Below are 288358 nucleotides of genomic sequence, written 5' to 3'. Positions count from 1 at the left end.
ATCCAGGGCAAATTTAAATGGATATCAGTTTAAAATAGTTCTGGCTGCAGTTAGCAAATGAAACCAGACTAATTGTGGCTTTTACTGTTTACTAAAAAAGAATTCTGGAAACACGCAGTCTCACAGTTGGTTCAGCCACTCAGCCAATGTCACCAAAGACCCAGGCTTTTTTTTGTCTTTTCTGGAATTGGCTTGCCATCCCCATGCTTTTCTCTTCTGCTACAATGTGGATGCCTTAGCTCTAAATATCTTACTGGTGTCCCAGGCAACAATGGTGTAAGGGAAGGTTTCCTCCATACAATTTGGGAAGGAAACCCCTCAACAGAGTTTCTTTTGTCTCATTGGTCAGAATGAGGTCATATGCCCACCTGCTGCAGACCAATTACTGGAAAAGAGAAATGAAATTACCGTAAATGATTTAAACCAATCACTATTCATCTCTTGGAGAAGGAGCATCAGGAGGAGTTGAGATGGGGATTGACAAGGGAGAGGATGTAAAGAAAATTCCTCCACCATGTCTTAGGACTGAAATTTTGAAATAGACTTTCGCATCTTCACCCCTCTTCCAACCTCCCTTCCCTCACCCCACGCTCATTCCCCGATGGTGGCCTTCACGCTGCTCTCTGAGACTATCCAACAGAGGCCTGCCTTGGACCTTAGGGAAATCCATCACATTGTGGTGAAAGCAGGATATTTCTTGTAGGATTAGATACAGCTTGTGAATGAAAGACGAGTTAAGAATGAACCCAAATTCGGGCCTGAATGACAAGAAGAAAGCCATCAACCTAGATGGAAAAAACAAAAGGAGTAGAAATCCATCTCTGTTCAACATTTAGGCCCATAGAGACCCAAAGCTCTCTGCATATTTGTTTGATTTTTGTTTTTCTTTATAGAAGTTCACAAGGCTCTGGCATTTGGGGGCAGAACTCTGATCAAGAAAAGTGATGATCATCTGTAAGGACTTCTGAGTGTTTATAAACCAAGAACTAGAAGAAAAAAAAATCCAGTATTTCAGCAAGGTCTAGAGGTTGAGAAATAATTTTTTAAAGGGATTGAAAATAATAAAACATCTGGCAATTAGTAGTCAAAAATGGAAATACAAAACAATACATACCTTTTGAGATTTTCATAGTCTCCAGTACTGTGCCATAACATTCAGCCCCCATTATTGTACTCTAAAAGGAGCCCCTTATCAGATATTTCTTCAAATCAAATCTAAAAACAGGCAAAATGACACTTTTTTACCTTCTAAACTAATCCTGAATAATTGAGACTTTTTTCCCCACTGTTGTTCTTTTGAAATATTCTAATTTAATAAAATCTAGGGAAGTCAGATTGTGAAGTCCATAGGGGAATATAAAGGAAATAATATCCATTTATTCTTGTGCTACCTTCCAGAAATCATGCTGTTCCTTTTAATTAAGATTCTCTGAATAAAAAGCACCAAAAAGTGACTCCATAAAATCAGTAAAACATACAATGCTCTATGCCTGTCACAGACACCATCAATATATGAATATATTACCATTCAATGAAGTTTCAACTGCCAGCTACTGAGATGACCAAGATAAATAGCCAGCCTCATCTTAATCTTCAAAAGGTACTTGTTCCTACTGTCACGAAAAATTCCTTCACTCATGTGATGGAGTTTACCCTGTAAATTAAATCTCTCAAGTAATGGAAGATATAACCCATAACACCGGTGAGGGAAATTAAATTAGAGTCACTAATAGCAGGTCAGCACCATCTGAACAGAGGTAATGGAAGTGACCACATGAATGATAAGCAGGTCTTCGCGAGCCTCTGACAAGTGTGTCCGGGAAACAGTGAGAAGCATTCATCTAGACAGCAAGCAATTCACAGTCGAGACACTAAAATGTTTATAGCACAGCCCGACCCCCATCTATGCCAAAGCGTGTCAACCTTTCTGAGGAGAAGCTTCAAATTCCCTCATGAAGGCCATTAGGAAAAGTTAAAATGAGGCTCCCTGTTTTCTGGGTAAATCAATTTCTCATCACCTAGAAAGCATTAGAGTAGATGACCTTTAGAGACATTAAGAATCCAAGAACTATACTTAAATAACTTTATTTTCTAAAGCCTTAGAGGGAAACAAAAGCAAAATTGTTCTACAGTTCAAAAATCAGAGGGTGGCTAAAACAAACGGAATTATTTTAGTGAGTTGTTGGGGCTTGAGGAGCGCTGTGCTATCAATGACAAAATAACCTATTCCATGGTAAAGTTAAAATGGTACCTTGCATTTTATAAGGAGCCCTCCTAGACCTCAGCTGTGATTTACTTTCTAATGTCCAATTGAGATCACTGAACTTTTGATATAAACATAATAACCAAGTAAATAGTGCTGCTGCTGAAAATGGGAAAAGAGGGTGGGAGGGAGAAAGAGAAGTGAAGAGTAGATTCTTGAAGAACTCTGGGAGTCTGATGGTCTCAATTTAATCTATTCTATTTGTGGGAAACTGAGTTTTCCATGTTGCCTGAGGTATATCTAGGGTGGTGGCTTAAAACGCTGAGCCGCAGGCCTGCATGGAATACCATGCAGGCCCGCCCTGTAAAGATGTGTAACTTGTAACTAACTTGTAACTATGATGATGAATGTAAACGCCTGATGTACGTCTTGTGACTATGATGTCGATATACACCTGATGTAAGTCTTGTGACTACAACGTTCCTGATGTAAACAAGATGTATACACCTGATGTAACTACACCTGATGTACCTCGAGCATATGCACGTGATCTGCTCTAATAAATAGCTGGAGCAAAGATGCATTGGCGTCCACTCGCCCTGGAGGCAGCGGGCCCCCTGCTCCCTTAACTCTTAGCTTTGTGTCCATGTCTCATTCCTGCGTCGCCCTGTCAGCAATATCTATTAAAATGTTTTATTAAGTTCTCAGATTATTAACAATAAGATCATTATTATTAATGACAATTTTTAAATAGGGGTGAGCTGGTTTGAATGTATTATGTCCCCCAAAACGGCATTATCTTTGATGTAATCTTGTGTGGGCAGACATATCAGTGTTGATTAGATTGTAATTCTTTGAGTGTTTCCGTGGAGATGCGCCCCACCCAACTGTGGGTTATGAGTCTGATTGGATAATTTTCATGGAGGTATTACCCCACCCATTCAGGGTAGGTCTAAATTAAATCACTGGAGCCATATAAATGAGCTGACAAACAGAAGGAACTCAGTGCAGCTGACAGTGACATTTTGAAGAGGCGCTACAGCCAAAAGGGGTACTTTGAAGAATGCACTGTAACTGAGAGAGGAGCTTCAGCTTACAGAGACATTTTGGAGATGGCCTTTGAAAGCAGACTTTTGCTCTGGAGAAGCTAGCAGAGGACAAATGCCCCAAGAGCAACTAAGAGTGACACTTTTGAGGAGCTGAAGCCTAGAGAGGAACATCCTGGGAGAAAGCCATTTTGAAACCAGAACTTGGAGCAGACGCCGGCCATGTGCCTTCCAAGCTAACAGAGGTTTTCCAAACACCATTGGCCATCTTCCGGTAAAGGTACCTGATTGTTGATACATTACCTTGGACACTCTATGGCCTTAAGACTGTCACTGTTTAACCAAATAAACTCCCTTTTATAGAAGCCAATCCATTCCTGGTGTTTTGCATACTGGCAGCATTAGCCAGAACAAGGGACTATCTGGATTGCCTGAAATACTATTTGGGGGATTAACAGAGTGATACACACTTAAATTATTATATATCTGAAGTTGCCATGCTATATTTGTTGTATTAGCATTCTTTGCCTAAATGTAATGTTCCTAGGAACACTGATTTACTAAGGAAAGGGTGATCTTCACATGATCTTCATTCCATTTGCTTTAGTTAAATAGTAATTACACATAGTTGCTGGTAATACTCAATATATTTTATTATTTGCCTTAGAAACAGAAAATTTTAAAAATTAGAATAAAAAAGTTATTCATCAGGAATCAATTTTCTACTTTTAACATACAAATTTGCTTTTGATATATAAAGAAATACAAAAATTATCTTTGTTTTTAATTTTAATAGTTCAATCTTTGCACATTTAACAAAGAAAGGCACAAACTTTGGATTTTGATATCATTATGTTTCACAGGTTCAAGCATAAATCATAGCACTTGAGTCAGGAGAAAGAAAAACTATTTAATAGAATAGAAACTTTAATAGGTACCATTTTTGACAATACATGGCCTACACATTCTGTGAATTTAGTGAAGCAGGCAACACAAGCTTCAGGGAACGTGGTGAATCAACGGCCAAGCAACATATCAGTCAATGAGTTCTGTGCCTCATCCAATTGCTAATTTGCCATATGACTAGATCAAGTTATCTGCTTCTCTGGGTCTGTTTTATCACCTATAAAGTGAAATTATAAAAGTAAAAAGCTTATCAAATCTATTTAGAAATGGAATTTCACATGGATTTTATTTGGGGTACTGAAGAAAACTCTTTAATTTCATAGCTGATACCATTATTAATCATAAACAAAGTGGAGCTGTGAATTTAAGTGCTATGAAATATAAATGGACCCATATTTAGTTCCAAACATGCACAAAATAATAAAAATTTCTCCAAAATCCAACTGACTGATTTTTCTGCTTAATCGAATGAAGAAAGAATTACCCATTTAGCAAAGCATAATATTATCTCTTTGAATTATTCATTTTCAATTACTGTTTTATTTTATCAAAATAGAATTCTGAAAAACTGGGTTTTCACATCTCAGTAGCAATTTTCTTAAAATAGCATGTCTTCCCTTTCATATGGTAAAAATATCTGTGAGTCTTAATTATGAGGCCAATTCAAATCAGAAACTTAGTAAAGAATATAAAATTAGAGAAAATCTTTTCTTTCTTTCTTTCTTTCTTTTTTCTCTCCCTCCTTCCTTCCTTCTTTTCATTTTTTGCTTTGTTTATAATTTATTCCCCTTTTCATACTAACTGAGAAAGACTGGCCCTAACCAGATTAATTTTTAAATTAAATGAAAAATTCTTATGTTATCTGTTATAAAGTAAAAAGAAGACCCTATTTCCTCTCTCAGAAATGACTACTCAATTTAGTGACATAGGAAATTAGTGACAAAATGTTAGAAAGTAAAAAACTGCTATTCAAAATATTTTTTTTATTTTGCTTTAACTTAACTTTTCATCTTAATCTGAACTTTTAATTTCATTTTTTAAAAGCCATGTAATATAAATATAAATTTTTATACTTACATGGAAATATATATACATACACATATACATACACACTGATATACAGACATAAATATACATCTCAAAATAGATACACCTCCTCATTGATTATCATAATATATTTGGGTTATGGATAATTTTACCTTTCTTCTCTGATTTTTTTTTTGGTATACAAAATTTTTTCTGCTGTAAATGTGTATATTTGTATCCAGAAAATGTTACAAAATAAATGTAAATTTTCATTCGCCAATATGGAAAAATGTGTGCTAATATATTCTGGTATTGCTCTCACTGACAATTTTTACTAGACAAACTCAGCTAAAATAATTTGTCACGTTAAGGCCATTCAACTTAAACATAGGCCAGTTCTGGAAAAAATACAAAATTAATATTTTTCATATTATTTGATACTTAAGCACCTCAAATTTTTCAATAGATCTTTGACTTAGTCTGCCAACAATGCAACATTATATACAAAAAAAAAAATATGTTAATAAGACAAGTAAAACAATTTGACATTGCTCCACAGGAATTAGATATTGCTTGGCTGGTTATCAGCTAGAGCAAATTAAAAAGTTTGGCAATACAATGTGTACAGGGCCCAGATAGGAAATATAAATGAGTGAAGTGAAAGAAGCTGGGCAAGTATTGAACATTAGGGAGTGGTAGAGAGCTGGTCAAAAACTACTCTGCTCAACTAAAAGATGTCATGTGTCAGTGAGGCTCATTAAAGGCCAGAAATCCAAATTTTCCAAGAGAAGACAAAAATCTGGAAGATGGGATCTACAGATCTTTAAAACATTATATAAGCCAAGTAAAACATCTGTGCTGAATCAATGTAATTTATGGGGTCCTGGTTTGCAATCTCTGTTGCTTTCAAGTATTTTATACATACTTCATTCCTGAACCCTACGTTCATTGCCGTATAAATCAGTAAATGGTTATAACCCACAATGGTTTTAAACTCAGATTTTCACAAATCCAATCTTCTACTCAGTAAAGACTGAATTTTCATATGCCAATTTTTATTTATAAAATACTTTGATTCTTGCAAGAATGCGAATTATTGTTATTTATTGAGAACCAAGATTAACTGCATAAATCAGAAAAGACAAATCTCTAGGAGAATCCTCCTTAACAATCCCTACTGAGGTAACACAGGTACTTGATTTTTAGGAAGTTTTAAAAGATTCTATTAAACCTAATTAACTTTTACCAGTGTTATCCCCTTTTATCCTAATCATTTAAAATCCATGCTTACCTACAAGGAAATATTGAGCTACTGTGAGGAATGAAGCTGTGAGACATGCAACAAGGTGAATGGGAGCTGTGGACAGTATTTTGAGTGAACTACACCAGAAACAAAGGCAAGCAGTATAATGTCTCACCAATAAGGACTAACTACAGTGTGTAAACTCAGAATTGAACCTTAGAGCACAGCTTATCAGGGGAACACTTATTGTAACAGTCCCTCGATTGTAAGCTCTTATAGCAGTCACATCTATTCTTGAATTGTAATGGCTATCTCCAGATTCCAAGATGCAGATCCCTTTGTGTATAATCTGATCAATCCCTGGAACTTTGGGTATCTGTGTGACACCTGAAACTCAGAGCTAGAACTCGGCAGATATGAATGTCAAGTATTAGTGCATACAGCTAACTGTTAAAAAAGCTGAAAGAGTCCAGACTTCAACTAGAGATATGAATGAACCAGATGTGGTTAGGACTAGGGCAAATTGGGCCAAAGAGTAAAGGACAATACTGACTGCATTTTAAAACTTCAAATTCCATGTGAAACCAAGGGAAGAGATGTTTAGTTGGTGCAAGATCTATATTTCCTAAACAATTTAACTCATACAGTTTATTCAAATACCATAATTACATGAAACTTTTAATAGGAAGTAAAACCCGGTAGGTTTGCCTACATTACTGTGAAATAGTAACACATCCCAAAGTAATTTCAACAGAAAATTAAAATATATATGCAGGGCCTCCCTGGGGAGCTGGGGGAAAATGCAGAGGTGTCGGGCTTCCTCACCTGGATTTGTTGCTGATGTTCTCACAAACATTGAGGACTGATGTGCCAAGTCCTCTGTCATGGGACTTGCCTTTATGAAGCTTGTCACTGCAGAGGAGAGGCTAAACCTGCTTATAATTGCGCCTAAGAGTCGCCCCCTGAGTGCCTCTTGGTTGTTCATATGTGGCCCTCTCTCTCTAGCTAAGCCAACTTGGTAGGTGAACTCACTGCCCTTCCACCTATGTGGTATCTGACTCCCAAGGGTATAAATCCCCCTGACAACACAGGATATCACTCCCGGGGATGAAGCTGGACCCCACATCGTGGGATTGAGAACATCTTCTTGATCAAATGGGGGATGCAAAGTGAAACGAAATAAAGTTTCAGTGGCTGAGAGATTCCAAACAGAGTTGAGAGGTCACTCTGGTAGGCATTCTTATGCACTGTATAGCTAATCTTTTTAGGTTTTAATGTATTGGAATAGCTAGAAGTAAATACTTGAAACTATCAAACTGCAATCCAGTAGCCTTGACTCTTGAAGATGACTATATAGCAATGTAGCTTAGAAGAGATGACAGTGTGATTGTGAAAGCCTATGGATCACACTCCCTTTATCCAGTGTATGGATGGATGAGTAGAAAAATGGGGACAAAAAACTAAATGAAAAATAGGGTGGGAGGGGGGTGTTTTGGGTGTTCTTTACTTTTATTTTTTATTCTTATTTTCACTTTTTCTGGTACAAGAAAAATGTTCAAAAAATAGATTGGGGTGATGAATGCACAACTATATGATGGTACTGTAAACAACTGATTGTACACTTTGGATGACTGTATGGTATGTGAATATATCTCAATAAAATTAAATTTTAAAAAGATCCATGCTTACCGTTAAGTAGTTTCAGTTTATTTACTTCTATGTTTGAATTGTTACAGACAATAAATTAACATGATATTAAGTCCCATTGCCTACCCTAATACATATACACATCTATGTCATGCACCATTAAGGAAAGCACCATCACCATGAAACCTTACAAATAGGAACCTCTATGTCACATGAAATGGTCATTCCATAAGTCTGGAAAATCCTTTTGTTGGTTAATGATTTAATCTTAGTCTTTTTCTCCAATTTAATTGAAGCATACTGAGTTACTGCCAATCCAAAAAAAAATCATGATGCTATTTTTAGATATTATAGAGACTTAGCTTCAAAGTCGAGACACAGTGAGAAAATTGAATCTGCCTGAATATGTAAACATCATTTCTCTGTAAACATTAATTCAACAAATTTTTATAGAGTAACTATATCAAGCTAGCCTATATTCTAGGTGTGGGGAAAAAGTGAAGGCTCTAATCTTGTGATTCTAGAAGAAATAAATAAGAATAAGTCAGAGAATAATAAATGTTCTATAAAAAAAATTAGAACAAAGTGATAGTGATGGGATGGGGAAGGGAGAAGCTTACATTTGAGAGCTCATGGAAGTCCTCTCTGAGGACATTTAAGCTGAGACCTGAATGACCAAAAAAATTCTAAAAAGTTAGTTATGAAAAGATCCTGAGAAACAGAATTCCAGGAACAGAGAGGCGGCCAAGGGCAATGGGCAAGTGGGAGGGTGTGGAGGCAGGAGATCGAGGACAGGGGCAGAGGTCAGATCCTCTGGGCTTCCTAGGTGATGGAAGTGTTTGGATTTTCCTCTAAACAGCGAGTGGAGCAGGTTACACTCTCTGATGTCTGTTTTTTAAGGGGATCCCTCTGCTGACTCTGTGGAGAATGAATTGTGTGGGGTGGAAGTGCAAACAGAGATAATTATTGTAGCGAGGGGTAATGATGGTTGGTCAAGGTAGTGGTGGAAGTAGAAGGGACATGTTTTTTCAGGTCCATTGACTTGCTGATCATTTGGGCATTGGAACTGAGGGAAAAAGAGGAAGTGCTGACTCCTCCCAGATTTTTGACTTGCACAGTTAGGTGGGCAGTAATCCTATTTACCGAGACAGAAACAATGAGGCGGAAATAAGTTCGGATTAAGGGAAGTGAAATTAAGAGTTCTGTTTTAGAACAGGCTAGGCTTGCCGTGCCTGTTAAACATCCAGTGAGAAGCAGGGCGTTGAATATATAATCTGGAGTTGTACAAAAATGTCAAAGCCAGGTATGGCTAAAGAGTCATCAGCATAAAGATGCTATTTAAAGTAATGGGTCATTAGAGAGAATGTGTAGCCAAAATGCAAAAGAAAAGAAGAGAAAAAGAAGACCCACCTCTACCTTACACTTCAGGAAGGAGGAGCCTGCAAAGGCTTCTAAGAAGGAGCACCCAGAGAAGTGGACCAAAAAATAGAAGCCAATGCAAGAAAGTTCAAGAAGGAAGTAGATGACTCTGTTGAATACTAAGGTCAAGTAAGATAAGGACCAAAAACCTGACCACCAAATTTGGCAACATGGTGATCACTCACAGGAGAGTATCAGAGGCAGAGTAACAGAATGGATTGAAGAAAGAACCAGAGGCAATTTATCAGAAACAATGGCTATAAATAACTCTTTCAAGAAGTTGTGTTCTGAAAACAAGCAAAGAAATGGGGCAATAGCTACAAAGAAAAAAAAAGGTTTTTACTTTGTTTTGTTTTGTTTATTATAAGACACAGCAGTGTTGTCTGGGTGGCCTAACACTCCCTCCACCTGCTCTCACCATGTTCTCTTGCCCTCTGCCTTCCTTTGCGTTCTGCCAATGGGAAACATGAACAGGAGATCCCAAAATGAGGAAGGAGAAAGAGGGAGGAGATTTTATTTCCCCAGGTCCCTCCAAATGAGATTAGAGGTCAGAGGCCAGAGGACTCCTTCAGGCAGTTTTCTCCACCCAGCTCTCTTAACTCCAGCTAGTACTTCACTCAGTCCTTTCACTCCCTTAGGCCTAGGGGCTAAAACTAGTGAGTGTGGGGAGGTGCAGGGTCCTGCACTTCCTCTTCCAGTTTCCCTACCAGACCTTATCCATCCTTTGTAAATAGTCCCTTTTTAAACTTTTCTGAAATTATCGAATTCAAATGTGTCATCTGTTTCCTGCAGAGATGCTAACTAATACATAACCTGATGGCAATGATACAGCAATTGATGATGCTGAAGAATTAGAGGCTAATTATAGGGGCAAAATCCTTGAGAAGATGACGTACAATGAGATACAGAACACAAATGGATATTCTTCTTTCATTTCTTAAAACCCACAGCACCAAGAAGATATCAAAAACATGATTCTCTCTCTAAGATCCTTTAAATCCTTGCTGGATATAAAAGATATTTACTGATCTTCTACCACTGTACCAAAACTATCCTATAAGATGAACATGAATAGAGAACCACTATAAAAAATGAATAAAACTAGTAAGGGAGGTTCAACTAGAATCCAGAATCAACGATCTCTAACATCACTTCTCTATATCCTAATAGGTATCCTCAGATACCTTCACAACTCATAAATTATATTTATGCACGTTTGAACTATACACAGTTTAGAGCAAAGAGATTCTTCTTTGTTCATAAACAAGTGAACAAAGATTATGCTTTTAACAGAAAATTCCATTTTACCCTTAAGCAGTGGCACTTAAGTCTTCAAGCATTAGGCTGAGGCCATTTATCCATTTGTAACGGAAAGTTATCAGCATTGGTTGAAAAGATAAACAGAGAAGGAAATAGAACTGGATGATGGCCAAAGCCTTGGGGAAAGAATATTCTCAATGACTATATGGGAAGAAGAAAAGGAGACATTCAGAGGTATGAGAAGGATAACTTTTTAACAATCTTAACAAACCTAAGAATAAAAGGATGTAACATATACAATGATTTTGCCTATTGTTTGCTTTCTTTAGGGGCTGATTTTGATTTCATATTTTTAACAGAATATATTTGTAATGATTTCACCCAACCATCAATTGCTATCCCACAAGTTAATATGCAGTACATGATACAAAATGCTTAAAAAAAAAAAAAAATCTTTTTTACATAATGGTACAACAGTCCTCAATGTTTGCAAAACACCTCTTCGACATAATAGCAGTTTGTGACTTTTCTCAATCACACTCTTCACGTGCATCCTCGCAGCCCATCTGGAACTCCATTAACATGGAAGTCACGTTCAGAGATCTAGAAATAATACTTGCTGAGCGTCACAGCATCTGCCCCTCAGGGAGGAAAGTGCACTTAACCACACACACACACACACACACACACACATTCACCCACAAAACAGAATAATATAAGGCGAATGTGTATCTAGCGTGCATAAATCTGAAATGCTTTGTTCAATTAGGATCAAATCTCATTGTAAGCCAAGTCCCCCCTGGAAGCACTGTTTTGAAATGCCAGTGTTGAATTTGAGGAAATCATCCTAGAACAGCCACAATCAATCTCAAATGGTAGCATCCAGCCTGTTAGACACTGGTCATTTAATCCTGCAGCATGACACTCTGCTTCTAGAGGGTTTCTGTCTCCACACCCATTAAGTCCCTGCCTCCACTGAGCCATTCTGGGTGCCATTTGCAGCCATCATTTGGGGGAATTCCAACCATTACTTACACTAATTTCAAATATCCTGGGACTTAGTCCAATGTTAAAAATGTATTGTTTTCTAAAAGAACCTCTTAATGTGTCATCAGAAGACTAATTTTCTCTAAAAGAATAATTATCCAGCCCAGGGGCACAGAGCAGAAGTTTGATTCCAAATAATAAAGCAAAGTTAACTCCCCGAGCATAAAAGCTGTGCTCCTTTTCAATAAAAGCACAATTTTGGATCAGAGTCCAGTTGCTAGCCCTTTTTATTTGACTCACTGTCTGATCATATCTGAATTCCAAAGGAGAAATGACATGAAACTCAATAAAAGATGGGCTTAACTTTTCTGCTTCCAGTTCAGGAGAAGAATAGAAGTATTTGGTGCCCTTCTGACATCTGCAAGGACTTAGTATGTGGGCATATCAGGATTTTCATCTTTTGTAAAAGATCCTAGAAGCATTTTTCTAGCCAGCAATAAAAATAAGGGATTCTGAATATTTGTGTCTGCCAACTGGCAAACCAAAAACCATTTGTCTGTCAGATACATTTTACATAGACAGCTCAGTGTTTTGAAAAAAACTTTTTATTTTTGGATTTGAAGGTTTTTAGAGGGAGCACACATTCCAATTGTCCAAATCCCTCTGCTCTTTATTACATTTGTACAATTACACAGCTATATTACTCGTCTGATTTCAGGAGTTGTTGCGCTTACAATTAATTTTTTTTGGTAGAGGGAAGAGTATTTATCTGGACTCTGAAAGAGAAATAACTTTTAATTGCTACTTGTCAACGGGGGGTGAATAAAGGTCTTTTCTCACATAAAAAGTCTTCTGTCTTTGGATGGGGCCAGACGTTCTTGATTTTTAAACAAGGTGAGATTTTCTTTTACTGTAAACATCACTTAATGTTGTGTTTTCAAAAGTCATCTCATTAGAGAAAATTGGAAAATGAAGAAAAATAGAAAAGAAAAAAAGGATACTCTGTAGCTACTATTGCCACATGTAATCATTCGCAATATACTGTGTTACTTCTCTCTCATCTTTTATTTGTTATGCATAGATTGGTTTTGCTTTTTGTATAGTTGAAATCATATTTTATAAACATGCCATCTTGGAGTTTTCAGTGAATATCTGTGGTGGTTTGGAACGGCACATACCCCAGAAAATCATGTTCATAAAGCTAATCCAGTCCTGTGGGTGTGGACTCATTGTAAGTAGATTCTTTTGATAGGGATGCTTCAGTTAGGATGTGACCCAGGGTGGGTCTTAACTCTCTTGCTGGAGTCCTTTATAAAAGAATGCAACTCAGACAAAGACAGAAAGCCACATAAGCAAGAATCCGAAAGCAATGAACCCCGAAGAGAAGAGAGAGACCAGCAGATCCCACCATGTGCCTTGACATGTGACAGAGGAGTCCGGGATCGCAGACAGCTGATCTTCAAGAAGAAAGCATCATACTGATGATGCCTTGATTTGGACATTTTCCTGGCTTCAAAACTGTAAACTTGTAAGCTAATAAATTCCCTTGGTTAAAGCCAATGCATTACATGGTATCTTCTTTGAACAGCTTAGCAAGTTAAAATGTATCTCAAGTATTTTCTTTAATTTTCTGCTTGTCATGAGCAATAGTGTAATAAAATATTTTTCACCAGCAATGCCATGTACTATTCCATCTCCTAGGAAGGAATAGTTTCCATCAGAAATAAACATTTATTCTGTGTCTGATTTTTCAGTTTTTCAAGATGGTAAACTATATGTCCAAATACACCTGTGAATAACACTTTTTCATATTTAAAATTATTGTGTTAGGATAAATTTCCAGAACAGATTCAGTGATTGTGGATATTTTTATGGTTCTTAATTAATATTAATGCATTTCCATAATTTTGGACCATTATCCCTGGCATAGTCGAGAGTAACTGTTTCCTTGTGCCCTTGCTAGTGATGTGCATTACTGACTGATTTGTAACCATCGTTATAATGTAACAGGTAAAGAGTATAAGTTTATTAAGCTCATTTTTTAGTTTAACTTTCTTCCACTCTATATTTTTCCAGTGGTTTTTCTTCAAGTTCAAAGAAATTAAGAGTTGAATGAGAGTTCCAAAATCATCAGATTTGTTATTCAGAGGCCAGAAATGTGAATAACTTGCCAGTTGGGTTTGTTTTTTGTTTCTATTTTAAGACATTAAGTTTCTGATAGTTCAAGGGGGATTGACAACCAATTCCAGCTCATAGGTTCCATTTGATAAATTTAGTCAATTCATTTGCAGGGACACCTTCTTTCAGAAGTTCCTGCCATGCCACAGAAGGACCATCACAAAAAAAAAAAAAAGAAAGAAAGAAAAAAGAAAAGAAAAGAGAAAGAAAAAAATCACAGTGACCCTGCCCAGCTTTACCCAATAGCCTCATTTTTACCCACCTCTCAGCCCACTGTTCCTGTCTTTAGTCAGCCCTGCCTGGCTCTTTACCTGCTGAGTTTCTTGCCTCCCTGCATCAATTTTAGAGTCTGTTTTACCCTCCCTGACTGTTTTCCCACACAATTTTCCTTAAGCCTCCACCTGGTTTCAAGATAAAATTCAGTGTTCTTTTCCATCCAAACTATCTTCCTTTTTTGGACTACACGCATAACATAAAATACACTGGACTCTCAGTTCCCTAACTGCCTTGCCTCCAAAATCCTTTTCCTCCTTTTCATACAGAAATTATTCCCATGGTCATACCATAGAACTCATAGCCATCAGAAATGGCAACACCAATTAAAGGTAAATTTTAAACAACCCAGTCTTTGACCACTCTTCCTCTACTTGTCTTCCGTTTCCAGTGCCCTCCTCCAAAAGTGACTTCCAACCTGACCTTCATTAGTTGCCATCAACCTTGTCCTAGTTTTAATCCCCTCATTGGCCAGTTTAGATCCTGTGACCCATCACCATAATCAGTCCTTTGCAAATACCTTCAAGGTACTGTCCTCCCTCCACTCTTCCAACATCCTCAAAGCCCCAATCCTGTTATAAATACAATCATCTGCATTCTCCATACCTGCGCCCATATACACACCTGCACCCAAATAGCTGAACACTGCCGTACAAAAATCACACAAGCAAGTTGTCTTAGTTTCCTAAGGCTTCCATTACAAAGTACCACAAACTGGGTGGCTTGAAACAATAGAAAAATATTGTCTCCGTGGAGCGAGTTGCTGTACCCATGCATCATTGGAACATAGGCTCAGACTCAGGCACAACAAAGACTTTTAGTAAATGACCTGATTATTACTTACATGGTATAAAGGATCCAAAAGTACTGGGGAAGAAATCCTATCATGTCCAATCTCTCCGGGGTGGAAAACTGTTCAGGTGGATGGCAGCTCCGAAGCCCCACTTCCTGTTGGAGGAGAGAGACAAATCTATGCAGACAGAGAGGGGGATATTTATACACCCCAGGGTGTAGACGGCCCTGCCACTGAGCGTTCCTGCCCTAATCAGCCACTGGAACTGCTTGTTCCTGGTTTCCAGGTTCAAGCTACAGTCAGGCCTTTCCATTAGAACTAACATTTCCTCCAGGCTGTGGAATGGAGACGTATTGAAACAGCTGCACATAAGTAAAAGGAGGGGGAGGTGGGCAAAGGCTGGGAGATGGACATCAGGTGTGTCAGTGTCTCTCTCAGCAGTCCCACAGCTCTGGATGCTAGAAGATCAAAACCAAGGTGCAAGCAGGCCCTTGCTTCCTTCAAAATCTCTAAGGAAGAATTTTTTCAATGCCTCTCTCCTGGCTTCTTGCGGGGGCTTGCTAGCAATCCACGGTGTTCTCTGACTCAGTCGCCAGGGACTCTCTCTGTGTCCAATTCTCCTCTTCTTATAAGGATGAGGGTCATCCTAACTAATAACATATTCAAAGACCCTATTCCTAAATATATTCACATTCACAGGACCAGGGCTTGGGACATGAACATGTCTTTTGGGGAGAACTCTATTCAACACACAACACAAGTACTTTGATTTCACTTTAAATTCATGGTCATAAGCCTCCACTGGCCATACAACCATGCAATCTTCATATGCCTCTCTAATAAAATTGTATCCCCACCCTTCCAGAAAAACATTTCATACCTTATATCTTTTCTTAAATCTCCAAAACCCCTATCTCTTGGCCCAAATTTCAGCTGATAATTCCACCTCATATTTCACTGAGAAAATGAAAGCCACCTAAAACCAAATTCACAAATCTACCTGCACATGAACACCCTCTCTTCTTCTTAGTCCCTTTTATTAAAGGTAAATCCAGGTTATCAAATACCATCCCTTCTCACCTTCATTAGAACTCTGTTCCTGCAGTTGCCACCTCTTTCTCCTTCACCAGCTGTCTCTTCCAGGCTTCTCAAATCTTTCCATCAACATGAAAACAAGTAGTTGTATCTTAAAAACAAAAACAAAACAAAGGAAGAAAAAAAACTTCCTTTAGCCACACATCCTCCTTAGCTCCTGTCCCAATATTCTGCTTCTTTTCTCAAGCAAGTATCCCTGGGGTATACTCTACTGTGAAATCTAAACTTCCTTAAAACCTATTACTATTTATGTCAGTTCAGTCCATGTATTGTCTCCATCATTTCATCGGTACTGCTCTTTTCAGGGCCACAAATGACCACCATGTTGCCAAATCCAATGAATACTTTTCCGTCTTTGTCTAGCTAGCAGTTATCAAAGTGTGCTCCAGAGATTCCCTAGGGTACTCAAAACCTTTTCACAGGATATGTAAGGAAAAGTCTATTTCCTTAATATCATGAGATTGGTGATAATATTAATGAATGTGATTTTTGTTGATATTGTACCATGTAATGTGACAATGTTTGAATAAAGAGCCTAACTTAGTGAACCAATAGCTTCCAAGTGACTAATGCATGATGATGTTTTAAAACCATGCGTGGGCAAAATATCCATTTGAAATATAAGATAGGCCAATGGATTTTAACATAACAGAGTCTTAAAAGTTCACCGCTTTTGATTTCAGATTCTAAATTGCAGTGAATTTTATTTAAGAAATTGCCTCAATGAGTTTTGGTGAGTATAAATGAATATCTACAATTCTCTTAAAAGGTACTAAAATACTCTCTCTTCCAACCACATTTTTTGTGAGGCCACATTTGCTTCATATGCTTCAATCAAAACAACAGAGAACAGACTGAATGCAGAAGCAGACATGAGAACCCAGCTGTCTTCTATTAAACTAGACACTAAAGAGATTTGCAGAAATATAAAGCAATGTCATTCCTCCCACTATATGGTTTGGGAAAATAGAGTTATTTGTTATAAAAGTATGTTATTTATGTTAATATGCAATACGTTAATTTTTGCTATCTTTAAAGGAATTAATAAATACATATTTTAAATTTTTCTCAGTTTTCATTTCTATTATGGTAATTACTGATAGATATAAACCACACAAATAAAATCCCCTTGTGGTTCTCAGTAATTTCTAAGAGTGTAAAGGGTTACTGAGTCCAAAACAGTTGAGAACTTAGCTCTGGTCTGTCACTCTCCCATCAATAGCTGACACTGGTAACCCCTCCCTGTTTGCTGAAATACTTTTCTCTCTTTGCTTTCATATTGCCACACTCTACCTATTTTCTTTATCCTTCACTGATTTCCTCTTAGTTTATTATACTGGATCCTCCTTGTCTAGTCCTTCTCTAAATTGTAGAGTTAACTTAGAGTTCAATGCTAGATGTTCTGTCCTTCTCTTTGTACATTTCCCCTGGCCATAAGATCTCATTTACTATACCATGCTGGTATGAAGCTGTTATGCACCCCAGTAAAGGCCATGTTCTTTTAATTGATTCCTGTGGGTGCAGACCTATTGTGGATGGGACTTTTTGATTAGGTTATTTCAGTTGAGATGTGTCCACCCCATTCAAGGTAGGTCTTAATCCTTTACTGGATTCATTTATGAGAGGATAAAAGGCAGAAAAAGCCAAGACAGCTCAAAGAGAAATACCCAGAGAGAACTTAGAGAGAAAAGCCCCAGAGATGCTAAAAGAAGACTCACAGATGCTCGGAGAGGAGACCACTGGAAACAGGAGCTGAAAGCAATGGAACCCAGGAGTGAAGGACCAGCAGATACCAACCATATGCCTTGCTCTCTGACAGAGGAAACCCGGATGCAAGCAGCCTTTCTTCAGAGAAGGTATCAACCTGTTGATGCCTTAATTGGGACATTTTCATGGCCACTAATAAATCCCCATTGTAAAAGCCAACCCATTTCTGGTATATTGCATTCCAGCAGCTTTAGCAAACCAAAACAACTACATAGCCTTAAATTCAATCCTTTAAGGGTAACTCCCAAATTTACAACTCTGCTGCATTCTTCTCCAACTACTACTCTGAGCTTCAGACCCTATATTCAACCACATATGATATTTCCACTTGGATGTCTCAAAACTGAATATTTGATCCCACCTCCCCAAACCAAGTCTCCTCTGATCTTCCCATATAGTAAACTCAGGCCAAATACCTCGGAGTGATCCTTGAGTTTTCCTTGTCCTCCACATCCAATCTACTAGCAAATGCTGTTATTTCTTCCTCTGAAATACAACACAGAGCTCTCTGCTTCTTCCTATTTTCACTGCCACTAAATTAATCCAAGTCACCATTTTTTCTTACGTGGTCCCAGAAATAGCCTCCTTTCTTCTTTCCAAACTTTAACTCTTGTCCCACACATTCTATTCTCCAGAATAATCATTCTGAATGTATGTATATATTATAACTCATACCCTCACTCAGAATTAAATGCAAATTCCTTTTCATGGCCTTCAAAGCCTTTAGGAATCTCATCTCGACTATATCTCTAGGCTCCACTTATTGCACTGTTCCTCACTCATTAAGCTTCAGCAACTTGGCCTCCATCTCTCAGTTTCTCAAACACTCCAAGGTCTTTCTTGCCTCAGGACTCTTGTAATTACCTCTGCCTGGAGGAATATTCTTGCCCCCTCCCACACAGACACACATGCACACATACTGTTCTAAAAGCTGGAAACTTCTGATCCCCAAATCTCAGCTTAATTCCCATCACCTTGGAGAAGCCTACTATGTCAGACCCATATAGTAAAGGGATGCTCTACTATTCTCTACCATAAGGACGCTTTTTGTTCTCTTGGTATATTTCAAAATTGTAAAATATTTTATGGTTTTTTTTATCACTCATATATTACCTATCTCCTTTATAAGACTGTAAGCTCCAAAGTATGTCTGTTTTGTTCCCTGATGTTTCTGCAGGGATTAGTGGATAACTGGCATAAAACCCACTCTAACTACTTGATGATCTCAATCAACAGTCCAGAATTTCTTGGGAAATGCCTACAATGGTTATGACTATGTCAATTTAGCTAAGATGGAACTATGTTTCCTAGAATTTCATTTCCTATGTGGTTCTGAGTTTGGGTTGACCACAGGAGAAATGAATGGAAGATTTTAAAGGCAGAAGTGAAGCAGCAGCCATTATGCTCTAAAATCTGTGGGAAGTGCAAGACACCAGAGTAGCTCACACATACTGTCATGATATGATGAGTCACCATGCCAGCACGAGGTCTCCAGCTCCCACCAGATCTATGGGTCCTACTTTCTCTGCTGGTCACCTGCCTCACTAAGGTTCAGGTTGTATGAAATAGATGTGGGGGAAAGTTCATCCTCACTGTCCTCATGAATGCATGTTTTTTCTTAAGGTTTCTAGCATGTCCCTGCCCTCCCCCATTTCACTTTCAGCTTTTCTAGCTGAATGCCAGCCCTAGAGACCAACAACAACTTCAAGAAACACCAGAGGCAGACAATAGTCTTCCATGGAAACCTTCACCAGCTCACAAAATTGCATAACGTCTCAACCCAATGATAAATTCCTTTTTTCATCACTCATTGAGATTCTACTCCTTTGATCAAACCCTAACTGATATGGCTTCTCTAACAAAAAATAAATCTTTCCATATACCTCACTTGGTCTGGTCTGCTGTCAGCAATAACTTTAAACAAGGTAAAAATTACACACAGAAAAAATTGACTCAAAAATCTCTTTTACCAGTTACTCAGTTTCTGAGAGCCTCTGGGAGTTTGCCTAATCCCAGAAAAAAAAAAAAAAAAATCAAAGAAAAATCACAAAATTCAAATGTAAACAAAAAATTCCTTTGTAACCAGAACCCAGTGTATTTTTAAATGTTTCTTGACGAGCTGGCAATCCAGTTGTTTCCTTGTTTATTTGTTTGTTTGTTTTTACTAAATATGCCAAATTGACATAGTGTGGAAGTGTAGCAAAAATTCAAGTTATGTAAGAAATCAGTAAGGAAAGAACACACTTTTTTATTACTTTACTACAGTTCTCAAATACTTAACTCAGAATTGCAAAAAGAAATATAAAATCTGATGCAGAATCAGATAGTTCTGCAAACCTAGCTGGACTCATACTCTCAAATGCCCATTGTGCTTCCATAGAAGAGATTTTATGCTAGAGTTTTCGATTTGGCAGTCAACAGACAGATAAGCAAGCTTGCAAACCTTTGCTAGTCAACCTAAGAAAGAGTTGTTCACCGAGTTCAAATTTTCTGCCAACTACTGACACCAGCACCAATTATTTTTCTTCCATATTCCATTGTTTTATTGGATAAGCCTGAGACTCACCAGCAAAGCTATAAATTTGTTGGGTGCAAAGATTTAATGGAGGGACCCTGGTAGTGACAGCTCTATTTTTGGTACAGACACCATCACAGAGTTGATGGAGGTCCAGGGCTCAGCGTCAAGTTCAAGCCTTTTACATCTTATCCATCAGCTACCCTCAGCTACTCACTGTGAATTCAGGGAGGATTTAATGGTAGTAGTCCCAGAAATAAGATCAACTTTAACAATTTCCTGATAATATATAAGTTTTTGCTTCACTTTAATGAAAACAACACTAGACTGGAATTTACAGCACTTTTCTACTAAGAAGCATGTATGTATGGTTTCAGATATTCTTATTTATTTTTTCCTCCTCTGAGACCAATAAACAGAATTACTTTTCTGTTTTATAAATGAATACTCTGAAATCAGAAAGATTACATGAAGTGCTTTAAATCCCTTGGGAAGTAGTAAAGCCTGGTCGAAAATTCTCTTCTCTTGAAAACAGTCCATTTGCACTTGCTTGTTTTTAAATTAATTCTCCCTAGTTTTCTTTAGTAACAATAAATTGTAATCATCATCAGCTCTAGCATTTACAGAGCGCTTGACAGTTCACAGTGTCTTTCTGCATCTGCTGCCTCTTAACAACCAAACTAAGGTTGCTTAAGATGTGTTTTTTCTGTGTGGTTGGACTGAATAGCTATCGGGTAAAGGGAAGAGCAGGCTGGCATAAACTTGTCTCATAAGTTTGAATGTATATTGAAATACCTCCATAGTATACCACAAGATGGGAAATGCTTATTTTCTGGGGTATTGGCACTTTATCAGAAGTCACAGTTTTAATATCAACCACTAAATATTTATAGAATCCATACAGTCTTTGCAGCACCATATCCAGCACAATCTGTATGAAAGGAGCTTAAAACAGGTCCCTGACCATCCACGGGTACACCAAAGAGAGAAAAATTAACAGACAGCATGCACAACCAAGAATAAAGAAAAGTCAAAATGACTATAGCCTAGAAGTGAAATGGGAGTTTGGAGAAGGCAAATAGATGTGTATACCGAAGAACAGAAGAGCTGTGGGTTAGTGAAAACTGGAATCCTGGAGAACCCACCTCTGAGGCCGTATGACTTTGATGAGCTTATTTTAATCTCTTTGAGCCTCAGTTTACTCATCTGTAAAATGGGTCTATTGCTATTACTCCTACAGTGAAGTTATGAGGATCCATCACATAACAATGCAAACTACCTGGCATGGAGCAGGTATTCAGTTACTAGAAGCCATTACAATGTTCCAGAAGACTTCATGGAAATGCCCTCACCAAAAACGGTATCTAAATCTGTGAATCACCCTCAGATTCGCAAAAGCCTTAGCAACAGAAATGCAATGATCATTTTGGGTATGCGAGGAGATTTTAGAGAAAATCCCAGATTAAAAACAAGAAGAAAAAAGAAATCAATATAGTTGGTGTGCCACAGAGTGTTTGCAGAGCTTTAAAAGAAGCATCAGCTTAGAGCAATGATGTTGACATGTGATTGTCCACAAACACAGGAGCTGAGGGCAGGGAAGAACCCCAGGATTGGGAATTGTTAAGTTCAGGTTGCAAAGAAGCTACTGAATCGGGGTTCATTTGCATGCAAAAAAGACTCATCTTGGCCTATAATCAACTGTACAAGCAGAACTAACTGGTTTAACCAAGAAGTAGAGGGTAAATGCCTCAAATAGTTTAAACTATGATCTTTATGACTTAATTTCTATTTTCTATTTACTCCAATATGTTCTCACCGTGCACAGTATTTTTCTGTGCACTTTAAATGTCCATTGGAGCATGTAGTTGCAGAGTGGACATCAACAAGGGAGGGTGTAGAATGCAGAATAATGCATTCCCTGCACACCGCTCCCCGCCCCCGGTCTTAATCCCTGAAACCTGTGAATATGTTAAATTACATGACAAAAGAGACGGTGTAGATGTGAGTAAATTAAGATCTTGTGATGGGGAGATTAGCCTGGATTATCTGGGTGGGTCCAATGTATCATAAGGGTCCTTGTAAGAGGCTAGCAGAGTGTTAGGGTAAAAGACAAGATATGATGACAGAAGCAGAGTCAGGGAAGGAGACGTGACAACACAATGCTGGCTTTGAAGATGGAAGAAGGGACCATTCCAAGAATGCAGGTGGCCTCTAGAAATTGGCAAGGGCAAAAAACAGATTCTCCTCTAGAGCCTTCAGAAAGAACTAACCCTGCTGATACCATGGCTTTAGCCAGTCTGACTGATTTTGTGCTTCTGACCTCCAGAACTGTAAAGTAATACATTGGGGTTGTTTTAAGCCATTGCATTTGTAGTCATTTGTTACAGCAGAACAGGAAATTAAGGCAGAAGTGTTCTGCAAAACTGAGGATCTGGGGACCCAGTTGTCATAGGGGCAATCTCTGGCTCTTCAGCCAGTGTCAACCACAAGTAAGCCAGGGGACAGCCTGCACCTAATCACAACTTCTGAGTCTGCTGTGATTCCAGAGGCAAGGTTGGACATGCAGTCTCTTCCAGTTTGAGAACAATAATGAAATCTTGTGCTGGAATGAGTTGACTGCATATTTAGGATCTGAATGAGCCCTATCCAAAAGAAATTTGATACAGTGATGTGGCACTGTTCTCTGCACTGTGAGGCAGTGGAGATTTGCTTACCCAGGAGGGCATCCAGGAACCATCCAGAAAATAGCAATCTGCTGACAGAACTTTTCTAAACTTGTTTCTTTTAAATTATGTAAATTCTTCAGTTTGTGTGTGTGTGTGTGTGTGTGTGTGAACAAATGAGAATAAAATCATTTTACTGGTGATATCTGCATATTATTCAACAGAATTACACCTGAAAAATAATTCCGTATCCTACAGTATTAATAAAAATGTCTGTAAAAAATACATATACAAGCGAAAATTGTGAACAAATAGAAAATGGTGACATTCCAACCATGAAGAATTGGTTAACTAAATCCCATTGCAAGCACACAATTATGCAACTATTAAAATTATAACATAGATTATTTATTGACATGGGAAATACTCATGATCTATTATAAGGTGGAAAAGCGTGTAAAATAGGGAATTTTGTGTAATAATTATGACACATATGAATAGAAAAAGATTGAGAAAATATGTATCAAAATGTTAAGTGATCGTTTCTAGTTTGCAGGATTGTAGGTTATGTGTTTATTTTCATATGCTTTTCTCTGCTTACCAAGCATACTATATGTATTATTTTTGTCAATATTACAAAAATTTCTCCAGAAATATTAAAACACTAAGAACAAGCCTTGAATGGCCAGCACAGTCTGTCGCAGCCACGCATTGTCTGAGTCAGTGTCTTCTGCTTTTCTGAAGTGTGACCAACCCAGATGAAGTTTCTACAGGCTCATAGGACAGATATTTTCCAGCAGGATTCATCAGGCCTGGGGTTTGGTGGTTGCTTTCCCATGACACTGAATAATCACAGGTGGCAACTCTGAGGCTCAGTCAATGGTGCCCCTCTTCCAGTGGGAAGGCCCTAGTCAGTTCATAGCTAAGTCACCGGAACCACAACAGCAATAATAATAATAATAATAGCAGCTGCAGCAGCGTCTTTTTTTGTGTATCTACAGTTTGTCGGGCACTACACCAAGCCCTTTACTTATATTGATCTAATCCTTTACAACTCTGCAAGTTAAAAATATTCTCTCATTCTAACATATAAAGGAGCTGAAATTCTGAGTCTTAAGTAACTTGCCAGGATAGGATATGCCAGATACTGGTCTCAACCCCAAATACTCTGACTTTATGACTTGTGATTTAACTATGTTATTAAAACATAGATATAGATATAGGTACAGGTATAGGTATATAGAAAAGACAGAATATATTAGATAGATCTATGGATATATTAGATTTAGATACAGATACAGATAAATAGATATGGTTGTGTGTGTGTGTGTGTGTGTGTGTGTGTGTGTAGAGATATGTATATATATATATATAGATAGATAGATAGATAGAGATATATATATACACGGTTACCTTTTATTGAGCACTTACCATGGGCTAAGCACTATACATATATTACCTCAAAACAACCAAATGAAATGAGTTACAGTAGCCCTAATTTGCAGATGTGGAAACTGAAGATCTAAGAAGTTAACTTATTTGCCTAAGGTCACACAGCCAGCAGATACAAGAACTAGGTTGGTACCCAGGTTTCCAGATTCCATTGGCCAATCGTAGCCAGTATGCTGAACCCTATCCCTGAGAACATATTTCCTCCTTTCTCAGTCTCAGGCAGGTAGTCATCCCCTATAGGCTTCTGGCCTCCATCTGCCTACTGCCAACGGTTTAAACTCTGGGTAGTCTCTTCTTGGGAGAGAGAAAGCAGCTTCTGCTCCTGAGTGAAGGTTAACCTCTGCTCGATCTGCCCCCTTGGTGGCTGCCTTGTCTGGCTTCTCCAGAATAAACCTCCCTAGCTAGGCCTATCACAGCCACCACAGGCCACCAGAAGCCCTCTTTGAATGGAGATCCTGGAAGGCCTTTTTTTGCCTGGTCCCTTCCTGGCCCTGGCCCCTCTTGAAGAGTCCTGCCTGCCTGTTGCCACCTATATCCAATGATGGGTGACATGATTTGAAAGTAGTTCAATAAGCTGTGCTATTTAAATGCAATTATCTTGTCATCTGGCAGAAATACCTAAATAAGTGAAAATTGATATGCAGTACATGACTTATAATTTAGCATCTAGATCAAAAATGCAATGTGGAATTTTCAAACTAGAATTCAAAGAATTTTCATGGAAGACAGTGATGCAATATCACGAAAGCGTATTATGCAGAAATATCAATGCCACTGATGTTGATGAATGACCCAATACAGTACAAATGGCAAATTGCCATTTGAATGTCAAAATTGCAGGTTCCAAGGCAGAAACTATTATCTCTCTAACTAGTCTGAATGACCCGACCCCATAGCTGCTCATCAGACTCTCGAGCAAGCCATCATTTCACAGCTCCAAGCTCACAAAGAGCCTCAAGGTTGCTCTTGCCCCACGGAGCATGAAATATTTCACTGATTATCGCTTTGTGACAGATTTAACATTTTTAATGTAACTTCTAATACACAGGATGGATCTTCTGCTTTAAAATTCCCTAATAGAATCACAGAAGTCTGGCCCGGCAGGGCTCTTAGAGGTCATCCACTCCACTCCCCAGCCCACAGGCCAGGCCACACTCTTACGCTTTCACATGCAGGAAAAACTCCGATTTAACAAACTCCTTCTGTCCCCATGAAATGTTAACAGTCCTCACTGTCAGGGAATTTCTTCTTGCCTTTAACCTAAAGGCCTTATGCTGACTTGTCAGCACACTGCAATGAAAGTATGTGCACTCTTTTATTTTATGGTTTTGAGTATTCCTTCTTCTCCATTCAACTGGACACATTAGAGGTATTAATATGTTATGCATAAATCTGTTGACTATTTTAACCAGAATGCCCCATTTGACATCATTAAAAATGGCCAAAGAATAAGATTTTAAATAGTTTAGCTTTATTTTAATCAACAGCTTATTGCACCTGGCTGACTGGAAGCCCAGCCACAGGGCATGTGAGAGAAGAACTTGGTTGTGAAGAGTCTGAAATCAGGAAAATCCTGCCTTGTGAAGTGATTGGATTGGGGATACTTTTTGAGGACTCACTAAGGGAAACAATTTAGAGTACTTTTCTGTTGCATAGCCTATAAATAGAAATTTTTCTCCAAGATATTGGAAAAATATATGGGTTTGGTTAATATTTGGATATATATTTCCATTTCTTTCCCTTGTTTTGACATCTCTCAATGGGAAGACAGTGCATGAGGCCCATCAGGGCATGTGTCAGATAGAAAACTAAACAGGGGTTTTAATCAATAAGCTAATAGAGTGAAGTAAGGGTGCCAGCACATAGTGGGGGACAGCCAGGCACCTTTGGATCTTGCTAAGATCTTGAGGTACATATACAAAAAGTTCCTATTCCTGAACTCCAGAGTTAAGGATCTGCTGAGGAGGTAGGTAATTATAATAAAATATTAATACCTCTAATGTGTCCAGTTTTTTTCCATAGTTAGAAAAAAACAGCAAGTTTTACTGTGGTGGTGCTTGTTTGGGATGCCATGCTATTAATAACATTCTATTTATGTACACATAACATTACGCTCCCATTCTTCCAAAGGTTATTGAAATACTTAAAAACATTTCTTTGCAGAATGGCTACATTAAATGGAAACAAAAAAGAATCCAGAAATCCATATGGAGAAAGGGAGGAAGATTTGTATATGGAAGGAAGAATGAGATCATTACTGTCATTGAGGGCTACATTTAGCTTTCTTGAAGGTTAAAACAAAAAGTCATAGGTTTAGAACTTCTCAGTAATGAATAACTATCATCTAATTTATATTAGTTGATGATGGAAAACATTAAAGTACGTCTCAGAAACAGCTATTTCCCAGTGTTATGTTTAAGCACAATCTATAAGGTGATCTCTTATTTTTAAAAACTGGTAAAATATAAAGACAATGTTTTCAACCACTGTTCTATGGAAGTGGCAGGAACATGTTCAAAACAGTCATTTCCTATATTGACTCTTGATGAAAGACAGCAAAATCCATTGTATTAAAAACATTCATTAAACAAGCCATGAACCAATTGTAAACTAAAGCTTTCTGCAGAAAAAAAAAAAAAAAAAAAAAAAAAAAAACCTTTCATTAATAGGTAGGCTAACTTAGAATAAGTATTTTATTTTGTCATGCTCTAATCTGATACAAGGAAAAAACTTGGAAGAAGGATGGCTAATGACTTTCTAATACTTTCTCAATCCCAGCACTATTGACATTTTGGACCTGGTAATTGTTGGGGGATGGTGGTGGAAGAGGGCTGTCCTGTGCATTGTAGAATGTTTGGAAGCATCCCTGGCCTCTACCCACTAGATGCCAGTGGTAGACACACACACACACACACATGCACATGCACATGCACACACACAAAGTTGTGACAACCAAAAATATCTCCAGAGATTGGCAAATTTCCTTCAAGGGACAAAATTGCCATCAGTGAGAACCACTGTTCCAATGCAAGCTGTCTCTCTCTTTCATTCTCTCAAATATCTGATCTACTTTCAACAAGAGATGAGTGGCACATAATTAAGCATTCAACTGCCTACTGAGTATCTAAAGGCAGATATTCTGGGACATTGATTAAAAAGATTCATATGGTTTAGATCCCAGACAACGAGATAACAGAGGGGGCATTCTGTTAGAAAAAAAGAAGGGTAATAGTTTATTCTTGTCAGTCACTGCTTTAGTCCTGGTCTCAGCATCCTTCCCCACCCCACAGTGAAGTCATTTTCCCCTCTTATCTAAACTTAGTCTTACCTTAGTTTCCAGGCTCTTCTGTCCCTTACCCTGTAGTCCAGATGTAATGAATGCGCTTCTATTTTTTTCCCGAAGAATCTTTGCTTAGAATTTCAAAGCTGAGCATAACGAAATATTTATTCATACCGTGGAATATACTGAATTGCTGGATAGGATTATGCATATTTTCCATTGGAATCCTGGAAGATAGTTGTCAAAAGCAATTATTAGGAGCTTTTGAGCTTTTCTTTCTAACTATGGTAAGCCAACAGATTGATCTGCTTCCAAATTCTCTCCTTATCCTTTTCTTTTGCCCAGAAACAAACTCGATTTTCTACTATAAGAGGAAAAAGTAACTTCCCCTTGCCCCAATTTCCCCCTCAATTTAGACTTCCTTACGTTCTTCCTTTCATTTACTAAAACCTTCTTTACTGAGTCTACTTTCTCTATCCCATTTACTCTCCACCCATTTTACCTTTCATTCCCTCCGCTTCAAACAAACTGCCTCACCAATATCCCCCAATACCCTGACTAAAAACTACAATGGACTATTTTCAGACTTCTTTCTATTCAAGCTACAATTATCTTCCTGACATCTTTGAAACTTCCTACTTTGGCTTCTTGAAGACTATTCTAAACTCTTTCTTCTACTTTTCTAAATATTCATTAATATTTATTAATATATATTCCTCTGCGCACATCTTAAATGTTATCAGTTTTTCACCCTTGATCCCTTTGATCTTCGAGCATTCCAGATTATCATATATACTTTATTTTAACAACACCAAACTGATCCCCTCTCTCACCTCCAAAACCAATTAAAATGAAATCACCAAGGGAAAGAAAAAAAAAACTGGGCTTCTCCTTCACCTCATTTTTCCACTTCCCATTTGACTTAATGTTATCACATTTACTCAAAGTAGAAATTTTTTAATTTTTTTAAAATTCATTTCTCTCCCTCAACCATCACACTCAACCAGCCAACAAGTCCTGTCCCAAAATTCCCTATTCCTCCCCTTCCATTTACACTGCCTTGACACAGATTTCCATCTTCTCTTAACAGGATTATGGCAACAGGATTGTTACTTGCCACTCAACCATCAAATGATTCTTCTAAATATAAAGATGATCTTGTCAATTCCCTGCATAATCAATCATCCTGCTTTCATATCTTGTTACTGGTCCAAAACCTGCTATCATGCCTGCACAGGGGTTTCACAATTGGCTTCCAGCAGGTCTTTTCAGTCTTGTAGTGTGGCATGCAACCCAGCCTCTGGCCACATTCTATCCCCTCAATTTGAATGTCCTTCCTTTTCTTTCTGTTTCAGGAAAATCTGTTATTTATGAACTCAAATGTTAACAATTCTATGACGTATCGCCTCTTCCTTACAAAAACTTAATTAGGCCTCCTTTGTACTTCCACCAGATTCTTCCCATTCCTTTTTTATTGATTTGTACTATAAGCATGGTCATCTTGTTTTGTTTGTTGGTTTCTTCCGGTACAATATGAGGCCTTTGGTGGTTATGTCTTTTTTAAACTGTTTATATTTCTGCCCAATACAGTATCTGATATTAATCCTGCCATATATATTTCTTGAATATATATATATATACATATATACATATATATGTGTATATATATATATATATAATGTCATCTTTATAAAGTAAACTGAATTCCTTCCAATTTTCTCTTGAAGAAGGGCATGAATTCAATTCATCTTAGTTAGGTGCAACCAAGTTATCAAGGCATGTTTAAGACATATCAAACTGAGGCAAAATCATCTTTTACTCTGCTTCAAATTGAACACCATTCCTGTCTACACTTAATCTTTCAATAATTGAGGACAGGTGTTGAAAAAAATTTATAATTGTATTCTACAAGAAGCTCATATGTTTTGGAGCATAGATACTTCCTTTCTGTGGAATCAGCAGACCAGTAAATGCAGAAAAATTCTCACGTTCTTAATTGACTTCTCAGTGAGATAAAAATGTTATAACAATGTTTAACAATAGAACTAATATATTTACCATGTTCTTACTCTTCATGAAAGTTACAGTATTAAAGACCAGTAAATTTTTTAAATGTCTAACCAAATAAGAAGTTAGAAATTTTTGGCAAAAGATTATTGATTTGAAAATGTGATAAAATCTCCTCTGAAGCTATCTTTCATAGATGCTTTGTCTTATTCATCTTTAAAGGTCAGGGCTGATCTGTATACATGAAATATATGAGGCATTCAATGAATGTTTATTGAGTCCATATTGAGAAGTGAAGTTAATTATTCCTGATAAATAAATAAATATGTATTCTTAAAATTAGAATGTGTGATGGGCTGAACTGTGTTCCCAAAAAAGATGAACTGAAATACTATTCCTCGGTACCTCAGAATGTGGACTTATTTGAAAATAAAGTCATTGCAGAATGGAATTAATTAAATTAAGATGAGTCAAACTGCAGAGAATAGAAATATATACGCAGGGCCCCCAGGAGGAGCCAGGAGAAAATGCGGAAGTGTTGGGCTTCCTCACCTTGGTTGTTGCTGATGTTCTCACAAACATTGAGGACTGAAGGTTTGATGTGCCAAGTCCTCTATCATGGGACTTGCCCTTATGAAACACGTCACTGCAAAGGAGAGGCTAAACCTGCTTATGATTGTGCTCCAGGGTCTCCCCCTGAGTACCTCTTTGTTGCTCAGATGTGGCTCTCTCTCTCTCTAGCTAACCCAAATTGGCAGGTGAACTCACTGCCTTCCCTGTTACATGGGATCTGACTCCCAGGGGTGTAAATCTCCCTGGCAAAGCAGTATATGACTCCCAGGGATGAATGTAGACCTGGCATCGTGGGATTCAGAAAATCTTCTTGACCAAAAGGAGGAAGCAAAATGAAATGAAATAAAGTTTCAGTGGCTGAGAGATTTCAAATGGAGTCAAGAGGTCACTCTGGTGTGCACTCTTATGCACTACATAGATAACCCTTTTTAGGTTTTAATGTATTGGAATAGCTAGAAGTAAATACCTGAAACTACCAAACTCTTAACCCAATAGCCTTGACTCTTGAAGACGATTGTATAACAATGTAGCTTACAAGGGATAACAGTGTGATTGTGACAGCTTTGTGGATCACACTCCCTTTATCCAGTGTATGGATGGATGAGTAGAAAAATGGGGGCAAAAAGTAAATGAAAAAATAGGATAGGAGGGAGAGGGATAATTTGGGTTCCCTTTTTACTTTTATTTTTTATTCTTATTTTTACTTTTTTCTGGTATAAGGAAAATGTTCAAAAAATAGATTGGGGTGATGAATGCACAACTATATGATGGTACTGCAAACAGTTGATTGTACACCACGGATGATTGTATGATTCGTGAATATATCTCAATAAAACTGAATTAAGAAAATAAATCAAATGAAGGGGGAAGAAAAAAAGATGAGTCAGACTGGAAGAGGACAGGCTTCTAATCCCATATGACTGGTGTCATTTTGGGAAGAGGAGAAGAAACAAACAAAGAAGAATGCTATGTGATCACTAAGACAGAGATTGAAGTGCTGCAGCCACAAGCCAAGTGTGCTGGTTTAGATCTGTTATATACCCCAGAAAAGCCTTTTAATTAAAAGTTATTTTAATCCAATCTTGTGGGGGTAGACCTACTGTGAGTGGGACCTTTTGATTAGGTTGTTTCCATGGAGATGTGACCCTGCCCATGAGAGACGGGTTTTAATCCCTTGCTGGAGTCCTCTTTGAGAAGATAAAAGGCAGAGACATTTTGGAGAGAAGCAAAGAACTGTAATTCAGGGTTTGCCCCCAGGAGGAGCTAAGAGAGAAGATGAGACAGAAGCCCAGAAACATTTTGGAGAAAGACACTGAACCAGAAGCTAAACCCAGGTGAGGAGGATCAGTAGATCCAGCCATGTGCCTTCCCATGTGACAGAAGAATCCCAGATACCATGAGCCTTTCCTCGGAGAAGGTATCTACCTCCTGATGCCTTAGTTGGAACATTTTCATGACCTTACAACTGAAAATTGGAATCTAATAAATCCCCATTGACAAAGCCAGTCCACTTCTGGTATGTTGCATTCTGGCAGCTTTAGCAAACTGAAACACTAAGCAACAGCAAAGATGGCTGGCAAATGCCAGAAGCTAGAAGAGGAAAAGAAGGATTCTCTCCTACAGGTTTCAGAGAGAGTATGGCCTTGTCAACACCTTGATTTCAGACTACCAGCCTCCAGGACTCTAAGACAGTAAATTCCTATTGGTTTAAGCCACCAAGTTTGTGGTACCTGTTATGGCAGCCCTAGAAAACTAATACAGGGTGTCAGTATTTTTGGTGCCCCAAAATCCTCTCAGGTAGGCTTTTTCATTTCAGAGAAATTTATTTTTCAATAATTCAGTCAAATATGAGTCATATTTAAGTACTGTGCATGGTCTGGGAAAAGCATCAATGAATAAGATGGAATCTCTGCCTTCAAAAAAACTCACACAGAGTGCAGCTGTGAGTGATATTTTGAAGAGGAGCTACAGCCAAGAGGGACACTTTGAAGAATGCACAGGAGCTGAGAGGAGCTGCAGATAAGAGACAGTTTGAAGATGGCTGTTGAAAGGAGACTTTTGCTCTGAAGAAGCTAAAAGAGGACAGATATCCTAAGAGCAACTAAGAGTGACATTTTGGAGAGAAGCTGCAGCCTAGAGAGGAACATCCTGGGAGAAAGCCATTTTGAAACCAGAATTCTGGAGCAGATGCCAGCCACATGACTTCCCATCTAACAGAGTTTTTCTGGATGCCATTGGCCATCTTCCAGTGAAAGTATCTTATTGTTGATGACTTGCCTTGGACACTTTATGGCCTTAAGACTGTAACTGTGTAACCAAATAAGCTCCCTTTTATGAAAGCCAATCCATCTCTGGTGTTTTGCATTCCAGCAGCATTAGCAAACTAGAACAGATTTTGGTACCAGAGAAGTGGGGTGCTTTTGCTGCTGAGTTTGCAAATACCAAACATGTTGGAATGGCTTTTTAAATGAATAAGGGGAATATTCTGGAAGGATTGTGAGGAGCTTGATAGAAAAGGCCTAAACTGCTTTGAAGAGAGTGTTTATGGAAATATGTATTCCAAAGATACTTCTGACAAGGACTTGATCAGAAATGATGAATGTGGTGTTGTGAACTGGAAGAAAGGTGATCCTTGTTTTAAAGTGACAGAGAATTTGGAAAAATTGACTCCTGGTGACAGATGGAAGGAAAAATTTGAAAGTGACAACTTGGAATACTTAGCTGAGGAGATCTCCAGACTACATGTGGAGGATACACCCTGGCTTCTCCTTGAAGCTTATAGTAAAATGTGAGCAGAGAGAGATAAACTTAGAACTAACTCTTGGATTCAAAGAAACCAGATACTGATGGTTTGGCAAATTCCAGGCTTCCAGGGGGTGGATCCCCAGAAGCCCAACATGAGTATTTAACTAAACATGGAACCCAGCTGCCATTTCAGTAGTAGCCAAGACGAGATGGATTTATCCAGAAAAGATTTATGGAAAGTCCTATTGTCTGACATCTTTGACCCCTGTGTGCTTCATGCAAAGCCAACAGAATTTTTGCAAGATCTTTATTGACAGAGCCATTGCTGGTCTGGACTGGAGGAGACAGAAAAGGAAAAAATTGAAGGAAAATTTCTTCAAGGACAGAGCCATGGAGTTTGAGGTCTGGAGTCAAGAGGACTTGGGATAGGATAGCAGACTGGCCCACATGTATGGAAAGGGTGAGTTTGCCCCAGAGGTCAAGGGTGGGTGTTCTGCTTCAATGTTCTGCCACCCCAAGCCCCAAAGAGGGTGGAGCACATTTCCAGGGAATTAGGGAGAGCCTGGCTGCCACCACACTGTTCTGAAGGGGTTGAGCTTGTGCCCCAAAGATGGAAAGGAATCTAGGTGCTGCCCTATATTTGAGGAGGGTGGATATGTTGGAGAACTCACTCCAGCATTTGGAGAGCAAAGGGCTGTCCAAAGGGCCCTTAGGAAGGGTTAGACTCCTGCTCTCTCAAGCCTCAAGGATGCAATGTCATTCTGTAAATGATTCTCAGACTTTGAAATCTAATGGAGTTTGTCCTGCAGGTTTTAGGAGCTGTTTTGGTCCTGTGAACCCTGTTTTCCTTTCAGTTTCTCCTTATGGCATTGGGAATGTTTATCCTATGAATGTCCCTCCTTTGTATATTGGAAGCACATAAATTGTTCTAAGTTCACAGATCCATAGCTAAAGGAAAAGTATGTCTTAGAACTGACCACACCTATAATTTATTTTGATGGGATCTTGTACTTACCTATTGTCACTGAAATGAGAAAAAGGTTTTGTGATATTGTGATGGGATGAATGTATTTTGTATTTGGAAATAATACATTTTTCTGGGGTCCAGGGGGTGGAATGTGCTTGTTTGAATGTATTATGTCCCCCAGAAAAAGCCATATTGTTTGATGCAATCTTGTGGGGCAGACATATTAGTGGAGATTAAGTTGGAACATTTGGATTAGGTTGTTTGCATGGAAATGTGCCTGACCCAACTGTAGGTGATAAATCTGATGAGACATTTCCATGAAGGCATGGCCCCACCCATTCAGGTGAGCCTCAATCAGTGGAGCCATATAAATGAGCTAACAAACAGAAGGAACTCAGTGCAGCTGTGAATGATGTTTTGAAGTGGAGCTACAGCCAAAAGGGACACTTTGAAGAATGCACAGGAGCTGAGAGAGGAGCTGCAGATGAGAGACAGTTTGAAGACAACACTTAAAAGCAGACTTTTTCTCTGAAGAAGCTAAAAGAGGACAAACACTCCAAGAGCAACTGAGAGTGACATTTTGGAGAGAAGCTGCAGCCTAGAGAGGAACATCCTGGGAGAAAGCCATTTTGAAACCGGAACTCTGGAGCAGATGCCAGTCACATGACTTCCCAGCTAATAGAGTTTTTCTGGATGCCATTGGCCATCTTCCAGTGAAAGTAACCTATTGTTGATGACTTACCTTGGACACTTTATGGCCTTAAGACTGCAACTGTGTAACCAAATAAACCCCCTTTTATGAAAGCCAAAAAAAAAAAAAAAAAAAAACTCACACAAACTAATAAGAGAAATAAAAGAAAACTAGTGCCTACATTTGGAACATTTCTTAACATATGATTCTAGGAAACAACATCCTTCAGTAATGCTGTCTCCCAAAAAGTGGCCCATGGCCTGAGAACAAGAATTAGAAATGGTCAATACTCTATTGCCCTCTTAGAGATTCACAATATTAGCCCATTAAAGTCTCTGAAGCAACATGCAATAAGGAAACGTGTTTAACCCCAAAATTCCTGGGCTTATTTGATGAAATTTTTCCTTTGCATAACACCTATGAATATACCAGCTTCAAAGAATACATATTGGTAAAGTGTTCAAATGGCATACAAAATTGCTACAAGGTGGTCATCAAAGAAGACAAGAAGAGAAACATAGAGAAGGGACCTCTAACTCAGCTTGGTGCAAGCAGAGGCAGAGGACTCTAGAGCAGGGGGTTGACAGGACACCATAGCAAAAGAACTTATGTAAGGAATTCCACATTTATAAATGCGGAGAGAAAAACCAATACTTATCAAGTCTAAGGAAATAACTCACATAGTCACCAAGTTAAATTGTGCTTCCATAATTCTTCTGATTGAGTCAGATTCCTCAAATTTACATTCATTCTTAGCCCCTGCACAAACTTTTAAGCTTTTGAAATGAAGAAATATCAGTTTGTACAAGATGTGAAAATATCTTGAATTCAGTTTCAATTCCTTCAGCAAATTTAGTTCTGCTCTGGTAACACTCACAAAACAGCCTGCCCTGTCTCTGAGAAGTGAATCCTCAAAAGACAAGTTTAGGTCTTAAAAACTATTTTATCCCTGTGGTTCTGAACCTGTCATAGTGATCTTCCTGTATCCTAAGAAGAGGCTCTTGACTTGTTTGTAGTGGTGCTGCCTTCCTCAGCATTTCTACCAAAATTCTGCACGTGGGTCTGGGGTCCAGCTCCCACATAAGCTCCAATTCTGCCACCTGTAAATGGACGTCTCCACCTGCATATAGACTCCTTATTTGCTCTGTTCTATTTATGGATGATGAAACTCTGCTGCTTGCAGCTCTCCCTAATGCACACAAAAAAAGATGAAGCTACTTTAAAGGTATCCTCGTATGTGACATGAATATAGACAACTATTTCTCCATCTATATGTGAGCATGTGTGCTGGTTTGGATGTATTATGTCCCCCAAACACCATTATCTTTGATGCAGTTTTGTGTGGGCAGGAAACATATTGGTGTTGATTGGGTTGGAGACTTTTGATTGAATGCTTCTGTGGAGATGTGATCACTCAGTTGAGGGTGAGATCTTTCATTGGATAATTTCCATGGAGGTGTGGCTCCATCCATTCAGCATGGGCCTTGATTAGCTTACTGGAGCACTATATAAGCTCAGACAGAAGGAGGAAGCTTTCTACAGCCAAGAGGGACACTTGGAAGAACGCACAGGAGCTAACAGAGGAGCTGCAGCTTACAGAGACATTTTGGAGACAGCCTTTGAAAGCAGACTTTTGCTCCAGAGAAGCTAAGAGAGTACAACACCCCAAGAGCAATTAAGAGTGACATTTTTGGGGAGGGAAAACCTAAGGAGGAACATCCTGGGAGAAAGCCATTTTTGAAACCAGGACTCTGGAGCAGACACCAGCCATGTGCCTTCCCAGCTAACAGAGGTTTTCCGGACACCATTGGCCATCCTCCAGTGAAGGTACCCAACAGCTGATGTGTTACTTTGGACACTTAATGCCTTAAGTCTGTAACTGTGTAACCAAATAAACCCCCTTTTATAAAAGCCAATCCGTTTCTGGTGTTTTGCATTCCGGCAGCATTAACAAACTGGAACAGCATGCATACCTTACTGTGAAGCAAGACGAATATCTAGGAAAAGACATTTTGTTATATGTGGTACATAGTTAAAAATTTATCCCTCTGGTATTATCTAAAATCAGAAGAGAATATCCGTGTTTGTTTTCTGAGAGGCTGGGTTTTCAGAAAGGATGTACTCAGCTAGAAGCCTTGAATGTAACAAAATTTTTTTCTCTAAAAGTCAAGATTTTAGTAAACCAATGATTTAAACTTCCTATTCCAAGAATATATATTAATCATTAGGAAACATGTTCCAGAATGCTCTTGATGTCCAATTAAATACAATCATTTGCCTTTGGAGACTCAGGGTTAAATGATCCCATAATTGCTTATTTTTCAATATTACTAGAGCTGAACAGGACTGTTATCTGGAGTAGTTCATCTTAGGGGTGGAATTTATGAACTTCCTATACCAGGCCATCTGATGAAGGGAAGAGTTAAAAAAGAGTCAGTTAGTGGCAAAGAATGATAAAACCCAATGGCTCTTGAGAGGAAGGTTGGATGGAGTTGAAGATCATTTTGAAGGTCTGGGACATAAGACAGGAGGGCTATGTAACGGGAGTAGGGGTAGGGAAACAATCACGCTGATTGTGCTGGTCTGAATCTATTATGTCCCCCAAAACACCGTTATCTTTGATGTAATCTTGTGTGAGTAGACATATCAGTGTTGATTAGATTGTAATTCTTTGAGTGTTTTCATGGAGATGTGCCCCACCCAACTGTGGGTGATGACTTTGGCTGGATAATTTCCATGGAGGTGTTGCCCCGCCCATTCAGGGTGGGTTTGAATTAAATTACTGGAGCACTGTATAAGCTCAGACAGAAGGAGCAAGCTTGCTACAACCAAGAGAGACACTTTGAAGAATGCACAGAAGCTGAAAGAGTAGCTGCAGATGAGAGACAGTTTGAAGATGGCTGTTGAAAGCAAACTCTTGCTCCGGAGAAGCTAAGAGAGGACAAACACCCCAAGAGCAACTAAAAGTGACATTTTTGAGGAACTGCAGCCTAGAGAGGAATGTCCTGGGAGAAAGCCATTTTGAAACCAGAACTTTGGAACAGACACCAACCATGTGCCTTCCCATCTAACAGAGGTTTTCTGGACACCGTTGGCCATCCTCCAGTGAAGTACCAATTGTTGATGACTTACCTTGAACACCTTATGGCCTTAAGACTGTAACTTTGTAACCAAATAAACCCCCTTTATAAAAGCCAATCCATTTCTGGTGTTTTGCATTCCAGCAGCATTAGCAAACTGGAACACTGATGAGTTAGATAGTAGATGGCATAATCAAGCAATTGCAGTGGCTGAAATGACTCAGTGTTCCAAATGTGGAAACCCTGGATTGAAAATTCAATTTAGGAACGGATTATTTAAGAAGATTGATAGTGAAGATGCTATCAAGTCAAGGTAATTCATGTTAAAATTAATTTGATTCAAAGATGCAATTCAACATGAAAACCTCTAATTGTTCCTTATGAAGGTGTGCACACCACTATAGGAGAGCTTCCTTATTTGGACCCTGTACTTTTAAGACCACTTGCAGGGAGCAAAATTGTAGTCCAGGTGGGACACCTCTGGCTCATGTCCTCTGTCTTTTGTACTTTGTAAGTCCCTTAGTTCAAAATACCATGTTTGGTATAATCTCAAACTTAGAAAATTTCTCTATTTTTCTGAAAAAAAGGAATGAAGATGGGGAGGAGAAAATACACCCCAAAAGGAGTACATTTCAAGCTCTAAACAGATGAAAGATAAATCAGTTTAATCAGTTTTATTCCAGGGAGATGCTAATATTAAAGGATTTTAACAGCTTAGAAGTAGATCCTTTACTGTGTTGCCATCCAAGGAGTTTTACCTGAAGCAACAAAAATATCTGTTTATTCACCCACCCCCAAACAAATCAATCTAAAAGAGCACTTTTGGGGTAGAGCTTCCCACCTGTTTCCTTCTAAGTTCAGAATGTAAGATACGTGGTCAGTACCAGGAGATTATGCATAGATCCAGCATTTTTGTTTGCTGAATTTCCTTGCATAGGTAGTTCTAGAGATATGGTAATCACATGGCTGTAGTAATTTTGCAAAGATGCCTTCAGAGTCATGACATTTATTTCTAGAAAGTGGTTTAAAGCAACTAAGGTAGTAGTAGTAATAGTAGTGATTATAGTAGTAGTTGTAGTTAAAGTAGTAGCTGTAGTAGTAGTAATAGTTGTAGTTGTGGTAGCAGTAGTGGTGGTTGTAATAGCAGTAGCAGTAGTTGTAGTTGTAGTAGTAATAATTGTTGTAGTAGTCATTGTAGTAGTAGCAGATATTGTAGTAATAATGGTGGTTGTAATAATTGTAGTAAAAGGTGTTATTCATATATCAAATGAGACAGATTCTTAAGGTTTATAGATGAATGAGAGATAACCATGTAACTGCAATGAAAACTATGTATAGTGATGCATAAAAAAGGAAAATGCAATCATCTTATTGTCAACTAGAGTTATAGGATAATGGAGTAGATAGCAGGGTTGATTATTATGTGCTAACAGCTGCTTGAGGGGATTTCTCTCAGCCAGTGCCATCCGATGAAGAGTCTTTAAGATTCAATCAGCTTCATCCAACTAAACAAAAAGTAAATAACAACAATGATAACAACAATAACGATAACTTGCAAAAGGATTCAAACAAAACCCCTTTGTGTGGAAGCACAGTTCTGGCTCCATTCCATCTTTGATCAATCTCGACCATAAACCCTGAGCTCCTGTCACCTCACTTCCCATTCTGCTTATGGCCTCAGTGCTTTACACACGTGTCCCCCTTTATCCCCTGACATGCTCAAGATCAGTCTCTAATGTCACCTCCTGACTGAGTCCTCCTTCATTCCCCCAGGCTGACAGAGTGGCTCGACCTCCAAGCTCCTGTAGTAGAGCATGTTATAATCCCTTGTTTAAGTTGATATAATAATTGCATCACCAACCTATCAATAATTGTAAAAACACCGGAGTTATTTCTTCCCATTTCTCCCTTATATGTATCTCTTCTATTCAGTTTAATTTTTGATGCAGTCATGCATTCCACCAATATCTACTGAGTACTATTATGCCTAGATATTCTGGGATCTGAACTGTCTTTTCCATTTGTCCTCTGCCCTAGATCAGACCACACTTCTTACATAATTAGCATTTTATTTACATAGGAGGTGCTGTCCCGACAGAGAAGAGCTCTTTCTAAGAGAAGATCTTTATTCCAGGAATACCCCTGGTAGGCAAATAGTTAAAGATAGAAACAGAGAGATACACATATAAACTTCTATTAATGTACATACATATTTTATGTATATTACAGTATATTTATTGTATATCATACCATATTGTATTGTCTTGTCTTGTCTTATCTTGTGTTGTATTGTATTGTATTATATGTTTAGAGTTCTAAAAGCAGAAGAAACATATAATTTGTTCCCTTCAGGAAAACTCATGGCCACCCCACATCATAACTATTAATAGAATCAAACCAGCATTAGAAGGATGTGAAGAAAGATTATTGACTGCTGGGCAGCCTTCCTGGATATCTGGCTCTGGTGACAAGCTGAGCAAGCCAGTACACTGCTGCTGCCCATTTAACCGAGGAGAGTTTTAATGTGTCATCCTCTGTCATCCTTTAATGATAGAGGAACTGGGATGACAGGTGTTAATGTTCACAACCCTCTGATCCTTTGGCAATATACAAAGGATAAATGGGAGAAAAGTAACCCTACCTTATTACTTCTGGGGATTAAGTTCAATTGAATAAATGTACACAAAGATATAAATGGCCATTCCTTCTGAAGGAATTAGTTGCATTCCACCTTCTCCTCTCTAACATTTCACAGTAGAGTCTAGCTCTAAATACAATGATCCCTTTCTTATGCTGATGTACTAATAATTTGTTTGTATCAGGCTGCTTTTATTAAAGCAAGTTGGATTTACTCTTGTTCTAGTTTGCTAATGCTGCTGGAATGCAAAACACCAGAGATGGATTGGCTTTTCTAAAAGGGGTTTATATGGTTACACAGTTACAGCCTTAGGGCCATAAAGTGTCCAAGGTAACACATCAGCAGTCGGGTACCTTCACTGGAGAATGGCCAATGGTGTCTGGAAAACCTCTGTTGACTGGGAAGGCATGTGGCTGGCATCTGCTCCAAAGTTCTGGTTTCAAAATGGCTTTCTCCCAGGACATTCCTCTCTAGGCTGCAGTTCCTCAAAAATGTCATTCTTAGTTGCACTTGGGGTATTTGCCCTCTCTTAGCTTCTCTGGACCACGAGTCTGCTTTCAACGGCTGTCTTCAAACTCTCTCTCATCTGTAGCTCCTGTGCTTTCTTCAAAGTGTCCCTCTTGGCTGTACTAGCTTGCTCCTCTTCAGCATGTCACTCACAGCTACGCTGAGTACCTTCTGTTTGTCAGCTCATTTATATGGCTCTGGTGATTTAATTTAGACCCAACCTGAATGGGTGGGGTAACACCTCCATGGAAATTATCCAGTCAGAGTCATCACCCTCAATTGGGTTGGGCACATTTCCACAGAAACACTCAAAGGATTCCAATCTAATCAGCACTAAAATGTCTGCCCCACAAGATTGCATCAAAGAATACGGCTTTTTCTCGGGGACATAATACATTCAAACCGGCACAACTCTCAACTAGTATTTACAGTTTAAAATAAGAGAATAGCAACTTTAAATTATCTGGACAGCATAGCTTTGTGATTTTCATGGCCTGTTCATGTATCCACAAATTAAGGCAAGTACAAAACCATCTGTGGCTGCCCTTGAACAGGTAGCAGATCCATGCTTCCCGCAACGCATTTCTCTTAACATTGCATTGTAATGTTCTAGCCCACTTGCTTCCAATGCTTAGGGTATCATGCAAAGAGTAAATTGTAAGTTATGAGGACAACCATGTCAATACTAATTACCAGCGATTTCTATGAGTGCAGGGATAAGGACAAAGAAGATGGAAACAAAATATATTCAGAGTGACATCTAAGAATTCACAAAAGACATGTCCTGCAAATCGTTTTATGAAATGCTTTTGACTCAGATATAGTCTCTTTTAAATCATTCTTTGAATGGCTCTCCCTTTGGACATTTTCAGGATAATTTAGCTCAAAAGCACTACATACAGAGGTGACAATTTGTGATTTATTGCTTATGGTGAAAAGAAGCTAAAATAAAAAGAAAAATTGGTTTTGCCAGTTATGGAAAGCAATCTACAAATGATTTCCTACACTTTTCATCTGAATTATACATTTAAATGGGGCTACAAGAGGATTAGATTAAGATTTCAAAATTTAAATTGTATTTCTTTTGAATTTGATGTAAAGTTCTTATGACAGGCCTTTTATCATCTCAGATTTAAATGCTAAAGATATATCCCCAATTCCAGTAAGTGCAATTTTGAAAATTTGAATAAAAATAAAATATATCATATACGGAAATATTAATAACAGTTGTCCCTGGGTGGTGAGATAATGGAGATTTTATTTCTTTCTCTTTGCTAATTTTTCTACTTTCCCTATATTAAACATGGATCACTTATGGAATAAAAAGCTAAACATGTTCAAATAATTTAGTGAAGGGTCATTCATCAAAAATATTTGTGAATGTCTTCTAAAAATTCCCCATAGGATTCTTTTAAATTGGCAGTTTCCATTCATTACTTAATATAAGAATCTTTGTGAAAGTTGGTTTTTATACTAGATTTAAAATATCACATTATATCTACAGAAAATGAGATATAGGATCTATATAAGAAAAGCAAAGCAAGGGTGCTATTCAAGATAAAAAAAAAAAAAAAAAACTGCTTGAAATCCTGCAGTGGTTCTCCACTGCACCCAGAATGAAATTAAATAGTCCTTACAAGAACCAGCAGATTGTGGGGCTGTAATAATGATAATAAAAACTGGTTCCACATGCTCCACATATTATACTAGGTACTTTGCGAAAATTAACTCATTTAATCTTGAAACTAACCCTCTGAGGTAGTTCTCATTGTTATTCCCCATTTCAAGATGCAGAGACTCATGCCAGAGGGAATGACAAATTCCCACAGCATTTGTCTGCCAGGGTGAGATTACTGTGGGTCACTAACAGTTTTATTCTATGATTTGGACAACTCTGGACCATGGATACAAACAGAGGAATGTGGGATGAGCTTGAGAAATATTTTTCTTATGAATAGGGACTCACTATATTTACTTGTACCCAAATATTACACTTAAAACCCAGAATGTGATGAAAATACTTGTGCTCTTGTCAATTCATTAACAGGAATACATCAAACTGTACAGTGCTTCATAGTTCACAAATCTTCTCATGCCAACTGCATGAGACAGGAATTATTTTACAGATGAGAAAACTAAAATTTACAGATTAAATAATCTCCCAACAAAAAAGCAGAAGAGCTGATACTCAAATCCACATTCTCTGACTACTGTTGGTGCTCTAGTCACTCTATTAAGTTTTAATTTTAATGTTTCCCTCTAATTCACTATATCATTATCAATCACCAAGGAACAAAAGAATCACAGTTTGGGAAAGTGCTCATTAGACTCCTCTACTTATCAAAAGTAAGTAAATGGCATCAAGTTAGAACCACATTCAAGCAGATGTCACCTCCTCCATTCTCCCATCTAAGTCCCAGAGGGCTTTGCAAACTGGAGGACTCACACAAATGCTCAGGGGAAGAGGCAGAGGCCAAGCGACACTGGGCGGCTCCTCCCTGAATATGGAGCCCAGCACAGTATCTGTGATGGGGAAATTTATTTACCTTTCTATGCCATTGGGGATTGAATCATGTCCCCCACAAAAGGCATGTTCAGTTCCCAACTCCTGGTCCTGCAGATGTGAACAATTTGTAAATAAGGCATTTGAAGTTATCATTAGTCAAGTTGTGCCTGCGGTGGTCTGCAGCTATGTACCCATGTTCTTAACTTAAGTAAAAGAATGAACCTTAAAGAATGAAACTTAAGAAAAACATGTTCTTAAACTTAATCCATTCCTGTGGGTGTGAGGCCATTGTAAGTAGGATATTTTGATGCAGTTACTTCGGTTAAGGTGTGGCCCAATTCAATCAAGATGGGTCTTAATGTTACCAGAGTCCTGTATAAGCAGAATGAAATCCAGATATATAGGGAGAAAGCCACAGGATGCAAGAAGCTGAAGAACCTAAACTGAAGAGAAGGGAGAGGCCAGAAGAGGCCGCCATATGCATTGCCATGTGGCAGAGGATGAAGGATCAACGAGCAGCCAACCCCAGAGCCCCAGTTTTCAGGAAGGAAACATGACCTTGATTACACCGTGATTTGGACTTTTGCTTTGTCTAAAAACCGTGAGCTAATGAATCCCCACTATTTAAGCAGGCTATTTTATGGTATTTACTTGAGCAGCCAAGGAAACTGAAATGGTGTCCAAACTGGATGAGGGTTAGGCCTTAACCCAATATTGCTGATGTTCTTAGATGCAAAGGAAATTGGACAGAGAGGAAGGAAGCCACAGGAAGCAGTCAGAAGCTGGAAGTCACTGGACCTGAAAGAGAATAGAGAAGACATTGTCATGTGCATTGGTGTATGACAGAAAAGCCAAAGAACTTCAAAGACTGCCAGCCAGCCAGAAGACACCAACCATGGGAATAAGCAAGCCTTCTAGTCTCTGAAACTGGGAGCCAATAAATTCCTTTTGTTAAGCCATTTATGGTATTTGTTTTAGCAGCCAAAAAACTAAGACATATGTTGTGCATATTCTAAAAATAAAAGCTGCGACATCTTCAGTCTAAAGCTCCAATGATTCATTTCAGTCACACACTGCAAGTTTCCACTTTGTCTATTGGGCCTGCATGCTCTCTTTAAAGCTAACCACCAAAGAAAGCCATGTGGGGAATAGCCGGGCAGCAGTGAAGCAGAGAGTCAGGATGGAGTGACATTTCACAGCTTTCTTGCAGCAATCTCTCTGAAAGGGTTTTTACTGTCTTAGGTCAAGGCCTTTCCAAATTCAGGTCACCAGAGCCTCCTATGTGCCACATGGACCCAGCTTTGAATTTTTTCATGTGTCATTCACCAAGCAGCTACAATGAAGTATGGTCAGAGAAAGACTCCATTAGTTCTCACCAATGATATGCACTGGATTCAAGACATCAGAAAATGCATTGCACGAACAGTTAGAAAATGCAAATATAAAATACATATAATACATGCCCTACAAAATTTTAAAGCACAACAAAGAAAAGCCTCCAGCTCCTGGCTTGAGCATATGACCTTTCTTAATCTGTGTCTTACCTACTTTTCTAAGCCAGCACTCCTAAACTCCACGCTGTAGCCAATATCCGTTTTCTTTCCTGTCACTTACGTTGCACAAGTTGAAATTTTCGGCAACGAAAAGACATCTTAGGAGTTAACCTCTTATAGAGCTTTTGTTTATGGAGCTACCATTTTCCATCCCAAGCAGATGAAATGCCTGTGCTTCCTTGATGTCTCCATAGCTCCTAGGGTGAACTTCTTTTACATTACCTATCACATGAAATCATCATCATGTGTTTACATGTTTGTAAATATTCCACTAAAGGCTAAGTTCCACTAAACAATAAGTTTCTCACTCGTGTCATATTCATCTTTATAGCTTCAGGGCCTAGGAATATGCCTAGCATTGAATGACAGTGGTTGAAATGAAACAATGAATAAGTAAATCACATACACACAATGCCATTTATCTTTTAGTGAAAATTACTTAACCTGGTCACCCAATGTCACCACTTAGTAGCTCTATGTTCTTGAGCTAGTTACTTAATCTCTCTGTGCCTGAGTTTCTTCATCTGTAAAATGCACTATGGTGTGAGTTCAATAAGTTAATATGTGGAAAACCCTGAAAACATAGCCAGAAGGCACTGTAGTTCCTTAACATATATTAGCTAGCATCATCATCATGACCATCATCATCATCATCATCATCATCGCTATATTCCCACAACAAGGCAGTGTAGCTTAGCGGCCAAAATTTTGAGTTATACAACAGCATAGCTCCTTCACTTACTAGTTATATGACCTTAAGGCAATTTACTTCAGATCACTCTATCTCGACTTATTCATCTCCAGATAGGCATAATAATAGTGACTGTGACATAAAGTTTTAGAAAAGTTATAATTCAATTATGCATGCAATTAACATAGAGCCTGACACATGGTAAGTGTTTCATAGAGGTAAAATATTCAATACTATGGGTTTTTGGTCTGATATCAGTATCAGTATAACGGTCCTTGCCTCAAAACAGGCACATTCACCCACTGGCACTTGTATTTGTGCCCCACTAGCGCTGAGAGAACAGAAGAAAGTCACTGAAAAAGTAGCGAACCTGTCACATTTTGGACATATAACAAAATCACTTTATACCCCAAGAACTAGTTCTCCAGGAAATAGAAAAAGACATTTTCTGCTTCTAAACAAGTTAGAACATAATTACTTGTGCCAGCCCCAGGCCTGTTTGCCCTTAAATCCATCCCCACATTCTTATGCAGTCCTCTGTGTAATATGGGGGCTGGGAAGTAGCTGGCAGGCACTGGCCACAACAGGGAGTGAGGGAAGAGAGAAGCTTGGGTATTTCTCCTCCTTCCTTCTGCCCAGGGCAGCTTCAGGTCTCCTTCATGGTTCCAGCTGCCAACAGAGAGGCCCATCCTGGTTCCAGCCTCTTTAAGGTGACCCTGGCCCATGGGCACAAGATAAAAGCAGCAGCAAAGAGTAATAGTGGCCTCCTGTTGTTGCTATTTTCTGAGTTTCTTCACAGTAACTTACACAGCTGTCAGCTCACTGCAGCACCAACATAGCCAATTCCCTGCATTAATTCCCCCGTGGTTTTTGTTTTCTTAATTAGAACGGACAGACTGATGATCTTTATCCCTTCCCACTCTGCCTTTGGTTCTATTGGTTTATAGAGTGCCTGATTAGGTTGCCTACCACCACACATCCATACATGTATGTCCATATACTTTGGCTACTGTTTCCTGCTTTAAAGAAGCAAAGGCATACTTCTGTGGTCTGGATTGAATCAGTCATGTGGTTTGATTTTTACTGAAGCGACTTAATCATCTAACTCAATGGTTCTCAACTGGGGAGATATTTAGTGACATGCACATATTCCCCACCCCCCACCCCCAACCTTGAAAATATTTGTTTGGAGACATATTTTGTTGTAACAACTGCAGTGGGGAGGGTACTACTGGAATCTAGTGGTTAGAGGCCAGGGAGTCTGCTAAACATCCCACAATGCGCAACACAGTCTCCCAACCCCCAAGAAATAAGTATTTGTGCCAAAATGTCAAATAGTGCCAGTGTTGTAAAACTTTGATCTAATGATATACAACCCAGCACTTTCACACAGCTGGATGCTGGCTCTAGCTCTGGAGGTACCACATGACACAGAGAGACTCCTTGGAACCTAGCTTTGTTGAGATTCTTGCTCATAGTCAGCAATTGCTGTATACATTCATATTAATTGATTTGCATAAACTTGAGTTTCACTACAGATTTCTTTATTTTGTTGATATGCATACCCTTGAGCTTCTGAGAAAACAAAAGAGTAACATGTATCAAAAGAGTGAATTTTCAGCAAATTCAACAAATGATAGGTTTGTCATAAGATGCATGAAAAAAGGGGCTTTGGTGCTACATGTTCTACTACAATATTTGTAACAATTTCCCTTGGTGGGAGTGAGAGGCGCTAGTCTTCTGTCAACCACATTTCCTCTCTCCTTTCATGTATTAAATCATCTGTTTTCATTCACAGGGTGGCCTGGGGGCCTAAGCTGAGAATTATGCTACTGGCTGTGAGGACTTAGACGACCACTTCATCTATTAAGGTCAGTTTCTTCATATGTAAGAGACTTGAAAGCTCTCTTCCTGCCCTACCCTAAAAGCCTATTCAATTACTTATCTTCAATATTTAAGAATGATGTTACATGTGGCTCTTTAGGCAGAAAAAAATGTATACAAATGCAATATAAGTTTGCATCCATGGCTGGTTCATTCAATGTGCAGGTTCTAGTTAAAATTAAAGCACCCAATGCTGCCACACCCTGCTCCATCCTCCTAATACTGTTAAAAAACTTGTAGAAGATTCCAGTCAACAAAGATGGCAGCATAAGTTGCTCCAGGGTGCCATTTCCCAACAGAATTTTTGACCAACTAGCAAAACTGCAGAGCCATCTTTCTCAAACCTCTGGAAAAAAACAGGCAAAGGGTTGCAGTAATGGAGCAAGCACTGAATCAAGAAAGACACAGCTTTAAAAAATGATGGAGAAGCTCGCAGTACCTTTGCTGGCTTCCCCCCAACCCCCACCCCAGCAAAATGTGGACCTGACCTGCTCTCCAATTATGAGGCCCTGGCCCTGTTCCTGATAGAGCAGAGAAACCCCTATACACATACAGTACTCTGGTGTCTGTAAGTCAGTGCCAAGCTATTGGGTGGCAGCCTGAATGACTGAATCAGGAAACTTGTGTCCGGTTTACCCCCTCAAAACTTTCCCTGCAGCAGAAGCAGATTGCAGAGAGCTAAAGGAGTATAATAAACAATTAATTCAAAGCAGTCTTGAGTAAAGGATTATGACTTTAAGATATACAATAGAATTCCTGGGAGAAGGGGAAGTCTATTTCATGAAGAGCAGAGGAAACGTTCAGATTCCTGTAAACAGGGGAATTCTTGAGGCCGCAAGTAAGCACAAACAAGATGCAGGCTCTGAAAAGATGGAGAAGACCCTGCACTTCACTCTTAACCCAGTCTGATCTTTTGATAGGAAAGATAAAATCTGAAGGGGAGCACCAGCCAACACAGAGACAATTTGCAAACTGTGAAAGGTGTTTTTTGCATTGGTTTGTTTTTGTTAGCACCTGACACTCAAGGAAATCTCTGACATATTACTATCTGGATATAAACTTAAGAAACAAAAATCTCAGGGACTAAATCCCAGACTTAACAAAATGAAGTATGAAAATGTACAGTATTCAATGAAAAATTATAAGACTATCAAAGAAACAGGAAATTGTGGCCATCAAAAGGAATAAGATAAAAATTCAGAAACCATATATGATGATTAGGTTCATGTGTCATCTTGGCCAGGTGATGGTGCCCAGCTGTCTGGTCAAGCAAGCGCTGGCCTAACCATTACTGCAAGGACATTTGTGACTAGTTAATAAACCAGAAGACTGGTTTATTAAATCATCAGTCAACTGATTGCATTTGTGGCCAATTACATCAATGAAGGGCATGCCTTTTGCAATGAGAGAATTCAATTAGCTGGATTTAATCCAAACAGTTGAAGACCTTTAAAGAAGACGAGAGAACTTTCACTTCTTCTTCAGCCAGCCAGCCCTCTCCTGAGAAGTTCATTGAAGACCTTCATCAGAGTTGCCAGCTTGCTGCCTGCCCTGCAGAATTTGGACTCATGCATCCTGGCCTAAGGAATTTGAACTCATGCATCTCCACAGTTGCATGAGACACTTTTATAAAATCTCATATTTACAGATATCTTTGTTGGTTCTATTTCCCTAGATAACCCTAACATCAATAAAGAAAACCAGAGAAATAACTAGAAGACATATGGAAAATGATGTATGAACAATATGAGAATCTCAATAAAGAGAAATTTTAAAAAGAACCAAACAGAAATACTGGAGTTGAAGACCAAAATAGTTGAAATGACAAATTTCCTTGAGGGTATCACTAGCAGATTGGGGCTTGCAGAAGAAAGAAGTAGTGAACTCAGAGATAAGACAATTGAAATGTTTCATGCTGAGGAGCAGAAAAGGAAAAAGAATGCAAAAAAAGAAAAAAAAAGAAAAGAAACAGAGCCTAAAAGACCTGTAGGACACCATCAAGGAGCACAATATTGGTTGGTAGCACAATATTGTAAACATGATTAACAACACTGAATTATATTTAGATGTGGTAAAATGGCAGATTTTAGGTTGCATATATGTTACTGGAATAAAAATTTTCAAAAAAACCATAAAACCATTGGACTGTATAACCCAGATAGTAGACACTAATGTATACTATGAACTACAGTTAAAAACATAACTATAATATTATTTCATTGATTTTAACGATAGTGCCTCATTAATACAAATTGTTAATAATAGGAAAAACTGTGCTTGTGAAGGTGTGGGTAGGAAATCTGTATTTTCTGCATGGTTTTTCTGGAAACTTACAACTTCTCCAATAAAAAAAAAAAAATGTAAAAAATAAATGTGTAGATTGTCTGTGACCCAAATCTCTGCTGCTCTATTCCTGACAACTTGGAGTGACAATGGGCTTTTGCCAAGTTGTAGAGACTGAGCTTCAAAAAACACAGACTTCAGCAGTAACCCAGGGATTTCCTCCTCCTTGTCCATTAAGGGGAAAGGAAAAGTATATATATAAATCTAGTTCCATTCCTAAAAGAACAGCCAAGAGATGTGTGGGCAACCATGCTCTCCAGCCTACAAAAAAAAAAAAAAAAAAGAGGCTATCTATTTCATTTTGTTTTTTATTTTGACAATCAGCTTTGCCTTAGAAAGAAAAGCCTCAGGGAAGCCTTCTTTACGGTTGAACCCAAGAAAACAGCTGCTGGCAGATGCTTCAGACTCAGGGAGAATCCCACAGGTAAACCCCTCCCTTGATTCTCCCACCTCCACTCGCTGCTTTCAGGTCTTACCTGTCTGTCTACTTCAATAACAATCTCAGTGAGCAGAGATTATGTCTAATTCTGCCTTCCTTGCACCCTCCACCACATCACCTGTTCTCATTAAACCTTAAATCCTAAAATAGCTGAAAGTGAAACCCTAACCCTTTCGTTCTTTTTGAAGAGCTGCAGCAAATCCCACAGATTTTATTCCCAAATGATCTTTACCCTCTTGGTGTAGCTCTGTGGGGTTGTGGAACAGGGGAGGTAGGACCAGCATCTGAGTAGAGTTCCTGAACTGACTCAAAGAACAAAAGGGGAGAAAAGATGTTAACTTTTTCTGGTATATTAATGAGATCATCTGGTCCCTGTCACCTTAAGAAAGCCTAAAACACTTTTTCCTTTCTGTCTCCACTTCCTTTTCTCTCCCTTCCTCCTTCACCCGCCTCCTCCATATCTAAAGATTAAGGTTAATATTAAGCATCACATTAATGCTTGTCAAATCAATCATGATTTCCTGAGTTATGTTACACAGAAGCAACATGCTTTATCAGAAATCAAAGAAAGGCCGGTGCCAAAAGTGGATGAGCTAATGTAAAATCACTTACACGGGCACTCTAGAGACGGAAACCAGTTTAATATTTAATGTGGTCATTAACCTAAGAACAAGAAGGAGACGGTAATGGATGGTCTACTCCCTTTGCCTATGGGACAGGGTACTGAAGTGACTGTCCCATCTGGGTACACGTTCACACAAGGCTAAAATCCATAAAGTGGGTCACAGGTGAAGGGAATTGGAAAAGTCTCAAAACTCCCAAATGCACTGTTTTAAGAGGATAGTTGTGCTTTGCAGTCATGCCTGACGTTCACTGCACTGCAAGAACCAGATGCCATGTCAACTGAATTGCTCAGTTAGTTTGTTATGGAAGCAGACATGCTGTCCCCAACACATACGGTCAAACCACAGCAAATAATCAATTATTGAAAGAAACTATCTCCAAGAAGCAGTAATCCATCAGGATATTGAAAGGTTTTTTTGGTCTCTACTTAGATTTGGTTATTATAGTGGGAGTTTGTCTGCTTGATGACTACCCAAAGAGTCAGAATGTCAAAACCAATTGAAAATATCAAGGGAAAAAAATATTACAAGAAAACTCTATAAGAATGAAAGCCATCTGAAAAAGAACTTTTTCTACATGCAAATAATATGATGTTGTAGGAAACATTCTATTTATATAGTATGAGCACCAGCATCTTCTGTATGTGCACTTTTAAACAAGTTCCCTCTAAGAAAAGCTATTGTAATTGCTTCACTTTTAGCTGCAGCTGATATGATACAATGTACAGTAAAGCCATGCTTGTTTTATTTAATTATATTTTTCCTATCACATTTTATGTTCTTTGGCATGAATTTCCAGGGGTCTCTGAGAATTCAGCCCCACCAAGGAACTGAATTATGATATTTTCATGCAAATAAAACATCTATATCTCTACCAACTTGCCACCATCCCTTTTCCTTTTTACACTGTAAGTTTAAATCTAAATAATTTCACCCTGTGGAGATTTAAAAATACTCCCTCATGAAAATAATTGATTACTGAATCTAGGTAGAAGCTCCAGGTAGAATGTATATCAAAGACTTTAACAATAGAAACAAAGCTCCACAGAGTACCCTGCACAGGCTTTTTCCTACCAAATATTTCTGAATTAGAGGCAACTTTTCTCATGAAGCTTTTAAATTAAACTTGTTTGGGGAGCATTTTACTTCATAAAAGACAGTTTGGTTAAGAACAGCAAACGCAGCAATAGACAACTATTATCACCTGCTGTTTTTAAAGAAAAAAAAAAAGGCTTGTACTAGTTCATCTGGATTACCTGAAAGAAGTAAGTTTAAAAGGAGCTATAATTACAAATAAAGACTTTCATCTAAAAAATAATATACTATTACTTCTCACAAAACTTTTAGATAGAATTGGCTGTTATGTGGCCTTAATGCTTTTTCAGACAAACAGCGGGAATGAACCAGCATGAGTTTATTTGCCAAACAACCCCTTTAAATATTTATTTATTGAATTATATATACTTCACTTTCTCCCTCTTCTCTGTGCAATTCCAGATTATTGTTCAGGATGAGAAATGACAAGGGCATATAGTGGCAAGGAAAACATTTAAATCCATTCATTACATTATCACAGATCCTAAAATGTTTTGTCCTAGGTTTTCCACTTAGAGGAATTTATCCTAAAAAAATTTAAAAACGGAAAGTTGTATGTAAAAGGATGTTTATTACAACAATGTTTATACTGGAGAAAAGCAGAGGCAATGTAAAATACCCAATAACAAGTGTCTGGTTGAATGAATGATGCACTGTAGACATAAGGAAATATGTAAAGCCAATAAAAATACATATAATAGGACATTCAATGACATGCCTCCACAAGCTATTCTCTATACATGATATGCTCTTCAAATTCTTCTCTGCTTTTCCCTCCCTGAATGTATCCCTGAACTGGCCAGTTAATTTCTCTTTATCCTTAAAAATTCATCTCAAAAAACAATTATTGCCAAAGATGAAAAATTTTAACAGCATATTCTCGTGAGGCTATGACAAATGAAGGACTTTCCTATATTGCTAGTGAGAATGGTACAACTGCTCTGAAGGGGAATTTGGCAATATCTAGGATGATTACACATGCATTTACCTTTAGCCTAGTACTTTTACTTCCATGAATCTATCACAATGATAAACTGTAAAAAAAATCAAAATTATGTATGCTATTTTTATTCTACCATTTGTAACAGAAAAAGACTGGAAACAACACAAAGGCCCATAAATAAGGGACTAGATCAATAAACTGTGGTACTTCCACATTAAGGAGTACTACACAGCTGTAAAAAAGTAATTAAGAACTCTATACATTACTATAGCATGAGTTACAATATATATTATGAAATTAAAAATGCAAAATTGAATATATGCTACCCTATTTTTTGATGCCGCTTGGTCTTTTACCTATGAGGCAAATGGAATTTTTTTTTGAAAAAGCTATAAATAAATAAACTGAAATTTGATGAAAATGGTTAACTACTGGAAGCAACAAGAAGTAGGGTAGAGGTGACAGAGTCCTAGAAGGGGGACAGGGGTTGAGGAACATAACAAATATTTAAGAAATAATGGCCAAAATTTTCCAAATGTTTAGTGAGACAACAAGCTCAACAGATCCAAATGTAGAATAAACTTAAAGTAACCAAACCAAGGCACTCCCTAATCAATTTGCTGAAAATTGACAATGAAGAGGCCATCTTAAAAGGCAGCTGGAGGTAGGGAGTGGGGAGACAAATTATTAACAAAAGAACAAACATAAGAATGACAGTGGATTTTTAAGCAGAAACTATACAAGCCAGAAGAGATGGAGTGGCATCTTTAAAGTACTGAAAGACTAAAAAAATTGTAAGTCAACTTAGAATTCTATACCCAGCAAGAATATCTTTCAAAACTTAAGCCAAAATAAATATCTTTTCTGATCAAAGAGAGAATTCCTTACTAGCAGACATATTAAAGACATTTATTCAATGAGAATGAGTGATGTCAAATGGAAATATGGAAAGGAATGAAGAGCACTGGAAATAGTAAATAAGTTAGTAGAGATAAAAGGCATTTTCTCCTCATTTTTATTATCTTTAAAAAATAATTTTCTCAAGAGCTGCACTAGAGGTGAGCTTCCAGATATCCATGGACAATTAAGACAGCAAGCCAAAATGAAAGCAACAGTCAAGCCTTTAATCAGTTATTGCAATAGTATAAGCAAGAAGTTAAACAGGAGAAAAGTACCAGCAACCTTGATGTTCCATTTTTCCCCCATGGAACTGCACTGGGTAAGGATCAAGTGGATCAGTGCTCATGCAAGGGTTGTCTTACTGTGGAGGGAACTCAGAAAAAACATACTGCTGCTGTTTACAGTCCTGGAGGCCAGGGGAGTAGAAAAGTACTAAGTACTGAATGAGAGTAGAGAGAAGCATATCCCTGATAATGAGGCCTCAAAAGGGAAGAACATGGGCTAGGACTAAAGTTATGCATGAGAGCATGGTCAGCCATGGGGACCTGAGTCTTGACGCAACTCCATTCAGAGCCTCCAAACCACTGGCTGCATACCACATGTGGTGTGGGAAAGGCTGCTTCACCCCAGAGGCCTGCCAGGGAAAGCCTTTGAAATTGCCTATGGTTGTGCTTGAAGGATCACATGTAGGATTTCATCCAAGTGCCAAGTTCCTCAAATTTACCATTTAAGTAAAAATAGTAGCAGTGTATTATGGAGTTTATAACATATTTAGAAGTAAAATATGTGAGGAAGCCAAGAGGGGGGAAATGGAAATAAAGGTATTCTTTTGTAAGCTTCTCACACATTTGAGGTAGATAAACTAAAGACCTATATTGTAAATCCTAAATCAACCAATAAAATAAATAAAACAAAAATTCATAAATAATAAACCAATAATGGAATCAAAGTTGAACCATATATAATAATATACAATGCGTACTGAAAAACAGAAAAAAATGAACAAATAATAAATGGGATAAAGAGAAAATAAAAGTAATTGCAAACATATACCAAATAAAGTACATTTAGCCAAAATACATAAAAAGGTCCTACAACTGAATAATAATAAAGCAAAAATCCAAACAAAACCCAATAAAAATGGGAAGAGATTTAAACACATACTTATATTGATGGTCAGTAAATGGTAAACACAAGGAAAGATGTTCAACATTAGGAAAGTGCAAATTAAAACCGTAATTAAATAATACTACAGCCATAATAGTATGTATATAATTTTTAATTAACCTGATATTACAGAGTATTGGCAAGGTTATGGAGCAACTGAAACTTTACACATTACTGGTGGCAATATAAAGTGAAACAGCCACTTTGAAAAACAATTTGATATTTTCTTATCTAGTAAGGTTACATTTACCATATGATTCAGGCTTTCCACTCCTCAGGTTTACTCAAAAGAAATCATACCGTATGTCCACTCAAAGACTTGTTGTTGTGAATTGAATCATGTACCCTAGTTTGATCACAGTCTTGGTTTTGGTCCACATTTTAAGGGTATAGAACCTTTACAAGTAAGATTTCTTCAAGATACTACTTCAGGTAGGGTGTGGCCCGACTGAAACATATTGGACTTTAACCCAAATTACTAGAGTCCTTTATAAGCAGAGTGACTATCAGTCATAGGGAATAGCCAAAAGCTGGAAATCAATAGAACCCAGAAGAGAAAGGAGAGCATAGCACCATCTGTATTTCCATGGAACAGAAAAAGGCAAGGAACACCAAAGATTGCCAGCCAGCCAGAAGATACTAATCCTTGGAGGAATTAAGCCTTCTAGTCTCTGAAACTGTAAGCCAATAAATTCCTGTTGTTAAACCAACCCATTCTATGGTATTTGTTTTAGCAGATAAGAGACTAAACAGTTTATAGTACCAGAAAATGGATGCTGCTATGACAAATACATAAAAATGTGGAAATGGCTTTGGAATTGGTCAATGAACACAGGCTGGAAAAAATGTGAGATTCTTGACAGAAAAAGCCTAGATTACTTTGAAGAGATTGTTGTTAGAAATATGAACATTGAAGGTACCTCTGATGAAGCTGTAAAAGAAAATGATGAATGCATTATTGGAAATTAGAAGAAAAGCAATCCTTGTTATAAAGTGGCATGTAACTTGGAGAAAGTTTGTTCTGATGTCCGATTGAAAGTGGAACTTGAAACAATGACCTTGCATATTTAGCTAAGGAGATTTCCAAGCTAAGTACAGAAGGTACAGACTGGCTTCTCCTTGCAGTTTTACAGTAAAATGTGAATGGAAAAGACAAGCTGAGAACTGAACTCTTAAGCACAAAGGAAAAAGAAATCTATGTTTTGGAAAATTCTAAGACTATACAGATAGTGTGCTCTGAGACTAGGGTCGGAAGCAGTTCTAACAGGGACCTCCCTGAGCTTTTGGGAAAAGAGTCCCCAGAGGACAGAGCTAAATGTGAGGGTTTAATGGAACAACCCTTTGCTGAAAAGGGTGTGTCTGAACATGGATCCTGCCAACCACATCAGTGCAAGTCAGGATTGGAAATGCTGTTATCCAGGAAGGATCCATGGAAAGTTCTATACTTGGAGAAGGTGGGGGGGTATATCCTGGTGTTCATGGAGAGCATGATTACCATTCTGATGCTGGGAGAGGGTGGGGGCCTTCACCCTAGTGTTAGGGGAGAGCATGACCACTGTGCAAGTGCTTGGGGGTGGGGAAGGGGTCTTACTACTCCATCAGACCCAGAGGACAAAGCATAAATCCATAGATGCCTCTCAGACCTTGAAATCTAAGGAAATTTGCCCTTCTGGGTCTCAGACTTGATCCATTACCCCTGTTTGGGATCCATTACCCTTGTTTTCCTTTCCATTTTTCCCTATGCTTGTCCCACCATTGTATATTGGAAGCAGAAGACTTATTTTCTGTTTACAGGCCCACAGACAGAGGAATTTTGCTGTAGGATGGACCACACCTATAACTGAGTTTGATGAGACTTTGTACTTAGCATTGTTACTGAAATGACTTAAGCCTTGGAGGACATTGTGATGGAATAAATATATTTTTATGCTGAAGAACACGTTTTCTGGGGGCCCAAAAGGTGGACTATGGTGGATTGAATTATATACCCCAGTTGGTACATGTTCTTTGTCTTGGTTCACATTCTGGTGGCTATGTACCCAATGTAAATAAAATTGTTACTTCAGTTAGGGTATAGCCCAAATGAAGTAGGTTGGGCTTTAACCCAAATTAATAGGTTATTTCATAAGCAGTGTGAAAGTCAGTAAGAGAGAGATGCCATGGGGAGCCAGAAGTCAACAGAGCCTGGGGGAGAAAGGAGAAGACACCACCATATATTTCCATGTGATCACAAAGCAAGGAACCCCAAAGACTGTCAGTCAACCAGAAGATACTGACCCTAGGAGGAGGCAAGCCTTCTAACTTCAGACACTGAGCCAATAAATTTCTATTGTTAAGCTGACTCATTGCATGGTAATTGTACTCAAAGTTTCAAGGCAGCTCTAGCCATGCTGGGCAAAAACTGGGGGGAAAAATGTCCTTTAACTAGTGAACACATAAATAGTTATAAATCCACATAATGGAATGCTTCTGAGCAAATAAAAGGGGAAAAGTACATAATCATGGAACTATATACATGAATTTCAAAATCATTACACTATGTGTAAGAAGCCAAACACAAAAGCCAACTAACTGTTTGATTTCATATATATAAAATTCTAGAGAAGATAAAATTATATTTATAGAAAACAGAACAATGTTTTCAAGGAACCAAGAGCATATATGGAGGGGATTAATGTAACAAAGCAAAAGTAACTTTTGGGGGTGATCAGAATTACACACACATGCACACACACATGATTTCTAAGGTGGTTACACAAATGTATATATTTTCAAAATGTAAAAAATTGTACACTTAAAATTTATTGATTTTATTTCATATAAATTATATCTCCATAAATCTGATGAAAAAAATATAGAGCACTCACAGAGCTAAAACTGGGATGTCATTAGTAAAAAATATATTAAGGATTGTCCTTAAGATCAAGTCATGTGGGAATTCTGTGGAAAGAAAAACTTGTAAACTCTGCTTCTGCTTCAGCATGCATATAGGCAGAAGACTGCCTTTGTCTAAACTCCTATCAAAGATGATGGAAATGTCTTGCTTTGCTATGCTATGTTCTTGCAAGTAGAACATTTCATTACCAAGGCCAGGTTTATCTGTTGTCTACTTGCCTGTTGATCTTTGTATCATAAAGGTCAAAACATCTTGCCTCCCCTCCTGCCTCCCTAAACAGCCTTGAGTGCCAGCACATCTCCCTACCCCAAAAGTCTCAGTAAAAACCAACATGAGAATTGCTCAGGAGGACACTCTCTCTTGAGTTGTTCTCACTCTCGTCTCTCTTGACTTTTGTCTTGAGTAATTTGTTGCATCACCATGGTTGCTGCTGGACAGAAAACCATAAAATCATGTACATTATCCATTTTTAAAGTAAAATGTGCTTTTACAGAGCTAATGAAGGGGTGACATCATCAACATGGCAACATAAGATATCCTGTGGAAAGTCTCCCCTCATACTCAACCAATAAAAGGACAAATCCCACTTTCTTGGATCTCTGGAGTATGATAGAGACTGAAGAAGAACTCTGAAAATGCTGAATAAAAGCAAAATAAAAACAAACACCAAAATCAGATAAGGTATTTTTGTCTCAGATCCACCAGTCTGGGTCCCTCCACCTTACTCTGTCCCATGCACCATGGGAGTTGCACAGAGACAGCATGGTCAAGATCCTTCCTCCCTTGGATCCAGACCATAGAACCACTCATAGCAATGAGTCACAGCCCCATGCATATCCAGGAACAGAGACCCAGGCCTGCAGAGACCCTGAATGGAACACAAGTGGCTGAGGAGTGCCATATACAAAAGTTCCCACAGGGAAAAAAGAGACTGTGGCAGAATATTGGAAAGAGATGCCCACACTCAATCCAATATCTGTTTACTGGACCACCTACACATAAAATGTAAATTTCTGGATAGACCCAATCCCTAATTGGAATACTGGGAAGATACTGCAAGCAGAGAAGCTTCATGGAAAAAAAGGAGAGGAGAGCATTGACCTGCTATTAGACAGGACGGGTCCCAGAACTGAAAAGTGTAATGAAAAGGGACATTGAGAAAGGGAGAGAACTTAAACTAATCATGAGTACTGGGGAGATAATTCTACACAAACACAAACAGAACAGATCAAGTTTCTGGAGAAGGAACAGAAGAAAGGAAGGTTTCTCCTGGAGGTGAAACAATTGCACAAAAAGTACAATCTTAAAAATTGTGACACTGGCACAGAGAGTTGAAAATAGAAGGGTATGTGGGAAAAATCTACCTATTGCATACTAGAGACTATGACTGGTAGGAATGCCTTACTGTTACCACACAAATACTAGGGACAAGTAATAATTTTAAAAAATTGTACTGCATATCTGAGACAAGAAGTAGGTGAAGAAAAACAGAGAAATCTGAACAGTTAAACACAGGCTACTCTAAAGGTTCAGAATAAGTTAGACCAAGCATCGATGAAGAGCCTTAACACAAAGCCAATCAACAATAAAATCCTAGGCAAGAGGGAGAAAATGACCTTCAGAGTTAGCATATCAGAGCAATCAGATGCCTAGACATCAGCAAAATATTGCAAGCCATACTAAGAAACATGAAGATATGGCTCAGTCAAGAGAACAAACAAAAACTTCAGAAGAGACAAAGAATTTGAAACAACTAATCAAACAAGTTCAAAAAAATCTCATAAATCATTTCAAGGAGATGAAGGAAAATATGGATAGAATTAAACTAATAGTGGATATAGAACTAAAGTATATTGAGAAGACCATACATAAGCATAAAGAAGAATTTGAAAATTTACAAAGAAGCATAAAAGAAACTATGGGGATGAAAGGCACAGTAATAGAGATTACAAATACCCTATTAGCATACAACAGCAGATCTGAACAGGCAGAAGAAAGAATCAGTGAACTAGAAGACAAGACAATAGAAATCCTACAGTCAAATGAACAGATAGAGAAAATAATAGACAAAATTGAGCAGTGTCTCAGGAAGTTGAGTGATAGTATAAAGCATAAAAACATACACATCAATGGGTGTCCCAGAAGAATAAGAAGGGAAAATTGTCAGAACGAATATTTGATGAAACAATGACTGGAAATTTCTCAACTTATATAAGAGACATAAATATGCATAAACAAAAAGCACAACATACTACAAACAGAATGAATTCTAATAGACCTACTCTGAGAAACATAGTAGCCAGAATGTCAAATGCTGAAGATAAAGAGAATTTTGAAAGCAGCAAGAGAAAAGTGATTCATCACATACAAGGAAGCCTCAAAACATGAAGTACCAATTTCTCATCAGAAATCATGGAGGTGGGAAGGCAGTCGTGTGGTATATTTAAGGTACTGAAAGAGAATCATTGACAGCCAAAAATTATTTATCAGATAAAACTATACTTTAAACTGAGGAAGAATTTAAAATTTTCACAGATAAACAGAAACAGAGACTACATCAACAAAAAGATGCCCTACAAGAATTACTAAAGGAAGTGCTTCAGGTTGAAAGGAATAGACAGAAGAGAGTTACTTAGAGTAGTGTGAAGTAGTGAAGCTCTTCAGTAGAGGTAACTAAAAGATTAAATGCAAACCCAGTAGTACTGTTTTCTTGATACATATCTCTACTCTTTAATCCCTATAAGATTTAGAATATGATTGAACAGGAAGAGTCATATTCCCTGATAATGGAAAGACAAAATATAGAGAGGTAATGTGGTACAAATATATATAGAGAGAGGGACAACAGAGGGATATGGGAGCAGAGAATGTGTATGTTATTGAAGCTAAGTTGGTATCTTTTCAAATAAGGTTACAGATATAAGTTCTATAATATACAACCAAAATTAACCACAAAAAAGTATTTTAAAAATATACAGAAACAAAATTGAGAAATGATATAACAGATACATCACAAAAGAACAACTATACAGAAAAGGAGGATGCAATAAAGAAAATGAGATAAAAAAATAGATACGACATATAACAACCAAAGGAAAAAATGGCTGAATTACTGTCTTACAGTAATAAAACTGAATGATAATGGATTAAACTTCCAAATCAAAGACAGAGATTGGCAGAATGGATTAAAAAATCATACAACTATACGCTGTTTACATGAGACTTACCTTAGACCCAAAGACACAAATAGACTGAAAGTGAAATTATGGAAAAAAGATAATCCATGCAAATAGGAACCAAAAAGGAGCTGTGGTAATTATAATATGGGATGAAATAGACTTTAAATAAAAAGCTGTTGTAAGTGATAAAGAAGGACACTATATATTAATAAAAGCGTCAATCCACAAGAAGATATAGCAATCATAAATATTTATGTACTCATCCATGGTGCCATAAAATACATGAGGCAAACAATGGCAAAACTGAAGGGAGAAATAGTCACTACTAAAATAATTCTAGGAAAATTCAATACACCACTCTCATCAGTAGGTAGAACATCTGGACAGAAGATCAATAAGGAAACAGAGATCATGAATAATACGATAAATGAACTAGACCTAACAGACATATATAGAACACTGTACCCCAAAACAGCAGGACATATATTCTCAAGTGCACATGGATCATTCTCCAGAATAGCCCACATGTTAGGTCACAAAACAAGTCTCAATGAATTTTAAAATATGGAAAGCATACAAAGCACTTTCTCTGACCTTAACGGAATGAAGCTGGAAATCCACAAAATGTGTAGAACTGGAAAATTCACAAATATATGGAAGTTAAACAATTCTTAAACAGTCATTGGGCCAAAGACAAAATTGCAAGGGATATCAGTAAATATCTTGAGACAGACGAAAATGAGAACACAACATCAAAACATATGGCAGACAGCAAAGGGAGTGCTGAGAAGGGAATTTATAGCCCTAGATGCTTATGTTGAAAAAGAAGAAAGAGCTAAAATCAAAGACCTAACTGCACACCTGGAGGAACTAGAAAAAGAGTAGCAAACTAATCCCAAAGCAAGCAGAATGAAAGAAATAACAAAGACTAGACCAGAAATAAATAAAATTGAGAATAAAAAAACAACTGAGACAATTATAAAAACCAAAAGTTGATTCTTTGAAAAGATCAATAAAAATTGCCAAACCCTGCACTGACTTGAGAAGAAATTGAGAACCTCAACAGAACAATTACAAGAGATTGAACTGGTCATCAAAAACCTCCCAACAAAGAGAGGCCCAGGGCCAAATAGCTTCACAGGTGAATTCTACCAATCATTCCGGGAAGAGTAAATACCAATCCTGCTCAATCTCTTACAAAAAAAAATTGAAGAGGATGGAATACTACTACCTAACTTATCCTCTGGGGCCAACACCTCCCTAATACCAACGCCAGATGAAGATACAAAGAAAAGAAAATTACAGACCAATTTCTCTTGTGACATAGATGCAAAAATCCTCAACAAAATACATGCAAATTGAAACCCAATATACACCATAATCAAGTGGGGTTTATCCTAGATATGCAATAGTGGTTCAACATAAGAAAAGTAATTAATGTAATATACCACATTAAGAAAATGAAGGGGTGAACTCATATGTTCATCTCCATACATGGAGAAAAGGCATTTGACAAAATCCAGCATCCTTTCCTGTTAAAAACACTTTGAAAAATAGGAATAGAAGGAAACTTCTTCAACATGATAAAGAGCATATATGAAAACCCAAAGGTAACATCAAACTCAGTGGTGAAAGACTGAACACTATCCCTTTAAGATCTGGAAAAAAACAAGGATGACTACTGTCACCACTGTTATTCAGTATTCTACTGGATTTTCTAGACAGAGCAGTTAGGCAAGAAAAAGAAATAAAGACATCCAATTGGAAAGAAAAGAAGTAAAACTTTCATTATTTGTAGATGGCATGATCCTGTATGTGCCAGTTTGAATGTATTAGTCCCCCAGAAAAAGCCATTATTCTTTGATGCAATCTTGTGGGGCAGACATTTTAGTGCTGATTAGATTAGAATTCTTTGAGTGTTTCCATGGAGATGTGCCCCCACCCAACCGTAGGTGATAACTCTGCTGAGATATTTCCCATGGAGGCATGGCCCCACCCATTCAGGGTTGGCCTTAATCAGTGGAGCATATAATGAGCTGACAGGCAGAGGGAACTCAGTACAGCTGTGAGTGATGTTTTGAAGAGGAGCTACAACCAAGAGGGACACTTTGAAGAAAGCACAGGAGCCTGCAGATGAGAGATATTTTGAGACAAGCCGTTGGAAGCAGGACTCTTGCTCTGGAGAAGCTGAGAGAGGACAAATATCCCAAGTGCAACTGAGAGTGACATTTTTGAGGAACTGCAGCCTAGAGAGGAACATCCTGGGAGAAAGCCATTTTGAAACCAGAACTTTGGAGCAGACACTGGCCACGTGCCTTCCCAGCTAACAGAGGTTTTCCGGACACCGTTGGCCATTCTCCAGTGAAGGTACCTGATTGTTGATGGACACTTTGTGGCCTTAAGACTGTAACTTTGTAACCAAATAAACCCCCTTTTTAAAAGCCAATCCATCTCTGGTGTTTTGCATTCCAGCAGCATTAGCAAACTAGAACACTATATATAGTAAGTACCCAAAAAAAATCTATGACAAGGTTACCAGAGCTAATAAATGAGTTCAGCAAAGTGGTAGAATACAAGATCATCACATAACAGTGCTCATATACAGTAGTAATGAACAATCTGAGGAGGAAGTCAAGAAGAAAATCCATTTACAATAACAACTAAAAGAATAAAATGCCTAGAAATAAATTTAACCAAGAATGTAAAGGACTTGCACATAAAAACTAAAAAACACTGCTAAAAGAAATCAAAGAAGACCTAAATAAATTGAAAGGACATTCTGTGTTCATGAGTTGGGAGGACTACATACCTCTAAGATGTCAATTCTAACCCAAATTGATTTACAGATTCAAACACATCCCAATCACAATTCCAACAGACTACTTTTAGAAACAGAAAAGCCAATTATCAAATGTATTTGGAAGGATAAGGGACCCCAAATAGCTAAAAACATCCTGGAAAAGAACAGAGTTGGAGGTCTCACTCTTCCTTAATTTAAAGCTTATTACAAACCTACAGTGGTCAAAACAGCATGGTGCTGGCACAAAGATATATACAGATAGACAATTGGAATCAATTTTAGAGTTCACAAAAAGACCCTCATATCTATGTCCAATTAATTTTTATAAGACTTCCAAGTCCACTCAGTGGGGAAATAGTCTCTTCAACAAATGTTGCTGGGAGAACTGGATATACATACACAAAAGCATGAAGGAGGACACCTAGATCACGCCATATACTAAAATGAACTCAAAATGGATCAAAGTCCTAAATATAGGAACAAGGATGATAAAACTCCTGGAAGAAAACGTAGTGAAACATCATCAAGATCTTGTGTTAGGCAATGTTTCTTAGACTTCCCACCCAAAGCACAAGCAACAAAAGAAAAAATTCATAAATGAGACCTCATCAAAATTTTAAAATTTTGTGCATCAAAGACTTTACCATAAAAGTGAAAATTCAACCTACCCAGGGGGAGAAAACATTTGGAAACCACACATCTGATATAGGTTTAATATCCAGAATATATAAAGAAATCCTACAACTCAAAAAACAAAGATAACCCAACTTAAAAATGGGCAAAGGTCTTGAACAGACTTTTCTACAAAGAGGATGTGCAAATGGCTAAAGAGATGTTGAACATGAAAAGATGTTCAACATCATTAGCTAATAGGAAAATGCAGATCAAAACTACAATGAGGTATTTCCCATCCACTAGAATAGCAGCTATTTTAAAAAAAACTGAAAATTACAAGTGTTTGGAGAGGATGTGGAAAAATAGGAACACTCATTCATTGCTGGTGGGAATGTAAAATGGTGTAGCCACTGTCGAAGACATATTGGTGGTTCCTCAGAAATCTAATATAGAATTACCATATGACCTGGCAATGTTACTACTAAGTATATACACAAAAGAATTGAAAGCAGGAACATGAACAGATATTTGCACCCCAATGTTCATTGTGGCATTATTCATGCCAAGAGATGAATGCAAGCCAGGTGTCCATCAACCAATGAACAGATAAACAAAATGTGGTATATACATAAAATGGAATATTATTCAGCATTAAAAAGGAATGAATTTCTGACTCATGTGACAACATGGGTGAACCTTGAAGATGTGATGGTGAGTGAAATATCACAGTAACAAAAGGACAAATATTGCATGATCTCACTGATGTGAAAAAATTAGAATAAGCAAACTCAAAGATTCAGAATGTAGAATATAGATTATCTGGGCTGGATTGGGAGTAGGGAATGGGAATTTAATGTTTAAAATTGTACAGAATTTCTATAGGGATAGACTGTAAAGATTTGGTAATGGATAGTAGTGATGGTAGCACAGCACTGTCAATGAAATCAACATCATTGAATTTTATAAATGAATGTGGTTAAAAGGGGAAATTTGGGGTCATATAAATGTTATTAGAATAAAAATGGAAAGCTAATACATAGGATTGGACAACAAAATGATTCCTATTGTAAATGACCAACTATAGTTAATAAAACATTTATAAAAATATTCTTCCATGAATTATAATAAATTTACCTCACTAATGCAAGGTATTAATAATAGGGAGGCATATGGGAACTCTGTATTTTTTATATTTTATGCATGATATTTCTGTAAATCTACAACTTCCCTAACAAAAAATTATAAATAAAAATGCATTTTAAAAAGCTAATGAGGAAGGAGTATCTAAGATGGCTGCATAGGGAGGCGTGGAAGCTAGTTAGTCCCCCTGGAACAACTTAAAAAAAAAAAAACAGAAACAACTAGTAAATAATCCAGAATAACTGCAGGGGGACAAACATGACTGTCCACTCACCATACACCAACCTGAACTGGGAGGAATGCCTGAGATCACAGCATAAAATCTGTAAGTAAAAATTGTGGATCCAAGCAGGGAGACCCCTCCCCCCATAGCCCAAGCTGCAAAGCCTTGTGGTACTAGAGAGAAGCTCTCTCCCAGCAAGTGAATATAGCTCAGCTAAGCTCCAACTGGGGTTTTAATTAGTGAGTGTGAACTGCTCACTATGAACAACGAATCCCCAAGAAGCAGACAGAGGCTTTGGGCGATGAATGACCTTAGAGAGTGGGAGGGTCACCATGGACTAGCCCTGAAAGGGACTTTCTGTTCCTTTTTTGGCTCAGTGGAGAAAGCCTCAGTCATTTTCAGTTCCCAGCACTCTGACCCAGACAAGGGTGGAGATAGCACAGGCAGAGAGAGACCACTGAAATTATAATGACCTCTCCCTAGGGGGTCTGCCTTCTCTAAGAGGAAAGAGGTGGGGCCCAGCTCTACTACCTGCCTTCCATTGAGAACCAGACCCCAGAGCCTGGAGGAAAACAGTCACAGGACACACCTCCTTACATCAGTCTGGAATTACAGGCTGACAGGAGCCACCTGCTGGGTAGAAAAGCACAGTGACCTGCAGCATCACAGGGTGTACCAATTTTCTAAGACACACCCTCAGGGAAACTGGATACTGGATATTTCTTCCTTCTGGGACCTGAGCCCATTCTGGTCTGGGAAAACCTGATTAGGGTAACCAAGGAAACCACACCTAGACAACAGAAAACGACAACCTACACCAAGAAAATTAAATTATGACCCAGTCAAAGGAACAAACTTACACTTCAGCTGAGATACAGGAATTGAAACAACTAATAATAAGTCAATTCAAAAAGTTCAGGGATGATATGGCAAAAGAGCTGAACTGTATAATGAAAACACTTGACATACATAAGGTAGAAGTTGAAAGTTCAAAAAATCAACTGCCAGAATCTATGGAAATGAAAGGCACAACACAAGAGACGACAGGCACAATGGAAACATACAACAGCAAATCTCAAGAGGCAGAAGAAAACACTCAGGAACTGGAGAACAAGGCACCTGAAAGCCTACACACAAAAGAACTGATAGAGAAAAGAATGGAAAAATATGAGCAACATCTCTGGGAACTTAAAGACAAAATGAAAATTTTGTACAAAAAGAATGTACATGTCATTGATGTCCCAGAAGGAGAAGAGAAGGGAAAAGGGGCAGAAGCAATAATAGAGGAAATAATCAACAAAAATTTCCCATCTCTTATGAAAGACATAAAATTATGGATCCAAGAAGTGCAGCGTACCCCAAACAGAATAGATCTGAATAGGCCTATGCCAAGACACTTAGTAATCAGATTATCAAATGTCAAAAATAAAGAGAAAATCATGAAAGCAGCAAGAGAAAAGTGATCCATCACGTACAAAGGAAGCTTGATAAGACTATGTGCAGATTTCTCAATAGAAACCATGGAGGCAAGAAGGAAGTGGGTGATATATTTAAGATACTGAAAGAGAAAAACCACCAACCAAGAATCCTTTATCTGGCAAAGCTGCCCTTCAAATATGAGTGAGAGCTGAAAATATTCTCTGACAAATAGACACTGACAGAATTTGTGAACAAGATACTTGCTCTACAGGAAGTGCTAAAGAAGCACTGCAGACAGAAAGAAAAAGACAGGAGTGAGAGGTATGGAAAACAATTTTGGGAGATAGTAGCACAGCAATGTAAGTACACTGAACAAAGATGACTGTGAATATGGTTGAGGAAGGCTGGGACCATGTTGGACACTAGAACAAAAGACAAATGATAAAGACTGGGACTGTGTAACTCAGGGAAACCTAGGGTGCTCAACAATTGTAAGAAAAGGTACAAATATATTTTTACATGAGATAGAACAAATGAATGTCAACATTACAAGGTGTTAAAAATAGGCTGGGATTGGGGGGAAATACAAGCAATGCAAACTGGAGACTATAATTAACAGAAACATTGTATTATGCTTCCTTTAATATAACAAAGGCAATATACTAAAGCTAAATGCATTTGGGGGGGGGGGGAATAGGGGAAGGTGTAGGACTCCTGACATTGATGATGTTGTCTGACTCTTTAGTCCACTTTAGGTCAATACTGTCTTTCCTATTGTCACTTTCTAGCTATCAAGTTTTGTTTTTTGTTTGTTTGTTTCTCTCTTTCTCTTTTCTTTTTCTGTTGCCTCTCTGCCTTCTTTGATTCTTCTTCCATCTTTGTGGAAGAAATGGAGATGTCCTTATATGGAGAGTGGCAATGGTGCTGAATACATAAATACATGACTATACAGGGAACCAACAATTGTTTACTTAGGATGGAATGTATGGTGTGTGGACAAAACCATCTTAAAAGAAATGGATTGATGAAGAAACTTTGAGGGCACTATATTGAGTGAAATAAAACAGACACATAATGGTCAATATTGCAGGGTCTTACTGATATGAACTAATTATAATATGTAAACTCATAGACATGAAATATGTTACCAGGATATAAAATGAGGCTAAAGAATGGGGAGTGGTTGCTTATTATGTGCAGAATGTTCAACTAAGGTGAACTTAAATGTTTGGAAATGGACAGAGGTGATGGTAGCTTGCTGGGAGAATAACTAACAGCGCTAAAATGTGTGTGAAGGTGGTGGAAAGGGTAAGCTCAGTCATGCATGTCACCAGAAGGAAAGTTGGAGGTTAAAAGATGGGAATGTATAAAACAGTGAATCTTGTGGTGGAAAATGTCCATGATTAACTTCACAAATATTAGAAATCTCTCTCATGAACTAGAACAAATGTATGACACTGTAACTAGAAGTTAATAATAGAGAGGCATATAGGGAAAATATATATGCCTATTGCAAACTATATACTACAGTTAGTAAGTTAGTAGTATTTTAACATTCTTTCATCAACCGTAACAAATGTACTATACCAAAACTATGAATCAATAATGGAGGGGAGCATGGTTAGGGGTATGGGAGGATCTGAATTTCCTTTTTTTTTCTTCTCTTTATTTCTTTTCTGGAGTAGTGAAAATGTTCTAAAAATTGAAAAAAACATTAATTTTGTTGATGGATGCACAGCTGTATGGTGGTGCCATGGGCAATTGATTGTATACTTTGGATCTTTGAATAGTTGTTTGGTATGTGAACAATCTCAATAAAAAAAAAGTGTATATATATATATATATATATATATATATATATATAATTAAAAAAGCTAATGAGGGAGGTTGGAGGGGCAAGATGGCAGCATAGAGAGGAGTGGAATTTAGTCAGTCCCCTGGAACAACTAATAAACAATAAGAAACAAATAGTAAATAATTGGAATAACTGCTGGGGGACAACTGTGACTGTCCGCACATCATACACCAACCTGGATTGGGAGGAATGCCTGAGATCACAGCATAGAATCTATAAGTAAAAGCTACAGAACTGTGCCAAGAGCCCCCTTCCCCCATGGCAAGATAAGTTGCAAAACCTCACTGTGGTAGAAACTAGAAGCACTCTCTGAGTGAGCAAATATACCTCAGCTGAGCTCCAACTTGGGTTTTAATTAACAAATGTGGACTGCTGAATACAAGCTACAAACCCCCAAAGAGCAGACAGAGGCTTTTAGTGACAACTGACCTTAAAGAACCAGAAGATTCATCTGTCCTGGGTGGGAGAGCCCAGAAGACTGGGTGTTACCTCTGGCCAATAAGTGAAACTGGGGGGCCAAGTACTGGCTCCAAAAGGGGGCTTTCTGTCCCTTTTATGCTCTCTCTCAAGCTGAGGGGCTCAGAAGAGAGAACCACAGCCATTTTCAGTTTGCAGCACTGTGACCCAGACAGGGGTGGGGCTAACAGAGTCACAGAGACTATTCAAATGTAGATGATAACTCCCTAGGGGCTGTATCTTGCCTAAGAATAAGGAGGTGGGGACCAGCTTTCCCTTCAGAACCAGACCCCAGAGCCTAGGGGAAAACAAGCCAAAACAGAAACTAAGGAGGCCACACCTCCTTACACTAGTTGGGAGTGACAGGCTGACAGGCACCATCTGCTGGGCAGGTTAAGAAAAGCACAGCAACTGGAAACCTCATAGGAAAGTCTGACATTCCTCTAAGATATGCCCTGAATAAAATCCCATTCTGAGACCTGAACCCGTTCTGGTCTGGGCAATTCTGACTGGGGTAACCAAGGAAACCAGATACTTAGACAACAGAAAACTAAAATCTATACTAGGAAAAATTAAGATATGGCCCAGTCAAAGGAACAAACTCACACCTCAATCAAGATACAGTTGAGATATTGTTTCACTTTAACGAAATAATCTATTAAAAACTTTCAAAGAAATATGCTAAATCAAATCAAAAACCAAACCAATGAGCTCAGGGAAGATATAACAAAGGAGACAAAGGCTATAAAGAAAACACTGCATGAACATAAGGTAGAAATAGAAAGTTTGAGAAAACAACTGGCAGAATCTATGGAAATGACAGGCAAAACACAAGACATAAAAAACACAATGGAGACATACAACAGCAGATCTCAAGAGGCAGAATAAAGCACTCAGGAACTGGAGAACAAGAAACCTGAAATCCTGCACACAAAAGAACAGATAGGGAAAAGAATGGAAAAATATGTGCAATGTCTCTGGGAATTAAATGACAACATGAAGTGCAGGAATATATGTGTCATGGGTGTCCTAGAAGGAGAAGAGAAGGGAAAAAGGACAATAATAGAGGAAATAATGAAAATTTCCTATGTCTTATGAAAGACATAAAATTACAGGTTCAAGAAGTGCAGCATACCCCAAACAGAACAGATCTGAATAGACCTACACCAAGACACTTAATAGTCAGATTATCAAATGTCAAAGACAAAAAGAGAATTCTGAAAGCAGCAAGAGAAAAGTGATCCATCACATACAAAGGAAGCTTGATAAGACTATGTGCAGATTTCTCAGCAGAAACCATGGAGGCAAGAAGGAAGTGGTGTGATATATTTAAGATACTAAAAGAGAAAAACTGCCAAACAAGAATCCTGTATTTTGCCAAACAGTCCTTCAAATATGAGGGAGAGTATAAAATATTCTCTGACAAACAATGAGAAAGTTTGTGAACAAGCTACCTGCACTATAGGAAATACTAAAGAGAGCACTACAGACAGATAGGAAAAGATAGGAATGAGAGGTTTGGAACACAATTTTGGGTGATGGTAGCACAGCAATATAAGTACACTGAACAAAGATGACTGTGAGTATAGTTGAAAGAGGAAGGTTAGGAGCATTTGGGGGCACCAGAAGGAAAGAGGAAAGATAAAGACTGGAACTGTATAACTCAGTGAAACCTGGAGTACTCAACAATGGTGATAAAATGTTCAAATATATTTTTACATGAGGGAGAAAAAAATGAATGTCAACCTTGCAAGGTGTTAAAAATAGGGTGGTATTGGGGGAAAAATTACAATCAATGCAAACTAGAGACTATAATCAACAGAAAATTTGTATTATGCTTCCTTTAATGTAACAAAGGCAATATACCAAAGCTAAATGCCTATAAGAGGGGAACATAAGGGAGGGGTATGGGACTCTTGGCATTGGTGATGTTGTCTGACTCTTTTATTGTACTTTAGTTTAATTCTTTCCTTTCATTGCCTTTTAGCTGTCATGTTTTCTTTTTCTTTCTTTTTCTTTTGTCTCTCTACCTTCTTTGACTCTTCCTCCTTCCTTGTGGAAGAAATGGAGATGTCCTTATACAGATAGTGGTGATGGTGGTGAATACATAAATATGTGACTATACAGGGAAAGTATGGTGGGTGAACAAAACTATCTTTAAAAAAAAAAACAGGTTGATGAAGAAACTTTGGGGGCACTACATTGAGTGAAATAAGTCAGACAAATAAGGACAAATATTGCATGCTCTTCCTGATATGAAATAATTATAATATGCAAACACATAGACATGAAATATAACTTAACAAGATATAGAATGAGGCTAAAGAATGGGGAGCAGTTGCTTATAAGCAGAATGTTCAACTAGGTTGAACTTAAATGTTTGGAAATGGACAGAGGTGACAGGAGCACATTGTGAGAATAACTAGCAGTGCTGAATGGTGCATGAATGTGGTGGAAAGAGTCACACATGTCACCAGAAGGAAAGTTGGAGGTTAAGAGATGGGAATGTATAAAACAGTGAATCTTGTGGTGGGCAATGTCTGTGATTAACTGAACAAATACTAGAAATCTCTTTCATAAACTAGAACAAATGTATGACACTATAACTAGAAGTTAACGATAGAGAGGCATATAGGGAAAAAATATACCTATTGCAAACTATGTACTACAGTTAACAGTATTTAACAGTCTTTCATCAATAGTAACAAATGTACTATACCAATACTATGAGTCAATGATGGAGTAGGTGGTTACGGGTGGGGGAGGAATTGAGTTTTCTTTTTGTCTTTATTTCTTTTCTGGAGTAATGAAAATGTTCTAAAAATTGGAAAAAAAAATAATTGTGGTGTTGGATGCACAGCTGTACGATGGTACTGTGGGCAATTGATTGTGCACTCTGGATCTTTGCATAACTGTATGGTATGTGAACAATCTCAATAAAATTAAATTTTAAAAAAAGCTAATGAGGAACTTTATTATCGATAGATTAGAATGAAAACACCTAAATCTGTTGATCCATCCTAATATCGCAAAGAGAGACAACTGATCATTATGTGCCTCCATATGTGATGCAGTTGGAAATACCCAGTGCCACCTATAAGCTATTCTTGGCAAAAAATATCAAAACTGATTCAGACCAAGCCATGAATCTAAAAATTGTTCAAAGGAAATACAGAGGACAGAAGAACCTGTTTTAACACCCCCAGGGATGTTATCAGCAAAATTGAAAATGTGGGAAATAATATAGAACAAATGACCCAGTTTCTTCACTCAATAAGTAGCAAAAAAGAAAGGATTGAGGGAGTACTGCTGTAGATAAAAAGCAATTTAAAAGATAACTAGAGGGTAAAAAGGTAACATCTTGAAGGAAGCCTTCCCTAACCCACAGAGCAGGACAGGGCCTTCTAGTATGTCCTCAGAGAGCACTTGATGGTCAAGTATAGGTTTGTCTTTTCCACTACATTAAAAGCACAAATTGCATTACCTGTCATAGGTACTCACAGATACTCAATAAATACTAATTAAAGGAGTGAATGAATTAGGAGTGAAATAGAGAATAAAAAAAGAATGATTGACATGGGAAAACATTATTTTTAAAAATAGTTAATGAAACTGAGCCCAGAGTATAATCTCCCAAATTTAGATAGATAAATAGACAGAGAGAGAGAGAGAGAGAGATACACACATATATATCTCTCTCTACATATATACACACACAGTAGTAATTTCTGGGTGACAGAATTATAATTAATAGCAATTCATTATACATTATTATTGCTTAAAGGTAGAATCTAGCAACAGCTCTGGATGCTATAAAACAACAGAATTCTTCAGAATTCTAAAGGAAAGTAATTTCCTACTTAAAATGTAATAGACAGCCAAGCTAACATCAAGTGATAAGGGGTAGAAAAAGACATTATTGAATAATTAATTTTTCCCAAATTTACTTCCCAAGCACCCTTGCTGAAGAATCTATTGCAGTTTCTGTTGTTCTTTCCAACAAAAGAAGAGAGAATGCTAAAAACGAGGAAGACATAAGATCCAGAAAACAGAGAATTTGACAGAAGAAAAGAAGCCACAAAACTCCTTAGCCTGCTGGTATGGGGGTTCCTGGATTTGTGAGGCAAACCTAGATAGAAACCAGACTAGACTGGAGCAAGAAGTTAAAAGACTCTGAAAAAATGTTTCTTAGAAAAAAGATAATCATTATCTCATGTGTCTGGTGAATCTGCAGGATCCTCAATTCTATCATAACATTGGGAATAAGTGGGTGAAATATAGCAAACAAAAACCGAGTACTTTTTTTTCGCAAGGAAAACTATTAACTCCTAGATAAACAAAAATATTATACAACATAAGAAATATAACTCCAAAATGCAGCTCAGTTGTGGAAAGTGTTTACATTGCCATAATAAAGTAACCACTATTATTAATAAAAGTTATGCTATGTCTATAATAGGAGGATGAGAGAAATGAGTTCATGTATGTGGGGAAATGGGGTAAAAAAGTCAAATGCTTACTTTCCATAGTAAGAAGTTAATCCCAAAATTCAAGTATAATAAAATAAGCATTCTTTTGAGTAACTTGAGGGTAAATTCCAGAAGTGGTGGACAAAACTGTTGAAAATTGTTTTCTCTGGAACTCATAAATTAGGGATAGGGAAGGTTAAGAGAGGAGACTACTTTATCATCATAAGTCTTGTAGAAATATTTGATCCATTAGTCTCAGTACATAAATAACTTTGACATATTAATATAAATATAATTTTAAATGCTAGCAAATACATGTATTCCTTCAACAAAAATTTATTGACAAATTTTTATATGTCAGGTACTATGTCAGGCTGGGAATACATATGTAGTAAATCTTGGGTCACACCCATCTCTGCCCCTTAATAGCTGTTTGACCATGGGTACGTTATCTAACCATGTATGTGCTTCAGATTTTGCATATGAAAAAATAAATTAGGAGGGCTAAGTGTTATGATGTAAATAAAACTCTTCAAGCTATGAAAATAGTAGTAGTTAGACAGGAGATACAGAATCATAATAACAAATTCAACACAATTTGCTCTCTTTATTCTAAAATTATGTACCTAATGAAGTGAGGACAAGGAGAAGGATCCCCTTAAAGCCAGAGGGATAAATTAGTCTCCTTATAAACAAGGCCCCAGTAACAGAATAGCAGAGCTGCAATTTCCAAGCCGCCTTCCGACTCTAAGCCTATGAATATATTATGAGGACATATCTGATTAGATGTGGAAACAACTAGTTGCTTCAGGAAATTCATTGTTTTAGAAAGTTATCAGTTATATTTTATTAATCTTCTTTTAACTCTTTCTTTTTGAGACAAAAAAAAGTATTTATTTTGAATTTATTTCTTATAAAAATGCACAGTCTCTGCTAGACCTCAGATAAGTTTCAAGAAAGGAGGCCATTCTTAAGAAATCTATTAAGGATTACAATAAGTAAATTTTCTAAAATTATTTATGGAAGAGTTTAATGAATATGAATGTGAAAACTGCCTTATGAACATTTTAAAAGAGGACCTGGATTATTAATTGCTGAAAACCATGAAGTGAGATGAATGGTTGAAAGAATTACTGATCTCTTGACTGAAAAAGACTCTGAACAGAGCTAGTTTCAAATCTCTGAAGTAGATGCCACATGGGAGAGGAAATAAATATATTCTGTGCTGTGTCAGAGCACCACACTTAGAGCATTAGGGTGGGTGTAAGTTGCAGGAAGAATGACCTTAGCTCATAATAAGAATGATATACAAATAAGAAATGAGCTGGGTCCTCTGAAGAAATGAGAACCACCATGCTCAAAGTGTTCAACAGGGCCCAGAGATCATTTGCAAAATGCAGTAGCATGGATTCTTGATAAGGGAGTGAGGTTTCAGACTAAGCGGACTCCAAGTGTCCATACTTCTGTAGGATTCCATTTATGCTAAAGATCACAGGCATAGCCCAAATTCAAAGAAGAAAGAGAATTCTACCGAATGGTCAACTCAACAAAAAGAAAATAATCATACTGGTCTTAGGCACACCAAAGGGGAATGAAAAGGAGGAAAGAAATCAAAACGAGTGCATACCAGCTAACAGCTCAGTGATTTGTTAGAATATTTCCCTTTACATCTAGTTGTTTCAAGAAAGCACCAATGCAGGCATATTGAATTATAATGTGAGCAGGTTGTCTTCATACCCCTAAGGATAATAGCAAAGAAAAGATATGTCCTTAAAAAGTGTTGGACTGGAATGCCATTAAAGATATTGAACTGTAGAAAGGTGAGCCACCTACTGAATCAATAGGCATTTTAGTTAGGACCTTGAGGGTGTTTATTGGCCTTATTGACTGTGACCAGGTTCTATTCTCTTTAACCTGTGACAGCTGATGAGACTGGACCCTGAGGTGGGGTTGCTACCCAATTTATCAGTGATGCCTATTGAGCAGTTACCAGTGAATGAGACCTTGTAAAAGTGTTCTTCTTATTGCTAAGATATTTGAATAAAAAAATCTAGTAAACATATTCTGTTTACATTTTCTTAACTTTGTTCTTGTATAAGCAACTCTTTATTACACCTGGCCATAGAAGTAGTGCACAAAGACAGAGAACTTTAAACTGGAAATCAGTTTATAGCCCTAAAATTTGTCATTCCATTTAGCAATGGAATGGTTTGCTAAAGCTGCCATTATGCAAAATACCAGAAATGGATTGGCTCTTATAAAGAGGATTTATTGGGTTACAGATTAATGGTTCTAAGTTCATAAAAGTGTCCAAACTAAAGCATCAGCATGAGTATACCTTCACTGAAGAAAGGCCAATGGTGTCCAGAACACCTCTGTCAGCTGGGAAGGCACGTGGCTGGTGTCTGCTTGTCCTTTGCTCCTGGGTTCTTGTTTCAAATTGACTTGCTCAAAAATGTCTCTGGGCTTCTGTCTCTCTTAGTTTCTCTCTCTCAGCACCTGTGCAGCCTTGCTTGTTCTCCCACGGTGTTTCTCTCTAAGCATCTGGGGTTCCTTTCTTAGCTTCCCCAGGGCAAACTCAGGGCTTCATCTCTTAGCTTAGCATCTCCAAACATATTTCTGTCCGCATCTCCAAGCTTCTGTGTCTCTGTCAGCCCTTGAGCACTCTTAAGGACGCCAGTAAAATAATCAAGACCCACCTAGAATGGGCATGGTCATACGTCCATGGAAATAATCTAATCAAAAGGTCTCATCCACAGCTCAGTGGGTCACATATTCAAGGAAACAACCTAAACAAAAGATCCCACCCATAATAAGTCTGCACCCACAAGACTGGATTAAAAGAACATGACGTGTGGGGGGACATAACAGATTCAAACCAGCACAGCCAGTTAATTGGAAGGGCTGGTAAGTGAAGGGAATTTCATACAACAGTCTTCTGCTTGCCTAGTTTTCACAGCGTTTTGGCACCTTCATCAGTTCCTCGCCCTAGGGCACTGAGGAATTTATTTACAACATGGTCTATTTATTCATTATTATAGGAGCAACATGACAGTACTAAATACTACTGCTGAAGAATAAGCAGCCTATTTAAGTAGGATAGGACTGAAATGATGGACAACAGCCCATTTGTCCCTTTGTATGCACTACACTTCCAGATATCACCAAAGTAACCTCAAACGAACCAACCACAAAATAGCCTTTATATAACTGTGTGTTTCTGTGTGTATTTTAATTTGTGCTGCAGAGTTATATGAAGACAAATGATGTGGTTTTACCTTTAGGTTTTTTTAGTTATTGGTTTTGGCCTTCCTCGAAGGTATCAGGAACGTTTAGATCTTCAATCACAGCATTGTCATTTGTCCCACAGTGGCAGAGGGAACCAGCAGAGTTGCCAAATACTAGCCAACAAAGTGACCATTGTGTGTGAGGTGGTATAAACAAACTCCCAGAAACTGGCTGATTTTATTAGAATGGTGTTTGAACCCACACATGTACATCCTTCCCCATATGAAGTGGGCCAGAGAGTAGAAAAATAAGGAGAAATTGTAAAAGCAGTTCTGTCTCCATACAAGGGAAGGGCAAGGAAAGGCAGCCCCCACATCTACTCCCCACCTCCGCCCCTGTCCAAGAGAAGAGGATACTGAAGCATGGGCTCTGAGCTGAGGATTGAGTATCTTGACTCTGAGGATAGGTCTGGGAGAGAAGAGAAGATGGCTTTGTACCTTTAGATACAAGAGCACGCTCAGGCTCCCATCCCCAATTTGGGGGGGTTTCATCCAGTTTGGCATGGATATAAATGGGCTACAAACGTTAACTGCTCGCCTGGTTAAATGTCCAGCCCCAAAGGACCACCAGGGGAGGGGGAGATTGAATGCACATCCCTGGACCCAGTCACACTAGGGGGCTCTGTGAGAACCTGCTATGCCATCCATCAGAAGAGGGCTGAAGAGGACTTCTCCACTCCCTCTTCTCCCCCAACACTTTCCCACCTTAAAAGGTACCATGAAGGTGAGAAAACCAGAGACACCAAGCAGATGGCCATGCCCCTGACCTCCCCATCTTTTGGGACACTTTATCTAGGAGGCAGAAGCTTGGAAGCTCTGAGCTGGAACTGTGCTTGCCCTGGGCCTGAATTAAAAGGAACATGTACTTTGCCCAATATATTCATAGATTGAATTGAGTGTATCCACAAGCAAGATAACTTTCAACCATAACAAGAACGAGAGCTTAGAGTAAAAATAATTATATTCAGTTTTAAATAAAGTCATTTTTCCTCCCCAAAGTGTTCAGGGCTACATTTACTGTCAGACTTACACACACTGTATTACCATGGCCTGCTGCTGGAGAGAGTCTCATCCAATCAAGGCATCTGTCTATCTCATTCATCCACTGCTTTTTTACACGTGGTCTCCTGATGTTCTTGCTTTTAACCCTATGAATGCCAGGAAAGATATTTCTGTCATTTAACAAGTGATGGGCACAATTTCATAAAAGAACTTAAGAAGTAATGAGACACATCCCCATGAAAGAGCAACTGGAAAATGGGTCTTAAGAATACAACTAACTTCTGGAATTGTCCATACAGGCAGTGAAACCAATTCCTAGGAGGAAAATAAGTCAGCTGGACCAGTTCATGAGGAGCCAACTCCAATTTTCTATTTCTTCTGGATACTAATGAGCCTGTTGTTAAATAATTTTTTTGAAAAAAAAATAATCACTTACCAAAAGAGTTAAATTAGCATTTGGTTAATGAGCTGCTCCTGTCTTTTTGTTTATGTAAAGAGTATAACAGGAATATCACTGTCTCTGAAGAAAATTTTTATTCCACTTCCCGTGCCTGCTTTTATCATTGAACTAGAAATAAGCATTTAACAATCTTCTGCTTAGATATGTGAATGTATAAATGTTTCTTTTATAGTGTAATTTGACTACAATTATATCACTTGATTACTCACTAGTTTCCTTGGCTAAATTATCATTATTTTCTAATTCAAAAAATGGGTTTTTCCTTAAAAAGAGGAATTATCAAGATAAGCCAAAAAATTATCAGATCTGAACTCTGAATTTAAAAAGCAATGAAACAGAGCTGCTTATTTTTTAAACATTTGTTTGTAACATCAAATAAAGCAAGCATATAATTGAATTATATTAAAGTAAAAGAAATAAAATAAAAAACAGATATCTGAAACACCAGATTTTTCATTAACATCCAGAAACTTAAAGTTATCATCAGTCTCCTTTCTATTTGTTACAAGTTGACACTACTTTTAATATTATCCAATCCTTGTTCTTCATTATAGGCTCAAGAGTTGATGTTTCAGTCTTCACATTGTTGAGAAACGTAAACCCATCATTGTAGAAAAACCACAGAAACAAATCCTTAATAATTACAGTGTGACTGTGTATACTAGTCTATCAAGAAGATGAGCAGTATTTGTGTTAGTCATTCAGTGATGGTAAACAAGAGTAAGGCTCTGCCAATCTTATGTTTCAAGGTTTATATCACAGGTTGAAAGCATACATAATCCATAAAAAACTGCACAGATTCAATAGTTCTCACAAAGGAAACTATTTTTGTATTAAGAAGGGTCCTATAGTTTTTCCCAAGTATTTTCTTGTTTTTGTGGCTTATAAAGAATAAAATAAAATAAAGAATAAAAACGGTTTCTGCTCACAGATGCCATTTACCTTATATGAATGTGCTCTTTTCAGTAAGATCACAGACAGCTTTCACAGCATTAGAATCAACATGGAAACTAATTCAGACATTTTCGAGATTGAAGTCAAAAGATTCAATTTAGTGGTACGAATAAAACAATGAACTTAAATTCTACTCAAAGAGAAAATATATGTTATTAGGAATGTGTCTCACAATATTTTTTATGTATATTTTGCACCATTGAGTACATGATGAAACCACTTTCGTTTGTTCATTTATGTATTCAAAGCTATTTATAGTTCTAAGTCACCCACAAGTCATGAAAATAAAGATGAAATAAACTGAAAATTGCTCTAACTTTTCAAATATGTAGGAATGTTTACAATTTTAAACCATGGAAAGAAACTTGCGGAGAGAGGAGGAAATAAAATTTGGGAGAATTTGTACTCAGAGGTCATGGAGGAAAAATTTGTTGCTGTTTTTATGCTGTCCATGGCTGCATAGGGCATATAGCAAAAGAGTTGGGGGCTTTTGTTACAGCCCAGTAAAGAACTGTTAGTCATCACAGAAAACTTTTTAGATTCAGAAAAGCAATGTAACTTTTCTGCAAATGAGGTCAGCAAAGTCTTGAGCATTAGAAATATACAGAAAAATTGTCTTTCTTTATATAAAGCTGTGATTCACGCATACCTAAACTGTTGTGTTCGTTATCATTGCCACTCTCACAAAGGGCCTGGTGAAACTAGACATGGCCTACCAGAAGGAAAAGTGAAGCACAGCAAGGAAAAAGAGGAAAGTGGAGCTGAAACATGGGGTAGATGAAAAAGTGAGAAATTTGTTAATCCTCAAATTAGTAAACATTAATATAAAAAAAAAAAAAGGGAATCTTCCTGTACTATCAGTCACTTCTGCCCAGAAACTCACAAGAGAGTCTTTTGTTCATCCTAATTTTTCATCACTTCTAGAGGGGAAAAAAGATGCAAGGGATCCAAGAGTCCTCAGCTATCTCTGCTTATACACAAGCAAAGACACCCATCTCTCCCGGCCCTACCTCATTCTCCTCGAATATTTCTTCCTTCTCCAGCTTACTTGTTGATTTGCACAGTTCTGCTCTTCTTCCCTCTTCTTACCCAAATGCTCTCTGGACAATCTCATCAATATCCATGGTTTCCAATAGCACCTATACAGAATCACTGACAATTCCCAGATCTACTTCTGCTTCTCAAACCCCTCTTCTGAGTTTCAGACTATATAGGCAACTGTCTACTAAACATCTTTACCTGAGAATGCAACTCAAACACATCAAGCTCAATAAATACAAAACTAAAGTCATTAATTTTCCTCCCAAACCAGCTTTTTCTGCATTATCTAGCTCAAAGGGTGGTACCCACTGATAAGTGCCCCCCTATCACCCACATCCAATCAGAAACAACAATACATGGACAGACAGTGTTCTCAAGATGTTCCAGGCATTAACATTTAATCCTCACAACAATCTGTTGAGGAAGGTTCTGCTGTTACCCTTTGACAGGTGAGGAAACTGAAGCTCCAAGAAGTTAAGCAACTTGCCCAAGGTCACACAACTAATATGTAGCAGAACCAGGATCTGAGCCTAGTCAGACTGACTCTACCATGTTGTGCTAGATCTTTGTAAAGCTTTTCAATTCTACCTCTTAAATAACCTTCGATTCCTTTCTCCGTCCCATCATCACCACTGTCACATCTTAGTTAGGCCCTTATTCCTTCCCATCTAGACTATTGTAGGAGCCTCCTAATTGGATTCCCTGCCTCAAACTTTACCCAATGCATGTAGAGTGTTGATTCTAAAATAGATATCTAAAAGCATGACTCCCTTGCTTTAAAACCATCAGTGACTCCCCTTAACCTATAACAGTGTGTCTAACATGTTTTCTTTCCTTTTTCTTTTTTGCAGAAATCATGGCTATTGCAAATTAGGTTCCTAATTTACTAAAGTATTCCTAGTGTTCCACTCCAGGCACTCTATACATTTTTCATTTAAAAACGTTTCCTTGGGCTCTTTCACCTCCTAGAAGACCCTTTTCCCACCTTCACTTGGATAATTCCTAGTTCTCCTCAGAGGCAAGTTTAGGGGACCATACAGGAAAGCCTTCCCTGTCCCTGTAAGCTGGGGAAGCCACTCCTCTGTGCTTTCAAGTACCCCTAGACATGTCTTAGCACCTGCTCTGCTTGGCAACCCACAATACACTGGGTTTGACTCCTGGCTCTGTTACTACCAGCTTTGTGATGTATGGCGTTCAAAAATTTAGTCACTATTATTATAGCCCTTTCCCACTACACTGGATTTATCTCTAAACTATCCATTCCCTTGCCAGACTGTGAACCAAAATTCAGGGACATCTTCCAAATTTTGGCATCTCCAACTTCTGTTACTATGCCTAGCCCATAGGATATGCTCAAACAATCATAAACTAACCTAAAAGTAAAACAAAGAGTTGTACTTAACACTCAGAATAATAAATATACATGATTTTTTCTAAAAGACTTTGACTTGATCTGTGAGTGTTAAGATATCGGAGACTATAAAAAGATGATGAAATTGGCCTCACCTTTACCAGTGACATTGAGGAAGGCATATCAAATCCCCTCACTCAGCTGACAATACATCTGACTTAGTACAGCAGTTTCTGTGCTCTATGTTTGATGGCACATGATTAATCCAGAAAGAAGCAATTAAACTAAAGTATAAATTGAGAAATGGCATAGAACAATTTGGTATTTCTCTAGGAAGAGAACTGGTTACATTGACTTCCGTTTTGTATTTTGTGTCATTCTATTGTTCTGAAACAAGGGATGCAACAACCTTCTGTCAGGGCTTTTTTTCTCCTCTACAGTACACAGTCTGTGATGACCTCTCAAATGGGTTTGGTTGTGTGTTAACCCACTGGAAAGACACTGAGCTGCCGTCTTAGCTGCTTTGAAACCAGGGATCCAGAACTACAAATGTATTTCAATGAATTATCCTTCATCTCATTATACCATTTTAACATAATTGGTTTAATTAGGCTTCAGAGCACATGTTTTAAATTTCCAATCTAAGGCTTTTTCTCACAAATTTTAATAATTCTTAGATTTTTAATCAAATAAATTTTGGTTTGAATTTGATACAAATATTCTAAACCCAGCCCTGAGAAATAAGCACTAACTGCTGTCTAAGTTCCAAGTCCTAAAAGCAATCAGGCTTGAAAAGATTCTGTCAGCATGTCTAATGAAATCTAGTTGGCTCTTTCTCTCTTTTACTTTAAACACTTTTAGGTTGATTTATCCCAATGTTTTTGTTCTGAAGGAAGGCTATGGCTATCTGAGTTTGCGGATGCTCTGTTTTCTCCTAGCGTAATTGTACAGGGCACGGCAGAACGAAGGCCTCAGGAAGCAGCAACCAAGTAGCCCTTGGCTGTAGGAGGCAACAGGGACAAACAGTCATTGCCATGACCAGCAATGAATCACCTCCGATCATTTCCCACTTTTATGTGTATGGCTCCACAAAAGATTTTGGATTCCCAGGAAAAAAAACTGGCTGACCCAACCAGTGCCATGAGTCCTTTCTTTGACCAGGAAGAGCAAAGTAATTTGATTTCTAGACATACCAGAAAATTGGGAATTGTTAACAAGAAAAGAAGCAAAGAACTCTGGGAAAGGAAGAAAACACATGCACACACACACATCATACCACTTACTCCATAGACACTTGACAGGCTGGGCCAGTGTGGATAGAGTCCAACTCTCACTGAAGCTTGCAGGAAAGAGGTCTTCTCTTTCCACCAGGATCACCAAGGCAGTAGGCTATAAACCTATACCTTCATTCATTCACTGGTGGCCATTTTGCCTCTTTGTTAACTCTTGGGAAGATCTTTCCCTTCCTGAGAATATAGCCAAAGCAAACGAATAGAGAGCCGAGAGAGAAAAAATCAGTTGTAAAAGCCTGGGAGTTGGATCTCTGTTTTGTCCCAATTAAACCATCAACTCATTAGGCCCTAGGATTTGATCCCCACCAGAAGACCAAGGGTTTTCTCTGAAAAAAAAATTTTTGGATTTCCCTGAAGAATTTGCACAAATGGGATGTCACGCTAAAGACCTTCACTGTACAAACTACTTTGAGAAGTTGTTACCAGCTGACACCTTATCAGAAGAGAAACTCATTGAAGCCCCTGTAGAGGGTCTACTTTAATAAACTGTTCCTGACAAGTTGTTCATACATTATTGGCTCTAAAATGTATCCTGGAACCATGTAAGTAGTGATAGATATTTATTTGATTAAGATGACATTTCTCCAAGGAATGAAGTTTCTGAGAGAATACAAAATCACAGTGATTAATGTGGAGGAGGAATGTTTCAGAGATTGGGCTAGGATAGTGGGGCAGGGTTGGGCTTCTTAAAAAATTTTACACCGTGAAGATCACCTCTATCAACTATGCCTACTAGGAAGCTTGTTGAGTTTCCAAAGAAACAGCCTACTAGTAAGTGCCCCATAAAAATAGCTTCCAAAATTGCATATGGTGTCAAGTGACAAAAATTTTGAGAGAGAAAAATAAAGAAGTGTGAAGTAATTAAAGCTGCAACAAATGAAATAACTTTTATAATGAGATTCTCAAAAAATTTGAATAACCAGGGCAGAAAATCAGATGGTGCAAAACTAAATGGCATCCATTTGGGAGAACTATAACCCACACTTTTCTTACACAGACACCTCCTGGTCTCAGCTCCAGGCACATGTAGTGAGATATCGTTGCAGAATGCTTTAGATACACAACTCCATCAAAAAAAAAGATGCTTGCATTTAAAATTTTCTGTTACGAATTTATTAGTGGCCCTGGTTACTGAGGGCAGAAAAGGTTTAGAGACTGAGGGTACAATGTTTGCACCTCCTCTGTGGGGACTTGGTGCCTTTATCAGCAGATCACAGCTGGGGAAGACACTCCACGTGGAGTAAGGTGGAGAAGTGCTGGAATCCAGCAGGGCCTCATAGCCATCTCCTCCTTCTTTGTTTCTCCACTACTCCCTTCCTCTCTTCTTCCTCCCCTTTACTGCCTCAAAAACACAGAAATGTTGGTAACATACCCAAGTTACACTGGTAGTAAATGGAAAAGCCAGACTTCAAACTTAGGCCTATCCCAAAGCCTCTGCTCTTTCCACAAAATGGAAGCCTGGGTTGCGAACTTTGGAAAAATTACAATGAAATATTACACACCCTATAAAACTGGTGATGCCCATCTCATATTAAAATGGGAAAAAATCAGATTACCTAACTATATGTATATATATATAATATATACATAAAATCCTATTTTTACATTACATGCTTAGAAAGATCCTGAAAGGAAAAACACTAAATGTTTAACAGTGGTTATCTCTGGGTAACTGAGCTGTAGGTGATTTTTAAATTGTTTTTATTATACATTTCTATATATGCTAATCAATTTTTCCTGTAAAATTTCCTTCCATTTATAATAAAAAGTATTTCATTCATTCATTCATTCATCCAACAAATATTTATTGAGTACCTACTACATGCTAGGTATGATTTGAAACACAGGAGCTATAGAATTGGCACAAAAACAAATTATGTCCCCACCTTCATGGGGCTTGACTTCTAGAGGGAGTTGGGAGAGGAAGATTCAAAGAACAGTAGCGATAAACACTGTAGAGCTGTTACAAAATATTTAGAACATATCATTTTAATTAAAGAGATTCTTTCTGTAAAAGTAACCCAGACTACCAAAATCCTAAACTATAATTCAAAAACAATTCAAATACTTCATATTCACCCATTCATTCACTCAACAAATACTTATTTTCTGTATAAGTCAGAGACTGGATGAAGGTCTTGAAAGTAAAGATAAATAAAATAACTGTTGGCTGAAAGATAATCACTGTTTAGTGAACAGTGAGTTGTGTTGAGTGGCAAAATGTGTATTCTACTATAAATATCATAGAAGTGGATGTTTACACCATCTTTGGCAAAAATACGGCTTGAGGCTATTCACAAAACAGTTAATTCCAACCCCTTCCCCACACACACCAAAAAAAAACACAGATTAGAGACATGGCCTGCAAAACCATTCAATGCCTACATACTGCCCATGGGGATAACAAGCATATGGCAACAATAGACAATATGTCTGTGATTCTTTCTCAGTTTTGTTTCTTATTTAAATTTCTAGGGTTATAAAAGTATTTCTTCTATAATCATAGAGTAGCATTCTTTAAATGCTCATGGAGTAGAAAATTTGGAACTTACAGAAACATTTTGAAAAGCAATAATTTTACCCTCTGGAGACAACAATGGTCAATACTAAGCCTTTTTTTCTGTCTCTCTCTCCTTCTGGGTAAATGGGCAATAGAAATGCTTTTAATGGCAACTTAAGAGTTGACTGTATGAAGTGGAATAAAGTACACCAACAGTAATTTTTATGGAAAGATATTTAAGCATTTTTCAGAGACTTAAGTTGGGTCTAGTACCTCAGGGTTATTTTCATTCTATCCAGTCAGTTTCAGTCATTCCTCAAACTTGGCATGTTAATGGCAAAATTTTCTTATTTCTAGCAATCTTCTTTTTTCTTTTTCCCTAGCTTCCTAACTCATTTTTTCTACCTTGTCCATAAGAGGATCCTCTTATTTGGTTTAAAGCAAAATGAAATGTTAACCAATTTTCAAAGGCAACGACTGTAACGTTGACAGACACAGAGTGGTGACTTGGCTGATAAGATGTGAATGCCCATTGGCACTTTATGTGAGGATGACGAGCATGGGACAGCAACAATAGACTGCAGGCTGACCAACACAGTCTTCTAACAACAAAGAAGACAGGAAGATCAAGATGAAATTGTCAAAAGTACATAAAAGGAATGGGCTTCCAAAGATAACAAGTAATACCTTGAGCAAGTAATACCAAATTCTACACCACAGTCTAGAAAGAAAATACTGATTTGGAGTCTTTTTTTTCCCTTCCCTTTTCCACACTCTATTTATCCTTGTTTCTCTTCCCAATGTCACTATTTTCCCATAATTGCTGTTGGCTCCCTCTTTGAGTCTCTGGATGCTCCTTACCAAGCTTCAAACAAGTCCACACACCCTCTTCCCAAAGGTAAAGATTAAAGCAAAGCAGAAATGAATTAAGATGAAGAGTTCATGAGACACAAAGTAAAGAAGAAACAAAGTTTCCCTTCTTCAAACAACAAAGCAGTTGAACATTTGAGAAAAGATGCAAAGGAGCTCATTTTCCATCTCCTGCTTTTAGCTAAAAGGAGATGTTAGATAAGTTAGATACAAGTCACATCCCCTCTTCCAGGGCACAGAAATCATCAGTTCCTGAGTTCACTTTGGGAATCCATTTAGGTTCTTTCCAAGTACTGCATGTCTGTTTGTCCTTAAATTGTCCAAATTGCCTCATGTTGTCTATCATGAATGCTTCTCTATTCACACACACACACAAAAGATGATGCCTCTCTTCAGCTTTGATTTTCATAAAAAGAACAGATGCAATAGAACAGATTAACTAGGGATGTTTTGCACTATGCTAACCAAAATGGATTAGAATGCAATTGAGCTATTAAGCTAGGACTAGACCTAGAACCAAAAGTTGTTCTGCCTGCACTGGGGCTGCTGAATTTGAGGTGACTTGTGCTTTGTTCCTCACAACAATAGTTGATGCAGGTATTAAAAGTGAGTAGAAGTTCTCCATTACTCTTGAGTATAAGTGGATATGATTAAATGCTGGATTTGCTCCCTGATGTTTAGATCTCAAAGCTTTACACTTACAGCCATTTAAAAGCCCCTCAGATTGTAATTCCTGCAAGAAAACAATAACTGCTATTTAGGTCTGAAACCCTTAACTCTTTCTCCCCTTTTCCCATTGAAATAATTATTTTTATAATGCAATTTTTAGTAGCTTAAGTTTTCCTGGGAATATTAAAATTGAGTTATATTAAAGGATTTTTTCCATATATTGATTAATGGTCACTTTCAAAGATTTAGAGATTTTATGAACAATATCTCACACACACACACACACTTTACTAAAAGGATTGAAACATATTACCCAACATTTAGTATCTGTTTCAGTGTGTCTGTGTGTGTGTGTATGCATGAGCACGTGTGTGTGTATTCATTGCTCTGGCCTAAGCACTGTCCTCTTTTACGTCATCTCTAACATTCAAAATAATCTGTTTCATGCTTTCAATTGTTTTCTCCTTGTCAGATGAATATACTTATCAGATTCCTTTTTGTGATACTTAGTGCCAAGATAGTGCAAAAGCAAAAGATGCTCAATAGATAAAGGAAGAAATCGGTGGTAAAAAGGTTGACCTTCTTGCCTAGAGGTAATCCTGGAAGCAAACCTTCCAGGCTTCCAAACTGATGTTACTGATTCTTTACTGCATGGTAGACACCACACATGTCAGCTTAAATTTAGTGCTTTGTTAAGGAATTTGTTTAGAGCATCATTATTATTTTATTTGAATAAGGTCACAAGCCATTAATTCAGTAAAATATAATTGATCTTCCCTTTAAAATCTGTGATGTTTTACCTTGTTTGCTAAATTTTAGACATATTTATGTTATTTCTTCATGACTAGAGCACAAACTGTCTTCTCTAGGAATTCATATCCAATTTTCTAAGGGTGGCTCAGTGGGAATATATAGTTCCAGATTCTCCCTACAAAGCCAATCTTTCAAGGACATATCTGAATTGCACATTGCAGAATAGGATAATGGTAAAAGAATGAAAACACATCAAGTTAAAACAGTGAAAAAGTCAAATTTTTTTTTTTAATTAAAGCAAAGGCTTTCAGTAAAATAAAACTTCCATTGATGGGCCAGCTGTTGTGTACTTTTGCAGCCCGCTTTATAAAGAGAAGGTAAACATCTCCATTGTTTCCACACCATGATAAAATGCTCATCTTTGCAGGCTTACTGATACTGTTCTCAGCGGGCCTCTTATGCCACCAAAAGAGTAGTTCTCTGCTGCCATTAGCACCTAATTGGCCCAGCAGCTAACCCAGAAGAGACCTTTCCTTCCACGGTCACCACCACCTGCTGTGATTTGCACCCACTGACACTCCAGCAGCTAATTCACCTTCATGACCTGTCACCTTCCACTCCGGTCACTTTAACTCTGCTTCGTTTGTGACATGGATCTGATTTGAAAACGGTGATAATCTAGAAAGCATTCCTCTTGGGATTCAGTTGTGATTATATAATCTGTCACAGACCCGAAGGAGTTATAAATTTAGGTGGACACTGAGATCTCACCAGGGATAAGACATTGGAAAACCTTCATGTCACATAACTTACTTGCTTCCCCTTAGAAGCAATTCTGTATTTTTATTCTTGTGCAAAAGCCTACAGCGAGGGCAGCACTGTTATTAAAGGAGAGGAAGAAGCTCTTAGCCATTAGCCAAACATAATTTTACAAGTTATCCTTTGATCTAGGCACTAAAATCAAAAGCAAGCACTTTGGAGTGAATGGTAATTGGAGCACTAAGTGATGTGAGCAGTGATAATTGGTGTGTCATTGCCCAATATAAGCAAAAGAGGATATATAAATAGGAATAATCCTGTCCTCATCTATACAAATTCACATACATTAAGCAACGAAGCTACAATTATCCAGTGTACAGGAGCCTCTGGCACCTCAATTACATAGGTTCCCTTCAACACAGTTCCAATTTTCACTCCAAACTCACAGTTAACTTTCTTGCAATTTTTCTTTTTAACGTTAAGTCCCTTTGCCAGCAGATCTGTGTATGTGATTTGAGAAAGGAATAGTAATCTTGGCTTAAAGCCAGTCACCATCTTATGCTGACCTGAGCCCAGTCATGCTGAAAATGAATTCTCACCTTGTCTTACACAGGAGCTACTGACATAAAGTATATCCATCTATACCTGCTGCCCACTCTCCCATAGAGTAACACATCCCCCATGCAGGTATCCATCCACATGTATGGATAGCGTGCCGCCAACAAAACGGTGCCCCTACAGCCATGAATTCATTGTGGGTAGATATATACATGCACAGAGGCACCCCCATATTGACACATGCAGGGCTATCACACATATGCAACCACACCTGGAGTCACTCAACGGGATGCGCATGCACGGCATTTCTCCAAATCTCTTCCATGAGCCACTGCTCCCATTAAATATTCAAAGAAAAAGAAACGTCCCATTGAGAACATTCTCATGGTAAATATACTAGGGAACACTATGCAGTATACACACACACACACACACACACACACACACACACACACTTCTTAGAGTTTTTCAATGCATTCATTAAAGAAACCCATTTAAATCTGCACCACTCAATATTTCCCACATTTATGTAATCAAAGAACCCTTTTTTCCTGAAACACTTATTGCATGTGTGGGCAATTCTAAGTCAGAGGCTTTTACAGCCATTACATATTGATTAAGATAAATAAGTGGGGCAACAGGAAAAGAAAGGAAAGTGTATTGTGGCTTCTTGGTAGACTGTGAAGTATGGATGGAATACCTCAAGAAAACAAGGTTTCTATCATGAAACAACATTAACTCTATTCAGAACCCATGGTTAAATCAAGCAATTCTTGAAGTTGCTGTTTTGTTTTTTTTTTTTTAATTCAGTCCCTATAACCAGAAGCTCTGTGCCAAAAAGCAGTCTGTTTCTGAAAAGAGACTGTGGCTAAGAACTTAAATTTCAAAATGTATGAATTCCAGTGACAGTGAAAACATTAGGAATGGGAGAGAGGTCTCTCTTCAAAACAGATTGAAAAATGAAAGAAAATGTATGGTGAGACTTCTGAGAGGTAGGTGGAGTCTCACTGAAAGGAAGTATCAATTTTGTTTTTAGTTTCACAGAAAAAAAATAAGAAATGTTTCTAAGAAACCATTTCAAGCAAAGGACAGAGGAACCCCAGGCTTCTCACTTGCCCACTTCTGCCCTCCCTGCCCGACAGGAGGAACTTGGAACCGAGGTTTGCACAGTGGAACCCAGGGCATTCACAAATCTGGGTCATGCATAAGCCTGAAGATTTTAATAACTGGATTGGGAGAGGACAAAAGCCAAAAATGCCTGTCTCTAAAGCCATAAATGGAGAAGGAGGGGAGAAGCAGGAAATTAACAATAAGGGGTCAGAAAGCAAGGCACCAAACTATGCAGAGGCCACTGTTTTCATTAGCCTACTTCAACATGCACGTTTACTTTGAACGTGTTTGGCAATACTTTTAATTTTATATATTTAATATATATATATTTTATATATTTTTTTTTCATTTACAAAAGCTGCAAATGGGGTCAGGAATTCAGATTGAAGCCCATTTCTTATCAATCAGACAGGCCAAAACAGCAAGTGTCACCTGTGGCCGCACACCCTCATCACAGATTCAGCTCTTGCAGGCTAATTCGGCAAACTCACGCACATGAGGTAATGAAAAATATCACAAGAACAAAGGCTGACCACGGTATCCATTGAGGCATTTCTCCAATTTCTGTTGACAAGATCTTCATCATACTCCTTTTGCACAGACCGTGAGCCAAGGGCTGTCCACCAAGGATACACTGAAGGATGAGGTCAAGCTATTCTACGCAGTCATGCTTCTTGTCTCCAACATAACCCCGACTCTTCAAGGCAACACCGTGTACAGCTTTTTCTCTAGGCTATGAGAATTTTCCTCTACAAAAAAAGTGTGATGCCTGGTCATTTCAATATATCATGTTGTTTTTAGCCTTTAATCAGTGCTGCACATTTACCTGATCCTACAGCCATTGGCAGACTCATGCATAACATAATTTGTGTTGAAACTAAGACATTTTTGAGAATTAAAGAGTCAACAGGATTCTACAGCAATGGGTGTCAATTGGGATTATCCTGGGCAAATGTGGGCATCCAGCCACTGTGTGGAGAAGGAACCAGATCTCAGGTCTTAACATACCTTTGTACCTACAAATCACTTAAGGAGTTTCAAAAGGACCACTTAAAACTTCCCTTCTGAATAATCTTGGCACTCTCTGCACTATTTCTAGCCCTTTACCCATTCCTGTCCAGTCTGGCTATGATCTTATGTTCAAACAATGTTTCTGATCCAAATGAATCTTCCAATATTTTACTGAATTTTAGTTAAACTATCCACATAGTCAATTCAAAGTTCAAAAGGAGCATGATAAAAAAAAATTTTAAAAACCTCTAGTAACAAACATTTTTTCAAAAGATATCATAAAGTCAAAGAACAGTTCTTTTTTCTCTGTTCAGGCTTTTTAAAAAGGGGAAGACGCAATGTCCCATTTTTAGATCTATTCTGATTTCTATCCTAAAAATAAAAAATACAAGACACCACATTGAGAACATGTAAAGAGTGGAAGGAAACTTCAGGAGACTCACACAAAAGAAGCCAAACCCAAGGTTATGATCTTGACAGGCTCTGTCTAAAGGCCCAGCAGCGTTGGCAACAAACCAAGGAACACTCAGAAGAAGCTGCAGTAAAATCAGGACTGTGATTTAATGATTTTATTTATTGGCTCTTGTTCAGGAGTCAGCTACTTGAGTTCAAGGTCATGGACTTCTGGTGATTTATTTTCAAAGTTCAGTCCTAAGTGTAGGCCAGGGAGGCAGTTGCCTTCATTGGGTGATTTGGCATGTTCAAAAATTTTCCCTGATGAAAAATACACCCCACCTGTCTGTCGTGGAACTTGCCCATCCCTGTACTATGTGTCCTACCATCTTCTGTAATAGTGGTTATTAACCTTACTGGGTCACATACCTCTTTTGAAAAGCTGATGAAAACAATGGACTCTCAACTTTCCTAAAAACAACACATGGGTGATATTTCACTAAATATTGCAAACAATATCAGGAGTTTCAGAGACTTTTCCATCTCTCCCCAAGCCCTCCCATGAACAGGTTAAGAATTTTTGCACTTTTAGGACTTTAGACAATGGGATGAGGGATTTTTACAACTTAAAGGCAATGTGTTTACAGGTTTAACCTCTATAGTTCAGTTAAAATGTGTTAACCTTTTGCAGTATATTTCACCTGGTAATTAGTAGGATCTTTCAAGAACACATAACTGATAAAAAAATGTGAACAGTGTTAAAACTAAAAGAGTCTACATTTGTAGATAATTCAGATAAAACTTTTCATTCATTCAACCAACAATATTTAAGCATCAACTATATTTCAAATGTGCTATGCTTTGGGAATAAAATGAAGAATAAGTTAAAGTCTATGACTCTAACTCCAACACGTCAGTTAAAGCTTATAATAAAATGGAGAGGCTTTTAAGGACAGACTTGATAACATAGTAAAAAGCATTTATTAAGAACCTGCTATATGCTAGGCATATGTGATCTATCTCTCTTTATAGCCAAATTCAGTAGATATTTTTATTTAAAAACTGTTTTTACAGAAAGCTTGAGTAATTTGCCAAGGTCACTCAGCTGTTAAGTGATAGAAGAAGGAAATGAGGCCAGGGCTAGAAGACACAGAGATTCTGCTCCTAAAAGCATTATCTAGCTTTCCTTTTTTAAAAGCTAACTACTTTAGGCAGGTCAAGAGTAAATAGGAGAAGAGGGAGATGGGGGGGTTGGGAGGTAGGGGGAGAAAACTCATTACAGGCAGTTTTCTGAGACGCTCCAGGCTGGAACTAACTTAATCTTGATAGGCGTGGATAGGAAGGAGTATTATTTAAGAGATAGGGTTTAATGAATACTTATTCATAAAGGACAAAGGAGAAAGAGAAAACAAAAGTGACCCCCACATTTCTGTCTGGAGCAACTCGGAAGATGATGGTTTCTGAAACAGGAAATGAAAGAGGAGAAGCTTAAGGAAAGAGAAGGAGATGTGAACAGTAGCCAGTTAAGATTTTTGAGTTGGCAGTGCCTGTAGAACACCCAGTATGTCACTGAATATTTGGGTGTAGAATTCAAGAAAGGATTTTGAGCTAGTGCAGGACTGCTCAAAGCATGGTCCATGGATGCCTAGGCGTCCCTGAGACACTTTCAGCAAAGCTATTTAAATAATGTCACTACAACATGAACAAATTTGCCTTTTTTCACCGTAGTGCTAATTTGTGCTGATGATGCAAAAACAAGGGAAGGCAAACCTAACAGCCCCTTACACAAATGAAGGCAATTTCAACGAACTGTAGTAGTAGTAGTCATAATATTCTCTACCGCCACACACTTGTATTTTAAAAAATAAAAGCCAATTTCACTTAAAAATGCTGAAGCAGTAAAAATTATTAATTTTATTGAATGTCAACTCTTGAGCAGAACTCTTTTTAGTGTTTAGAGTAACAAGATGGAAAGTACACATATAGTACTTGCACTACAGACAAAACTATAATGGAGGTAGTCTCAAGGAGAAACGTGTGTGCTTGAATTGTGAGTTGAAGTACCCAGTTTTTCACAAAATGGTTTTTATTTTTTCCTTGAAAGAACAGCTATGGTTATTCAGATGTGGGCATTTGGCAGACATTTTCTCAAAAATGAACAAAGCAATACTGTCATTTCAAGGAAAAATATTTGTTGCCAAAGATAAAATTTAAGCTTTCAAATAAAAATTAGAATTTTAGGAAAATTGTATCTACTATTCTGAACCTGGTAGCTTCCAAATACTTAAAGACTCTCCTGATGAGGTTGGTGCTGATGTTAGCAAATGTGATTTTTTGGTATTATTTAATAAAATGGATCAACATTTGGAAAATGTGCACAACTCTGGGAATCAGTATTTTCAAAATGTCTAATGCATGATGTTATAATATCATGCATGGGTAATAAAATTTATTCAAAGTGCAAGCTATACCAATGGATTTTAAGGTAAGAGAGCATGATAAGTTCTTTGCTAAGGTTTCAGATTCCACCTCGCTACTACCTTTTAGAAACTGTCTCTTGTCGATATCTGGTGTATTATCAAAGAAGAATATACACAGTTGTCTGAAAAGGTTATTAAATACCTCCCTTTCCCCACTACACATCTGTGTGAGGCCAAATTGTCTTCATACTCTTTGACCAAAACAGAACATCACAAGAGATTGAATGCAGGAACAGATGAGAATCCAACTGCCTTCTACTAAAGTCAGACATAAAAAGATACACAAAAATGCAAAACAATGCCTCTCTTCTCACTAATTTTTTTCTTTCAGAAAATGTAATTACTTTTTCTTTAAAAATGTTATGTTAATAAGTAATAGATTTATTAATGTTATTTTTAAATAAATTAATAAATCAATGTTTTAGAATCTACTCAATTTTAATTTCTAATTTAATAAATATTGGTGACCACATCAACAAAGTTTTGGGGGGACCTCACTAATTTTAAACAGTGTAAAACAGTTACTGAGAACAAAAGCTTTGAGAAGCATTGAGCTAGTATATACATTTAAGACTTCAGAATATAGACAGCAACTGAAACCATTGATAAGAGAGAGCATTATTTTAAATAATATACGATGAGAAACTAATTAAACTATGACTAACCTTTGGGTGGCAATAGTTAGGAGGATCTCAAAGAAGGGAGTTGTAAGAAAGATTTCTTGTAAACTAGGGGGTGGATATGAAAATTCTAAACACCTAACACCAAATGAAGTAATCATTGAGGGAGGTCAATTTCATAATTTTCTCTAAGGTCAAACTTGGTATTCAACAGGTTTCCCTGCCTGGAAAATGCAGGAACAAAGACATTAACTGTTCTGAGCAGCTTGTCCCACATGGCCACGATGCTGGCCAATTCAACACTTCTGAGAGTGTTTTAGAAAATGTACAATAACCAATGGGACCAACTGTGGTATTGATGGATTTCGCTGGTGTGAACACAAATCTATTAAGAAACTGACAACATACAGATGGAACATTGGGAAATCTAATTGATAAAGAATTTGAAAACAGCCTCTGTAAGTGAAAGCAAAAGAACCAGATCATTCTTTGATGACTCTTTCAGCATTAAGAAAGACACCGCAGATTTCGTTTTATTTGAAAACCTGGTGAAAGGAAGCAGGCTAAAATGCTCCAAAGGGTTCAGGTTAGTGATTACAAAACAGTCTTGACACTGAAGCATTAAAAAGTTTAACAGACCTCAAAGATCAAAGGAAGAATAACAAACAGGGAGTCTTAAATACTAATGTTTAAAGAGCAAGTGGCAATGTTTTGTGCTATCTTGTTGTCCAGAAAGCCTTGGCCTGACTTTACACTGTGACTCATCTAGGTTGGAAGTGACATACATTTTGTTCCAGGAAACTTCCTGGTAAAAATGCACTGATCTGCAAGACAAAAGTAGTACTATAAGTCCTGTATTCATTGAGCTCTAGAGAAAACAGTATTTCTACTAAGCCAGTTCTCTTTAGGTCATTGTGGAGTTTTGTTTTGGTTTTTTGTTGTTTTTTTTTTTGGTGTGTGTGTGTGCTTATCTATAGATTACAGTATATTTTGTGGGTTTGTTCATCAAATTAAATGTATAAGTATATATAAAACCTCTATTTCCATTTAGACATGTAAACTTAGGAGTCAGTGAAGACTTGCTGCTTCCTTCTTGCCTTGCACTCCAGACAATCCACAACATCTATTCTAGAGAGACAGGATTGCTAGGCAAGAAACCTTCTGTGGGAGCAAGTCCTATCACACCATGACAGCTCAAGGCCGCCCTCTAGTGGGTAGTCCCCATTCTATAATATTGGGAAAAAAAATTTATATGTAGCTTTAGTTTCCACTTCATCTTCAATTAAAATTTCATGGCATTGGGGAATTTCCATATTCCACAAGGAAAAAAACAAGGCTCTTTAGTGTGTTGAATATGCATCAGTGGAATAGGGCATTAAAAAAAACAGAAATGGAGAATCTAAGATGGACTTAGAATCCAAATAAAATATATAAAATCAAAGCTGGTCTCAGAATATTCTCAGCTATAATGACCTATTCAGGGCCCCCAGAGATGGCTTTGACACTGCAGCCTAATTGCTGACCAAAAGCGCCCATTCTGCAGAGACATATTAAAAGAAAAAGCAAGAAAACATCTGTTTTAGCATAGCCAAGTCAAAAAGACTGAGTGAGAAAGAGAAAGAAGAGAAATGAAAGAGGTGTCATACTATATCAATATACCTTTGCTATGGCAAAAATCCCAGCAGAGCTTTTTTCAGTTAGGAGGGGATAAAAGAACACACAGATAAACAGGCTCAGGAGAGAAGAGGGTCTGTAAGCCACTCCATTTTAGGCATAGGGTTGAAGGGCATGTGTGAAACGTGAAGCTACACAATTTGCGGCATGACAGAGAATAAGAGCAATATTATGCCACCATTGTGGGAGTCAACTGGTCAATTGTCTGTAGCTGGATCCATTGCAAAAGCCAATACTGAGACTTCACAGCCTGTAGCAGTGAGGCCACATGCCCAAGGATGGAACTGCCTGGGATAAAGGATGGATACGCAGAAGCAGCTGTAGACAAATTCCTCAGCCACAAAATTATCAGCAACTTCTTAATGAGTAAATACTGAAGATTGGTATCAGAGCCCACTGCACATTTGTTCATTTTATATATCTGTTGATTGTTTCTACTTCTTAGGGAATGTAGATGTAGACATTCAAAAAAGATCCTTTGATAAAATTCCTAATGGTGAAGATAATATTTATCCAGATGTCTGAACTACATAGGCCTAACCTCACTCTTAACAGTCAAGCTTCTGGTGCCCAGGAAAATTCAAGGAAGAAACCAGTTTTGTAGTATTCTTTTCACTGGGTGTTGTTTCAGTCTGGATGTGTTTCATAATACCTTCTATATTCTAGATTAGTGGACAGAGGATTATCTCAATGTAATTTAGCGTAAGAGAGTTATCTGCTTACTCCTCTTGAGTCAGAAAACTTGGTTTAAAAATATGGGTGCTGATTGTGCAAGTGACAACCTCAGCAGACTTGACAGAGTCACTAAACATCCCTGATTCTGAGTCCTCAACTGAAATAATACAGAAAATATTCCATGATCTTTTTAACTCACAGGGTTACTGAAGGACTAAAGAGATCACATATGCAGAAGCACCAAGTATGTAGTACCCAATTTATGTTTTGTTTTCTAAATTATTTTATGCATTTCTTCTTTTTAATTTATCTTGAATTTTATTTGTAGGCTTTTTTACTCAACAGACAGATATTAACGTGAAGGGTCTCTTCCCCTGTTATAAATGGCAACATGAGAATAAGGCTGGTTTAGTGCAGGGGCTAAGAAGTTTTTGAAAATGAGTATTTCACTGTCCTGAGTTTCCTTGCCAATGTTTTCCCTCCATTCCTCTCCCCAGCATATTCCTGTTCTCTCAAAGACAGGGCGATAAACCAGTTTCCAGCAGTAGCACATCTGTTACATATTATTGTGTAGATGTTATTTGATGCTGAAGAAACCACATAAATTGTTTAAAACCTTTTATTTTAAACCAGAAATTCTTCCTTTGGCTTTGTCACATGTAAATGAAAAATGTATTCCAGATGGACTCAGAGCTGTAAAGTTGGATACAACTTCACCCTTGGAAATGTTTTACATTCAATTTTTAAAAAAAGAAAATATTTTTTTACTCGGTGAATGCTTGGTGATCGTATATTAAGAGTGTATTGATATCCATACAGAAAAAAAAATGTAATCTGGAAAAAGAAAATACTTACTAGATGAGAAAGACGCATTTTTGGGGTGTTTTTGTTTTTGTTTGTTTTAATATCTGATCATAACTAACAGATCTCAAATTCAAACCCTCCCATTAAAGCCAGTGGTCTTCTTGGATTAAAACGGCATTCTTTTAAAATTTGTAGAAGGTAATAATAAACTGAGGCAACACCTCATTTGACAAAGAAAATTTTTTTTACCAAAAAAAAAACATCATACCTTGAGCTAAATGTTTTGGAATATTGTTTAATACAGCTAGAAATATTTGTAGTTAATAAAATGGTATCAGTCTTTAAAGAAAAAAAAATAGTATTTTATAAAACTTTTCTTCAAGTAAAAATTTTATGAAATTTGTTCTCAAAAAAAAGTGTCAGTTACATTTTATGAGGACATAAAGAAGAATGGAAAGCCTCCATTTCCTTAAAATGTTGACTTCAGATTCATAGGTTTTACACAGTGATGCCTGCTTTTGAGTCACAATTCTTATACCGTAGAGGGAATTTAAATAATTAAAAGTATTTTTATTAACCAAATTTCTAATTTTTGTCATTTGTTGCAATTTCCTCCTCAGCAAAACTTTATTAAAAAAAAACTGTACTAAGCAACAAGGCTGATAAATTTTATATTCCACCTTCCTTTATTTTCCCTGGGGCAGGTTGCTAACAAGAACTGGTAGAATGTCAAAAATTTTAACAATTCAAGCTCAAGAATAGTAAAAATTCAAGAAAAATTGAATAATGGAAAAGGATGGGCTTCGAATCGGAGAGAGAACTGAATTCAAATCCCTGCTGTTTCCTTCATTAACTATATATCCTCAGGCAAGTTACTTAATCCATTTTAATCCTTATATCATGGTATTGCTGTGAGAAGATTAAAGAGCAAGCAAATAAAAGGCAATGGGCACAAATTAGGTGTCTAAGACCTTCCACTGATTTTCAACTGTTAATCATTTCAGGCATGGTTTCTACTTGCCTTAGTTAACAAGAATCCTAGTAGAGTCTATCAGAGCCAGGTCTTTAACAAATATTGCCATTAAAGCAAAAGAACACACAATACAATTTGCTTCCAAAAGGCACCTTCTTTTATCTAATCAGCATCGTTAAAGATACGGGTTTGATTGCAAAAATAAAGGCATTACATTAACTTTGTTCAAAATTAGAGTAGTACAATAATACATAGCCATAACCAACTGAGTGAGAGTCACCAAATGGATACATGAACTCCATTTAGCAAAATGAACAAGACCTTCATAAAAGAATTACATGGACAAGCAAATATATTCTCTCAGATTGGTCCTTTTCTGATTGTATTCGACACACGCCTCATCTCTGTTCTCACTACTTCACTTTTCCTTCCGTAGTCAAACCTCAGGAACTGAATGTAGTTAATTCTACTTTCTTCAACTATCCTTTTTGTCTCATCAGTGCAATTATCCTTTCTCGCAAATTACCAGTAGTGCTCACAAAGTTTATTCCACCAGCCAAAACTGCCCCAATTCTAATATAGCTTAGGATCTAATCTAAGCATTACATTTTTGCTATCAGGGATATTTTACATGCCATGCCCTATCACTATCAGCATAGCTTAAGAATAGGTTTTATTATAAAAAATAAAAGACTGACAATAACTTTGTGCAAACCTAGGGTGCCAATGCGATAATATATAGTCACAACCAGCAGAGTGAGAACCCAGAAAATCCCAGAAACTCACATCTCTCCCTCCTTTCACGCTCTGCTTACAACTCTCTTCCAGAGTCCTCTAGGCACAGTACCACTGGCTTCATTCCCAGACATGCCCTCACTTCTACTGTATCCCTGGCTTCCAAAATGCTTAGCACTTATCCAGGCAACATCTGAGGTTGGTGGCAGACATGCTTACATGTGTCTGTCCCTTGCATGTGTACTTTTATGGGCTTTTCTGTACTATCTCCCACTATAAATAGGAACAAAGCTTATGTCACTTTTGCCTTCTGTCATCTCCCAAATATATTGTAACTGCAGATCCCAGAGGACCCATAGATCAAGAATGCACCTCTTATTCTGATTATTAATTTGCCCAGATAAATATGGGATGCCTTCCCCAAAAGAAGTTTATAATCAAGTGTGGTAAGATTTACTTTAAACTATAGGTAGCTTTCAAAAAAAAAGTCAGCATCTTTCAGCATGTTACCTTGATCCAAAATTACCCTATCTAAGAGAAAGAGCAAAGGAACCTAAAATGTCCCCTTTTGGTAGTTTTGAAAGCTGTGCACTGTCTTTTTGAGTTGCCAACCCATCATGTTTGAGAAGAGTTGGCTGTTTTATGCTTAGCTCCATTCATTTCACTGACATCCTTTGATTCTGGGCTGGCTCCCCAGCCACCATCCTTCCTTGTCGCAGCGGTCCCGCCAGTGCAGCTCATTCAGTAGCCATCATCACACTGAAGTATATTCCAACAGCTCCAGATGGAAGATGGGGGTAAACAGCTCCCCCAAGAGTGCCCTCCGATGAGGTGCCATCAATCAACCCGCAGCTGGGATTGAGGAACCGCTCCGTGACAGAGCCAGCTACATTCTGCCAAAAACATAGCACATTTCTTAGAGCCTGGCTTCCTTCAACAGGGAGCTTTCACACCTACGTGTTTCAGCTTTCAAGAAGCCCTCAGTACCTAAGATTTATGCCCGGATTTATGTGACCACAACCATTAATAATCTTCATTTACATTTAATTTTAAGAACAGCAGAAATCCAAATTGATAACTGCATCCACTTTACTTTCCTCTGGAAAGGAAAGGTCTCTTGTAAGCTTGTTTCTTTAATAAATCAAAACATAGAAAATCAAATGATAGGTTACATAACAAGGTTATCTGGTATTTCTTTTTAGTTATTTATTTATTTTATGATTCATGTCCATTACCCAGTTAAAGGCAGTAGTAACATCTGCTAGCTGGTGACATGCAACAGTGGTAAGTGGTTCATTTTCTTCTGCAAGTAGCAGACAGGGGGTGGTTCTTCTTTAAGCCAAGATCAAAATTGAGAATGAACAGTTGGAGCTCCACAGCACAAAAGCCTTCAGCACCCCGCACAGGGCAGGGTAGACATCCTTGTGATGACTGCCAGGGACATTTCCCTCTCTACCATAATGTGGGCAAGACACCACCATGGACCTTAAGAGCTGAAAATAAACATCAGTGAAAAAAAAAACCATTTATTATTATATGTTCTACTAGAGAAAAGTTAAACTCAAGTTATGCCACTAGCATCTCCTTGGTAGCATTATTTAAGGTAAGCTAATAAAAGTCATGCCCTTTGAATAAAGAATGTTATCTGTATCACATACTTTTAAAAAGGATGTCCTCCTCCAAAATTGTATATAGCTCTCTTATTCTCTGCAACTACCTTCTCCAAAATGCTATGGGTTTCTCATTTCTCAACAACCCTAATTTGCAGATAGTAGGAAAGTTCTCCAGCTCTGGTTCAATAAACTGATTTCCTTTTCTTCCATTAGGTAAGAAAAATCAGTGCACCCACAGATAAAGAATGTCTGTTTTTACAAACAATTTTTTTCCATTTGTATACTCCCACACACATACTCAGACATGCTCCTGCTTCCACCTAAATTCTGCTTCAAAAGTCCAAGGAAATAGCATGAGGATGTCGTTAATTCACAATGTGTGTATGTGTGTGTGTGCACACGTGTGTTAATGCACATGAAGAATCCCAAGTAGGGGTAAAGCATAGAAAATCAGGGATCTGGGATTGAGTTGAGTGGTGAGAAAGACAAAGGAATCAGTTTATTTTACCTTAGGAATTGCCCATATTTGCCTCCTCATTTTATGGGTGAGGAAACTGACATCCAAAGATATGATATCGCTAGCCCAAAATCACCCAGTTAGTGAGTGATAGACTCAGGACTAGTTCTAGTGACCCACAAACTCACATTGAACTGGCAAAAGAGTCTGGATTGTTTTAAGTTATGACATAGCAAACAGCTGACAGGAAATGACACCAAGGAAATCATTTGGGAAAAATCATTCATAACATACGTACATTCATGTGAACAGAACACTGTACAAAGCACAGTTAGTCATTCTTTCTACAGCCATCTATTGAACAACTAGTATGTTTCAAATAATTATGATGGCCTCTGAAAACATGATTGAAGCCCTTATGTCCAAGGAGAGATACGATAAGCCTAGAAATAACCATAATATATGGCAGATTGTAAATGCAAGATGTATGTAAGTTAAACCTTAGCACTTCCAAATCAAAGCAATAACCCATTTGGGAAGGGAGAAATAAATTTGGGATTCTCTGAAATGCTGCTAGCTACAAACCATTTAGATTCAGAGCAATTAAACATACCACGAGATAGTATATTCAAATTTATCAACAGTTTCCATTATAGATACCTAGTGCCATATATGAAGGTAATCTAAATGTAAAGTAGAATTCTAAAATTCTAAATAATGGACAATATGTCCCTCTTGGTGATGCTGGATTTTTGCTCTATAAATTCCAAGATGTTAAATTGTGTATAGAAGTGAACCTGTCCTTGCGTGGTATGTGAATATATCTCAATAAAATGATGATTAAAAAAAAATAAATAAAAAAAAAAAAAAAAAAGAGTTGAGAAGTCATTCTGAAGGTTATTCTTGTGCATTACATAGATATTTGAATAGATAGAAGGAAATACCTGACACTATTGAATCCAGCAGCCTTGATTATTGATGATGATTGTATAACTATATAGCCTTTATGGGGTGACCATGTGATTGTGAAAACCTTGTAATGACATACCCTTTCTCCAGTGTATGGACAGATGAGTAATAAGATAAAGACAAATAAATAAATAAATAATGGGGGGGTGAGGGATAAGGAGTACGGGATGTTTTGGGTTTTCTTCTTTTATTTTTATTTTTATTTTTTGGAGTAACGAAAATGTTCTAAAATTGATTGTGGTGATGAATGCATAACTATACAATGATACTGTGAGCCACTGATTGTATTCTTTGGATGGATTATATGGTATGTGAATATATCTCAATAAAATTGCATTAAAAAAAAAAAAAAAAAAAAAAAAGAAGTGAACCTGTCCTAGAAATTGACTCCTAAAGAAAAATGTGTGCCCTTTTATTTAAAAATTCTTCATCAGGAAGATCTGTAAGTTTAAGGTTCTTCAAAAATTATTTGTCTTTCACAGCTTGGGACTAAGAGTTTAGAAAAAGATGATGAAGCATTGGTTGAAGGAAATCTTTCAGTAGAGGGAAGCCAGGGGGAAATGATTTCCTCTTACCTAACCCTTTTCCAGCTCTCTGATACAGGATTGCTCCAAACTGCATTTGTCCAAATAAAACTCCCTTGTTTGGGAGGTGTTTTAACATTTTCAGAAGCCACAACACTTTGTTGCTTCTAGTAGGTGCTGCCATTTGGACTTTTCCCAATTCAAAGCCCAGAGTTCTCAACAGGTACATGTAGAAGTCAAATGTGTTTGAACTTGAGAGCCATTTTCAGACTGAGAAGATCAGGTTAAAGATCTTCTATTTATGAAACATTTGTGCACAACATTTCATTTTATCCTCACATAGGCCCTGTGAGATATCAGGCAAATTAGGATTCCTGTGGGATTGTTGAAGAAGTGGAAATCCTCAACTACATTTCCATAAAAGGTCAGTGGCAAAGCTGAGACTCAATCCTAGGCCTCCTGACTGCCAAGCTTTTCTTTTTTCAATCACACCACAGAGTAAACAAGTGGTGAATTTTATTCAAAATGAAACTTTAAAAAATTCACAAGTACTTGTTAGAGTTTTTAATGGACCAGAATTTATATAATTATAACAAACTTGCCCAAAAGAAGTGTGCCTACTTTTCTCACCCAGGATATTTTCATCTAGGTAAGGAAACCAGGAGATTTATAGATGGACTCTTTAATGAATCAGTAAATACAAAATAAGTTGCTAATTGTGAAGTAGAGTCAATAAATAAAATAGGTGAAAACAAGTGTGAAACTTGAACGACAAAATGAATGAAACATAGCTCCTTTGTAAGAATAAATTGATGGCTCCCACTAGACCTGGAAAATGGAAATTATTTGACTTTTCATTTAAGGGGGAAAAAACAGGATTAGAAGTGGGTGAAGCTCTAGAGATTTATATGCTACATATAATCCCTATTGCAGTTTGGATTTTTGAAATTTTATAGGCACCGGAAAAAGTAGAGCAGAAACGCAATGTAAATTATTGAAGTACTGTTGCCATTCCCTGAAGCAGCTAGGAGAGGCTGTCCATAAAACATGAACTTGACATTTCTAGATTTTGACAGGTCGTTTGGAAGAGAAAGGGTAAAGAATACACAGGTCCTTTGGTGGAAATGGAGACATTTGTTCAGATAAAAATAAACAAGCACTGTAACTGGTCTGCACACCAGCTTCCACTGAAGCACAGGAAGAAAACATGAAAATTTAAAGCCCAACCCTGAAACAGATTAAACCTGATTTGTTCACTATAATATGAGCAGGCAGGATTAGAGGCATCCACGGCTTTTCTCTCCTCCTTCACTCTTCCAAGAAAGGAAGATGCCCTGCTGCCTGAACAATGATCAGCATTTAATTTCTGCCTCTAGTAAATAATGGAGTTGCATGTCCTATGTACACAGTGAATTAATGTGTTTATCCATTGTGACTAGAGGGGGATACAGGATAAAAAAGTGTTAGTTTCCTCGGCTGGTGAAGGGATCATTCCTTTTTCTAAAAATGGTTATTTCTCACAGCCCTGGTTTATAGGCAGAGCCAAGCTTGCTCACATTTAGACTATCTGGAGGGATATTGGCAAACTTCTTTGGATGTATGCAACTGAGGTTCCAAAAGTCTCCATGTTTAATGATAACATACTTGTTGCAGTAAATATAACACAGTGCTCTGAGCATGAATTCATTGTCCCTAAACCCAGTTCTATGAAAATAATCTGTACACACTCATATATACATATATATACACCCAATCAGGTTTTACTTCCTTGAAGAAAAGTTTAATTAATGTTAAAATATCTTCCTCCAGAATATTTCCTAATAAAAATGCAAAATAAGGGCCTTTATAAAAATAAATTTCAAGACAGTTAGTGAGATAAGTTTGTAGATAAATGTTTTGTCATCTTGGCATAAACATGGGCAACAGGGCAAGGTGATTATTCAAATTCTTGTTATATGAATATAAAAAGCAAGCCAAAGCTATCTTCAGACTCTGAGGTGCTGATCTCTTTGTGTATAACTTAACTGATCCCTGGAACTTTGGGTATCTGTGTGACAACTGAAACTCAGAGCTAGAACTCAGCAGATATGAATGTCAGTATTAGCACATATAGCAACTGTTTAAAAAGCTAAAAAAGAGTCCAGATTTCAACTAGAGATATGAATAAAGCAGATGTGGTTAGGACTAGACTAAATTGGGCCAAAGGGTAAAGGACAATACTGACTGCGTTTTAAAACCTCAAATTCCATGTAAGACAAAGGGAAGAGATGTTTAGTTGGTACAAGATCTATATTTCCTAAACAATTTAACTCATACAGTTTGTTAATATACCGTAATTACATGGAACTTTTAATAGGAAGTGAGATTTGGTAGGTTTTCATAGGTCAGTGTGAAATAGCAGCACATCCCAAAGTAATTTGGACAGAGAATAAAAATATATATGCAGGGCCCCCCTGAGGAGCTGGGGAAAAATGCAGAGGTGTTGGGCTTCCTCACTTGGATTGTTGCTGATGTTATCACAAACATTGTGGACTGGCAGTTTGATGTGCTGAGCCCTTATGAAGATTTGCCCTTATGAAGCTCGTTACTGCAAAGGAGAGGCTAAACATGCTTACAATTGTGCCTAAGAGTCTTTCCGGGTACCTTTTTGTTGCTCACATGTGGCCCTCTCTCTCTATAGCTAAGCCAAGTCAGCAGGGGAACGCACTGCCCTCCCCCACTATGTGAGATCTGACTCCCGGGGGTGTAAATCTTCCTGACAACGCAGGATATGACTCCTGGGGATGAATCTGGACCCAACATCGTGGGATTGAGAACATCTTCTTGACCAGAAGGGGGATGCAAAATGAAATGAAATAAAGTTTCAGTGGCTGAGAGATTCCAAATGGAGATGAGAGGTCATTCTTGTAGACATTTTTATGCACTATATAGATAACCCTTTTTAGGTTTTAATGCATTGGAATATCTAGAAGTAAACTGAAACTATCAAACTGCAACCATAGCCTTGACTCTTGAAGATGATTATATAGCAATGTCGCTTACAAGGGGTGACAGTGTGATTGCGAAAGCCTTGTGGATCACACTCCCTTTATCCAGTGTATGGATGGAAGAGTAGAAAAACGGGGACAAAAAAACTAATTGAAAAATAGGGTGGGGGGGAAGATTTGGGTGTTCTTTTTTACTTATATTTTTACTTTTTCTGGTACAAGGAAAATGTTCAAAAAATGGATTGGGGTGATGAATGCACAACTATATGATGATGGTAGTGTGAACAACTGATTGTACACTTTGGATGATTGTATGGTGTGTGAATATATCTCAATAAAATTGAATTTAAAAAAAAAAAAAGCAAGCCAAAAGAGAAAGTCAAATTACAAAGAAGTGGGTTAGCAATAGAGATTAGGCTACTAAGTGCTTATATTCTACAGGGAAAATTTTTATTTTCTTTTTGTAGTTTTTTACTAATTCATTTAATTAAGAACCTAAAATTGATAAAATAGATGATTTTATGGATCATTCATCTTAGTCCATTTTTCTGAAAATGACACCAAGATAGTTTCATGGGAGACGTGATTGTTCCATAGAAATTAACCTCAAAAATTTCATCGGTATACTCCAAATAGCCCTAATTCCCTTAAAGTATTAGTTATTTGGATCTTAAATTATTTATTTTATTATGCTTTATGTGGAGTAATTTATATTTCATGTTTTCTTAACTTTTAATAACTGGTACTGTTCACAAATTACAGTTGCAGATACACACATTTTTCATTCATTATTACATTTCTACATCATTTCCAGTATTTGGTTTCCTGCTACAGTGTGACTCCAAGAATAGAGCTAGGGCCATATACCGCATACCTGTAAGTGCAACCCTGTCCAAGATGGAAGAATAATTTGACCCCAACGCAGGAATGACACGATCACCTGCAAAGCCGAAGTTTAGATCCACACCCTGCCTCCCTGACCTCATATTCCTGTTGCAAGAAGCACTTGTTTTTATACCCCGGGCACAGGGATAGGTCTTCAGGCGTTCTTTCCTTGGGTCCCTGCCTGGCTCTCTATTCCTTCCCTTCAGCTCCTTCCCAGTTCTGTCGTGACACTGGAGTCTTGTTCCTCAGCCCCAGTTCTTGTAACTCCCTCTGTGTCCCTCTGACCAGTACTCCTTTAAAATTATGTTAAGCTTACCCATCTACAATTCCACTTTGCCGGGCCCTGCACCAGCCTTCTGTCCTAACTGAGAGGCTCCGTCTGGTGTCAGAGTCCTGGACTTCTTGGATCTGGTCTGCTGTGCTTGTTAGGGCAATAGGTTCTTTATGAATATCACTGACATTTTTGAAAAGACATTTTCACATTGCGTCCTTACGTTTCTGTGACACTTACCTCCATCAGGTTTCAAAGGACATCCTCTTGTTCTTGGATTGGAATTTGGTAATGATACCTCTTTCTGTTTCTTATGTTTCTTGGACTTTAACTCTTTCACCTCCTGGCTTTGATTGTCCAAACTAAGCAATCTTAATTCTTTTAAAGTGCACCTTCACATCCAAGCCTCTGACCTTTCAACTGCCCTTTTGAAGTCTTTATCCAATACCCTTATGCATCCCTAAATTTAATAATCATAATTGGCACAAAAATTCCAGGAACAGCCCATATCTTCATGGAAGATAATATTCTCTGTCATATACAATACATTAATAAATATCGCCCACCATTTCAGTGGCATTTTGTATGTAGCAACACAATCATTCATCCACTAAATATTTCCTAAGCACCTACTATATGCTGGGCTGTGTTCTAAACACTTGGATCAGTGAACAAAAAGGACAGAGATCCCTACCGTATGGAGCTGACTTTTTGCAAGAGGAGACAGACAATAAACATAATAAAAAAGAAGGTATAGATTGTGTGAAAATGTGATAAGTACTACAAGACGAAAGAAGTAGAACAATATAATGGTGGCTGGGATTACTGGAGGACGAGGGATGAAAATATATGGAGGAAATCAACTGAACTGATTATAATATGCAAGCATGTATGATAAATGCAATACACACAAAACTGATTACATTTTCAAGTCCTTAAGATAAAGAAGAAAGTAATTTTTACAGTAATGTGTAAAATCAAAATAGAACCAAGTTTTCTCTATTTTTGAGGAAAGATAGTTAGATAATAGAGATTAATTTATAGAATAGAGATAGATATTAAGATATAGATGCAGACAGAGAAGGAGAAAGAGTTAGAGACACAGGTGAAGGTGAAGATGGAGAAGGAGACGGAGATGCAGATGGAGGAAAGGAGATGCAGATGCAAATGGGGAGGGAGAGAGAGAGAGATGCAGATGGAGACGCAGATGCAGATAGAGATAGAAATACATATCCTGACTCCATTGTCCACTCTAGCTAAACAAGCTGTTGGCAAAAGAAACAACTACAGGCCGTTAACATTTATCACAGACAAGCCTGGCATGACATGCAGTGGCCACTAAGCCACTGACTCCTTACACACATGTTAAACAAAGACCTGAATCCTTCATTCTACGTGAAGCCAATAGCATGACTCTCCCAGTACCACAGACAGACTGAAAAGGAGAAGGAAAGAATGAGAAATTCACAGAAACGGTGCAGGGAGAAATGTATACCAACCCTATAGGAAAGGGAAAAGAAAGTGAGAGGAGAGAGTGTGGACACAAAGACCATAGAAAAGGCCCAGGAAGTTCTGGTGAGTTAAGAAAACTCATCTTGTCACACCCCCCATTTCATTAAGGAGGGAGGTTGGTTGACCTTTCAGCCTCTCCTTACCTTTGTCACCTCTTCTGGAATAACCAGAGCAGAAAAGTGTGGAGAGAAATGGTGCTTGGAGCTGAACTGCAGTGACCAGAGAAGCATTCTTGGAAGACAGAAGAAATCAGTGGAGGATTAACCCCTCTAGATATCCGTCTACCCACTCTCCACTAGACATTTTTGTTTCCCTTCTCCCCCTTTGTAAATATTCATACCTGTGACTAGAGAGAACAGTGGCCTGTGTCTGGGCTCCTGGTCACTGAGATAGAGTCAGAGAAGCAAGATAGCTTAATGATTGGAGCACTAGATTAAAACTCAGAGGATAAGTGGTAGTTCTCAATTTGCCACCCACCAACCCATAACTCGCTTACCCTCCCCAGTAGAGATTTTAGCTATAAAAAGGGGCTAATTGTTTTAAGGAGCAAAGAAGAAATATGTTAAAAGCTCTTTTTAAAGTATAGAATGTTAGAGCATTTTAACAATTAAAAGCAATGAAACAATGAGTCAAATAGTGGTTTCCAAATATGGTTAAATCTAATGCTTTAACAATTGCATAGGACTTTGAGGTTAGGAACACAGAAGATAAAGCTGTATCTTTTAATTTTTTTAATCTTTTAATTTTTAATTAAAAAATTAAACTAGAATAAATGTTTGTGAAAAGTAGTATGTTTCTCTTATATGCTATTTGTAGAAGCGAGGTAAATACTGGAAAACCATAGCTGGGTGATGCAAAACCAACTTTGTGAATTCTGTGTTTGCTTTTTCCTCTTGTTCATTCAAGAGAGAAGCTCCAGAAATGATGGCTACCCAGTTACATTTGCTGCATATTTGGCAGCACAAACATCCAGGGAAGTAGGAAAGAAATAGCAAACATAAGAAGAAAACAGCCAAATCAATTCAAATGTATTCTTGGTAACTCATTAATACAGCATCATATTTGCAGGGTGTTGTGGCTTCTAGTATGAGGTAAAAAAAATAAACATTTACCTCAAGAGTTTGACTATAATCACACACCCTCAAACTGCAGTGATTAGTATAATCACTTTTGCCAAAGAATTGAACATATGCAAGATTGTATCTAGTGTATTTATAATTATTCACATCAAAGGGAGTCCCTGAGCCGGTCCAGCCGAGCAGTGTGAGAGACAGCGCCCTGCTGGGAGGCGACAGTAGTTTGGATGCCTCTTTTTCAGGGCTAGCATGCCCCAGTTGGTATCGGAAGGGTTTTTCATTGTTATACCTTGTTCCTGCCTGCAGGACAGCCCCTTCCCCACAGCTCCCCACCGTGGGGCCCTCCCTCCTGCAGTGAGCCATCTGGAGAGGAAAGGCTGGCTTCTACTCCCTCTGGAAGTTGTTAGCTCTGTCCCACAGTTGGTGCCCAGCATCTCAGGGGAGTTGGCCTCTTTACAGTCTTTCTTCCCATGTCAAGAAGCTGATTGTACCCTTCTCACTGCACTGTCAGCTTATACCGGTTCTCCAAATTATAGGACAAATGTCTAAAGCAGACTTGGGCATCCCATGGGAAATGCAGGCTGCTACCCAGAGATTCCATCTTAACAAGCATGATAAACTTGTGGCTAAATGCAGGGGAGAGGGGAAGTCCCACCTTGTTTTCTTTGTGTAGTGTTTGAAAATAATTTAAAATTTAAAATCATAGGGAATGAAGAAAAGAGTAAGCCAAATAAATGCCTCAATATAGTAGTTAGAGACCATGAGTTTGGGAATTGGAAAGATTTGTGTATTCCATCATGGACTAGCTTTGTGATCTTAGGAAAATTACCTCATCTCACTGCTCCTCAACTTCTGCATCTGTAAAAGGTGTGTGTGTGTGGTGTCTGTAGATTAAAAGATTCATAGAAGCTACTTAGCATATAGAACTGCTAGCAATTAGTATACAGATTAAAAACATCAGAGAACTGTTGGTGATCCTCTACTACATTCGTTCATAAAAAGAACTTATTTAATGTCTTTATTAGGTAGAAAGCCCCTGTATTTTTACAAAAAAAAACACCTTTCTTCTCTAATATATTCTTTCTGTTGGGATGATATGAGACTATATAGCCCTAAGGCAGGTTTTAATTTTCATGATTATTGAACTCAGGTCTGTAAAGTACCATAAATGACCATCTCATCCAATCCTTTACACTAGCTTGGATTCCCTTTCTTTACTATCCTTACTGATGAAAAAAAAAATTAGTCCCTCCAAAATAAGACAGCTCTATATGATAGTCCTTAGAGAAGGTTTCAACATGATAGGTGTTTAGTTGTTTTACTAGACCCCATTCAAATGCATTGGTAAGCAACACCCTTTCCAAAGAGACTTTCTTGAGATTACCAACTTCAAGGTCGACCTTCCTCCCCCAGCCTAGTGTCTGGACCTCTTCCCCACCTTTCCCAGGTGGCATGATGCCCTTCCCCCACTGCTGTGCTAACTACCAGGCAATAGGGGAAGTGGTCTTAAGTACGTCTTGTGTGACACAAAACCTGCGATTCTGAAGTGTTAAGGACTCATCATACTCAACATAAGGAGTGATGTTTCCTCCCCACCATTTTCCCTACAATGCAGTTCTGGTAAAAGACAGTCTTATTTTAAACTCTGACTGCAGGGTCTTTCATTTTCTACAGCTCTAGCAAGGGATCACGTCACCTGCTTGGGCTTGAACATGAAAACCTCTGTTTGGTGCCATTAGCTTTTTAGATCAGGCGGACTGCTAGGAATATCTTTCTTATGCTGAGTTCAAGGTTGTTGGTGTTCTTTTCTTGCTATATATCCCGGCACCCCTGCTCTGACATTTATGCTCCCACCAAGATAAATTGCTCTACGTTCCTCACAACATACTCTGCTCTTCTCTCCCCTGAGTCTCTATTCTTCCCCTCCCTCCCCCTGGAAGACCCCTCCTTTCTTCCCTTCCCTTTACTAGGATAATGCCTGCTTATTTTTAATATTGCGCTCAGGCATGCCCTTCTCTAGGAAGCTGTCTATGGCCACCCCAAACCCACATACACAACCTCATCCCAGGTTTGTTGCACACTCCCCACCCTTCCCCTGAAACCCTGCACTCATTTCATTCTACTGTAATTATCTATGTGCCTGATACCCTAATTTCATCCCGTGAACCTTTTTTAGGCTTAAGCCATGTCTTATTCCACTTGATATAGTGGAATATAGTGCCTGCTACCTAAAAGCCCCTCAAAAATGCTTTTTCAAAGAACAAACTGTTTCATTTTTCTTCCTGTAATTGTCATTCTACTTTGGTTCTACTTTAATGCCATAGAACTAAAAGCAAGCCTAATTCTTCTCAAACATAGGAGGACAGATGTCATCTCTTATCAAGTTTCATACATTCTTTCATTTGTCCATTCATTCAACAAACATTCCATTGATAGCCTTCTATCAATGTGAAGTATTTTTGCAGATACTGTGGAGAAGAAAAGATAAATCCATCATGACTATTTTGAATAGTTTCCCTGGATTTTATCTTTTCCATTGTGAATATCAACCCCTTATTCAACCAGTGCCATTGAAAAATATATTTAATTGGTAATAATACATTAACATGGTTCAAAATAAAAGTAAAATTACCAAAGGTTCATTTAGAAACCTCACTCCTGTCCCATCCACTCCATTCCCACTCTGCTTCCTATAAATGGAATATGATTACATATTTCCTTTCTCCTATTTTGTAGATAAAGGTAGCATGCTATATATACTATGGTATATATTTTTTTTCTTAACTGTATATCCTGAAAATCTTTCCCAATGTGTATGCAGAGCACTTTCTTGCTCTTCTTCACAACTACAGAATATTAATTCCATTGTGTGGCTAAATCATAGTTAATAAAGTATTAGTGCCCCAACCAAGGACTCTTCCCCCCACTCCAATTTTAGACCTTTGACATATCAAATTGTGCGTCTTCTGGGCTAGACCCAATACTCTCCCTATTCACTATACCTAGGATTAAATTAGCTTTAAAACAACTGTGCTACCCTTCTGACATCATTAGCATGCAAACTGTTTAGCAAGTAAAACTCAATATTTTTCCACATTAAGTGATATTTAGTCATTTCTCCTCCAATCTATATTTTAAATGATTTATTTTTGAACAAAGAGAAAATTTTACATTTATCATCACTAAACTTCATTTTATTTGTTTCAATTCATCTTGATTTTATTATCATATTAGCTACTCCTCATAGATTGGTACATGTGCACAGTTGATAAGTGTTTCCTATTTTTATCCAGATAATTGATCTTCTCTCTCTAGCACAATCAATATCCTCCCTTGATGCCCACAACTTTCCCTTCTTCCTAGGCCCTCGACTGCTTCCCTTCGATGTTCCCTGGTTCCACCTTCCCTCAGTTAGTTCTGCTTTCCACACTTCACTGTCCCCTCTCTCTTCCCTTATGTCCTACCCTCAGAATCCTTCCCTTCCTTCCACTTGTATAAAACTTCACTGGACCCTGCTAACATCCTAGTTTCTGTTCTTCCTCTCACAGGTAAATTTCTCAAATAAATGGCCTGCACTTTTGGTCTCTCCTTCCTTTCCTCCTGACCTGGTGATACCATTACCAAAACATGACCACCAATGGGTACAGTGACCCCAAGTCTCCCCGACATCCACTGAAGATGTTAAAACATCAGGGATCTGGCAACATGGGACCCAGATGCCTCCCTGACAACATCTACCTGTTCTGGACCTATTCTCCTCCTTCAACCCACCACAGTTCCTGTTGTCTTACTCCTGTCCCAATTCAAGCAATGAATGTTTTTGAGTTTGTGGCCCTGCTTTGAGGTAAAAAGATAGATTTCTAAACAAATACACCAAAGCTTTTACCCCCACGTGACTCCTTCATCTTTGCCTAATATGCATTTATTTCAGCAATATGACAATAGCTGAAAATATTTTAGCAAACTGTCAGTGGCGCATTGTTTTATGTAATCCTAGTGGCAGCAAATCTTTTTTTCTTGAAGGGTATATTTAAGTTTAAGTTTTAACCAAAAGTTATTTGAAAAGGTGAATATTCATTTGGTTAATGAGGTTTTTAGTAAAGTGTAACTCTAGGGGGATTATAGACTGTGAGAAGGTTTTAGAAAGCGATTCTAAAAGAAGAATTAAAAGCATTATTTGAATAATGGCAGCATCTTTATTAAAATAAGTAGTTTTTTAAGGAGACTACTTAAGGGTTAACATTCCTTTTAATGTATATGGTTTGGTTTGTTCTTTAAAAAGTCTGTTTACTAACATAACTGGAGTAATGAAACTACCATTTCCAGCTTCCCCAGTGGGGTCCTTTAATGGGTCCTGGGAGGATGAATTACCAGCCCCAGTCAGCTTTGGCTAAGGTTGCTGTCACTGAGAGATGCATGACCCAGTAATGGAAGGGAAGGGGGAATTCTTATTGCCAGGAGGATCTGGAAAGATCACTAAGAGTGGGGGAGAGGAGAGTTACTAACCTTCCTCTGCATATTAACTTGAAGTCATATATTCATTGTGAGATAGGCAATTAGAAAAGTATGGGACAGTTAGGAAAACATGTATATGTTCTCTTATGGATTTAATATAAAGAGCTGAAATGATGGACTTGTCCTTCAGTTTGTTGTGAAAGGACTTCACATCATTATTTTGTTTTATTTTGTTTTTTTATTTAGTTTTTATTCTAGTAACATATACACAACTTAATATTCCACTTTTAACCACATTCAGATATATATGTCAGTGTTGTTAATTATGTTCATGTTGTGCTACTATTACTGTCATCTATTATGAATATTTTCCCATCATCCCAAATAGAAACTATACAATTTAAGCCTTAATTCCCTATTCCCCACCATCAATCCATCCCTTGATAACCTATATTCTAAATTCTGATCCTATGAGTTTTCAAATTCTAATTATTTCATATCAGTGAGGTCATACAACATCTGTCCTTTTGTGTCTGGCTTATTTCACTCAACATGATGTCTTTAAGGATCATCATGTTGTCACATGTTTCATATCTTCATGTTTTTTATAGCTGAATAATATTTCGTCGTGTTTATGTACTACCATTTGTTCATCCATTCATCACTTGATAGATACTCAGGTTGTTTCCTTCTTTTGGCAATTGTGAATAATGCCACTATGAGCATCAGTGTGCAAATATCTCTTTAAGTCCCTGATTTTAATTCTTTGGGGTATATACCCAGAAGTGGGATTGCTGGATCATATGGTAATTCTCCACTTAACTTTCTGAGAAACTGCCAGCTGTCTTCCACAATGGCTACATTTTACATCCCCAGCAATAATGAATGAGTGTTCCTATTTCTCTACATCTTTTCTAACACTTGTAATTTTCTGTTTGTTTTTTTTTAATAGTAGCCATTCTAGTGAGTGTAAAATGGTATCTTATTGTGGCTTTGATTTGCATTTTCTTAGCAGTTAATGATGCTAAGCATCTTTTCATGTACTTTTTAACCATTTGCATATCTTCTTTGGAGAAATGTCGATTCAAGTCTTTTACCCATTTTTTTTTTATTGTGTTGTTCATCTTTTTGTTGTAGAGTTGTAGGATTTCTTGATATACTCTGGATATTAAATCCATATCTGATATGTGGTTTCCAGATATTTTCTTCCATTGTAGGTTGTCATTTTACTCTTGTGATAAAGACCTTTGATGCACAAAATCTTTTAATTTTCATAAGGCCCCATTTATCATTTTTTTTTTTTTTTCTTTTGCTGCTTATGCTTTTGGTGAGAGGTCTAAGAAACCATAGCCTAGCACAAGGTCCTGAAGATGCTCCCCTATGTTTTTTTCTAGGAGTTTTATAATTCTGGTTCTTATATTTAGGCTTTTCAAGCATCATGCTTTGATTTTTTATATGGTATGAGGCAAGAGTCCACATTCACTCTTTTGCATATGGACATCCAATTTTCCTAGCACCATTTATTAAAAAGATATTTTTCCCAATTAAGTGGCCTTAACCCCCTTGTCAAAAATCAATTGACCATAAATGTGAAGGTTGATGTCTGAGCTCTAAATTTGGTTCCACTGGTCTATATGTCAATCTATTGTGCCAGTGCCATGCTGTTTTATTACTGTGGCTTTGTAATAAGTGTTAAGATCAGGTAATATGAATCCTCCAACTTCATTCTTCTTTCTCATGATGGCTTTGGATATTCAGGACCCCTTACCCTGCCACATATATTTAATGATTGACTTTTCCATTTCTGCAAAGAAAGTTGTTGGAATTTTGATTGGAATTGCATTGAATCAGTAAATCACTTTGGGTAGACTTGACATCTTAACAATATTTTGTCTTCCAATCCATGAACATAGAATGCCCTCCCATTTATTTCGGTCTTCTTTGATTTTTTTAGCAATGTCTATATTCTCTTGTATAAATTCTTTATATCCTTGGTTAGATTTATTCCTAGATATTTGATTCTTTTAGCTGCTATTGGAAATGGATTTATTTTATTGATTTCTTCTTCAGATTGTTCATTACTAGTGTATAGAAACACTACTGATTTTTAGTGTACCCCACCTCTTTGCTGAATTCATTTACTAGCCCTAGTAGCTTTTCTGTGGACTTTTCAGAATTTTCTATATATTAAATCAAGTCGTCTGAAAATAGGGAAAACTCTACTTCTTCCTTTCATACTTGGATCCCTTTTATTTCGTTTCCTTGCCTAATTGCTCTGGCTAGAACTTCCAATACAATGTTGACTAGCAGTGGTGACAGTAGGCATCCTTGTCTTTTTCTTGAACTTAAAGGGAAAGCTTTCAGTGTTTCACCATTAACTATAATCTTAGCTGTTTTTTTGTTTTTTTTGTTTGTCTGTTTGTTTGTTTTGCATATATTCCCTTTATTGGGTTAGGCAGTTTCCTTCTATTCCTCTATTTTATTAAGAGTTTTTATCAATAGGGGTACTGAATTTTGTCAAATGCCTTTTCTGCATCAATCAAGATGATCATGTGTTTTTTTGTCCCTTCACTCTGTTAGTGTGGTTTATTACATTAATTGATTTCTTAGGTTGAACTACCCATGCATACTTGGGTAAATCTTACTTTTTCCTGGTATACAATTCTTTTAATGTGATGTTGGATTATTGTTTGCTAATATTTTGTTGAGATTTTTGCATCTATACTCATAGGAGATATTGGTCTGTAAATTTCTTGTGGAATATTTATCTGGCTTTGGTATGAGGGTGATATTGGTCTCATAGAATGAGTTAGGGAGTATTCCCTCCTCTTCAATTTTTTGGAAGAGATTGAGCAGGACTGTATTAATTCTTCTTGGAATGTTTAGCAAAATTCCCCTGTGGAGCCATCTGCTTTTAATATTTATTTGTTGGGAGGTTTTTGATTACTGATTCAGTCTCCTTACCAGTTACTGATTTGTTGAAATCTTCTATTTTTTCTTACGTTACTATAGGTAATTTGTGTGTTTCTAGGAATTTGTCCATTCCATCTAGGTTATCTAATTTGTTGGTTTACAGTTGTTCATAGTATCCTTTTATAGTCCCTTTTATTTCTATGATGTTGATAATAATGTCACCCTTTACATTCTGATTGTTATTAAGTCTAGTTATAGTTTGTCAATTTTATTGATCTTTTCAAAGAACTAACTTTTGGTTTTGTTGATTCTCTCTATTGTTTTTTAATTCTCTATCTCATTTATATCCTTTCTAATCCTTGTTATTTCCTTCCTTCTGCTCACTTTGGATTTAATTTGCTCTACTATGTCTAGATTTTCCAGTTTTGAGATTAGATCTCTCATTTGAGATCTTTCTTCTTTTTCAGTGTAAGCATTTAGAGGTATAATTTTCCCTCTCAGCACTGCCTTTGCTGTATTCCATAAGTTTTTGGTATGTTGTATTTTCATTTCCATTCATGTGGAGAGCCGCTTTCCGGGTTAGGGCCTAGTGGACATGCCGCGACCTGCTCTAGAGTTAGGGCCTAGTGGACATGCCGCGACCTGCTCTAGAGTTAGGGCCTAGTGGACACGCCGCGACCTGCTCTAGAGTTACCCCCACCCATCGAGTGAGCCAAGATGGCGCCTGCATCCCGTTTCCGCATATGACGCATGGGGCAGCGGTTGCTGCTAGCCTATTGTACACGCTTACGTAGTGCCAGCACATTGGTTGTAACTATTGTATATAAGAAATTGCCCGGGCTAGCCTCGGGGAGACAGCCCGCAGGGAGCCGTGCCTGACGGCCGCATAGAGGTTGTTCTCCCACGGGGTGTAGGGCCTCGTGTGGAATATGTAACAGAGAAAGTTTTCTTCCTGGCTCCAGTAAAAGACTTGCATTCACTGCCATTGTGTGCCTCAAGTGTCAGTTTGTCTGTGTCTCTCCCTCTTTCCCTCTGTTCTCCTTGCCGGCCGAGGACAGGACGTGTGGGACCGAGCGAGAGGGCGCCGGACAGGTGGTGGCCCGTACGGGGAACTCGAACCCGCGACCTTGGCGTTATCAGCACCAAGCTCTAACCAACTGAGCTAACCGCAGCGGACTTCCCGCGCCTGATCAGCGCGAGAAGGTGAGTGCTTCTTTTACGTGAGAGTCAGGGCCCGTGGGTTCTCAGGCGGTCCCGGGGACTCGGAAGAGCTCTCCGAGTGGTTAAAGTACAGTGCCGACTGCAAGCATGGGGCAGTCTGGAAGTTCACCTTTGTTGGCTCCTTTAAAAACCCTCCTGAAGCAGAGGGGTATTTCAGTTAAGAAAAGCTCCCTACAGAGGTTTCTCGATGATGTTGAAACTTTTGCCCCTTGGTTTCCCTCCACCGGCAGCCTCAGTCTGCCCTCTTGGCTGAAGCTTGGTCGCGATATAGACCGGGCGCGTCAGACGGGCGTTTGTCTGGATCCAATTCTAGTCCCTATATGGGAGACCGTCCGCGCGGTCCTTGAGCTGGAGTCAGCTACAGGCCTAAGTCCGTCCTCCGCCTTGCAAGAAGCACGGTGCGCGCTCCAAGAAACCCAGTCAGTTTCGTCAGCGGACGGCTCCTGTAAGGGCAAACCGCCGGAGTCCAGTGACTCTGACTCAGAGTCAGATAGCGATACTGACGAGAAGGCGGAAGCATCCCCGCTAATTGAGTGGGAGGAGCCTCCCGCCACACCCGTGCGGCCTTCCGCCCCGCCAATGTCTACCGCTGCACCCCCAGGGACACCCCAGCTCCCAACTAACGCCCTGGGCGGTCCCACCAAAGGACCTTGCAGAGAGCTCCCTCTAGTGGCCATGCCCTGTAAATGTAATTATCCTTTGCTGCCAGACCCGGAAACCCCGATGGGTCGGTCAGGGGAGGGGCAACCTTTGCCGCACCCCCCGCCCGAGTATACAGGCCCTCAGGACCCTTTGCCATTAGGTAGTGGTGGGAGACATTTCTGGAAATGGGTCCCCTCTTTTACCTTTAGGCCTTTCGGTATACTAGGTGGGTACCAACCACTTGAGCCAGAACCACCCCCAGAAATGTACCCGGTTATTATTAACCACCAAGGCAACAATCAATATGAAGCATATGATTACAAGCTTTTGAAGGAGCTGAGGCAGGCCGTCCATCAGTACGGCCCCAATGCCCCTTATACCCTGAACATGGTTGAAAACCTCTCCGCCCTAAATCATACGCCCGCAGATATCGTTCAGTTAGCCCGTGCTTGTTTGCCACCAGGCCGATTTATAGATTGGAAAGCGTGGTTTGAGGAGTTAGCTGAGGAACAAGCGGCTAAGAACGCAGCGGGAAGACATGGCGCATGGAATACAGACATGCTGTTAGGAAGGGGAGCCCATGCCCAAAATCAAACGCGGTTCCCTCAAGAGGTCTATGCCCAAATCTTCCGTTGTTTCGTGGGAGCTTGGAAAAAGCTGACAGGTGAGGGAGAGGCTCAAGCCTCGCTCAGTAATATTCATCAGGGCCCCACAGAACCTTTTGTGGACTTTGTAGCTAAAATGCAGACTGCAGCCGAGAGAATTTTCTCAGATCCAGGGGTGGCAGAGACTGTAGTTAAACAAATGATATTTGAACAGTGTAATAAAGAATGTAAAGTTATTTTAGCACAAAACAGAGGAAAACAGCTAACGGACTGGGTTCGGCTTTGCAGAGATGCTGGCAGCCCGTTAACTAATGCAGGTCTAGCTGCCATGCTAGCCAACTCCTTACAAGTGTCTGCAAAGAAATCTAAAGAACTAGAAATGAAGCCCAGAGGATGTTATCATTGTGGCCAGCTGGGACATATTAAGAGGAACTGTCCCAATAAAGGTCAACCACCTGCCACTCCACAGTTTGGTAGACCATATGCAGCAACCAGGCTATGTGGCCGTTGCCACAAGGGACCTCATCGCGCAGAAGACTGTAGGTCAGCCTTCAATGCGCAAGGTGTGCGCCTTTCTGGCCGTCCTGAACAGGACCCAAAAAACGGGCAGGGGGGGTCCACCCTTTCGGTGGGCCCCCCTGCATGCCATCCGGCGACACGAAGCCCGCCCAAATTCGCGCATCCCCTGGGTCAGCGGGACTGGACCTCTGTGCCACCTCCAGACTCGTACTGACCCCCTCCATGGGTGTCCAGTTGGTAGGGACCTCCTTTAAAGGGCCCTTGCCAGCAAAGACTGTTGGGCTCATAATTGGAAGAGCATCCACAGCCCTGAAAGGACTAAGTGTCATACCAGGTGTTGTGGATTCAGATTTCACAGGTTACGTCCAGATTATGGTACAATCTCAGCAAGGTACGCTGGTCATTGCAAAAGGTGACAAGCTGGCACAGCTCTTGCTCCTACCCAGCTTGCATACACTCTTTCAGAGTAGACCCAGACAGAGAGGAGATAAGGGATTTGGGTCTTCAGGGGAAGTTTTTGAGGGCCTCCATATGTCTCTGGAGTCTCGACCCATGCTGACTATCAAGGTACAAGGCAGATCTTTCCTAGGCTTGCTAGATACCGGGGCCGATCGGTCAATTATAAGACAACAGGACTGGCCCTCCACCTGGCCAACGTGCAAGGCGGAAGATACCATCAGAGGAATAGGCCAGGTTTCGGCACCCATGTTGAGTGCCGCTGCCCTTCATTGGGCAGACGAAGAAGGACACCAAGGTAGTTTTCAGCCTTATGTATTAGCCCTGCCTGTGTCTTTGTGGGGAAGAGACATTCTGACCAAAATGGACGTTACTTTAATTAGCGGCTACTCCCCAACCTCTAAGCGACTGCTAAAAGAAATGGGGTATACCCCCGGGAAGGGTTTAGGAGCTTCACTGCACGGACGTGCGGAGCCTATACAGGCTGCCCCCAAGTCTGATAGACGAGGCTTGGGTTTTTCATAGGGGCCACTGAGGAGAGATTCCCACCCACACCTATAAAACTAAAATGGAAAACCGAAGCTCCGGTGTGGGTGCCTCAGTGGCCCTTGCCACAGGAAAAACTTGCAGCGTTGCACGCCCTAGTATCAGAACAACTAGAAAAGGGCCATATCGCCCCTTCCACGTCACCGTGGAACACCCCTATATTCGTAATAAGAAAGAAATCTGGTAAATGGAGACTGCTACATGATCTAAGAGCTATTAACGATTGCATGGAGCCTTTAGGGCCCGTTCAGATGGGACTGCCCCTCCTCTCGGCATTACCGGAGCACTGGTCGATTTTCATCATAGATCTGAAAGATTGCTTCTTTTCTATTCCGCTCCACCCTGAAGACACCCCTAAGTTTGCCTTTACTGTGCCCTCTAGTAATCAAGAGGAGCCCTGTCAACGCTTTGAATGGACAGTCCTGCCCCAAGGCATGGCTAATAGTCCTACCATGTGTCAGTTGTATGTCGCTGCACAATTAGCCGATACCCGGCAGCAATTCCCCAAAGTAAGGATCCTTCACTACATGGATGATATCTTGCTGACTCATGAAAGCCCAGATCTCCTTAACGCTGCATTATCACATTTGGTTCTTACACTTAGAGAGGTCAATCTCGAAATAGCCCCGGAGAAGATCCAGATGACTGAGATTGTCACCTTCCTGGGAGCGAAACTTACGTCTACTCAAGTCTCCCCCCAAAAGATGTCTCTCAGGTTAGATAACCTGAACACCCTCAATGACCTACAAAAGCTTATGGGAGACATAAATTGGGTTCGCCCATACCTGAAGTTACCCAATGCCGAATTAAAACCCTTGTTTGACTTGCTTAAAGGGGATCCGGACTTAGCTTCGCCCCGGTCCTTCACCCCTGAAGCGAGACAAGCACTATGCCAAGTAGAACAGGCACTCAGTAGTGCCACGTTAAAAAGAATAAACCCTGATAAGCCTTTCGAAGCTTGCCTACTGCCGACGGTGTCACAGCCCACGGCGGTGCTGTGGCAACAGGGGCCATTACTCTGGATCCACCCCGGAGTTTCTCCAAAAAAGATCTTAGAGCATTACCCTACCGCAGTTGCAGACCTGGCCCTGGAGGCCATCAAAAAGGCCATCCAACATTTCGGCCAACCACCAAAAAACCTTAGAATACCCTACTCTCTCCCACAAATTGAGGTGCTTACCGGATGCATAGATCAGTGGGCTGTTCTCCGATGCACCTTTTCGGGATGTATTAATAACCAATATCCCAAAGACCCCCTCTTACAGTTTGTCACCCAACATCCGGTAATCTTTCCCAAAGTGACTTCGTCTAGGCCACTAGCGAACGCCCTCACCGTGTACACGGATGGCTCCAGCTCCGGTACAGGGGCGTATTGTGTGGAAGGGGACACTCCCAAAACAGTGTTTTTTCTACCACAAAAACCGCAGTGGGTTGAATTGCAGGTTACTATTACAGTCCTGAGAGAGTTTCCTGGCCCCCTGAATATTGTCTCTGATTCCCTTTATGTCGTAAATTCTCTACAAATCCTAGAAACTGTGGGCATTATAAAATGCTCCTCCACTGTAAGCACATTCTTTCTCGAGCTGCAAAAGACGATTCGTACTAGGCAACATCCCTTTTACACAACTCACATTAGGGCCCATACAGGCCTACCTGGTCCCGTGGCCCAAGGAAATCACATAGTAGATGTGGCCACTCGACAGCCACACGTCTTCCCCGTGCTGACACCATATCTGCAAGCCCGAGAGTTCCACGCCAAATTTCATATCAATGCAGGTACCCTGGCTAAGCGGTTTGGTATACCGCGAGCGGCCGCTAGAGACATAGTCCGAGCTTGTGGAAGTTGTGTTACTCAACAGCATATCCCGTCTGTGGGAGTTAACCCTAGAGGTCTCGTCCCGGGAGACATTTGGCAAATGGATGTCACTCATCATTCAGAGTACGGAAAGGTCAAATACCTGCATGTGTCAGTAGACACATGTTCTCAAATATTGTTTGCCTCTGCTGAGACAGGAGAGAAAGTCCACCAAGTCATTGCACACTGCCTTGCCGCTTGGGCAGCGTGGGGCAAGCCAAAAATGTTAAAGACAGATAATGGACCTGCTTATACCAGTAAAACTTTCCAAAAATTTTGTGATAATATGGGAGTACAATTGAAGCACGGAATCCCTTACAACCCTCAAGGACAAGGTATCATTGAAAGAGCACACAGGTCTCTGAAAGACTTGCTCAACAAACAGAAAGAGGGGATAGGCCGTGACCTATCCCCAAGGGCTCAACTGTCTGTAGCCTTATTCACGTATAATTTCTTAAATGAAAATTCACAGGGCATGACACCTGCCCTTCAACACACCACCCCGAGTCCTCCACATAGAGGTCTAGTCCGATGGAAGGATGTCCTGTCAGGACAGTGGCAAGGCCCTGACCCCGTGCTCAGCTGGGCCAGAGGCTCTGTTTGTGTCTTCCCACAGGAACCAGGACGTCAACCGGTGTGGGTTCCGGAAAGATTGGTGAGAACCGTATCAACGCCCGAGAGCGCTGAGAAGCTGCAGCCTGACCAATTGGGAAAGCCCCAATATGACACAAGAGACCCAACCTTCAACGCTGGTGACGATCAGCAAAATGACCAGTAAGATGATGAGAATGATCCTGACCGCCTCCCCGTCGTCCAGGGGGAGGACCGGTGATCCCAACCCCTACCCGAGCTTTGTTTCCCTTTTAATAGTCATGCTTACCTTCTCTGCTTCTACCCAGGCCAAACCCAACCAGTCCTGGAAATGGACACTAGCGCGGTGGGAAGATAACATAATTATACGAACCAATACATCTATGCAAGCCTCCTTTTCCATTTACGCCTCCGACCTATTCTCCCCAGGTCGTTTCCCTACCAGTCTTAACCAAGCCCAATATTACATGTGTCCCCAAGCAAACCTTGAAAAATCGTATTGCAACTCCCCAAAGGACTATTACTGCCCGTACTGGGGGTGTGAAACAATAGCCACAGGCTGGAAACCTACCGTTTCTGATCGTTTTCTAACCTTTACAGAAGTTCCTTATCCCTGCGTATCCAGCCGCGGCGTGCCTACGATTATGTCACTCACCTGCCCGAAAAAACTTATGCTCACCGTTCAGCTTCCTACTGATCCCTCTTGGCTACTCGGTCGAACTTGGGGCTTCCGAATTTATGTTCCAGGAGGCGACCCAGGTTCCCTTATTTTAATAAAAAAGGAGGCTGTACTAAATAACCCCTCTGCTATCGGTCCTAATAAGGTCATTAACCCCCTTTTTTCACAGCCCTCCAGCCGCACCTTAGCTTCAACCAGCCGCACCTCAGCTGCAAACAACGCATCGCCAACACCACCACCCCAACCTTTTCTGCCCCCCTCTCATTACTCCTCTCCCCTCTTCAGCCTTATCCAAGCAACCTTCACCTCACTAAATGTCTCCTACCCCAATCTTACCTCCTCTTGTTGGCTTTGCCTCTCCACCTCTTCCTCACTGTATGAGCCCGTCGCCTCCAACTTCTCTTTTTCAGAAAATGCAGAAGACAACCCCTCGGAATGCAATTGGAATACCTCAGTTATCCCCCTAACCTTTCATTCAGTCTCCTTTACAGGAAGGTGCATCCGCCCTCGCTCAAGTAACTCTCCCAACCTCACAGCCTGTGCCAGCTATTCATCTCCCAGCAGCTCGGCAAAATTTCTCATTCCTCATAACTCCTCCCAATGGCTCTGCTCCTCTACAGGACTTACCCCCTGTCTCAGCACGAATGTCATCAATGAATATAAAGAAACTTGCCTCCTGATTGTCCTTATCCCCAGGGTCCTATACCACAGTGAGGAAGACTTCTTCCTCCGCCTGGAAACAACTGCAGTTCCTGCCACTCTGCAAAAGCGAGAACCCATCACCGCCCTCACGATTGCCTCCCTCCTAGGTCTTGCAGGCGCTGGCACCGGGATTGCTGCATTAGCCAGTCAAAGTTCCGCCCTAACTCATCTCCGGGCGGCTGTCGACGAAGACATCCGTCACCTACAAGACGCTATTTCCCATCTTAAAAATTCTGTCAATTCCCTCTCTGAGGTGGTGCTCCAAAACCGCCGAGGCCTCGATCTTCTGCTCCTCAAAGAGGGAGGCCTCTGTGCCGCCCTAGGGGAAGAGTGTTGTGTGTATGCCAACACCACGGGTCTCGCCGCGGACAGCTTAAAGAAGGTCCGAGAGGGACTGGAGCGACGTAGAAGAGACCGTGAAGCCACAAGTTATTGGTCCCACATCTTTACCCCCCTCCTCCCTTACCTCCTCCCTCTCCTCGGCCCCTTACTAATGATCATTCTAGCCCTCACTTTAGGACCCTGCATTATTCGCAGAATCGTCCAACTAGTAAGAAAACAAACTGATGCTATTTTTTACCAGCAACTCGCCACCTCTGATGACCACTGCTCCGGAAGGCCAGCCGAACCTCCACGACCCCGTCGCCATCGGTCGACTCGACGACCACGAGGCTTTTCTCGGTCGCAAAAGCATCGCACCGACATCGCGCTCCGGCTTCTCTGAATTGTTGAACTTTGAACCTCCCTCCGCCTATGACTCCTTCACCTAGCCCGTAGCAGCTAAGCCATCGACAATCGACTGAACGCCTTGTCACTGCTGAGCCCCCACCTCGCTGAACTATCGTTGATTCCTTTTACTCCTCCCCCATATTGGACAGCAGGCTCTCGACTGATCGATCCCCTTCGGGGTGGGGCACTCTGGGGCAGGGTTCGCGGCAGAGTCCATGGCCATATCCCGGATTTAGCAGATAGTTCCAGCAGTCTCAAATTTTGTCTCAGGCGAGTCTCTTAGGCGGGGTCCTGGTTGTGGCCACACAGGGCTCTGGCCATTGCACAGAGACGCCTAGTGACGCCTTTGACGCTGGATGCCACTCTCCTGTCCCAACTATCGTTCCCCGGTTACGAGGCGAAGTACTGTAGGGGGAGCCACGTCGTTTCCAGCTCACGGGCTCTCCGGTCTCTATATGAGGTAAGCATTCTGGTCGGTGCCAGAGGTTCCGCCGTAAGATGGCAGGGGCCTAGTCCAGACTCCCCAAAGCACCAAAACATGTAGTGGGTCACTCAAGCCCACGGGAGTACACTCATCAATGGAGACACTGGGTTGAAATATATAATAAGGGGGGAGATGTGGAGAGCCGCTTTCCGGGTTAGGGCCTAGTGGACATGCCGCGACCTGCTCTAGAGTTAGGGCCTAGTGGACATGCCGCGACCTGCTCTAGAGTTAGGGCCTAGTGGACACGCCGCGACCTGCTCTAGAGTTACCCCCGCCCATCGAGTGAGCCAAGATGGCGCCTGCATCCCGTTTCCGCATATGACGCATGGGGCAGCGGTTGCTGCTAGCCTATTGTACACGCTTACGTAGTGCCAGCACATTGGTTGTAACTATTGTATATAAGAAATTGCCCGGGCTAGCCTCGGGGAGACAGCCCGCAGGGAGCCGTGCCTGACGGCCGCATAGAGGTTGTTCTCCCACGGGGTGTAGGGCCTCGTGTGGAATATGTAACAGAGAAAGTTTTCTTCCTGGCTCCAGTAAAAGACTTGCATTCACTGCCATTGTGTGCCTCAAGTGTCAGTTTGTCTGTGTCTCTCCCTCTTTCCCTCTGTTCTCCTTGCCGGCCGAGGACAGGACGTGTGGGACTGAGCGAGAGGGCGCCGGACACATTCACTTCAAGATATTTCCTAATTACTCTTGTGATTTCTTCTTTGACGCATTGTTGTTTGAGTATGTTGTTTAATTTCCACATATTTTTTAATTTTCCTTTTTTTCCCTCTCTTATTGATTTCCAGCTTCATTCCATTGTGATTCAAGATGCAGTGTATGATTTCAATATCTTCTAATTTATTGAGACTTGTTTTGTGACCTAATGCATGGTCTACCCTGGACAATGATCCATGTGCACTCAAGGAGAAAGTGCATTCTGCTGCTTGTTTTACTCTGTTTCAACTTTCAATTAGCTGTAAACATTTAAAACTCATTTATTTTCATTTTATAAACATGGATTTCTGGTTCCTATTGACATAAGTCAGATTGCATGTAACATTAGAGCCTTGTCTTAGGTGGTGACAACAAGATGATGACAGTAGAGGTCACCACGACCCCACCTCCCCGTATGATATTGGACTCTGCACTGCCTTGATTCATGTGCCTGGTCCCTGCACACACTGTAATTTAGGCTTAAACTGATTGTCTAATGATTTCCTTAGGAGGGGGCTCTGTGTGTGTGTGTGTGTGTGTGTGTGTGTGTGTGTGTGTTTCTACAGTTATTATGTTGGACAATCAGAAAAACCAAGAGGCATATACACAACTTACACTAATGGGGAGACCTCAAAAGATAGCTGAAATCAAGGTACACAATGACACCCCATTTACTTCTGGAGGATATGAAATACCAAGATCCCTTCTCCCTAATCCCTAACTCCCTGATGTGCAGGGACTACCAAAATCCACCCCACACTGTCTTCCTGGAGCTCCAGGGCATTCTTCTAGACTGAATTATGCAGACACAGGAACACGTGATGTTGGGAAAAGGGAATGGATCTTGAGGCAGAACAATAAATCCTGAGCTTTTGCATTGATTGAAATAGAAATGTTCTGAAAGTGAGTAAATAGCCTAAGAGATTGGTTATGAAGCACTTTTTAAAAATATTGATTTCTCAATCCTTAATTTTAGACAAATATTGGCTGTTTCCTAATGCTAAGAGACATGTGAAGATTAAGCACTGAGACAGAGCAGCTCTGGGCTAACGGGAAAAAAATTCAAATGCCAATACGAAGGTGGGGAAATTCACATACTGAATCAATTAATAAGTGGTTTCTACCTTCCTAAATGCCTGGGTTCCTCCAACATGTCTCCCCAATACTCACCTGGCATACCCAGGTGACCTTATGTGGACTTCGTTTTCAACTCTGGTAGACTCGAAGCTCCTTTAGAGAACAAAAGCATATCATAGTCTTCTGTTCTCCATGGCTCTCAGAACAGGATTTTCACATAATAATGGCTCAATAAATATGTAGTAAATGGTTTTAATTTCCTTTCATACATTCCTCTTAGTCAAATACAACATTCAAGTTAACAAAACGGCTGCTGAGTAAAGAAAATTAAATTGTGATAATCATTTTAAAAACTCAGACCACCTTACCTTGTGGTTATTTAATCAGCAGGGTGGACAGGGAGTGGCCAATTCTCATGTTATAAAAGTGTGCTTAGTCTCAGGTATATAATCCCATTGTAATACATATTAATTGACTCTTCCAAAGAGTAGATTCCTAAATTGACACATTTTCCCTCACAATTAACATGCTCACCTTACTTATACTTGAGTGCAATGTTGCACATAGAATTTCTGATTCCTCCATGTTCAGAAAACAGCAGAGAAACCAGAAAATCAGGGACAGAAGACTTGGGTTGAAAATGGAAGATTAAGGACAGAGAGAGCAGAGCTACATTGCAAAGCAGTCTTATTATGTGTTCTTTGTACCAGAATTGTAAAGCTGTAAGTGGTTTTTGAAAAGGGAATAACATGATGAATTGGTTTTCTGGGAAGAAATCATCTAGCAGCTTCTTCAGCCCCTCTCCTTCTGTTGAAGAGAGGACAATAGGAGGAGGCCACAGTGATCCAGGAGGAAGGAAAAGGGACCACGGCATTATGGTGTTGCTGGTTAGAATGGAAAGACAGTGTTCTAGTTTGCTAATGCTGCCAGGATGCAAAACACCAGAAATGGATCAGCTTTTGTAAAGGGGATTTATTTGGTTACAAAGTTACAGTCTTAAGGCCATAAAGTGTCCAAGGTAATGCATCAACAATCGGGTACCTTCACTGGAGGATAGCGGGTGGCGTTGGAAACCCGTTAGCTGGGAAGGCACATGGCTGGCATCTGCTCCAAGTTCTGGTTTCAAAATGGCTTTCTCCCAGGGCGTTCCTCTCTAGGCCTCAGCTCCTCTTCAAAATGTCACTCTCAATTGCTTTTGGGGCGTTTGTCCTCTCTTAGCTTCTCTGGAGCAAAAGTCTGCTTTCAAAGGCCGTCTCCACAATGTCTCTGTAAACTGCAGTTCCTCTCTCCATTCCAGTGCTTTCTTCAAAGTGTCCCTCTTGGCTGTAGCTCCTCTTCAAAATGTCACTCACAGGTGCACTGAGTTCCGTCTGTTTGTCAGCTCATTTATATGGCTCCACTGATCAAGGCCCACCCTGAATGGGCAGGGCCACACCTCCATGGAAATATCTCATCAGAGTTATCACCCACAGTTGGGTGGGGCACATTTCCATGCAAACAACCTAATCCAGATGTTCCAACTTAATCCCCACTAATATGTCTGCCCCACAAGATTGCATCAAAGAATATGGCTTTTTCTGGGGGACATAATACATTGAAACCAGCACAGACAGTGACATATGTAAGACACATTTTACAATGAAAATTTAAAAAACTTGTCCCCGCATCATGCCTGATGAAGGAGATGAGAGAAAAGGAGGAAAAATCAAGTATAATATCCAAGTTTCTACCTTGTATGACTAAGATAATGGGTGTTAGGGAAGTCAGAGACAACCCAGACCTCACCTACCCCCACACATCCTTCTCTGGAGAAGTCACAAGCATGCTAAGAGGCCATCCTCCAATCTCCTGCCTCCCTACTCCTTTCTATGGTGCCATTCCACAACCTGGGGGAAATGTGAAGTCTAATGAAAAGGCCCAGCCGGACTTTAGTCCTGGAAACTCAGAACAAGCAGCCCCAGATGCATATCAGAACAGGAACTTCAGGGGCAGAGCCCCTTCCCCCAAGGTGGATATAAACCACTCTCAACAACACAGATTTGTCTCTGGCATGTGGAGCTGCCATCTCTCGGCCCTGACCTGAAGCAGTTTGGGGCCACCCCAGGAGATCAGCTGTGATGGGACTCCTTCCCCTGCTCTTCTGGCCTCTTTGTGCTGTGTAAGTGACAAGGAGATTATTTGTCCTTTTTGGATGATATTTTGTGCAAATAATAAATGGAATCATTTGCTGAAAATTTCTGTTTGGCCCTGAACCTGTGTTGTAGCAACTCATTCTGCAACAGAGGTTCCAGTGATAGAAATAAGACTGATACAATTAAGAATAACAAACTTGGCCTTAGAGCTGCCAAATCTATGCTGACAATAGGTCATATCTCTGCCACAGTTTCCTGCTCTATAAAATGGAGAAAATTATTTCTATTTTTAAGATCATAATGAAGATTAAATGATGTAATATTTACAAAGCATGTGAAATGCTTTGCTGGCCTATGGCAAACAATAAGTCTTTGCTCAACATATAAATACATATCTATACACAGTTTCAGATATAAAAAAAGAATTTAAATATCAGATCTTCAACTCAAGTATAGATTTAGGTATCACCAAGCTCTTTTCTGCCTTACCTTTTGCATTTGCGATTTTTTTCCTCCTGAGATGCTCTTCCTTGTCCTTCAAATGACTAGCTTATTTCCAACTATTCAGGTTTTACCCCATTTTGTCACCCCCTCAGAAACACATTTCCATGCCTAATTTAATTCAGCCTCAAAATCTCCACATCTGTTGGTCTTTTCTCCATCCTATTACTATCAAAAAACTTACCATGAACTGTAATTATTGTTTTTATTTATTAGTTTATTGGATTATTTACTGTACCCCCACACAAGGGTACCACACTAGGATGTAAGCTCCACAAAGACAAAGGCAGTGTCTGTTTTGATCACCACTGAGTTCCAGCACTTACCAATGACACCTGAGATCCAGTAGGAATCTGCTCTCTGTTGGGATCTAGGAGTGAAACAGATGGCACACCAAAGGGGGTTTAACTAAAAATAACGGGGTCCTATTTTCAGAGATGTGGGCAGGATTGATGACTCAAAAAGGGATAAAGAAGCCAATACGCTAGCAACAGAGGGAAGCTGCCCTCAACCCTGATTATAAAGGGGCGAGAGGAGGAACTGGTGTTAGCTGAGGCCTGTGAGAGCTGAGGTGATAGAGGAAGGGCCACCAACAAGAGCAGAAGCCAGAACCACGGTGAAGCAGCGAGTGAGGAGGAGAAATAATCACCCCCTCACTGTCCTTCCATCCTGCCATTGTCTAAGTCCAACAGGAAGCCAGAGGACAAGGGTGCCAGGTGACACATCTGCGAAACTCAACCTCCCAGGGCACAGAGCAGAGCAGAGAAGACTCTCAGGGCAAGCAGAGAATAACCAACCCAGTCCTCCATGGATACTTGTTGGGGTTGTTCAATCTATGCATAGATGACATTTAAAGGCAAAAGAGTGGATGAGAACTCAAGCAGATGTGTATTTAGCGATGAAGAGAAAGTCATAGAGCAAATCTTAAGGAATGGCCACATTGAAGGAATGAAAAAAGAAAAAGAAGTTTAAAAGAAGGTATATGACGTTAGCTGAAGGCCATCACATTTTTTCCATTGCTATTTTTCATGTGCTAATTCTATAATTTTACTAATGAATATTTTTAATGACCAATTTTCCTATTCCCAGATTTTGATTGTGACAAATTTCTCTTCCATTTTGAGGCTTATGATATTCATTTGACTTTATTAGAGTGTAGACTTCTACCTTTGAAGGTCCACTGGTAAGGAAAAAGATGATGTAAAAATCACAAACAAAAAGAGAAAAAAAATCATGATTGCAATCACTGTGCCTCTAAGCAAATGTCTCCCACTAACTTTAGAGGCAGACTTGGAAAGGTGAATTAATAGATATCAAAATGTCCTGCTTTATCAGAGATGTCAGAACAACAGGAGACTGAAGCCATAAAAAAACATAACGGACCAAAGAGGGAGGTCAATTTGCAATCTGTGGACTTTAGAGACACTTACCAATTTGTAGCTGGAGTAAACTATACATTGAGTTTTCTAAGGGAATTGTCCCTACAGAATTACAATTCCTATATAGAATGCAATACCTATATAGTATTCATCAGTATGTTTTCAAAGTTTTGGAGATCTACAACCCAAGATAGCATCTGAGTTTCTTGGCAACAAGGAGTCTCCTAAGGCCCTTTTAAGCTTTAATCTACAGATCAGATATTTAAAAGAGGACAGAGATTTTCCTGTAGTTGTGGGTTTTACAGATACAGAAACACTACAGGTGACAAATCTCACATAGATCTTCACAGAAGAACTGAGCAAGATGCTTGTCCAGGCATTGGCAAGATTCATGTTTCCATAATTTCTCTTTACAAGGTCCTATAATTGCCAACAGTACCCTGTTGTAGCTCTACTAATGTGAACTATGATAGCCTAAGTTTGAAAGGTTACATTCTTTGCAAAAATATTTAAATATAAATATTTGGATTATTCAATATGAGTTCTATTTGAAATGTCTCTATAAATATTCTAGGATGGAAAACCATCTAATAATCTTTATTTAAACACACAATAGGATTGCCCGGTTTCTGTTTTTCAGGCATAGGGAAGTTGGGACTGACTTCAGGGAATCACCAAGCCCTTAGAATTTGGTTAAAGGAAAAGCTTAGCCATATGGCTGTGTGAATAGACAATTAGAGAATCGTTTAGAACGTTGAAGATTAACGACATAATTGGAAGCACTTTATCTCCCTTTTCACCTTTATATCCTCATAAAATAGTCATTCTGGTTATGGAAACTGCAGGAGTCAGGCAGGAATACTGGTGAATCATCCTTAGAATGTGGAGCAGAGACTTGGTCTGTTTTGTTGTCCTCATTATCCCCAGGCCTGGACAATTCCCGACACATAATTAGCACTCAGTAAATAATACCTGAATGAAAATGATGAAGGAATGAGTGAATGAAGGATCACTTTAACTTGATCTAAAGCATCCAGCTCCAGTGTAGAGAAAAGCACTTAGTAGACAATCACCCTGGGACTTTGAGTGAAGACTAGCCTGAGGGTGGCTGGCTTAGATTATGATAATTTTGTTTGACCTAGTAATCCCTCTTGGTTCAGGGAGCACTTCTTATTAGAACCAGCCCATAGTGTGGAACCTTCTCAGTCTAAGATTTGACAAAGCATTTCCTATCCTGACATACACATCTCCTCAGATTATTAAGTCACAAACCTGACAAACTCTGATCAAATACACCAGGCATCATGTGTACTTTGAAAATATGTATTAGCTTTTGTTCTTAATATGGATGGAAATTGAAACCAAAAAAAAGTTGTTTTTTTTTAATCTAATTTATGTGAGATAATCCATCTTCATCCTAAATTCAGTCTACAATGATCCCAACCCCAGCAAACTTCTCTGATTTAACATTGGAAGAAGGGAATGGAGAATTCTTGTAAAATTCAGCCTTGAAGAAAAAAAGAAACCAATCCCTTTATTTTTATGTATCCTATATATTCTAATGAATGAATCAAGAAGCCCAACCAGTGTTTCTCTGTAGAAAACTTTCAAGGAAACGTTCAATACCACATGATATTTTCTAGAAGCAGAGTCGTGAATAGATGGTTTGTGAAGACTTGTCTTTTGATGTGGCATTCGGGCTGCATTCTTCACATTCACTCTATGGTACTGTTATAGTTTGGTAATGCTGCTGGAATGCAAAACACCAGAAACGGATTGGCTTTTATAAAAGGGGGTTTATTTGGTTACACAGTTACAGTCTTAAGGCCGTAAAGTGGCCAAGGTAACACATCAGCAATCGGGTACCTTCACTGGAGGATGGCCAATGGCGTCCAGAAAATCTCTGTTAGCTGGGAAGGAACGTGTCTGCTCCAAAGTTCTGGTTTCAAAATGGCTTTCTCCCAGGATGTTCCTCTCTAGGCTGCAGTTCCTCAAAAATGTCACTCTTAGTTGCTCTTGGGGCGTTTTTCCTCTCACAGCTTCTCCAGAGCAAAAGTCTGCTTTCAACAGCTACCTTCAAACTGTCCCATCATCTGCAGCTCCTCTCTCAGTTGCTGTGCATTCTTCAAAGTGTCCCTCTTGGCTGTAGCCTCTTCAGAATGTCACTCACAGCTGCACTGAGTTCCCTCTGTTATGTCAGCTCATTTATATGGCTCCACTGATCAACTTAGACCCACCCCGAATGGGTGGAGCAACACCTCCATGGAAATTATCCAGTCAGAGTCATCACCCACAGCTGGGTGGGGCACATTCCAAAGAAACACTCAAAGAATTACAATCTAATCAACACTGATAAGGTCTGCCCACACAAGATTACATCAAAGATAATGGTGTTTGGGGAACACAATGCATTCAAACTGGCACAGGTACCAACTGCACAGACGTCTTAAGCAGAGGCAGAAGATTACACCACTTTGCCACTAGGTGCCAGGTGATCTGGGCATAAGCAAACCATACCATTTCTGGTATCTCCTTAGGGAAATGTTTAACTGCCAATCTGTTGAGAAGCAGAAACTTGTGATTTTTTTTCATGGAGGTTTCAGCTGTCTCACTCATTTATTTATTCATGCAAACAATATGTACTGGTTTCCAACTATGTGCCAGGCACTATACTAAGAGTTGGTCATACCTGATGCAAGGCTGACTTCCTTTAGGACAGGGAGATCATTTTCAACTGCAAGGGGGTTCTGTTTAGGAGCATGACCTGGATTCAACTTAGATTGTTCAGAACCTTCTGTGCGCTGGGCATTTCCATGTTCATCATTCTATGTAACACCCATATTTTAGAAATTTTAAAAATTGAGATTTAGAGTGATTAATTGGTCAGCCCAAGGTCATAGACTTCTGGAACAGAGCTGGAACTCAAACCCAAGCCTCCCCCTCCACATAGAAGTTTTCTATACCAAACCTCACCCTTACATGGTGCATTTACTACCCTGAAAGCAGCCCCTAAATCAGTCCTTTGAATATATAATGCCAGACTTAAAGGAAAACCTGAAGCAAATAAACATATTTTATAGGGATGAAGAAATTCCAAAATTCTCTACAGTAAGAGATTAAACTTTTATTTTAAAAAGAATAAAATGCAAAAAATAAGTATAAGAAATTGAGAAATATGGCATATAAAGGTAGAATAAGATTGAGTAACAAAAAAAGAATTTTTCAAATTTGGATAAAATAAAGGGATCCCTGTGAACTAATCAGAAGAAACTTTGGTGGACTAAATAAAAGGTCAGAAACCAAGGATGCAAAACTAAGTTCTTTCATGTCCAAAGAGATGGGTCATAGGCCTAAAACTCTAGTTAAATTTTTATGGACAAATATCTCCTGAGCCTAACTCAAACTCGAAGCCTACAACTAAGTGCCAATATTTTTCAGGCTCGACTTCCAGAACTGTGGCTTAGCACCCTCCAAAACCTGGATTGCTGACATCTTCTCCCAATTCTCTCGAAACCTCCTGTCTGATTTCACTGTCTCCTGAGCCCCCATAGTGGCCCATGCACATCTGTGTAATAGCACTTCACCACTATATTGCAAACATGAGCTATTTGGCTCTCTTCCCCAAAAATGATGGTCTCGAAGGACAGAGACTGGGTTCTCACACTTAATGTATACTGAGTGCACAGTCATGTACCAGGCATTGCTCAAAGTGCTTGATTCACTTATTTTTCAAAACAACTCTCTGAGTTAGGTAATATGCCCATTTTACAGATGAGAAAACAGGTAAGAGATGTTAAGTAATATGACCAAGACTAACAACCACTAATTCAAATCTAGAATTCAAATCAAATCCAGTCAATCTAATTCTAAAGCCTTAACTCTTACCTACACTGGGTTTCCTTTATTATCTGTATTTTTATTCCCAAACCCTAACCCACTCCCTAGCACAAGTGTTGGACTGATGATTGAATGAAATCCCAAAGCACTCCACCACCACCACTCTCCCACCCTCTTGTATCTCAACCTTCACAAAAGGAAATTTACTGCCCAGACTCAAATTAAATTAGATTTTTTTCCTTAGCTACACACTGATGAACTCATGAAGAGAGACAGCTCAGAAATATGTTATGTGGCAAGGGGATATCAGTCTAGAACAAAGTTCTCCACACGTAACCGACTAAGTAGTGTTTGAGAGTTGGCTGTATTTGAAAACACATACTCAGATCCAAATATCTCAAGATCGTCATGAAATATTCATGGTTTTATGCTCATGAAACCCTCACTGCAATTCATAAATACTAGCAATAATATTTTACCAAGAGCAAAGACTAAAAAGGCTTATAGAATTAAGTGATTTGATTTGGCACAGATCTGTCAGTAAATCTCTAAGACTGAAATAGCCTATAAATCTGATTATGTAGTCTCAAGAGGGAAAAACTAGTTTTTTCCCACTAGCTCACCAACTCTCTGCTTAACTACACTTTTTCTTCTTCCTAGTTCCCTTTATTCTTTTTTCCCTGTGATCTCATTTCCATCCCCTGTTAAACAAAAGAAGCATGAAGTAGGGGAAATGGAACAGCTCTTGTGAAGGCCATAAAGCAGGGTAATTCCTAAATCCCCAGAGAACATTCGCCCTTTCCCTTTCTGCTACCCTCTATTTCCCTGCATTATTATAAAGGTGTTACTGGAAGCTTATTCTGTAGGTACACAAGTGCTCTCTCAAATGGACCCAAAGTCAAAATTTTCTCTTAGCCCACAGTCTGTCAGAACCGTACTAGTGATTCTAGTCTTCCGTATTTTCTCATCTATCTTACTCCCAGAAACAATAAGACCAACCAGCTATAAAGTCAACCTGTCCATCAGCATCTTCCCAACATTAACCAAGTAGTGCTTCCCTTTCTTAAAACCTTCTCAGCATGAGGGCACACGATACAAGAAACTGCCAGTATTTAACCAATGTCAAAAATGAAAAAGTATGATTCCATTATTTATGAAGGAAAAGCATGAATTTTTCCAAGTATTGTTCACATCATTAGAAATTTTTTTAAAATGATAGAATGGATCTGGAGGGCATAATTCTTCTTTAGGCAACAGATTAACTTGTAATCATAATATAAAGTAGATAATAAAGGACAGATCGACTGATTTTCAGATCCACCCAAAAGTACCAATGTGATTTAGAGAGACTTAAAGTGTTAACACAAAACCAATATTTGACATGTTAAAATGTTTAAATTTTATGCTGAAAATGCATTAAGGATTTAATGAAAGAAAATAAAAGTATTCTAAGGTTCCAAATTAAGTACAGTTAATGTCACAAACTACATATCATTTTCACTGTTTCCCGAACTAAAACTTCTAAGGCACAGTGGGGAAAAAATTGTTCAATTTTTAAATGGTATAGTAATAATTTGACTCTCCTATGATTGAAAAGTGAACTTTGATTGCTTGTCAGTTTTGTGAGTTAATATTGAAAATGTTTTCCTTTTTGTATTAGTAACAATCCAAATGCCTGTAATTTTTAAAAATTAATTTCATAGAAGTCTTTTCGTACCTCTTTGTTAAAAAAGTGAATAGGCAAAAAAAGCAAGCAAAGATACATAAAAGCATTTCAACGCTTGTGAAATATAATTGGGCATGTGGGAAGATATTAGGTATGCATCATAAAATACATATAAAATAAGAGCTGAAATATTAGAATCTATATATCAAAAAGGAACATTCATGAGAGCTGTGTGTTATTAACTCTACTTTGGTGGGGAGCACTCAAAGTTATTTTAATCATTAGAATTTTGTGAGAAGTGAACTATGTAATTTTTGCATTTCTGTAAAACTGTGGAGCAGTACATTGTAATCTATAATCAATATCTCCATTGCAGGTCTGAGCACAGGTATTTAAGATCAAATGTGCTTACAGCAGTTTTGTTTTGTTTTGTTTTGTTTAACATGAGCTAAATACTATATGAAGATTTTACGTTATTTTTATGGTCCTTTTCTTTTTATTCTAATGACAAGCTCTTTGGCAGCAATCTGGGCCCCCATCTGCTGGTCAACTAAAGAACTCATGAAATGAATTTATCCCTGTGGCTCTGATTTTTGCAATTACTTGTTGTTGGCCCCCATCCCCATTTGCACAACATTGCACAGTTTACATGGCTTTACAATAATATTTTTATTGTGCAGCCTCAAAATCAAATCTTGAATTTTATCTGTGTTGTTCTCTAAATTGATCAACATAAGCTTCTCTAAGGAAAAAGGAATTAATTTATCTCCTTATTTATGCCATGTCTTTTCATGAAGCTTTTTTACAAATAAATATTTAACATTTAAAAAAGTCTAGGAAGTGATTTCATTTCAGGAAAATATCTCTCAAATGACTGAATATTCTTTTGCTTTTGGTTGTTTTTGCTTCTGACTCTTCATTCCAAAAAAGGAGGGGAAAGAACTGAGGGCCTGACCACGTAATCTCCAACGCAGTCCTTTTAGCTCTAAAATTCTTTGGTTCTGTGAGAATAGATCAATTAAGATAATCCCAAGAAAGATTTTATTGCAAAATCACTTGGTCTGACTCAGGTCCTAACACTTAGGGTTTGGACAAAGGATATTTTAGAGCCATATAAGAGCATTTCTGTATTATTCATAAGCCGATTAACTAGGTAAAGAAAGAAACATTTCTCTGAAGACACTGATGACATTTTTTTCTTAAAATAGCCCTGCTTTTCTCTGTTTTCATTTTCCTTTATTTTTCCCTTTTATTCTTTCTTAAAATTATATTCTTTGGGACAGTTCAAATGTCTTTCCCATGAGAAATTAAAACCCAGTCTTCTTATCACCTCTCTGACACTATTTTAATGTACTCTTAAGTGGATTTCATAATTCTTCTGCAATGAGACACATTGTTTCATGTTAAACAATTAGACCTGACATCCATAGTCAAGAAAAATGAAAAGAGGTTTTACTTGGAATTACTTGAAATTTACCATCTCTTTTTTAAATCATTAATCCAGATTCAGTTTATATTTCTGAAGAAAAGCAACCTACCTACTCAGAATATTAACAAATTAGATCCATCTTAGGGAAACAGATTAAGAAAATTTCACTGTGAAATTTTCATTAAAATAAACATCCCTTGAATAAGATGTAACTTTTTTTGTCTATTTTTTATTTTTGGTGTTTATTTACATTTTTTTTAATAGAGAGGTAGTAGGTTTACAAAATCATATATAAAATACAGGGCTCCCATATACCACCCTATAATTAACACCTTGCATTAGTGTGGTACATTTGTTATAATTGATGAAGGCACATTTTCATAGTTGTACTATTAATTAGTCTATGGTTTAACTTAGGTTTCACTGTGTTGTACTGTTCCATGATTTTTTTTTAATTTTTATTCTAGTAACTTATATACAGCCTAAAATTTTCCCCTTTTAACCACATTCAGATATAGAATTCAGTGCTGTAAATTATGTTCACAATGTTGTACTATCATCACAACCATTGTCCCAAATAGAAATTCTGTACATTATAAGCCTTAACTTCCTATTCCCTATCACCATCCCATGCCCTGGTCATTTATAATCTAGATTCTGACTCTATGAATTTGATCATTCTAATTATTTCATAACAGTGAGATCATACACTATTTGTTGTTTTGTGTCTGACATTCCACTCAACATGATGTCTACAAGGTTCATCCATGTTGTCGCATGTATCCAAACTTCACTCCATTTTATGGCTGAATAATATTCCGTTGTATATATCTCCCACATTTTGCTTATCCATTCTTCTGTTGATGGACACCCAGATTACTTCCATCTTTTGACAAATGTGAATAATGCTCCTATGAACATTGGGGTGCAAATATCTGTGTGAGACCCTGCTCTCAATTCTTTGGGTATATACTTCAACATGGGATTGCTGGGTCATATGGTTACTCTATACTTAACTTTCTGAGGAAGTGCCAAACTGTCTTCCACAGCAGCTGCACCATTTTACATTCCCACTAGCAATGAATGAGTGTTCCTATTTTTCCACATCCTCTCTGACACTTGCAATTTTATATCTTTTTTAATAATCACTGTTCTAATGGATATGAAATGGTATCTCATTGTGATTTTGATATGAAACTTCTCTAATGGCTAATGATGGTGACCATCTTTTCATGTGCTTTTTGACTATTTGTGTATCTTCTTTGGAAAAAAATTCTTATTCCAATCCAGTCTTTTACCTATTTTTTTATTTGGTTGTTTGTGCTTTTATTGTTAACAGATTTCTTTATATATTCTGGGTATTAAACTTTTATTCGACATGTGGTTTCCAAATATTTTCTACCATTGTGTAGGTTGTTATTTTACTGTCATTATAAAGTCTTTTGATGCTAAAAACTTTTAATTTTTATGAGGTCCCATATATCTGTTTTTTTTTTTCCTTTTGTTGCTTGTATTTTGGGTGTAAATCTAAGAAACCATTGCCTTACAAAAGATCCTGAAGATAATTCCCTACCTTCTCTTCTAGTAGTTTTGTAGTTCTGGCTCCTATAGTTAGGTTTTTGAACAACTTTGTGTAGACTTTTGTACATGGTGTGAGGTAGGGGTCCACTTTACTTCTTTTGCAAATGGGGATCCAGATTTCCCAGCACCATTTATTGAGGAAACTATTCTTTCCCAATTGAGTGACCTTGACTACCTTGTCAAAAATCAGTTACTGTATGTGAGGGTTGATTTTGGATCTCTCAATTTGATTCCATTGATCTATAAGTCTGCCCTTGTGCCAGGACCATGCTGTTTTGAAGACTGGGTCTCTGCAATAAGTTTTAAGATTGGAAAATATGAGTGCTCCAGCTTCATACTTCTTTTTCAAGATGGCATTTTCTGTTTGGGGTCCCTTACCCTTCCGCATACATTTGATGATTGGCTTTTCCATTTCTGCAAAGAAAGTTGGGATTTTGATTGGGATTGCATTGAGTCTGTAAATCACTTTTGGTAGAATTGACTTCTTAAGAATATTTAGACTTCCAATCCATGGACATGGAATGCCCTTCCATTAAGTCTTCTTTGATTACTTTTAGCAATATTTTCTAAAAGTCTTCTGTGTACAAGTCCTGTACATCCTTGGTTAGATTTATTCCTAGATATTTGATACTTTTAGTTGCTATTGAAAATGGAATTTTTCTCTTGATTTCTTATTCTGATTGTTCATTTCTAGTGAATAGGAATGCTACTAATTTGGGATGTTGATCTCCACCACTTTGCTGAATTCATTTATTAGCTCTAGTAGCATTGTTGTGGATTTTTTAGGATTTTCTATATATATAGGATCCTGTCACCTGAAAATAGGGGAAGTTTTATTTCTTCCTTTCCAATTTGGATGTTATTTATTTCTTGTTCTTACCTAAGTGTTGTGGCTAGAACTTCCAGTATAATATTGACTAACAGTGGAGACAGTGGGAATCCTTCTCATGTTTCTGATTTTAGAGAAAAAGCCTTTAGTCTTTCACCATTAAATTCGATGTTAGCTGAGGGTTTTTCACATATGCCCTTAATCATTTCCATCTATTCCTAGAATTCTAGGTGTTTTTGTCAAGAGGGTGCTAGATTTCATCAAATGCCTTTATTCGGCTAAATTGAGATGATCATGTACTTTTTTTTCCTTCATTCTGCTAAGGCAGTGTGTTACATTAATTGATTTCTTATGTTGAACCACCCTTGCATACTTTGATAAATACCACTTGATCATGGTGTACAATTCTTTATCAGGCTGTTGGATTCTCTTTGTTAGCATTTTGTTGAGGATTTTTGTATCTATATTCATAAAAGACATTGGTCTGTAATTTTCTTTTCTTCTAGTATATTTATCTGACTTTAATATGTGGGTCATGTTGACCTCATAAAATGAATTAGGGTGTGTTCCTGCCACTATCACATCTTTGGAAAAATTTGAGTATGGTGTTAATTCTTCTTGGAATAGTTGGTAAAATTCTCCTGTGGAGCCATCCACTCTTAGTTTTTCTTTGGGATTTGTTTTGTTTTGTTTTGTTTTGTTGCTGATTCAATTTGTTTACTAGTTATAGATTGAGGTTGGTTGAGATTTTTTATTTTTTCTTGAGATAGGTAGTTTGTGTGTTTCTAGAAATTTGTCTATGTCATTGAAGTTATCTAATTTGTTGGCATACAGTTGTTCATAGTATTCTTTTTATTTCAGTGAGGGCAGTAGTAAAGTCCCCCTTTTCATTTTTTATTTTAGTTATCTGTGTCCCTTCTCTTTTTTTCTTCATCAGTCTAGCTAAAGTTTTGTCAATTTTACTGCTTTCCTCAAAAAACCAGGTTTTGTATTATTGATTCTCTATATATTTTTTTTAATCTCTATTTCATTTATTTCTGCTCTAATGTCTGTTACTTCCTTCTTTTTCAGGCTTTGAGTTTAGTTTCTCTTCTGTTCCTAGTTCTTCCAGTTCTGAGCTTAGGTCCCTATACCGGTTTTGAGCTGTTATGAACCCCAGAAAAGGCCATGTTCTTTTTCTTTTTTAATGTGTTTCTTTTTTTAATGCAATTTTATTGAGATATACTCACATACCATATAAACTATCCAAAGTATGCAATTAATGACTCACAGTATCATTACATAGTTGTGCATTCATCACCACAATCAATTTTCAAACATTTTCATTACTCCAAAATAAAGAAAAAATATATTAAAAAAGAAAAAAGAAAAACACATAACCATCCCATACCTCTTATCACCCTTATTATATATATATTTTTGTGATTATTTTATTATTCATCTGCCCATACACTGGTTAAAGGGAGTGTCAGTCACTAGGTTTTCACTATCACATAGTCACACAGTAAAAGCTATACAGTTATACAATTATCATCAAGAATCAAGTCTTCTGGATTACCATTCAGCAGACTCAGGTATTTCCTTCTAGCTATTCTAATACACTAGAAACTAAAAGGGAGTTTCTGTATAATGCATAAGAAAACCTCTAGATTGACCTCTCAACTCTATTTGAGATCTCTCAGCTACTGAAGCTTTATTTTGTTTCATTTCTTTTCCCCCCTTTTGGTAAAGATGGTATTCTCAATCCCACAATGTCAGGGCTAGGCTCATCCCTGGGAGTCCCATCCCTTGTTGCCAGGGAGACTTACACCTGGGATTCATGTCCCATGTTGGGGGGGGGGGGGTGTAGTGGGTTTATTTGCAGAGTTGAAGGTCATGTTCTTTTTTTTCTGATTCTGTAAAGCTTTATTTCTTTTAAAAAGTATCTGAAACAAAGACTGTAAAAGGTCAATGTGTATTAAATTCGGGTGATGGGCACAGAGGTATTTGCTAGATATCTCTGTACTTTTCTGTTTGTTTGAAATATTTCATTTTTAAAAATGTTTAAGCAAAACAAACCCAGATAGTCTGGCTCCAGAACCCGCAGGAACCACAAGTCTCAGGCCTCCGTAGTTCCAGCACTGTGCAGGGTGCTCTGTTGAGGCTTTTTATACTCACTTCACAAATGAGGAAACAGGCTCAAAGGTGGCAAGCAACTTGCCCAGAGTCACACAGCTATTAAGTGGAAGCTCTGAACGTCACACTCTGGTGTAGTGACACCAAAGCCATACTCTCCCCACCATCCCACATTGGAAGGCCATGTTCTTTTAATCCAAGTTTGTGGGTAAATACCTATTGTGGGTGGGACCTTTAGATTAGGTTGTTATAATTGAGATGTAACCCAGCCCATCCAAGATGGGTTTTAATCCTTTACTGGAGTCTTTTATGAAAGGATAAAAGGCAGAGACATTTGGAGAGAGTTTAGAGAGAGAAATGCCCCAGAGATGCTAAGAGAGAACCCACAGACACTCAGAGAGAAAGCCACTGGAATCAGAAGCTGAAAACAATGAAACCTGGGAGTGAAGGACCGGCAGGCAAGTGTAACACATGGATGGAACCCTGTATGCCAGCAGACTTTCTTCGGAGAAGGTATCTTCTTGTTGATGCCTTAATTCAGACATTTTCATGACCTTAGAATTGTAACTTGTAACTTAATAAATCCTCATTGTTAAAAGCCAACACATTTCTGGTGTATTGCATTTTGGCAGCTTTAGCAAACCAAAACAGTCTCTGATTTGAAATCCTTCTTCTTTTTTCAACATAAGCATTTAGAGCTATAACTTTCTGCCTCAGCACTGACTTTGCTGCATTCCATAAGTTTTGATATGTTATATTTTAATTTTCATTCATTTGATTAACTGAAGTAACCACATCAAAAGTTCCTACTTACAATGTGTTCATACCCACAGGAAATGATATCAAGTTTAAGAGTGAATATTACCCAATGACTTGCATCCTATTCTCAGGAAAGTTAGTGTGTTTCCAGTTTTATGCAGGACAGTTGTGAGGCAAAATATAACTCTTATTGTTTTTATTTGAGATTAAGTAAGATTTAAGGAGATGTGTATGGGTGACAAGTTGAAGAGCAATGGACGGTGATGGTTAAGTTCATGTGTCAACTTGGCCTAGTGATGGTGTCCAGTTGTTTGGTCAAGCAAGCATTGACCTGTTTGTTACTGTGAGAATATTTCATGGATTTAAATCATCAATAAGTTGATTGCATGTATGGCTAATTATAACTACAATCAACTGAGGAGATCGTCTTCAACAATGAGAAGCCTCATCCAATCAGTTGAAGGCCTTAAAAAGAGAAGTGATGATTTCAGCAGTGAGAAGGAAGAGTTTCTATCCCAGCTTCTCCAGGGGACTTCATTGAAAACCTTCACTGGGGTTCCCAGTTTGTGGCTTGCCCTGTGAAATTTGGAATTTCCCATCCCTCCAGTCAAGTAAGTCAATTCCTATAAAAAATTCACAATATTTACATTATATATATATATAATATATACATATTCCTGTCCATTCTGCTTCCCTAAAGAACCCTGACTAATACAACATCCTAAATATATAACCATCATATTTGTTTTAATACCAATTTAGCTTCAATACATTTCACATAAATTGTTCCTATGTCCCTTCATTCCCCTGCCTTTTTTGTACTTGTTACAAATTATATTTTTGTATATTTTATGTCAAAAACTGTAGATTTGTTAATACTTTTTATGCAGTTACATTTCAGCATGTGTAGGGATTAAGAAGTAGACTTCCATATCAAAAATACAATATTACTGGCATTTGTAAATACCCAAATGGTTACATTTACCAGAGGCCTTTATTTCTTTATGCCACTTTGAACCACTGTTTAATTTCTTCTCCTTTCAGTCTGAAAGAACTCCCTTCAGCATTGCTTGTAGGGCAAGTATAGTGGTGATGAACTCCCTAGATTTGTTTATTTGGGAATGTCTTATGCTCTCCCTCATTTTTGAAAAAAAATTTCACTGGATGTAAATCTTTGGCTGGCAATTGTTCTTTAAGCATGTTAAGTATTTCAATCCACTGCCTTCTTGCCCCCATTGGTTTCTGATGATAAAATGGCACTTAATCTAATTGGGACTCCCTTGTATATAACATGTTGCTTTTCTCTTCCACCACATAGAACTCTTTGTCCTTTTCATTCAACAATTTGATCGGTATATGATGGGGCCTATTATGTTCAACTTTGTCCTGTTTGGTATTCTCTGGGCTTCTTGGATGTGCATATTCATGCCTGTCTTTTGCTAAATTTTGGAAGTTTTCTGTCATTATCCCTTCACGTATTCTTTCTGCCCTTTTCTCTCTTTCCTCTCCTTCTGGGACTCCCATGATGTGTATATTGGTATGCTTGATGATGTACCAAAGGTTTTTTAGGCTATTTTTACTTCTTATAATTATTTTTTCTTTCTGCTTCTCAACTTAATTCAATTTTCTTGTCTTTAAGTTCACTGATTCTTTCTTCTGCCAGCTCCAATCTACTGTTGAAACCCTTCTGGGAATTTATTTCAGTTATCGTGGTCTTCAACTCCAGTAGTTTCATTTGATTCCTCTTGAAAATTTCTATCTCTTTATTAAGATTCTCACATTGTTCATTCATTTTTTTCCTATCCTTTAGTTATTCCTCTGTATTGTCCTTCATCATCTTGAACATTTTGAAGATCATTTTTTTAAAGTCTCTTTCTGGTGCACCCACAGGTTGGCCTTCTTTGTAGATGATTTCTGGATTTGTATCCTCTTCCTTTGAATGGGCCATCATTTCCTGTTTCCTTGTTTGTCTTGTAATCTTTTGTTGCACACTGTATATTTTAAATATTTTTAAATGTTAACTCTGGGTTATATTCCCTGAGATGTCTATTTCTTGAGTTTGTAACCAGCTGGTGATATGACAGAGATTTTCTTAATTGTAAGAAGCTAACAAAACCAAGCAAACCTAAGGAACAAAAAATGCCTTTCACCATCTTTGCCAATTGTCTTTGCATTGGCTGATACTCTCCATCAGAGTTCAGCCTGCCTATCAAAAAGTCAGCCCAAGGCAAGCAGAAAGTGCAGGGTCCTCCCTGTCTTTTCTGGGCCTGTGCTTGTCCTGGGCTTGTGCTTGCTAGTGGACTTAGGAATTTCCCTGTTTACAGGAGCTTGAATGCTCTCTCTACTCCCCAGGGAATGGATCTTTTGCCTCACTCTCTCTCTTCCAGGTCTTCCCCTGGAGGACTTAAAGCAGGTATGCCTTTGCCCCAGGCCTTTTGCTTCTATTGTTTTTTATACTGCTTTCATTGTCTCAAGCTGCTCTTTTCCTGGAGGGAAAATTCTGGGAGAAGGACATGCTGGAGAGGAGTTTTCCTAGCAGGAACAAGGCCAGGGACCAGGACACTTGGCTTCAAGTTGCCTTATGGAGAGAATGAGGGAGAGACCAGGAAGGGTGTGAGGAGCTTCTCCCACAGCTCCCCAAAGTTGTGCTTTCTGGACTCAGTACCTGCCCAGCTAATTCAACCTATCAACTGCACTCTGCAGCTCTCAGGAAGTACACTGTATTTTAGTCTCCTTCACTGCCTTTGTCTTAGTCAAGTTGGAACAATGGCCACCCTCAAAGTTGGGCCCTCTGCTATCCAAAGTAGCTAATCAAAAGCAGTGATCAGTGATTGGCCTATTTTCCCCCACTTCCATCTTGGAGAAGTGGATTTTTATGTCCTTCTCTGGAGCCAGCAAGCTACACCAGGGACCAGCCCCTCTTGCTGTCTGAACCCCCTCACAGAAAAAGCAGTTTATTGTTATTTACCATAATTAACCAGTCTCTTTGTCTGACTCATTCCTGGATGCTGTACAGTGTTGTACTGGACTCCAGGGTTTTGATGATACCAGACAAAGACAGTGATTCTCTGCCTGATGCACTCAAATGACCAATTCTTGAGGCACCAGGTTTTCACAGAGAGAACGAGTTTATTGCTAGGCACAAAGTAGGAGATCAGGTGGCCTGTCGGCTTAAAAATCTGTCTCCCCAAAAGTGCAGTAATTCTGATAGTTTTGTACTATCAAAAGATGGACACATTTTAGGATAATGAGCACAATGGCTCTAGGTGATGTCATTAGAGATGATCTAAATATTGAGCATATGCTGATTGATTACATGCTTAGTCACAGAATGTATGTAAGAAAATGGTGGCATTAATATGATGATGTGTATGATTTTTAGTATTGTAGGTATAGGTCACTTATAGGTTAGAGTCTAAGCTATTGTGCATGTTAGGCAGGTCCATTTTGATTAGATCCAGTCTTTGGGTATCAAGATAACTTTGGAATTGGGGTGGTTTAGTTCCAAGGCCCTTCATTGATAAACATTAGGAGCTGTCTTTAGTGATCATAAGGCTCTAAAGTCAAAAAGCCACATAAAATGGGTACAAGTAAAGGTCAGTCACAAGGTTTTACAATCACAAGGGTACAAGATAAAGGCTATACAATCATTATCAGAGATCAAGGCAGCTGGATTACAGTTCAAATATTTCAGATATTTCCCTCTTTCTTCTTTAATATACCAAAAAGTAAAAAAGGAATATCTATATAATGATTCAGTAATCACAATCAATACTTAAATCATAACTTCTTGGTTACATTGAAATAGTTAAGACCATTCCTTCCTGTTTAATAATTGTTCTGGTGGAGGGATTGATTCCTGGAACTTCCTGCACTACTGTCTTCCCAAAACTGAGAGATATATCATGTTTAAAAATATTTTCACTACATTCCAAACCTGAGTTATTCCAAGACAAAGATATTTAGTTTAACAAGAAAGCCTATATTATACATACAAATTCAACAAAGAAGACAGCAGTTGGTCATTCTTCAGATTTATTTGAGACACAAAATGTTGCTACATTATATATGCTAGCCCTGCTGGAATAGCATCTAACAACCATCCTAACAGCACTCAAAGAAGACCTAGTATCTCCCATCTTTAGAAGCTCACACACACATCTCTCTGAGTCTCACACACACTGTTCCTCTCGTGTTCACAGAAGATGTGGAAAAAAGTTGCCAATGCAGTACATGTTCTCACCTCTTATCTCTCACTTGTGCCTCAGCCAACTACAATATGACTTTTCTTATAATTTCCCCTATGAAAATGCTCTTCCTAACAACTTCATTGTTGCTAAAATATAGTAGAAAACATTCACTTCTCACCTCTCTTAACCTTTCATTAACATGCAATACAACTGGTCACTCCTTAATTCTTAGCTTCTGAGATAACACAATCCTGATTCCCTGTCCATTTCTCTGGCTTCCTCTTTTCCATCCAAATTTTAAACATCTGATCTCCTCAGGGCTTGGTGTGGGTACTCTTCCATTCTCATTCTACTCTGTCTACCTTGATGGTCCCATCTATTTACATGAATTTAAACACCTTGTATATACCAATGTCTCCTTAATTTTCAGTTGGCTTCATATGTTCACTGCTGAGCTCCAGGTACAACATCTCAAATTGGGTGTTTCATGACTCTGAAACTGATCTGCTAACTACCTCTTAAAACAGATCCTATGACCCATCCCTTCTTGTTCCATATTTCAGTTGCATCTGATGCTAATTATTCCTCACCCACATAGCCAGTTATCATGCACGCCTATTTCTACTTCCAAATGTCTCATGTTTATTTTTTTCTATATTCACACCCATCTCTTAATCTGATCCACTATTATCTCCCACCCAGACAATCCTGAATTGTCTCCCTATATCCATTCTTATCCTCATCTAAGCCATTTTCCACACTTCAGTGAAAACAATAATTTTAAAATATAAATTAGGTGTTGTTACCAATTTAAAGACTTCCAATATTTGTCAATTAGGATTAAAAATAAGATTATTATCCTGAACTATAAAGCTTTCCATGATTGGAGCAGGACTTGCCTGGCTAGCTCTAAGTTGTGCCCTGTCCTCTTCACTCTGCCCACTCCAGGAAAATGGGGTTTCTTTCAGTTTTTCAACTGTGCCATGTTCTTTGTCTTTGCAGTCTTTGCCTTTGCTGAGCTTACCTTCTCCCCAGAGCTAGTTACGGGACACATTCTCTTTCTTCAGGGCACAGTTAAACTCACTTTCTCAAATTCTCCCCCAACATCCCCCTGGACCCAGTTATGAAAACTTACTCCCACAACATCCCAAATTGTCCTTCATAATACTCAATACAACCATAGTTAAGTAATTATTTGTGTAATTTTTGTTTTATTTCCTTGTGGGGCATTACACTATTTTAAGATATTAATTGATGTGTTTTTCCAGATATTTATTGTTATATTTTGGTCCTCTCCTATTGGCCTACCAGACCATGAAGGGTCTATTATCTAATGGGAGGATACCTATAGAAGAAAATATGAAAACCAGGTTCAGATTCTTGTCTTTAGAGTTTTAAAATCCAAGGTTTCTGAACTCCAGTTATTAGTCTTCTGGTCTGCCCCCAACCAAACCCACCACCCTGAGAGAATAGACTCCAAGGGCAGGGGGAACAAGAGAGCCAAGGGGGTGCACATGAGGTTGGTAGGACCTTGAGAGAGCCTTGTTTTGACTTGTGAGGGAGGAGAATGGAAGGACCTCCAGATGGTCTGGGGGAATCTGAGAGCAGAGGGTACCAGATTTTTATTCCCAAGTAGATCCTGAAGAAGACCAAAGCTTCAGAGTATTTCTTCACACCCAGTAGGTTGCATGAGAGAATATCCCATGGCTGTGGTAACATCTATGCAGAGGGGTCAAGTGCTTGGACTCAAAAGGGATGTGAAAACAGAGAAACACTTAGAACCAAGAAGTCATTTCATGTGAGAGAGAAAGCATCTCAGTGGTTGGTCACATGGAAAAATGATTACCTGATAACAGCACCAGACAATTCCCCCTCTCCCAAAGCCTTAATATAAGCACCCAGCAGTTAGGAAAAATTTACAAAATTAACTGAGACTTATTTCCCAGTATCTGATCAAATGGAGGTTTTAAGGAGACAATGTGTCATTCAGAAATTGGATGTCCCAATCTCTAGCAGTAGACATTGAAAATAACAGTCACTTAAATTGCATAAAATTTCTTTCTCTCTAGTAGAATTCCTGAGTTCAGCTATCCAAAGCTGGCAAGGAAGCTTCCCCGTTATCAAGGACCCTACTGAAAAGTGAGTCCCATCTTCAGTATTCCTCATGACCTAAGATGGCTGCTGATTTCCAGACCTAAATCAAAAGAAAGAGGGGAAAATACAAAAACAGCTCATGCCAGCTGTCTGTCTACCTCTTATGGAGTCTTCCTAGAAGTCCTGCCAAACAACCCTTTCTCTTAATTGCAAAACAGGCTGAAAATGTAATCTCCAATAATAACAACTGGTTCTGTTATTAAGGAGGAAAGAGAGAGTGAGTATTTAACGGTAACTTACAGGGAATAATTTAATTTTAAGGGAAAAGATAGAATGTAAAATTGTGCATGTTGGTTTGTGACCTAAGATTCATACAACCCAATCTGTCTTCCGCAATGGATTGCAAACTTAGAGAAAGCAAGGTCCATTTCTCTCTTGTTTACAATTTTACCCCAGCTTCTAGGCAATATCTGCCACTCAGTATGCTGTCAATAAATATTTATTGAATACAAGAATAAATGTAAAAAGGAATGAATAAATGAGTATATGGGCTTTCACCAGTCAGCATCATTGAAAATTTACTTGATATTTTAACGTGGTGTGATAATCAGGACTCTTTACTGAATATTTCTGGCACTCTACCCTTGGGCACATGGTGGGATCACACTTGCAGGCCCCCTTGTGGCTGGGTAGAGCTGTGTGAATGTGGCCAATACTTGTGATCAGAAGTGGCAGAAGTATCTTTTGGACCCAAATCTTGTTCCAACTGCTAAAGCAACTGACATTGTAAAGGCAGTAGTTTTTCCATCAGTCTCGGTCTCTGAGAAAAGTGATGTGAAGCAGCTAATCTGCAGTGAGCAAGTGGTATAAGCAAGAACACATTCCCTGGATTCACAGACTTACTTTTCCCATTATATGAATGAAAACTCTTTTAATGTAGTTGTGCTTGTTTGGATCTGTTATGTACCCCAGAAAAGCCTATGTTCTTTTAATCCAATCTTGTGGGGGCAGACCTACTGTGAGTAGGACCTTTTGATTAGGTTGTTTCCATGGAGTTATGACCCTGTCCATTCAAGGTGGGTCTAATCCCCTTGCTGGAGTCCTCTATGAGAGGATAAAGGGCAAAGACACCCAGAGACATTTCAGAGAGAGAGAGCCATTTTGAAACCAGAAACCAGAAGAGAAGGGTCAGCAGATGCCACCATGTGCCTTTCTGTGTGACAGAGGAACCCTGGATGCCATTAGCCTTTCTTCAGAGAAAGTATCATCCTGTTGATGCCTTAATTGGACACTTTCATGGCCTTACAACTGTAAATTTGTAACCTAGTAAAGCCCCATTGAAAAAGCCAACCCATTTCTGGTATATTGCATCTGGCAGCTTTAGCAAACCAAAACAGTAGTCAACTGAGGAAACATTTTACTTGCTAAGAAATACATTAAATTCTTGTCATGAATTTATAATCGCTTTGACCACTGAAAACAGTCATTTTTGAAAGTAAAGTTAAAAATAATCAGTTTGATATAAATAGTACAATGAACAAATCCAGTGTGAATATAGACAGACCACCAAGGATAAAATTTTTTTTTTTTTTCAAGAAAATCCTTTGCCTTGATATTTTAAGGAAGACAGAGATAGACATTTTTTAAAAAGTTAAATAGTGGCATAGGAAACAAAATAAACAGTAGCATTATAACAAATAGTATAATTTAAAAAGAACATTTTATCCTTTTTGCTACACATATAAATTAATCATGTGTAATATACATTCACGTGTAATTGTTCAATATAAATACCATTAAAGATGCAATATAGAAATGTGTATTACTTTGGAAAGACAAAAATCTCATATGGAAACTTCAAAATATACCAATCTACTTAATTGGTTTTATTTCCAACTTGTTGAATCTATAATAAAATGTAGATTTTAAAAGATGATTAAAATCTATGATAACTTTTATCTTGAGATTTTGTGAAGAGTAAAAATTAAATCCAATTTTGTTAATATCAAGCAGCTTTATCTTTCACACATAGTATAATCAAAGTCTCGAGTCTAAGACCCCAGAAAATTATTATAAGTCAATGTTTAGCTTCTTCCAAACAGAGCAACATTTTAGGTGCTTTCTTCCTTACATACGATTGCACAGTTATTATGTTATATGACTTGAATCCCTATACAGCAACACACATAACTGGATCCTTAAGGACTGTTTAAGATTATTTATCCTTTTCTGAAAGAGCTATTTTCCATGAAATGAAAAAGATGTTACATTTAACTACATTGCATTAGAGGCTAGTAGATAAATTAACTACCCAGGCTAAAAGAGTAAATGTGAAATATTTGGCAGCCTCTTCCCTTATCCTAATCTTATAATCTGTACATAGGGAATACCATCTGAATTCAGATTGAAGCTAAACTTCTTAAAGGCTCTGAAATTCAAGGTTTCAGACAATTTTATTATCTAGCATATTTCTAAATGTAATAAATAATTTGTGGTCTACCAACATTCCCCTCCTTAATATATTAAGAAAAGAAAAATCTGAAAGAGTTTAATGAGGCAATGTAGGCAGTGAGGATGACACTGTGAAAATTAAAATACGGTTGGAGTCATGGATTTAAAAGAACAGCAAGTACTCTCCATCAAATTTCCCAACTTGTTTTTGTGTCTGGATGAATTTTTGCATCATGTTGAAGATTACAGACAAAAGCTTGTCCTAACAATGCCAGAAAATACAAGAAACAACAAGAAAATGAACAAAAAAATACAAACATTTCCACATGAGTCCACTGACAATTCCAATGCCCAGGTTTACAAACCTCATTTATTTTTTTTTAAGAGTGGCCTTTCCCAATGGGGGAACACAATGACACAATTTGAATAAGGTACCCAAATCATCACCATTCTAGTTCATATAATTTCTCTAACATACTACCAGCAAGGCTCTTTGGTCCAGAAATCATACGTTCCACTGGACCAAGAAAAATGCTACTGTAGGTATGGCATATGTTTGGCTAGCCATGGAGCCCAGCTGGACCCTCCTTCCTCTAGGAAGCTATAGCAGGAAGCGAGTACTGCATCTTTCCAAGGGCAATGGTTCCATCCAGGCCATCAGGGAGTTGAAAGAGCTTGGGTCCTCATGGTTCAGTCTATCCATGCAATCACCATGCAGACACGTGCTATGAGTAGAAACTGTGAGGGGTTCCCAGGCTTGTATTTCCCCATAAGTCTGAGGGTCTCATATCCTCCTGGTTCTTTGGTGTCCTCAAGGCTGCCCATATCCACAGTCCAGTTTGCAGGTTGCTGATCACTTTGACTTTCCCTCTGTTTCTGATGACAAAATATTCAGGTTTTATAGCTATAAGGAGTGCACTCTGTGCCTCTTCTTGATCTCAGGTAATTTAAATCTATTTCCTTCCAAAACTTCTTAAAGGAGGCTTAATGGAATTTGGAATTTTTCCTGTTGCAAACAGTTGTTAGGTTTATGTCAAAAGAGGTCTGAAATATCACATGAAATGATGTAGTTGCATCACCACCATCTCCAAATAACTGAATTACATAAATAAAACATTACATAAAAAGTGCTTTGCTACAATTTATGGGAGGTAAATTTAACAAGAGCTGGCTCATTGTAGGAAAATTCAACTTATCTTTTTCTGGTCCTTTTATTCTATACAGGGAGAGAAAATTTATGTCAGTTAAAAAAAAATCTATTACCACTTCTCATAACTGAATCCATTATTTTTCTCCATGATCCATCAGGTAAAAACAAGAATAATAGATTGCTTTCACAAAACCTTGAACATAAATGTCCCCAAGAATCACACACAGTAAGTTAAACAGGTTTCAGGTGGTATTAAAATGGGAAAGGATAACCTTCCTTTTACATTTCAAAATCAGATCTTACTAAAAAATTTATTATTATGGGGTACTACAAAAAGACAAATTATATAGTAGCTAAATTTGCACAATAAAATGGTAATATTTCAATCATTTTTATACATGCCTAAACAGGATTGGACTCAAATAAATGAATTTGAAAAAAATGAGCTACTTTCTTTTAATTGTTAAGAACTAGATATTTATAATTTGCACCTTGATTGCATGACACTATATGGCCTTAAATAAAGATTTGAAGTTGCTCTACATGTAGTCGGTTGACAGAAAAGATTACTGTTGATGTTATGCTACAAATATTTTCTGTTCCATAATTTTTGCTCCACGTGACTCACTTTGATTTAAGGGATTTAGAAAAGATTGAGTGCATGTGTGTGTGTGTGTGTGTGTGTGTGTGTGTGTGTGTGTACACAGAAAAAAGACAGAAATTGATAAATAATAAATAGATAGATGATAGTTAGCTACAGATAGATGAGATAGATGATTAGATAGATTAGATGAATAGATAAATGCTGTTACTTCATCTCCAGTTATCTCCTATCCAACATCTACTCTCCCTCGATTTTATTCAGAGAAGCAACCCCCCCCCCCCAGTGTGTCTCCATCTCCAGGAAAGGTGACCATATTCCCAGTTTCAGTGGTAGACCTTATTCTAAGCCACTAAGCACAGAACATTCCCAAAGTCTATTGTTGGGTCAAGGTTAAGCATATGACCTAGGTTTTCACAAACAGAAAAAGAAAGATTTATATTCAAGCTCAGGAGGGAGGTTACCCATTTTTCCTTCTAGATGAAGAAAAGAGAGCAGGGAGTTCCAGCAGCCCTGGCTACCATCTTGTGTCCCTGTGAATAAGAACAATGCTGAAGAGGGCAGACAGGAGAGTTGGAAAGAATTTGGCTATCTGTTAATATCATTGAGCTGCTAATGGTATCATGACTATAGCCCTCCCAACCTCTAGTCTTCCAGTTATGAGAATTTACAAATGTATTTATTACTTAATTCACTTTGATTCAGGATGCCTGCCAATAAACAGATAAGCTCTACTTTCCCTTTAAAGAAAGATGAGAGAATGAATATACTGCAAGTATCCTGTTTTCTCATGGCTTATTCCATTCATATTGCTCTACATCAGGAGATCTCTGAAAATGTATTTGATTTTGAAACCACTTTTGAGAAGTCTTGCTAGTCGTCTAATGAGGCAGAGAATTTGATACCCCATTGCTTAAGAAGATGGTAACCTCATTACAAAGGTTGATGCAAATTTAAGAAGAGTAAAATTCGTCTTAGACCATACAAGATATAGTTTCATAACCAACATCAGATATTATTTCTAGCTTCTAAATCTAAAACAGAGCTTGACCTGTTATGTAGTCAATTAAAATCTCTGACCTATATGCCAAAGGTACATTTGTTTACTTATTCAGAAATCCCAGACCATAGCAATCTTACTGCTCTCCTCTCATTTTCCTAAACTATTTTGATACCTATTTTTCAGAACTTGTGGGTGATTAGATGCTCCTCACATATTTCCATACATAACTCATCACCACTGCAATCTGATTCTTAACATTAAGAGATTAAAACTAATGTAGATTATTCTCAGATGACACATACTGAGGTATAGAAAAATTCCATCACTTCCTTCCACAAAATAAGAGATTTTAATTCTTCTTCTCAACAGCTGCTTCAGTTTTTTATGCAAGGAAAAAGGAAAAAATATGTGCAATTACTCCAAGTACAATCAAGGCATTTAACATGGCTTTACCATTATTGTAGTCACAGGATATTTAAAAAGAGCAAAAAAAATCTCAAAGCACAGGTCCTGCTGTGCAGCAAAGCAATCAAATTCCTTCATAATAACAGCATGATGGGATTCAGCAATCCAAGGAATAATGAATAACCACTCTAATCAGTAAACAGGAAAATGCTACAACAGTCACTGAATAAAAATTGACTATCATCTGTTGATTCTCCTGATCAGCATTTCAAACAATAATTAGAAATGTAAGTATCTTTCAAAAAGAAAAAAATAACTTTGCTGTGTGTGTTTAATTTTGCCAGGCAGTGAAAAAAATGATAAATCATCTCAGACTGTCCTGCAGTGTTGCCCAGTCAATAAAATGTGGATATAATCTTTTTTTACAATGCATGGCCAAATTCACCCTATCACTTGAATATGTCAAGATAAAATGATTTTGTCATTGGTTGATAAGGTTGTATTTCTGGACTGATTAATCAATTTTAGTGTTACTTGGTTATTTGATATTCTTCTTTTGTGTTCATCTTACAAAGCAATCTGTATCCGAATATGAAGCATCTGCTTCAAAGTAGTCCTCAAGTTTCCACTGCAGTGTCTCAAATGTTGGCCGTTCCTTAGGGTCTGCATTCCAGCACTCCAACATGATGTTGTAGAATTGCACTGGGCAGCTAGATGGTTGAGGGAGTCTATAGTTTTGACTCAACATCTGGATTACCTGAGCACCTGTCATACCTAAAAATATAGAGCAGAACCCACAAAAGAACAAGTTAAAGATCAGAGTCTTAAATCCATAGACACTCTACTCTAGGTTACAAAGTGAATTGATTTCCTTGGGAAAGCTATGCAGTCTACCATCCCCTTCCCAGGCTGCACAGATTAAACTAAATCTTACAGCAAGTAATGTCTGTAAGACTGCAATTCAAGAGCAAAGGGAAAGGAGGCCATAAACCACCTCATTAATGCAAATTATCATCGTAAAATTTTATCTCTTATGCTTCCACAGACACGTGGTATGGTCAGCCTGGTAACTCTGACCTCCATGTCTGGGCAAAGCAGTTAAAGTCACACCTAAGTAAGTGACCCAGGACAGAAAGGCCCACTTCAGAATTAATTACTCACCACTATAAGGCATTCTGCCATAAGTAATAATTTCATAAAGTAGGATTCCAAATGACCACACATCAGACTTAATGCTGAATTTATTAGAGCGAATGGCTTCAGGTGCAGTCCACTTCACTGGCAACTTTATTTCATGTTTAGATTCATAGACGTCTTCATTATCTACCTATTAATACATTAAGGAATCAAGCCAAGTTAAAGTGATTTTTTTGCTACCCTTTTTCATCTATAACCTTTTTTATCTATAAATTTGATCTATCACATTAAAATATAGAGACAGGAGATTCAAAGTGAGTTTGCTTTAATTGATAATCACAGTAGCAAATCCTGAATCTGATATACAAGATTGAAAATTTTCTGGGAAGTCATTAATAAAATATTATTGGAGGACCTACTATGTGTTAAGAATAATGTTGGAAGGAGCACTCTACTACATTTGGGAGAACTCATACATGATGAAACCAGCTTCACATCTGGTATTAAATAGAAGAAATGACAATGGAATCTGTTTTCTGACTTATTGTTGGTTTTGAAGAAACACTAACTTTAATAATTACCATGTAACCACTTGATAATACTGACAAGTAGGATCCAAGTGATTTAAATTAATCTATCAGTTAACTGGGGCTCTAATTAATGGAAAAAAGAAAAGATAATGAGTTCATGAGGATTAAAAGGGAAACATTTATTTATTGTCTTTCATGTTTCAGACCCATATTTTTAAGAGTACAATTTGGGAATTAAAAATTTAACTCAGAGAACAACACCTCATATTACATTATATTTCCTAAAATATGATGTGATGAAATAGGGGGTGATGACAAAGCCAATGATTGCTGAAGAATTCTGGCAGCATGTGAATTAGTGTGGTGGTTTTGAACTGTATGTACCCAGAAAATCATGGTACATCCATTCCCGTGGGTGTAAACGTACTCTAAGTAGGACCTTTTGATGAGGTAACTTCAGTTAAGGTGTGGCCAAGGGTGATTCTTCAATCTTACTGGAGTCCTTTATAAAGGGGATAAATACAAATAAAGAGGGGGGAGATGAAAGCAAGAAGCTGAAAGCAATAAAACCCAGAAGAGAAGGGAGAGACCAGCAGACACCACCATATGCCTTGCCATGTGACAGAGGAGCCAAGGATCACCAGCAGCTGATCTTTGGGAAAAAAGCATCTCCTTGATGATGCCTTGATTTGGACATTTTCCCAGACTCTAACTATAAGCAAATAAATTTCCATTGTTCAAGTCGAACCATTTCACGGTATATTGCTTTAAGCAGCCTAGGAAATTAAAACAATTAGTCTGGCATAAAGTGAGCAAAGGTGGGCAAGGTAACTCACTGTACAAAGTACACTGCTTTGTGTAATGGAAATAAAGGCAGAAATATAAATAGTTAAAGGTTATTGTAACTAATGGAAAAAGAGATCATTAATTCAACAACAAGCTTAACTGCATACTTTCCAATCTGGTTGACTATTGTTTTCATTATTTTCTTCTCCTTGGTGAAGAAAATGGTCTTGGCAGTATGTTGTCTGTAGGGTCTTGGTCTATTGAGCTGGTGTATGTACCACAGAACTTGGAGAAACATAGTTGTGAAGAATGACAGTAAACCGATTGGTCTACTGATCTGTCACTTTTGACCCATTATAAAAATGAATTAAAACAAAACCAAATCTACCTTGAAAACTCTTGCAAGCCCAAAATCTGCAACTTTGTAAATATTATGTTCACCAACGAGGACATTTCTGGCTGCCAGATCTCTGTGGATGTAGTTCTGGGACTCCAGATAGGCCATTCCAGAGGCAACTTGTGCCGCCATGTCTACTTGCTGAGTCAGATGGATTTTTGATCCAGCATCATCTAGGCAATAAGAGAAGAAAAGTGATTCACTTTGGAGAACATCTGAACTCCTGAAGGAAATCCAAGAATTTTAATGAATGAACTATGAGTGGGATTAATTACCATGGCACTATTCTGCTGTGAACAAAGAAATATAATTAATACAAGCCATTTCCATTCCTACAAATGAGGCAAAAATTTTTACAGAATTCAAATGCATTCCAAGGCTTTGGCCCTCTTTCTATGAATAAGCACCATACAGACAGAAAGTAACAAGGGTATCACATGACCAACATACCTATAATTAGCGGAAAGAGGACAGGTATTATCCTTTCCAGTATCCTACAGCATTGTCTTGTCTCTTCGTGAAAATTGTTACTTGGATGCCTCCAGTTTTCTTTCAAACACTGCAAAATTTGTTTTAGGCAATAAGCCTATAAAATTATGCTAATTTGAATGACTTAGTCAATGAAAAAGTTGCATTCCTCCATGAAATTGTTCTTAAAAACTATATATCATGTATCATTATTACTTGTGTTAATCGGGGTTCTCTAGGGAAAGAGAACTGACAGGAAATGTGTGTGTGTGTGTGTGTGTGTGTGTGTATACAATGTAAATATTATTATATTTTTTATAAGAATGGGCTCACACAACTATGAGGATGGGCAAATCCAAATTCCATAGGGCAGGCCACAAACTGGGAACACCTATAAAGGTTTTCAATGAATTCTCCAAGAGAAGCTGTCTGGCTGACATAGAGATGGTAATTCTCCCTTCTGAACACTGCAATCATCACTTCTCCTTTTAAGGCCCTCAAGTGATTGAACGAGACTTCTCATTGTTGAAGGCAATCTCCTCAGTTGATTGTAGATGTATAAATCAGCCATAGATGCAATCAACTTATTAATGATTTAAATCCCATGGAATATCCCCACATTAATAATCAGGCCAGTGCTTGCTTAACCAAACAACTGGGCACTATCACCTGACTAAATTGACACATGAACTTAACCATCACAATACCCTTTGAATTCTATACTATATGCATGACTCAAAAATAATCAGATTCTTATTCTAATCTCTTGGCTATATATTTATAAAGGCAAGCAGCATGTCTAAATAGGATGGGAGATGAAAATAACCAACAGCTCACTAATCCTTGCTTTTTTACTGGGCATACACAGAAGACTACATTTTCCATCTCCCCTTGCAGTTTAGTTGAGCCATGCAATTAGTTCTGGACAACGCAATGCGTGCAGAAGTGACAGACATTACTTACAGGCCTGACCATTAAAATTGTCCCACATCTTTGTAGCTAGAAGAGATGAATTTTGAAATTCCAGAGCCTCTTCATGAAAGGAGTCTAAATCCCTGTCATCCCATAGAGAAAACCATCTAGAAGAACAGCTGGACCCACATCAGAAACTTACATATTTTTGTGTTAAGCCAATGAGATTTCTGGATTCTATTTTATAGCTAATGTTAATTACTTACACTAAAACAAATGTAAGCAGAAAGATAAAATATACCTTAGTATGCAACATAATGGCAAGGCATTGCTACTGCAATGGCCAAAAGAGCTACGCCTTTTAATATCAAATGCACTCAATAAGAAAACAAACGTATGAAAATTAAGACAAACTTGTGACTAGACTATGTGGTAGACAGCTTCCAAAACTGTTCCCAATGATCCCTCCCTCTAGCTGTTCAAGCCCTTGTGTAATCCCCTTTCACTGAGTGTGGGCTGAACATAGTGACTCACTTTAAATTAATAGAATACAGCAAAAAGGCAGCAGGATCTTTTGATAAGGTTACTTCAGTTAAGGTGTGACCCACCTCAATCAGCAGGGTCTTGATCCTATTACTGGGGTCCTTTATAAGAGAATGAAATTCAAACAGAGAGAGAAAGCTACAGGAAGCAAGAAACCCATCAATAGAACCAAGAAGAAAAGGAAGAGGCCAGGAGACATTGCTATTTGCATTGCCATGTGACAGAGAAGCCAAGGATTACTGGCAGCCAGCCCCAGAATGCCAGTCTTCGAAAAGAAAGCATCGAGGCGGGGCAAGATGGCAGACTGGTGAGCTGTAAGTTTTAGTTACTCCTCCAGGAAAGTAGGTAAAAAGCCAGGAACTGTGTGGACTGGACACCACAGAGCAATCTGTCTTTGGGCATACTTCATACAACACTCATGAAAATGTCGAACTGCTGAGATCAGCGAAATCTGTAAGTTTTTGCGGCCAGGGGACCCGCGCCCCTCCCTGCCAGGCTCAGTCCCGTGGGAGGAGGGGCTGCCAGCTCCGGGAAGGAGAAGGGAGAACCGCAGTGGTAGCCCTTCTCGGAAACTCATTCTACTGATCCAAATTCCAACCATAGATAGACTGAGACCAGACACCAGAGAATCTGAGAGCTGCCAGCCCAGCAGAGAGGAGACAGGCATAGAAAAAAAATAATAATAACACGAAAAACTCCAAAATAAAAGCAGAGGATTTTTGGAGTTCTGGTGAACACAGAAAGGGGAAGGGCGGAGCTCAGGCCTTGAGGCGCATATGCAAATCCCGAAGAAAAGCTGATCTCTCTGCTCTGTGGACCTTTCCTTAATGGCCCTGGTTGCTTTGTCTATTAGCATTTCAATAACCCATTAGATCTCTGAGGAGGGCCCTTTTTTTTTGTTTGTTTGTTTTTTTAATCCTTTTTTCTTTTTCAAAAACAATTACTCTAAGAAGCCCAATACAGAAAGCTTCAAAGAATTGCAATTTGGGCACGTCAAGTCAAGAGCAGAACTAAGAGAGCTCTGAGACAAAAGGCAATAATCCAGTGGCTGAGAAAATTCACTAAACACCACAACTTCCCAAGAAAACGGGGGTGTCCGCTCACAGCCACCATCCTGGGGGACAGGAAACACTCCTGCCCATAGCCAGCCCCATAGCCCAGAACTGCCCCAGACAACCCAGTGTGACGGAAGTGCTTCAAATAACAGGCACACACCACAAAACTGGGCGTGGACATTAGCCTTCCCTGCAACCTCAGCTGATTGTCCCAGAGCTGGGAAGGTGGAGCAGTTGTGAATTAACAAAGCCCCATTCAGCCATCATTTCAGCAGACTGGGAGCCTCCCTACACAGCCCAGCAGCCCAGAACTGCCCTGGGGGCACTCACCTGTGACATAGCACAGTCATCCCTCAACAGAGGACCCGGGGTGCACAGCCTGGAAGAGGGGCCCACTTGCAAGTCTCAGGAGCCATACGCCAATACCAAAGACTTCTGGGTCAGTGGCAGAGACGAACTGTGGCAGGACTGAACTGAAGGATTAGACTATTGCAGCAGCTTTAAAACTCTAGGATCATCAGGGAGATTTGATTGTTAGGGCCACCCCCCCTCCCCGACTGCCCAGAAACACGCCCCACATACAGGGCAGGCAACACCAACTACACATGCAAGCTTGGTACACCAATTGGGCCCCACAAGACTCACTCCCCCACTCACCAAAAAGGCTAAGCAGGGGAGAACTGGCTCGTGGAGAACAGGTGGCTCGTGGACGCCACCTGCTGGTTAGTTAGAGAAAGTGTACTCCACAAAGCTGTAGATCTGATAAATTACAGATAAGGACTTCAATAGGTCTACAAATCCTAAAAGAACCCTATCAAGTTCAGCAAATGCCACGAGGCCAAAAACAACAGAAAATTATAAAGCATATGAAAAAACCAGATGATATGGATAACCCAAGCCCAAGCACCCAAATCAAAAGACCAGAAGAGACACAGCACCTAGAGCAGCTACTCAAAGAACTAAGATGAACAATGAGACCATAGTACGGGATATGAAGGAATCAAGAAGACTCTAGAAGAGCATAAAGAAGACATTGCAAGACTAAATAAAAAAATGGATGATCTTATGGAAATTAAAGAAACTGTTGACCAAATTAAAAAGATTCTGGACACTCATAGTACAAGACTAGAGGAAGTTGAACAACGAATCAGTGACCTCGAAGATGACAGAATGGAAAATGAAAGCATAAAAGAAAGAATGGGGAAAAAATTGAAAAAATCGAAATGGACCTCAGGGATATGATAGATAATATGAAACGTCCAAATATAAGACTCATTGATGTCCCAGAAGGGGAAGAAAAGGGTAAAGGTCTAGGAAGAGTATTCAAAGAAATTGTTGGGGAAAATTTCCCAAATCTTCAAAACAACATAAATACACAAATCATAAATGCTCAGCGAACTCCAAATAGAATAAATCCAAATAAACCCACTCCGAGACATATACTGATCACACTGTCAAACACAGAAGAGAAGGAGCAAGTTCTGAAAGCAGCAAGAGAAAAGCAATTCACCACATACAAAGGAAACAGCATAAGACTAAGTAGTGACTACTCAGCAGCCACCATGGAGGCAAGAAGGCAGTGGCACGATATATTTAAAATTCTGAGTGAGAAAAATTTCCAGCCAAGAATACTTTATCCAGCAAAGCTCTCCTTCAAATTTGACGGAGAGCTTAAATTTTTCACAGACAAACAAATTCTGAGAGAATTTGCTAACAAGAGACCTGCCCTACTGGAGATACTAAAGGGAGCCCTACAGACAGAGAAACAAAGACAGGACAGAGAGACTTGGAGAAGGTTCAGTACTAAAGAGATTCGGTATGGGTACAATAAAGGATATTAATAGAGAGAGGGAAAAATATGGCAAACATAAACCAAAGGATAAGATGGCCGATTCAAGAAATGCCTTCACGGTTTTAACGTTGAATGTAAATGGATTAAACTCCCCAATTAAAAGATATAGATTCGCAGAATGGATCAAAAAAAATGAACCATCAATATGTTGCATACAAGAGACTCATCTTAGACACAGGGACACAAAGAAACTGAAAGTGAAAGGATGGAAAAAATATTTCATGCAAGCCACAGCCAAAAGAAAGCAGGTGTAGCATATTAATCTCAGATAAAATAGACTTCAAATGCAGGGATGTTTTGAGAGACAAAGAAGGCCACTACATACTAATAAAAGGGGCAATTCAGCAAGAAGAAATAACAATCGTAAATGTCTATGCACCCAATCAAGGTGCCACAAAAACATGAGAGAAACACTGGCAAAACTAAAGGAAGCAATTGATGTTTCCACAATAATTGTGGGAGACTTCAACACATCACTCTCTCCTATAGATAGATCAACCAGACAGAAGACCAATAAGGAAATTGAAAACCTAACAATCTGATAAATGAATTAGAGTTAACAGACATATACAGACATTACATCCCAAATCCAGGATACATACTTTTCTAGTGCTCACGGAACTTTCTCCAGAATAGATCATATGCGGGACATAAAACAAGCCTCAATAAATTTAAAAAGATTGAAATTATTCAAAGCACATTCTCTGACCACAATGGAATACAATTAGAGTCAATAACCATCAGAGACTTAGAAAATTCACAAATACCTGGAGGTTAAACAACACACTCCTAAACAATCAGTGGGTTAATGAAGAAATAGCAAGAGAAATTGCTAAATATATAGAGACGAATGAAAATGAGAACACAACATACCAAAATCTATGGGATGCAGCAAAAGCAGTGCTAAGGGGGAAATTTATAGCACTAAACACATACATTAAAAAGGAAAAAGAACAAATCAAAGAACTAATGGATCATCTGAAGAAGCTAGAAAATGAACAGCAAACCAATCCTAAACCAAGTACAAAAAGAAATAACAAGGATTAAAGTAGAAATAAATGACATAGAGAACAAAAAACAATAGAGAGGATAAATATCACCAAAAGTTGGTTCTTTGAGAAGATCAACAAGATTGACAAGCCCCTAGCTAGACTGACAAAATCAAAAAGAGAGAAGACCCATATAAACAAAATAATGAATGAAAAAGGTGACATAACTGCAGATCCTGAAGAAATTAAAAAATTATAAGAGGATATTATGAACAACTGTATGGCAACAAACTGGATAATGTAGAGGAAATGGACAATTTCCTGGAAACATATGAACAACCTAGACTGACCAGAGAAGAAATAGAAGACCTCAACCAACCCATCACAAGCAAGAGATCCAATCAGTCATCAAAAATCTTCCCACAAATAAATGCCCAGGGCCAGATGGCTTCACAGGGGAATTCTACCAAACTTTCCAGAAAGAACTGACACCAATCTTACTCAAACTCTTTCAAAACATTGAAAAAATGGAACACTACCTAACTCATTTTATGAAGCTAACATCAATCTAATACCAAAACCAGGCAAAGATGCTACAAAAAGGTAAACTACCGGCCAATCTCCCTAATGAATATAGATGCAAAAATCCTCAACAAAATACTTGCAAATCGAATCCAAAGACACATTAAAAAAATCATACACCATGACCAAGTGGGGTTCATTCCAGGCATGCAAGGATGGTTCAACATAAGAAAAACAATCAATGTATTACAACACATTAAAAACTCGAAAGGGAAAAGTCAATTGATCATCTCAATAGATGCTGAAAAAGCATTTGACAAAATCCAACATCCCTTTTGATAAAAACGCTTCAAAAGGTAGGAATTGAAGGAAACTTCCTCAACATGATAAAGAGCATATATGAAAAACCCACAGCCAGCATAGTACTCAATGGTGAGAGACTGAAAGCCTTCCCTCTAAGATCAGGAACAAGACAAGGATGCCCGCTGTCACCACTGTTATTCAACATTGTGCTGGAAGTGCTAGCCAGGGCAATCTGGCAAGACAAAGAAATAAAACGCATCCAAATTGGAAAAGAAGAAGTAAAACTGTCATTGTTTGCAGATGATATGATCTTATATCTAGAAAACCCTGAGAAATCGACGATACACCTACTAGAGCTAATAAACAAATTTAGCAAAGTAGCGGGATACAAGATTAATGCACATAAGTCAGTAATGTTTCTATATGCTAGAAATGAACAAACGGAAGAGACACTCAAGAAAAAGATACCATTTTCAATAGCAACTAAAAAAATCAAGTACCTAGGAATCAACTTAACCAAAGATGTAAAAGACCTATACAAAGAAAACTACATAACTCTACTAAAAAATAGAAGGGGACCTTAAAAGATGGAAAAATATTCCATGTTCATGGATAGGAAGGCTAAATGTCATTAAGATGTCAATTCTACCCAAACTCATCTACAGATTCAATGCAATCCCAATCAAAATTCCAACAACCTACTTTGCAGACTTGGAAAAGCTACTTATCAAATTTATTTGGAAAGGGAAGATGCCTCGAATTGCTAAAGACACTCTAAAAAAGAAAAACGACGTGGGAGTTACACTCCCTGACTTTGAAGCTTATTATAAAGCCACAGTTGCCAAAACAGCATGGTACTGGCACAAAGATAGACATATAGATCAATGGAATCGAATTGAGAATTCAGAGATAGACCCTCAGATCTATGGCCGACTGATCTTTGATAAGGCCCCCAAAGTCACTGAACTGAGCCATAATGGTCTTTTCAACAAATGGGGCTGGGAGAGTTGGATATCCATATCCAAAAGAATGAAAGAGGACCCCTACCTCACCCCCTACACAAAAATTAACTCAAAATGGACCAAAGATCTCAATATAAAAGAAAGTACCATAAAACTCCTAGAAGATAATGTAGGAAAACATCTTCAAGACCTTGTATTAGGCGGCCACTTCCTAGACTTTACACCCAAAGCACAAGCAACAAAAGAGAAAATAGATAAATGGGAACTCCTCAAGCTTAGAAGTTTCTGCACCTCAAAGGATTTCTCAAAAAGGTAAAGAGGCAGCCAACTCAATGGGAAAAATTTTTGGAAACCATGTATCTGACAAAAGACTGATATCTTGCATATACAAAGAAATCCTACAACTCAATGACAATAGTACAGACAGCCCAATTATAAAATGGGCAAAAGATATGAAAAGACAGTTCTCTGAAGAGGAAATACAAATGGCCAAGAAACACATGAAAAAATGTTCAGCTTCACTAGCTATTAGAGAGATGCAAATTAAGACCACAATGAGATACCATCTAACACCGGTTAGAATGGCTGCCATTAAACAAACAGGAAACTACAAATGCTGGAGGAGTGGAGAAATTGGAACTCTTATTCATTGTTGGTGGGACTGTATAATGGTTCAGCCACTCTGGAAGTCAGTCTGGCAGTTCCTTAGAAAACTAGATATAGAGTACCATTCGATCCAGCGATTGCACTTCTCGGTATATACCCGAAGATCGGAAAGCAGTGACACGAACAGATATCTGCACGCCAATGTTCATAGCAGCATTATTCACAATTGCCAAGAGATGGAAACAACCCAAATGTCCTTCAACAGATGAGTGGATAAATAAAATGTGGTATATACACACGATGGAATACTACGCGGCAGTAAGAAGGAACGATCTCGTCAAACATATGACAACATGGATGAACCTTGAAGACATAATGCTGAGCGAAATAAGCCAGGCACAAAAAGAGAAATATTATATGCTACCACTAATGTGAACTTTGAAAAATGTAAAACAAATGGTTTATAAAGTAGAATGTAGGGGAACTAGCAGTAGAGAGCAATTAAGGAAGGGGGAACAATAATCCAAGAAGAACAGATAAGCTATTTAACGTTCTGGGGATGCCCAGAAATGACTATGGTCTGTTAATTTCTGATGGACATAGTAGGAACAAGTTCACAGAAATGTTGCTATATTATGTAACTTTCTTGGGGTAAAGTAGGAACATGTTGGAAGTTAAGCAGTTATCTTAGGTTAGTTGTCTTTTTCTTACCCCCTTGTTATGGTCTCTTTGAAATGTTCTTTTATTGTATGTTTGTTTTCTTTTTAACTTTTTTTTTCATTCATTGATTTAAAAAAAGGGAAAGTTAAAAAAAAAAAAAAAGAGAAGAAAACAAGGAAAAAAAAAAAGATGTAGTGCCCCCTTGAGGAGCCTGTGGAGAATGCAGGGGTATTCGCCTACCCCACCTCCATGGTTGCTAACATGACCACAGACATAGGGGACTGGTGGTTTGATGGGTTGAGCCCTCTACCAAAAGTTTTACCCTTGGGAAGATGGTTGCTGCAAAGTAGAGGCTAGGCCTCCCTATGGTTGTGCCTAAGAGTCTCCTCCCGAATGCCTCTTTGTTGCTCAGATGTGGCCCTCTCTCTCTGGCTAAGCCAACTTGAAAGGTGAAATCACTGCCCTCCCCCCTACGTGGGATCAGACACCCAGGGAGTGAATCTCCCTGGCAACGTGGAATATGACTCCCGGGGAGGAATGTAGACCCGGCATCGTGGGACAGAGAACATCTTCTTGACCAAAAGGGGGATGTGAAAGGAAATGAAATAAGCTTCAGTGGCAGAGAGATTCCTAAACGAGCCGAGAGATCACTCTGTTGGGCACTCTTACGCACACTTTAGACAACCCTTTTTAGGTTCTAAAGAATTGGGGTAGCTGGTGGTGGGTACCTGAAACTATCAAACTACAACCCAGAACCCATGAATCTCGAAGACAGTTGTATAAAAATGTAGCTTATGAGGGGTGACAATGGGATTGGGAAAGCCATAAGGACCAAACTCCACTTTGTCTAGTTTATGGATGGATATGTAGAAAAGTAGGGGAAGGAAACAAACAGACAAAGGTACCCAGTGTTCTTTTTTGATTCAATTGCTCTTTTTCACTCTAATTATTATTCTTGTTATTTTTGTGTGTGTGCTAATGAAGGTGTCAGGGATTGATTTAGGTGATGAATGTACAACTATGTAATGGTACTGTAAACAATCGAAAGTACAATTTGTTTTGTATGACTGCGTGGTATGTGAATATATATCAATAAAATGATGATAAAAAAAAAAAAAAAAAAAAAGAAAGCATCACCTTGATGACTCCTTGATTTGGACCTTCTCTTAGCCTCAAAACCATGAATGAGCAAATAAATTCCCATTGTCTAATCAGATCCATCTCATGGTATTTTTTTAAGCAGCTCAGGAATCTAAAACAGTTATAAAACACTATGACTTCATGTTAAAGTTGGTGGATTGGGCTATCGGGGGAGGGGGGTCAGGGTATGATGGAATTCTGTGTATGGGGTTAGTGTTGTTTTTGCAACTGTTCCTATAGCTTTGGATTTATTTAAAAAAAAAATAACATTTGGTCTATCAGTTTGGTAAAAGTGTAAAAGATTGTTATATTTTTATTAGGTGGAGGAAAAGGTCATGAACCCTCTGGGGAGGTGGAGGGCATTTATACAATATTTACTGAAATTTGCAATGTACCCACTTTCAACCCAGGGAGCTCACTGTACCATCATTTGTAACAGCAGAAACTTGGAGAAAAGCAAATTGTCCTTCAGTAGATTATTTGTTTTTCTTATTCCTTTGTTTGGATAGGGTTTATTAATTTTCTTGGGGTATGGTAGGAACATGTTGGAAGCAAAGTAGTTATTTTAGGTTTTCTGTTTTTCTTAATCCTTTGCTTTGTTTTGTTTGAAATGTATGTCTTTTGTTGCTTGTTTTAATTTTTTGATAAATAAACTTTAAAACATTAAAAAAAAAAAGACTATGACTTCATGGTATCAGCTGAGAGTCGAATCATTTCATGTACCTGAGTGAGAGAAAGTGCTTCCTTAAATGTTGCACGCTAGGTGCGTGTGCTGGTTTGAATATAGTATGTCCCCCAGAAAAAGCCATATTCTTTGATATAGTCTTGTGGGGCAGATATTTTGGTGCTGATTAGATTTGCATGGAAATGTGCCCCACCCAACTGTAGGTGATAACTCTGGTGAGAGATTTCCATGGAGGCATGGCCCCAACCCATTCAGGGTGGGCCTTGATCATTGGAGCCATATAAATGAGCTGGCGGGCAGAGGGAACTCAGTGCAGCTGTGAGTAACATTTTGAAGAGGAGCTACAGCCAAGAGGGACACTCTGAAGAATGCCCAGGAGCTAGGAGAGGAGCTGCGGATGAGAGACAGTTTGGAGACGGCCATTGATAGCAGGCTTGTGCTCTGGAGAAGCTGAGAGAGGACAAATATCTCAAGTGCAACTAAGAGTGACATTTTTGAGGAACTGCAGCCTAGAGAGGAACATCCTGAGAGAAAGCCATTTTGAAACCAGAACTTTGGAGAAGACGCCAGCCACGTGTCTTCCCAGCTAACAGAGGTTTTCTGGCCACCATTGGCCATCCTCCAGTGAAGGTACATGATTGCTGATGTGTTACCTTGGACACTTTATGGCCTTAAGACTGTAACTGTGTAACCAAATAAACCCCCTTTTATAAAAGCCTATCCGTCTCTGGTGTTTTGCACTCCGGCAACATTAGCAAACTAGAACAGTGCATTTCTTGTCTTACCCTAATTTCGGCCATGTGTGGAGAGGCCTGGAAGATGATACCACAGGGAAAGAGGCACTCCAACTGAGCTTACAGCTGCATGGGGCTGAATGAGTGACCTCAGCCAACATTATGTGAGGCAGAATTACCCAATCAACCCACAGAATCATGCTCCATTGGGCCTGAAGCCACTAAGTTTGAGATGGCTTGCTAGGCAGCAACTGACGACAAAATCACCTTTGGTTCACAAAAAAAAAAAACACAAAACTCAGGGGCAACTCAAGGGAAATAGGAGAGAAAGCCAAATTGAGCCTGTTTCTGCTCTTTAATAGACTGGAGGCTTGTAGTATCCATTAAAGTTCAATTACAGAGAAAGAATTAATGTTACTTTCCTCACATACACACACAAAAGACTGTGACTTCTGTCTTGCGGGCACTTTCCCATCCCTTGCCCTCTCACATGCTCACTCTGATGAAATAGGCCGCCATTTTGTGAGTTGCCCAATGGAGGGGCCCATGCAGCAAGAAACATAAACAACTTGCAGCCAACAACCAACAAGGAACTCAGTAACTCAGCCCAACAACCTGAGAGTAACCAAATCCTGCCAACAGTTCCATGAGTGAGCTTGGAAGTGGATCCACCTCCAGTAATCTTCAGATGACTAGAGAACCTGCCGACACATTGACTGCAGTCTTGTGAGAGATGCTGAGCCAGAATACCTAGCCAAGCTACACCTGGGTTTCTGACCCACAAAAACTGTGAGATAATAAATGTCTGTTGCTTTAAGCCACCAAGTTTTGGGGTAATTTGTTATGTAGCAATAGATAACTAACGTTAGGAAAATAACATCGGGTCTAAAGCATACGTTAAAAGCAGAGACTATGGAGCCAGACTTTCTGGGCTTGAATTCTGGCTCAGGCACTTTGGATAAGTAGAGAGTTAACCTCTCCCTACCCCAGTTTCTTCAGCTGTAAAGTGGAGATAATAATAATCACTCATAAGATTGTTAGAAGGGGCTAAATTAATATTTATAAAGCTCTTAGAAAAGTATGTGGTACATGCATAGTTAATGCTATGCTCTGAAGAACTGTTCTACACTGCCTCCCTAAAATTTACCTTACATATGACTCCTGAGCACACAAAACTAAGGGTCTAATGGAAACTTCCATTCATATAGACAGTAAATAGTTACAGTCATTGCAGTCAATTAAATGGTATTTCATTGAAACATTCCTGTCTACTTCAATCCACTTAAGTGAACTGTCCATGAAAATGATGAACAACATGCTAGGACTCAATTTACATATAAAAGAAAATATTTGTTAAGTAGTACCTAAATGCCTGATATATTTTAAGTACTCTGTAAGTATTTATTGGGAAGAAAACAAGTCCAATTGAACTCAACAAACAAACAAACAAAGTGCAGCTATTTATCCTCCTTAAATTTCAGTAAGAAATATCGGGTGTCAATTATTTTTAATGCTAAAGTTTCTTTACAACCTCTCCCACTTTGGAGAAATTTCTTACAAAAAAATATTCAGCCAAGCTCAGGGACTGCAAAGATGGTTCTATAGAAAACTATGTATGTTATTTCAACTATCAAATACAACATCTAATCTGTTACAGCAGATATAAAAAGGTTTTCACTGGCAGGTACAATAGTGAAGGAAATTGAGCAATACACATTTCCTATGCTAAAGGGTGCAGTGACCCTGGAATTTCCTAAGTAAACCTCAGAATGAACTTCTAATATAAATGCCATATATCAAAACTGATATAAATATTCACAAACCTGTGACAATTTACATCTGCAAAAAGAAGACAATTTCAATTATGTTCCATCACTCAAAGGTCTTTCAGCTTAACAATATTTCTTATAATGGGCTGTTTAAGAGTGGCAGGTTCATTTTAAGATCACTTTGTTGTATTTAAACCCTCTTGATTGGGAAGGGATTGTCTCTAGTGAGCTTATCTTCATTATTCTTCCTGGCAGCTAAGTATCCTGGAAAACAAAGGCCTTGGTAAACTTTACCCCAATGTCCCAGCCCAGAATATGACATTGCTCACATCGGCCCTCAGAAAACCACATCATCAACAAGCCACAGAATCCTCAGAGACAAAGGTGTTTGCAACGTACTAAGTGGATCTTTTTAAGGCTCGTGCCAAGAGTCTCAAAACAAACTCAACCCCAAATCTCAATCTCATTAGGTTCAGGATGGTCTAAACTTAATGTATTCATTCATTCATAATTAATGCACACATAATTAAACATAATTAATATTTCAGTTTCCTAGACTGCTTAAAGCAAATACCATGAAATGGTTTGGCTTAAACAATTGTAATTTATTGGCTTACAAGTTAGAGTCCAGGAAAATGTCCAGATAATGGCATAAGCAAGGCAATGCTTTCTGCCTGAAGACTGGCTACCAGTGATCCTTGGCTCTTCTGCCACATGGCAAGGTACATGGCAGCATCTGCTGGTCTCTGCCTTTTCTTCCAGGTTTCATTTATTTCAGCTTCTTGCTTCCTTGGCTTTCTCTCTTTGTCTTGCTTCCATTTATAAAGGACTCCAAGAACAGATTTAAGACATCATGATTAAGGTGGGTCATACCTAAACTGAAATAGCCTCATGTGCTACTTACAGTGGAATTATACCCACAGAATGGATTAAATTTCAGAACACGTTTTTCTGGGTATGTACAGTTTCAAATGACCACACCTACTGTTCTGGTTTGTGAAAGCTGCCAGAATGCAAAATACCAGAAATGGGATGGCTTTTTTCAATGGGGATTTATTAGGTTGCAAATTTACAGTTCTAAGGTTGTGAAAATGTCCAAATTCAGGCATCAAGAGGTAGAAACTTTATCTGAGGAAAGGCCAATGGCATCCAGGGATCCTCTGTCACATGGAAAGGCAAATGGTAATATCTGCTGGCCCTTCTTCCCCTCGGTTCTGGTTTCAAAATGGCTCTCTCAGTTTCTGTGGGTCCTTTTTGCTCCTCCTGAGGCATTTTCTTTCTTAGCTTTTCTCTGCACTCTCCAGAAGTCCTCTCATAGAGGACCCCAGCAAGGGGATTAATACCCATCTTGAATGGATGGGGTCACATCTCCACGGAAACAACCTAATCAAAAGGTCCCACCCACAATAGGTCTGCCCCCACAAGATTGGATTAAAAGACCATAGCCTTTTCTGGAGTACATAACAGATCCAAACCAGCACACTCCATCCTCTGGACCCCAAAAAGGCATGTTCTTTTAATATGCAAAATATATTCATTCCATCACAATATCACAAAAGCGTTAAATCATTTCAGTACAGTATTAAGTACAAAGTCTTATCAAAATCAGTTAGAGGCATGGTTTGTCCTAAGACAAAGTTCTCCTCTGGCTGTGGACTGTGAAATTTACAAGTTATCTGCTTCCAATATACAAAGGAGGGACAGTCATAAAATAAATGTTGCCATTGCCATAGGGAGAAATTGGAAGGAAAATAGGAGTCAAGGGACACAAACAGTTCTGGAAACCTACCAGGTAAACTTCATTAGTTTTCAAAGTCTGAGAGTCATTTATAGAATGATTTTTTATACTTGGGACTTGAGAGAGTGGCAGTCTCACCTTTTCCAAGGGCTTGTGCAGTGACCCTGTTCTCTCCAAACACTGGATTGATTGCTCCAACATATCCAAGCACTGGGGAGACCACCTTGTTCTCGACCCCACACTCCTCAAGCATTGGGGTGGCACCCAATTCTCTGTCACCTCCAGGGCACAGGCTCTCCCCTTTCTGAACAATGGAGTTGTGGCCAGGCTCTCCCTAATCCCTGGGGAATGTGCCCCACCTTCTTTGAACTCCAGGGCAAGCTTACCCTCTCCACATACACGGGTGGGTCTCCAGACCTTGGATTCCATGCTTCTGCCTTTGAAGTCATTTTTCCTTCAATATGTCCCTTTTTGGTCCCTTTTAGTCCAAACTGGCAGTTTTTACAGATCCCACAAAAAAATTGTCAGTTTAGCATGCAGCACACAGGGATCGAAGTCATCAGACAATAGAACTTTCCAAAAATCCTCTCTGGATAACTCCATCTCCAAGTCTGGCTCATCCTGACATGGCTGACTGATTCCAGGTTTGGTTAAATCCTCACATGAGGCACCAGCCTCTGGGGTCTCACTTTCTAGAAGCTCAGACTCTTCCAAACCACCATTTTCTGGTTCTTTGTACCCAAGAGTTCAATTCTCAGCTTATCCCTTTCCTCTCAGATTTTACTATAAGCTGCAAAGAGAAGCCAGGCTGCATTTTCCACATTTAATTTGGAGATCTCTTCAGCTAAGTATCCCAGTTCATCATTTTCAAATTCTATCTAACACCAGGACTCAATTTGGCCAAATTCTCTGCCACTTTAAAACAAGGTCACCTTTCTTCCAGTTGACAATATCACATTCATCCTTTCTAATGCCTCATTGGAAGTTCCTCTAGCATCTATATTTCTACTAACAGTCTCTTCAAAGAAACCTAGGCTCTTTCTGTCAAGCATCTCACACTTCTTCCAGATTCTTCCCCTTATCCATTTGTAAAGCCATTCCAGCATTTTTGATATTTGCAAACTGCAGCAGCACCTCACTCTTCTTGTACCAAAATCAGTTCTAGTTTGCTAAAGCTGCCAGAATGTAATATACTGGAAATGGGCTGGCTTTTTCAATAGGGATTTATTAGGTTCCAAATTTACAGTTCCATGTGAAAATGTCCCAATTAAGGCATCAAGAGGCAGAGACTTTAGCTGAGGAAAGGCCAATGGCATCCAGGGTTCCTCTGTCACATGGGAAGGCACATTGTAACATCTGCTGGTCCCTCTTCCCCTCAGTTCTGGTTTCAAAATAGCCCTCTCAGTGGGCCCTTCTTTCTTCTCCCAGGGTGTTTTCTTTCTTAGCTTCTCTCTACACTCTCCAAAATGTCCCTTACTTTTATCTGCTCATAGTGGACTCCAGCAAGGAATTAAGATCCATCTTGAATGGGCAGAGTCACATCTCCATGGAAACATCTAATCAAAAGGTCCCACACACAATAGGTCTGCCCCACAAGACTGGTTTAAAAGAATATAGGCCTTTTGGGGGTATATAACAGATCCAAATCAACACACCTACTATGTGTCAGACACTGTTCTAACACTAAAACAAAGAAAAGTCTCTGTCTTCTTGTAGTTAGGTTTTAGGAGACACTAAAAGTATATAAATAAATCATATAGTATAAGATGACTAGCAGCTAAGGAGAGAAAACAAGAAGCAGGAAAGAGGAATATGAAGGGAGAGTAGAAGATTGAATTTTAGAATTCAGAGACTAATCAATGAAGGCCTCATGGATGTGCTTAGCCTGTGAATTAAGGAAGGGATATAATTTGGGAAGTCGTTAGTACATAAATGGTATTAGACAATGAGACTGGATGAGATTAACAAGGGAAAGAGTGATGCTGCAGAGGAGTCCTGGGGAACTCCAAGAGACTTAGAGGACTGGGAGATGAGGAAAACCACATAACTGAGAAGAACCAGCAAGAAAGGAAGAAGGAAAAGCCATGGAATGAAGTATCTTGGAAGTCAAAGGAAGGAAGTGTTTCCAGGAAGGGAGAGTATCCATTGTATCAAAAGCTGCTAATTGGTCTGAAGGCTAAGAATCGACTATTGGACTTAACAGTGTGAGTGTTCTGAGTGACCTTGACGAAGCATTTTTGTTAGAGATAACCCAGGATCTCCCCTGTGCCTTGTCCCTGGGAATAAGGCAAAAGGGTCAATGGCTGAGGTTATCTTATTTATGGCATTAATCTTTATAGGCAAAATTCTGATGCTGTTAAATTTAACACCTCCATGCAAGGGAACTAGATATACTTTTGTTTTTAACAGTATCTAACAAGTCTTGTGTTTTTTTCCTCTATCTGATTTTTAAATTTAACATTACCAGCTTCAGAAGTCACCCTGAAATCAGAGAATACTCTTACCTTTCAGAAACCTTTGTTCCATTATTCTCACCTCCCTTTACCTCTACACATTCTATCAAATGCCCCTCTGACATTTAAAAAATTATAGAAAAAGATTTATTCTTGCAGTATTTGACCTCAACTACTTTAAAAATCTCATTTTAATGTTTATTAAATTGTTGTTTGTTAAATTATTAATTTGTAGCAAACATTGAAATTTCACAGTATCCTTAAGTCTTCTCTAACTACAGGAAGCAGATGTAGGAATAAAGTAATAATATATTTCTGCTTTTTAGTATGAACATTCTAATGCTGCTACCTAGAAAGGAAGTATTTTAAACATCAACCAATGCTTCTATGTTTTCAAAACCAGCAACAACTACAAAAACAACAACAAAAAGTACTAGGGTATCACTCCCATCTTTCCCCAAAAGTATTCCATGGCCCCTAATTCTTTGCCATATTGGTCCAGGACTGCTAATGTTCAATTTGCTATTACAGGAAACAAAGCCTCGTGCAGAATATCCATTCTTCAATTTCCCACATTACATTTAAGTACCCTGATGTGTCTATTGTGAGCAATTTGCTCTTCTACTGCAGAAACATATTTCCTGCCTTTGAGAACAAAATATCTACCCTATTAAAGACTAGTTGAACCATTTAACGTTGAGACATCCATTCTCACAGATATACACACAGTAAATATCCTTTGGGTTATAGAAGGCTTGCTAAATTGACATTTATAGAACTAGCCAAACTAAATTCCTCTCCCCCCACCCCACCCCACCCCTTTTATTAAGTCTTTAGCTTACTTTGGAGATATTCTTGCAGACTTCCATATCTCATCAACTCTGTAATAATATAAATTGGATCTTCTAAAGTGCAAACAGCATAAAGCTGGATAAGCTTTGGGTGTCTTAGGTTCTTCATTATCTGTGCCTCCCTCAGGAAGTCATTTGGATCCATTGAACCTGAAACAAGAAGAGGGGGAAATCCCTTTAGGTTATTGAGGCATTCCTATCCTCACAACAGCCTGCTGGGAATCACCAAGATTGCTTCCCGCCTCTCCAAAAACTAAGAGCATCAGTGTCACAATCTTCAGAGTTATCAAAGAAGAGAATCAGCTCAGCCAGGGCAGCCTAATAACTGGATGTGCTAGTGCATTGGGGGTGTGTGCAGTTTATGTGTTAGGACCTGTGGGTGAAGAAAGGCTGATTCGGGTCGACATGAAAAATGAAAGGAAAAGGAGACACTGACAGCGTAACTCATCAAATAGGCAATCACCTTAGGAGCACAAAGAGACAGCATTCTGTTACCATGAATACGGGGAGGATACTGAATGTTTAATTACTCTAGCCAGAGCTTTTCGTTTTCGAGCCAGGGAAGATGTGAGAGTTGCCCTGTCTTAGGTGCCCACTGTGTGAACTGCTGGAGAACAATCTTAAAGCAATGGCAACTCTGCCATATTTATGTCTTTAATTCTGTAGGGACATAGGATGTAGGTCAGGTAGAAAAACATTCAAGGGCCACTCCCAAAACTTAGATTTTTTTCTCACCAGTTTTATATGTTTAACCTGAAACTGATATTCAGTATTTTCTCCTGTACTATCTTCTTTCACAGTTAGAGCCATAAAAACCTGACCAAATGATAATGGAGACAGTATCCAGTACTGAATCTATTTTGAAGTTTCATCTACAATAAAATTGCACTCAAATTATTCAACTCTGAATCACTAACAAGTAGTTAGCATCAAAAAAAAGTAATAATAAAATAAGAGGAAGAAGGATCCCTGGACATTTCTTAAGTAATATAAAAATTTTTATTTCTTTTATGATATGATATTTCAGAGGTATTACTGCAATTGAAGGAATGCTGTCATTTCCCATCAGTATTCACTGTGGATCATGCAAATATCATTTCCTCTGACAGTCAAAGAGACTGTCCCATTCACCATCCTCCCCATCTCAAAGACTCCACAACTGACATCTGAACAAAGCAAAGACAAGTTTTGTCATTCTAAAGTAACACTGGTGACTGATTATTAATGTAGAGTTAATAAGTTACTGGTGACTCACATGTCAGTTCACATATGTTCATAGGCAGTCTGCCTTTTGGTCTGCCCTGTGAGAATCTGGAAGTTCAGATGGACCCCAGTTCTGCCACTAGCTTTCTGTGTGATCTTGAACAGTTACCAAACCTCCCTGAACTTCAGTTTCTTCATCTGTAAAATGTGGCTAATTATCCCACTGACATTATAAGGCCATTATCAGGATTATAGCAATGCCTGGCACATGAGTATTCAATGCTTGTTGACTATTCTTTTTGTTATTATTAAAATCAAACAGACCAACTGTAGTCTTTCATAGGCTGAGGAGGGGAAGGAGCAAGGATTTAATATGGGAGAACAGGAGCAATGGCTCCTCTCTTCCATCACATTTTTCTGAGCTCACTCAATTCCATCTCTACCACATAATCAAATGGTATTAAATTTGTATCATAGGAGCAAAATGGAGCGACAATAAATGAGGCTCCTAAGCCGTAATAAACAACTTTGTTCTTGTTTGTTACAATTCATTTGGCCTACTGTCAACTATGGATATAGTACACACACACACACACACAATAATCTGATCCATGAAGCTTCAGGTAGTAGAAGCATTATTATCACCATTCAGACAATTTATATATACAACATATTTCTTTGTTAATGCTTTGATTAGCCATCAAATTCAAAGAATGTAGGACACTTAAATCATTCAAGAGGTGAATTCATGGTGCATCAAGAGCCTGTGTGGGTGAAGGGGGCTCAGAACACACCTCCCTGGCTATGCCAGCTACAGCTGACCAGCTGCTGAGCAAAAGAGACACAATCTCATCCCAGCCAGTAAGGCAACATTAAATATTAATTTTGGCCTGTCAAAGCTACTGTGGGAGTTTATTTCAGGCTCATCTTTATTGTGTGGTAGTCTGCTAAAAAATAAATAGCTGCTAAGATTGATTAATGGCCCCAGTGAAGTGAAGACATTTAACCAATCAACAAAGCTATTTGCTGCTATTACACTGTAAATCAATAATATTTTTTCCTGTTGGATAGAACACTATCAAGGCTTCTTTTTTAATATAAGAAATTTGTTTTCCTGTTCTCTTTTGACCTGCAGAAAGTCTTCTTTAGAGAGCAATGTGAGGATAGATAGCTAGCTACCTCTTTTTGGAAATGAGTGGTTACATTGAACAATAAAGTTTAGTCTCAATTGTCACAGCAAGATTAAGATTCAAAAATATATACATACAGTGATTGTGAAAATATCAGGTGAGGGATAGATTGTCTTTACCTTGGCTAGGTGGCCCACCACCTCACCCAGCTGAAGCTAATATTTGCAAAAAGCTCACTATGTATACTTCATGTACATTGACTCAACTTGCCCTCATAAAACCTCATGAAGTAGCAACTACCATAACTCCCATTTTCAATTAAGGAGATGCAGAAAGTTTCATAAACTGTCTTAAGTCACAGAGGACAGAGCCAAATTTGAACTCAGGTTTATGTTATGTCAAACTTTGTGCTCTTAATCTCTACACCAGAAGGTCCCAAACTTTTTCAGTTCATGATACCATTAGCATCCCTGTAATATTTTTACAGTGCACCCTAGGACAAAATGAATACCTAACAGTTCTGTTTTTTGTTTAGTGTTTAGATCCAAACAACTTAATTAGTATTTGTATCCTAACAACTTAATAGACAATTTAACAAAGTAATATAGATAATTTGAAAGAAAAAATATTCTCTTATTTCATTCTTAAACACAATTACTTGCTAAAGACATATATGCACATATAGGTCACTGTACAACTTCTTAAACCTTGGAGTCAGATTGAACACTGCTCATTTTCTGTTCCACATTGACTTTTTTCATTTGGAAATTACTTTTGATAACAGCAACCACCAAAAACCCAGCTTCGTAAAGGTATGACATCATCAAAAGGTATGTAAGATGATCTAATGTTGAGACTGTGAACAACTTCAAAACTTTAAGCAGTTTTCAAGATGTTTACCTCAAAACTTACAGTATGTTGTGGCACTTCCATGAATTCGGTGTGGTGATAGAGGGGGTGCCCTGGCACACAGTTTGGCAACCATGGTGTTACTATACTATACTGCTCACTGCCAGCAGCACCCAGGAACTCAAGTTCTGTCACCAGAAGGCTTTTCCAAGCTCTAGAATTCTGCGCTAGGTAAATAATGGAGGTCCAGAGAACAATTTTTCTACCCTAGCTTATGGTTATTACATTTATCTATCTTATTAGAAGTAGATATATTCTAAAGTTTTGCCCACAGGTTATGGTCACCAGGGCAACAGAGTGACAACAACATGTGCTTGGTGCTAGGTGCAGCATTGGCTGTTCCGTGAATGCTTGGACATGTCCGGTGGCAACCTGAGCTCATTAAAATCAACATACGCCCATAGGTACAGAGTTCTTGTTTGAAGTGATGGGAAAGTTTTGGTAATGGATGGCGGTGATGGTAGCACATCATTAATGTAATTAATACCACCGAATTGTAAGCTTGAAAGTGTGGGAAATTTTATGTTGTATATATGTTAGCACAGCACCCACAGAAAATCAACATATGCCACTTAACCTTTGAGATTCTAATACCTGGTTTTAACGTCTTTACTGCCACTGGGGTGGTGTTGTTCCATAGACCTTCCCAAACTTCACCAAACTGCCCGGAACCCAATCGCTTCAGAAGCTGTATGGAGTTGCGGTCTATCTCCCACTGATCCACAGTTTTATACGACAAATCAAAAGGAGTTGGGACTTCTACCTGTTATGTGGGAGAATTAGAATACTAGTAAGGCAAAAGATGAGCTTTAGAATCATTTTGTTGAAAATAATAGCCTAAGTATTTTTCAAAAGAAACATAATGTTTAAAACAAACTCTTGTAAATTGTATTTTATTACTTTAAAACAGAAAGCAACTGTGGGAGAATCTGCATTTTTGCCTCTTCAAGTTGCATTGCCTCCAACTCCTGCTGTGTCAAGCACCACGTTGTCCACACTTACTTGGCTCTAGAATGTTTTCTCTTTGCCTTTTTGCCCAGGTAAACCCTCTCAAATTCAAAGCCCAGTTGAAGTCCCTCCTCACCCACAAATCCATCCCACAATCTCTGACCTGTAGAGTTTATCATTTGTCATATATTTTTGCACAATTAAACTTTTCATCATTTTTTTTCAAATTCCTTTTCATTGATTTAGTCATTCGCTCATTTATTCATTCACTCATTTATTCATTTTAGTAAACAAGTATTTTTTTAAGGCCCAACCAGGTGCCATTCGATAACAAAACAATCAAAGCCCCTCCCCTATTAGAGCCCATGGCCTCATTTAACATCTAGAATTGGCTATTTATCCTATTCCCCAACTGGGCCAGAAGCATCTCAACAGCAAAGATATAGCCTATGCTTCTTTGTAAAACTTTGTCGACCAGAATATAACAATATTGGCTGAACTGAGTAATTTTAGGTAATATCTTCATATCAGGGAAGCTATTTCTCAGAATGAATATACACACTCTTGGGGGGACATTCCTGTACCATCCAAGCTATGTACATTTTATACCAAAATTGCATGTTTGATTTGCAGGATTTAAGTCAACAAATTCCATCCACACTGGGCAAAATTCTTCAGCTCTTACTTATCCATAAAATTCTGATCAAGTGTCACCAGGAAGATTTCACTGACTGCCCAGGTATAAACCTCATGGCTGGCTGTTCCTTCAACAGCACAAGAGACTTCAGCTCTGACAAGGTGCTGAGGACTTGCCCCACTAGAGCGTATGACTCCTACATAATTTTAAATATGTTTAGGTAAAACATGCAAACAACTGAATAATGATAGTTGTACATAAACTTGATCAAATGTTATCTACCCCCCAAAGTAGTTAAATGATATCCATATACAGACAACTCAAACAGAGGCGTAAACCTGGTAGTGGTAGATACAAAAGGACAAATATTATATTATCTCACTGATATGAAATAATTAGAATAGACAAATTCATAGAGTCAGAAACTAGAATACAGGCTACCAGGGGCTGTGGTGGAGGAAGGGAATGGGGAGTTAATGCTTAATTCGTACAGAATTTTCATTTGGAGTGATGGAAAAGTTTTGGTGATGGATAGCAGTGATGTTAGTACAACACTGTGAATGTAATTAACAACACTGAATTGTATATTTTAATGTGGGTTTGTTAAAAGGGGAAATTTTTAGGTTAAGTTATGGAATAAAATTTTTTAAAAAATCTTTTGCCAATATTCATCAGGGGTTTATATATTTTGAAGCTAATTTGTTAGATATATAAAGGTTCAAACTTGTTGAATACTCTTGGGGAGGTGAATTTTTATAATTATGCAGTGATCCTTTGTATGCCAATAATTTTGTATGTCTTTAAATAAACAGAGAATAATGACCACAGCTTAAATGCATCTTACCTTTACACATGGTTTTCCCAGTTTGACACACAAGCCATCGCTAGTCTTGGTGTAGTGGTTCACAAATGCATTCAAGGTTGAAAACGTCTTTCTCCGGGTAAGGAAAAAGCCCCCTTCATCCAGTCTTCTGATTCTGTAGTGCTTCACGACTCCTTCATCTAAAACTGGAACCCAATACAAAGCCGGTTAATAAACTTCTTGCCAAGGCAGAACAGATTTATTTATTTTGTGGTGATATTTTCAATGTCTGGAATCAAATCATCATAAAATTCTATCTATTTCTCAACTTTTTGTCATAAAGGACTTAAAGAAGTTTACAAAGGATAGAATAATAAGGAAAAAGAACTGGGGAAGCATAGTGAAGGAAATATAAGATAAAAAGGATGGAGTGAAGATAGCACTAAAAAGATACATGCTTAGTATACTTAATATACATGATTAAAACAAGCTATAAAATTGATAATCAGTTTCATGAACAACAGTGTCCATAAGGTAAAATCACAACAGGTGTTCAGAAACAGTTCAACTCTTTCTGGTACAGAGACCAGAGAGAAATTTCTCCCATGAAATTCTAAACATGGACATCAAAATAGAGTAAACAGTATCCTCAGTATTATCCTACAATAATGTAAGGAATTCCTCAAGGCCATTCTTCATACTCTCCATCGATGTAGACTGATAAAATAATGCCAAGTGCAGTTCAATAAAACCAATTCCACAGGGCCCAAAATGATGCATCCACAAATACATCCTCCTGTAGTATGGTTTAATCCAAAGGTAAGTCATGTAGCATCTATAGGAACAGACTACATACACTTTTTCAGGCAGTCTGACTTAGAGTGGATATTTTGTTGTTTTTGTCTGCCACCAACCATTGTCCCTTCTAACAGCAACACCCCAATTTTCTTGAGATTTCTTGCTCCTCCAAGGACATGTCATCCATAGGAAAAAAACCCTGAGCCGAGGAAAGGCACAAACAGAGCAATCAGATCCTAGGAGACTCAGTTCCAGGGCTTGTTAACACAAGTGCTCCAGGAAGACAGGAGCCGCTACTGGGTATCTAGAGCAGCTAGCAGAATTCTTGCCCCCAGACAGGGATAGCTTGCCTGAGAAGAAAGACAGCAGAGTCAAAAGCAGAATCTTGCTATGGGGAGTGAAGCTGAGTCCCTGGAGCCATCTAAGCTTGAGATTCAGCTACAGGAGCAAATTAATTTCTTGCTTTACTAGTTTGAATCAGATTTTCTGCATCTGCACTCAGAAGAATACTGACTAATGCACTTCATACCTATTATTTCACTCCCCAGAGCTATTGATAAATATTGAGCAGCATTTGCCAGGAACACAGCTATTCTGAGTTTCCTGCTAAATATAGAACCTTGTTCTTCAGTAATTAGTCAAGCTGGAGCAATGCTTTCATGAAAGTAAAGACAGAGTAGAGGGCCATCCAATCCCAATGTGGAAGTTTACTGAGGGAATGCCAATGATTAGGACAATATTTTCCTCACACAATAATTAGCACACACAAGAAAAAGGAAAATGAAATTAGACAGCCAATATCAAGTGTTGGCAAGGAAGCAGAGTAACTTGAACCCTCATACACAGTTGATAGAAGTCTACATTTTTACAATGACTTTGTAAAACTGTGTGCCATTATCTACTAGAGTTGAACATACTCATCCCTGTAATAAAGCAATTCCTCTCCCCAGTATTTACCCAACAAAAATACACAATATATTCACCAGAAAACATGTATAAGAATGCTTTTAGCAATATTAAGAGTTTAAACCTGGAAACAAACTAAATGTCCACCAACTGTAGAATGGATTAATAAATTGTTGTATATTTGTCAGGTGGAATACTACCCAGGCTTACAAATAAACAAACTACAACTACATGCAACAACATGAATGAGTCTCACAACCACACAAATATGATTCCATGACTAAAAAGTTTAAAAACAAGCAAACAACTATTTCTTAGCAAGTTCATTCACCAGACTTTCCCCATAAGCCTCCCATCATCACCTTCTGGCAGAAGCCCTCTTGGGCAGAACCCACACTCCTGCAGGCCATCTCCCTCTAGCCCCTGGCACTTTTGCTCATGTAGGGGACATGCTTATGGTCTTGAGACAACACCATGCTTCCCTTGTCCAGACAATCACTGGGAGGACAGGTTGATGCCACAAGTACCTCTCCTACTGTCACAGGCTGCTTTAACCCTGGCTGTGAATCAGGCACCAGTGCTCTATCCCCCCAATTACCCTACAGAGAGCAGAGAGCAAGTGCTCAGAGGGGCCTTTCTTAATCTGCTTCCTACTAGGTCTGGGGTCCCACTCCACCTCCTGGGAAGAAAGGGGAACTTGTAGTATGGCAAAATCTTTCTCCAAACACCCTCACCAAATCTTTGCTCCCTTCCATTCCTTGTACCCTTTCAGATCATTAACAAGCTGAGGAATCCAAGAGTTGCAGTACCTGCCCTTGACCAATTCTTTGTAAACTCTGGGTATGGGGCTCTGGCTTCAGAATTTCATTTATATTGTCTCTTGATAGCTTCATTCAAAACTTCAATTTTAACATTCTGTTATATTCACCAACACTTGTTGAACCAAGCACTACAGTAATACTCTTTTATATTATCTCATTTTATCCTCATGGTAGTCATATAAGGTAGATGTGATTACAAGGCCCATTTTATAATTGTAAAAACAAGTAGGTGGCATTGCCAGAATTCAAACTCGGGGCATTGTGACTCAAGGAATCCTTCTACCAGCAAAGTTGAGATAAGTACATCCAGTTGTCTAATAAGACACCTCCAGTTCATGACAATAAAATGTCATCTGCATACAGAAGTGGGGAGTGCATTTATTTCCTCCAAAAGGTTTTCAAATTACAATTTTTGAAGTGATCTCAAGCACATCCTTGTATCCTTAGAGCTGTTAAGTTACCTTTCCCACTGACTTTGACTTCTGGGGCAAATTAACATGATTGTGCTGCATAATCACCCAATAGGGGTTATATGAGGATATAGAGCTTAGCTCCTAATATATTGCTGTTTGTGGATCAAACGGCTAAAGAAAAGTAAAAGAGAGCTGTAAGCAATATTGCATTAGTCTCAATTCATTTCTCCACAAGGTAATAAAAACATTAGACGTAGAAGGATAGCTAAATATAAAGTATACCTGCAATTTATATAAATTACTGGCCTGAAAATTCAAGACTTGCAATCTATCAAAAAAGAAGTGCATATATTATAGCTGAGATGTCTAGCAAGCCTGTAGGCCTGTAATTGGAAATGGTGGGTAGAGATAAAAAAAAAAAATTCCCATTTGTTAAATAAAATGGACTGTCTTCTGGTTCCAAACTGAAGGTGACCACCTGGAAATTAAACATGAACTTAGGAATTCCTTTATATGTACCACCAAATGTCTGATGGTGTTTGGACTATCGACTAAAGTTAATAGACCCCTGAAAGGTTGAGGTACTCCCTGTGATTTTATTAATATGGGGTGCAAATTATGATGATTGATATGGCCTTGGCAATTGCTATTGATTGCAAAGAAAGCCTAAATAAATGCTTGCCAACTCTTTTTAAGTACAGATTTAAACTCTCTAAACTAAAAACCAGCACTTGGCAATACACCTAGAGTTTTTCAAGCAGAATAAAAGTAATTTTGTTTAGTAGAAAAAGCAATAGACTGGGAGATGGGAGACTCAGGTTCCAATTTAACTAGAATACTACCAAAAAACAAGTCAATCTCACTGGGCCTGGATTTCTTCATCTTTAAATTAAAAAAGCAGGCTTTAAAAAGCCTACAAATTTCCAAATGCTTCCACCTTAGTGTTCAAACATTTCTGATGTCTGTTGCCTGCTTTCTCTGAATTCTGCCCCTTTTTTGTAGTCCTTTCACAAAACTTAAGTCAATTCTTGCCTTGGATCCTTTGAAGCCCACAGAAAGCTTTTCCTTTCTATTGAATCTTCTAGTGGTTGGCTCATTCTTTCATGCCTCGGTTTGAATCCTCAGAGCCAGCCTTCCCTACTCACATTTTTAAATATTCCCCTCCCCACAGCTTCTTTCAGCCACATCACCCTATTTAACTGAGATGGTATTTATCACAGTAGAGGTAGCTCCACGAGGTCAGGGGCTCTGCTGTCTTGATCCAATAACTAGTCAGAATTTGGTGCATAATAACAACAAAAATATCTGCTAAATGAATGATGTCACCAATTCCTGAAATGTCTGCTGCAAAATTAAATAGGTAAGTGGAAAAAATCCAAGTGTCCACCAACAGATAAACAGATAAACAAAATGTGGTATGTAATGTACAATGAAATATTATTCAGCCATAAAAAAGGAATGAAGTTCTAATACCTGCTACCACATGAATGGACTTTTGAAAACACCATGTTGAATGAAATAAGCCAGACACAAAAGGGCAAATATTGTTTGATTCCACTTATATGAAATACATAGAATAAGAAAATATGTAAAGACAGAAAGTAGATTAAAGGTTACCAGGGAATGGAAGGAGGGACTGAGATGGGGAGTTAGTGCTTAGTGGGTGCAGAGTTTCTGTTTGCAGTGATGAAAAAGTTTACGTAATGGATGGTGGGGATGATATCACAATATTGTGAGTGTAAGTAATATCACTGAATGTTACACTTGAAAGTGGTTACAATAGAAAATTCTGAGTTCTATATAAGTTACAACAATTAAAAGATGTTTTTAAAAAGTGAAATAGGTAATTATATAAATACTTTCAAGACTAGCAAGACTTCCCTGGAATTTCATTTTTAAAGGGAGGAAAGCAAACATCCCAGGATATAATACTATTAGAGGACATTCATTCAAGCCTATATCTAATTTCTTGATTTTTGTAACATATCACAGAAATAACTACTCCATCTATAAATGGCATCACGAGTATTTATGGTAGCTCATTCAATTTCAGTCTGAACAAAACTGAAAGATAAATATAACTTAAAAATTAGGCCACAGAAGCTACATCAGGAGAATTCAGTACTTTGCAGTCAGAGTGAAGGTACTTTTAATTGCGCGTACATTCTTGAGCAATCAAATCCAAAATATATGACTACTTCTTTAAAGTGGTTTTAATTTGCTAGAAGTGAGTCCACACACTTGCAAATTGTCATTCCTAATGAAGATTAAATTCAGGGTTTTCAGAACTAGGGTGAAATGGATTTTCCACTCCTTTTCTAGTTCATTGTAATCTTTATCATTGAGCTAAACCTGTCCCAAATTGTACAGAATATAATATAAGTGAATGATAATGCTTCAGCCATCCTTACTGTGACCTACTATGCATTCAGATTAGTCAAGCATTTTGGTAGTTAAACTACAGAAAATATAAGGCTAACTATAAAATATAATGGAATCATCCATCAATAAACTCAATAGTGTCATGACTGAGTGAACTGAGCTAAAAGACCAGGGAGCACAAGTTTACATTTATGCTGTTTGACCTAGGGAAAAATGCTTCACCTGTCAACTGATTAATCTACCAGAATATATCCAAGAATTAAGATATATTGCAGAGATGTAGGTAAGCATGAGCGAAGACGTCAGTAACGATTCATTGAATGTTGAAAGAACTCAGCTATTTCTACCCATGAACTTCTACATAGATCATAGCACAGACCACCTGGTTATTTGGCCACCTTCACATCCAGAGTAACTGATACCAGTGGCCCATTGGATCTAGATGGGTCTGATGAGTTCAGTGTTATTTTGCAGGACCAAATGCATTTATACAAAGGTGGTGACAGAGATCCATGTGGAAGCCCAGCTTCCTCATAATGGTGAGCTCATACTTTACATTGTCTCAGATCATAGAAAAGGGTTTTCCTGACATTGCACAAAGGAGTGCTGTGAGATTTCACTGAAAAAGCACCCTCAAAGAGATCTGCCCCCAACTCTATCACATTAACAACATATTATCCAGAGCATGTTAAATAATTATGGATTCCATGAGGTCCAAAATTATCATTTTTAAAGACACAAACTGCCAAAATTAACTGTGGAATATGACATAAAGATCGAGGCTACACCTTCATGACACCAAGACACCTAGTCAGCTCAGTGAAAAATATCAGTAGAAGGAATAGTTTGGCATTTTATAAATAAACAAATGATAGATTGAGCAGATTTTAATTTTTCAGTAGGTCTTCTGGCATCATCAGGGCATAGCCTTATTCCCACTGACTGACAGTAATCTGTTCCTGAACTGAGTAAAACAATATGACTTAGGTGATTGAGCAAAGGATTGAAAATCAAAAACTCACTGTCCTAATCTTATTCTGCCAGTGATTTGTTCTTTGACCTTAGGCAAGGAATTTCATTTCAGTTTCCTTATCTAGAAAATGAGAATAATGATCTTATCTATATACCCCCACAGGGATAGTTTGAGTGTCACTGTTTACAAAGAATGATAGATATTTCTAAATGTGCAATGTGTAAGTTCTGTATTTATAATATCACTATTATCAAATAGGCATTATCAACAGAAGAGGCATTTCCAAAGTAACATTTTCCATTCTTTGCACAGAAATGGCTACATAACATAGTGGCTCCCAAACATTTTAAGAGAAGAAATTGCTATTAATTCTGTGTGATAGAACTCCTGCACTTGTAAATTCCTGTTTGCTTTCCCTTTGTAAGATTTGCTTGTACTTTTCAAAGCAATTGGGAAGACAAGCACGATAATTCCCCCTATATCGTCGCCTCAGAAATCACGCTAAGGTCATTCTACACCAATAAGGCATTAACATGTAATTGAGGTATTATGTTGTATCCCCCACTAAAACAGAATTTGAGACACACACTCATTTTACACTGAATTCTGTTCTAAAGCAAATAGAGGAGGATTCCAGCATGAGGCGTTTTGAGAGGAGAAAGTACATCTGTCTTAAAATATTAAAGTGGTATCTGTAGAAGAGTTACTGTCTTCTGTTCTGGGTGGGAGTGCGGGAATCTACTAAGACTAAAGGGAACAAAGAGAACAGAGTCTTTTTACAAATACAACTCAACCCTTGGGTCCCAAAGGGCACTCAACTCCCTGCTTCTTGCCAGATATAGTCAGTGCACTGTGGGCGTTGGTCCGTAAGTTTTACTAGTAAACTGGTGGTTGACTGAAGCAGAGATTCATTAAAAGAATGTTTATGTTAGTTGATGCAAAAAAGCTTACTAAAAAAGCTATCTGAATTTGCTTTCTAACTACTTGTTAAATCGTACTTTAAAAGTTATCATTGTTCTGTATATATGTTAAACTTCACAATAAAAAATGTATTTTTTAAAAAAAGGAGGAGGAAACAACTGATAGCTCGCATGCCTGAGACTTTCAGAATTGTTACTGGTAGAGGAACCCAGTCAAGTTTCCCTTACCATCAGAGGCAACATAATCAGTAACCCCAGAACACAAAATGAAAAAATTAAAAAAATTAAAAGAAAAAAACGACTGTTTCTTCCATATTATACAACACAGAGATGGTGAGACATATCCGCATAAATTTTTATCTATGTGTCACATTTTTTGAGAAAAATGTTGGCCCTATCTTCAAGATCCCTACAGTCCAGCCCCTTACAGAAATAGGTCAAACCCCACCACCCCTACCCCAACAAAGCTGGCCCCTAAATTTCAGAACAGAATGTCAATTTTATTGTTTATGCATCTGGTATCTAAAGCAGATGAGTACATCTTTAATTAACAATATGTAATTGTAGCATTCAATATTTTAAAGGCAATTGAAAATCATCTAACACAAATACATATTAAAATAGTATCCGCAGCATCTGATACTTCAGAAAAACTCCCTGGGAAAATATGTTGCCTCTTTTTTCCTCTCCGGACTCTGACTCCTCACTCAGTATTATATCTGCAATAAATCACCAGGAATTAACATATTTGGATTATATTATGTCAGTTTCCTACAGAAAATCTTTCACTGGGTTAAGATTTAACGTGACATGAGAGCTAGTGCTTCTGCTTTTCAAAACGCACCCAAAAGATATAACCCAAATATTTGCATTCATTTAGTTAGTTCTATCCCTGCCTGGCTCCAGAAAGATTTGAAAGGCTTGCATGAATTATAAAATGGCTTAAAATAAAATGAAATTTAAAATAAATGGATGAAGGAAATGAGACAAAAGGTAAAGGAAAGGATGATGATGGCTGGAACAAGGCTGCTATGTTTTACATAAGGTACCCTTTCGATTCCAATCCACATTCACAAGATGCTGGCCAAAATTTTGGGCTCTTTGCCTTTCTAGCAGCTCACAGCAAAGAGGAAAACACATTCAGTTACCTGACTCCCCAAAGAAAATAATGGCAAACTGTTAACTCAAAAGAAGAGCAACTATTCCCGATACTGGAATTAGAGAGAAATCTCTCACATAGTTCCTCATAAAGAAAACACAGCAAATGTAATGAGCACCATCATCATCAACATTCTCTATAGTAAATACACTAAACACATTGCAAAAGACTGGTTCTTATCATGTCCATTAATGTGAGCCATTTTCCATCATGAAATTCAATAAAAGCATTTGTATGGCAAACCAAAACAACACAGTTCATCATCCAAAAGAGGAAAAGCAAAATGATAAGGATGGTCATTGCAGCATTTTTACAGCATTAAATAACCACTAAACTGCAGCCAATCTGAAAACAGAGAGTTAAAAATATAATTGAGAAAATTATGTAGCAAAAAGAAAAAATACATAATGAGTCAAATGAAATAAGTGGGATACAAAATTGAAAGAATACCATAATTACAAACACCAGGATACATCTGGTTGCTAACACATCCCAAGGCCCTTTCACTGCTAGAGGAACCCAACAGAGGTTCCTTATGAAAACCATTAATTGCATAAGAGCAAAGATGATTAAATTTGCCAATATGAAAATAGTTGTGTTAGATTCGCAGATTTGTGGGTATTTTACTCCCTGTTTTTCACACCAACTGTGACAGGGGTATATTGTCTTTACAATAAGAAAACATATATAAACAACAAGAAGACAATATAAGACTAAACTATACATTTAGATCAAGACACTTGCCTGATACTTGATATTCTTTAAATAAAACCCCATGAACTCATTTCTCTTTGAACTTAGTGCTTAAAATCATAATGCATCTCTTCTTGTATAAGCCAGTGAGAATCATAATGTGTTTCCCTTTTTTGCCTTAGCTGCCAGAGAACCCCAGGCTAAACTGATTTCTAAAATGTTATAATTATCTCCCATTAAAGGCACAGCAAGATCTATTTCTCTGTTCTTTTTCATTCATTTTGTCTTTTTTATGTTTAGCTGTATTTTATAGTGTGTTTCAGCATTGTAAGCCAACTCAAAACCTTTCGTAGAAGTAAGTAAATTCATACACAAATCAAATGATAAATAACCCAACGAAATGGCACGCCTACTAAACAGAACAAAGAATTTCTAATGGCGAGAACTGCCCAGCGATAAAGTAGGCTGATTCGCCAGGGTCCCCATTCAGGGGAGATCTGAAGCTCCACTTAGGAATCATGTATCATAAGAGACTCCTCAGAAAGGACAAAATTAGATAGGCATCCTTTGTAAATTCTACAGTTATATCAATGAAAAATATTACAGAGAAAAAAGAATATGATACATGAACTAAAAAAACTTTTAAGATGTTTTAGTCTAAATTCCTCTTTTACTGATGAGAAAAACAAAATATGAAGTAAACTGAGACTTCAAAACTAGCTGTTTTGCAGGGCTGGAATCCAACCCTCGTGTCACCCACCCTAACCATCTTGGGTGGCTATGAATGAATGACAGTAATAAGTATAGAACTTTTTTTTTTTTGGAAAACACAAAAGGTAATAATTTATTGATTTCTCAATAGGGTGCTTTGGTTCAAAGCTTTCTGAATGCCATCATTGCCACTTCAAAACTCTCCCCAAATCCTCAGAAGCCTTCTCCATGAAACTGAACTGAGGCCCTGAATTCCTCTTCTCCCTTTCCCCATCTAGTTTCAGTAACTAGTACACATGTCAAACAGAAAGAACAAGAGAGTCATTGAGAAAGGTAATGAATGGTAATTAAAATACTTGAAATCAATTTTTATCTTGTGAAAACAGAAAGGAACATCTCGTGTAGCAGATAATTTATTTTCATAGCAAAATATTGTCTCTTTCCATTTTTTTCACATTGCTTTTACATATGCAAGCCAGCCAGCTATTGGAGATTTAATAATTATTCATTCTCATTTCCAAAAGCAGATAGCTCTCATTCTTGGAAGTTTCATCATACTGAATGAGAACCTATGAGATATGTTCCTGCTCATTTATTGTTTATTTCAGACAAGTTTTAGATGAAGGTTACACAAGGCAGGCTCTGCCTGTTCAGATTTGGTTTGTTCTTCATAGCTCAGTGGGTGCCAGCATAGTCCAGGTGATGTTCAGCTAAACACAACACACAAAAATAAACCATCTGCTAGTCACAGGCTGCCCTCCGGAGCCTGGTCAACCACCTTCCTAATGACTCTTACTAGTTCAGGGGTGAATTACTCAACACAATCCATCACTACTCCCAGAAAAGCAGTCCAAACTGCATTTTCCAAAGTGGGTCAATAGTTTGATCTTTCTGTGCAAAATGCTCTTTATGCCTAATAATAAAAACTATTGGATTTTTATTGAGTATTTACCTTTAGCAGGCCCTGTACTAAGTAATTTTTCTGAAATAATTCATACAATCCTTATAACAACCCTATAGGATATGGGTATTATTTTCACCATCTTAGAGAGGAAACTAAAGTTTATAGAGAGAGTAAATAATTTTCCCAAGGATTAAGAACAGGTAAATATTCGTACCATCACACAAAACCGTCAGACTTTGAAACCCACACTCTTAATCGCTGCACTGTCTTCCTCTATGTCAAACAGCGGCTATTTAACAATTAGATGATGATTCTGCGGATATCTATTTCTGCAACCGATGCCTCTCAAAGGGAAATAATAAGTTGAGCATTCCCTCCTTGAAACATTTTACTCCATCTAATATCCAGAATCTACTTGTGGCCTCTGTCATGGTTCCCTGGCCGAGAAGGAATTTCCAGAAGCGCCGAGCCGACTCGACTCCACCTACAGCGTCTGCCCCACCAGGGCCCAGGGAGCACGCGGCTCCGGGCTCCAAGCAGAGGCGGCAGGAGGGGCGCCTCGGGCTCCGGATCCCGGGAACCCGCGCTGCGGAAGCCGTCCACCCGCGGGCTGCGGCTTGGGCGCCAGATTCAGAAATACCCTTTTAGAACCCAAAATGGTTGTTCTTTCAACAGATGAAGATGCTAGAACACACTACTCCTCAGAAGATGAGAATGATCCAAGCGCATCTTCTAACAGTTCTCCAGAAGAACAGGAATTTTCATCAGTAGTTCAGATCCCTGATACAGATTTATTCGGGCAGACCGCAGAAAACCTGAGTTGGCCAGGGCCAAAGATGACCCTGTTTCTTTGGATATAAAACATACCTCCATCATCTCTGGTGTGAAGAAAATTGGTGAAGCTCCTGAGAGTCTGATGACCATGAAAAATAATAATAATAATAATAATAATAATAATAATAATAATAATAATAATAACATTTACCCACAAGCCTCAAACACTGAGACAAAGAATGGCCAAAGAAACGACACCCAGACATGAAGAAAAGAAAGACAGGAAGATGAAAATGAACATATTTGGGAACAGCAGCAAAGGAAGAAAGCAGTTAAAATCTTAGGAGTTCTGATGGCCGGAAGTCTGTAATCAGTGTCCACAGAGACGCTCTCTGGCAATTTCAGCTTCTGGTCGCTTGGATGTTCCTTGGCTATTGCTGCCTGACTCCATTCTTTTCACGTGGCCTTCTCCCCTTCTCCCTGGGTGGCGCTTATAAGGACACTGGTCATCAGCTTTAGGCCCCCTTTGCCACTGACCTTAAGCAATTTAGTCCAGTCTATACCACTAGTAAATAACAACTAAATAAATATTCAAATCTCAGGCTGTCTGATTCTTAAATCAATAAGGTATTGGAGCAATTTCTTTTGTTACTTTAAGTGACAAAATGTATTATTGAAAAAATACTGTGTAATTAAGCCTAAATATCATACTTCATATGGTGTTGCTACAAACAGGAACACTGTCTATAATGATAAATGCTCTGTGTTTACCCTTTATTTCAAAACCAAGACACCACTCCAGCTTTTATTTTCTGCTCCCCACTCTTAAATTACAACTGCAATTCATCTGGAGGACTTTCAAGCAACGGTGTGCTCCCTCTTGTGGCACATGTGGAAATAACATGCCCTTATGGAAACAGAGTTTTGTCTTTTCCTCCCCCATTTTTGTTTTTTGTATTCATGGTCCACAAATTTACAGGAAAGGAAAGGGACCTTATTATAGTTGAAAATAATTTTATAATTTTAAAAGATCTATCAACTTGCACTATGAATTCACACCCAATTGGCAGCAAATTTTACTTTATAATGTCAAAAAATTTACCAAAATTAAAATTTTCTTAATGATTCATGTGTCTAGTTTCTATGTAGTCATAGTTACACAAAATGTATTCATGAAGGAAAAAATGAATGAAATAAAGACAAAATAATTTAATAAATTAGTAGCTCTGATTTAAACTGTGCATTTAAATTGATGTATGAATATATTGTATATTATTAAATGTTAGCAATTTAATAATTATTTATCAGCATCCTACCAATCACAAGTAATTTCTGATGCATTTTAGGAATGTGTTTTGCATTAAATTATTAGAAAAATTGACACAGAAACCACAATCTGAGAAGGTATCCTGTTGTCTAAAAAGCCTATATATGCCAGGGAAGGAATTTATTTCCCTATTTGTTTCAGCAGAACAAGGGCTTTCTTTAAAGACCCTCTACCTGCAGAGCTACCTCATTACCACCAGAAAATGTTTTTAAAAAGGTTTTGTGAGAAGCAAAAGGACAATGGAGGAGGCAAAAGCAAAAATTATACTCCTATTTTTATGTAATTATAGACACAGGCAGCACCATTTTCTGTGTATCTATTATGTGTATAATCCCGAACAAAGAGATGATCCAGATCTTAAAGAACTTGGGATTCGTTCATTCATTCATACATCAAATATTTATTGAATGCCTAATATGTGCCCATTAGTTATCAGAAGTCCGGGCTAGTGGCAAACAAGAGAGTCCCTGCCCTCAGGAAACTTACATTCTAGTTGGCAGTGGAGGGGAGGTGCCAACTAAATAGAAAAGGCACTGATACAGTATACAAGAGTAAACAAATGGTCAAAATCAAGAAAAAAACAACAACGGTTTTTCTGTGCACAATAAAAATGGATTAGAGTAGGAATGAGAACTGCTTTCTTTCATTGTGAATCTGAAAGAAATCTGAAAGCAGAATTTTATACTAAGATTAATTTGGTTAGACTACACAGTGAATCCTAAGTTAAACCATGGATTTTAGTTAATAGTACAATTATAAAAATATGCTATCATCAGTTGTAACAAATGTCCCATACCAATGCAGGGTGTTGTTGTTGGTGGGGTGGTATATAGGAATCCTGTATCTTATGCATGACTGCTCTGTAAACCCACAACTTCTCTAATAAAAAAGAAGTTAAAATAAAAATTAGCTTTGTTGGAAATATAAGGTCATGAGAGCTTCAGCTGGATTCTCTCACTAGCAGAATAGCAGCTTATGACAATGAACTTTGCAGCAAGGTTGATTTTGGGTTCCGCCTCTCACTAGCAGCATGGCTTTGGACAAGTCAATTAGCTTCTCTGTGCCTCAGTTTTCTCTTTCGTAAATGGGGATTAAAAATCATATCTCCCTCCTAGTGGTGGTGTTTGGATTAAATAAGATAATGCATGTAAAGTGCTAGAAACACTGCCTTGCATAAAGAGAGCCATATGAAGTTTTGTTACTGTCATTAGCACACAAACCTCAGTCATTGGCACACAAACCTCAGCAATCCTAAGCATCTGTGGAGCTTGCCCCATGATTCTAGCTGTGTGTCTACGGCATAACAAAGGGACTGTGAGGTTAGGGTAATCCTCGTGTGGGATAGAAGGCAGAAGACCTTGAGTTTGCTCTTTTCCCTGTAAACTTTGTGGTGTAGCTTCCACATTCTGTTTCGTTTGTGTTGGTAATTTAGGTCACGAAAGACTAAGGATGAGGTAAGTTGGTGGAGCTGCTATAGGGGTAGGGGGAAAAGCTAAGGAACAGAGCAGAATCCCAAGTGTCAAATGATTTTCCATGTATAACCCACCATGTGTCCCTGGATGTGCCTGTGTCACACTGATGAGTCTCTGGAATTTTCCAGTTTCATCTAAAAGTAAAGTTTGTCTCTCAGTTTTCACTTTTGGAAAGTAGCGATTCTAATTCTCCATACTACATTGGAATGTTATGATAACTATGTTCATTTCTGTAAAGCTCCTTGCTGGAAAAGTAGAATTAGAGAATTTGAATTGGAGAGGACTTTCAGATCACCTAGTTCAAAACACTCATTTTATAATTCAAGGAATTGGAAACTAGATAGGGTAAGCGATTCGTTCAAGATCATACAACTAGATGTGAGAGTGGCTAGCTCTAAAGTCATATCTTTTGGCATCTTTTAAATATTATTCAGAAGTCACATTGTTTGTGTCTTTCCTGTATTAGTCAGTTTTGTCCCTAAATCGCAGGGGTTTATTGATGCTACTTGAGGGCTGCTGGTGGACTGTGGGCTCTGTCTGGGGTTAGGCAAGCCTCAGCTCATCTCCATGTTTCTTTCATTCTGGGACTCAGGACAAAGGAGCAGCCACTGTCTTGGCATGGCATTGTCATGGTGGAGGACAAGAGATTGAGGTGGACAGCTAAAGCATACAGACTATTTAAAGCTTCCACTAGGATGTGCCATTTGTTGTGTTTGCTCCCACTCCTTCACCAAAGCAAGTCAGATGGCCACATCCTAGGTCAGTGTGATGGGGAAAAGACATTTTACCTTTTGGATGCCATGGCACAGTCCAGGAGAGAATGAGTGATTGACCCCATGTCCCATGTAAATAGTCCCAGACATTAATGCCTACACGTATTATGTGAAAGTGGCCTTAAATAACCATTATCCCACAAATGTACAACTTTACTACATTTGAAAAATTTGACTACTATAAAATAATTATGTGATCTATTAAACATTTAACATTCTAGTAGTAATGATTTTCTCTGTCTTGATTAGACATTAGGTAAGGAGGCTGCTACCTCTTGGGTGACACTACAGATGCTTTTCTCTTTATCTCAGTAATTTCAGTCTAGACAAGAAGTCAGAAGCCCTGGGCATCTTCAGCTGTGTGAACCTCAGTTTCTTTATAAAATTGTTGTAGTGTCAGCCCTGTCTACATTAGTAGCTGGTGATAACAACAACAACAACAACAACAACAACAACAACATCTATTGGTGCTTGCTATTTGCCAGGGATTGTCTTGACACTTTTACATATGTTAACGAATTTAATTTCCACAACTGTGTGAAGTAGGTTCTATTATTACTATGAATTTACAGATGAAGAAACTAAGACATGGAGAGATTAAAGTAGCTTGTTCAAGATCACACATCTAAAAGATGAAGGAGCTCAGAAATCAACCTTCACATTTATGGCCAACTGCTTTTTTTTAAATTGAGATTGTTCACATACCATACAATTATCCAAAGATCCAAAGTGTACAATCAATTGCCCACAGTACCATCATACAGCTGTGCATCCATCACCACAATTTTTTTTTTCAATTTTTAGAAAATGTTCATTACTCCAGAAAAGAAATAAAGACAAAAAAAGGAAACTCAAATCCTCCCATACACCTAACCACTCCCGCTCTATTACTGATTCATAGTATTGGTATAGCACATTTGTTACTGTTGATGAAAGAATGTTAAAATACTACTAACTATAGTATATAGTTTGCAATAGGTGTATTTTTTCCTATATGCCCCTCTGTTATTAACTTCTAGTTATAGTGTCATACATTTGTTCTAGTTCGTGTGAGAGATTTCTAATATTTGTACAGTTATTCATGGACATTGTCCACTGCAAGATTCACTGTTTTATACATTCCCATCTTTTAACCTCCAACTTTCCTTCTGGTGACATACGTGACTCTGAGCTTATCCTTTCCGCCATATTCACACACCATTCAGCACTGTTAGTTATTCTCAAAACGTGCTACCATCACCTCTGTCCATTTTCAAACATTTAAGTTCACCATAGTTGAATATTCTGCTCATAATAAGTAACCGCTCCCCATTCTTTAGCCTCATTGTATATCCTGGTAACTTATATTTCATGTCTATGAGTTTATATATTATAATTAGTTCATATCAGTGAGACCCTGCAATATTAGACCTTATGTGTCTGTCTTATTTCACTCAATATAGTGCCCTCAAAGTTTCTTCATCAACCCAATTTTTTTAAGATAGTTTTGTTCAAACACCATACATTCTGTCCAAACAATTGATGGTTCCCTGTATAGTCATGTATTTATGTATTCATCACTATCACCACAATCTATATATGGACATCTCCATTTCTTCCACAAAGAAGGTGAAAGAGTCAAAGAAGGTAGAGAGACAAAAGAAAAAGAGAAAGGGGGGAAAAAAACATGACAGCTAGGAAGCAACAAAAGAAATGATAACTTTAAACTAAAGTAGAATAAAAAGTCAGACAACATCACCAAATGCCAAGAGTCCCATACCCCTCCCCTATGCTCCCCCCCCACATGCATTTAGCTTTGGTATACAGCCTTTGTTACATTAAAGAAAACATAATGTTCTGTTAATTATAGTCTCTAGTTTGCATTGATTGTCGTTTCCCCCCAATCTCACCCTATTTTTAACACCTTGCAATGTTGACATTCATTTGTTCTACCTCATGTAAAACATATTTGTACCTTTTATCACAATCATTGAGCACCATAGGTTTCACTGAGTTATACAGTCTCAGTCTTTACCTTTCCTCTTTTCTTCTGGTGTCCCACATGCTCCTAACCTTCCTCTTTCAACCATGCTCACAGTCATCTTTGTATTTACGTTGCTGTGCTACTCTCTCCCAAAATTGTGTTCTAAACCTCTCACTCCTGTCTTTTTCTTTCTGTCTGTAGTGCTCCCTTTAGTGTTTCCTGTAGAGCAGGCATCTTGTTCACAAATTATGTCATTGTCTGTTTGTCAGAGAATATTTTAAGGTCTCCCTCATATTTGAAGGACAGTTTTGCTGGATATAGGATTCTTGGTTGGTGGTTTTTCTCTTTCAGTATCTTAAATATATCATTCCATTTCCTTCTTGCCTCCATGGTTTCTACTGAGAAATCTGCACATAGTATTATCAAGCTTCCTTTGTATGTGATGGATTGCTTTTCTCTTGCTGCTTTCAGGATTCTCTCTTTATCTCTGATGTTTGATAATCTGATTGTTAAATGTTTTGGCTTAGGCCTATTCAGATCTATTCTGTTTGGGGTATGTTGCTCTTCTTGGATCTGTATTTTTACGTCTTTCATAAAAGATGGGAAATTTTCATTGATTATTTCCTCTATTATTGCTTCTGTCCCTTTTCCCATCTCTTCTTCTGGGACACCCATGACATTTACATTCCTGCATTTCATGTTGTCATTTAATTCCCAGAGACATTGCTCATATTTTTCCATTCTTTTCTCTATCTGTTCTTTTGTTTGTAGGCTTTCAGGTGTCTTGTTCTCCAGTTCCTGAGTGTTTTCTTCTGCCTCTTGAGATCTGCTGTTGTATGTCTCCACTGTTCTTGTGTTGTGCCTTTCATTTCCATAGATTCTGCCAGTTTTTTTTTCAAACTTTCGATTTCTACCTTATGTATGCCCTGTGTTTTCATTATACACTTCAACTCTTTTGCCTTATCTTCTCTAAACTTTTTGAATTGATTTAGCATTAGTTGTTTCAATTCCTGTATCTCAGTTGGAGTGTAAATTTGTTCCTTTGACTGGGCCGTAACTTCGTTTTTCTTAGTGTAGGTTGTAGTTTTCCATTGTCTAGGTATCTGGTTTCCTTGGTTACCCCAATCAGGTTTTCCCAGACCAGAATGGGCTCAGGTCTCAGAAGGAGGCAATAGTATCAGGTTTCCCTGAGGGTGTCTTAGAATACTGATACACCCTGTGAGGCCTCAAGTCACTGTGCTTTTCTGCCCAGCAGGTGGCACCTGTCAGCCTGTCACTCCAGACTGGTGTAAAGAGGTGTGGCCCGTGGCTATTTTCCCCTGGGCTCTGGGGTCTGGTTCTGAATGGAAGGCAGGTAGTAGAGCTTGGCACCATCTCTTTTCTCTTAGGGAAGATGTACCCCCTAGGGAGATATCATTTGCATTTGAGTAGTCTCTCAGACTCTGCTATCTCCACCCTTGTCTGGGTTAGAGTGCTGGGAACTGAAAATGGCTGAGGCTTTCTCCATTGAGCCAAAAAAGGGAGAGAAAGCCCCTTTCAGGGCCAGCCCTGGCCACCCTCAATTTCATCCATCAGCCAGAGATAGCACCTGGTGCTCTGGGCTCCACCTCCCTCCCAGAGAGGTCCTCTGGCTCTCTAAGTTCAGTCATTGCCAAAAGCCTCTGTCTGCTTGTTGGGGATTCATAGCTTATATTGACCAGTCAACATTTCTTAATTAAAACCTCAGTTGGAGCTGGGCTGATGTATATTCACTTGTTCAGAGAATGCTGCTTTCTAGCACAGCGAGGCTTTGCAGTTCAGGCCATGGGGGGAGGGGGCTCCCAGCTTGGATCCACAGTTTTTACTTATAGATTTTATGCGGTCTCGGGCATTCCTCCCTATCCAGGTTGGTGTATGATGTGTAGACAGTCATGTTTGTCTCTCCAGCAGTTATTCCAAATTATTTACTAGTTGTTTCTGGTTGTTTATTAGTTGTTCGAGGGGGACTAACTAGTTTCCACTCCTCTCTATGCCACCATATTCTTCCTTCAACTGATTTTTGACAAGGAGGCAAAGTCTACTCAATTGGGAAAGAATAGTCTCTTCAACAAATGGTGCTGGGAAAACTGGGTCTTCATTTTAAAAAATAAATGAGGATCCCTACCTTATACCATACACAAAAATCAACTCAAAATGGATAAAAGGCCTAAATATAAGAGCTAGAACTATCAAACTTCTAGAAGGAAACATAGGGAGAAATCTTCAGGATCTTGTGTCTATATAGTCTCATTGCACAATATATTCAAGGAGCAATTTTTTTCCAGTCATCTAATACTTGTTTCCACTTGGGAATATATAATTTTATTTCCATTCATGGTTAATAGTAACAGAATTACTGACAAACTCTTGTGGTTGCAATGTCCACATTAATTTTAAATGAAGAATGAATGGGTGGCTCAAGGGACTGATAACAAAAACACAAAGGCTTTTGCCATTGGGCCATGGAGTCAGATCAGATTGAATCAGCATATTTCAAAAAGCTTGGGAAGAATAATGGTAGCTCAATGACCTATGTAAAGTGAGTTGGTTCTAAATCCTGTGCCTGGCAGAGTGATAGAAGGCCACACCACAAATGGCATCCTTTTCCAATTTTGTCTCCTGTACAAAAGTCTTATTACCTGAAACTAACTAGACTGTCAAGGTGAAAAACTGTCTTTCTAAAATAGGTCTGAAACACAGTGGACAAAAGGAATATTTGTGGTCTGACCTGATCCAGACTTCAGAGGTTTAAGAAAGTGGCAAAGCCTTGCTTATCTTTATTCTTTGTAGACTATAGTGCAAAGGAGTGAGTATTTGAGCATCTGCTGTCTTTACAGAACTGTACTGGATTCTATTGGGATTGAGAAACAGCATGGAACAGAAGCAATGAAAATACGTTTTGTTTTGTTTTTTCTGCCCAGGAAATCTAGTGAGAAGCAACTTTTTACCTATAGTAAGATACTCATAAACATAAATGAATATTTTAACACATAAATTCAACATGAAGGATACACACCTTCTCTAACAAAGCTGCTGTTGTTCTCATTGCTTCTTGAATTGCCTTCAGAATTAATTTATAAGGCATGCAGAAATATTTGTTACAAGTCCCGGTATCACTAGGTTAATCACCCATATTGTTCAAAAAGTTGTTTCAAATAACTCTGGCCACTTCCAAGCATCAAAGCTGTCATGAATGAACATGTAGGGTATGTTAAAGCCAAGGGTCTTTAACATAAGGTGATTTCGTTATGTATGAAACTGTAAAAACAGTTCTAAAATTCTAAAATTTGTGCAGCAATTTAAGAAATGGCAATCAATTACTTTGAAGGGTAAAACATTTATTTGGTTCTAAAAATTCTAATAAAATTATTTTTAAATTAGATTACATGACTACAGGGGCATATCTTACATTTTTAAGAAGACTTAGTAGTTATCAGAGACTTACTATTATAAAAGTCCTGCATACTCCATGGGACCTACATGTTTCCTAGTAGTGGAATTTTATCATAGTAAGTATTCTGCTCCAAATCAGTAGAAGCAAGTCAAGAAAGACTTCTATGTCTGTTCACAAGTACCTCAAATGACTCTGAGCTTATTTTCCTCCACTCCCTTCCCTCTATCCCTGAAATCATCTGCTTTAAGTGCCTCATCTTGGCTAAAATCACCACTACCTCCTAATCACCGAATGCAAAGATCTGACAGCTGTCCTAGATCCTTCATTAGCCACCAACTCCTGTCAGTTCTATCTTCCACATGGTTCTCACCTCCAGTACCTTTCCCTTCATTTCCAGAACTTTTGCTCTGGTTCAGGTCATTTGTGGAGATAAGCAGAGCTGTCTAGGAGAGGACTCTGGGATCTCTCTCTGGGTTGAATGGCAAAGGAGCCACCGGGCCCGTCCCACCATCAGACCCCCAAAGCCCAGCAAAGGGAGCTGCATTTGAACTCAACTTCCCACAGTCCATGTGGTTTCCTCCCCCAAAAAAGAGTTGCTGCAATTTCCCACATCCTCTAAAGCTCATACGTGTTGGGCTTTCCAAACCTGTAAGTAGTTGATAACTGAACCTAGACTGCTCAGCACCAAAGCATTCTTTTTAATCCCTAGCCTCCACCGCTTTGCTCTGCCGGACACCGCGCGAGACCCGCAACCTCAAAAACAGCAGGCGAAGAAAGCCAGGCGGAAAGCTGACGCTCAATGCCGAAGAATCGCCAAAATAAGGCAGATCTAGGTACCTTGGCAGAGAAAGAAGAAAAAGCAAGCTGCAGAACACATAACACCGCATGAGCCCACCTCTGTTCAAATTAAAACAAAAACCTACATGCATATGTTTGCACGAGAATAAAAAAGTCTGGAAGGGTAGGCCCAGAATTGGTAATAGTGGTTACGTCTGGGGAGTTGGGGAGAAGAGGAAGAATTTCAAATTTCTGCTTTGTTATTACAAAAAAATGAAATTTTTTACAATCAATCATGTATTATTTTATAATAATTTTATTAATAAGATGCTTAAAAAGAAATATCCAGATCGTGAGTGAAGCAGAGAAACTCAGGCATAAGTACAGCTTGCAGGAGCAGCTTCTATGGTAGAGCTCCCTCTAGGCCCAGCCTGAAGGCAGGCTTTAAATACTTTCACTGTCCTCTGCTAAGGGAACTCTGGGTGGTGGAGAAGCAAGTTGGAGTGGAATTTCAAGGACAGTTCCCCTCATAAAAAAAGAATGTCTGAGGGCCTGTACCTTCTGTGGACGCCCTCTGCTGGACCAGAGCCTTAGTGCAGCCAGCTGATCTGGGTTCAGTGGCTTCCCTCTGCGAAATGCGGATGGAACACTGCTGTCTTCGACTTAAGATTTTGGATAGCAGCAAGCGATGCCTCTGGGTTTGCTCCTCTTCCTTCTCCCCATACCACTGTCTCTAAATCTCTCATCTGCTCTCCACAATGCCATCACAAGTAGCTATCTAAAACCCAGATCAGACCACATCATTTTCTGACTAAAATTTCCCTCTGTACAAGGTCCGAACTCTTCAGCATGATGTGCAACGCCCTGAATAGTCTACCTCCAACTTTCCTTTCCAGGCTCATTTCCTGCCATTCCTTTCCTTCTCCCTTCTGCCTCCCCCATTCTATTCCCCAACACACATGCCTACGTTGTCCTCCATCCCTACCACCACTCCATAAAACACCAGCCATACAATTCCTGGGCACTTGCCTTTGCCACAAATCATCATCCTCACACAGCTTCTTGTAACACAAACTGATACAGAACATAAATGCTCTCTGCTCTGTGGAACTGTTCTAGTTTGCTAATGCTGCTGGAATGCAAAACACCAGAGATGGACTGGCTTTTATAAAAGGGGGTTTATTTGGTTACACAGTTACAGTCTTAAGGTCATAAAGTGTCCAAGGTAACACATCAGCAATCAGGTACCTTCACTGGAGGATGGCCAGTGGTGTCCGGAAAACCTCTGTTAGCTGGGAAGGCACGTGGCTGGTGTCTGCTTCAAAGTTCTGGTTTCAAAATGGCTTTCTCCCAGGATGTTCCTCTCTGGGCTGCATTTCATCAAAAATGTCACTCTTAGTTGCACTTGGGGTATTTGTGATCTCTTAGCTTTTCCGGAGCAAGAGTCTGCTTTCAATGGCCATCTTCAAACTGTCTCTCATCTGCAGCTCCTGTGCTTTCTTCAAAGTGTCCCTCCTGGCTGTAGCTCCTCTTCAAAATGCCACTCTCAGCTGCACTGAGTTCCCTCTGTTTGTCAGATCATTTATATGGCTCCAGTGATCAAGGCCAACCCTGAATGGGTGGGGCCATGCCTCCATGGAAATTATCTCATCAGAGTTATCACCTACAGTTGGGTGGGGTGCATTTCCATGGAATCACTCAAAGAATTACAATCTAATTAACACTGATAGGTCTGCCCACACAAGATTACATCAAAGATAATGGTGTTTGGGGGGACATAATACATTCAAACTGGCACAGGAACCTTCCCTGAGTCTCCTCTAGAAGACTTGGCCCCTGCCTCCTAGACAGCTCTATTATAATCCTCCTCTAGACAGAGCTCACCGAGACAGGAACTATGCCTTGCTCATCAGTTCATCTTTGTGCCCTTCATCCAGCAGAGGGCCTGGCACTGAGAAGGCTCTCTAGATGATTGTTGAAGAAATAAACACAAGTAGAAATAAATGATGTCAACTCCCAGATGCATCACCTTGTATATTGTCAGTGAGCTGTTTTTGCCTCGTGTCCTCAATTTAGTCATTTTTCAGCTATCTTCAATCTATTATTTTTTGCTTTTGAAAGGGTTTTGCTGAGGATGAATCTGGAATCCTCCCCCTCCCCCCTATACACACTCCTGGGTATGTTTTTATACGCAGAGTTGCCTAAAGAAAAATTACAATATGAGACGCAGAATCACTTCTGAAAAATCACCTGCAGCTCAATTTTAGCCCTCAAAGCACATTTTCCTTAAGGTGTAGTTTAAACTAGAATACAAATGCTGATAGAACACCAATATCAAATTCACATTAATGGTAATAATAACAATTTCCTTGAAAGTAATTGATTGAAGTCAAGCAATAGCCAAACCAGTTGACATGCCTTCAGAATTTTATATTTTTCAACAGAAAGACAATTCACTCCCCATGACAAATAACAGTAGGGCCACTAAAACTACCTGTCATACATCTAATGAAGACAGATTCTCTGGCTACCACATATAATATGTGATAACCAAAAGCGCTGCTGTAATTCACAGCTAATTAGTGTCTTGCTGTTATGAGAGGAGTCACTGCCCTAACTCGCTTCCTAGATCCATTCAGACCCCACAGGAGCCAACAGCCACACAAGGATCATAAGGAGCCCATTAGCACCACCCCCACCTTCTCTGCTGCTTCCCCGAGCCCACCCTGGCAACAATAAATCATGCTTCCTCACTAAGCTCTTCAGTGACAGCCGCAAGCCATAGCCGCCCAAGGAATAAAGACCAAACTTCTAAGGAAAACTCTTGTGAGAAAGACAGAGATAGAAAGGGGATATTATTTGCCTTCATTTAGCAACACACAGTCAGCAAAATTGAAGACCATCAATTCTGACTGATCAAGGAGACAACCACACTTAAGAAGTAAATCCAAGTGGTATATGTGAAAATCCTTAAAGGTAATCAACAGTCAGCAATTGGGTGGTTTGTTGGCTCGATTGTTTGTTCTAATGTAGATTTACCGAAGACCTTTTTCTCTCGTTTTTCACTCCTGTACAGCCTTCCCTCGGGTTAATAAGAAAACTTTCCTTTCAGTACAACATAATGGTATGTATTTACTTCATTCCCCAGTGAATACACAGCAATCAGATAATTTGTTTGAAAGACTCTAAATTATTTGACTTCATTGGAAAGAATCTATAATGATACGCTGGTCTCCGAGCAAGGCCTACATAAGCTTCCTAAATCCGTAAGAAAGCACTAGAGTATTCACAGCACATAACTGTCAATATCCTTGTAATTTTGTCCTAAGCCCATAAAGCTGTTTTGTTGCACAATATTCTACTTAGACAGTGTTCAGAGCAGTCTCTGTAGTCTGAGCCTTATTCAAAGATATGACTCTGGTCATTCTACTTTTAATTTTCTTTCCTCATGGAAATATTAATGCTTCCATATTTTTTAATGCTAATCTAAAACTCTTAATCTAGTTTTATCTTAAGAATAACTACCTAATTTGCTATGAAATATTAGCATCAGGCAAATAAATAAACATGGGTGCATTTAAACAAGGATTTCTCTTACAGATCTCCTTTGCAAACTTTAAGCATAGAGATTTTTAAAAGATTCAATATTTTCTTCTTCTACATATAATAATCTCATGGGATTTTCAAATATTCAAATATTTATATACCAGATGTTTACTACATTACTATTTATAATAGCAAAATAACTTAAAATGATGAAAACATTCAAAATATGAGATAGATTAAATAAATGATGGTACATCCATAAACAGGAAAGTTATATGGCCTCTACAAATTATATAGAAGAATATTAAAAGACTTGCAAATTTTCATAAAAATGATCACAGAATACTATAAAGCAGAAATAATTCTGATCTCTGTGTATGATGTGTGTGTGTGTGAATAAATATACTTACAGGTTAAGCATAGAAAAGAGCCCAATAGGAAAGGTATTTCAGTCTTAAAAATGTATCTTCAAAAGGTGATAGTCTAGACTACTCTTCTTTGAGCTTCTCTGTTTTATAAATTCCATAGTAGACTAGTTTCATAATCAGGAAAAATATTATATAAAATAAAGTATTCACCTATTTCACCTGGGTTACACAGTGTGCACTGGTTCTGGCCTGGTGGGGCATTTGTTCTGAGTGGCTAGTGTCCACCCCACATCAGTCATGAAATATTTTGATTATATTTAAGATATTTGATTAATACTTTGATTATGAAAGTATTACTTACAATAGCCAAAAGGTGGAAACAACCCAAGTGCCCATCAACAAATAAATGGATGAACAAAATGTGGTCAATACACACAATCGAATTTTATTTGGCCATACAAAAGAAGTTCTGAGACCTGCTGCACCATGGAAGCACATCGAAAACATGCTCAGAGAAATAAGCAAGAGACAAGACAAATATTGTATGATGTCACTTACAGGAGATCTCTAATAGAAAATCTGCAGGGACAGAAAGTAGAATAGAGGTTACCAGGGGATCGAGGCTGTGCTTGTTTGGATCTGTTATATACCCTAAAAAAGGCCACACTCTTTTAATCCAATCTTGTAGGGGCAGGCCTATTATGGGTAGGATCTTTTGATTAGGTTGTCTCCACAGAGATGTGATTCCACCCATTCAAGGAGGATCTTAATCTTTTTCTGGAGTCCTTTAAGAGAGCTCACAGAGAAAGACCGTTGAGAGAAGCTGGAGAGAGAATTTGTAGAGAAGCTAAAATACGTAAATCCAGAGTTTGCCCTTGGGGGAAAGCAAGCAAGGACCCACAGGAGGTGAGACAGAAGCCCAGAGACATATTGGAGAAAGCCACTGACACCAGAAGCTAAACCTGGGAGAGAAGGTTCAGCAGAGCCAGCCATGTGCCTCTCCATGTGACAGAGGAACTCCTCGGATGCCATCAGCCTTTCCTCAGAGAAGGTATCTACCTCTTGATGACTTAATTTAGACATTTTCATGGCCTTAGAACTATAAATCCGTGAACTAATAAACCCCCATTGTAAAAACCAGTCCATTTCTGGTGTATTGCATTCTGGCAGCTTTAGCAAACCGTAACACAGGGAGACAGGAAGGAAGAGTTGAAAAAATATAGTTTATCAACCTGGGTGTTTAGAAAGGTCAGTGGCACATCTTCCTTGAGCACATTTCATGAATGATGGTCAGGACAAGATTTCCCAACCTCTTGTCCACGGAACTAGGTAGGGATGGAGTTGAATCCATGTGATTCTGGAACACCACTGCCCCTGACTCTCTCTAGCTCCAATCCATCTACCCTGGTATTTGGATCCAACAGGTGAGAGGAAGGATGATGGATCCAATACAAAGTCCCCAGTACATGTGGACTCAGGGCCTGTTTCACTAATGAGCAGTGAAGGCAGTCCTGTCTTCCCGCTCAGTGAGCCAGACAGACACAATGAAGCACTGAAGCACGTGGGCATCAAGCTTAATAAACATTATTGCAAGGCAACAGGGATAAAAGGGAGGCAAAATCTCTTTCCTCACAAGGTCTTGCAGACATAGACAATACACAGATCAGAGCAGGGCATGGAGAGAGAAAATCTAGCATTAGAGATGGGCTGGAATAGTCTTTAAGAAAAGACCTTGTGCAGCATTGCAACATATGCCTAGAAATACAGATTCTTGACAGCAAAAATACGTATGTAAGCCTTGAAACTCTTGAAGAGATTTCTCAGATCTCCAGTGCTTTTATTCCCCAGGTGTAATGTGAACATGTACTTGACTCTTTTTCCCTAAAAAACTGTAATTGACCAAATTTTATATGCCATGTGATTAATTAAAGGCATTTGCATTTGGTATTTCATTTTCTATTAGCCAAGCCAAGGCAAGTGAAATACAAAGAAAGAAAGAATTTTAATTGTGGCAAGATCAATTTCAATAGTATCATTTTTGCCTCTTGCTTATCATTTCCCTAGAAGGCTCCTAGATAATATATGTGAGAAAGTGCAACCAGATTAATATTTTTTTCATATCTAGAGTGCATATATCTGAAACTATTTGCAGAGACTTCTAGACACAGAAAATTTCTAGCTAATTTTTATACTACTCTTGAATGATTCCATAGACTTAATTTTAGCCCTATTATGAAGATAAGAAATAAGGCAAATTTTAAATTAACATTTCCATGTTCACACAGCAGATTCATGACTGGAGACTCTCAAATCTATACTTAAATCACACAAAACAATACCATACCTGAAAGGGAGAAATCTCCTTTCTGACTTTCACTTTCTCTGATTAGAAAAGCACCGGTCTGATTTTCTGAATATAATAGTTGTTTTTCTGCATCTGCTCTTTTGATTGCTCCAAAGAACCACCTAAAAAGAGAGAGATGAAAACTTCAATTAACCAATCAACAATCATTTTTCAAGAAGCAAGAAGCTTGGCAAGAAAGTATCTTAACATCAGAAATGCCTGATATTCTTTAGTGAAGCTATTACAGGAATAAATGGTGGCTTTTGACATTTGAGATGATTTTTCAGGTTGTTTGTAATCCACACTAGGGGTCTTGAAAAGAAAATGCAAAACAAGAATTTGACTGATACCCACTCCCACATCCCTTCCTGCACCTGCATTCTGTCTAAGAGGTCTTTACCCTCATTCTAGCAAAGCCAAATTCGCCAGGGTGGGCCTGCTTCACAAGTCTGCCATTCTGTGCTCTAAAACTACTCCTCACCACCACCAAACTGTCCAGTGCCTCAGGGAGCAGGGACCCCAGCCAGGTGTCAGGAGTTAAATATTCCAATCAAAGGGCTCATGTACTTCACATTAAATATGGCTCCCAGATGTTAAATCCCTTCTTTTCCACCTCTATCACTGCTCAAACCACAACATAATATGGCATGATTTTGCATGTATAGGAGGAACTTATTAATATAAAGGAATTTTTAATCAGTGGAAAGATAATATGAAAAAGATGTTTCTGCTCAGAAAATATCTTTTCAGTGCCACCTCCACCTCTTGTCTTTACCCGCTTCTCCTTATTACTCCAGAAAAATATGAGTCAGATACTGGACATATCAGCTTGTGAATGTGGTCAACCCCACCACAGACTTATGGACCTTTAATATCAGAGCCAGTCTAAAATGCACATTAAGTTAGGAGGCACCAATGTGGTCTAATAAGAGGAAGCCTGTTTGCCAAAATGATGACCCTTATGGGCCATAGAGACCATCATGAGAGGTTTTAGGTAAAGCACTGATCTTTTCAGGAATCATCTTTGAAAATGTAAAACTGCCAGAAGAGGAAAGTTAAACGTGGAGAAGAAAGGCTGAGAGAGGAAATACCAGCTGAGAGAGAAAAGAGGGGCAGACAGAATACAGGCTATCAAAAATTAGCTTAAACCAGCTGAACAAACCAGTTCACTTGCCTCTTGAGAAAGAGAGGCCTTGTGAGAACGAACACTGGACCCTGGGTTTTGGGGAGATGAGTGTGCTAAGGTGACACCATTGGAGGGAGGAGGAGGGGAGGAATCTAAAAGAAAGAGAGACACTGAAAACTAAATGTTACCTTCTACGTCATTTTCTCAATCATCAAAATGCAAATTACCTAATACTAACTATGTTGGTCTGGATATGCTAGGTATGTTGCAGTAATAAACAAGTTCAAGAATCTCAATTGTGTAAGACAGCAAAGATTTATTTTTCACTCAGCTGCATGTGCTAAAAAGGTCCCCCAGGTCTCTGCTCTACGTCTGTCTCACGCAGGCAGTTTCCATTACCACGCTTCCAAGATTGCTGAGGTAGGATTGGAAAATATGGCTGGTTTTTAGAATTACTATTTAGAGCTTCTACTCATGAATGAACCCATTGGTCACATAAGTCACATGTTCGTGCCTAAATGCAAAGAGAATGGAAAGTATAATGCCACCGTCTCCCAGAGGGCAGACAAGTGGAAACATCTGGTAGACTGTACTGACTATCACACTGACTCAGTACAGAGACCGAATTGATGTTCGAAGACTAACGTTTATCTATCTGGAATTATGGAAGGCATGAAACATTCTGAGGTGGCCGTATAATGAATACACTGAACAATAGAAATGTATGTTTTCTACTACTGCAGAAAAAAGTCAGTAGATTACTGGAACATAATAGAAAGCTCAACAGATCACATACAAATCAATAATGAAAGATGGATTATTCAATAACTGATGCTGGTGCCATTAGTGATCATATGTAAGAAAAATAAAATTGATCCTGCTTTACAGCATACCCCATAAATTCTACCCAGACTGAAGACCTAATTGGACTAGGGAAGGCTCTTAGACAAGAAAAAAAGGAAAAAAATGAACATGCATACCTCAAGAAAAAAGATTGATAATATTAATTATATCACAATTAAAAACTTCTGCACCAACATTACCACAACACAAAATTAAAATATGAGCACAGAGTATGTAATCAAGAATAAGATTAGCATTCAGATCATATATATCTATAATCAATAAGAAAAAGATAATACATAAGAAAAATTGGCATAGGATATAGACCATTCACAGAAGAAGAAAACCCAAATAACTAATAAAAATGAGGTAAGAAGTACAGCCTCACTAGCAATTAGGGCTATTCAATTTAAAACTACAATGAGATATAATTTCTTACTTTTCAAGCTGGCCCAAATTAAAAACTCTCTCATCAGCTATTGGCAAAAATGTGAAACAAGAACCTTTATACAATACTTGTGCAAATACAATTTGTTACAACAAATTCAGAGAGCAATTTGGCACTATCCAGTAAAATTGAATATATGTCACGTCTAAGCTATATGCTATGTGCTCAAGGAGATACTATGCTACAAGAACATCATTGAAGAATTCTAGCATTGACAAATTGGAAACAACCTAAATGTCCATCATAGAAGTACAAGATAAACAAGCTGACTTATGATTATAAAATAGAATGTTACACAGCAGTTAAAATAAATAGATTGTTGAGGAGAGAAAGGATATTAAAGAACAATACACACCATTATAATACCATTTATATAAAGTTTAGGCAAACATGTAAAAAGCACTGTATATATTTTTATGGATTCATGCATGCTTAGTGAAAAGTAATAGTTAAAATACTCAGATATCTTTTTATACTCCATTTCCAGAAATGGAAAAATTTCTTCACACTTAAATATTTCATGTAAAGAAGTAACATAGATGAAATATACTGATCAATCTAATGCATTTTCCTGATTCAAAGTACATTGATTATGCATCAACATTAAAATGTTTGATCAAAATGGAAAAATATAAACTTTTACAAGAATTCCAATTTGTCTAGCAAATGAAATTCTTAAAAATATGATTATCTTTCCTATGCCTCAGTATTCTCAAGAAAGAAAATACTGGAACAAACATTCCGGTATGTAAGTTTTATATACATATATTACATTTGTACTTTTGGATAACCAAGTATATAAATGATGTATTCTTTCTGTCCAATGTGTGTAAGAAAACATTTTTTACAAATCTATTACAGATAAAATAGCTCTACTACATTTGGAGAGAAGTCTTATGTAATTTCTTTAAGAAAAAAAATCCTTTTCTGTCTAAACAATTTTGGATTTTTGTATAATAGATTGGTACAGTAGCTTTACAAAACAAGTCATACCAGTATTGAATAATAGTAACAATGAAAAGAATATAAATATTTGACCAAATGGAATCAGCCTTCTTGACAGCTGGAATTTACTTGGCTGAGCTCCTATCAGGAAGTGAAGAATATAAATAAAAAATTGTTGTCTAGATGTACTGGCATTATAATGCCATCCTTCATACTCCAAGATGACGCAACTGCTGTCGACTGCAATATCTGCAGCATGTGCTGCTGAAGAGACTAATGGACAAACAGTTCTTTTCACCGTTGGCACATGTGAAAATTGTTCCTTAATTTGTGGTTTGAGCAATTGACAGAACTGTCATTCTCGTCAGAGTCCCTGGTGGCCCCATTCTGGAAGGGCACACCCACCCCAAGTCTTACGGCCACCACAGTGTCTTTCAGCCCTCTCTGTAGGCTGTAACTCTTTCATAAGTAAATACTTTAGTGCCTGGAAGGGATTAAGATGCCTTGTGAAGTATAAACCATCAGGGGAGAAGCCTGTAAATCAACATGTGGTCCCAGGACCACCTGGAAACAGATTAGAAATGCAAATAGGCTTCATCTAGAGCTACCAAATGAGAAACTCTGGGAGTGGGGCCCAGCAAGCTAAGTTTACCAAGCCCTCCAGGTGTTTTGACGCCTGCTCAAGTTTGAGAAGCACTGGGGTACAGAGATAGTAAAGAAATTAGGAATTCCCACAAGACAGCTGAGTATAAGTCACAGTTCGGCACTTATATATGAAAAAATTATCCAGTAAAATGACGTCACAAACATATACATATTTTATTGATATTTAATGAAAATAATCTTTACTGCTGTGCTATACCATGCCATGAAAACGATCTTTATTAAGTATAGCCAAAAAGGAGAGGAAAGCTATGATAGCTTATTTACTGGGAGACAGAAATGCTTCAGTTAGACGAAAACAGAGCAAAAAGTATATCTGCTTTACATGAAAGAGTCTGTGACTGAAGTCTAAGATTTAGTTTGTGGACATTCATGAGATGTCTTCTGTGTGTAAATTCAGTATCACAGGCATAGAAAGATTTGCAAGATATACTGCCAAATGAAAACAAGGTAAATTGCAGAGCAATTGGTCTATTATAATTCTATAAATAATTTAAATACCAACAAACCAAAAATTATACTGCTCACTTCTCTGGAAACAAGTGAGAGAGGGTGAAAGTCATGCCAGAGTTTCACTTTTTCCTCTGCTTTTTTTTCTATAATTTGAATGTTTACAATGATGTTGCCGAATATTACTTCAGATTTTATATCAATATAATAATGTATGTTATAAAATCCTGGGCTATAAACTTTAGCAGTTAGAATTAATACATGCAAAAAAAAAAAGTCCCAAAGGAATATGGGATGAGTGATTATAGGTGACTGATGACCAGACAGAAGATCACATATGACACTTGGGGTTTAAATCTGGATGTCTAAAGACCGTATGCCCTGCAACACAGTAGATGGTAGAGTATGGTGATAGTTCAAGGCTACAGCAACTCATTGGAAAACGTCTTTAACCTCTCTATACCTCGATTTCCTCACTTGTAAAATGGAAATAATTACCTTGTAGGCTTGTTTTGAGATTAAGAAAAATAATGTATATAAAGTGCTTGGTGCCAAGGTATATATATGCTCAATAAATAGTACCTATTTTTAGAGAACTAATTTGAGGGAGAAATTATACATTTGGTTTTAAACATGCTGGATTTGAGATCATAATGGAATACCAAAGAACTAGGTATTACTTCTCTGTGTTTGTATTGGAAGTTACATCCCAAATCAGTCCTCTGCACTTCCTGCCCCTTCTTGACTAGAACTTGCTGCCACCAGGTGGCGGCAGACATTTTACGAACCCAAAAAGGCTTATAAAGCTGTAGTGTGATTAACTGGAGGGCTTTTATTTTACAAAAAGAAAGAGAGCCTTTAAAAAAAAAAAAAACAGTAGAATTTAAGCAGTGTTACTGAATATCAACATTTAAATAATATAGATATCAATCAAAATTTAGGGAAGTCAACATGTAAATATAGATGTGGTGCCTTCATAAATGTTTCTTGTTTGTTCACCCTGCTGTCTCCGCACATAGGAGGCACCTAGGATATGCATGGTTCCTAATCACATGGAGGTAATTACCTCCTACACTCCTAAAAGACAGACTCTATCTCCAGCTGCCTAAGGATTACAAAATTTAACTTAAAATTCCTTTTTTCACTGTCTCCCCACAAACCAAGGTAACTAACTGGCCTTCAAACTCAGTAGACAGACCCTAAAGAAATCAAGCCCCAACACCAATCCCAGAAAAAAAATTCTGTCCTCCCAGAAACTGTAGAAAGGAGAGCAGGTGGATGAACTTGCATAACCTCCCATGGGGAAAGTAAGGTGGGATGAAGTTCCTGGTGGGGGCTCAGAACAAGGAGCATCTCACTGTTGTTGTCACAGTTAAACTTGTTATATGAATAAAACCACCAATGACCTTAGCAGTGAGGTTTAGGAGCCTCAGTGGCACTGTCATTTGCAAAACACTCACATAATCTCATATACACATTTAAGGTATCTACATAAAGGTCTTGGACTTGCAGCCTCTATGCCCTCTTTAGGCATAGTGATTCTATATGACTCACCTGCAACTAACTGTGTTTCAGCAACAGTGCCAGAAAGTCCTCTGGGTAGCTCCTTCTTGTCCAGGTAATTATGTCCCTCCCTGCTACAGAACCTTCTTAGGATCACAGTAAATTAGCCTTTTCCCATTCACGTAACATAAGGATTAATGATTAACCACTAAATGAGATTACAAAATCTAATTAGGTCTAGCTATCTCAAAACTTTCTCTTTCCCCCAGCCTCTTCAACTAATTATGAAACAATAAAAACATATAAAGACAAAGAAAAGCAAATAATACTCATATGTATTTTTTATTCATTCCTCCCTTTCTATCTTGTCTATCACAATCATAGATTCATCATCACCATTTGGATTGTGGCAATATTTGACTCTCTGTTCTCCTTAACGTTATCTGCTTATATTTATGGATCACTTACAACAAGCCAGCCACTTTTACTATGGGTTTTACATGCATTATCTCAGCATTACCCCTTGGCTCACATCGCCACCACATGAATCACCTGAAAATATGACCTGGTACATCTCACAGATGCACACACATAAATAAAGTTTCAAGGATTCCCTTTTGCTTATGGAATAAAACTCTTATCAACCTGTAATTCCAGGTCCTTCACCATCTGAGCACTCACTCTTTCTTCAGCTTTATCTTTCCTACATCAGCTCTCTGTTCCAGATAAACCCATATTCTTACCTCTACTCACAGTGGCATGACTTAAACTCGCCTACCCAGAATTCCTACCACGCACAGTGACTACCCCTCTGGTTCGGCATGTAGCATGCAAAAACCAGTACTGTATTGCTGTCACGGCCCAAGAGAGCTTTTGTAGCCAAAGGACTAAAGAAAGCACCGGACATGTTCTGAGACACAAGCCTTTATTATGGGGCTTACCAACAGGGTGGGAAGTAAAGTCACATTGCCCTGTATTCAGGAGCTGCTCCACATGGCCGGGGGTTCAGAGCTTAACGTGAAAATACTCCGTACTTCAGGTGGGCTGAATAAACTTGTTGTAAGGGCGCATTCCAATGGGAATGAGCAGTTCCTGGGAGCAGTGATGCCAAGGCTTGGCATTGGGATGGACCCATGCGTCATCCCACTGAGGCATGGTGGCCTTTCCCTGGTGCAGACCACGGACTACATTTACCCCATTGTAGACGACCCTTACATGATGGGCAGGATAGCCTGTGCCAATGTCCTCAGCGACCTCTACGCAATGGGGGTCACGGAATGCGACAACATGCTCATGCTCCTTGGGATCAGCAATAAAATGACCGACAGGGAAAGGGTATGAGAGCATAAGGCGGGCTTGCAACAAAGGGAGGGATTGACTTTAATCAACAGGGAGGAGAGGAGGATTATAGATTATCCTGTAGATAGCAGTATCTCAGGGAGTCTCAGGGAGGAGGTAGTTACAGATTACATTTGGCATAGACTAGGAGAATAGGTCAAACCTTAAGTGTCCTAGGTCAAGCAAACTGCTGTGTACAGTCTTCAAGACACTTGGGGGCCCAGGGTTCCCACAATTGTTATTTACTTTTTTGAAACTATGTCTTGGGTCTGCCAGGGACTGGAGACCTTCCCAGCCCAAGGACCAAGTCTGATAAATCCACCTATCTCTGGCATGATGTGCCCTTTGGAACTGTTGAATAAATACTTGTTGACGAAACAATTAATACACTGTGCTGTGATGTGGGCATTTTATATAATCTTGGCTTTTATACTGAATGTTAAACTTTAGATAATGCCTGTGTTTTCATGTAATCTTTTATTTGTGTTTGCTACATGGCTTGGAGTGGAAAGTACTTAAGGGAGACGCCTTATTGCCACACGTCAGTTGTGGCAGATTCTAATGTTTATTGGCCTTGGAGACAGAATCCAGTCTGGCCCCTCTCTTCTCTCAAAGAGAACACTTGCGTACGGATGTAAAAATCAAAAATTAAATTGGCTTTTCTGTTCTTCAAAGCCCAAGTGTGTATCAGGGCTGCCTACATGTTAAGAATGTTGATAAAGTGACAGTGTCACACCCCTATTTAAGGTAAGACCAGAAGCCACAGAGAAATAAGGAAGTTCCTTGCCTTAGTCATTTGATAAAGCTCTTTTCTTGCTGTTATTCACCTTTATCATCATCATAAAAGGGAAATTTTGAAGGAACTTCCTTTGAAAGGAAGTAAGGTGAGTTAATTTGTGCTTTCCCTACTGGGGAAACTGTATATTTGTGAAAGGATCTGCTTATAACCTAAACCCCATTCCGTGAATCTAGTAATCAAGAGTATGCAATTCCTCATAAAAAGATTACAAAGAATACAACAAACTTCAGATAGGCAATTCAGTCTAAGGCACTGTTTTTGTTTCCCAACCATTTCCTATTCATGCCAAAAGAAATGGAAGTTAACTTGGTTCTTTTAAAATAAAAAACAAAGCATATACATTCATAACGGCATTTCCAATCATTATGCCTGAAATAAAAGTACAAAATTAAGACTTTCTGCTTTGTTTTTGTACTGTATTTGTAATAACATTTGTTCTAGAAGCTAGAGGAATATGGGTTAGAGTTTATCATTAATAATTGAATAGTTTCTATATTTGTTACATCCAAAGAATGTAAATGCAATTGACCTTGTAATACCTGGGGAAATGCCCTCCCTCACGAAACATCACATATGCTCATTCCTTTCCTTTTTATGAATAAACTTTTGGGCAGTAGTGCGAGTTCTTATTCGTTATAGGGGCACTGTGGTAGATGTGACAGCCCCAACTTAGTTTCCTACAAAAAAAAAAAAAAAATCATCTCTCATGAAGGGTTTTCTTTCTGATCCCAAGAAGAAAAATTCTTTGTTAAAATCATCTAATTTCAAAGAATTTTAATTCCTAGTATCATGAATGAAATTCTCTCATTCTTTTTTACTGGAAGCATTGAGTGTTCTTTAAAGATTTACAAAATGGTCTGTTCTTTGAGAATTATTTTACGAAATAAACAAGATCAAACATCGGATTTGCTCAGCTAGTAGTCAGTATGTGTAACCCCTGAAGATGAATTCGTAATGTCACACTTAGGACTTAGCAGCCCCCTCTGCATTTTCTGGATCCAGGTTTCCTTACAAAAAGAGAACAGGGACTTCTGTCTTCTTCTGTGCTGATACCAGGGGTGGTGCTCAATATATTTGCTACTGATATTGACATTGAGTTACAGTAAATACTTATGACTGATACTGAGTAATAAATTAAAAAGGAAATGATAAAACAAATATTGAGTGTTTGATTGCCAAGGATAAGTAGTCAGAGAAATCGACAGGTAACAATGTGTCAACGATGGAAAGCTTCATAAAGAAAATACACTTTGAATAAGTGCTTGAAAGAAATGAAAAATCCAAAGAAAGGAAGGACAAGGTCATGCGCACAGGGGCAGAACCTAACAGGTATCTGAGAAGATTGCTTTAGTGGGGAAAGTTGGGGCCAAAGAGGAGGGTCCCTTAAAGGGAAAAGCAAGAAATACAGTTATTTAATGTTTACAGCTAATTCCATATAGAAACTACTAACTCCATGGAAGAACTAGATCTTCAGTGGAATTTGAAAACTACATTAGAAAGATATTAAGCTATTGTGGGAGACCCTGGCCCCCAAGTGACTTGAAGACTGCACACAGCAGTTTGCTTGACATAGGACAGTTAAGGTTTGACCTATTCTCCTCGTAATATCAGATGCTAAATGTAATCTATACCCGAAATTACCTCCTCCCTGAGACTCTCTGAGATACTGTTATCTACAAGATAATCTATAATCCTCCTCCTCCTCCCTGTTGATTACAATCAATCCCTCCCTACATTGCATGACCCCGCTCCCCGCCTTATGCTCTCATACCCGTTGGAATGTCGAGCCCTTATAACCAGCTTATTCAGCCCCCCAAAGTATGAACTATTTACACATTGTGCTCTGAACTCACCACCATTCAGAGCAGCTTCTGAATCCATTCAAATAAGCTCCGGATTTCAGGGCAATGTGACTCAACTTCCCACCCCATCGGTAAGCCCCATAATAAAGGCTCGTGTCTCAGAATATGTCCGGTGCTTTCTTTAGTCCTTTGGCTACAAAAACCCTCTTGGGCCATGACAGCTATTCAGTTTAAGATTTACATGGTAGAGAAGTTTAAATTCTGGGCTCACCAGCAAAAATGACAAGAAATTTTGACTTGTCCTTTAAATTGCTTAATAAGCAAATTTTAAGAGTTGGAAGGGAGGGTGCAAGCAAGGAAGAATTCTTCCACTGGGAGGAACCAAAAAAAAAAAAAAAAAAGAGTTCATCAGAATTTTAAAGTTAGAAAGAAAGAAAATTTTATAAAGCCCATAGGTAAATCTCTGACTTCTTGTAAATGTTTCTGTTTTAATGAGTAGACGTATTTTTCTGAGAAGAGAATCAATTGCTTTCATTAAATTCTCAGCATAGCCAGAGAAGGAAACTACCATCTCCTTCAAGAAGCAAAACAACTGAGCCTGAAGGAGGCTAAGGGATTTTTCCAGGTGCACAAAAGAGCTGGTGGCAAAGCTGAAATGCATTCCCTCATTCATTTTTCAGTCAATAGTTACATGTTGAGCACCTACTATGCCCCACGTACATTCTGAGTTGGTGAAAATAGAGCAGTGAATGGTACAAACACAAAGCCTTCCTCCATGGAGTTCACATGCTAATGGAGAAAGACAGAAACAAAACAAGTGAGCAAATTATACAGTAGGTTCTAAGGTAAGTGTTACGGAGACAAAAATGAATCAAAATGAGGAGAATCGAGGATGCCTTTTTTAAATCCCTCTTTAGTACTCAGCAGTATGTGGCAGGTGGAGTTCCAGAGGGTTTTCCAGTGTATTCCTAACTAAAACTAATCTGGAGAATAAACAGAGCCATGGAGAAAAATTAGATAGAATCTTTGAATGGAGTAGATGAGTGAGGATCATAATCCACTCTAGGATTGGAGCCAATATCCAGATTTCTCCACGGCAGCTTGGCTACAATCCTTAAGCATTCTTTTTTTTTTTTTCCTAATTAAGAAGTGAACAATGTCCACAGTTTTCTATCACTGATGTTTATGGAAATGCAAAATACCAAGGACTACGGTTATCCTCCAAGGATCTCCATGGGGGTTATGGTATTTTGGGGCAAGGAAACATGAGGAATCTGTTTAATGAGAAAAGTCAAGTTTTATGAAAAAAATAACTATACACCGAATAGAAATAAATGTTTAAATCAAACTGTCTTTCACTTTTGACAAACATACAACAGAGCGAAATCTCTCTTGTCTAACCTTAATCCATATATCACACGCACGCAGATGTGGAGGTGAATGTGTGTGCGTGCATGTGTGTGTGTGTACAGCTGCAGTTGCCTTCGTAGTAGACAACACACAACTTTGGGAGCGAAGCACTTGGACTGCTCTTTTGTGGATTAAAATGAACCAAGAGCCTCAGGGCTGAGCCACACCCATCTCTCCACCCTACCCAGGCAGACAAGGCAGGAAATTGAGAGTCCACTAAAGTTCAGAAGGGCACATTCTTTTTCATTTCTTTAAAGAATTGGCCCTGTGCACACAAGATACTTGGTAAATATTGCTAACATTAATAATCAGCAGTAATAACACCAGCATGAATAACTGACCGTTGTTTATAACCCAAGTAAATGCCTCCCACTGGGCTTTGACATGGTAGATGCTGAACATGTCCACGAAGCAGCTTGTTCTTGTCAGAAGGAAAGAGAGAGGCAGTGCCAGAAAAACACACCTTTTATTTTCAGTGTCAACAAGCTAGTTGTGAGGAAACAAAAGGAAGGCTCTGCCAGCACTGGTTGATCTTTCTGAAATCCGAAAATTAGTTTTCTGCTTATGTTTTTGAGAAGAACAAGGGTAAAAGGTAGTTGCTGAAGTATATTAACAACCTCACTCCTCGGGAGCGTTTAGGGGGAAGGGCAGTGTGAAAGAAAGAAAGCGTCCCCGCCCCCACTGCATCCCCCCACTCCACCCCCCACCCACCCCACCCAGCCGCAAACACACCAGCACCACCAAAGGATTAACTTCCCAGAACTTTGGTAAACTCCAGATTGTCGAAGAATGAATCAGAGAGAGTGTTTAAAAGGCAGGTGATCCAAGTACCACACTTTGAAAAGCACAGCCCTGTGTTTTGAGAGAAGGGGGTTTCTCTAGCAAGTGTGTCTGAGTTGGTCCTGTCCCTGCTGTAACCCACCCCTAACCTCTAGCCCACTCTGCCCCATCCCACCTCACTCCCTCTTTTTCAATTGATCCAAAACATTAGAAATTCAAATACAAATCTGAGGGGAAGTTTGTGAATAGCAAAGGTTTAGTACAACCCAGAGAAGAAAACAAGTTCAAACACATACCAGATGTCTGGGTTCATAGAAATGTGATATCCTTCCCCCTGCAGAGGGAATTTCCCCAAACCTTCTTTTCCCTTTGGGCCTGGCCTACCTACCGGGTCACTAAGGCCTCTCTCTTCTTCCTCTTTCCTCCTCCTCCTCTCCAATTTTACTACAAACGTCCCGATGATGGCCTTTTAGGCATCTCTACCCGGCTTTCACCCCAAACTAGGTCCTGAGCCGCCTCCTGTGTACTACAACATTCATTAAATTGCTCTGCTAAATAAAGGCTCAGCTACTCCAGATCTTGATCTTCAGCAAAACTAGCAGCCAGAACTTTGAAAATAAAATTTTGTTTAGCACAATGAATCCTTAGGCAGAGTACCGCCCCCAAAATTGTCCTTAAGAAGAAGTTAGAAGTAGAATTATGCATAATCTCCGTGTCTAAAGCAAGCCCGCCCCTGGGGGCAGGGCAGGGTTCCTTCCAGTGGTATTTTGTGTTTTAAATAACGTAGTTTTATTAAAGTTATGAATTACTTGACGAGGCTGAAATACTTGCTCTCTCAAAGTGTCTTTATAACAGGACCTGCTATAATTAATACACAGTGTAAATATTTTTTGCAATTAGCATGTGAACAATTTGTATAGCAAATGTGTTTTAAAAAACCGGAACATGCCCCTGCCTGAGTTGCCTCCTTAAAAATTAGCAAAGTCCAATTAAATAAGATTTCATTTCAGATTTGGGGGACACAAAGACTTTTCTAGTTACTAAAATGCCATGCTAACCTCTTTGCCTGGGAGTAATTGAAAAAAGAATTTAGTGAGATACGCAGAGTATGATAAACTCTGATCTATCAGTTGTGACCCAGGAAAGGGATATTAAAATCTTATAGATTTGAAAAGCTCTGCTGTTGGAATGAGGGCCCAGGACAGGGACACCCTAAGTCTCTTGGGATTTGGACCCCAAGTAAGCCTGAGGAATAGGTTTCTGCAATGATGAGTGATGGTAGATTCCTTACACAAGTGAGCTGTCCTGCTTAACTCCTGCTCATCATCTAGATTGCATCTCAAAGGTCTTGTCCTGGGAAATCCTTCTCCCCAGACCCAGTAAGTCTTAGCACTGCGTACCTTACCTCATATACCTTTCCATAGTTTACTTTGTTTTTTGGTATTATTTGACCAAGTCTGCATCCCCACCATACTTAGAAGCTCCAGGCGAGCAGAAACCCTATCTTTTTGCTCATCACTGCAATTCCCAAAGCCTAGCACAGCATCTAGTGTTAAATTTACTCTCAATAAATATTGTTTAATGAATACATGAATGAATGAACTAATGACCAATTGCACAGTCTTGCAGTAAAAAATTAGAGCTGACCAAATCATTTCACAAAATAAGACAAGAATATAGAATGCAACCCTCTGAAGGTTTGGTACAGAGAGCAAAAGTATGTCAACATTTACAAGTCATGAGTCACCCCAAAGCCAATCATATGATCACAGTCCCGTAAGGAAGGTGACAATAGCAATGACACTGGATTCTACTTTATAATTCACAAAGTGTCGTCACCTACATTATCAAACCTATTCTCATGGTAAATCATGGGGGAGTAAGAACAGGTGCTCCAACATCCCCATTTGTGGAGGAGGAAACTGGAGCTGAGAGAAATTACATGACTTGGCCAAGTATGCAGATATTCTCATTGCTAGCATGTTGGCAGATGTGCAAAGAAGTTACATATAACTTCCTAAAATTGTGAAGAATATGGAGTGGGATGTATGGACTTGTCTTCAAGTCACAATACCATTCTGCAGAGTGAGTTGGAAATATAAACAAATCATTGCATAAAGAGGAACATCAGGTTTAAAATATAAATAAGTATGAAAAAAATGTTTACCTAAATTCATAGAAAATTTCCCCACGATGTGATCTTAAAAAACAAAACAAACCAAAACAGAATAGGATACTTAGGGCACATCCCCTCCATCATAAGTAGATAAGCTCTCTTTTATGATGTCTCCCAGAGAGAATACTGGACAGGGCAGATCACTGGTTTTGATTACTGTAACAAGTCATATATTACCATTTCTCATTTTAAAATTTCTCTTCAACCTCGCTGATTTTCTCAGAAACAAAATCACATGAGATTTACCCTTTATTCTCTTTGCATTTTTCCTGAAAAAACAATATCTGCAAGAAAAAAAGATCAATCATTCTCAATGGTTATGATTTGCTAACAGTCAAACTTCAGGTCCAAGGAATGTTCCTGCCAAATAACAGAATATACTCTTACACAGCTAAACCTTACTTCTTGTTTGTTAATTGGAGGTAGGCTTGTTGCATAAAGATCAAAGGATAAAGTTTGAAAATGGAAAGCAAAGTAAAACTCAGATAAATATTTAAAACAACCCTAAAATTTGCATGATATTACAAATAATGAATTATGAAATTTAAAGAAAATCTTCTAATCACTCAAGTAAAATGTCAGTTGATTATCCATTCCAAGAGTGAAAACAAATTATCGTTTATTCTTATAGAAAATATTACAAAATCATTGTCATTGTCATGTGAGCAGTCAAAGAATGCAAGAAAATAATTGTAGAAAGCGGTTCATCAATATTTTTTATTTTTCCAATGTCTGAGTCATTTGTCATCCCCTCTTGCCAATTTGTTGTGATCTCTTCGTAATTTCAGTGGTTTAATGTTAGTTTTTAAAAGTGATATTTTTGTCATCAGTTCATTTTTAAAATCACATTTGTGCCAGTTTGAATGTATTATGTCCCCCAAACGCCATTATCTTTGATGTAATCTTGTATGGGCAGACGTTATCAGGGTTGATCAGATTGTAATTCTTTGAGTGCTTCTATGGAATGCGCCCCACCCAGCTGTGGGTGATGACTCTGATTGGATAATTTCCATGGAGGTGTTGCTCCACCCATCCAGGGTGGGTTTAAGTTGATCAGCGGAGCCGTATAAATGAGCTGACATAACCGAAGGAACTCAGTGCAGCTGTGAGTGATGTTTTGAAGAGGAGCGACAGACAAGAGGGACACTCTGAAGAAAGCACAGGAGCTGCAGATGAGAGAAAGTTTGAAGACAGCCATTGAAGCACTCTTGCTCTGGAGAATCTGAGAGAGGACAAATGTCCCAAGTGCAACTAAGAGTGACATTTTTGAGGAACTGCAGCCTAGAGAGGAATGTCCAGGGAGAAAGCCATTTTGAAACCAGAACTTGAAGCAGACACCAGCCACGTGCCTTCCCAGCTAACAGAGGTTTTCCGGGCGCCATTGGCCATCCTCCAGTGAAGGTACCCGAGTACTGATGTGTTACCTTGGACACTTTATGGCCTTAAGACTGTAACTATGTAGCCAAATAAACCCCTTTTTATAAAAGCCAATCCATCTCTGGTGTTTTGCATTCCGCAGCATTAGCAAACTAGAACAACATTCATCATATTCTTCAGTAACTAAAAGAATGAAGTTTTAAATGTTTTAAGCATTTTTAATGGAGAAAAGCATTCAAATAAATATTTACTGAGGCCTACTATGACCTTGAAGATTTTTTTAAAAAGACAAAAAAAAAAAAAAAAAAATAGGACAAGATTCCTGCTTACAAGTTTACAACAACATAGGTGGGAAAATATACATGTATGTTAGTATAAAAAGATAAAAGGGCCAAAAATGTAAGCTATCTAACCGTGCCAAACATCATGATGATGCCAGAAAATCAGAAAAACATATTTTAAAATAAATGTGTCATGAGGAAATGTTTCATAATTGACAAGTGTGATCAATATGTCAATGGTGTAGGTAAAATTTAATATATAATAGCTGATAAGGCAGAGGTTATGAGAAAAAGGGTCTTTGTAGTATAATTGTGTCAAATATATAATTATACTTCCACCTTCAAATCAAAGTGCAATTTCTAGCGGTTGAGTTTGACAAGTAGGGAACAGAGTTTTCTGCCTCATGATTTCTCTATTCTGCCTGCAGTCTTCATCCCATCACATGTAATTAATTGAAATTGAATCTATAGAAAAGATCATGTCACTTTTTAAAAAATCCCTTGATAATAAAATACTAGAAAGTGCAAAATCTGTTCAACATAAATTTTCTAAGCCTTCCCTAATGCAAATTTTTTTCATTTCTTTTTAGAAATCATACCAGGCTGTGGTAGTTTGAAGCTATTAGGCACCCCAGAAAAGGCCGTGTTCTTTTAATCCATTCCTGTGGGTACAGACCTATTGTGGGTGGGACCTTTTGATTAGGTTATTTCAGTTGAGGATCTGCCTCAAAATGGGTCTTAATTCCCTTACTGGAGCCCTTTATAAGAGATAAAATTGAGAGAGACTCATGGAAAAAGCCCCAGAGAAGCTGAGAGACAAGGACACACCCAAGAAGCTGAGAGAGGAAAACACTGAAGTCAGAAGCTGGAAGCAATGAAACCCCAGAGAGAAGGACCAGCAGACATTGCCATGTGCCTGACTGTGTGACAGAGGAGTCTGGATGGCTAACAACCTTTCTTCAGGAAGAAGGTATCGTCCTGTTGTTGCCTTAATTTGGACATTTCCATGGCCTTAAAATTGTAACTTGTAAGCTAATAAATCTCCACTGTTAAAAGACAGTCCATTTCAGGTATATTGTATTTCATCAGCTTTAGCAAACCGAAACACAGGAACAGTATTTCCATTAAAAAGATAGCAAAAAAAAAAATTAAATCCAAAGGACCTAGAAGGAACGAGATAACAAAGGCAACAGTGGAATTTAATTGAATAGAAAATATCTACAAAGATTAAGTTGATTTTTTGAAAAAAGTAAAGATATTATAAGCCTCTAGTAAGATTACCAAGAAAAAAAATCAAAACTAATTATCCATATCAACAATTAAAGAGGAGTCTATCACATATTCCCACAGATATTAAAAGGAGAATAAAGGAATATTATTAACAATTATATGCCAATAAATTTGTCAACTTGGATGAAATAAATATATTCTTTGATATATACATCTTAACTAAACAAACACAGGGAGAAATAAAATTGTAATAACCCTTTATTATTAAAGAAATTATATTCATAATTTGAAATCTTTCCCTCCAAAAAAACTCCATCTCACCAGGGCTTCACTGATGATGTCTACCAAACATTCAAGAAAGAAATGATATCCTTCTTTTAAACACTTGGTCCAAAAATACAGGAAGGGAAAATATTACCCAATTTATTTTATGAAGTGAGAGTTGCCCTGATAGGAAAACCAGAGAAATTACAAAAAAAGAAAATTACAGATGAATATCCCTTATGAGCACAGATGCAAAATCCTTAAAAAAAAATTAGTAAATAAGGTCCAACTATATATAAAATGGAAAACAAGTAGGGTCTATACCAGGAATAAGATTGATTTATACTTGAAATCTTCAATTTAAATAACTGTACTAACAGACCAAAAAAGACTGACAATACCAATAATGGCAAGGATAGAGTACATCTGTTGTATATTGTTGTGAGAGTGCAAAAGGGTACAAACACTTCAAAAACTATTTAGCAATATTTTGTAAAGTTAAACATGCATTTATCCTTTAAAACACCAATTGTACTGGGATATTTGGTCAAGAAAAATAAACATGTATGACCACAAATAGGCTTGCACAAAAGTATTCATAGTTGCTTTTATTAGTAATAAGTAAAACTGGGAAACAGCCCAAATGCCCATCAACAGGAGAATGGAGAAACAAATTTTGGTATACTCATACAATGAACTAGTACTTTACAGTAAAAAAGAACAAACTGATGATACACACAACACGGTTGACTCTCACAACCATTATGTTGAGTGAAAGAAGCAAAACACAACAAAGTAAATCTTACGTGATTGCATTTATATCAAATGCAAGAATAGGCAAACCAGGCTATGAAGATAAAAATCACAACAGTGTATGCTTAGAGGGAAAACAGAGAGGTTGCTTCCAGAAAGGGACATGAGGGAAATTTCGAGGGTGATGGAAATGTTCTATATCTTTTTTGTTGTTTTGGTTATATGAGTATACAGATCTGTCAAACCTCAACAAAATGTAAGCTTAAGATCTGCATATTTTACTATATATAAACCATACTTCCTTAAAATTAATTCATTTTTTTAAAACTTTACTATGCATTTTTTACTCTTTTTTTAAACAGTTTTATTCACACACCATATAATCCATCCTAAGTGTACAATCAATGGTATAAACACATAGTAATGCATTCACCACCCTAATCTGTATTAGAACATTCCCATTTCTTCCAAAAAGAAAGCAAAATAAAATCCCATTCCCTTCCCTTATATCCTATTATTGACATTCAGCCTCGGTATAGTGCCTTTGTCACAATTAATGAAAGAATATTACAATGTTACATTAACTATGGACCTTAGTTTACATTAATTGCTTTTTCCCCATATGGCACCCCGTTATTAGCACCTTGCAATAATGACATACATTTGTTCTAGTTTATGTAAAAATCTTTCCTATATTTGTACAATAAACCACGGTCATCACCCACTCTAGGTTTTGCTAAGATATATAGTCCCAGTTTTTATCCTCTAGCTTTCCTTCTGGTGATATGCATGACCCTGATATTCCTCTTTCAACCATACTCAGATTCAGCTTTGGTAATTACACTTGAAATATTGTGTTACCATCGCACAATATTATACTATCCATTTACGAACCATTACAATCAATCTTATTTACTGTACTCCTCAAGCATCAGTTGCTCAATTGTTACCCTCTTTCTGTCACCTGATAACCTATGCTCTTGATTTTAACTCCTAAAGCTTGTTCATTATAGTTAGTTCATAATAGTGTCCTTTTATTTCTGGCTTATTTTGCTCAACATAATGTCCTCAAGGTTTGTCCTAGTTTGCTAATGCTGCAGAATGCAAAACACCAGAGATGGACAGGCTTTTATAAAATGGGGGTTTATTTCGCTACACAGTTACAGTCTTAAGGCCACAAAGCGTCCAAGGTAACACCTCAGCAATCGGGTACCTTCACCTGAGGATGGCCAATGGCCTCCGGAAAAACCTCTGTTAGCTAGGAAGGCAGCTGGCATCTGCTCCAAAGCTCCAGCCTCAAAACGGCTTTCTCCCAGGACGTTCCTCTCTAGCAAGCTTACTCCTCTGCAAAACATCACTCCCAGCTGCACTCTCTTTCTTCCCCCCGAGTCAGCTCATTTATATAGCTCCACCGATAAGGGCCCACCCTGAATGGGCGGGGCCACGCCTCCATGAGAACATCTCATCAGAATCATTGCCCACAGCTGGGTGGGGCACATTCCAAGCAAATCCAACCATCACCAAAACGCCTGCCCCACACAAGACCACAAAGATAATGGCATTTGGGGGACACAATACACTCAAACCGGCACAAGGTTCATTCACATTGTTGCATGCATCAAGACTTCATTTCTTCCTGCAGGCACACAATATTCCATCACATGCCTACACCACAGTTCACCCTCCACTCATTGGTGGATGGACCCTCGAGCCACCTCCATCTATTGGTAATCCTGTGTACTGCCGCTATAAACACTGGCATGCAAATGTCTATTTGTGTCCCTGCTTTCAGTTCTTCCATGAATATACCTAGTGATGGGATTACTATCTGGTTTTTAATCCCAATATTTCCTTGGTTAGACTTGGAAATAAATAGGTTGACTTATGGGGAAAAATGTGCAATTGGAAAGTCTGACCTCAGAAATCTCCTTTCATGAGAATGTGTGTCTCTGCTACCACAGGCTCCAAGACCCTCCACCTTTTTTCTAGACTCAGCCATGAGAATATAACAGTCCTGGTTTCTGTTTCCCTAAGATCCTATTTTCAGCCACAGGGTGGTTATGGAAATGTGAGTTGCTTGAGGGTTTCAATATCTGCTTCCCAGGTGAGAAAATAAAAGGACTTCTGGAAAGATGGCTTTAACCAGAAGAAGTGAAAAAGAAAAAAAAAAGCAGGGAGAATTTCAGGATCTATGAAAGGAGAACTTTAGAGTGGTTCCGCCACATCTCTCAAATGATATCACAGACGCTGCCACCTCTTCTTTGTTTACGAAGATACAGTCATATTCACAATATTCAGAGGATTAGCTGAGGCTCAAAGCTTGGAGTCAAAAAGATAAATACCTAATCTGCATTATATGTTATGAAAAGCTAGCTTCTGACTGCTACTTTTTTTTTTTTTAATAAAGGAAATATTAAGACTGGGAAGAAAGCAGAATGTATTGTTTGCTTTCAATTTCATAAGAAAAATGACTATAAGCTCCATCTTAAAACTCTATAGATAGCATCTACTCTGTACTTAAATGTAAAATAACCTGTTGAATTTCAGCTCTAAAAGGGAACTCCTGCCACCACTGGTGGAGTTACCATAAATGTATGCCTGAACCATAAACTTATTTTCAAAGTAAGCAAGCTTTTTCTAGGAAACAATAAAGCTTAACACAACACCCTAATGATTTTTGAACTTGTAATTGTAAGACATTTATAAAACCCAAGCACCCAAGGTATGTGGTTGTATCTTTGTTATAGTCTATTTCTGAACAATGTCTCTACATATTCTTAATCGTTTGTGTGTTATAATCCTCTGTTAATAATCATGTACCATCAGTTCAGCAGTACAGAATGATGACTACCATTGGGAGAACAAGCTACAGTTCTCTGTTTTTGCTTGAATCCAAAGTCTGCCATCTACTTACTATAAGTGAATATGTTTTACATGTTGCATGACCTCCAGTGTCACTTTCTCCATCTGTTAAAAAGGGTGTAATCATAGTACCTTACTCACATGGTTGTTGCAAAGAGCAAAGGAGAATTAAAATAGGTAACACCCAATACCTTAATCTCTCCTTGACCTTGATACAGGGTACTCCTAATTCTAGGAATCTACACCTAACATGGCAAAGCATGGAGAACAGAGGCCCTCTCTCTCCATGCTCTCCCTTCCTCCTTCATGAAAATACCCACAGATGAGGCTAAGAGCCATCAAAAATAGTTTTTAGAGGAAAGGCTCCAGCTCTGTAGACCATAATGAATCTTTTCCTCCATTCATTTATTTAAGTAGTTTTCAACTTTGGGATCCAGACACACTGATTTCAGTTGAAGAGTGTGCAGCAGGTAATGTACAGATGTAACATAAAAATCATAGAAGAAAATCTTCAGGATCTAAGACTAGGCAAAGAATTCTTAGACTTGACGCTAAAAGTATGATCCATAAAAAGAAAAACTGATAAATGCACCTCAGCAAAATTAAAAATTTGTGCTCTGCAGAAAATTCAGTTAAGAGAATGAAAAGACAATCTATAGACTGGAAGAAAATATTTACGAACCACATATCTGACAAAGGACTAGTATCTAGAATATATAAAGAATTCTCAAAACTCCAAACAGTTAAAAAAAAAAAGTCCATTTAGAAAATGGGCAAAAGACATGAACACATGAAACTACATTTCACTGAAGAGGATACACAGAGTGTAAATAAGCCCATGAAAGTGTGTTTAACATTATTAGCCACCAGGGAAATGAAATTAAAGCTGCATGAGCTATCATTACACACCTATAAGAATGGCTAAAATAAAAAATATTGACAATACCAAATGCTGTCAAGGATGTAGAGAAACTGTATCAGTCTTACATCACTGGTGGGAATGGAAAATGACACAGCACACAGAAAAACAATTTGGCAGTTTCTTATAAAATTAAACATGAAACTATTACACAATCCAACAATTACACTCTTGGACATTTATCCCAGAGGCATGAAGACTTACGTGCACAAAAAAATCTGAACAGGAATGTTCTTAGCAGTTTTATTTGTAGTGGCCAAAGACTGGAAATGACTCTGATGTCCTTCAGTGGGTGAATGTTTAAACAAATTGCAGTAAATCCTTAGCATGGAATGCTACTCAGCAATAAAAAGGAACAAATTATTGATGCATGCAACAACCTAGATGAAGGAATTACGCATAATGAAAAAAACCAATCCCAAAAGATTACATTTATATAATACTCCATTTATATAGCTTTCTATTTATATGACATTCTTGAAATGCCACAATTACAGAAACGGAGAACAGATTAGTGATTGCCAGAGTTTAAGGAGAGGTTGGAGCAGGAGACAAGTGGGATCAGGCCGATCCTTGTGATGATGAAAATGTTCTGTTTCTTGACATCATCAGTGTCAATATCCTGGCCACCATATTGTACTATAGTTTTGCAAGGTGTTACCAGTGTAGGGAACTAGGTAAAGGGTACATGGAATCTCTCTGCATTGTTTCTTACAAGCATGTGAATCTGCAATTATCTCAGAATTAAAAGTTCAAAACTGAAAAAATGTTTATAAATTATCCTCTTTCTTCAAAATCAGAGTGGAATCCAAGAAATCCCACTTGCTTATATTTTAAGGTGCCTTCCTGTATAAGAAAGAAGCCTTCCTGTATAAGAAAGAAAGGTGCAAGAAAGAAGAAATTGAAGTTTATCTTATCTATGCAGCAAACAAATTACGCTGGGACAAGAAGCCAAAATGCCAGTCATGTTATGTATAGGAACCTGATCCCTGCTGCAAAAGTTTAATAATTTTAATTCATCTTAGCTGTAATTGTATCCTTACTAACCTCAAGAAACAGTCCCAATAGTAAGCAAAAATAACATATATTGATAAATAAAATAAGAGAAGAACAAAAAGGAAATAAACACCCACTTCCAAGAAGATGGCAGAGTAAAAGTCCCATAGCATCGATCTCTAGGCCTCACAGTTTTCCAATTAAATGTTTGAAGCCAGTGAGCTGGTGAACAAGACATACTAATTAGTAAGGAAATTCTCGGTGGCTGAAGAAGAGATGAGCTTAGGGTAGTTCTTGAGTCATGGTGCCCAAAGATTTGATTTTTTTTAAACAGGCACCACATCCATTGGTCAAAGCATAATAAGAGACTAATACAGCAGCCAAAGTGGATCAAATGCCAGCTACTGTTTTTAAAAGTTAAGAGGAAAAAAAAAAAGAAAGAAAGAAACTATTGAGTTTGTTTCATTGATTTAAAAAAAATCAGGAATGTGGATAAAACATCCTTCTAGGAGCCAAGTTCTTTGGGATCCAAATTAGAGAGAAACAGCTACCATGACTACAAGGGTAATCAGGAAAGAAAAGATTTTTAGAAGAAGTTAAAAAGTTAGTTCTTAGAGGGATAATCCTCACAAATGATTTACCAGAAAGAAGGAAATGCCCCATAAAAGTGAAGGATGCTATGATTTGCAACTTGGAGAAAAGATTCATTGAATCTCAAAATTGGGCAGACGAAATGGTGGAGAAAGATGTGTCAAAATGGGGCAAGGAATACAGGTATGGAGTAACAAAGAGTCAAAAAGGAATTCATAATAGATCACAAGGAAATTGGATTCTGGCCACCATGTCTACTTTATACATAAGTTGATGTACTTCTGCAAAGATAAGATAGAGCCTGAAAGTGTTGACTATGGACCACCCTAAACTGTTAATAAAAGTGTTTGATTATGAAACTATTAATAACTAATTACTTCACATGGTGTAATGACTACAAGCACTAATAAGATAACATTTTTAAATCATCTAGCAGTGCTCAAAAATTGGTCCATTTTAAGATGAAATAACTTCCTCCCATCATACTAACATGTCTCAACAGAAAAGAGACATAGAGACATAATTTTTTAAAGTGTCAGGATAACAGATAATAATAATTATAACAATGAATATAAGTAACCTTACATGCCCCCATGAAGTCATAGAGTTTAAGACTGGTTTAAAAATCAAATTGAAGTGTATGCTGTTTATTAAGATCACTGAAGCTACAAAAATACAGAAATTATATTAATTTAGAAAAAGTGGATTTTGGAGTTTTTCTAAAAGCATAAAAATAATGAGGGTTTATAATCAATTATAGGCATAATGAATAATTAAATATGATATGTACAAAGAATAAATAAAAATAACATAAAGCAAGAACTATTTGAAATTAAAAGAGAAAACAGGAGACTTTGAATCCAGTACTATAGATCTGAAACAGGTTCAATAAACAAAAACTTTTAAAGGATAAGAAAAAAGGAATAAGGTCAGAGAAGTTAAGATAAAAGACATTAAGAGAAAGCACCAAAATAAAACAAGCTGAGTTTAAGAAAAAATTGCAAATGTACAAGAGTGGGCTCAAGGAAAAGGGCTCAAGAGGGCTCAAGGAAAAGCCAGACAGTATCTAGAGGAAAGAAAAACTGTAATTCATTAAAATATCCATTCAAAGGGTCCAAGGTAGGAACTGTGCAAGACAATGTCATAAGGAGATGGTCTGCTAAGGGTCAAAGCCATTCTAGCCAAAAATTGCTTGAACTGGAATTAATGGTACAGATATTATGAAGGAACAATATCCAAAATCAGCAACATCTGAATTTGCAGATTCTCAGATTTATTAGAAACAAGTGGGCAATACCATAAAAGAGACATACCAGACACCACACAACAGCATCCTACTCTCTCACGTCCCTCTTTTGATTCCCTTGGGATCAAAGAGAAATTCTTTGATAGGAGCTGAACCAATCATGGAGTGGATGGCTTTTTAACCATCTCACTTTCTGTCTACATAGGAAAACACATTTCAGATACCAACTCTATACCACACAAATCTAGATTACACCTTCTTATGAAGGATCCATAGTTTGTAAATAAAAAAATCCTTTAGGCCACTAAAAGATGCAATACATTCAAAACAGTAGAGAATTTATACCATGCATTTTGAGACAACCAGAAAATAAGACCAGGAATTAATACAGTTAAACTAAAAGAAGCAACAAAAATACAAAATAATTTTCAACTAAAAGTAAGAGAAATACCAAATCAAAGAGATGATGTCAAAGAGAAGAATCCTTACAGAGCCAGAGGGTGACTAACAGGTCTGGATTTGCATTCTAGCCCTGCGGTTTGCTATCTAATGTGACCTCAGATAAGTTTTATAACATCTCAGTTTCCTTGTCTACAAAGTGGAGATTAGAGTCAATAACCCTCATTGGGTTGTTCTGAGGAATGAATTGAAAAAATAATGTAAACAACTGGCACAGTGCCCAGCTCTTAGCTTACGTGATAAAAAACATTAGGTCCCTTCCCAGACCACTAAACGCAAACTCACAGATAAATTCATGACTCAGGATGCTTTCATTCTTAAAGAGAAAAATAATAGAACAAGGAAATTGAACTACTACACCTGCAGTACCAGAATAGGTGCTCATAGCACTTAGCTCACTGAATCCTAATTCTCTTTATTCATTATAGATTTACTGAGCCTGGTTTTAGGCCCTGGGGATACAGCAGTGAATAAAATAGACAAAAATCCTTGTCCTCAAGTAGTTTATATTCTAATGGAGAGACATGCCATAAGCAAGATAAGTAACTGAATTACAGATTATATTAGAAGGTAATCAGAAATTCTGAGTAAATTAAAGCAAGAAAGGGAAATAAGGAGGAATTGAAAGGGCCACCATTTTAAAGAGATGGTCAGGGAAGGCTTCACGGAGGTGGTGATGTTTGAGGACTGAACTGAAGGAAGGGAGTAAGAAAGCCCTACAGAGGTCTAGTAGGTATTCCAGGCAGAGGAAAGAGAAAGGACAAAGTCCCTGAGGAAGGAATTTGCCCAGGGTGTTCCCAGGACAGGGAAGAGGCCAGGGTAGCAGGAGCAGAAGTAGTGAACAGGGAGTGGGGCTTCCCACATGTAAACTTTCAGCTCCACCCAGGCAGGAACTGTTATCTTTCACCTCTACTAATCTGCTTTCAATGATTAGCATGAAGTTCATTCCTTAAATAAATGGATAAATAAATTAGAGTGAGCATTTTCTTTTGACAGAGCTCATGCACAATGTTAAGAACAACAACAAAAAAAAAGATCCAATTTTTAAATGATAAAAAGACTGAAAATTCATTAGAGAAAATTACAATTAGTGAAAGAACATATGGGAAAAGTTCAAATTTGTTACTACAGCAAACTTTTTAAAATATGTGATTTCCTATTATTAGAAAAAATAATAATAAATGAATAGTGACAAGGGTGTCATGAAAATATAACCACCCTATACTGTTTCAGGGGAATTCTTTTGAAAGAAATTTGACAGTAAGCATTAAGGGCCTTAAAACTGTTCACCCTTTGACTCAATAATTCACATTCTGGGAATCTATCCTAAGTAAATCAGACAAAACATGGAAAAATCTACGCAGGAAGATGTTTGTTGCCTTGCTATTCAAATTGCAAGAAAAATTTTAAAAATGAAAATAAACCTAAATGCTATTAGGAGAAGGATTAAATAAGTTTGGGTGCATACACCAAGAGGAATGTTATGGAAAAAATAAAAATAAATATGAAGAATAGGTAGTACCTTAGAATGCAGAAAAGTTAATGCAGAATGTGTACACTGATTATTTTCATTTAGAAGATATATGCATATGAAAACAAAGAACGTATATTACATATATTTGTATAATATATTTGATACATATATACACACACAGACACACACATATATATATCACTTGGGAAATGCTTACAATGGTATTCAAAATTGTCAGTATAAGACAACAAATCATTAAGTGCCAAAAATACTAAAGGGAATTTCAGAGAAGAGGGAAATCACATCAAGCCAGAGTGCATCAGGAGACGCATAATGTAGCAGGTTGGATTTAAATAGGACGCTTAACAATTTGGAGGGCAGAGAAATGAGAAAAGCACATTCGAACTATACTTTTAATTTCTGTTCCTGTCTCCACATCATCCCCATATCAGGAATTAAGGAAACAACTCAATGAATCTATGTACATTTAAGCCTCTCAGAATTAGGGCCCATGGATTCCCACAAGGTCATGTGACCGTCATATCCGTCATAAAAATAACACTAAGACCAGCCAGAAGTAGAGTCAGCTTAGACTTCTTTCAATCTGATTCATGGACAATGAAAATGGTGACAAAAGTACACCATGATTTTCTTTAACCAATTTATGTATAAAATATTATATAATGAATTGAAAATAAAATCCATTTTAAGGAATGACATGCTCATTCACATGAAAAATGTCTAAGTGCTCAGATACTATTCCAGAAAAAGGATCGTGCTAGTTTCTGATAGACTATTTTAGTAAAGGATGTCAGTCTAACAAAGTAGTAAATTGTACTCCCCAAAGTTTACCAATCTTTCAATTCTTTCCGATTTCCAGATGATTTATCATTACTCTATTCTAATAAGGTTTCACCATAATTCTAAAATTATAACTAAACTGAAATACAACAATATATACACAAAAGAAGGTATTAGAGAAATTCCCAAGATAAGGTCCCTTCCTAATAAAAAAAATCTATCCATGAGGACACAGGCTCTGTCTTTCTTATTCCTTGGACTTGGACTCAGCCACAATGTTGAGTACATAGCAGATAATTCTGAATTCCTTTCTGAGAAAAAAAAAACTGCAGGAAAAAATCATTTTTAAAAAATCTGATAAAGTTACATAAAAATTTAAAACTCTGTACAGCAAAAAAAACCATAGCCAATGTCAAAAAGCAAGTCACAAACTGAGAAAGAGTATTTGCAACACCTATAAGAGAAAGGGTTTCTTTCCTTATAATGTCCTCTCAATGACTAAGATAAAGATTGACATCAAAGAGAAAAATGGATAAAGCATTTGAAAGTCAAATCACAAACAGGAAAAATTCAAATGATCAATTAACATATTATTTATGTTCACTTCCACTAATTATTAAAAATGCAGACGAATACAATGATACCATTTTTCACCTTGTTGTAGTTTGCTAATGCTTCCAGAATGCAAAACACCAGAAATGGATTGGCTTTTATAAAGGGGGGTTTATTTGGTTACACAGTTACAGTCTTAAGGCCATAAAGTGTCCAAGGTAACACATCAGCAATCGGGTACCTTCACTGGAGGATGGCCAATGGCGTCCAGAAAACCTCTGTTAGCTGGGAAGGCACGTGGCTGGCGTCTGCTCCAAAGTTCTGGTTTCAAAATGGCTTTCTCCCAGGACGTTCCTTTCCAGGCTGCATTTCCTCAAAAATGTCACTCTTAGTTGCTCTTGGGGCATTTTTCCTCTCATAGCTTCTCCGGAGCAAAAGTCTGCTTTCAACAGCTGTTTTCAAACTGTCCCATCATCTGCAGCTCCTCTCTCAGTTCCTGTGCATTCTTCAAAATGTCCCTCTTGGCTGTAGCTCCTCTTCAAAATGTCACTCACAGCTGCACTGAGTTCCCTCTGCCCGTCAGCTCATTTATATGGCTCCAGTGACTCAACTTAGATCCACCCTGAATGGGTGGAGCAACACCTCCATGGAAATTATCCAATCAGAGTCATCACCCACAGCTGGGTGGGGCACCTCTCCAAAGAAACACTCAAAGAAATCTAATCAACACTGATAAAGTCTGCCCACACAAGAGTACGTCAAAGATAATAGCATTTGGGGGACAAAATATACTCAAACTGGCACACACCTGATAGTGTGAAAAGAAAAACAACCGAAAATTCTGGTGCAGGTATCTGGTGAAGATTCATATAGTATATACAGTAGATCTTATTTTTCTTTTAAAAAATATATAATATATATAGTTATATATATTATTCCTATCTTTCATGTAATTTATGTATGTAATATTTCTTGTGATTTTTATGTTTTTTTTCCTAAAAGATTGAGAAGACAGTCTAAAATATGGACAGTTATTATGTCTGAATGTTGAAAAAGAGGGAATTTTTTTTCTTTTTCTTCATATTTTTCAGTGTGAAACTTTTTCTAGTGAGCATGTGTTCGTTGGTTAGTTTTCATAGTCACACCCAAAAAAGAAAACCTATATCTATTTTGAAAATACAAAATGCTAGCATCAATAAAAACAAAACAGGAGACAACTTTGCTTTTCCCAAAACTCCATCCCTGATCAGCCTGTCCCTGAAATGGTACCTGTCTTAACTCTGCCTACTCAAACATAGAACCAGCCTCCACCACCACAGTATCTGAAGGAAGGAGAAAATCTATAGAACGGGTATAACAGAGAGCACTAGATTCATACGACAGGCATAGTAAACTTGTTTAATAGCGCAGCATTCAAGAAGAAATCTTTAAGCATGAGGCCTACTGATGAATGTGTATAATCAACTCAGCATTTTTATTGCCCTCCATGTTTAAAGCACTTTACACTGTTAATTAATGTTGGTTAATACAGAAGTTCTGTTAATGACAACTAACATGTCAAGGAGCAAATAGAGCAAACACATATTCATTTATTTTTGTGATACTATTTAATTTCCTGAGGAAGGAGAAAAACATCTTTGAGATGCGCAGGGTAATTTGATGTGGTCACACTGGAGGATTGATTCCAACAATTTTTCCATATTCAGATCTATTTTTAGGCATGTATATATTGCACTGAATTCAGTGAAAAAAAGTTCTTCTTTAAATATATAAGTAAGAAAAAACAAATGCAATGTCAAGGTTTTGAAATGCCAAGGATTGAAACCTAGATATTCATTTACTACTAACAGCCTTTTTTGTGTGTGTGGTTAGAAGTAGTAGGACTATTTCACTCAACTTTACAGATTTTCCTTTCTTATACTCAGCATACTTGGGCAAGAAAGACTAGGTTCTTAAAACAATACAATAGAAAATAGGTCACCACTTATTAAGAAGCAGCAGTTTCAAGTGTCAGATATAGATGAAACATTAGCATAAGCTATTTAAAAGGCCACTAGTCAATTCAAAACTCTAAGTGAGAATAAGTCTTCTCCACAATATCAATAGACTTTTCAACTTGCTATGCTCGCAAATATTCTCAGCAAATGTATGTGTACATGGAACAAGAAAGACCTTTTCCACCTTAATATCAAAATTAATTATTCAGGGGTAATTTGGTCTATGCTTTCAGGTCAGACAGTTTCATAGGAAAGCATCAATGAGATCATCTGTGATGTTCTTCAGCTTTTTAATTATTTGAGCCAGTCATTTTACTCCCTATTTCCTACAAGTTTATTGAGCAATAATAATTCTAGTTCCAGGTTCTAAACAGAACTTTATAAAATGACTTTTCAATACACTCTGACTTCCTCCCAAATAAATCATGTGGCAGGAGTCAAGCAAGTAAGGTAGAGAAATGAGGAATGATGTGAAAGAGGTAATGGTGAAAGTGGGGAGTCAGTGAATTAGTGAGTTGAGAAGCTGCTGGAGAATTTTTAGCAGAGAAATGATATTATCTAACTTGCATTTTAGTCACTCTGCCTGCTGAGTTGAGAATAGACTATATTTAGGGCAAGGGCCAAATCATGGAGGCCAGTTAAGAGACTTGCACAACTCCACCTGGATTGGACCAGGTGGTGGTGAAAAGTGACTGTTTTGTGGACATATGTTGAAAGTAGAGGCAAAATGATTTTCTGACTGACTGGAAGTGAGATATGAGAAAACAATGGGCATCAAGGATGATTTCAAAATATTTGGCCTGAGGCAATGGAAAGATGGTTGCTATTGACAAATACAGCAAAGATTTTTTTAATGCAATTTTATTGACATGGCAAAGACTTTGTGGGACAGGAAATGTAGGAAGAATGTAGCAATGTCTGGAATTTGAGAGCCTCCATTTGGATATGGTGTTGTCAAGTGTATCAGTGAATACACATGTCTCAAATTGGTGAGATTGACCAAGAAAGTGAGGGCAGATAGAAAAGAGGACCAAGGTGAGATTTCTGGGGCACTGCAATATTCAGTGATCAGGGAGAAGAGAAGAAACTATCAAAAACAGATATCTTAGCTAGTGGTGTAAGAGGAAACCAAGTGAATGGCTGTCCTGGAGGTCAATTAAAGGAAGTACTTCAAATATGGATGAATTATCAACTGTGTTAAATAGTGTGGATAAAACAACTAAGATGAGGACTGAAAACTGAACATTGGTGTTCTGGTTTGCTAATGCTACCATTATGCAAAATACCAGAAACGGGTTGGCTTTTATAAGGGGGTTTATTTGGTTACAAAGTTATAGTCCTAAGGCCATAAAAGTGTCCAAACAAAGGCATCAACAGTAGGGTACCTTCAGTGAAGAACACCGATGATGTCTGGAAAACCTCTGACATCAGGGAAGGCACAGGCACGTGGCTGGCATCTGCTGATCCCAAGTTGTGTTCCAGCTCCTCTCTCAGCTCCTGTGCATTCTTTAAAATGTTGCTCTTAGAGCATTCTGTCCTCTCTTAGCGTCTCAGGAACAAACACTGGGCTAGCATCTCCAAAGTGTCAGCAAAAGTCTGCTTTCAGCAGCCATCTCCAAAATGTCTCTCCCAGTTGCTATGAGCTTCTTCTGTTTGTAAACTCTTTTATAGGACTCCAGTGATTAAATCAAGACCCACACTGAATGGGTGGGGGCCAAACCTCCATGGAAATAGTTCAGAGTTTTCACCTACAGTTGGGTGGGGCACATCTCCATGGAAACAGCTTAATCCAAATATCCCACAAGATTGGAATAAAAGATCATGGCTTTTTCTTGGGGGACATATATAGCCAAACCAGCACAACTGGATTTTGCAATGTGGGGTTTTCTTGTTGACTTTTGATAAGAACAGTATGGTAAGAGTGGTAACAGTCTAATTGCAGTGGATTCAACAGAAAATAAGTCAGCAAAACCCAGAATGTGGGAAACTCTACAGGCAAAGGAAAGAAATTGCAAGGAAAAAGAAAACATTAAAGGAGAATCCATATTAAAAGACATTAAAAGAGACTATTAACCAAGTGTAATATATGGACTTTATTTGGATCCATAAACAAACTGCAAAAAAATTGTTGCAAAACTTTAGATTTGAACAAACCATTAAAAAAAAGTGCATGAGACTATGGGAAGCTTCACATTGACTAGATATTTGATGATATTAAGATTGTTTGACTTTTTAGGAGTGATAATTGTATTGTGGTTATGTTTCTCTGTTTCTTGAGAGTATTTCATGTCTTTTAGAAATATCTACAAAAGAATTTACAGATAAAATTATATGATGTCTAGAATTTGCTTCAAAATAACCTAGTGGTTGGGTGGGGGCAGGAGTGGGAAGGAGTATATGGATAAGATTCCCATGTGTTAAAAATTATTGAGTATGAGTGATGGTACACAGGGGATTATTTTCTATATTTATGGGCTTGAAATTTTCCATAACAACTTTTTAAAACAAGACAGAAAGAGAAAAGAAATAGGAGCAAGAGTATAGGCAACTTTTTCAAAGAGTTTTACTATAAAAGAAGAAACAAATTGTGCAGTAGCCAGAGGGGAAGTGAAGTCAAGAGCTGTTTTTTTTTTTTCAACTGAGATTGTTCACATACCATACAACTATCCAAAGATCCACTCAGTTGCCCCTGGTACCATCATACAGCTGTGTATCCATCACCACAATTTTTTTCAATTTTTAGAACATTTTCATTACTCCAAAAAAGAAATAAAGACAAAAAAAGAAAACTCAAATCCTCACATACCTCTAACCACCCCCCCTTCATTATTGATTCATAGTATTTATGTTGTTGAAAGAATGTTAAAATACTACTAACTGTAGTACATAGTTTGCAAAAGGTCTATTTTTTTCCTGTATGCTCCTTTATTATTAACTTCTAGTTATAGTGTCATATATTTGTCCTAGCTCATGAGAGAGATTTCTAACATTTGTACAGTTAATCATGGACATTGTCCACCACCAGATTCACTGTTTTATACCTTCCCATCTTTTAACCTCCAGCTATCTTTCTGGTGACCATACGTGACTCTGAGCTTACCCTCTTCACCACCTTCACATACCATTCAGCACTGTTAGTTATTCTCACAATGTGACACCATCACCACTGTACATTTCCAAACATTTACATTCACCCTAGTTGAACGTCCTGCTCATAATAAGCAACTGCTCCCCATTCTTTAGCCTCGTTCTATATCCTGGTAACTTATATTCTATGTCTATGAGTTTGCATATTATAATTAGTTCATATCAGTGAGATCCTGCAATATTTGTCCTTATGTGTCTGTCTTATTTCACCCAATATAGTGTCCTTAAGGTCTCTTCATCAACCCATTTCTTTTTAAGACAGTTTTGTTCACACACCTACATTCCGTCCTAAGTAAACAATTGTTGTTTTCCTGTATAGTCACGTATTAATGTATTCAGCACCATTGCCACTATCTATATAAGGACATCTCCATTTCTTCCACAAAGAAGGAGGAGGAGTCAAAGAAGGTAGAGAGACAAAAGAAAAAGAAAGAGAGAGAAAAAAAAGCATGGCAGCTAGAAAGCAACAGAAGGAAAGATAGCATTCACCTAAAGTACAATAAAGAGTCAGACAACATCACCAATGCCAGGAGTCCCATACTCTTCCCTTATGCCCCACCCCCAATATGCATTTAGCTTTGGTTTATTGCCTTTCTTATATTAAAGGAAGCATAATACAATGTTTCTGTTAATTATAGTCTCTAGTATGCACTGATTATATTTCCCCCCAATACCACCCTATTTTTAACACCTTGCAATGTTGACATTCATTTGTTCTACTTCATGTAAGAACATATTTGTACCTTTTCTTACAATCGCTGAGAACCCTAGGTTTCACTGAGTTATACAGTCCCAGTCTTTATCTTTCGTCTTTCATTCTAGTGTCCCACATGCTCCTAACCTTCCTTTTTAACCATGCTCACAGTCATCTTTGTTCAGTGTACTTACATTGCTATGCTACTATCTCCCAATATTGTTTTCCATACCTCTCACTCCTGTCTTTTCCTTTCTGTCTGCAGTGCTTCCTTTAGTGTTTCCTGTAGAGCTGGTATCTTGTTCACAAACTGTCATTGTCTATTTGTCAGAGAATAGTTTAAGCTCTCCCTCATATTTGAAAGACAGTTTTGCTGGATATAGGATTCTTGGTTGGTGGTTTTTCTTTCAGTATCTTAAATATATCACCCTACTTCCTTCTTGCCTCCATGGTTTCTACTGAGAAATCCACACATAGTCTTATCAGGCTTCCTTTGTATGTGATGGATTGCTTTTCTCTTGCCGCTTTCAGGATTCTCTTTGTCTTTGACATTTGATAATCTGATTATTAAGTGTCTTGGCATAGGCATATTCAGATCTGTTCTGTTTGGGGTATGCTGAGCTTCTTGGATCTGTAATTTTATCTTTCACAAAAGATGGGAAATTTTCATTGACTATGTTCTCTATTATTGTTTCTACCCCTTTTCCCTTCTCTTCTCCTTCTGGGACACCCATGACATGTACATTCCTGCATTTCATGTTATCATTCAATTCCCTGAGCTGTTGCTCATATTTTTCCATTCTTTTCCCTATCTGTTCATTTGAGTGTAGGATTTCAGATGTCTTGTTCTCCAGTTCCTGAGTGTTTTCTTCTGCCTCTTGAGATCTGCTGTGGTTTGTCTCCATTGTGTCTTTCATCTCTTATGTTCTGCCTTTCATTTCCATATATTATGCCAGCTGCTTTTTCAAACTTTCCATTTCTCACCTTATGTTTGCCCATTTTTTTTCATTATACCCTTCATCTCTTTGGCATATCTTCCCTAAACTTTTTGAATTGATTCAGCATTAGTTATTTCAATTCCTGTATCTCAGTTGGAGTGTAAGTTTGTTCCTTTGACTGGGCCATATATTCATTTTTCTTAGTTGTAGGTTGTAGTTTTCTGTTGTCTAGGCATCTGGTTTCCTTGGTTACCCTAATCAGGTTTTCCCAGACCAGAACAGGCTCAGGTCTCCAAAGGGGGCAATATGCAGTATCAGGTTTCCCTTAAGATGCATCTTAGAAGACCGGTACACCCTGTGAGGCCTCAAGTCACTGTGCTTTTCAGCCCATCATGTGGTGCCTGTCAGCCTGTAGCTCCAGCCTGTAGTTGTAAGGAGGTGTGGACATGGCTGTTTTCCCCTAGGCTCTGGGCTCTGGTTCTGAACGGAAGGCAGGTAGTAGACCTTGGAACCACCTTTTTCCTCTTAGGGAAGAAACACCCCCTAGGGAGAAGTCATTAGCATTTAAATAGTCTCTCTGAATGTGCTGTCTCCACCTCTGTCTGAGTCAGAGTTCTAGAAACTGCAAATGGCTGAGGCTTTCTCCACTGAGCTGAAAAAGGGACAGAAGACCCCCTTCAGGGCCAGTCTGCAGCCACCCTCCGGCTCTTCAAGGTCAGTCATCATCAAAAGCCCCTGTCTGCTTGTTGGGGATTTGTAGCTTGTATTGAGCAGTCCACGTTTGTTAATTAAAACCCCAGTTGGAGCTCAGCTGAGCTGTATGCACTCACTCTGGCTCCGCTCAAAGAGTGCTGCTCTCTAGCACCATGAGGCTTTGCAGTTTGGGCCATAGGGGGAAGGGGCTCCCAGCTTGGATCCACAGTTTTTACTTATAGAATTTGTGCTGCAATCTTGGGCACTCCTCCCAATTCAGGTTGGTGTATGATGAGTAGATGGTCATGTTTGTCCCCCCACATTTATTCCAGGTAATTTACTAGTTGTTCCTGGTTGTTTATTAGTTGTTCCAGGGGGACAAACTAGCTTCCACTCCTCTCTATGCTGCCATCTTCTTCCGTCAAGGTCAATGTTTTTTCAAGAGCTGTTTTTAAGAGTTAAGAATGTTGATTTTATTTGCTTGCTGTATGACCTAATGGCTTTCCAAGAAGAAATAAATTCTGAAAAATAATTGAATTCTTTACTAAGTAGAATTTAAATTATAGTGTTGAACTTATGAGAGGTCAAGAAATTTTATAAGAAATCAATACCCATATATTCAGTTTCAGCTGAACTCACAGAATGCTTAAGAGTCATGGACTTTCTAAACTTGCTAAGGCTCTTGTTCTTTTCCAATATAACCACAACCATTTCTCACTCCCTACTCATCCATTAAAAACAGGATTTTTGAAGCTCTCTACCTAATAATATTGATTTAAAAATTCTGTTTTAAAGTTATAATCTGCTAATAGATTTAATTAGCAAAGTGTTGTGCCTGATAGCTAATAAATTTGGATTAAATGACTGAATCAGGAAAGGAAGAAGCAAGGAATATTGTCTTATAATTCATGTAGCTACTCCCTAAAATCAGACTTTCCAACTCATTGACCTCTAAAAAGAATTATTATTAAATATTTTCCCTGATTGTCCATTGTGTCAATTTTTATTTTCAGTTTTGATGACTAGGCTAATAGGTACTGAGTTTTTGTGTTGCAACAACTACCAAGGAATAAATAGTGAGCAGGTGAAGGTGTGTTTCTATGGTTTCTATTTACAGTAGAGGAAAGCATTCACAGATTGTTTGACACTTGTAACTTTCCTTTGTAATAGAAATTTAAAGATTGCTTTCTCCTCCCTTATTCCTATCCTTATTTTTCTGCTCTTCTTGTCCTAATTCCATCTATTTTCTTTCTCTTCATGTCTCTTTGTCTCAATCACCATTACCTCTAAGTTCCATTAAACATGATTTAATTTCAGTATTCCATTCTAGGATGTGTCTGGATGGGAAGGGAATAGGCAGTGGGAAATCTGTCTTCTCTTTTTTAATAAGTTTGTCTGACCAGTTGCTTGATTTCTGAAAATAGATCAGCCATTTAAGAAGAAATGACAGAGTTTCCTTCTTTACTTGGACAAAGACTCTTTCCATCACAAATCAAGTAATAAGGATAGTTCTGCTCCCTTCTTTCAGCAATGGCTGAGATCCATTCGATAAGGTAAGCTCCAAGAATGCAATGAACCTCAGCCCTTATTTGGCTTGCCATCAGCAAATACACTTACTTTCTGATGGATCAAACTAATCCATTCATTATTTATACTCCTTTTTACAGTAGCACAAAATTATAGCAATCAGAAGTTGCTAAAATTATTATGTCAAATGGAAAACTAAAAACATAGGTTTGAAAAATAAGCTGGGATAGTTTACTCATAATGCCTGTCCATACACAAACTAAATCACAGAATGTGCTCAGTGATGTCTGTCAGTATGCAAGGATGCAGCTACAATATTAAAACACTTTGTGAAATGTTTCTTGGTTTTGTTTTGTTTTGTTTTGTTTGTTTGTTTGTTTTATCTTCTGCAAACTGGTAAGCAAAGATTCCTGGGAGATGTTTCTCCTTTGCATTTGTGAATGATTAGTTTCTGTTGTTACTTTCAGAGTCAAATAAACTGATAATATCCCACTGAAAAGGAAAAAAAACATATTTTGCCTATTAAATAATTGAAATAGCTTTTCAAGATAAATATCAGCCTACTTAACTGTACATGTAAATGTACTGATAAGTTAAGTGAGATAAGTGAGCTCTATCCTAGGAAAAACTAATATTTGAATTGTGCAGAAATTTATGTAAACTTTCTCAGACCTATGTTCAGCTATTTATTCTTTTAACTCCTCAAAAAGCAATTTCATGCTCTACATGTAAACACGCTCAGCAGAGTAAAAGTTGCTTTTATTTTAATTAGCATAATATTTATCTAATTATTAAGTCAGCTAATGACAAACTCCCTGCTGGGGAATGTCATGCACAGCCAAATCTGTTACTGCTTTTTTGTGACACTTTCTGAATCATTCAGAGCCAAGCCAGGCTATTACCTTAATTCCCTACAGAAGTTTTTTGTTTTACCACTTGCCTATAAAGCCACTTTTCTATTAGCAAATGTATAATAATTTTTATATCACTATTAAGCTACTTTGATCTGATTTGCCCATGATATTCGAGGTCAATTCACCTTTAGGTCCCTGAAGTCACTTACTTGGTTTCACCATCTATACTATACATATGTGTATTTTGTGGATTGTTTTCTTTTTACATTGTGAACCATCAAAGTATAATAGTTCATCTGGATGGCTATAAAGAAAGCAGAGTGAGGGAAGAAAAAGCTGTAACTCACTTTTAGTGAAAATGATGAGCATTTTATTTTCTTCACTATTGATCCAGTAGTGAAGCTTGAGTTGAAAAGTTCCATCAGGTTATAGTTTCCTTAATATAAATGTTTATGTAACAGAAAAGTAAAAGCTCCAGGATACTTTTTTAAATATACAGTTAAAATAGCATAGGCATAGCCACAGGCACATGGACTTTCCTGTACACCCATATTTGTCTGGCTTATTTCCATACTTAGCACCGTATCCTTTTCTAGGCTTCCTTCAGCTACAAATCAGTGCGTGCTATTACGTTTGTTCATCAATCCCTTTTTTCCTCTCTATATTCTCACACACTCTTTTTTTTTTTTTTTTTTTTTGCAACACAGATATTGTCCAATTTATTCTGATTCTTTAAAGTAACATCTCAGTTAGTTTCTTCCACTACAGACATACGACATTCATTACAACATGGAGTCATTCAAGATGTGAACAATGGTACAATATTAAAATAATTCAATTTTTAAATATAAAGGGACATTTCACATTCCAGGATATATCATCAATATTTATAAAGTGCAATTATTCTGCCTTAGTATTCTGGCTTTTCATTTATATTGTCAAAAACAATTACAGTTTTCTTTAAAAATACTACATAACTGAGCTTTCACAGAAAGCCAAAATGAACCCTGGATAATAGGCACAATGACAAAATTTAAGGAAACATTGACTTCTTTTAATTACTAAGTAGTAGTAAAATTGAAAGCAGCCTCCTTAAAAATTATTAAAATGTTTACCGCAGTTCCCATTTCATTCAGGGAAATAATCAAATTAGCAACACCTTCCCTACCATGATTAATCTCTAAAACGGTATTTTCACATTCTCACCACTCTTACATTAATGTTTTCCTTAAACATTAGCTTTATTTTCTCTTATTTTTACTTATAGGATATTGTTTGTTCCTTACATCTTCCTTTTTCATGTTTATCTAAAAATTCAACTGTCTTTTTAACCCATACTTTAAACCATTGGGTCCCCTCCTTCCCTTTGTCTCCTTTGTTTTCTCCATCCCTTGAGTTTCTCCCTTGATGCAAATGGGTCTCACTCAGGGTCGCAGGTCCTGTTGAGGGCACTTTGCTGCCTTCTTCTCTAGATCCAGAGACAACGACCAGAATGGCAGATCCTACACATGTGCACAAACACATGTTATTTACAATTCCAGAAACAAGGAGAAAGGGCAGGGGTCATGTGTCGAACTCTCCAGCAGGCAAAGACAGGCTCAGTTTAAATTGAAAAGAAATGAAACACACGAAAGCCAGAGGCACGGGAGACAGCACCCACCAGCGTGGGAGCCAGAAAAGTAAATAGGGTGGGAGGCGAGGGAGTGGTTATCTTGGGTTCTTTTGCCAACAGTTGTTAATTGTGACTATCAAACAACCTGTCATATGTGATTTAGAATTAGTGTCTCAATCGAACTCTGAAAAACAATCAGAATGTATTCTTTAATTAATATATAGATTGAGAAAAAAATATCTTTTCTTTATATTTTAAGTGTCCTGAAATGTAAAGCATAACTAAACTGATAATTATTAGTTACATGTTAAAGCAATTATAAGAGACCTCTAAAAATCCCAATATATTTTCCATGGAATAGAAATAGAAGAGGATTTTTAATAAAGAAAAGAAAAGAAAGAAGAAAATAAAAGTAATAGTAGAGAAGCTCTCCTCTCTGTACAGAACGCTGACTTTACTTTCCCGACCGGCAGCCATCAGGAAGATCTTCTCCTGTTTAGCATTGCTTCTACACTCTGAACTGCTGCTTTTGGAGCTGTTTGATTTGTCTTCTTTCTTTTCACCCATAGCACTGGAAGAAATACATTTCTACAGTGGGCCTCTGCTGTAACATATTCGCACAACAGGTCTCAGTGCTGGGTATGCACTGATCAGCCATCGTCAGGTGCCTCTGGGCTTCCGTGGACTGTTGATGCTGCCGGTTGGACAACGTGGGACAGGATGCTGACGTGGAGAACACTGGAAGGGCTTCTTTTCTTTCCCTTCCTCAAAAAAACCTTTACCTTCTAAGACTGTAATGTATTCATACATATATTCTCTAGTTTGGGCACAAGTTAATAAGTCCTGGCCATTACTGGGATATTCAGTTTTTGATGGGTTAGGATGGCTTACTGCTGAAACTGTAAATGTAGACGAGGTGACCCCAGTGTGCATGGAGTGCACTGAAGGATACAAAGACGTGGGGTGGCTGCCTCCTGAACTCTGCAATGTAACCATCTGTCTGCAGAACAGCAGCCACTTCCAATGGCAAAATGCTACTAATAAAAGTGGGGCCTACCCTTCTTCTAAGGGGTGGCGCTGGACTTTTGAGCAAAACAGCTGGACTTACTTGCCCTATGACTGAATTGGACGATACACATAGGGGCTACAATTTATGACTCTCTACTGCACAAACCCAGCAATTTGGAAAATGGTAAAAACTAGATATAGAATAAAGCGGACTGCCTGGTGGTGTTTTCTGTTAGCTATATTTGTTCCAAGAGGAGCCACCATAGTAACTGAAAAACACATGACTGCTTTAGCTAACTACACTGCTCATGCATTTAATGAATCAAAATTAACTATATCACTATTAGATGAAGAAACTACACAACTTAGAAAGGTATTTTGTATTCTTACAAAATAGAATGGCTCTAGATATCCTCTCTGCCATTCAAGATGGCACCGTGCTCTAATAAACATTCAGTATTGTGTATATATACCTAATAATTCTAAAAACATCACATAAGCTTTAAATCATATGCAAAATTATATACAAAATACTGAACATTTGGCTGATGACCCTTTGTCAAGATGGCTTAATTCTTTATCTTGGCCATGATGCCACTTGTTATTGGATTTTCCTTCTCTATGTGCTAATTTGCTCATGTTCTGTCGCTTACTGTATTGTTGCTGTGGGCTGTGGATGCGATGTGTGACCTATGGTCAATGCAAACTGCTGTGTGAGGGTGGAATGTGGGAGCCCAGAACCCAGGCCTTTCCCTACGATTCTGTGAAACTCAAGTATACAACAGCCTGTGTGACCTAAGACAGTTAATCAAAGTTTAACTGACCTCCCTGAGGAGGAAAGAATGTGCAGATGGTCAATGTACACAAGAAAATAGGCCCCTTCTGTGTAGGATGTTAATCTATACCCTCCCTGTTCCTGGAAACTAAAATGTTATTATGTTTACTGTTATCTACAAAGCAACCTATAATTTTCTCCCCTGTGCACTTTGACAACAATCTTCTCATCACAAGACCCCTTGCTGTACCCATGTTCTTATACTCAATAGAATGTCTTTGTCTTGAGCCCCTATAACTGGCCCTGTTGATTCCCACTTAATTGCAGAGCACTACTTCTGTACTCTGAACCGCTGCCTTTGGAGCTGTTTGATTTCTCCTGTACTTAAGTCCTTCAATAAAGTTCATGTCTTAAAAAAAAAAAAGTAATAGAAGATTTTTAATAAAGAAAAGAAAAGAAAGAAGAAAATAAGCCAGACTCTAGGTCAAATAGGGTTATTGTGAATAAGCATTTGATTGGACTCTGAGGTTCCTGGTAACTAAGAAAAAAGAAAAATGAGATATGTAATAAATTATTATCTTCTATAAGGAAGCAAGTAAATTTTTCAGTAAAAACAAACCTTAAGCTTTTGCCTGTACTAATTTTCGAACACAGGTTCTTATACCTTTTTACTGTGATTCCTTTGGAAATATCACAAAACCTTTAACCCCTTATTGAGGACTGAATCATGTCCTTAACAAAAGGCATGTTCAGGTCCCAATCCCTGCTCCTGTGTGTGTGAATGCACTTGTAAACAGGACCTCAGAAGATGTTATTAGTCAAGGAGTGCCAAACTGAATGAAGGTGGGTCTTAATCCAATATGGCTGAAGTCCTAATCAGCAAAGGAAATTGGACATAGGAAGAGAAGCCACAGGCAGAGCCATAAGCTGGAAGTCAACAAGAATCCAGAAGAGAAAGGAGAAGACATCACCATGGGCATTGCCATGTGACAGAAAAGCCAGGAACCCAAAGATTGCCAGCCAGCCAAAAGATACCATGAGGAAGCAAGCTTTCTAGGCTCTGAAACAGTGAGTCAATAAATTCCTGTAGTTAAGTCAACCCATTGCAGGGTATTTGTTTTAGCAGCCCTTATCCTGACAAATGCACAAATGTACATTTGGTCTCTCTCAAGCCTATTTTTGGAAACTTTGAGATCCAAGTTATAAAGGTAAGGAATCTTTTCCAATAAAGAAATAATCTTATGGAACTTTGGAGGGGGTGGAGTCTTAAAAGTGGTAGTGGATAATGAAAACAGAAGTTGCAAAAATCTGTTTTTACATCTTATTTACTTGAGAAGCATAATATTAAAGGATAATTAAGCAAAAATTTTGTGAAGCAGGTAGAGTCATGAACTACATGTGTTTAATCACAACATCTATATTTGACTTATGGCCAGCATATATGCTACCCTTTATTTTTCATGGCTTAACTTCTCAACATTTCTTTAAATGCTCTACAGAAATGTATAATCTAAAATACACAGATGGACAAATCAGAGAGCAGACTTGCTTATCATTCCCTCCCTTTATTTTATTTCATAGTTGGCTAAAATATGCTCAAATAATGTATTGTTTGGGCTTTCTTTGGGGGGGCAGGGGGTACTTTATAAAAAAAGAATCATATGTCGTTTCTTAGAATTTTTTTCACTCAAATTTTGCTTTCACTATTCATCCATGTTGTTGTATGTCATTCAGTTCATTATTTTTACTCTTTATAATATTTCATTGAAGAAGTAAACCATAATTTATCTATCCCTCTCCTATCAATGAACATTTGTATTGATTTTATTCCTTTGTTATTACAAATTGAGTTGCTATAAACATTTTATAGGATGGAGAAAGGGGAGGAACTTATAAGCACATTATTAGTCATACCCTAGGTCTTGTTCTAGGTGGTTATAAGGACATTCCTTAATCCTTATGCTTTATAAATTACCTGAAAGTTACACATTCTTTTGTATTTATCAAATATATTTCCAAAAGATAAAAAAGGTGAAAAAAATACCTTGATAAATTAGAATATTCTGCAATATTAAAATCTTGGAAAATGGACAATCACGCTTTAGAAAGACAAAGACTTCGATTAAGCACCAAAATTACTCTAAATGGAAAATCATCTATAAGAATTCTTTTTGTTCCCCTAATCATCATGTAACTCTTTTGCTTTTTACTATTTCACCAGAACTGGGTAAATCAATAGCAACTCCCCATTTCCTTAACTATTGTTTCCCTATCTTTTGTTAGGAGAGAGCAGAGTTCAAAATGATTCAGCATCAAAACCATTATCTGCTTATTTTGCGTTAAACTATTGCATAACATAGATAAAAGTTACTGAGTCACTTTTGTATTGCTTTTATCTGAAACATCACTGTATTCACTGTATTATAGTAGCCTGGAGCTAAACAGAGGAATACTCTATGATTACAGCATGCCATAGAAGAGAATCAGGGCTTACCTAACCCACTGTTCATCTGTCTTCCAGGAAAATACAAAAAGAACCATAGATTACTCTTTTATATAAAAGATTATTGGAATAGGAACTTGTTTTAGTTTGCTAATGCTGCGGAATGCAAAACACCAGAGATGGATTGGCTTTTATAAAAAGGGGGTTTATTTGGCCATACAGTTACAGTCTTAAGGCCACAAAGTGTCCAAGGTAACACATCAGTAATCGGGTACCTTCACTGGAGGATGGCCAATGGCGTCCGGAAAACCTGTTAGCTGGGAAGGCATGTGGCTGGTGTCTGCTCCAAAGTTCTGGTTTCAAAATGGCTTCTCCCAGGACATTCCTCTCTAGCAAGCTTGCTCCTCTTCAAATAACATCACTCATAGCTGCACTGCGTTCTCTCTGAGTCAGCACGTTTATATGGCTCCCCTGATCAAGGCCCACCCTGAATGGGCAGGGCCGCGCCTCCATGGGACTGTCCCACCAGAGTCACCACCCACAGCTGGGTGGGGCACATTCCAAGCAAATCTAACCAGCACCAAAACGTCTGTCCCACAAGACCACAATGATAATGGCATTTGGGGGACACAATACATTCAAACTGGCACATTCCACCCCCTGGACCCCAAAATGACATTATCTTTCCAAATACAAAATACATTCATTTCATCACAATATCATAAAAACTTAAACCATTTCAGTAACAAAAGTTAAGTACAAAATCCCTTCAAAATCAAATATAGGCGTGGTCAGTCCTAAGGCATACTTTTCCTTTAGCTTGGATCTGTGGACTTAGAACAAGTTATATGCTTCCAGTATACAAAGGAGGGACATTCATAGGATAAACATTCCCATTGCCATAAGGAGAAAGCATAAGGAAAACAGGGTTCACAGGACCAAAACAGTTCCTAAAACCTGCAGGACAAACTCCATTAGATTTCAAAGTCCGAGAGTCATTTACAGAACAATGTTGCATCCTTGGGGCTTGAGAGAGCGGGAGTCTAACCCTTCCTAAGGGCCTTTTCGGCAGCCCTTTCCTCTCCAAACGCTTGGGTGAGTGCTCCAACACTTCCATACATTGGGGAGACCACCTTCTCGGCTCCACCCTCCTCAAACCTCGGGGCAGCTCCCGGATTCCCTTCCATCTCCGGGGCACACGCTCAACCCCTTCAGAACAGTGTGGTGGCAGCCAGGCTCTCCTCAATTCCCTGGAAATGTGCTCCACCCTCTTTGGGACCTGAGGTGGCAAAGCTCTTCCAGAGCATCGAGGCGGAAAGCCCGCCCTCAACCTCCAGGGCAAACTCACCCTTTCCATGCATGTGGGCTGCTCCGCTCTCCCAGCCGGAGACCTCCTGACTTGAAGATAATGGCGTTTGGGGAACACAATACATTCAAACCGGCACATTCCACCCCCTGGACCCCAAAATGACATTATCTTTTCAAATACAAATACATTCATTTCATCACAATATCACAAAAACTTAAACCATTTCAGTAACAAAAGTTAAGTACAAAATCCCATCAAAATCAAATATAGGCGTGGTCAGTCCTAAGGCATACTTTTCCTTTAGCTTTGGATCTGTGAACTTAGAACAAGTTATATGCTTCCAATATACAAAGGAGGGATATTCATAGGATGAACATTCCCATTGCCATAAGGAGAAACAGTAAGAAAAACAGGGTTAACAGGACCAAAACAGTTCTTAAAACCTGCAGGACAAACTCCATTAGATTTCAAAGTCTCAGAGTCATTTACAGAACAACGTTGCATCCTTGGGGCTTGAGAGAGTGGAAGCCTAACCCTTCCTAAGGGCCTTTTCGGCAGCCCTTTCCTCTCCAAACGCTTAGGTGAGTGCTCCAACATACCCACACATTGGGGAGACCACCTTCTCGGCCCCACTCTCCTCAAACATCGGGGCTGCTCCCGGATTCCCTTCCATCTCCGGGGCACACTCTCAACCCCTTCAGAACAGTGTGGTGGCAGCCAGGCTCTCCCCAATTCCCTGGGAATGTGCTCCACCCTCTTTGGGACCTTGGGTGGCAAAACTCTTCCAGAGCATTGAGGTGGAATGCCCACCCTCGACCTCCGGGGCAAACTCACCCTTTCCATGCGTGTGGGCTGCTCCACTCTCCCAGCCCAAGGCCTCTTGACTCCAGACCTCAACCTCCATGGCTCTGTGTTTGAAGAAATTTTTCCCGCAATTTGTTCCTTGTCTGTCTCCTTCAGTCCAGACTGGCAGCGGCTCTGTCTATAAAGTTCTCGCAAAAATTCCGTTGGCTTTGCATGAAGCATGCAGGGGTCAAAGCCATCAGACAATAGGACTTTCCACAAATCCTTTCTGGATAATTCCATCTCCAATCTTGGCTTGTACTGATATGGCAGCTGGGTTCCATGTTTGGTTACGTCCTCACATTGGGCTGTAGCTTCTGGGATTCCACCCCCTGGAAGCTCATAATTTTCCAAGCCATCAGCTTCTGGTTTCTTAGAACCCAAGAGTTCAGTTCTAAGTTTATCTCTCTCCACTCGCATTTTACTATAAGCTGCAAGGAGAAGCCAGGGTACCTCCTCCACATGTAGTCTGGAGATCTCCTCAGCTAAGTATTCCAGGTTGTCGCTTCCAAATTCTTCCTTCCATCTGACACCAGGACTCAATTTTGCCAAATTCTCTGCCACTTTAAAACAAGGATCGCCTTTCTTCCAGTTTACAACAACACATTCATCATCTCTGTTCAGGGACTCGTCAGAAGTATCTTTAGAGTCCATATTTCCACAAACAGTCTCTTTAAAGCAGCTTTGGCCTTTTCTATCAAGCTCCTCACAATTCTTCCAGAGTCTTCCCCTTATCCATTTGAAAAGCCGTTCCAACATGTTTGGTATTTGCAAACACAGCAGCAAAAGTACCCCACTCTCGGTACCAAAATCTGTTTTAGTTTGCTAATGCTGCGGAATGCAAAACACCAGAGATGGATTGGCTTTTATAAAAAGGGGGTTTATTTGGCCATACAGTTACAGTCTTAAGGCCACAAAGTGTCCAAGGTAACACATCAGTAATCGGGTACCTTCACTGGAGGATGGCCAATGGCGTCCGGAAAACCTCTGTTAGCTGGGAAGGCATGTGGCTGGTGTCTGCTCCAAAGTTCTGGTTTCAAAATGGCTTCTCCCAGGACATTCCTCTCTAGCAAGCTTGCTCCTCTTCAAATAACATCACTCATAGCTGCACTGCGTTCTCTCTGAGTCAGCACGTTTATATGGCTCCCCTGATCAAGGCCCACCCTGAATGGGCAGGGCCGCGCCTCCATGGGACTGTCCCACCAGAGTCACCACCCACAGCTGGGTGGGGCACATTCCAAGCAAATCTAACCAGCACCAAAACGTCTGTCCCACAAGACCACAATGATAATGGCATTTGGGGGACACAATACATTCAAACTGGCACAGAACTTAATGCACTTTTCAGTTTTATAAAATACTACTGCTATTATATCATAGAAAATAAGTATTAAATATGTAGATACAAGGTATGTAATTAAACACACATTATTTTTAAGGAGCTTTAAGCTGACTCATTATTTCTAAGTAACTTCTGACCCTGATGCCTCCTTAATCTACAGTACCATACCTCTTCTTTCTTTCAATGACAAATTTCTTTAAAAAGTTATATATATTTGCACTCTACTGTTAAGATCTAGATCTGAGCCTACTCTTCCCAAAACATTACCCCACATCCAGGGAAGAAATTCTGATTAAATTTGCTAAAAATTTTGAAAGGCCAAGCATGCTGAGCTAAAGACGAACCTTATTCTCAGTCCATTCCAAGTCCCAATGCCAAAGATCCACACTTTCCAGAGGATGCCCAATACCTACCAGCTTTGGTACCCAAGAGTGGGTGTAACCCTTTGCAAACCCCAACAAAACTGATGTAGTCTTTTAGGACCCTGCAGGCTCTGTGCAGAGATGAAGGCAGCTGGGTTTCCTTGCCCATTTTGTTTTCTCTTTCCCTCATCTGTGATTCTCAGCATGGACCCAAGTTCCAAATGTGGGGCACTAGAATTGAATACTTTTTCTATGGCTCAACTCAACCTAAACTTCCCAGCTAAGAGTCCCAGACAGAGTGTGCAGTTCCCCTTTATAATGTATTTTTTGAAGTTGCTTTTTAGGGTTACCAGTAATTTCTAGCAAACCTAATGACTTTACCTGGTTCTCATCCTCTTGACTTTTTTGGCATTTTGTTCAATACCTGCTTATTGAAAGGACTGTGGGAAGATGGTAGAACAGGAAGTTCCAGGAATCAGTCCCTCCACCAGAACATCTATTGAACTGCCAGGAACTGTCTGAATCAACTATTTTGAAACTCCAGAGTCTAGTGGAATGTTGTGCAGCACCCAGGGAAAAGCAAGAGGAAGAGGCTGGTAACTAATGATAAATATTGGTGAATTTCACTCTGTGCACAGAGGCCACCAGCCCCCAGCCAACAGCCCTCACCACAAGCTGCAGTGCTGTCCTCAACCCTGGCTCCTGGTGAAGCTTACTGATGCCAGAATGGGCTATAATGACCTAGTTCCTCAAGATGGGGGGGTGGGGGGGTGGGAGGTTGGGTTTGATGGCTGATCACTGCTTTCGATCAGCTACTTCAGATCACTTGGGGCCCAGCTCTGAGGGCAGCCACTGTTCCAAAGTGACAGAAGAGTCTTAAAGACAGTATCTTTCCTCAAAATTATGAAAAAGTTAAGGGCTGCATTTACTGAGTAAGTGCTAAATCCAGAAAATATGGCTTCAAAACACTGTGGGAGAAGGTCCTGGCACTCTTGCTGGCCCCTCCTTTGCCCCCTTCACAGGGCACTGTGGACATGCCAGTGCTCCCGCTGTGCACCCGTGGCCTTCTTCCCGCTGGGAAAGACTGACATAGGAAGCTCCTCTCTGGCTCACTAGGCCCCAGAATTTGCCCTGCAGGCAAAAGCAGTTTAGGTTAGCTAAATCAGTGTAATTAACAATTAAGACAAATAGCCTGGGGCAAATACTTACCTGCTTTAAGTCATAAAATAGAGGACTTAAGAGAGGAAAAAGTCCATTTCAAAGGTAGTAGAAGAGGCATTCAAATTCCTATAAACAGAGGAACTCCTAAGGCCTCTACCAAGCACAAACCCAGGAAAAGATACAGGCTCAGAAAGAACAGAGGGACACAACACTTTGCATTTGCCTTTGCCTAACTGTTTGATAGGAGAGCTGAGTTCTGATGCAGAGCACCAGCGAACAGAAAGGCAATTTGCAAGATACTGAAAGGTGTTTTTTGCATTGGTTTGTTCGGTTTTGTTAGCTCATGGCACTCAAGAAAAACTGTCATAACACCAGCTGGATACAAACTCAAGAAACAGAGAGCTCAGGAATGAAATCCCAGAGTTAGCATTTAAAATATTAAAATGTGCAGTGTGTAACAAAACATTACAAGACAAGCAGAAACAGAAAATGAGGGTCCCTCCAAAGGAAGGGGAAAAAAATAGAGAAAACATCAACGAAGAGGACTAGATGACATGCTGGACAAAGACCTTAAAAAAATGATCTTTAATGTGCTCAAGCTGGTGAAGGTAAATCCAGAGACAGGAAAAAAGGATATCAGGAAAACAATGAATGGACAATGTGAGAATTTCAGTAAAGAGAAATTTTGGAAAGGAACTGAACAGAATTATTGGAGTTGAAGACCACAGTAACTGAAATAAAAAATTCCCTAGAGACCGTCAACAGCAGTTTGGAGCAGGCAGAAGAAAGAATCATGCAATTTAAAGACAAGACAATTGAAATGAGTCAGGCTAAGGAACAGAAAGGAAAAAGAACTAGAAAAAGCAAAAATAGCCTAAGATGCCTGTAGAATACCATCAAACTTACCAATACACGCATTATGGGCATCCCAGAATAAGAAGAAATAGACAAAGAGACAGAAGGAATAGTCAAAAAATAATGACAGAAAACTTCCCAAACTTAGCAAAGACATGAAATGCACATGCAAGAAGCCCAACAAACACCAAACAATATAAATGTGAAGAAAAATATGCCCGGATACCTAGTAATCAAACTGCTGAATGCAAAGCACAAGGAGAGTTTTGAAAGCTGCAAGAGAAAAAACAAAAGTGTTATGTACATGGGAGTCCCAATTAGATTAAGGGCTGATTTCTCATCAGAAACCATGGAGATGAGAAGGCAGGGCACTGAAATACTTAAAGGGCTGAAAGGAAACAACTTCCAGCCAAGAATTTTATATCTGGTGAGATTTTCTTTCAAAAATGAGGGAGAGAATAAAGCATTACAAGATAAATAAAAGCTGAGGGAGTTCGTTACCACTAGACTGTCCTAAAGCAATGCTAAAGGGTTCTTCAGTTTGAAAGGAAAGGATACTAGACAGTGGATCAAAGTAGCACAAATAAATAAAGATCTCCAGTAAAGAAACCATATGGTAATTATAAATGCCAGTACAATTGTATGGTCTTGTTTTTTTTTGTTTTTTTGTTTTTTTTTTGTATGTAATTCCACTTCTTACTTCTTACAGGTGCTAAAATGCAATGCATAAAAGAAATGATAAATCTATGGTTTTGCACAATGCGCAAAGATATAATCTGTAACTAGTACAAAAAAAGGTGAGGGGATGGATGGGTATAGGAATAGTGTATGTATATGCTATTGAAGCTCAGTTAGTATAATATCAAATATAAGAGTTATGAATTTAGAATATTAAATTTGAATGCCACAGTAACCACAAAGAAAATATACGAAAAACATATTCAAAAATGAGAAGGGACTTAACATGGTACAATAAAACAGCAAATAAACATGAATGTAGGCATTAACAGAAGAATTGAGGGTGAAAAGGTATGAGACCTACAAAGACCAAATAGCAAAATGGCAGAAGAGAGTCCTGCATTATCAGTGATTACTTTAAATGTAAATGGATCCAACTCTCCAGTGAAAAGGCAGAGACTGGCAGATGGATAAACAATCATGACCCAACTATATGCTGTTTACAGAGACTCACCTTAAATTCAAAGACATAAGTAAAGCGAAAAGATGGAAAAAATAAACCATGAAAATAGTAACCAAAAGAGAGCTCATATAGCTATACTAATATAAGATAAAATAGACTTTAAATTAAAAATAAAACTGTTGCAAGGGACAAGGAAGGTGATTATAAATTGATAAAGTGATTAATTCAACAAAAAGACATATAGGTTATAAATATATATGCACCTAAGAGCAGAGCCCCAAAATATATGCAGCAAATATTGACAGATATCAAGAGAAAAATAGGCAATTGTACATGAATAGTGGACACTTCAATCCACCACTTTCAGTAATGGCTAGAACATCTAGACAGAAGATCAGTAAGGAAAGAGAACACTTGAATAATACTCTAAACCAGCTAGACCAACAGGCACAGATAGAACACTTCATCCAAAAACATATGTATTTATCTTAAGTGCACTTGGATCATGTTCCTATGTTAGGTCACAAAACAAGTCTCAATAAATTAAAAAATATTGAAATCATACCATATATCTTCTCTGACCACAATGAAATGAAGCTAGAAATCAGTAACAGAGGGAGAAATGGGAAATTCAAAAATATGTTGAAATTAAACAATGTACTTTTAAACAGCCAATGAATAAAAAAAGAAATCACAAGGGTAACTAGGAAATATCTTGAAGTGAATGAAAATGAAATCATGGCATACCAAAACTTATGGGAGATAGTAAAGGCAATGCTGAGAGGGAAATTTATAGCACTAAATGCTTACATTCAAAAAGAAGAAAAGAGAATCTAGAAGAGCAAACTAACCCAAAGCAAGCAGAAGGAAGGATGTAACAATGATTAGAGTAGAGATGGACAAAATAGAGTATAGAAAAACAATACAGAAGTTATTGCCAAAGGCTATTAGGCAAGAAAAAGAGAGAAAGGGGCATCCAAATTGGAAAGGAAGAAGTAAACATTTCCCTATTCGCAGCTGACATGACCCTATATACAGAAAATCCTGAAAATTCCACAACAGAGCCACTAGAGCTAATAAATTAATTCAGCAAAGTGGCAGGGTACAAGATCAACACCCAGAACTATACACTACTAATCAACAATTTGAAGAAGAAATCAAGAAAAAATATCCATTTAAAAAGCAATGAAAAGAATCAAATATCCAGGACTATATCTACCATGGGTGTAAAGGCCTTGTACATAAAAACTACAAAACTAAAAGATTTAAAAGAAGACCCAAATAAATCTAATGACATTCCATGTCCATAGATTGGGAGACTGAATATTGTTAAGATGTCAATTCTATCCAATGCAATTTACAGATTCAATACAATCCCAATCAAAATTCCAACAACCTTCTTTGCAGAAATGGAAAAGCCAATCATCAAACATATATGGAAGTGTAAGAGGCACCAAGTAGCCAAAGTCATCTTGTAAAAGAAGAACAAAGTTGGAGGACTCATACTTCCTCTTTCTAAAACTTATTACAAAGCCACAGTAATCAAAACAGCATGGTACAAAAAAAAAAAAATCAGCATGGCACTGGAACAAGGATAGACATATAGGCCAATGGAATTGAACTAAGAATTCCAAAATCAACCCCCACATTTATGACCAACTGTTTTTGACAAGGGTGCCAAGTCTGCACAGTTGGGAAAAATAGTCTCTTCAACAAATGGTGCTTGGAAAACTGATGCCCATATACAAAAATCAACTCAAAATGGATCAAAGACCTGAATACAAGAACCAGAACTATAAAATTCCCGCAAGTAAACATGGGGACGCATCTTCAGGACCCTGTGTTTGGCAATGGTTTCTTAAACTTTACATCCAATGCACAAACAACAAAAGAAAAAATAAAATAACAAAATTAATAATTTTGTTGCGAAGGACTTTATCTTGAAAGTAAAACAACCTACATGATGGGAGAAAATATTTGGAAACCACATATCCGATAAAAGTTTAATATCCAGAATACATAAAGAAATCCTACAACTCAACAATAAAAAGACAAACAACCTAGTTAAAAAAAATGGGCAGAATATTTGAATAGATATTTCTCCAAAGAGGATTTATAAATGGTTAAAAAGCACATGAAATAATGCTCAACATCATTAGCCTTTAGGGAAATGCAAATCAAAATGACAGGGACATACCATTGCACACCCACTAGAATGGCTACTATTTAAAAAATGGAAAATTACAAATGTTGGAGAGACTGTGGAGATATAGGAACACTCATTCATTGTTGGTGGTTCCTTGGAAATTAAAGTATAGAATTACAATATGACATGGCAATCCTACTTTTAGGTATATACCCCAAAGAATAGGAAACAGGGATTTATCAGATATTTGTACACTGATGTTTATATCGGCATTATTTACAATTGCCAAAATATGGAAGGAACCAGAGTATCCATCAATTGATGAATTGGTAAACAAAATGTGGCATAGACATACAATGGAACATTATTCAGCCATAAAAAGGAATAAAGTTCTGATACATATGACAACATAGATGAACATTAAAGATACCATGTTGAATGAAGTAAGCCCTACACAAAAGAACAAATATTTTATGACCTCACTGACATAAAATAATTAAAATAAACAAATCCATAGAGTCAGAAACTAAAATATAGGTTACCAGGGGCTGGGGTGTGGTAGGAAATGAGTTAATGCTTAAATTGTACAACATTTCTTTTTGGGACAATGGGAAAATTTTGGTAATGGATGGTGGTGATTGTGGCACAATATTATGAACATAATTAATAGCACTGAATTATATATTTGAATATGGTTAAAAGGGGAAATGTTTGGTTGTATATATGTTACTAGAATAAATTTAAAATAAAAAAACAACCATAGAACTTTATAATACAAACAGCAAACCCTAATGTAATCCAGGGACTACAGTTTATAGTACAATTTTTAAAATGTCCTTTCAATAGCAAAAAATGTGCCACACTAATGCCAAGTGTTAATAATAGGGGAATATATGGGAACTCTTTTATGCATAATTTTCCTGTAAACCTACAACTTCTCTAATAAAAAATTAAACTAAAATAAAACAAAAAACCTCCTTATTGAAAACTTCCTACCTTATTTGGAAAAGATGATCTTTGTTTCTCTTATACCTTTATGAATTCTTCTTCATTGTTTCCTTCAATGGCTCTTCTTCTTTCCTGCATTAATTAGGCTTTTGCTGTATAACAAACCACCCTAAAACTTAGTGGCTTACACCAACAACCATTTAATTAGCTCACAGTTCTGCAGGTTAGCAATTTGGTATGGGCTAAGCAGATGTTAGCTGAACTTGATCATGAATCTATATTTAGCTGGTGAGTCAGCTGGGACATGGAGGGCCTCTCTTCAGGTGGTCTTTCTTCCTCCAGGAGGTTAATTTGGGATTTTTCACATGGTAGTTGCAGAACTCCAAGGGCAGCAAAAAAGCAAGACACAACATGCAAGTGCTTTTCAAGTCCCTGCTTTTGTCACATTTGCTACTGCCCCTTTGGCTAAAACAAGTTCACCTGGCCAAGCCTAGAGTCAGTGTGGGAAGGCACAACCCAAAAGTGTGGATACAGGGATGTGAGAATAAAGGGGACCCTTTCTACATCTACATACCACACTTTCTCACCTAAATTGTGGGCATTTCTTAAATTTGACCGTTGGTCCTGTTCTTCTGTTTCTTGGACTCCAGTGCGATGATTCTTTGAAACTTGTGATGTCTACAACACTCTGTCATTCTTGTATCCCTATGACTTCTAAAATACCTCTGCATGAATGATTTCAAAATCCATCTTTTCAGAATAGACTTGTCTCTTTGCTGTGACTTTTGTATTTCTAACTTTCTCCTGCACATTTTTATCTAGAAGGCCTATAGTACTTCAAACTCTATGTGCCTAAAATTGAATGTATTGTCTTTCCTCTCTGCTTCAACCATCCCCCCAAATAAAATTATTTTATGAAATTTATATTTCTCTTAATATTCCACCTAATTCCAAATCACATAATTTTATTACTCCTTCTCTTCTCCTACATCTATTTTGTAGTTTTGTAGTTTTGCTTCTACCATTTACCATTTACAATATAAATGCTCTTGTATTTATTTAAATTTTAGCCAATTTTCTCACACTATAAATAGGGATAAGAACACTTGCCTTCCAGAGCTATCATAAGGCTTAAATTAGCTCATGAATATAGTTGTATGTGCTTAGCACATTGAAGGCACGCAAAAATGTTAATTTCTCTTCCCATTAAGTCTTCTTGATTCTTCACTCATGTAATTGTTCATATTTCTACTCCTTTTTTTTTTTTTTAACAGTTCCATAAATCAAAATTAAGCCCTTATAAACCCATGTTGAGGATCTTTGGAACAACTTCCCTAACCCTCCCTACCACTGGCTTCTCCCTTCTCCCATCCAATCCCTAAATCACCATAGACTTCTTTTTTTTTTTTTTTTTTTTTTTTTTTTTTTTTTTTTTTTTTTAAATCATCATTTTATTGAGATATATTCACATACCACGCAGTCATACAAAACAAATTGTACTTTCGATTGTTTACAGTACCATTACATAGTTGTACATTCATCACCTAAATCAATCCCTGACACCTTCATTAGCACACACACAAAAATAACAAGAATAATAATTAGAGTGAAAAAGAGCAATTGAAGTAAAAAAGAACACTGGGTACCTTTGTCTGTCTGTTTCCCTCCCCTACTTTTCTACACATCCATCCATAAACTAGACAAAGTGGTGTTTGGTCCTTATGGCTTTCCCAATCCCATTGTCACCCCTCATAAGCTACATTTTTATACAACTGTCTTCGAGATTCATGGGTTCTGGGTTGTAGTTTGATAGTTTCAGGTATCCACCACCAGCTACCCCAATTCTTTAGAACCTAAAAAGGGTTGTCTAAAGTGTGCATAAGAGTGCCCACCAGAGTGACCTCTCGGCTCCTTTTGGAATCTCTCTGCCACTGAAGCTTATTTCATTTCCTTTCACATCCCCCTTTTGGTCAAGAAGATGTTCTCCGTCCCACGGTGCCAGGTCTACATTCCTCCCTGGGAGTCATATTCCACGTTGCCAGGGAGATTCACTTCCCTGGGTGACCATAGACTTCTCAAAGTTTTACTTTGACCAGTGATATCACCCATGCTTAAAAACACATTCACTGGCAATTTATTTCCTATCAGATCAAGTTCAAACTTTTTACCCAGGCATACATGGTCTTTTCCAAAAACCTGTTGCAAACTATATTTCCAGGTTTGTTTCCTGTTGCCCTTCTTCATGAATGCTTCAACCAAACCATACAATGCACCATTTCCTGAATACATTTTTACTTTCTTTCCTCCGTGTTATTCAACAACCTTCACTGAATTGCCCCTACTTTTCTAGACCTTCAACAATTTGACTCAAGCATTAAGGAAAACGAAACGAAACTGTTTATGCCCTCAGAGAATGTACAATCTCATGAGATATATAGTTTTCCAGGCACAATACCAAAAAGACAAGTATCCTGCATTCAAGGATTTCACAGACCCATAAAAAGGACAGAAGCTTTATTACTGGCCAATTATATGACAAAAGTACAGGCACTACAGACATGCTGGAGGCAAGCCAACCTCACTCCAATCATTTATCAGCTGTATAGTCTTGTACGGTTACTTAAACTCTCCTAGCCAGTCTTCTCATCTGTAAATGGGAATAATAAAAGTATGTATCCCATAGAGTTGTTGTAAGCATTAAATAATGCAAGTGAAGTTATTTGCATAGTGGTAGCACAATTATAAGCCTTCAATAAATGTCCATTATATTATTGTCTACTGTTCTACTAAGTACAATTCAAGCAAGTTATGAATTCTTTCCAAGAGGTTTAGGGAAAGCTTCTTAGAAGAAGGTCATGTGAACTGAACCCTGAAATAAAGGTACAATTTCCCCTAAACCCGGACTCTACCTCTACATACATTTACCCATGTAACTGTTCCTCACTCATTCACTCAACCATTTATTTTTAAGTGCACACTACATGCCAGACACTTCATAGTACTCTTGCGGCATTCATCAGAGTCTTGCTTGTGTTAATCAAGAAACAGGAAAGCAGACTCTGACCTCCAGGAGACGGCCAAGCACTATTGGGAGGAGCTGGCCTGGCACTAAAGCTAAGCTTTGATGCTCTGTTGAATGTGAATGATCTCATGGAACATCAACATCAGACAACACCACTCTATGACGATGATAGTTCAAGACAAAAACAAGACCGCTCTGTAATCATATCTGAACATCCATAAAAACATGGACATTGTCCAACCACAAAATTGACTAAACATCCATCTATCTTGGCTAATATCAGTGATCGCTGTTTCTTAACCAATTTTAGTTTTAGTCTTGGACTTTCCTCCTTCTTAACAAGATTTATTAAGATATCCAATCATATAATGACCCTCACTATCTGAGAGCATCCAACCCAGAGAAAAGCCCTGCTTCCTTAAACCCTGCCCAAAATCACAACCCCAGATCCTATAATTCTTCCTTGCTAACACCCTATTACTGTGATGCCCCACATTCTCCGTGTATGCATTCTCCCTCGCTGCCACGGGCATGGACCAGTACAGGTGTGTTTCTGCTGGTGTTTGGCTGAAGGGCAGGGGCATAACATTCTCCTAAGACTAAAATTCTCTGGAGCAGAGACAATGTCTTATTCATTTTTTTATCTCCCACTATACCAAAAAAGTGCCTTTAATAGAAACAATGCACTATTGTGGAATAGATATACAAATCTCCTAGAAACTATTTTCTTCAACTACCAGAAATGCTGAAGAGACTTTGGAGAAAGTGTCCTGAATTCTGCTTCACAGAAGTGCAAGAGGCACCATCCAGGAAGGATTCCCTGGCAGTGATGATGGCGGCAGCACAAGGCCACTACTAGAGGGGTGACATCCTCTGGTAATGGGAATCTTAATATGTCATAATTGATTTGTATTTGGAGATGGTGAAAAGATAAATGTGAAACTGGAATAGCATTACAGTGACTTTAAATCTATCGACAATACTGATCCTTAAGAGGAGCCCTACAGGATTTTTCTGATTCATCCAAATCATGATGCCAATGAACTATGTAACATTTGTATTAATGGAAATATTTATTCAGATAGAAGGTTCTAAACGCCTTTCCAAATAGATAGTACATGCCTTTCAAAATTCCAAAGTTCTAAGCATTTCTTAAATTGCATTTTCATCTTACCCTTAAAAAAAGCACTGAAGTCCTAAAAATTAAAAAAAAAAAACTAATTTAGAAATTTTGTCTGAATTAGAAAAGACATAAAACAGGCTATATGAATAAAAAAATAGAAGACATATAAATAAAAGCATCATTAAAGTGTTTTGACACTCAATTTTTAAACTGAAAAACATCCCACTAAAAAATTCTGTAGGGAAAAATATAATACCGTGACAAAAAGTTCTGACAGAAGGCATAGTCTATTACAGCCTCTGAATTTAGCCAAAGAAGCAGAAGTATGGGTGATACAGATCACATGTCTGTATTTGCATCTGTGCATCTTAGCAAAATTCCTCTGTTACATTAATCTTCAAAGAAACCGCCACATAAACAAATACTACAGAAGCAGTCTTCAGGAAAATAGCCACAGGGAGGCCTCAAACAGCACTGAAGCTGCTATTTATCTGTACAGCTGCCCTCCCTGGAGAAACCTGACTAAATCCTTCCAGGACAAGTGCAGAGAACTCCCATTTAACAAACAGGAGTCAGAGAATGCTGCAGAGAAATCGGCAGCTAATTAGCAAGAAAAGTGGTTAAAAAGAACATATTAATTATTTTGTTTGTAATATTTTAGAATGTAAGAGAAAATCTATTAATATTCAATAGAGTCAAACATTCAGTATATAAAAGCTGAAAGATATTTCATGTACATAATAATTTCAAATTATGTATGTTGAGCATAAAATCTGAAATTAAAAGTCTAGTCCCACAGCATTAATTTTATAAATTGAGCTGTGGTTTGTTGTCCATTTAAAAGCTTGGGTCAGTAATTCCTTTACTTTGAATATAATCACAGTACAGTTAATTATGTGTATATTTTATTTTTAGATGCCATTTATACCAGATTTACTATCTGTTCCTGGATTGATATTTATTCTGTATTGTAAAGAATATTCAAATTGGTCAGTGACCCCTAAGTATTTTCTCCCAGAGGATGGATTAGAATAACTAATTTCTGGCAGCCTGGCAATTATGCTATTATGATTGTGAATCTAACCAAAAGTTAGGCATGAATGACTCATTGACAAAAGAATGCAAAATGACCTTTGCCTTTAATAAAGAAACTTCCTAGATTTTCCTAGTAGGTAAAAAGCATCTCAGAGAGAACAGTCAAAGAACAGAGGTGGCTCTGTCAGCTGCTCTTAAAGAGACCTGAGATTTGTAGGTGAGCAATCATTCATTTAATTATTCATTTATCCAAATATCTATGATATGCTTATAATACATAAGTGCCACCATAAATATCAGGGCACTGGCTCCCTTTCCCACCACCCACATCCAGAGCTTACAATCTTGCAGAAAATAAATTAGCAATAATGACAAAGGATATTAAAGTCTCTAAACTGGAACACTTAACTTAGTCTAGGATGTCAGGAAAGGCTTAAGGGAGGGAGACCTGGAGGATGAGTGAGAATTAGGAAAAGAGGAGGGAGAGCGATGTAGGCAGAGAGAACAGCACATGTGAAGACCTTAGGCCAGGGAGAGTGAAAACAGTACAAAAACAAAAACAAAAACAAAAAAAAAAAAACACCTAAAGATACACAGTGGAGCAGGAGACCTGCTATAGGGGAAGAATATTGTGAGCTGATGCTAGAAAGGAGGCATGCAAAGTATAATCCATTTAAACAGAAACAAATGAGAAGATGCCCAACTAAATAATAGGTAACATTATCAAGCCTGTATGTGACAGGTACTCTCCAGTGCACCCTTTCTGCTCAAATAGGCTCATTTAAGTCACATAATCTATGAGATAGGCATCATTATTATGCCTGACTTACAATTGAGAAACTGAGGCAGAGGGTCAAATACTTTGCTCAAGGTCACACAAATAAATTATGATAGAGACAGATTCAAACCAGATCATGTGGGGCTATGTCCTGTGTCCTTAAGGGCACCACAGGCTAGGCCAAAAAGGAAAACCAGCATTTCTATTTCAATTAAAACTTTATATCACTAATTTTTGGACCTAGTTAAAGTATCTATCAGAAGAACACAAATATTGCTCCGATTTTTGTTTCCCATAGAGATTTTCACTAGTATCAGTGATTGGAAAATCCGAAGGAAATTTTCTGAGCTGGTAATCAGACAGAGTTCGTTGAAGCAAAGTATTACTGCTATGTGAACAGCATATAGTAGTTGCTAATAAAAGTTAGCCCTACATTACTGTATCAAAGGTTGTGTCTACTTTGACCATTTCAGTTTGGTAAGATGTTTGATTTTGTTCTTTAAAGCATAACACCAAGATACATCTTCAGAATAAACTAAATATTTAAATGATCTTAGTACAAAAAAAGCCAATTTAAACCCAAGAGAACATTTTTTTCCAAAGAATGTATTCAGTTAAGTTGGAATTTAGGTTCTAACCTAAAATTTAAGTTTATAACATTTAAGAAAATAGTTTAAGATTTATTCACTGGCCTAAAATTATTCCATCATTAGAAATTTGTTGAAAACCTCAAAAGAGAAAAGTAATCAATACTTTTACTAGAGAAGGGGTGGTTTGAATAGGATATTGCCATTAAAATTTTCAAAATTTTATCAATTTTAATAATTTTCCTAGAAAAGATTAAGAATGCCCCTTAATTCATTTTAGTGATTCCATACTGTATTACTTCATTGTTTCCCAAAGGAATTTTGAGATGTATGTATGTAATCAAGTTTCACTACTGTTAGTTAACTATTTTAAACTGTTATTAATTAAATTCAAACTTGGTGATTTCAATGCAGTTCAGTTAGTACTTCTTTTCTTCACTTCCACAACTTTGCCCTTATTTTTTTAATTTATTTTAATTTAGTGATTAATTACCATTTTTCTTAAAAATTTTAAGAAGTCATGTAAAAATTCATTATGTAACAAAATGAGATAAACCAGAGTTATATAAAGACAAACACTAGAGTTATATTAAAATGAAAAATCATATAATCATTATACCTGGGATTTAAAACCTTTATAAATTAATTATTTTAGCAATACATTTGTCATATTGTTATTTTTACTTCAGAGTAAATGGCATATAACTACAAATAATTCAAAGGATGGGGAGAATAAAGCACAGGACAATCCAGTGAGTAACACAGTCATATAATAATAGACTTTCCTAATTAATTGCATGGGATCTAACTATACTTTTGTTGAATTAAATTATTTATACTAATATTCTTATCTTGAATTTATCCAAAAAACTTAATTGGATAGACAGTCATATATGCATTTAATGTAAGTATTTTACCCATATTCATAAACTTCTTTTTTACTTAGTTTCTAAAAGGTATATAAGTATACTTTTCTTAGAGGAGAGAATTATAAACACATTATTTTCATTTTCCATGCATATGCATTTAGTCTTCCTTGAAAACCAGTTCAAAGGGAAAGACTAAACCATCTGGATAACCAATAATTTTGGGACTGATTGCTCACAGGTGATTTTCTATTGATGTGAACTATTCAAAGTAGATAAAATCTATTATGTCACACTGGTTTTTGAATACTATGGTGCCTCTTTATTTATTTATTTACTAACAGTATTTTTAACTTTTATACTTCATTGTTCCTTTACCTTTAACTAGTTTAAGGTTTAAAAGCATTTGAGGAGGGTGGGGCAAGACGGTGGCATACAGAGGTGTAGAATTTAGTTAGTCCTCTAGAACAACTAGTAAATAGCCAGAAACAACTAGTATACAGTCTGGAACAACTGTTGGGGGACATCCATGACTGGACACATATCGAACACAGCCTGGAATGGCTGTGATCACAGCATAGAATAGTAAGTAAAGCGCCCCAACTGTGGAGTTGATGCCCCTCCCCCACCAGCATGGCAGGTTGAGTTGAAATACTTCCCTCTGGAAAAAAGAAGCTGGTTACGTGGAGCGAGGGAAAGTAACTCATCCAAGCTCCAACTGCAGTTTTAGTTAACAAATTTGGACTACTGAATACAAGCTACAAGCACAGATAAACCCAGAGCAAATAGGGAAGGAAACTGAGGTTCAGAGAGGAGCAGAGAGGAGGCAGGGCTAATGGAAAAAAAAATACGTAAATAACTAAAAACAGAGGCTTTTGGAGATGGCTGAGCTCAGAATACTGGAAAACAGCTGTGTCCCAAGAAAAGGGGCACACAGAACCAGGTACCAACACCGGTCGACTGGCAAAACTGGAGGACTGGGGACTGGCTCTGAAAAGGCGGGCTTTTGCTCTTTTCCCTTTTTTTTTTTTCTGTCTTTCTAAGCAGCTCATTAGAGAAAGCCTCAGGCATTTTCAATTCTCAGGGCTGACCCAGGCAAGAGTGGAGTTAACAGAGTCAGAGAGACAAACAAGGCATTCAAGTATAGAAGATAACTCCCTAAGTACACTGAACAAAGATGACTGTGAGTAAGGTTGAAAGAGGAAGGTTAGGGTAATGTAGGACACAAAAAAGAAAGATAGAAGATAAAGACTGGGACTGTATAACTTAGTGATAGCTAGAATGGTCAATGATTGTGATTAAATGTACAAATACGTTTTTACATGAGGGAAAACAAATGAATGTCAACTTTGCAAGGTGTTAAAAATGGGGTCGTATTGGGTGAAAAAATACAGTCAATGCAAACTAGAGTCTATAGGTAACAGTAACATTATAATACACTACCATTAATTGTAAAAAAGGCAATTTACCAAAGCTAAATATCTATAAGCGGGGGATATAAGTATGGGATTCTTGGCACTGGTGGTGGTGTCTGACTTTTTTATTGTATTTAATTTTAATTTTATTTTTTCTGTTGCTGCTTTTTAGTTGTCTTTTTTTTCTTTTTTTTTTTTTTCTTTTTACTTTTTTTAACCTATTCCTCTTTCTTTGGGAAGAAATGGAAAAGTCCTTATATAGATATTGTTGGTAAATGCATAACTAGGTGATTATACAGGGAACCACTGATTGTTTACTTAGGATGGATGGTATCGTGTGTGAATAAAATCATCTAAAAAATAAACAGAGGGATACAAGTGCCGGAGAAAATGTGGGGAAAGGGATGTACCTAATCACTGTTGGTGGGGAAGTAGAATGGCGCAGCCTATCTGGAGGGCAGTGTGGTGGTTTCACAGGAAGCTAAGCATGGGGTTGCCATATTGTCCTGCAACTTGGTTATTGGGTATATACTTGGAAGAACTGAAAAGAGGGACACGAAGGGACATTTGCACAGTGGGGTTTATGGTGTCAATATTCACGATTTGCAGCGGATGGAGGTGGCCAAAGCATACACCAACTGATGAACAGAATGGCGAACTATGGTGTATATTCTTGAAGAATATTGTATAACTGTATAGCTTACGCTGTGTGACCATGTGATTGTGAAAACTTTGTGGCTCCCACTCCATTTATACAGTGTATGGACAGATGAATAAAAAAATAAGAACAAAAAGTAAATGAATAATAGGGAGAGATGAGGGGTATGGGATGTTTTGGGTGTTCTTTTTTACTTTAACTTCTATTCTTATTCTCTTTTGTGTGTGGTAATGAAAATGTTCAAAAATTGATTGAGAATACACAAGTATATAATGGTACTGTAAACGACTGTACACCGTGGATGATTGTATGGTATGTGGATATATCTCAATAAAATTGAATTTAAAAAAAAAAAAAAAGCATTTGAAAATTCTGGCTTTATATCCCAGTTGAGAAAGAAATTTACCAACATATAGATTGAAAATAATTGGGAATACCATGTACAGCTGTATTCGATAATTATTAAAATCAGAAGAATTCAAATCAACAAACAGTGAAGGATCCACTCTTTTCTAAAATGGGGTCTGAGAATCTTCCTGAGAATACTTCCACTTTATTTCTCCATGCTACTTTTGTCAAGCCAAACAGTGCAATGATCTTAAATTAGATAAAATCTTTAAAGAAACTTACAGAGGAGTATAAGTAGAAAAATATGCCCTAAACAGATGGAGAAATATACCATTACCTTTATGCTTCACAGCATATATTCTAACATTTTTATCCAATAAAATTTTTAGCAACAGGGGGGTGGGGCAAGATGGCAGACTGGTGCGCTGTATGTTTTAGTTACTCCTCCAGGAAAGTAGGTAGAAAGCCAGGAACTGCGTAGACTGGACACCACAGAGCAATCTGCGTTTGAGCATACTTCATACAACACTCATGAAAACGTGGAACTGCTGAGATCAGCGAAATCTGTAAGTTTTTGCGGCCAGGGGACCCGCGTCCCTCCCTGCCAGGCTCAGTCCCGTGGGAGGAGGGGCTGTCAGCTCCGGGAAGGAGAAGGGAGAACTGCAGTGGCAGCCCTTATCGGAATCTCATTCTACTGATCCAAACTCCAACCATAGATAGACTGAGACCAGACACCAGAGAATCTGAGAGCAGCCAGCCCAGCAGAGAGGAGACAGGCACAGAGAAAAAAAAACAACATGAAAAACTCCAAAATAAAAGCGGAGGATTTTTGGAGTTCTGGTGAACATAGAAAGGGGAAGGGCCCTGAGGCACATATGCAAATCCCGAAGAAAAGCTGATGTCTCTGCCCTGTGGACCTTTCCTTAATGGCCCTGGTTGCTTTGTCTCTTAGCATTTCAATAACCCATTAGATCTCTGAGGAGGGCCCTTTTTTTTTTTTTAATCCTTTTTTCTTTTTCTAAAACAATTACTCTAAGAAGCCCAATACAGAAAGCTTCAAAGACTTGCAATTTGGGCAGGTCAAGTCAAGAGCAGAACTAGGAGAGCTCTGAGACAAAACGCAATAATCCAGTGGCTGAGAAAATTCACTAAACACCACAACTTCCCAAGAAAAGGGGGGTGTCCACTCACAGCCATCATCCTTGTGGACAGGAAACACTCCTGCCCATCGCCAGCCCCATAGCCCAGAACTGCCCCAGACAACCCAGTGTGACGGAAGTGCTTCAAATAACAGGCACACACCACAAAATTGGGCGTGGACATTAGCCTTCCCTGCAATCTCAGCTGATTGTCCCAGAGTTGGGAAGGTAGAGCAGTGTGAATTAACAAAGCCCCATTCAGCCATCATTTCAGCAGACTGGGAGCCTCCCTACACAGCCCAGCAGCCCAGAACTGCCCTGGGGGGACGGCACTCACCTGTGACATAGCACAGTCATCCCACAACAGAGGACCCGGGGTGCACGGCCTGGAAGAGGGGCCCACTTGCAAGTCTCAGGAGCCATACGCCAATACCAAGGACTTGTGGGTCAGTGGCAGAGATAAACTGTGGCAGGACTGAACTGAAGGATTAGACTATTGCAGCAGCTTTAAAACTCTAGGATCACCAGGGATATTTGATTGTTAGAGCCACCCCCCCCCTCCCTGACTGCCCAGAAACACGCCCCATATACAGGGCAGGCAACACCGACTACACACGCAAGCTTGGTACACCAATTGGACCCCACAAGACTCACTCCCCCACTCACCAAAAAGGCTAAGCAAGGGAGAACTGGCTTGTGCAGAACAGGTGGCTCGTGGACGCCACCTGCTGGTTAGTTAGAGAAAGTGTACTCCATGAAGCTGTAGATCTGATAAATTACAGATAAGGACTTCAATTGGTCTACAAATCCTAAAAGAACCCTATCAAGTTCAGCAAATGCCACGAGGCCAAAAACAACAGAAAATTACAAAGCACATGAAAAAACCAGACGATATGGATAACCCAAGCCCAAGCACCCAAATCAAAAGACCAGAAGAGACACAGCACCTAGAGCAGCTACTCAAAGAACTAAAGATGAACAATGAGACCATAGTACGGGAGACAAAGGAAATCAAGAAGACCCTAGACGAGCATAAAGAAGACATTGCAAGACTAAATAAAAAAATGGATGATCTTATGGAAATTAAAGAAACTGTTGACCAAATTAAAAAGATTCTGGACACTCATAGTACAAGACTAGAGGAAGTTGAACAACGAATCAGTGACCTCAAAGATGACAGAATGGAAAATGAAAGCATAAAAGAAAGAATGGGGAAAAAAATTGAAAAAATCGAAATGGACCTCAGGGATATGATAGATAATATGAAACGTCCAAATATAAGACTCACTGGTGTCCCAGAAGGGGAAGAAAAGGGTAAAGGTCTAGGAAGAGTATTCAAAGAAATTGTTGGGGAAAATTTCCCAAATCTTCTAAACAACATAAATACACAAATCATAAATGCTCAGCGAACCCCAAATAGAATAAATCCAAATAAACCCACTCCGAGACATATACTGATCACACTGTCAAACACAGAAGAGAAGGAGCAAGTTCTGAAAGCAGCAAGAGAAAAGCAATTCACCACATACAAAGGAAACATCATAAGACTAAGTAGTGACTACTCAGCAGCCACCATGGAGGCGAGAAGGCAGTGGCACGATATATTTAAAATACTGAGTGAGAAAAATTTCCAGCCAAGAATACTTTATCCAGCAAAGCTCTCCTTCAAATTTGAGGGAGAGCTTAAATTTTTCACAGACAAACAAATGCTGAGAGAATTTGCTAACAAGAGACCTGCCCTACTGGAGATACTCAAGGGAGCCCTACAGACAGAGAAACAAAGAAAGGACAGAGAGACTTGGAGAAAGGTTCAGTACTAAAGAGATTCGGTATGGGTACAATAAAGGATATTAATAGACAGAGGGGAAAAATATGGCAAACATAAACCAAAGGATAAGATGGCTGATTCAAGAAATGCCTTCACGGTTATAACGTTGAATGTAAATGGATTAAACTCTCCAATTAAAAGACATAGATTCGCAGAATGGATCAAAAAAAATGAACCATCAATATGTTGCATACAAGAGACTCATCTTAGACACAGGGACACAAAGAAACTGAAAGTGAAAGGATGGAAAAAAATATTTCATGCAAGCTACAGCCAAAAGAAAGCAGGTGTAGCAATATTAATCTCAGATAAAATAGACTTCAAATACAGGGATGTTTTGAGAGACAAAGAAGGCCACTACATACTAATAAAAGGGGCAATTCAGCAAGAAGAAATAACAATCGTAAATGTCTATGCACCCAATCAAGGTGCCACAAAATACATGAGAGAAACACTGGCAAAACTAAAGGAAGCAATTGATGTTTCCACAATAATTGTGGGAGACTTCAACACATCACTCTCTCCTATAGATAGATCAACCAGACAGAAGACCAATAAGGAGAATGAAAACCTAAACAATCTGATAAATGAATTAGATTTAACAGACATATACAGGACATTAAATCCCAAACCACCAGGATACACATACTTTTCTAGTGCTCACGGAACTTTCTCCAGAATAGATCATATGCTGGGACATAAAACAAGCCTCAATAAATTTAAAAAGATTGAAATTATTCAAAGCACATTCTCTGACCACAATGGAATACAATTAGAAGTCAATAACCATCAGAGACTTAGAAAATTCACAAATACCTGGCGGTTAAACAACACACTCCTAAACAATCAGTGGGTTAAAGAAGAAATAGCAAGAGAAATTGCTAAATATATAGAGACGAATGAAAATGAGAACACAACATACCAAAACCTATGGGATGCAGCAAAAGCAGTGCTAAGGGGGAAATTTATAGCACTAAACGCATATATTAAAAAGGAAGAAAGAGCCAAAATCAAAGAACTAATGGATCAACTGAAGAAGCTAGAAAATGAACAGCAAACCAATCCTAAACCAAGTAGAAGAAAAGAAATAACAAGGATTAAAGCAGAAATAAATGACATAGAGAACAAAAAAACAATAGAGAGGATAAATATCACCAAAAGTTGGTTCTTTGAGAAGATCAACAAGATTGACAAGCCCCTAGCTAGACTGACAAAATCAAAAAGAGAGAAGACCCATATAAACAAAATAATGAATGAAAAAGGTGACATAACTGCAGATCCTGAAGAAATTTAAAAAATTATAAGAGGATACTATGAACAACTGTATGGCAACAAACTGGAAAATGTAGAAGAAATGGACAATTTCCTGGAAACATATGAACAACCTAGACTGACCAGAGAAGAAATAGAAGACCTCAACCAACCCATCACAAGCAAAGAGATCCAATCAGTCATCAAAAATCTTCCCGCAAATAAATGCTCAGGGCCAGATGGCTTCACAGGGGAATTCTACCAAAATTTCCAGAAAGAACTGACACCAATCTTACTCAAACTCTTTCAAAACATTGAATAAAATGGAACACTACCTAACTCATTTTATGAAGCTAACATCAATCTAATACCCAAACCAGGCAAAGATGCTGCAAAAAAGGAAAACTACCGGCCAATCTCCCTAATGAATATAGATGCAAAAATTCTCAACAAAATACTTGCAAATCGAATCCAAAGACACATTAAAAAAATCATACACCATGACCAAGTGGGGTTCATTCCAGGCATGCAAGGATGGTTCAACATAAGAAAATCAATCAATGTATTACAACACATTAACAAGTCAAAAGGGAAAAATCAATTGATCATCTCAATAGATGCTGAAAAAGCATTTGACAAAATCCAACATCCCTTTTTGATAAAAACACTTCAAAAGGTAGGAATTGAAGGAAACTTCCTCAACATGATAAAGAGCATATATGAAAAACCCACAGCCAGCATAGTACTCAATGGTGAGAGACTGAAAGCCTTCCCTCTAAGATCAGGAACAAGACAAGGATGCCCGCTGTCACCACTGTTATTCAACATTGTGCTGGAAGTGCTAGCCAGGGCAATCCCGCAAGACAAAGAAATAAAAGGCATCCAAATTGGAAAAGAAGAAGTAAAACTGTCATTGTTTGCAGATGATATGATCTTATATCTGGAAAACCCTGAGAAATCGACGATACAGCTACTAGAGCTAATAAACAAATTTAGCAAAGTAGCGGGATACAAGGTTAATGCACATAAGTCAGTAATGTTTCTATATGCTAGAAATGAACAAACTGAAGAGACACTCAAGAAAAAGATACCATTTTCAATAGCAACTAAAAAAATCAAGTACCTAGGAATAAACTTAACCAAAGATGTAAAAGACCTATACAAAGAAAACTACATAACTCTACTAAAAGAAATACAAGGGGACCTTAAAAGATGGAAAAATATTCCGTGTTCATGGATAGGAAGACTAAATGTCATTAAGATGTCAATTCTACCCAAACTCATCTACAGATTCAATGCAATCCCAATCAAAATTCCAACAACCTACTTTGCAGACTTGGAAAAACTAGTTATCAAATTTATTTGGAAAGGGAAGATGCCTCGAATTGCTAAAGACACTCTAAAAAAGAAAAACAAAGTGGGAGGACTTACACTCCCTGACTTTGAAGCTTATTATAAAGCCACAGTTGCCAAAACAGCATGGTACTGGCACAAAGATAGACATATAGATCAATGGAATCGAATTGAGAATTCGGAGATAGACCCTCAGATCTATGGCCGACTGATCTTTGATAAGGCCCCCAAAGTCACTGAACTGAGTCATAATGGTCTTTTCAACAAATGGGGCTGGGAGAGTTGGATATCCATATCCAAAAGAATGAAAGAGGACCCCTACCTCACCCCCTACACAAAAATTAACTCAAAATGGACCAAAGATCTCAATATAAAAGAAAGTACCATAAAACTCCTAGAAGATAATGTAGAAAAACATCTTCAAGACCTTGTATTAGGCGGCCACTTCCTAGACTTTACACCCAAAGCACAAGCAACAAAAGAGAAAATAGATAAATGGGAACTCCTCAAGCTTAGAAGTTTCTGCACCTCAAAGGAATTTCTCAAAAAGGTAAAGAGGCAGCCAACTCAATGGGAAAAAATTTTTGGAAACCATGTATCTGACAAAAGACTGATATCTTGCACATATAAAGAAATCCTACAACTCAATGACAGTAGTACAGTCGGCCCAATTATAAAATGGGCAAAAGATATGAAAAGACAGTTCTCTGAAGAGGAAATACAAATGGCCAAGAAACACATGAAAAAATGTTCAGCTTCACTAGCTATTAGAGAGATGCAAATTAAGACCACAATGAGATACCATCTAACACCAGTTAGAATGGCTGCCATTAAACAAACAGGAAACTACAAATGCTGGAGGGGATGTGGAGAAATTGGAACTCTTATTCATTGTTGGTGGGACTGTATAATGGTTCAGCCACTCTGGAAGTCAGTCTGGCAGTTCCTTAGAAAACTAGATATAGAGTTACCATTCGATCCAGCGATCGCACTTCTCGGTATATACCCGGAAGGTCGGAAAGCAGTGACACGAACAGATATTTGCACGCCAATGTTCATAGCAGCATTATTCACAATTGCCAAGAGATGGAAACAACCCAAATGTCCTTCAACAGATGAGTGGATAAATAAAATGTGGTATATACACACGATGGAATACTACATGACAGTAAGAAGGAACGATCTGGTGAAACATATGACAACATGGATGAACCTTGAAGACATAATGCTGAGCGAAATAAGCCAGGCACAAAAAGAGAAATATTATATGCTACCACTAATGTGAACTTTGAAAAATGTAAAACAAATGGCTTATAATGTAGAATGTAGGGGAACTAGCAATAGAGAGCAATTAAGGAAGGGGGAACAGTAATCCAAGAAGAACAGATAAGCTATTTAACGTTCTGGGGATGCCCAGGAATGACTATGGTCTGTTAATTTCTGATGGATATAGTAGGAGCAAGTTCACAGAAATGTTGCTATATTAGGTAACTTTCTTGGGGTAAAGTAGGAACATGTTGGAAGTTAAGCAGTTATCTTAGGTTAGTTGTCTTTTTCTTACTCCCTTGTTATGGTCTCTTTGAAATGTTCTTTTATTGTATGTTTGTTTTCTTTTTAACTTTTTTTTCATACAGTTGATTTAAAAAAAAAGGGAAAGTTAAAAAAAAAAAAAAGAAAAGAAAAACAAGGAAAAAAAAAGATGTAGTGCCCCCTTGAGGAGCCTGTGGAGAATGCAGGGGTATTCGCCTACCCCACCTTCATGGTTGCTAACATGACCACAGACATAGGGGACTGGTGGTTTGATGGGTTGAGCCCTCTACCACAGGTTTTACCCTTGGGAAGACGGTTGCTGCAAAGGAGAGGCTAGGCCTCCCTATGGTTGTGCCTAAGAGCCTTCTCCTGAATGCCTCTTTGTTGCTCAGATGTGGCCCTGTCTCTCTAGCTAAGCCAACTTGAAAGGTGAAATCACTGCCCTCCCCCCTACGTGGGATCAGACACCCAGGGGAGTGAATCTCCCTGGCAACGTGGAATATGACTCCCGGGGAGGAATGTAGACCTGGCATCGTGGGTCGGAGAACACCTTCTTGACCAAAAGGGGGATGTGAAAGGAAATGAAATAAGCTTCAGTGGCAGAGAGAATCCAAAAGGAGCCGAGAGGTCAGTCTGGTGGGCACTCTTATGCACACTTTAGACAACCCTTTTTAGGTTCTAAAGAATTGGGGTAGCTGGGGGTGGATACCTGAAACTATCAAACTACAAACCAGAACCCATGAATCTCGAAGACAGTTGTATAAAAATGTAGCTTATGAGGGGTGACAATGGGATTGGGAAAGCCATAAGGACCACACTCCACTTTGTCTAGTTTATGGATGGATGAGTAGAAAAATAGGAGAAGGAAACAAACAGACAAAGGTACCCAGTGTTCTTTTTTACTTCAATTGCTCTTTTTCACTCTAATTATTATTCTTGTTATTTTTGTGTGTGTGCTAATGAAGGTGTCACGGATTGATTTGGGTGATGAATGTAGCACTATGTAATGGTACTGTAAACAATCGAAAGTACGATTTGTTTTGTATGACTGCGTGGTATGTGAATATATCTCAATAAAATGAAGATTAAAAAAAAAAATTTTAGCAACAGAATTTTAAGTTAAAAGTATTTATTGAAATGGTGGAACTGTAACCCATAGCATCCTTTGAAATCTGTTCTATAGCTATGTGTTAAACTGTAATTTGAAAGTTATCAACTTTTTGTATATTCTGGCTTTCGTTTTTAATAGTGAATAGGAGAGCAAATTGCAAATAATCTACCTTTCCTGGGAAACAAGAGGAGGAAAAACAGTTCCACTACAAAACACTTTGGTTCTTCTTCTGCTAAGGTGCCAGCAGGGAATACAAAGACCCCTTTGTAAGTCAGTATGGGCGGCTTCTGCAGCCCTCCTAGAGGCAAAGTCACCCAGAAGTTTAGGAGTATACAGAGAGGCTTCCTAGACTTTACTGTTCATGCGTAAGTGCAGGGACACTTCTTAACATAAAGCTCAATTAAATGCACAACAAAATGAACACTGATTCCTCCAACTTTATTGAGTCATTCAGCTAGCATCATACCGGCCTCATGAAATGAACTCAGAAAAAAATTATTGATTCTTGAGTAAGAGTATTCACAAGAATATGACACAGAAGAGATGTGAGGCTTAATTTCAAAAAAGTTCTGAGATTATCTAAGTGATCTGATTTTTTTTTTAATGGAATCTGAGCTTATGCCTTTGAGAAGCTCAGTGTGTCAGAATTTCAGCAGTGTATTTCATTGATGCTACCATAGCTTAAGAGTTTTCTTACTAGCAAAGCAGAGTCAAATCAGGTATCCTGACTGCTACCCTTGATCTAAGTGATTATGTCCATTCCATTCCCTCTTCCCTTACACTCCAGAAGTCTGAACTGACCTCATCTCTGATCCTAGTCCAATTTAACTGTACTCACATGAAGGCATGTGGACCCCAACTTAGGCACCCTTAAACAATTTTTATAATTTTTTTGTAGATAAAAGATGTTACATGTAAATTATACTATAGCTGGCCAGGCTGCTTCTCATCAATAAATTGCATTACTTCATTTATTTACAATAAATGCAGTGGAACTTAGAGCCATGACCCTTGGCTCCAAGTTTATATGTAATTTCCATATCATCATTCTCTCCATGAATTTTATATCTTTAAAAACAAAATGGATAAAAATCTTAAGAGAGTTATGGGTAATCAGAGCTTAAGAGTAAATCTTTTGAGAGATTCTATGTCGAAGAAAAACACTCATCTATGAAAGGGTCTAGAAATAAATTCAAACTGAAGATAAAATAAATACAATGATTCTCCTTGGAAACAAAATAAATCATTAATAATTGGTTTATTATATCAGTTAATGCAAGATATACAGAATGGGTATTATTTTTTAACAATAGTGCCTCTTTCAACATCTCTAATTCCTATTATTTATTAAAAAAAAAAAACTAAAACCTTCAACTGTTTTTCCATAGCACTAATAATTTCAGGAGTATCTGCAGTATTTTCTTATCAATGCAAGTCCAGAATAAAGAAATAAACAGATGAATTCTAATATACATTGCATTAAACTGATCTAACTAGAAAATAGATGATTCTACTTACCTTGTTTTCCCACTGCCTTCTCATCTCACAAAAGTAAATATAAACAATAATTTTTACTTGATACTACTTACTACGCTCAATGCAGAATAAACTACATTGATTTTCACAGTATTCCTAAGGGAAAATGAAGTATAAGTTTGAAAAAACATACTGAAGAAAAGACATTAAAAGGAGTTGCTTTTTATATAACTTCCTGATATTATGGCACTGTGTGGGTTGCTTACACACCCTCATTCAGAAGACTGTTAAGTTAAAATCATTTCTATTTTAAATGGATGAAATGGAGTAGAATTCTAGAGGCTACAGCCACTTGCACTAAAGTATTGTAGCAATTTAGCATATGGTGGCAAGCAACCTAGATGTAACCTGGGTTCACAGGTAAAGGCTATGGTGTGCACATAAAAGGAAACAGATTGTCCATGCTGACCAGAAGGTGCAGAGGCAGCATCTTCTGGGCACCATAATTTTTCCAGTGGATGTAAAAATCCCAGGGGAAGCTTACTATAGCCATGTTAGCTGGTAGTGACACACAGGAACACTGCTGAGAACCAATCCCAAGAGGAAAGGTCAGGAGTTATATGTAGAAGGAACAAAAATATTCTTGACTACAGATGACCTCCTGAGAATCAAAAAATAGCCACAATACTTTAGTTGCCCTATTTTGTGTTTGTTAAGAAAAGGCAGTCTAAATTAGTAATGATACTATGTTCAAGCCTTTTATCCAGAACATTATCATTGTTGAATTGCTTATCTTGTTTCAGTCCACTTTCTTTCAAAATCATTTATAATTCTGCCAAATATGAATATGGCTGTACATATGAAACAAGTGCTTATGTGTCCAGGTAATCAGGAAATCCATAAGTCTAGGCAACCCCTTAGACCTTACAGATCAGAAAACTGAAGTCCATAGCAGTTAAATGAACTGAATACAGTAAAAACCTAGCAGTTTATGAATTCAGAGCACTAAATAATTACTATTACATAATAGTACGCATATGTTAAACTGAATATAAAACATCCATAATGCTATATCTAACATGGAAATCATCTAGCAGTGAATATCCCTAAATGCACATAAGAAAGCATTCAGTGAATAATCAAGGATATTCCCTGTAGATTACCACAGAAAATAAATATCCACAGGTGATTTTCTCATTTGAGAACTGATCAATTCCAGTCATCAAAAGTCTAAATGTCAATTCATTTCTATTTAGGCATAAATTGAGATCTTTCTTAACATTTTTAGGCTTTTGGTGTTGGAAAAAAAAATCTCAAAAATCACCTAATCACCCTCCATCTTTGGATTTGTGAGTTTGGAAAGCAGCAGTGATGTCCCCGTGACTCTTCTTTAACATTTTACTCTCTGAGCCAGGAAAGGATGTTGCAGCTCACATGACAAAGAATCCCCAGTGATTCCTCCACAAAGGAATCATTCTATAAAACGAGCCCCTTTTTGGGAGAGACATTCCTAGACTTGGGTTTCATAGGAACCAGGCAACAATAAGGCTGGGGCCAAAAATGGTCTCTGCTTGACTTGTGACCCACCAGATCACAAGTATACATTGTCAAGACTGTCCTTTATCTGCTTTATATCCAACCACTGCTAGCCTAGTCCTCCTTCCCCAACCCTATCCCCAGCCTGGCCTTTGCAAGAATCCTGGTCCTGGCCCTTGCAAGAATGGATGGGTGGATGGATTGATGGGTTGAGGAATAGATGAATGATGGATAAGAAAATAAATAAATAAAATTTCCCCCTTTTTTTCCACTCTAATTCATAGGATTTTTTCAAATACTAGAGCAAAGTATTTATCTCCTTTTCTGGGTAAGATGCTAGTATTTTTCATGTTAAAATCTCAGTAGTTTTGAATCATAGTAGAAACCAAAAGATATAATTTGGGTAGTACAACTCAGAATCTGGAAATTCAAAGAAAATGTCTACATTATAATTTCACTGGGAAAAAAAGTGCTGGAGAAATTACCATCTGCTAAATGTTATTTTATGTTAGTTAGCCCTATGTGTGTCTATCAGAATGAAAAGGGATTAGAATTAGAGTTATGACTACAGTTGACGTATTTCTCTATAATGCTTCAACAGTTAAAAAAACAAAAAAGAAAAGAAAAGAAGAACGGGACTTTACATTTGAAACTGTGGTTTTGGGAAGTCCTGTGGTTTACCCACAAATGAAATGCAGTTCTGTTGTTAAAGTGACGTGGGAGTTATTTTCCAGCCAAAAAAAACGTAGAGTGTTAGATGTGCTATTTGTTTATGTTGATGAAAATGCACCCAAGACTCCTGGACATACAGACTGCAATAGAAGTCATTTCTACAACAATTACCTACCAGTTTCACCCCGCTTTGCGGGGGAGGTGTGTTTCAATTAGTGGTTTCTTGCTAGTACTTCCTCATACTTTTGAGGCGGCTCTTTGTTAATTAGGGGGTTATAGATAGGTAGGGAAGAAACCTCATTACCCAGCCTTCAGAGAATCAAGAAATTGTGTGGGTTTGTACTACTCACGGCTCTGCCTGTAGGCTCCTGTCCTCAGCCACATAGTTAGAAGGAATATAGCCCTGGAGTTGCTGGCTGGAGCCATCTGCTTTTTGCTCCAAGTGCCTGGCAAACCACCAGCCCTCGTGAGAAAAGTCCAGTACTTGGAGCTTGTCCCCCGCATGGAAGCTCAGGTCCTCTGCAGTCCGAGCTTGGTAATCAAACAGAGCCACAAAATAGCGGCTGTGGCTCCTTTCCGGCTCCTGCCTCTGTTGCCTGGGAGCATCAGGTGAGCAGCGGGCCCCCGGATTCTCAATCACCACTGGCTTGTCTGCCTCCTGGAACGAGCAGGGGAGACAGGGCTCCAAGTACCCCCAGAGCCTCTGACAGAGGTTGCCCATGGTGCCCTACCTGGTGGGGAGGGGGGGTGAGGGGCTTCTCCCTCTCCCCTGAGTCTCTCCGGATCCACTTTCTTGTCCTCCACCAGGCAACTTTGTAATCAGCACCAACTCACCATGCTTTGGAGAATGTGCAAAGTCCTCTCTCACAACAGTCTAGCAGGTGTGGCTGCAGCAACCTGCCTGGAGAGACTCACCTCTTCCCTTCTGTGGCAGTAGTTGTTGCCCCAGAGCAAAAGACGTCTTTTCTTCTGGTCTGCTTAGGAATCCCACAACAAAAACAAAATGAAATTAAGTGAGGAAACTTTAGACAAATGTCTGGGAACAGAAAAGAGCCATCTCGCCTTTTGTCCCAAGGAAAAGTTAACAGGAGAAAGGTAGGAACTCCAGGTAAAGTCTCCAGGTAAAGTCTCCACGCCCTGCCTTTGCCAGGAGCTCGCTCCCTGTTCCGGGTCTGTTCCCGCAGTTTGACCAGTCCTGACCCCCACTGCACTTTCCTTTTTGCTAATGAATAACCAACCGGCCAAGGCTATTGCCTTGAACATCCTGACTGCAATAATTTCTTCTGACTTCCTGGTTTGTTTTTGTCTGTGAACTAAATGGGATTCCCGTCCTCTTTACCCCTCCCTTCTCCCACACCCCGGAGACCAGCCTGCACCGGGGAACCAAACTGTTAAAGCAACCACCAAAATCCGTATTTGTTTCACCCTGGAGAAACAGGCTAGCACAGGCAGCTTTTTGTCTTGCTATGCTCCCAACATATAAATTCGGAGAAATGTTGCTATTTTTCCCCCCACGAAGATGAGTAGGATTGTTTTGCCATCACTACAGGAAGTAAAATGCAAATGAAAGTGCTTAGGTATTAGTTGCTGGACAAAGGGCAATTGGAAAAGGAATCATGGAGCCCTTACCTTTTTCATCACCATAAATAGAATTTCATAGCCTCAAAGTATATTCACAGTCTGGAAAAGTAAGAGAGTAGCTGCCTAAAATGCTGAGAACCTGAAACACAGCTTTTTCCCACAGAGACTTTAATTTCCCATCTTTCAAGTACTATTTCTGAAATACACACACACACACACACACACACACACACACACACACACACACACACACAGGGAGATAAGCAGTAAAGTGCTATGTGTGTGCTGC

The 288358-nt window shown here is 38.3% G+C and overlaps 1 protein-coding gene across 1 annotated transcript; it reads right to left on the bottom strand.

Moving 5' to 3' along the window:
• Positions 1-153104: 153104 nt before the first annotated feature.
• Positions 153105-287608, bottom strand: FRK (fyn related Src family tyrosine kinase). Its single transcript, XM_037844242.1, has 8 exons — positions 286839-287608; positions 210878-210999; positions 183484-183647; positions 181649-181817; positions 177804-177962; positions 159562-159743; positions 157882-158047; positions 153105-157494 (listed from the first exon to the last, which is right to left on the bottom strand). The coding sequence occupies exons 1-8, from the start codon at positions 287207-287209 to the stop codon at positions 157283-157285; spliced, it is 1545 nt and encodes a 514-aa protein (XP_037700170.1). The 5' UTR covers positions 287210-287608; the 3' UTR covers positions 153105-157282.
• Positions 287609-288358: the final 750 nt, after the last annotated feature.

Source organism: Choloepus didactylus, chromosome 7 (genome assembly GCF_015220235.1).
Source record: "Choloepus didactylus isolate mChoDid1 chromosome 7, mChoDid1.pri, whole genome shotgun sequence".
Classification (NCBI taxonomy): Eukaryota; Metazoa; Chordata; class Mammalia; order Pilosa; family Megalonychidae; genus Choloepus; species Choloepus didactylus.
The sequence above is the reverse complement of the archived record's forward strand: the minus strand, read 5'-3'. Positions and strand labels throughout refer to the sequence as shown.

Bases quoted from the DNA above. Each gene is read 5' to 3' on its own strand.
- FRK (XM_037844242.1), bottom strand. From the start codon at position 287,209: ATGGGCAACCTCTGTCAGAGGCTCTGGGGGTACTTGGAGCCCTGTCTC. The intron at 181,818-183,483 runs GTAAGATGCATT...CCCACATAACAG, and splicing joins TGGGAAAACCATGTGTAAAG to GTAGAAGTCCCAACTCCTTT. The intron at 158,048-159,561 runs GTAGATTTGGTT...ATGTATTAATAG, and splicing joins GGCTTGCAAGAGTTTTCAAG to GTAGATAATGAAGACGTCTA.